Source organism: Lithobates pipiens, unplaced genomic scaffold (assembly GCF_037356315.1).
Source record: "Lithobates pipiens isolate NorthernLeopardFrog02 unplaced genomic scaffold, aLitPip1_a1.2 Scaffold_16, whole genome shotgun sequence".
Classification (NCBI taxonomy): domain Eukaryota; kingdom Metazoa; phylum Chordata; class Amphibia; order Anura; family Ranidae; genus Lithobates; species Lithobates pipiens.
In genome coordinates this window covers 127,893,309-128,166,834 of record NW_027507748.1, presented here as the reverse complement: position 1 = coordinate 128,166,834, position 273,526 = coordinate 127,893,309, and the positions used below count along the sequence as shown (strand labels likewise).

The 273,526-nt window shown below is 43.9% G+C and overlaps 3 protein-coding genes across 5 annotated transcripts; 1 reads left to right on the top strand and 2 right to left on the bottom strand.

Moving 5' to 3' along the window:
* Positions 1 to 17,284: 17,284 nt before the first annotated feature.
* On the bottom strand, positions 17,285 to 31,955 carry MED31 (mediator complex subunit 31). The gene is made up of 4 exons (XM_077480453.1): positions 31,787 to 31,955; positions 30,035 to 30,109; positions 28,269 to 28,365; positions 17,285 to 19,420 (listed from the first exon to the last, which is right to left on the bottom strand). The coding sequence occupies exons 1-4, from the start codon at positions 31,809 to 31,811 to the stop codon at positions 19,228 to 19,230; spliced, it is 390 nt and encodes a 129-aa protein (XP_077336579.1). The 5' UTR covers positions 31,812 to 31,955; the 3' UTR covers positions 17,285 to 19,227.
* Positions 31,956 to 64,780: 32,825 nt separating this feature from the next.
* On the bottom strand, positions 64,781 to 243,456 carry SLC13A5 (solute carrier family 13 member 5). Of its 3 annotated transcripts, none has more exons than XM_077480450.1 (13): positions 243,402 to 243,456; positions 242,851 to 243,226; positions 130,302 to 130,430; positions 126,143 to 126,279; positions 116,591 to 116,802; positions 110,126 to 110,297; positions 103,069 to 103,191; positions 95,550 to 95,765; positions 93,397 to 93,521; positions 87,328 to 87,443; positions 80,754 to 80,915; positions 75,333 to 75,470; positions 64,781 to 73,469 (listed from the first exon to the last, which is right to left on the bottom strand). In XM_077480450.1, exons 2-13 carry the CDS (start codon positions 242,953 to 242,955, stop codon positions 73,341 to 73,343), a joined length of 1,764 nt encoding a protein of 587 aa, XP_077336576.1. In that variant the 5' UTR covers positions 242,956 to 243,226; positions 243,402 to 243,456; the 3' UTR covers positions 64,781 to 73,340. The 3 variants fall into 3 exon arrangements, with proteins under 3 accessions (XP_077336576.1, XP_077336575.1, XP_077336578.1); XM_077480449.1 differs by lacking the exon at positions 243,402 to 243,456 and adding an exon at positions 243,316 to 243,389; XM_077480452.1 differs by lacking the exon at positions 243,402 to 243,456 and having other exon boundaries at positions 110,126 to 110,294; positions 242,851 to 243,388.
* Positions 194,659 to 195,264, top strand: LOC143984276 (phosphatidylethanolamine-binding protein 4-like). Its single transcript, XM_077484544.1, has one exon. The coding sequence runs from the start codon at positions 194,659 to 194,661 to the stop codon at positions 195,262 to 195,264; it is 606 nt and encodes a 201-aa protein (XP_077340670.1).
* Positions 243,457 to 273,526: the final 30,070 nt, after the last annotated feature.

Sequence of the window (273,526 nt, the reverse complement as noted above, 5' to 3'; positions counted from 1 at the left end):
ACGGCTGGGGGTGTCAATGTTATGTTAATGACACCCCCAGATCCGTCGGCATATCGCAGTGCGATCTGCCGACTCGCACAGGAATCGGATCGCATGGTGTGAACCCCCATGCGATCCGATTCCGTTGCGGACCCAAAAAAGGGTCCCGTGCGAGTTTGCTGCGGGACCGCTGCGAGTTCAGCCATACTATCTGTATGGCTGAACTCGCAGCGCTACGGAGATCTCCCCCCGCAGCGGTGTGAACCCAGCCTAAATCTTGTCACTTGTCTGCCTTCTCATTCTACTTTGTGTTCTTAACCACTTCAGGACCGCCGTATTGCCATTGTACGTCAGCACAATGGCACAGGCAGGCAGAATCACGTACATCTACGTGATTGCCTTCCAGCGGGTGGGGGGTCCCATCGGACCCCCTCCCGCTGGATACGGCGGTCCGATTCGGTCCAGGAGCGCTCCGTGAAGAGGGGATGGCCGTTCGTTTTCGGCCACCCCCTCTGGATCGCTCCTGGCCAATGAGAAGCTTCCTCCCCTGTGTATTGTTTACACAGGAAGGAGGAAGTGATGTCATTCTCCTCGGGGCGGTCTTTTTGACCGGACTACGAGGAGAAGAGTAAAAGTAAGTCTGCACGAACACTACACTGACATGTAGGTACACACAGGCACACAAACCCCCCCCGATCCCCCCCCCGATCGCCCCCCGATCCCCCCCCCGCCCCCCCTCCCCCCCCAGTCACAGTGTCACTGATTGCATTGATCATTTCTTTACTGATCAATGCATTCAGTGTCAGTTGTGACAGTAAAAACTGTCAGGACAGTTAGTGTTAGGTCCAGGGTAGCCCCCTATCACCCCCCAATAAAGATTTAACCCCCTGATTGCCCCTAGAGTTAACCCTTTCACCCCCTTTTGCCAGTGTCACTAAGCGATCATTTTTCTGATCGCTGCATGTGTCGCTAGTGTCGCTAGGTAGCTAGTTATTTTTTTAGGTTCACCGCCAGGTTTTTATATCGCTAGGTACCCCGATATACTACCCAATAATGTTTTTAACCCCCTGATTGCCGCTAGTTAACCCTTTCACCCCCTTTTGCCAGTGTCACTAAGCGATCGTTTTTCTGATCGCTGCATTAGTGTCGCTACAGTCGCTAGGTAGCTAGTTATTTTTTTAGGTTCACCGCCAGGTTTTTATAGCGCTAGGTACCCCGATATACTACCCAATGTTTTTAACCCCCTGATTGCCGCTAGTTAACCCTTTCACCCCCTTTTGCCAGTGTCACTAAGCGATCATTTTTCTGATCGCTGCATGTGTCGCTAGGTAGCTAGTTATTTTTTTAGGTTCACCGCCAGGTTTTTATATCGCTAGGTACCCCGATATACTACCCAATAATGTTTTTAACCCCCTGATTGCCGCTAGTTAACCCTTTCACCCCCTTTTGCCAGTGTCACTAAGCGATCGTTTTTCTGATCGCTGCATTAGTGTCGCTACAGTCGCTAGGTAGCTAGTTATTTTTTTAGGTTCACCGCCAGGTTTTTATAGCGCTAGGTACCCCGATATACTACCCAATAATGGTTTTAACCCCCTGATTTCCGCTAGTTAACCCTTTCACCCCCTTTTGCCAGTGTCACTAAGCGATAATTTTTCTGAACGCTGCATCAGTGTCGCTAGTGTCGCTAGGTAGCTAGTTAACTAGGCTCCCAAAAAGTCCCCCACATGTGGTATCCCCGTACTCGGGAGAAGCAGCAGAATTTATTTTGGGGTGTAATTTGACTTCTGCCCATAGCATGTGTGAGCAATATATCATTTAGTGACAACTTTGTGCAAAAAAAAAAAAAGTTTGTAATATTCCCGCAACTTTTGGCAAAATATAAAATATTCCATGGACTCAACATGCCTCTCAGTAAATAGCTTGGGGTGTCTACTTTCCAAAATGGGGTCATTTGGGGGGGGTTTTGTGCTATTTTGGCATTTTATGGCCTTCGAAACTGTGATAGGTAGTGAGGAGTTAAATCAAAAATTTGCACCCTTAGAAATCCTGAAGGTGGTGATTGGTTTTCGGGGTGTCGTGCGCGACTAGACTCCCAAAAAGTCCCACACATGTGGTATCCCCGTACTCGGGAGAAGCAGCAGAATGTATTTTGGGGTGTCATTTCACATATAACCATGGCATGTGTGAGCAATATATCATTTAGTGACAACTTTTTGTAAAAAAAAATTTTTATTTATTTTTTTGTCATTATTCAATCCCTTAGGACAAAAAAAATAAATATTCAATGGGCTCAACATACCCATCAGCAATTTCCTTGGGGTGTCTACTTTCCAAAATGGGGTCATTTGGGGGGGATTTGTACTGCCCTGCCATTTTAGCACCTCAAGAAATGAGATCGGCAGTCATAAATTAAAAGCTGTGTAAATTCCAGAAAATGTACTCTAGTTTGTAGACGCTATAACTTTTGCGCAAACCAAAAAATATACGCTTATTGACATTTTTTTTACTAAAGACATGTGGCTGAATAAATTTTGCCCTCAATGTATGACTAAAATTTAGTTTATTCGATTTTTCTTATAACAAAAAGAAGAAAATATCTTTTTTTTTCAAAATTTTCGCTCTTTTTTCATTTATATCGCAAAAAAAAAAAATCGCAGAGGCAATCAAATACCATCAAAAGAAAGCTCTATTTGTGGGAAGAAAAGGACGCAAATTTCGTTTGGGTGCAATATTGCATGACCGCGCAATTACCAGTTAAAGCAGCGCAGTGCGAAATTGCAAAAAGACCTCTGGTCCTTAAGGTGTTTATTGGTCCGGAACTGAAGTGGTTAAAGAAAAGCACCATTATGGAATTTCAATGAGCCGAGATAGGAAAAAAATAAATAAATAAAAAAGCCTCTTTCTCAAAGCTGTGTATTTATATCGTTATAAACAGCCTAGTATATATTTGTGTGTATAATAAAAAAAAAAATGTGTGTATACACACACACACACACACACACACACACACACACACACACACACACACACACACACACACACACACACACACACACACCTTGAACTTTTCAACCTTTTGCCACATTTCAGGCTTCAAACATAAAGATCTAAAATTTTTAATTTTTTGTGAAGAATCACCAACAAGTGGGACACTATTGTGAAGTGGAACGAAATCTATTGGATACTTTAAACTTTTTTAGCAAATAAAAAAACAAAAAAGTGGTGCGTGCAAAATTATTTGGCCCCTTTACTTTCAGTGCAGCAAACTCACTCCAGAAGTTCAGCGAGGATCTCTGAATGATCCAATGTTGTCCTAAATTACTGATGGTGATAAATAGAATCCACCTGTGTGTAATCAAGTCTCTGTATAAATGCACCTGCTCTGTGATAGTCTCAGGGTTCTGTTGAAAGGTCCGTAAGGCCCCTTTCACACTGACATTCCGTTCAGGCCCGCCTGTCAGCTTTTCAGGCGGACCTGAATGGGTGCTCCATAGAGCTCTATGGAGCGTCGGATGTCAGCGGTGACATGTCTGCTGACATCCGTCCCGCTCCGATCCGAAAAAGTGTAACGGAGGAAAAAGCTATTTTCTCAAGTCATCTTCCAGGACGGCACACCTGAGAGATGAGAGGCTCCTCCCTACAGGAAACACAATCAACCGACAGCTGTTTTAAGTCCCCACCCTTCCCCTTGATCCTCAGTTTTTGATTGTGTTTCTCCCTACACAGCGAAACTGTTTTTTTTTTTTTTCCAAATGACCCGAAGCCTGGGGCTGGTGGTCTCCCCCTGGGAGCCGGACCACAAGCCTGGGAAGCCTCTGGGTCTGGTAGGATATTCTTGTCCTTCCTGGGGGGTTCCCCTATCTTTTCCTCAGGGGGGGGCAGCAGAAATTGGAAGAGCCCCCCTGAGAGCTGAAGGACCCTGGGTACAGTGGTGTACCTAGAACTTCAGGGGCCATTATCCTGTCTCCCCTCCTTACCTGTACAGGTGGCTGTTCAGACGGGGGTGCTGGCCATCGGTTCTCTCCAGGGGGATTTTGTCCCCGACTCCTGGGTCCCCGGTAGCTCGCGTGGGCTGCCGGAGAGGGCGTGGCAACAAGCACCCACGTCATTTTCAAACTTCGGGAAAATGGCAGCGGCGTTCTTACCCAGGAGGGAAGGCTGAGAGTCAGTAGGAGCAGGCGCCCACATCCTCCTTTCTCTAGAGTGAGGAGGCACCAGTTTACTACGGTGGATGTCTGCCTTAACCACCTCAGATATGAAGATGGGAATGAGGAATGGAAGGTATTGCCCCCTCCATGTATATAGACTGACTGGTACAGTGCAGGACACAGCCTAACCTGGCACCTCCCTATGGGGACAGCAGTTGGGGGGGGGGGGGGGGGGGAGCACTTTGGCGGCCATCCTCCTTGCGTGTGGACCATAAGGATTGAAAAGCAAGCCCGCTGGCTGTGGCAAAAAGGAGGAAGACGACAACGGTGAGTACTTTCCTTTTGCCGTGGGAATTTAGCTGCAAAATCCCCAATTCCAGCCAGAGGGTTTCTGGGCATTTCAGATCTCCCCTGGGGTCTGGATTCAAATAGCCCTTAAGCTTCTGCTAAAAACACCAGCTGCAGCTCCCTCTTACATCAGAGAAGCTGTATGGTGGACAGGTGGTGCAGAGGAACGAGTGTGCCTAAACCACCTCAGATGAGAAAGAGGTAGGTAGGCCATTGCTCCCCCTTCCCTGTGTATATACTGACTGGTGCAGTGCAGAACCTGGGGTCAGGATACAAATAGCGCAGACGCCACTGCTAAAACCACCAGCCACAGCTCCCTTTTACAGCAGAGACACTGTGGTTATCGCAGCAGTAGGTTGCCAGCCTTTCCCTACATGCCCAGTTGTGGTACATTAGTAGGGATGAATATAGCATACAGAGGGGACCTGGTAGATACAAAGTTACTTACAGGCCAGGTATACCACTGAACAAGTTATTAATTGGGCAGTGGTTGGTGGATTCAGAAGCTCCCCTGGTCAGCAGGTGCACTAGGTTACTGGCCCTATAAGCCCAGCTGCTAGGAATCTGAAGTTGCTTCACGATGTTTAAAAGCTGACTTAACATTCAAGGATGGGCAGAGACCAAGCTTCTGTGTGGCACAGTAGGGGTTCCCGTGTGACAGGTCCTCTTTTTGAGGGTTGCTTGCTATAGTTAACTTTCATAAGCTCCAACCTCCCACTCCACCTTTACACTGTGGTTATATTAAAAGTGTAGGAGGTAAGAAGAAACTTGTTTTATTGGTTTGGGCTACAATCCACTCAGTGGCAGATCTAAAGGCGATTCACCATAGATCGCTTCCTACATCCTTTTAATTGAGGATTTTCTGTGCAAACCTATGCAAGAGCTACATAATTGCTTGTTTGAAGCCTGCAAATAGCTATTTACCCCCCCAGGCTAAATTGGTAACCACCTCTTCTAGAGGCTTTCTTAAATTGGTCTCTAGGGCTGGGCTCATTGAGACTTTAGTTGCTAATCAGCACCACCTGGATATGTGCTGGCTAGGGTTTGCTCAGTCTATGGAGCTAAGGTAGGACAACAACAACAACTACTATTAGTAGGGTGTCCAACCATTTTAGGATTTGTTCCTTCACTGGTGGTGAAGGTTTAGTATCTACAGCCCAGGCTATGCCTATGAAATAAATTGCCTGTTGGTTATTTCATAAAGGGATAGACCATGACTCCTCATTGGCTGCACACCAGTAGACCTCAGTAGTGAAGCTTTGTCCTTGCTGGGATGTTTTTGTGGCACAGCAGAAATACACATTGAGATTTGTGACATCTCTGCTTATAAGGGCTATATTGCTGTACATCAGAAATGCACTGCACTGAAGCTTGTTTGCTGTCCTTTATATACTAAAGGTACTGCTTTGTTTGGCTACAGATCAGAAAAATACAACAGTGAAGGCAGTCTGTACTTTCTGGTTTTGTGCTGCACAGCAGAAATGCACATCATTGAGTCTGGTGACATCTCTGCTCATAATGGTTATATTGCTGCACATCAGACATACACAAGATTGAGATCTGTCTGTGGGGCTTTGTGTCCTGTTTTACTGCCTTGTTGGTTACTTATCAGAAAGGCAGCAGTGAAGTCTGATGGTCCTGATTTGCGTGGCGTTGTGCTGATTCAGACAGTGCTATTAACGGCAATGGCTGCCGAGTTTAAACATGCGATTTGACATGTTGAGTCGCATGACAAATCATTTCAATATGGATGTGCTATCTCTATTCATAGTGTTTTATTGTTGCACATCAGATATATACAGCATTAAGGTCTGTGAGGTTTTGTGTCCTGTATTACTGCCTTATCAGAAAGGCAGCAGTGAAAATTGATGGTTCGAGTTTGTTGGGCTACATAGCAGAAATACAAATTGAACCCCTGCCAGGTGTAGTACATATACTGCCTTTGGTAATCCGTGTAGCACCACAAAGTGGTGTTGTGCTGATTTTGATTTGACATGTGGAGTCGCAAAGCCAAATCGCTTCAATATGGATGTGCTATCTCTATTCAGAATTGTTATATTGTTGCACATCAGACATATACAAGATTGAAAGTTGTCTGTCCTTTATGTCTTGCATATACTGCCTTATTGGCTGCATATCAGAAAGGACACAGCAGTGAAGATTGCTTGTCTTTTTCTGATTTTTGTTTTTGCTGCTCAGCTGAGAGACACATTGAGGATGGTGGCATCTCTGCTCAGTATTGGTATATTGCTACACATCAGACATACACAAAGATTGAATGTTTGTGTCCTGTATGTCCTATATTTACTGCCTTATCGTTTGTATATCAGGCACAGCAGTGAGCAGTGTTTCTCATGGCTCTACCTTTCTGCATCTTAGGGATACACAGCAGGGGTTTGTTGGCTGCAATCCTCCAGGGAGTCACAGCATTGGGGACCCCTTACTTGTTCGACCTGGAAATTGCAATTTTTTTTTTTCCCTGCGACCTGTGTAATCTTGAGGTCTGTGGATCCAGGAATCAGAGACTGCTGGTGTCGCACAGACACAAATGGTACACATTGGAAGCCATAGTATATGACTTCTCATGCGTCTTGCAGTCCCAAGTCGCAGGTTGGGTCGCACGGGTGTGGGAACCCTAAACTTAACTGTCCCTTCTGATTGAGGTTTTGCTACACAGCAGGAATACTCATCATGGCGTTATTGTTTTATTTTGCAGCAGACCAGAAAGATTGCAGCTGTAAAGGCTGTCTGTCTTTTTCCTCAGTGTCTGCTTTTATGTTGTTACACAGCAGAAATACTCAAGATTGAAGCTTGTTGGTGCTTTCTGTTTCAGAAAAACACAATGCTGCAGGTTGCTTGTGTCCTTTCTCAGTGTTGGTTCTATCTGAACTACACTACAGAAGTGCATGACAGAAAGGATTGTCTTGTGTTCCATATTTTTCCCTGTGGCATAGCAGAAATGCACAACACGCGAGTTGGTGTTCATATTAATCTTATAACTGTATTTGGTGGTTTGTCAGAAATACACAACATAGAAGTTTGGGTCTTTCTGTCTTTATATTTATAGCCTTGTTTTGCTGTACATAGGTAAAGCACAACAGTAAAGGGGGTTCCTGTCCTTTCTGTATTTATATATCAGTTATGACCTAGCTAGCTGCACTAAAGAAATACGCAGCATTTAGGGTTTGCTTGAGTCTTAATCTTTTTACGTCTTGGCAGCACATCAGAAAACCAGACTATGAGGACTGTTTGTCTACATTGAGGTTCAGATTTGGGTCTCTTCCCATATTTGATATATTGGTTTAGCTAGTCACACTCAGGCACACAACATTGTTGTCTATGCTTGTGTCCTTTCTGTCTAAATCTATTGTGCCGTGCCCACAATCTATGATAATTTTATTTGTGATATTAATAATGCATGTATCACCTTTTTGTATTTCAGCCTTCTTTTCCATGGAGGGGCCAGGAGTTCGGGCTGCAGATGCCACATGTCAGAAAACCTTGACCGCTTGCATTCAGGGGTGCCAGAACCATTTCCTAGGGTTGAAGCCCTGTAGGGTTATGGGACACTGGAGGAAGGGGATAATGAATCGCCCTGTTTAGTAAGAACTTGGAGAGTTCTGTTCAGAGGAGTATTGGGGCCTGAGGATGAAGTATAAAGATGTATACCCGATCGAATAGGTTTCGGCTCGGTGCATGGCCTTCATTTCGCCCTTTTAGCAAAACTAGACGTAGCAATATGGGTAGTCTACTCCTGCTAGGGACTTTAATCTCCTGAAGAAGGCTCTCAGGCGTAAGTAAGGACATAGATTGGGCATGCCTTAAACCCAGGGTTCAAGCTTCTGTTAATCTATTTCCCTTAAGTAGGCTTCCCTTTAGTCTTTTGCTGACATAAAGATAAAAAGGAAGCAGTTTTATTTCCCTCAACAGGGTAGTGTTAAGACAGGCCCTCTTATTGATTAATGTAGTGTCCTTGTCTTACACAGGTCTCTTATTTATCTTTTTAGTGGTTCTAAGTAGCACCTACAGGCATAATAGGCCATGGTTGTTAGATGTGTGAGATAGGCAACATTGCTAACCTACAAGTTTAACATGTTTTCTGATTCCATTTTTAAGAGCCCATTTCACCTACATACTGCATCCGAAGCGGAAAAGGCAGGAACATCTGTGGAGCAGACCTGCAGATCAGCCGCATGATCCAGCTAAGATGCCTTCATCAAGCATATGAGCGTATGGAGTGGAGGTAAAGCTCACTGCAGAGCCAAGGTTCGCCAAGAGGGTCTTGCAGTGGCCCCACCCTAAGGTAGGCCTGAGGTACTTGTTTATCCTCTCAGATGTGCCGTCCTGGAAGATGACTTGAGAAAGGTATCAGTTACTTACCGGTAACTGTCTTTCTGGGAAATCTTCCAGGACGGCAGGCCTACTTCCCGCCCGTTGGAGGAGGGAAAATTCTAGAACACTAGAAGGTGAGTACCTATGAGGAATGATTTCCCTTGTGAACCTGGTTCAGGAGTTACTTCTCTACAAACTGAGGATCAAGGGGAAGGGTGGGGACTTAAAACAGCTGTCGGTTGATTGTGTTTCCTGTAGGGAGGAGCCTCTCATCTCTCAGGTGTGCCGTCCTGGAAGATTTCCCAGAAAGACAGTTACCGGTAAGTAACTGATACCTTTTCCATCAGTCTGCGGATCGGGTGACGACGGGCACTGCGGTCCGTCGTCATCCGATCTCCCATAGGGGAGAGCGGCGCTGTGACAGGTCTGTCCCTGCGCAGTGTGCAGAGACGGACCTGTCATCTCCCTGCTCAGCGGGGATCGATGGAGTGATCCCCGCTGAGCAAACGGATATCCACGGGGCGGATCAGAACTGATCCGCCCCGTGTGAAAGGACCCTAATACTGTTGTGGAGAAGTTTAAAGCCGGATTTGGATACAAAAAGATTTCCCAAGCTTTAAACATCCCAAGGAGCACTGTGCAAGCGATCATTTTGAAATGGAAGGAGTATCAGACCACTGCAAATCTACCAAGACCTGGCCGTCCCTCTATACTTTCAGCTCATACAAGGAGAAGACTGATCAGAGATGCAGCCAAGAGGCCCATGATCACTCTGGATGAACTGCAGAGAACTACAGCTGAGGTGGGAGAGTCTGTCCATAGGACAACAATCGTACACTGCACAAATCTGGCCTTTATGGAAGAGTGGCAAGAAGAAAGCCATTTCTCAAAGATATCCATAAAAAGTCTTGTCTAAAGTTTGCCACAAGCCACCTGGGAGACACACCAAACATGTGGAAGAAGGTGCTCTGGTCAGATGAAACCAAAATCAAACTTTTTGCCCACAATGCAAAACGATATGTTTGGCGTAAAAGCAACACCCTCAACACACCATCCCCACTGTCAAACATGGTGGTGGCAGCATCATGGTTTGGGCCTGCTTTTCTTCAGCAGGGACAGGGAAGATGGTTAAAATTGAGAGGAAGATGGATGCAGCCAAATACAGGACCATTCTGGATGAAAACCTGTTGGAGTCTGCAAAAGACCTGAAACTGGGACGGAGATTTATCTTCCAACAAGACAATGATCCCAAACATACAGCAAAATCTACAAAGGAATGGTTCACAAATAAACGTATCCAGGTGTTAGAATGGCCAAGTCAAAGTCCAGACCTGAATCCAAACGAGAATCTGTGGAAAGAGCTGAAAACGCTGTTCACAAACGCTCTCCATCCAACCTCACTGAGCTCAAGCTGTTTTGCAAGGAAGAATGGGCAAGAATTTCAGTCTCTCGATGTGCAAAACTGATAGAGACATACCCCAAGGGACTTGCAGCTGTAATCGCAGCAAAAGGTGGCTCTACAAAGTATTAACGCAAGGGAGCCGAATAATTTTGCACGCCCCACTTTTCATTTTTTTTTTTTTTAGTTAAAGTTTCAAAAATCCAATAGATTTCGTTCCACTTCACAATTGTGTCCCACTTGTTGGTGATTCTTCACAAAAAATAATTGTATATCTTTATGTTCATATCGTGCTTTAAAACTGAGTGTGTTCTCGTGGAATGGCAACAAACTGTAGTACTTAAATCTCCATAGGCGACGCTTTAAAAATGTTTACAAGTTACTTGTTTAGAGTTAGCCCTTGTACACACGGTCGGAGATTCCGACAACCAAATCCGTTGGATTTTGTCCGACGGATCTTGTCCGAAACTGTTGCATACACACGCTTGGACAAAGTTGTCGGAAAATCCGATCTTTCAGAATGCGATGACGTAATTTCGTTACGATGGGACTACGTTCACGCTAGTAGCCAATAGCTTTGATGTAGGAATTTGATCTGAGCATGCGTGGCACTTTGTCTGATCGGAATTCTCTACACGTGATCGGAGTATGTCCGATCAGACCATTTTGTCAGAAAATATTTCCAGCAAGTTGGAAAATTTGGTCCGACGGATATTCTGATGGAAACAGTCCGATGCAGACCACACACAGTTGGAATATCCGACAAAACGCTCCGGTCGGACACATTCCGACGGATTCTCCGATCGTGTGTACAAAGGCTTACAGTATTGCTCTCTAACATTTGCGGCGATATCTCATATGTAGTGCGTGAGTTGCGTATGCGTTCCCCTTTTATTTATATATATATATATATATATATATTTTTTTTTTTTATTCCTATTACAAGGAACGTAAACATCCCTTGTAATAGAAATAAGAAGGAAAGGTCCTCCTTTTTATGGAGAGATCCGGGGTCAAAAAGACCCCAAATTTCTCCTTTTTTGCTTTTTTTTTGCTTAATAATTTGTATGTGCCTTAAAAGTCCACCCCCAGGGGACCCCCCTCTTCTTTTGTTGTGATGTTTTAGGATGTGGCACAACAAATTTATGTGACCCTGTCATACCCTCTCTTTTGTTTAGACCAGAACTGACGTCGCTCTGGTCTCCCAAAGCCATAGAGGCAATTAGACAACTACACCGTCTGATCAATTCTCAGGTATGCCAGTAAAAAAGGGGGGCAGATAGAATATGTCCTGCTTCTGAAAGCAAACCAGCGGCTAATCATCTGCTTGGACTGCTTTCATGACAAAATAAGCCATTGGCTGGAAGAAAAAAAATTAAATAAGAAAAAATAAATAAAAATTAACGCAAGCTTGCGGCAGAAGTGAACGCATATGTAAGTCAGAGTCTGATGACTTTGACGCCTCCCCAGTGTGAACCGATGTTCTGTCGAGGAATGCCCCCCGTCAAAAAGAGCCCGGGCTGAAGAGCGCATGCGCCATACATAACAGCCGATTTTAACATCAGTTGTGACGGCACAGGCACACACTAGGCAACAGAATTTTCCCACTTTCGTCTTTCAGGACAGCACACTTGAGAGACCTCGGCTCCTCCGTTCTCAGGAAACACCACCTCCACCAGATCTTTAAAACCATTCCTTCCCTCCAGCCCTTCAGTTTTGGTGTTTCCTCCGGAGAGGAGACATCGCTAGGAACCTGGTTTTAAATCAGCTGGGGAGGCTGAGTCCAGTTCTATCCTGAAGGCAAAACGTTCGCTCTGGCCAAAGGGATGTCCGAAGAGATTAAGGTCTCATACATTGCAGTGGGGCTGGGGAGTCCCTTACCTGCAGTGTCTCATCCTTCCTTGGGGAAAGCGGAGGCATAGGATGTTCGTTTTGGCGCTGCCTGGGGAAGGTGTTCGCTGGATGTGTCCGCGTCTTCTCTTCGTTAGTGGGGCAAGCATGGAGCGCAACACTGGGTCGGATGACAAGCGACGTCTTTTTACGACGGGAGAGGTCACGTCCGGTTCAGCCGCGACTTCTGCTTCCGGTCGTGGGACGCCAAAAATGAACAGCGTGAAGGCTGGTGTCTGCCTCATTCACGCTGTAGTGACTGCTAAGAGGAGCAGTTTTTGGCGAATCGACCGTTCGGACCGAAGGGATGTCTGAGACTGATGGTTCCCGTTCGGGTCCGGGTGATGCCAGCACCAGCCACTCTAAGGTAAGTGGAACCCTAGGGTGGTGTTCCCTTACTGCTTCCCATATAGCTCCACGGGTGATCTCCCCTCCTTGGTGGGAGGGGAAGAGTTGCACGTCTGGGACCCTGGTGGTGGTTGGTCCTGGGAGGGTGCACTCCTGGTGTCGGTCTGGTGTTAATTTTTGCTGGCAGGGGCTGATGCTGGTGGGGTTTTTTTTTTTAGTTTCAGGACAAGTCCATGGAAAAGTCTAAGCTCTCACATGGGTCCAAGAAGTGCCCCTTATGTAGAAGTGTGTTGGGGGAATCATGGGGGAAAGTATTATGCAGGAATTGCATTGAGTTCTAGTCTGGCGGCTTCTGTTAAAGAGCTCTCCGGCACTTTTCAGTCTTTTAAAACCTTATTTGAGAATTTTCAGCCTATACAGCCCTCAGTCCTATGCCAGCACAACAGGATGTCACACCTGGCCCCTTGGTAGGTGCCTCTGCTAATGATGGGTTGCCTGGGGGTAGCAGAACGACCCTAGAGGATGAGCAGGACAGCGAATCCTCAGACTCTTCTGAGTCAGAGGGAGAGAAGGTGGATGGCGAGTCCTCCAGATCCTCCTGTTACAAGCTCTCCTTGGAGGAAGTGGAAGAGCTCCTGGGATCTATTCACACTACACTTGGTATCCAAGAAGAGAAAAAACCCTGGTCTCTGCATGACCAGATGTATGAAGGTCTAGGACATGGACATGCAATTAGCAGACCTCCAGCTGTTGCAGAACTACAATTCCCATGAGGCATAGCAAGACTCTGACAGCCACAAGCATGACACTCGGAGGCAGAGGCATGATGGGACTTGTAGTTTTGCAACAGCTGGAGGTCCACTAATTGCAGATCCCTGGTCTAGGAGAACCGAAGAAAAGGGTCTTCCCAGTGCATGAAGTTCTGGTAGACACCATTAGGAAGGAATGGCGAGACCCAGAGAGGAAGCCTTTGTTTTCTAAAGCATTGAAACGCAGATTCCCTTTTTCAGAGGATGAATCTGCTGTGTGGAACAAATATCCTAGATTGGATGCGGCTTTCTCTCAAGTATCCAGAAGGACCGATTTGGCTTTTGAAGATATGGGTATGTTAACCGACCCATTGACAAGAGGATGGACTCTCTCCTCAAGAAGTCTTGGGATTCTTCTTTAAGCAATCTTAAGCGTGCCATGGCTGTCAGTGGTGGCACGCAACATGGAACACTGGTTGACTCAAATAAAAGCTCATATTGAGGCAGGGACTGCAAAAGAGACAATTCTTTCCTCTTTCCCAATGCTTTTAAAAGGAGTCGCATACATAGCGGAGTTGGTCTGCATGTCTGCTAGGTCCTCTGCCTTGGCTAATTCAGCCAGAAGAGCACTTTGGTTAAAGACTTGGCAAGGGGACAATGCTTCAAAGATCAAACTTTGTGGTATTTCCTTCACGGGGGATTTACTGTTCGGTCCAGACCTGGAGGCTGTCCTTGATCGGACAGTGGTTAAAAAGGCTTTTCCCTTAAAGAAAAAAATGGGGGAAAAATCTAAAAAGAAGACTCGCCCACAAAGGAAGTTTAACTTTCCGAGGACAGAGTCCCAGAAAAAATTCTGGACCAGCAAGGGCAGAGGGGAGCGATTTTTCGCCCTCCTGAGCAGTCCCAAAAGGCCCAATGACAAGTTAACCTCGGTGGGAGGAAGACTGGGGGCTTTCCTCCTACAGTGGGAGTTGGTTACCTCAAATCCTTTTATTCTAGGCATTATAAGGAGGGGGTACAGACTGCAGTTCTCAAGTCGTCCCCCCCCACAGGCTGTTTATTACAGACCTGCCAAGGTGTGCAGAGAAGGTGGTAGCCCTTCTGACTTCTCTGAAGGATTTGGAGCAGCAGAATGTGATATCACGTATCCCTCCTGGGGAGGTAGGTAGAGGGTTTTATTCCCGCGTTTTCGTGGTCAAAAAACCTTCAGGGAAATTCAGGCTGATCCTGAACCTGAAACCTTTTAATCTGTCAATCTGTTACAAAAGGTTTCGGATGGATTCCATTTTTTCCGTGAAAACACTGCTTCCTCCAATTTGCTTCATGGCGTCCATAGATCTAAGAGACGCCTATCTGCACATTCCAATGGCCGAGGACAGCCAGAGATTCTTCAGGTTGGCAGTAAGGTCAGGGTCAGAAGTAGTGCATCTTTAATTTTCGGGCCCTTCCCTTTGGGCTATCCTCTTCCCCCCCGGATATTCACCAAAGTTATGGTGGAGGCTCTGGCTTTCCTGCGACTCAAGGGAATCTCAGTGGTAGCATATCTGGACGACCTGCTCCTGTTTGCATCTTCACTAGAGCAGCTGGTTCAGGATTTGCAGGTAGCAAGAAATGTTTTGGAACAATTGGGATGGCTCTTAAATTTGGAGAAATCCAACCTGGTTCCATCGCAAAGAGTGACTTTCTTAGGGTACGTTCTAGACTAGACTCAGCAGCGAGTATTTCTCCCAGAGGAGAAAATTGGCAAAGTAGAAAGGTCTTTGGCAGTTCTTCAAAGCAATCAGAGAATTTCTATAAGAAAGGCCATGTCAGCCTTGGGACTGCTGACGTTGGCCCTTCCAGCAGTAAGGTGGGCAGGAGCACACTTTCGCCCCCTGCAGCTTTTCATTTTGGAGGTTTGGGATCGTACTCAGAATTCTCCGGACTCTACGGTTCTCATTCCAATAAAAGTAAAGAGGTCCCTCTGGTGGTGGAGAAAAGCAGCGAATCTATCTCGGGGTCTAGAATGGGTACTCCCAGTGTCCAGGGTCGTCGCAAGTGGCTTGGGTTGGGGAGCACACCTGGAGAAAGGTTTGGCCCAAGGATCTTGGAGTCTTGAGGAAGCGGTGAGGTCTTTGAATTGGAGGGAGCTGAGAGCCATCTTTTTGGCTCTAAGGTTTTTCCAGCAGGAACTCCAGGGACATCATGTCCAGGTCCTTTCAGACAAATCTTCAGTTTTGCTTACATCAATCGACAGGGGGGCACAAGAAGCAGCTCCCTTTGCTCTCTAACGGAAGCAATATTCAGCTGGGCGGAGGTAACAGTGCGCCCTCTATCAGCAGTACATCTGAAAGGAGAGCTAAATCAGAGAGCAGACTTTGTCAGCAGAAAGAAGCTGAGGGAGAGCGACTGGGTCCTGAATCTGGAAATCTACAGGTTGATTGTCCAGAGGTGGGGGAGACCGTCTTTGCGTTTTCCCTTGATGCAAAAAGATCCACAAACTCCTCTTTTCTTCTCCCTGAATCGGGGAGACGGAGCAATAGGAGTTGGCCTTTTACCTCTAAGAATACTATAGCCAGGTGGATTAGGTTGGTAATCAGTCAGGCATACATAGCAAAATGGGTGGAGGTCCCATTCCACTAGGGCTATGGCTACGTCACAAGCAGAGTGGGCTGGTGCTACACCCGAGCAGATCTGCAGAGCAGCAACGTGGTCAAGTTTTAAGACTTTCGTTAAGCACTACAGATTGGACTTATTATCTGCCCAAGACCAGGCCTTTGGGGGTAAGGTCCTGCAAGCAGTGGTCCCACCCTAGGGTAAGTGCTCGCTTATCCTCTCAAGTGTGCTGTCCTGAAAGACGAAAGTGGGAAAATCAAAATTACGTACCGGTAACGTTTTTTCCAGGAGTCTTTCAGGACAGCACTGGTACCCACCCAAAATAAGGTCTTTACCATTAGGACATAAGAGCATCAGGTATGTGTAATTTTTTTATGATGTATCTTTATGTCTCCCTAGTCTGGCCAGAGGTGCTCGTGCAAAAGCTGGAGGGAAAGAATGGTTTTAAAGATCTGGTGGAGGCCGTGTTTCCTGAGAAGGGAGAAGCCGAGGTCTCTCAAGTGTGCTGTCCTGAAAGACTCCTGGAAAAAAACGTTACCGGTACGTAACTTCGATTTTTATTTTTTGTCAGATTGTGCCCAGCGCTCCCGTGACGAGTTCATGTCCATGATGGGCGGATTTCTACACATTGTGCTGAAAATAAATATAACTTTGTGATGGACTGATTTTTACATTTCTTTTGGGTGAAAATTAAAAGTTTGTGATGGGCGCAATGGCCATCTAATTCTGCCCACAAGAAATGTAAAAATCAGCCCAACGTCACAAAGTAGCGTTTTGCAGCACTGGCTAATTCCGCCCATCATCTCGCCGAGGGAGCGCAGGGCACAATCTGACAGAAAATAAAAATTCTGTGGGGTATTGAGACGGCGCAGGCGCACAACAACTGATGTTAAAATCAGCTGTTGTGCTGTTAGGTACGGTGCATGTGCCCTTCAGCCCGGGCACCACTTTAACAGAACACCGGCACTAAAGCCCAAGTTCACCTTAAAAAAAATAATCCCTCCCCCCAGTCGGGGGGGGGGTGGGGGGGTTACTTGAGCCTGCATAGTATTGCACCCACAATCAGTGCATTGTGAGTACAACATCAGACTCCTGCAAACTTCTTCCAGCCCATACCCCTGTACAGGCCTTCAGTTAAGAGAGCTGGAGGAAGCATCAAAGGAGTGTGCTGATCGCATATATAGTCCATTGAAGACTACAAGTCCACAGTGGCGGATGGGACTTTTAGTTCATTCACAGTAAATATGATGCTGCACCACACAAAATGTAAAAGTGACACCGACTGCAGGGGAGAAGAACCCTGTCAAGGGATGGGGGAGGGAGAGCTTTGCACCATGCTACACATTAAATGTGTTTAATGTTACTAAAGAATTTAGCCTTTAAAATATCTCTTGCAAAAGATATCTTTTCATCAGGGGTTCTAACCATTCCCTACTATTGTACTGTTTATGGGGTTTTTTTGTTGCTGGGTATCTGTGAGGAGATTTTAAACCATCTTAGTCACTGCAAAACATTTTATTAACTTTCACAAAGCATTGAGAATTGTTTTCAATTTCATACCAAGTCTCTTAACAAAATTTTTCATTGTGCCACATGTGGAGAACAGCAAACTTAACAAGGTGCCTCCACATACCTATGCACCAGGCCCTACATATTCTGCCATTTACAGAGAACACTTTGGAGTCATATGCGCCAACCTCTTCCTCCCACAACGCTAAGGATATGCTCTTTCCACATAGTCTACAAAGGAACACACCTAAAATGTGGGAGATGGCGTCTGTCTGCACAAAACATGTTTTTCAGTGTACAGACTCACTTGAGTTGATTTAATAACCACTTGCCAACCGCCTGCCACTTGACGGCGGCAGTATGGCACTCCTGCGTGATTTGCTGTGGCTGTACAGCAGGCGTTTTAAGGAGTATAAGGGGGGTGCGTGCGTGACGTAGGAGCCAATTCGCATGGACGCCGGCTACCTGCAATTGCTCGAGCACAGAACTCTGTCAATGTAAACAGACAGATCTACTGTCAGGGGAGTAGAGACAGATCATCTGTTCCTAGTACTTAGGAACAGCAATCGGTCTCCTCCCCCAGTTAGAGATACACGAGGGAACACATTTAACCCCTTGATTGCCCCCTAGTGTTAACCCCCTCCCTGCCACTGACATTCATACAGTAATCAGTGGCTCTGACAGCTGTATAAAATGTCACTGGTACCAAAAATGTTCAATCTGTCCGTTACTAGTAAAAATTAAAATTTTTTTAAATAAAAATGGCATAAATATATCCCCTATTTTGTAGACAGTATAACTTTTGCACAAACTAAACAATATGCACTTATTTTTGGTAAAAAAAAAAAAAAATATTTACAATATGTAGAAGAATACATATCGGCCTAAACTGAGGAAGAAATGTTTTTTAGATATATATTATAGCAAAAAAAAAAAAGCTTTTTTATTTTCCAAAATTGTCGCCTTTTTTGTTTATAGCACAAAAAATAAAAACCACAGAGGTGATCAAATACCACCAAAATCAGTGCTATTTGTTGGGGGAAAAAAAGGACATTAATTTTGTTTGGGTACAGCGTTGCACAACCGTGTAATTGTCAGTGAAAACGACGCAGTGCCACATTGCAAAAATGGCCTCGCGCGGAAGTGGTTAAAGGCAAATAGACCGTGCAGTTTGCAAGTGTAGTTGCTCCAGCGCTTATTAAATGAGAAGGAACTGATTTTCATCATCAAATCAGGTTTGCGCAATAATGCATTTTGATTGGGTATTCTTTGCAAAATGACGCTTCACCTCATTGTCGAAGCTCTGGAGCAACTGCACTTGAAAAGTTCACAGTCTATTTGCTTCAGCAAATCAGCCCCACTGTGTTCATATGGCTATCTGTTCAGTAGAACAGACAGACCGCTGTTCATTGCAAGTCCATCTTCCACCTCAATGGACCTGCCACTTATCCTACCTCACACAGAATGTTGTAAAGTACTGAATTGCTTAGCGATGTTAAAAGTTGAACTCCTAAGAGATAAGAAAATGAGGAAATTGCCCTGACAGCATCCACCCAAACCTGAATTATTATTATTTATTTTTTTGATTTGGGAGCATCAACCCTCACTATGAAAAAGGGGCAGAACACGATCGGCTAATATTCTACCAAAACCTTTCAGGGCGGATAGTTCAGATCATGCATGGTGTGCCAGTAACAGATTCATGTGCTGGAAAGAATTAGTATAATACACAAACCAGTATCTGCTCAGTCTTCACTAATGACATCACAAGCTATGCAGAATGTTACAGAGAGATTGACATTATCGTAGGTAACAAAGTGATGCAAAGTTCAAGTCCATTTATAGCCAATGGGAGCCACTATTTACATTCTGTAACAGTACGTAATATTTTTTTAGGCATGGGCTGTAAAATACAGCTAATGAAGGTGTATCATTTTCCAATGGTGTTGTTCTGTGGTTGCTGCTCTACCAGAGCTTGCTGGAGTCTCATACGCTTGCGGGAATAGTGTTGCCAGTGTAATATTTGCTGTTCATCAATAAACTTGGCACACTGGGCATTCACTAGCTCTTTACGGAAATGTTCATACTGTAGCAACTCCAGCATATACAAGCATTGGGGATACCTGGAGGGGAAAAAAAATGAAAGCAGAGTAGCATTAGAAGCAGAATTTTTGTTTACTGAATTTAAGGCTAAATGCATTGCTGTAATACTTATACTGCATGTAAGCTGAGAATTTGTAATTCACACATTTCTGCCACTGGATCAGCCTTGTCTAGAATTGCATCTTGCCCAGCCCTCGAAAAAAAAATCCACTTGCCTGCTCGCGATTTTGAGGGCTGGCAAGGAAGGGCTGCCTGGGTGGAATGGGAGTCTCTCCCAGCGATAACGGAGGGGAAGAGAGAGCCCCCCAGGTGTTCAGAGCACAGCGCAGGGAACACAGCGATAACAGCTTTCATTTCAATAGCCGTGTTCCCCACCGCTCGCTGTCAGATACAGCCCCTCCTCCTGGGCCCGGGACTTTGATAGACAGATCACCCGTCCAATCCCAGTGACGGGTGATCGGTCAATCAAAATTCCCCAGCCAGGGAGCAGGGGCTGTATATGCCGTTATCGATATGTTCCCTGCGCTCTGAAGAGCTGGGCGGCTCTCCCGTTCCTCTGCTCCCCTACACAGGTAGGCTGAATGGTGGGCACAAGGCTGCATTGGTGTGCACATATACAGTTGTTAATATTTATTAATATAACTTAATTCTGTATGATACATTTAAGTGTCATTTCATGAGAATATTTATGAGGGCGTGATTATAGGTGGGGCAACGGGTGGCAAGTAACCCTTGAGGACTGGCTAGTAGCTCAGGACTTGAAATTTTGAGCCCTGATCTGGCCTATGATTGAACAATGAAGCAGCAGCACAGGAGTCATACCTCTGTACTCCCCTCTCCTGTACAAATGTTCAGACAGCACTTTCACGCACAATCAAGCTTATCCAGCGGCTTTGATACTTTAACTACTTCCCTACCAGATAAAGTCTGACATGTCTCTCCTATAGCTTTAGAGAAATGTAAAAAAATAAAAATAAAATTTCTGCTAGAAAGTTACTAAGAACCCCCAAACATTATATTTTTTTTTTTAACAGAACCCCTACAGAATAAATGAGTTTTTGCAATTTGTTTTTTTCTTTTATATGTCACATGGTAGTTGCACAATGGCAAATTGGAAGAAATACAATTTAATGCACACAAACACAATACAATATCCAACTGCTTGGTAAAATAGAAAAGATGATGTTGTGCCGAGTAAACAGATACCTAACATGTAACGCTTTAAAATTGCATACGCCTGTAGAACACCGCCAAACATTGGTACCTAAAAATCTCCACAGGCAATGCTTTAAAAAGCTTTTACAAGTTACCAGTTTAGAGTTACACAGGAGGTCTTGTACTAGAATTATTGTTTTTGCTATAACATAAGGCCGTACCTTACATGTGTGGTGCGAACACCATTTACATAAGCATGCTCGACTTGCGTATGCATTTGCCTGTAAGCACGATGGTAATTGGCACTTCACATTTATTTGACACAGTCTCTTTAAAAAATTAAAATAAAAAATTTGATCACTTTTATTGCTATCACAAGGAATGTAAAACATCCCTTGTGATAACAATAAGCAATAACGGTACTCTTTACTGAGAGATCTGGGGTATATTAGACCTTAAAAGTATCTGATCACACCAAGATCGGTTTGATAAGATCCTTTCACAGGCCAAAAATGGCTGTTTACATCCTGCGAAAAGTGATGAAAAAATACTTGTCGTTTGTTTTTTTAATAACATAGAAATGATCGGGGATGTGCCAGTACCGATCAGCTCTATGGTAAGCCAGCATAGCACTGGCTTCAGTCTTGGGCTCCCAAACACAAAAGAGAGCCCCGGAAAGCACCGTCCTTGTCCACAGCTACTCCTGCCATAGCCCCAGCATCATATATGGAAGAGTCAGCTGAGTTATTTGAACACAGCATCAGCTTCTTGCCCCTTCGACAATGCACAGGTATTACTTGATCCGGATGTTGGATCTGAGGTTGAAGAAGGTATGAACATGAGCCAACAGAGAGGAGAACACTGGTCAACCACAAATTGCCAGTCATGTTCCCCCAACCACAGCGTATTGCCAAGTTGGCTCAAGTGATGAGGATAGGAGGGGGATGTGACTTGGGGTTGTGCCTCATCCTCACTTTCCTCCTCTGCTCTATCTGGCACCCAATGAGGCAGCCATCATGGAAGAGTAGAGAGCAGCCACCCCATTCCATCACATTGCGGAGCTGTCATCGCCCGGGCCACTCCCCACGGCTGAGCTGTCTCAGCCTTATTTAGCACATGTGCAGCCAATTGCACTGTTGCAATTTGCATACTTTACCTCAAGCGTGGCAAATACATCATCCATTTGGGTACCAAATGCTTGACAAGGCATTTAACCTCCCACCACTCAGCCCGTTGGCAATAGCACCTGAAAGCCACACAAGGGACATCATTTTGCTCATCCTCAGATTCAGGTCTACCCCTGCTATATCTCATGACCTCTCAGCAGCCTCCACTGACAGGGCTGATGGTATAAAGAAAGGTGTTACAGGTCCTTGCAGCACATCACTGGCTGCTAGATTAGTCTGTAGCCATTTCAGGCAGTTACACACAAGCAGTGCTCTGTTGGCTTAAATTCAGTAGGAATTCCAACTGCCCATAAACCGCCTTATTTGTGACATGCTCACCAGGTGGAACTCAACTTTGGCAATGCTACAGTGGCAGCACATGCAGCAGAGAACCGTCAACGAGTACCTGTGCGAGTATGACACGACAGGCTCAGCCTGGCTTTTTACCCCACGCCAATGGCTGCTGATAAAGGATGCATGCACGGTCACCTTTTGCATGAGACAATAAGGATGGTAAGCCAATGCATGCATTAGTGACAGGATCCCTGTTTTGTTCCTGCTGGAGTAGACTCTGCATGGTATTATGGACAGGTCATGGCAGAGCAGCGGGAGGAAGATGAGGACCTCTTCGCTCAAGGCCCACTTTATGCAGACAACACACAAAAATAGGAGGAGAATTCTGGTAGCTTTGTAGGAATTGAAGCAGAGGAAGACATACATCAACCCTTAACAGATGATTTTCCATCCCCAGAACCCTTGGGATTAGTAAGTGGCTGGGAGGAGGCAGTTCCAGATACTGTAGTCCTCAGTCATCCCAAGGACTCTGCTTCTCATGCCTCTGCAAACTTGCGGTGCATGGGCTTCCTCATTCTTCAAAGCCTGCGAAACTACCCCAGAATTCGTGGCATCAAGGAGAAGGATCACTACTGGTTGGCAACCATCCTTGACCATCGTTACAAAGGGAAAGTCTCAGAATTCATCCCATCCTCACAGGAGGGAGCAGAGGATTAAATATCTCGAGGACACCTTAAAAGGGGAGTTTATGCAATGACTTTCCAGACTCTGCTAGGTTACAGTCTCATGGAAAGACTAGTTTTGAGGCTTATGTGCAAAAACCGACACAGAGAGCTTTCCAGTTGATGATCCACTGGGTTACTGGGTCATGAGAATAGACCACTGGCCAGAACTTGCCCAGTATGCAATTGAGCTGCTGGGCTGCCCTGCATCCAGCATGCTTTCTGAACAGGCATTCAGTGCTGCCAGAGGTTTTGTGACAGATAAAAGAGCACGCCTGTCCAAAGACTCTGTGGAGTGGCTGACATTAAAATGAATCAGTCCTGGATTAGCAGCAGCTATCAAGCTCCTGATACCAATGTCCCAGATTAAGTGTTTTCTGGAATCTCTGCAAGACTGTCTACAATTCTTAGCTTTGTGGGTGTTGACTTTATCTAGAAGAATTTTTTTGGTAAAGCTGTCATGGGAAAAATTGACACTCAAAGACCAATTTTTCCACAAAAACATAACACCATTAAAATCCATATAGGAAAAGTCCATAAAGTTCATGGTGTGAGAGAAAACACTATTGCCAGCTCCCCATAGAGTGAAGCAGCGAAAAAAGCAGGGTATGCGCCAATACGAAGTTCAGCAGAAATGTGCTGTATGTACAGCCAAAATGGATACTCACACGTAGGGCTGAAACAACTAATCGATTATGAAATATTTTTTTTACTATAAAAGGGCTCATTTTAGTCTTTTTAAACCCATTTTGTTACTAAACGTCTTAGACCTGGTTCACATCTATGTGTTTATTGGTGCTTTTTGCAGAAACGCACTACAGTTCATTTACATGGTTTCCTATGGGACACGTTCATATCTGTGCTTTCAGCCGTTTTGCGTTTAAAAGACCCTTTCCAAATACACAACGATGCTTCTTTGGTTCAATATACTTCAATGGATAACCTGCAGAAAAGCATGCAAAGCATTTTTGAAGCAATTTGTGTTTTTTAATCTGCCCCAAAAAAAATGCAAATTGCAGTAAAATCACGTGCGCAGAAATCAAAATATAAAATGCACACCAAAAAGCTCTGCAAAAAATGGATAAAAAGCAAACTGCATAGGTGTGTACCGAGCCTTATGCTGGCCACACGGATCAACTTTCAGATGAGAATATTCAGACAAAAAGTCATTGTACATTCGCTGAATGAAAGAATTTTGTTTGAAATTTTCACTTGTTTTTAACATTCTGTTTTTAAAATGAATGAAAACCACATACACTGTCTGAAAATTCCTTTCACCAAGAAGTTTTCTGTTATTTCCAAATTTTCCCATCACTGTGGTTGAAAATGATCAATTTGACCCACTTTGTTTTTTTTAAGGTTATTAACTGAATAATCGATACAATAAATCGGCCAACTAATCGATTATGAAAATAATCGTTAGTTGCAGCCCTACTCACATGGGTAGGGGGTACAAACAGGAATGCAAAATGTGATGCCTGGTTCTTTCTGGGATTTTTACAACGACTCCAGACATCGCTTATTATTGCATGCCTGTTTGTACCTTACTCATGTGAGTAGCCACTTGGCTGTATACACACACACACACACACACACACATTTCTGCTGTATCAACTGTTGCACCTAGTCTGGTGCACCCTGCTCTTTTCTTTTGTTGATTGTGTTACTTTCATTTTTACAATAATTTTTTGGGGTTAGTAAGCTCTGTTGCTATCACATAGAAGGCTGAGAGCATATATAGAATGACAAGTTCTCCTTAATTAGACCTCAAATTTCTACCCTGCACTCAACTGAAGCTAGTCAAGCACAGGTTCTTGTACCTTCCAGAATGTGTGGAAGTGATCAGGCAGTGACAGTTGGCTTAACAAGGGGAACCACTCATGGCTATAGCAGCTAGGAGTGTTTTTAAACTCTGTGGCCAATGTAAACTAAAGCACAGCAGCAGAAACTTGCTATGCAGCTCTCCTTCTCCAAAGTAAACCTCTGATCAGGGAGGAGCCACTAGTGCAACGAGATTGGCTTCTTTCCATAAAGGTGAAATTGGCTTGACAGAAGATACATAATATTACATTCTTGAATAAAAAAAAAAAAAAAAAAAAAAAAAAAAAATATAAGTTCTCTTTTATCCAGACCATATTAAAGAAAATATGTCAAAACCAGTCCTAGGATTCTACTATTGGGTGTTAGCATTACTGAGAAGAATAAGATTTGTTCCAACGGAGGGCTACTCTGAAACATTTAAGCTGGGAAATTTCCTGGTGCAGTCCACCCACATTATGACAGCAGAGGCTCACACTAGTATTAAGCCAGGAACATGGACATGAAGTCTTACCGAGTTTGCTAGCTTTTCTTAATTTCTGGGAACTGAACTGATCAGAATGTTCTATGAGGACGGTATCACATAGTTTCGCTAGCTATGATGAAATATCCACTGAAGAATTTCTAGTTATGTACCAGAAATCACAAATACATTGCAAGTCAAGGCAAAAAAATAAATAAATAAAAAAAAGGTACTCAGCGGGGGGGTATATATACACACACACACACACACACACACATATACACACAGTGCCTTGCGAAAGTATTCGGCCCCCTTAAACTTTTCAACCTTTTGCCACATTTCAGGCTTCAAGCATAAGGATATAACATTTTTTATTTGTTGTGAAGAATCACCAACAAGTGGGACACAATTGTGAAGTGGAACGAAATCTATTGGATTTTTGAAACTTTTTTAACTAATAAAAAAATGAAAAGTGGGGCGTGCAAAATTATTCGGCCCCCTTGCGTTAATACTTTGTAGAGCCACCTTTTACCGCAATTACAGCTGCAAGTCGCTTGGGGTATGTCTCTATCAGTTTTGCACATCGAGAGACTGAAATTCTTGCCCATTCTTCCTTGCAAAACAGCTCGAGCTCAGTGACGTTGGATGGAGAGTGTTTGTGAACAGCAGTTTTCAGCTCTTTCCACAGATTCTCGATTGGATTCAGGTCTGGACTTTGACTTGGCCATTCTAACACCTGGATACGTTTATTTGTGAACCATTCCTTTGTAGATTTTGCTGTATGTTTGGGATCATTGTCTTGTTGGAAGATAAATCTCCGTCCCAGTTTCAGGTCTTTTGCAGACTCCAACAGGTTTTCATCCAGAATGGTCCTGTATTTGGCTGCATCCATCTTCCCCTCAATTTGAACCATCTTCCCTGTCCCTGCTGAAGAAAAGCAGGCCCAAACCATGATGCTGCCCCCACCATGTTTGACAGTGGGGATGGTGTGTTGAGGGTGATGAGCTGTGTTGCTTTTACGCCAAACATATCGTTTTGCATTGTGGGCAAAAAGTTCGATTTTGGTTTCATCTGACCAGAGCACCTTCTTCCACATGTTTGGTGTGTCTCCCAGGTGGCTTGTGGCAAACTTTAGACGAGACTTTTTATGGATATCTTTGAGAAATGTCTTTCTTCTTGCCACTCTTTCATAAAGGCCAGATTTGTGCAGTGTACGACTGATTGTTGTCCTATGGACAGACTCTCCCACCTCAGCTGTAGTTCTCTGCAGTTCATCCAGAGTGATCATGGGCCTCTTGGCTGCATCTCTGATCAGTCTTCTCCTTGTCAGAGCTGAAAGTTTAGAGGGACGGCCAGGTCTTGGTAGATTTGCAGTGGTCTGATACTCCTTCCATTTCAAAATGATCGCTTGCACAGTGCTCCTTGGGATGTTTAAAGCTTGGGAAATCTTTTTGTATCCAAATCCGGCTTTAAACTTCTCCACAACAGTATTACGGACCTGCCTGGTGGTCTTCATGATGCTTCCTTGGTCTTCATGATGCTCTCTGCGCTTTCAACAGAACCCTGAGACTATCACATAGGAGGTGCATTTATACAGAGACTTGGTTACACACAGGTGGATTCTATTTATCACCATCAGTCATTTAGGACAACATTGGATCATTCAGTAATCCTCGCTGAACTTCTGGAGTGAGTTTGCTGCACTGAAAGTAAAGGGGCCGAATAATTTTGCACGCACCACATTTCAGTTTTTTTATTTGCTAAAAAAGTTTAAATTATCCAATAGATTTCGTTCCACTTCACAATTGTGTCCCACTTATTGGTGATTCTTCACCAAAAATTAAAAATTTTATATCTTTATGTTTGAAGCCTGAAATGTGACAAAAGGTTGAAAAGTTCAAGGGGGCCGAATACTTTCGCAAGGCACTGTATCTTCAACCTGCGATGGCTGTCCTGTTATTGTCAGGATGGAACAGCCACCAGGACCAGCACCCCCTAGTGCCACAAGATTGAGCACCACCCTGTTCTTTAGCACTCTCTCTTTATTCTGTCCTGTCGCAGGCAATGAGCCTGATCTTTTCACACTAGAACCGAAAAGGGCTCCAGGAGAGAAAATCTCATCAATTCCTGTGCCTGTGTTTTGTAAGCACAGGCACATGCTGATCACAGATTCACCGGAACCGATCGGCAGGTCCAGGCCAAAAAACATGGACCTATTAAGTGCTCAGTACTGGAGCGAATCACAGCACCGGCCCGTGTGCCCCCAGCTCAGAAACATGCAGGGAGCGTGGATCACATATCTATCCATCTATATACACATCCGGCGCAGAGCTACCACCCTGTAGCAGAAAAACTGCTATAGGGCGGTCAACAACTAGTCAAAGAGGTGCTCCATCCTCAGAAAAATTAACTGACTTTTAATATCAGGACACTAACCTGTCCAGGCATCTAACAGTATCCTCACCTGAGCCAATTATTCAATCGCTTTGTGAATGGGCCGCAGTCTTCTGGGACCTGTGAAGAGTCCCTGAAGACTGCAAGGGGGGGGGGGGGTGTGGACGTTTGTCTCAGTTCGCTGTGGAAGACAAGCTCCGCTTTAACAGGATACTACATTTGTTAAAACAGAAAGTGAGCCCCGGCTGGAAGGTAGGCTTAGTAGTTTCTGCTGCCATACCCATATGAGACAGCATAGTGTGCTTTTTGGTAAAGGTGAATTTACACTTTTACCCGCAGTTGCTGGTAAGAAATAAAAATATATCACATCAGATATAAGCAATACAAAAAAAACAGATTTAAAAAAAAGAAAAAAAAAATAATGAAGTATGATAGCAAAAAATGATTTTCCATTAAAACTTTTGATTTGCTGATTTCATTAAATCCAGGTCCCACTTTACTTTTTCCTTCTATCTTGTTTCCTCTTTTAAAAAAGGTACCAACAAACAAGGGTTAGTGTATGCAAACATGAGATTAGTTTGTGCGCTTCCAATGAACTGACACTGCACAACCCTGTGGATCTGGGGCAGGAACATCCCTGCGGCTGACACTACACAATGTGCTCCATCCTGGAACACGCACACACACCTTTCAGAAATCAGGCAATATTGTAGCCTTGGTTGTGACAGATACAAGCCATCTTTTTATCCATTCTATCTCATTTTGGTACTGACAATTCCACCTACTCAAATAAAGGCAAAGTACAGGAACTACACATACAAATGATAGAAGTACTAAACAGGGATTTGACACTTACTTTAAATATTTTGCATAATCTGGATCCTTCCAGTAAAGAAGGTATTTCAGATAATTAACAAATGACTTGTCCTTGAAAAATCCCCGCTGTGCTAGGACTAAAGAGAAGGCAACAATAAATGACATGATCATACACCATAGAAGATAGCACTTCATAAAGACAATGTCAAAATCAGCACGCTACAAAAGATATACGAGCAATAACAGTTCAGATCAAAAATATAATAAGGTGCAAGTGCAGCCAAAACAGTTATTGTAAAGCCTTAGCTTAAATTTAGGATGGGTTAGAACTTCCGTCATGTTTTTCTTGCTGTCTATAGGTTTTCATACCTTCAATATATTGGTAATATTTCTAAGAGTAAGATTTTTTTTTGCCTGTCTGTCATGCTAACCCCATCTGACTTCAGTAGTTTAAGTCACTGACCCAGAAAAATAAGGGCCCATTCACACCAGCACATTTTGATAGCGCAGTGTAAAACATGCATGTTACCACAACGCATATTAATGCACTGTATATGTAAAAAGGTTGCATTGCAGCGCACTGTTACGGCTTGAAACCAGTCCAAAGTAGAAAGACCCCTGAATAGGGGTCCCCACTCGTAGATTACCCTCCTGAAAAGGTATCTTTCCCCTGTGTTCTAGTGACAATACAAAAACAAATAAAAAAAAAAAAAGAAGAAGAATATAAGTAAACGCTCCCTAACCAGAAAACAGACAGTCTAACCCTTCCACACTGTCCAAAGTGGAAAAAAATAAATAAAAATATAGGTTTGGCTATAACTACACCTAAATGTTCACGGACTCGAAGTACTGAAGCCATTTAACCATCGGGCAACTAGCTCTAACAAAAGACAGCAATGGCATTTTGCACACAAAAAGTGAAGAAAAAAAAAAAGACAAAGAAAAATAAAAGTGCACTAATACACAACAACCTAGCTTCAGCTTTACTGTTTTTTCCATACCATCTCTGTGATCAAGATAACCCACCCACCTGCAACTGATCTCTAGATAAAAAAACAAAACAAAAAAACCCTTAACTAAACGCCCTTCTTAGTTACCTATGGCCAGTTGTCTTGTTTCTTTCTTGCGATGTCCACGTCACTGCTTGTATGACATGGACACTTCCTATTGGCTGTCCAGTGGTGGTCTCCTCGTGGGGATCCTTAGTGGTCCCCCACACCCAGAAATAACATCAGTGAAGGGACCAACTTCACCAGGTAAAAATAAAACCAGGCAGGATGGGTTGGGGGGGGTCATATTTTCCATGCAACGAGGCTTAAAGCATAAATTCACCTTTTGTAACATGTTACCCCCTTATTGAGGGTGTAACATGTTAAATATGCATTGGCCCTGCTAGCTGTCACAATCTGCGAAAAACACGGTTGTTTGGGGCTCTGCACACCCGACTGGGAAAATGACAAGGATCTCAATGAGCTACCATGACGCTGTTGAGCACTGTGATAGTTCATTAGGTCTTCATGTCACAGTGTAACTGACTGGCTGTATTGGAGGTGAGGTCAGACAGATATAGACAGTCTGCAGGACCATGGCATTACACCCACTGCTGATTCTGGTTGCAATGCTTTACAGGTCCATTACAAAAAAATAATAATAAATGCATGTTTTTTTACCTGCAAAAATAATGTGCATTTATTTTATTTTTTTGTAAAGGTGAACGTATCCTTTAAATGAAAATCTCCACCACTTTATGGCTTGTAAATGAACAAAATAGACACACCTAGGAAATGATTTCCATAATATACTTACAGTTAAGGTAATTAGGATTTGCCAGGCACTGAACAAACTCCAGTTCCAACTGGAACCGATATCGGGCTTGTTCATCTGAAAGAAGATATAAAGGAAATGTCATCATTACTTACATATGTGCGATACTAATTTAAAGCAGCATTAAACCCAAAGCCAAAATCTAATATATTGCAGCTGAACAATCTTTAGATGTGGTGGCTGCATTATTTTTTTCCTTTAAGCTTTTTTATTTTATTTTAATTGTATTTTTTTCTGTACGACTGTGTGGCGACATACAGCGACATCCAGCACCCTTCATTTTTTGTGTCCTGTGTCCCATTAGGGTCAATCTCCCTAATGGACATATACAGCACCATAAAAATAAGGTTGCAGTGCCGCCGAGCAATACTCACCTCTAGCTCCCTCCAGCAGGGTGAGCGGTCCCACAAAGCTTCCCCTCTAAGGTGCTCCTCACCACCAAGGATGAGCTCAGGTGTGTTCGCAAACAGCACGTGCACAGTGCTACTCACAAGCAGTGGGACATTGTCCTGATGCGCGGCTGCAGAGATCGGGAAACGTCTCACTGCCTGCGATATGTGCGATTTCCTGGGGGGCTCGGCATGTGCTGTTTGCGAACACGCCTGAGCTCATCCTTACTGACCACGTACAATGCAGGGCGGGTGTCGATTGCATCCCATGTTCATACCGTGGTACAGGCTGCCCTCCTGTCTTGAGGACAGCACTCCTACAGATCTTGCACCTCTCTGTGCAGCTGCAGCACCCCCTAGTTTCTGCCACCCCTGGTCTCAGCATTCAGTAGACTCAAGCAGCTGACCCAAGCCCTCTTCTGGTCCTCCTCCAGACATTGCACTTTCTGCTTCCTAGCTCTGCCCCCAGCTTTTCAGCACTGTGTTGTAAGGGAGGGTCAGGACTCTGGATTTCTGACGGTGGGTGGGCTCTTGACATCTGATGTAAGGAGGGGAGGGAGAGGTGCTTTTGCTATCTAGTATTACAGATACAACCCTTTGAGGGCAACCATAATGCTGATGCTGCCCTCAAATTGAGTTTGACACCCCTAATGTACACAAAGCAGGGCCTGCACACTGATTGCACTTGTAATGCTCTGAAGACTTTCATAGAAAAATGTAACAAATATAAATGTAATGATGTGGGGCATTTAATACAGAAAGTGGAGTGTAGACTCCATGAAAGAGAAAACCCTCCTGGCTGTGCCCATCCTACACTTCTAACTGGAAGCCTGACCAGGGTGATTATCCTGGGCTCCAGCCTCTCTATGAAAGAGGAGAGAGAGGGAGAGAATCAGTCTGGGCTCCAGCTCTCTATGAAAGAGGAGATCCTCCAGGTGGGGAGAGGATCGGCCTGGGCTCCAGCTCTCTATGAAAGAGGAGATCCTCCAGGTGGGGAGAGGATCGGCCTGGGCTCCAGCTCTCTATGAAAGAGGAGATCCTCCAGGTGGGGAGAGGATCGGCCTGGGCTCCAGCCTCTCTGCGGAAGAGGAGATCCTCCAGGTGGGGAGAGGATCGGCCTGGGCTCCAGACTCTCTATGGAAGAGGAGATCCTTCAGGGGGAGGGGGTGATCAGCCTGGGCTCCAGCTCTCTATGAACTGTCCACACAGAGCAAGGCAGTACCTGTGTAATGGATGGCTCGGTGAGGACGGGGATATACACATAAATAATAGGAAGGTCCCCCGTGATATGAGAACAAAGGACAACCCTCGTATATATCGCCGGGGGTGCTCAGCACACACTTACCGCTCTCCATCGGCACGGCAGCCATAGCAGCTCTGCAAGCTTGATAACACCGCACAACTTAGTAAGGAGTCTCCAGCGGATGCTTCTTCAACTGGAAGAGAAACAAAAGCACCGGAAACGGAAGTTTGTTGTTGTGTTGGCGGAAGTGTCTTCAATAGGTTTGGTTAGTTCGGGCGGAAGAGATTTATGACCCACGACGGGGAGGGGGGGCGTGTTAGGGCTGTGATCAGGGTGTGCAGAGGGGGCGTGTTCAGGGTGTGCTGGGGGGGGGCCTGATCAGAGTGTGCAGTGGGAGGGCGGAGGGCGCTTGACCAGGGTGTGGGGAGCTAGAGGGGGTGTGATCATAGTGTGTGGAGGGAGGAGGCTCAATCAGGGTGTGTGTGGGGGGAGGGGGTGCATGTTCAGGGTGTACGGAGGGGGTGTGATCAGGGTGTACGGAGGGGATGCGATCAGGGTGTGCTGAGGGGGGCGCGATGAGGGTGTGCAGAGGGGGGCGCGATCAGGGTGTGCTGAGGGGGGCGCGATCAGGGTGTGCGGAGGGGGGCGCGATCAGGGTGTGCGGAGGGGGGCGCAATCAGGGTGCGCGGAGGGGGGGCGCGATCAGGGTGCGCGGAGGGGGGCGCGATCAGGGTGCGTGAAGGGGGTGTGATCAGGGTGCGCGGAGGGGGGCGCGATCAGGGTGCGTGGAGGGGGTGTGATCAGGGTGTGCAGAAGGGGCTTGATCAGGGTGTGCCGAGCCGGAGGGGGTGTGATCAGACTGTGCAGAGGTGGTGCGATCAGGGTGCGGGGAGGGAGCGCAATCAAGGTGTGTGGGGGGCGTGTTCAGTATACAAGTCATTCATTCATTCATTCAGTGTGTATGGAGGGGGTGCGATCAGGGTGTGTGGAGGGGGGTGCGATCAGGGTGTGTGGAGGGGGCGCGATCAGGGTGTGTGGAGGGGGCGCGATCAGGGTGCGTGGAGGGAGCGCGATGAGGGGGTGCGCGGAGGAGGGCGCGATCAGGGTGCACAGAGGGGGTGTGATCAGGGTGCGCAGAGGGGGTGTGTTCAGGGTTTGCAGAAGGGGCGTGATCAGGGTGTGCAGAGCCGGAGGGGGCTTGATCAGGGTGTGCGGAGCTGGAGGGGGTGTGATCAGAGTGTGTGGAGGGAGGGGGTGTGATCAGAGTGTGTGGAGGGAGGGGGTGTGATCAGAGTGTGTGGAGGGAGGGGGTGTGATCAGGGTGTGCAGAGGGGGCATGATCAGGGTGTGCTGAGCCGGAGGGGGTGTGATCAGGGGGCGCAATCAGGGTGTGTGGGGGAGCGTGTTCAGGGTGTACAGAGGGGGTGCGATTAGGGTGTGTGGAGGGGGGCGTGATCAGGGTGTGCGGAGCGGGCGCGATCAGGGTGGCCGGAGGGGGAGCGATCAGGGTGCGCGGAGGGGGTGTGTGGGGGAGGGGGCATGATCAGGGTGTGTGGTGGGGGCGTGATCAGAGTGTGCGGTGGGGGCGTGATCAGGGTGTGTGGAGGGGGAGTGATCAGGGTGTGTGGAGGGGGAGTGATCAGGGTGTGTGGAGGGGGAGTGATCAGGGTGTGTGGAGGGGGCGTGATCAGGGTGTGTGGAGGGGGAGTGATCAGGGTGTGTGGAGGGGGAGTGATCAGGGTGTGTGGAGGGGGCGTGATCAGGGTGTGTGGAGGGGGCGTGATCAGGGTGTGTGGAGGGGGCGTGATCAGGGTGTGTGGAGGGGGCGTGATCAGGGTGTGTGGAGGGGGCGTGATCAGGGTGTGTGGAGGGGGAGTGATCAGGGTGTGTGGAGGGGGAGTGATCAGGGTGTGTGGAGGGGGAGTGATCAGGGTGTGTGGAGGGGAGTGATCAGGGTGTGTGGAGGGGCGTGATCAGGGTGTGTGGAGGGGGCGTGATCAGGGTGTGTGGAGGGGGCGTGATCAGGGTGTGTGGAGGGAGAGTGATCAGGGTGTGCGGAGGGGGAGTGTTCTCTTACATCCTTCAGAATGTAATTTGCTGCAGTTATGTATTTGATGTGTGGGGTATATTTAGAAGACGGCTCCAGTATATAATCCTGTATATCAGCAGACAGGATTTTTTTGCTTTCCCTTTCCCCTATAAAAATACCTATAAAGACACAGGTCATCTTTACAAAAACTGCCAATGCAGATAAGAGACACCTGAAGATAAAAACAAATTGTGCAACTCTGACCAAAGTTGATTAATGTCCCTGTTATAAGTGTAGGCCACTTACACTCCTCATGAAGGCTGACCAGAAAAGGTCCAGGATGTTGCTAAGAGATGTCTAGCTGTTATTGTTCTCCATCACAGAAGAGAGCTCCCAAACACTGAGCTCAGAGCTCCTGTATCAGGCGAGAGAAAGCACATATGGGGGGTTTGAACAAGAGAAGGAGCTCACTCCTGCCACGGTTGGTTGAACAGTAAGAGCTAGGCCCCTCTTAGCAGCGTCCTAGGAGTTTCTAGTCAATCTTTGTGATGTATGTAAATGGCCTCCACCTATAGCAAGGGCAATATTCAACTTTGGTGAAAGCCGCACAGCTTCTTTTTATCTACGGACGTTTATTATCTGCGTGGATCGTGTTTGGTAAAGGTGAGCTATGCCTTTAAATGCTCTGCTTATAAAATTCAGCAGCATAGATCTGGTAGAAAAATAAATAATTCAACACTCGGTCGGTATCTCTCCCTCAGCGCTCATGGAAAGTGTGTTACTTTAAAATAACAAGAGCAAGCTACTATAATAATAAAACACTAAAACAGAAATATGTCACAGCAACAAACACCATAACATTAGCAGCGCTGAAATAATCCAAACGTTTTAGGATTTAGTAAAGTTCACTAAAATAGTTAAATAAGTATGAAGTCCACTTTATATATATGATGAGGCAGATGCAAATGTAGGATTGTCCATCGCAGAAAAAAAAAAAACGTTGCAGATAATAATTCAAAACAATCACCTCCTCCACACTGCACGTGTCACAATTCCCCTAGGAAGTGCACTTACCAGATGATACCAGGTTATACGCTGTCAATGGATGATGTCTGCTCACTGCATACACTCCGTCAGATGATCCTGGGTTATACACTTGGCTTGCAATGGGTGTTGTCAGCTCTCTGCATGTAATCCACCTAGAGGTTTGCTCGTCACAAGCAGAGAACAAAGATACACATAGCGTAATCCAGTACTAAAATGTATTTATTATAGGTTAGATAGATTGCACACTTACAATGTGATTCAAAATAAAAGAGCATTTAACAACAATGTATCACAAGTCGATATTCCTGACTACTTCTCACCGCTCTTGCGGTGTTCCCGGGTAAGGCAAGCAGGAAAGCCGACGATGTAGGTTGCTGCGTGGTCAGGCCTTCAGGGAGCGGTGAGAGTTAGTCAGGAATATCAACTTGTGATACATTGTTTTTACATGCTCTTTTATTTTGAATCACATTGTAAGTGTGCAATCTTAAGAAAACCTATAATAAATACCTTTTTAGTACTGGTGTACTATGTGTATCTTTGTTCTCTGCTTGTGACGAGCAAACCTCTAGATGGTTTACATGCAGAGAGCTGACAACACCCATTGCAAGCCAACTGTATAACCCAGGATCATCTGACAGAGTGTATGCAGTGAGCAGACATCATCCATTGACAGCATATAACCCAGTATCATCTGGTAAGTGCATTTCCTAGGTGGATTGTGACACGTGCAGTGTGGAGGAGGCGATTGTTTTGAATTACTATCTGCAAAGATTTTTCTGTGATGGACAATCCTACAGTTACATCTGACTCATCATATATATAAAGTGGACTTCATACTTATTTAACTATTTTAGTGAACTTTTAACAAATCCTAAAAGGTTTGGATTATTATAGCGCTGCTAATGTTATGGTGTTTGTTGCTGTGACATATTTCTGCTTTAGCAGCATACATCTGTACACACTGCGTTTGATACTTGCCTTCCAATTTCCACCTGTCATCTCTGCAATTTAAATGAAATATTTTCCAAAAACAAGTTGTGCTATATTTCCATAGTGAATCCATGATGTGAATAAAAATAATTCAATCTTTCTAAAGTGAATATCTTATATGAAATTGATCAAATTGCACATTGTAAACAGTGGTGGGAGGAGGGAATAGAGGAACTTCCCCTTTTTTGGTGAAAACGTAAAACCTGGTGTGATACACTTGTCACAGTCCACAATACCTCTAGCCACCACTAGAGGGAGGTGTCACCCACATCTATCTGGCTGGCCATACACAGCAGATACCAATACATGGTGCACACTAAAGTGGGAAATACACTATAAGAAAATTGTGAAAATTACTGTCCGATTTTCCTCGTTTCACAGAAAATTGGAATAAAAAAATTAGTACGAAAGTTCGCGCATGACAAAGACTTTTTTTTTGTTGTTTATTGTTTCTGATCATGTGTAGTCTTTCCTTTCTGATTTTTCTTGTATGAAAATCGACGGTACACACCGTTTGTTCTGTTTCCGTACGAGCAAAATTTTGCAGTTTGTCCCTTTGGGATTTCGTAATCTGCTGTCGAAAGTTGTGTACACATTATACAAAAATTCTTATAAGATTTTCTTATAGTGTGTACGAGCCTTTAAGTGGGGTGCCCCCTAAAAAAAAAAAATTAAAGTCAGTAGCTACAAATACTGCAGCTGCTGACATTTAATAATCGGACACTTACCTGTCCCAGGGTCCAGCGATGCGGGGGAACGAAGCCCCCCCTCATTCCCTGCTCCGCTCGCAGCACCAGCATTCTTACTGTGGGCACCCGGCTGTGCCTTCACAGCCGGGCACCCACTGCGCATGCGCGAGCGGTGCCGGGCGCTGTGATGCGCCGCACAGTCATCTGGGACACGTGACAGATCCCAGATGACTATGCGGCACGAGGGGAAGTGATGTCACCAGCCCGTGCATTGAAGAAGGCAGACTACGAGGGACCCCTAACAACAGGCATTTAGAGGTGAGTAAAACATTTTTTTTATTTATTTTTATGAATTTTGAGCAATTTTTTTTTTTTTTTTGGTGGCAACACCACTTTAAGGGTTGGGGAGCTGTCTAGCTATTAGCACACACTTCTGTGATTCCTCAGACTGCCTACAAGCTAGAATCCTTTTGTTAATCACCTTTCGCAGTGCCCCAGCACATTAGACCCAAGACTTTACGGTAGCTACCAGTTGGCAGTGTGTCTGCTGGGCAACCTCACACACACTCAGATCTCTTCCGTCTGGCCGATCTAATAACATCACACTGCCATCTGTGTAACACATACTGTATGTGCTGTGGTAAAAGGGTGGGCTTTAACACCCATACACCGCACATACACGTCACTAGGTGGTTGATGTTTCTGAACTTGAAGCACGGTCAGTGTTCTCCCAGTACAGAGACCAAGCTGTCAGAGACTGCTCTTGGTCCCCACGAACAATCAGTAGCTGGTGGAACCGGCTCCTGATCATCTGACCACTGTGACAGCCAATCAAGGTGATTGTCCATATTCCTATTGCACACATTCCTGGAATTAACTTTAACCACTTGGCGTCCGCGCTATAGCCGAATGACTGCCACAGCGGGGACCTGAATTTCTGTGAGGCCGTCATACGGCGGCCTCCCCTTTGCACCCCCCGGCGTGCCCCCTGCAGGGTGAGCGCTGTGATCACCAAGTGACCAAGACTCAGGGTGATCACAGATCTGAGTAAGGAGCCAGTCCTGGCCCCTTACCATGTGATCAGCTGTCAATGACAGCTGTTCACGTGTGTGTAAACAAAAGTTCGGTAATCTTTTTTTTTCTCCTCACCAGCTTATGTGCAAGAGACATCGGTCACAAAGAGGAAGGAGGCACATCTGCCTTATCTGTGGCAATCAGTACCACCTGCCAGTGCCACCTATCAATGCCCATGAGTGCCACCTATCATTGCCCACAAGTGGCACCTATCAGTGCCCACCAGTGGTGCCAATCAGTGCCACCTATCAGTGCTACCTGTCCGTGAAACCTATCAGTGTCCATTATTGCCACCCATCTGTGCCCATCACTGCCACCTATCAGTGCCACCTCTCAGTGCCGCCTATCAGTGCCCACCAGTTCTGCCTTATTGGTGCCCATCAGTGCAGCCTCATCAGCGTACATCAATGAAGGAGAAAAATTACCTGTTTGCAAAATTTTATAACAAAATATAAAAAATATATAAATATATATATATTATATTAACAAAAAATAAGAGGTGATCAAATGCCACCAAAAGAAAGTTCTATTTGTGGGAATAAAATTATAAAAATGTCATTTGGGTACAGTGTTGTATGGCCGCGCAATTCTCATTCAAAGTGCATCAGCACTGATAGCTGAAAATTGGTCTGGACAGGAGGGGGGTTTAAGTGCCCAGTAAGTAAGTGGTTAAAATAATGGGTGCTGCAGCAACCATAAGCTGGGGACTGGAATATGTATCATATAATGTAAATATTTGCCAGCACACCACGGATCTTCACATTGAGTCCAAACGTTTTTTTATTGAGGAACAATCACATCACAAACAGGAGAGTACAATGTTTCAGAGCCACGCAGAACCCTTTCAAAGGGGTCCTGTGCAACTCCTAAATGTTGCACCCTTTGTTTGTGATGTTCATCAATAAAAAAAATATTTAGACTCAATCTGAAGATCCAAGGTGTGTAGCCAGTCAAGCCAGTGGTCACATGACTGACGATCCTTCCCAACCCCTGGGCGTACTGACCTTTTTAAAGGGACGCTGGGGCTGGACATGAAGGGGTTAATCTACACACAATCTGACAAAGCACAATGCAATTACATAAAGATTAATAAGGAGCGTAGACCAAGCACAAAGACAATACAATACAACAATATCTCTAGGGAAATGAGTTCTAGCTTTGTATACAGAAACACATATTAACCACTTCAGCCCCAAAGATTTTACCCCCTCCCCGATCAGAGCACTTTTTGCGATTTGGCATTGCATCGATTTAACTGACAATTGTGCTGTCTTGCGACTAGGGTTGCCACCTTTTCTTCAAGCCAAACCCGAACACTTTAGCGGCATGAGACACCTTTGGGTGCCCCAAGGAGAGTAGTAATGTGGTGTGCATAGCGTGCAGCAGCGAACGGTGGGTGTGGCCAAATTGATCTGACATCATCACCCGCCAACCAGTGATGCTGAACTTGCCCCAAGACAGCCACCTGCAGCTCCCAGATGGCAACAGATTTGAGTGACTATCTCGGTTACTTGAGGAGCCACCGCCCGGTTTGAATAATGTGTCCGGGTTTCAGTCTGCCTGAAACCTGGACACATGATTCAAAACCCTGACTGTCCGGGTGAATCCTGGACAGGTGGCAACCCTACTTGCGACATTGTGCCCAAACAAAATTGATGTCCTTTTTTTTCCACAAATAGAGCTTTCTTTTGGTGGTATTTGATCGCCTCTGCGTTTTTTTTTTGTGCTATGAACAAAAAAAGCTAGCTGCCATAACCCCGGTATTCCCGTGTTCGGCCAGCGGTCCGATACAAGATAAAAGTGGTCTCTGCAGTGGATAAGCCGCAAGATCACTTTTATCTATGTCGGGAAAGGGTCCCCCCCTCCCGCCACGATCCGGTGCCCTCCATCACCTACCGGAGCCGTCGGCGGAGGCGATCGCATCTGTCCCCTGGGCTGACATGGAGACGAGTGAGGGGAAGATGGCCCCCACCCATCTCCGTGACACTGCAGTGCAGAAGCGATGTCAAAATGTCACTTCCGCCCATAGCTCTTAAAGGGCCATTTTTATTTTTTTTAAACTACAATTTTTTTATTTTATTTTTTTATTGCATTTTTGTGTAAGTATGAGATCTGAGGTCTTTTTTACCCCAGATCTCATATTTAAGAGGTTCTGTCATGCTTTTTTTCTATTACAAGGGATGTTTACATTCCTCGTAATAGGAAAAGTGACACTTTTTTTTTTTTTTTTATAAAAAGTAAAAGGTATCTGTGTGTGTAAACCTCTTTCAGGGGAGTAGAGACAGATCGTGTGTTCATACTAAGTATGAACACCGATCTCTCTCCTCCTAGACCAGTGATGGCGAACCTTGGCACCCCAGATGTTTTGGAACTACATTTCCCATGATGCTCCTGCACTCTGCAGTGTAGATGAGCATCATGGGAAGTGTAGTTCCAAAACATCTGGGGTGCCAAGGTTCGCCATCACTGTCCTAGACAGTCCCATCCTCCCTACAGTTAGAACACACCCCCTAGTGTCAACCCCTTCCCTGCCAGTGACATACATTTATGCATTTTTATAGCACTGATCGCTGTATAATTGTTAATGGTCCCAAAAATGTGTCCAATTTGTCCACCGCAATATCGCAGTCCCAATAAAAATCTCAGATCGCTGCCATTACTAGTAAAAAAAATAATAATAATAATAAAAATTACATAGATCTATCCCCTGTTTTGTAGATGCTATAACTTGTGTGCAAACCAATCAATATTAGCTTATTGCAATTTTTGTTTACCAAAAATATGTAGAAGAATACATATCGGTCTAAACTGAGGAAATTTTTTTTTTTTTTAAATGTGGGATATTTATTATAGCAAAATATAAAAGATATTGTGTTTTTTTCAAAATTGTCTCTCTTCCTTTTTTCATAGCACAAAAAATAAAAACCACAGAAGTGATCAAATACCACCAAAAGAAAGCTCTATTTGTGGGGAAAAAAGGACATAAATTTTGTTTGGATACAGCGTTGCACGACCACGCAATTATCAGTTAAAGCGACGCAAAAAATGGCCTGGTCGTTGAGCAGTCAAATCTTCCGGGGCTGAAGTGGTTAAGGTACACCTTACTGCTACAGGGTGGCACCTCTTTTTTGTCACTGGTCCCCAAAAACTGTCAGTTAGTGCCAGAATGTCCCCGCTATAAATTGCTTATCGCTGCCATTACTAGTAAAAAAATATATATATATATATATATATACCCCATAGTTTGTAGATGCTATAACTTTTGCGCAAACCAATCAATATATATACGCATATTGAGATTTTTTTTTACCAAAAACATGTAGCAGAATACATATTGGCCTAAATTGATGAAGAAATTACATTTTTTTTTTTATTGGATATGTTTTATAGCTAAAAAAAAAAAAAAATAATAATTTTTTAAATTGTTGGTCTTTTTTTGTTTATAGCGCAAAAAAGCAAAACCGCAGAGGCACACAAATACCACCAAATAAAAACTATTTGTGGGAAAAAAAAAACATTAATTTTAATGAATTGCAATGCAATTGTTACGTAAAGTAAAGCAGTGCCGTATGGCAAAAAATGGCCTGGTCATGAAGGGGGTACATCTTCCAGAGGTAAAGTGGTTAATACATCTGGGATTCCATGCAAGCAGCAGATCTGGATGAAATTAAATCAAATGCTCTTAGTAACTATGTTTAGAATTTTTGTATGACTATTTAAGCCAGATTCTGCTGTGGTATAGCCACCTTAACCACTTAACGCTGGTGCCTCCCGCCAATTTAAGGGGTTTCTGATGCAGGGAGGCGAGGTTTTTGATTATGTAACTGCCGCGATTGTCTTTTTGTTAAGTGTACTCTCGGCACAGGTTTGTTTACATTTTGGTACGCAAATATGCAGCCTCTTAGCTTTAAGCCCTACCTGCCGAGAGCCTGCATATTTGCGTACTTTCTGTGCCAAACGGTTAATGCCCTGTTCACACGGTCAGAATTTCCAACGGAAAAAGTGCGATCGGATCATGTTGTCAGAAAATCTGATCGTGTGTGGGCTCCATCTGACTTTTTCTGTCTGAATTTCTGACACACAAAGTTTGAGAGCCAGATCTTAAATTTTCAGATAAAATCCGATCGTTTAAATTCCGATCGTGTGTGGACAATTCCGACAGACAAAGTGCCACGCATGCTCATAATAAATTACGAGACAAAAGCTATTGGCTAGTGACCCGTTCATAGTCCCGTTGTATGTGTTCTACATCATCGCATTCGAAATGATCGGATTTTCCGACAACTTTGTGTAACCGCGTGTACGCAAGAAAAGTTTGGGCCAAAATCCATCAGAAAAAATCAGACGGATTTTGGCATCGGAAAGTTCGACCGTGTGTACAGTTCATTAGAAGAAAAATTACGACTGGAGTTTGCCTCTCTATATGTACTCCATATTAGTCAAGAATCCATCATTCACTCACTTTGCACAGTAAATCTAATGCCGCGTACACACGTAGCGGACTATCCGACGGACTTAGTCTGGTAGACTTCCCACCAGACTGTCCGTCGGACTTTCCGAACGGGCTGCTTGCCCACACACGGCACTTTTTCAGCGGACTAATACGGCGTACTAAGTCTGCCGTACTATCCGCCCTACTTTTGAAATGAACGGACTCGCCCCCACACGCGGAGGAAAGTCTGTTCATTTCGAGCGCGTCTCCAGGTAGGCGGGGCCCACGAAGGAGACGTCGCTGGCCCCGCCACCTGGTATGGACTTAAAGGGGAACCCCAACGCCGAAAAAAATTGGCGTGGGGGTCCCCCCAGGTCCACATCAGACTCTTGTCCGAGCACGCTACCCGGCCGGCCAGGAAAGGGGGGGACGAGCGAGTGCCCCCCCTCCGAGCCGTACCAGGCCGCGTGCCCTCAACATGGGGGGGTGCCTTGGGGAAGGGGGGGCCAGCACGGCCCCCCCACTCCAAAGCACCTTGTCCCCATGTTGATGAGGACAAGGGCCTCTTCCCGACAACCCTGGCCGTTGGTTGTCGGGATCTGCGGGCGGGGGGCTTATCGGAATCTGGGAGCCCCCTTTAATAAGGGGGCCCCCGGATACCGGCCCCCCACCCTATGTGAATGAGTATGGGGTACAATGTACCCCTACTCATTCACCTGTAAAATAAAGTACAAAAAATACACAACACACAAGATAAAATAGTTTATTGCACAGCTCCGGGGGTCTTCCGTCTTCGGGGGGGTCTTCTCGCCGGACTCCTCCGCTATCTTCTTCTAGCTCTTTTGCTAGCGGATGAGCCCGGCTTTCTTCCTCGCCGCCGCCCTTCTTCTGACTTCGGGGGTCTTGTCCCCCTCTTCGGTTCTTCTGCCGGGCCACTGCGCCTTCTTGTAGCTCTTTTACAGGCGGTGGCCCGGTCGTCTGTCGCCGCTGTCGCCGCCGCCTTCTGTTCTTCTCTTTAGATGTTGCCTCGTCGGATCCTCCGCTCACAATGGCTCTGACCGGGCGCGCGGCGACTTATATAGGGACATCACCGGATGATGTCCCCAACCATTATGGTGTCACAGTCCCAACGGCCGGATTGTCCGCCGAAATGCGAGTCTGGCGGGAAGATTGGAGTGCAAAACTACTTTCTAAGTCCGCCGTACTTTCGGGTCAAAAAAGTATGCCGGAGGCTACACACGGGGGGATTGTCCGGCGGACTTCAGTTTGCCGGACTTTTCCACCCGATTGTTTGATCGTGTGTACGCGGCATTAGTGAAAGCTTATACACATAGTGTGTGTTTTTGTATATTGTAATTGCAAGGCCCTGCCATGTGAAATTAGGAAAGGGATATGGAAAGGACACAGGATTCTCAAACCAACAGTTTAATTGCCTGCAATGTGTGTATTGTGAGCAGAGAAAGCTGTGTTCTGCGTTGTCTCTGGGTTTTGTAATCCCAGCTGGTGGCCTGGATTTTGGAGGCTCTAAAGCAGGGATATGCAATTAGTGGAACTCCAGCTGCTGCAGAACTACAAGTCCCATGAGGCATAGCAAGACTCTGACAGCCACAAGCATGACACCCAGAGGCAGAGGCATGATGGGACTTGTAGTTTTGCAACAGCTGGAGGTCTGCTAATTGCATATCCCTGCTTTAAAGTGTCTTGGTGGAACGGAACCTTTGATCCGGTGTCTGTTTTTTTTCTAGACACCTGCAGGCTGTGCGAGTACACGTGTGCATGGCTGTTATAATCCAGGTCTGAGAGTAGCTTAGGGCAGTTGCAGTTTCTGCCATTTGGAGATACTATAGTATGTGTGTGAGGTGTGCTCCAGCCAAGAAAGGTCACCTACTGTGGAGACAAGACTCCATAGTGGAGAGATTCCCTTACCTACAGGACCGAGAAAGCTAAGGGCAACTAGAGAGTCCAGGAGGGAGATCTGTAGAGCTAAAAAGTGGGAGAGCCTGGGGTGGTAGAACCCTATCCAGAGTCCAAGAGTGGGCCTGTGCAGTGAGGTACTGCAAGCATAGGCTGAGTGAGCCTGAAGAGCCCATGGTCTGGGAGACCAGAGAGAGCAGCGGTGCTGCTGACAGAAGAGCCAGGTGTCTTGGCATTTTCTATTGATGCTGTTTATGAATAAAGCCACTGTGTGGGAAACCTTGCATTCTGAAGACTTTACTTTTTGTTTCAATAAAAGTGAGCTAATGTGCCCATAAACATAGTTCTGACCGACATGGACTCCCTTTCAAAGGTTCACCACCTCTGAGCCAACCAACCCCTATATCACTATATACAGTATATTTTACTTTCAAACCTCCACACAGACACGGTGAAATGATAATACCAGACAGTAACCTCCAGCAAAGGCTCCAGATAAATGACAGAAAACAGGTTAACTGCTGACATCCTAGTCTCCTCTGCATGGCCGCACATCCTGAATGGTCGAAATGATTCAGTGACCTAATAGTGGGGCATTCTCCGACCACTACGGATGTGAATTAGCCTTTCATTCATACCAGATGCACGCTACACATTGTTGGCATTCCAGAGTGATGCCATCTTCTGCATTAGGTTGTTGGACTAGAATCATATCAGACACGTTATAGAAACATTAATGTGCTCAGAAAGAAGGCTGTACTCCTTTCATGTTCATGACACCTGATGCTAACACCAAGCACAACCGCGTTATATATTTGCATATACCGTGGATAAAAAATGTCTACACACCCCTGTTAAAATGTCAGGTTTCTGTGATGTAAAAAAATTAGACAAAGCTAAATCATTTCAGAACTTTGGAGGGAAGTAAAAATAAAAAAATAAAATAATATGGTTGCATAAGTGTGCACACTCTTAACCACTTCAATACCAGGCACCGTCGGCTTTCAGCGCTGTCGCAATTTGAATGACAATTGTGCGGTCATACAAAACTGTACCCAATTTTTTTTTTTTACCGTTTTGTTCCCACAAATAGAGCTTTTTTTTGGTGGCATTTGATCAGCTCTGCGATATTAATTTTTTGCGCAACAAATAAAAAAACTACCAAAAAGTTTGAAAAAAAACAAGTTTTTCTTTGTTTTCTCCTTCAATGATATGGCTGCACTGATGATGGGCACTGATAGGTGGCAGTACTGGGCACTCATAGGTGGCACTGATGGGCACTCATAGGTGGCACTGATAGGTGGCACTGATGGGCATGGATGGCCACTGATAGGTGGCACTGATGACACTAATGGGTGGCACCAATGACACTGATGGGTGGCATTGCTGGGCATCACTGTTCTCTTTTAGTTCATACTGGTGCCAATCAGTGCCCATGTGGATGGCCATGGGGTACATATCTGGCCATCCACATGTTGCCCCCTTCCCTGGTGGTCCTAGTGGCATCCCTGGTGGTCCAGTGTGGTCATCCGAGGGGGGGCTGCGCTGATAAACAATCAGCGCAGACCCCCCCTGTGAGGAGAGCTGCTGATCGACTCTCCTCTACTCGCGTCTCTCAGACGCGAGTGAGGAAAAGCCGATCACCGGCTTTTCTTATTTTACATCGTGATCATCCATGATTGTACACGGCTGATCACGTGGTAAACAGCCTCTGCCAGAGGCTCTTTACCGAGAACGGTGTAGTGGTGTGTCAGACTGATACACCGCACCACCGATCGCCGCGATGCGTGCCCCCACGGGTGCATGGCGGCTGTTATCCTGAAGGACGTCACATGACGCCGAGTCAGGATAACTGAACCACCGCCCGGCCATCATTTTGCTATAGGACGGTAGGGAAGTGGTAAACGAATACTTTGTTGAAGTCCCTTTTGATTGTATTAGAGTACTCAGTCTTTTTGGGTATGAATCTATTAGCATGGCACATCATGACACTCCAAATCTGTCAGATTGCGAGGGCATCTCCTGTACACAGCCCTCTTTGGATCACCCCACAGATTTTCAATCTGGCTGGGCTGGGCCATTCCAAAACTTTAATCTTCTTCTGGTGAAGACATTCCTTTGTTGATTTGGATGTATGCTTTGGGCAGTGGCGGCTGGTGAAGTTTTAAGATGGGGGGGCGCTATACCACGCCCACCCTTTTGACCCATCCCACTTCTCATAAGCCCCACCCATTATAGAATCCACCAACTCCGTCCCCTGTAGTACATCATATACAAGGCTCTAAATTATACACAGGGCTCTATACTTCATATACCAGGCTCTACATTATAGACAGGGCTCTGTACATCATATACCAGGCTCTACATTATACACCAGGCTCTAATGACACATCAATATGTCTGACAGCCCAGCCACACTCCTCGTTCACCAGAGAAAAAAAAACAGGAAACACAAAAAAGGTGCTCGGGAAACAGCAATAGGCAGAGGTCACCGCAGACAATGAAGTACAAGAAAGCCTAATAAAATAAAACAAATACAGTCATCACATTTAGTGACTGCAATAATGCAATATCTTACATGTTTGCCTTTGGTGGTGGGATCAGAGGGATGGTGATAAACAGAGACAGAGGAATGGAGGTGGGGTGGGGAGTTGGATCAGTGGTGGGTGGGATGGGATCAGGGACAGAGGGATGGATCAGGGACAGAGGGGTGGTGGGATGGATCAGGGACAGGGGGATGGTGGGTGGGATGGATCATGGACAGAGGTATGGGTGGGTGGGATGGATCAGGGACAGAGGGATGGATCAGGGACAGAAGGATGGTGGGATGGATCAGGGACAGAGGGATGGGTGGGATGGATCGGGGACAGATGGATGGATGGGTGGGATGGATCAGGGACAGAAGGATGGTGGGATGGATCAGGGACAGAGAGATGTTGGGTAGGATGGATCAGGGACAGAGATATGGTTGGTGGGATGGATCAGGGACAGAGAGATGGTGGGTGGGATGGACCAGGGACAGAGAGATGGTAGGTGGGATGGATCAGGGACAGAAGGACGGTGGGATGGATCAGGGACAGAGAGATGGTGGGTGGGATGGATCAGGGACAGAAGGATGGTGGGATGGATTAGGGACAGAGAGATGGTGGGTGGGATGGATCAGGGACAGAGATATGGTTGGTGGGATGGATCAGGGACAGAGAGATGGTGGGTGGGATGGACCAGGGACAGAGAGATGGTAGGTGGGATGGATCAGGGACAGAAGGATGGTGGGATGGATCAGGGACAGAGAGATGGTAGGTGGGATGGATCAGGGACAGAAGAATGGTGGGTGGGATGGATCAGGGACAGAGAGATGGTGGGTGGGATGGATCAGGGACAGAAGGATGGTGGGTGGGTGGGATGGATCAGGGATCAGGGACAGAGAGCTGGTGGGTGGGATGAATCAGGGACAGAGGGATGGTGGGTGGGTGGGATGGATCAGGGATCAGGGACAGAGAGCTGGTGGGTGGGATGAATCAGGGACAGAGGGATGGTGGGTGGGTGGGTGGGATGGATCAGGGACAGAGAGATGGTGGGTGGGATGAATCAGGGACAGAGGGATGGTGGGTGGGATGAATCAGGGACAGAGGGATGGGTGGGTGGGGGGAGGCTTCATATGGGCTGTGTGTTTCACAAGAGCCTCCACTGACACTGCCAAACCGAGACACAGCAACACCAGTAGAGATAATAGAAGCACTGACGATCAGCACTTGATAAACTCACAGCCCCTGTGAAGCCTCCCCCTCCATCCATCCTGTAGAAATAAGGAGACCAGCCTTGTGTGATCCTCAGTGATTCTAATATTTCCACTGGTGTTGCTGTGTCTCGTTTGGCTGTCAGTGGAATCATTGAGCTCTGCCCCCCTCCTGTGGATTTCCAGCATCTACCTTGTTGTTGTTTCATAGCGGCAAGTGCAGGAGTTCACTCCTCCGCTCCTCTGCTCCTCCGCTCGGCGCATCGGCACACTGGTCTGACACAGGGGAAAACCGGAAGTGACAGACTAACTAGTCTGTCACTCAAAGCACATAGCATAGTAAACTTATGGGCGCCGAGCGGATGCAGATCGGCACTTTTCATTGCGCTACAAGGCGGGTTAAAACCCCGCAAATGAAGCGCCGCGTCTGCAATCTTGTGATTGCGTTGACGTGGCGCTTCACATAGTGCACTGTGTCCGGCACTCGTACACAGTGCACTTAAGGACTTTTTTTCATTAAAGGGCCATTTAAAAAAAAATATATATATTTTTTTTCAAATTTTTTTTTGTGTGACTGCCTGGAGGGGGGGGGGGGGGGGCGGCGCCCGGGCTCCCCCTATGGGCGGGCCGCCACTGGCTTTGGGTCATTGTCATGCTGAAAGATTAGGTTCCTCTTCATGTTCAGCTTTCTAGCAGAAGCCTGAAGGTTTTGCACCAATATTGACTGGTATTTGGAACTGTTCATAATTCCCTCTACGTTGACTAAGGCCCCTGTTCCAGCTGAAGAAAAACAGCCTCAAAGCATGATGCTGCCACCACCATGCTTCATGGTGGGATGATGTTCTTTTGGTGATGTGCGGTGTTGTTTTTGTGCCAAACATATCTTTTGGAATTAGGGCCAAAAAGTTCAACCTTTGTTTTATCAGACCATAACATATTTTCCCACATCCTTTTGGGAGACTTCAGATGTGTTTTTGCTAAATTTAGCTGGGCTTGGATATTTGTCTTCGTAAGAAAAGGCTTCCATCTTGCCACTCTACCCCATAGCCCAGACACATGAAGAATATGGGACATTGTTGTCACATGTACCACACAGCCAGTGCTTTCCAGATATTCCTGCAGCTCGTTTAATGTTGCTATAGGCCTCTTGGCAGCCTTCCTGACCAGTTTTCTTCTGGTCTTTTCATCAATTTTGGAGGGATGTCCTTTTCTTGGTAATATCACTGTTGTGCCATATTTTCTCCACTTGTTGATGACTGTCTTTACTGTGTTCCATGGTATATCTAATGCCTTGGAAATTCATTTTTACCCTTCTCCCTGCTGATACCTTGTAACAGTGAGATCCCTCGGATGCTTTGAAAGCGCTCTGTGGACTATGGCTTTTGAAAATGAGAAAATGTCAGGACAGACCTGCTAGAACAGCTGAACTTTATTTGGGGTTAACCACTTAAGGACCGCCGTATTGCCATTGTACGTCATTACAATGGCACAGGCAGGCACAAGCACGTACATGTACGTGCCTGCCTTCCAGCGGGTGGGGGGTCCGATCGGACCCCCTCCCACTGGATACGGCGGTCCGGTTCACTGCAGGAGCGATCTGTGATGAGGGGATGGCCGTTGGTTTCTGGCCACCCCCTCTGGATCGCTCCTGGCCAATGACGAGCTTTCTCCCACTGCGTATTGTATACACAGGAAGGAGGAAGTGATGTCATTCTCCTCGGGGCGGTCTTTTTGACCGGACTACGAGGAGAAGACACAAAGTAAGTGCACCAAAACACTACACTGACACATAGGTACACACAGGTACACAATAATGGTTTTAACCCACTGATTGCCCCTAGTTAACCCTTTCACCCCCTTTTGCCAGTGTCACTAAGCGATCATTTTTCTGATCGCTGCATTAGTGTCGCTAGGTAGCTAGTTATTTTTTTAGGTTCACCGCCAGGTTTTTATAGCACTAGGTACTCCGATATACTACCCAATAATGGTTTTAGCCCCCTGATTGCCCCTAGTTAACCCTTTCACCCCCTTTTGCCAGTGTCACTAAGCGATCATTTTTCTGATCGCTGCATTAGTTTCGCTATTGTCGCTAGGTAGCTAGTCATTTTTTTAGGTTCACCGCCAGGTTTTTATAGCGCTAGGTACCCCGATATACTACCCAATAATGGTTTTAACCCCCTGATTGCCCCTAGTTAACCCTTTCACCCCCTTTTGCCAGTGTCACTAAGCGATCATTTTTCTGATCGCTGCATTAGTGTCGCTAGTGTCGCTAGGTAGCTAGTTATTTTTTTAGGTTCACCGCCAGGTTTTTATAGCGCTAGGTACCCCCATATACTACCCAATAATGGTTTTAACCCCCTGATTGCCCCTAGTTAACCCTTTCACCAGCGATCACAGTATAAGTGTCACTGGTGACGCTGGTTAGCCAGTTAGTTATTTAGGTTCCCCGTCAGGTTTTTATATAGCGCCAGGGACCCCCATATACTACCTAATAAAAAAATTTGAACCCCCTGATTGCCCCTAGTTAACCCTTTCACCAGTGATCACCGTATAAGTGTTACGGGTGACTCTGGTTAGTTTGCTTTTTATAGCATCAGGGCACCCACCATTTATTACCCAATAAAGGTTTAACCCCCTGATCACCCGGCGGGTGATATCAATTAGGTTTTAGGGTCAGGGTCTGCGTCGCCCCAGGCAGCGCTAGGTTAGTGCCAGTACCGCTAACACCCACGCGCAAAGCATACACCTCCCGTAGTGGTAAAGAATCTGAACAGATCAATATCTGATCTGATCAGATCTATACTAGCGTCCCCAGCAGTTAAGGGTTCCAAAAAAAACGCATTGTTAGCGGGATCAGCCTAGATACCTGCTGGCACCTGCGTTTTGCCCCTCTGCCCAGCCCACCCAAGTGCAGTATCGATCAATCACTGTCACTTACAAAACACTAAACACATAACTGCAGCGATCGCAGAGTCAGGCCTGATCCCTGCGATCGCTAAGTTTTTTTTGGTAGCATTTTATATTTAAATCCGGAAGGCAGTGCTTGGTTTTCGGGGTCCCGTACGTGGCTAGGCTCCCAAAAAGTCTCCTACATGTGGTATCCCCGTACTCGGGAGAAGCAGCAGAATTTATTTTGGGGTGTAATTTGACGTATGCCCATAGCATGTGTGAGCAATATATCATTTAGTGACAACTTTGTGCAAAAAAATAATAATTTTAAATTCCTGTAACTTGTGGCAAAATATAAAATATTTCATGGACTCAACATGCCTCTCAGTAAATATCTTGGGGTGTCTACTTTCCAAAATGGGGTCATTTGGGGGGTTTTCTGCTATTTTGGCATTTTATGGCCTTCGAAACTGTGATAGGTAGTGAGGAGTGAAATCAAAAATTTGCACCCTTAGAAACCCTGAAGGCAGTGATTGGTTTTCGGGGTGCCGTACGCGGCTAGACTCCCAAAAAGTCCCACATATGTGGTATCCTCGTACTCAGGAGAAGCAGCAGAATATATTTTGGGGTGCAATTCCACATATAACTATGGCATGTGTGAGCAATATATCATTTAGTGACAACTTTTTGTAAACTTTTTTTTTTTTTGTCATTATTCAATCACTTGGGACAAAAAAAAAATACTCAATGGGCTCAACATGCCTCTCCACAACTTCCTTGGGGTGTCTTCTTTCCAAAATGGGGTCATTTGGGGGGGTTTTGTGTTATTTTGGCATTTTATGGCCTTCGAAACTGTGATAGGTAGTGAGGAGTGAAATCAAAAATTTGCACCCTTAGAAATCCTGAAGGCAGTGATTGGTTTTCGGGGTGCCGTACGCAGCTAGACTCCCAAAAAGTCCCACATATGTTGTATCCCTGTACTCAGGAGAAGCAGCAGAATATATTTTGGGGTGCAATTCCACATATAACTATGGCATGTGTGAGCAATATATCATTTAGTGACAACTTTTTGTAAACTTTTTTTTTTTTTTGTGTCATTATTCAATCACTTGGGACAAAAAAAAAATATTCAATGGGCTCAATGTGCCTCTCCACAACTTCCTTTGGGTGTTTACTTTCCAAAATGGGGTCATTTGGGGGGGTTTGTACTGCCCTGCCATTTTAGCACCTCAAGAAATAAGATAGGCAGTCGTAAATTAAAAGCTGTGTAAATTCCAGAAAATGTACTCTAGTTTGTAGACGCTATAACTTTTGCGCAAACCAATAAATATACGCTTATTGACATTTTTTTTACTAAAGACATGTGGCTGAATAAATTTTGCCCTAAATGTATGACTAAAATTGAGTTTATTCGATTTTTCTTATAACAAAAAGTAGAAAATATCATTTTTTCTCAAAATTTTCGGTCTTTTTCCATTTATATCGCAAAAAATAAAAATCGCAGAGGCAATCAAATACCATCAAAAGAAAGCTCTATTTGTGGGAAGAAAAGGACGTAAATTTAGTTTGGGTGCAATATTGCATGACCGTGCAATTACCAGTTAAAGCAGCGCAGTGCAAAATTGTAAAAAGACCTCTGGTCCTTAGGGTGTTTATTGGTCCGGGGCTGAAGTGGTTAATCAGAGGCACTTTAAATGATGGCAGGTGTGTACTGACTCCTATTTAACATGAATTTGAATGTGATTGAATTCTGAACACAGCTACACCCCCAGTTGTAAGAGGGTGTGCACACTTACGCAACCACATTTTTTTTTTTTTTTTTTACCTTCTCCCCCCCCACAGTTTGTTTCTCAATTGAGTTGTACAGTTTATAGGTCACATTAAAGGGGGAAAAGTTCTGAAATTATTTATCTTTGTCTCATTTTTTTACATAAAAAAAACATGACATTTTAACAGGGGCGTGTAGACTTTTTATATCCACTGTAGTATGGAGAAGGAGGGGTCCTAAAAGGCATCTGCTGTAATGAATTTTCATTTATGTTTAGAATTATAAATATTTTGTAACTAAAATTTGGTATGAGTAGCTCAGAATTTATTCTGTACGCTATGGTACATTTTCTATAGATAACAAGCCTCCCAGCCATCCTGGATTCCATGGGACTGTCCTGGGATTTCAACAAAATTCGGATGTCCTGCTGATCTATGCTGTCCTTCATTCTGGCTGAATGTCACTACATATCACGTGGGTGGCCATTGCAGGTCTCATATAGTGTCTGCGAGCAGTACCCACTGTGTGGGACCAGCAAACTGTCACATGTAGTACAAGTACAGGCTGACTTCCATGCTAGCCACTAATCAACATTTTGCACCAGTGCTGAGCAGCCAATCAGCGTTTCTTGTAGAGCTTCTGAAGGCCAGTGTCAGGTAGGATAAAGCCGCGTACACACGTAGCCATCTGTCCGACGTACTTAGTCTGGTGGACGTCCGCCAAACTGTCCGTCTGAATTTTCGAACGGGCTACTTGCCCACACACGGCACTTTTTCAGTGGACTAATACGGCGTACTAAGTCCGCCGTACCCTATGTGAATGAGTATGGGGTACAATGTACCCCTACCCATTCACCTGTAAAATAAAAGTACAAAAAAAACACAACACACGAGATAAAATACTTTATTGCACAGCTCCGGGGGTCTTCCGTCTTCGGGGGTCTTCTCGCCGGACTCCTCCGCTATCTTCTTGTAGCTCTTTTGCTAGCGGAGGAGTTCCGGCTTTCTTCCTCGCCGCCGCCCTCTTCTCCCGACTTCGGGGGTCTTGTCCCCCTCTTCGGTTCTTCTGCCGGGCCACCGCGCCTTCTTATAGCTCTTTTAAAGGCGGTGGCCCGGTCTTCTGTCGCCGCTGCCGCCTTCCGTTCTTCTTCTTCTTCTCCTTCTTCTCCTGGAGATGTTGACTCGACGCTCTCTCCGGCCACAATGCCAGGGACGCGCTGCACGGCCACTTATATAGGGACAAGGGGCGGGGTCACATGGCTTTATGTCACATGGGTTGGTCACATGAGTTGATGTTACATGGGTTGGTGTCACATGGTGACCCCGCCCCCTTACGATGTCACAGTCCCATGTGACATCAACCCATGTGACCAACCCATGTGACATAAAGCCATGTGAGCCTTGTCCCTATATAAGTGGCCACGCAGCGCGTCCCTGGCATTGTGGCCGGAGAGAGCGTCGAGTCAACAACTCCAGGAGAAGAAGGAGAAGAAGAAGAAGAAGAACAGAAGGCGGCAGCGGCGACAGAAGACCGAAGACAGAAGACCCACCGCCTGTAAAAGAGCTATAAGAAGGCGCGGTGGCCCGGCAGAAGAACCAAAGAGGGGGACAAGACCCCCGAAGTCGGGAGAAGAGGGCGGCGGCGAGGAAGAAAGCCGGACTCCTCCGCTAGCAAAAGAGCTACAAGAAGATAGCGGAGGAGTCCGGCGAGAAGACCCCCGAAGACAGAAGACCCCCGGAGCTGTGCAATAAAGTATTTTATCTCGTGTGTTGTGTTTTTTTTTGTACTTTTATTTTACAGGTGAATGGGTAGGGGTACATTGTACCCCATACTCATTCACATAGGGTGGGGGGCCGGTATCCGGGGGCCCCCTTATTAAAGGGGGCTCCCGGATTCCGATAAGCCCCCCGCCTGCAGACCCCGACAACCAACGGCCAGGGTTGTCGGGAAGAGGCCCTTGTCCTCATCAACATGGGGACAAGGTGCTTTGGGGTGGGGGGGGCCGCGCGCCCCCCCTTCCCCAAGGCACACCCCATGTTGAGGGCATGCGGCCTGGTACGGCTAAGGAGGGGGGGGGCGCTCGCTCGCCCCCCTTTCCTGGCCGGCCGGGTAGTGTGCTCGGACAAGGGTCTGTTGTGGACTTGGGGGGGACCCCACGCCGATTTTTTTCGGCGTTGGGGTTCCCCTTTAAGTCCATACCAGGCGGCGGGGCCAGCGACGTCTCCTTCGCGGGCCCCGCCTACCTGGAGACCCGCTCGAAATGAGCGGACTTTTCTCCGGGCGGGAAAAGTCCGCTCATTTCAAAAGTACGGCGGACTGGCACACACACGGCCGGATTGTCCGCCGAAATGCGAGTACGGCGGGCAGATTGTTGTGCAAACCGAAATTCTAAGTCTGCTGTACTGTCGGGTCAAAAAAGTATGCCGGAGGCTACACACGGGGGGGATTGTTTGGCGGACTTGAGTTTGCCGGACTTTTCCACCGGGTTGTTTGATCGTGTGTACGCGGCATAAGATGGTACTGCAGCTGCTCTGGTTGACTTGGTCTATTCTATGGGGAGCTGTGGCTAGATAGGTTGGTGCTCAGTCCCTGGAGTGTGACCAGAAAACAACAGACGCAGAACATCCTTAAGCATGCAGGGAGTACCAGGGCACAGCTGAGCTTTGGCCAATGTATCTTGCCAGGCTGAACAATAGTAAGTGGAACTTCCCAACTATTAGATGTCTAGGGGAGGGACAATGTTTTTTCAAGGAGGGAGGCAGTGTGTGTAGGGAAAGAGGCAGTGTCTACAGTCAGTCAGTTTAATTTGCCTTAATTCCCAGGTGGTCTTTATTATTTGTAATCAGATTAAATTAAGCCCTGCCCAATATTCAGTGCGTTTTAACAGCTTGCTGACCATATACTGTATATATACAGTGGCTAGGCGGTTCTGCTTTGCAGAATCACGTACTGTACATGCATGCTCGGCTCTGGGGACCCGCTGCCACTTTGATTGGACACAGCAGTAGCCACTCAGCTGGTCTGACGAACCCGCCAATTGTTCCCAAGAGAGACATAACTGTGGTTTACCAATGTAAACAAGGCAGATCGCCATTCTGTGAGAAGGGGCGGTAGAGGTCATGTGTTTCTGCTAAGCAGGAACACGGATCTCTCCCTTCTCACAGTAAAGAGCCCTGGTCGATTGGGTAAGGAATCTTCTATCAAGTGGTCAGGCTGACTGGTTCCTTCCTCTCCTCAATGGTGAGAGTGTTTTTCCTGCTTCCTCACCCACTGACGTGTCTACAGCTGCCAGGGCATCCTATTCCAGGGCTGGTAGGAACATCGCCCTCCCTCTAGACTGAGCTTCAGGGCCACAGTTTCGGACAGCCAGATATGAGTCCCCTGCTAAGGGCACAGACACTGATGACGCTAGCTTCTCTCCTCATCCTCTACTGCCTGCCCACCACTCTGCCTGACACTGATGGTGAAGACAGGCCTCTTAGACTATCTAAGTTTATTTCTTTTATATATATATATATATATATATATATATAGCAGATCACTTTGTCATCATATTTATAGACTTTATAGATTAGAACTTTGTTTGAGCTTCAAGGAATGCGCAAGTATAACAGTTACAGTCTCTTCCCTGCATCACCACGCAGACTATTGCTCCTCCTCTGCGTAACTCCTGCAGACTATTGCTCCCAGAAACTCCTTATCAATGACCGTGTAAAGATGAGGACTTCACCCATGACCGTGTAAGGGTGAAGTTCCCAGAAATCCTCTCCTCCTGCACAAACTTATACTGTAGCACATTAATTTCTTGTCACATCTTTTGTATGCAAAAGAACCCACTCTGAATAGTTTCTAATGCTGACTCTGATTGGTTGCTGCTACTAGGCCAGAGGCCTGCAGTACCTCTCCCCGGAGGCCTAGTAGTTTAATACCATATGCTGAACAGCGCACTACTGTTCCCAGCTAGCCCAGCTTGCAAATCCTGTGCCCTTGGGCCACATTGATCTGACACTGTTCCCCCTGGTCTCTCCTCTGATCCAGAACTCCTCATCAATGACCGTGTAATGATGAGGACTTCCCCAATGACCGTGTAAAGGTGAAGTTCTCTCACAGACTTCCTGGCATGTCTCCACATCCAGCCCTCCGCTGTGGTACACTCACCAACCTTTCTCTGCCCCGAGTCCATGATGGAGAACTTAACTGGGCTGTATGTTTCTAAAATCTTCTCCTGCTCCTCTTCTCCAGGAATTCCTCACCAATGACCGTGTAATGATGAGGACTTCACCAATGACCGTGTAAAGGTGAAGTTCTCTCACAGTTCTCCCTCTGAGATCGCCCCCCCCCCCTGCCCTCCTGCTGCTGTCTAGTACCCCATTCTCCACTTCTCCCGACCTCAGCTTATATAGGAGGCCTGTCCCCTGCCAATTCCAGTTGGTCAGGGCTCCCACATGAGCTGCCTGCCACTCCTAAAGAACATTCTCCCTGGAAGCAGGGGAGGTGCTTCCGCACTGAAGCACAGGTGGTCACACCCACTGCTACACTAACCACTCCCTGCCCCCAGATCAAAACAGACAGGCCTAGCTCAAAGCATAGGCCTGCCTAAATTTACCTGTGCTGACAGTTTCCCTAGCAAGAAATCCTATGCTAGCACCTACCTATGGTAGAGGGTAGGTGCTAGCACAGGATTTTTAGCACACTCCTGATCTCTGCACTGTATACATAGTGCATTATCGAACCCTGCACTTGTACGTAGCACACTCCTGAACTCTGTATATTGTGCACCCCTGAACTCTGCACTCTGTAACATTGTGCACCCCTGAACTCTGCACTCTGTAACATTGTGCACCCCTGAACTCTGCACTCTGTAACATTGTGCACCCCTGAACTCTGCACTCTGTAACATTGTGCACCCCTGAACTCTGTACATTGTGCAGCCCTGAACTCTGCACTCTGTACATTGTGCAGCCCTGAACTCTGCACTTTGTACATCGCGCACCCCTGAACTCTACACTCTGTACATAGCGCACCCCTGAATGCTTTACATAGCGCACTCCTGAACTCTTTACATAGTGCACCTCTGCGCTTCTTTGGCAAGAATAAAACACAAAATATGCATTGAAAGTTTTTTCTCTATCTTATCTTCTTAACATTTGGTAGTCATATCCCAAATAGACAAAATGTGAGCAATAACATATATATCATACAACAATTCCATAGACACATACCACATACACTGCATATACAGTATGATCTGGAGAAAATAGGCTTAAAATAGTTTATCATTTTCCAATTTCATTTCATTTTAAAAATCTGGCCACCGTACTGTATATTGCTTATGTTTTATACATTTTACAAATTATTTTTTTTTTTATTCAAATATTACATAAAACGATTTATCCATCATCACAAAATTATTGCTTGTTTCCATATTACTTAAAAAAAAACACATTTTGAATAGACTTTTACTTGGGCTGTCTGAAAATTATAATGATTAAAATAATAAGTAGAGTTGTATGTAAAGGCAGGAAAAATAACCTGATAGGCTTTAACCCTTACCGATTCTTTCTTAAACAAAAAATGTTTTTGTCTTTACATACACTGTAAGCATGTACATGAAATGTTAAATAGTGTTTTTGTTAGGTGCTGTTTTTGGCCACTCCATGTCAAATAAATACAAGAAATGGTGGAATTACAAAAATCAACCAGTAAGCATTCCATAGCAGGAAAACACACATTAGTTACGCCACGCAGATCACACTTTTGTTGTTTAAGGCTATACAATGGTCTCCTATCATACATGTAGAGACAAGAAAGAAAATTATGCTTTTAATCATGAGCTCGAAGGATGGAAAATTATGGTTCTCTATATTCATGTAGCCCATAATTTACCTTCTCTTTTTTGAGACTGATATAACTATTCTTTATAAGGTCTACTCAAAAAGCTTTTGTTGAGCTGCCAGAGTTTAAAAAAAAGTAGAAATTGTCAGCTATGTTTTTTTTGTGGGTAATCTGGCATACGGAATACAAATTCCAGCATTACAGAGCTGGGACAATATGTTCGCTATACATTGTTTATTGTTACGTTAGCTGCCTTTCTATCTCGGGTATACATTGCCATCTATTTACACATGTATTTTGTTTACTAGGGTGGATTTCACTTTAAATTGAACAAAACCTAACACAAAAAATAATATTTGGCACATAAAATTACCCAAATAGATGAGATTTTAGTGACTGAGTTTGGATCCATTTTAGAATAAAATGCTTTAATTTAATTACTTCTCTTCAATTTGAAAAAATTGAATTAACCTCTTCAGCCCCAGAAGGATTTGCCCCCTTAAAGCGGTTGTATACCCACACATGTCCAAAAAAAAAAAGAAAGAAAAAAAAAACCCTGTAAAGTCATAATGAGCTAGTATGCACCGCATATCAGCTCATTATGAAATACTTACCTTAGAACGAGGTCCCCGTATCGCAGCCCGGGCCATGCCGAGGGAGCTGACATTTCTTCCAAGTTCTGCGTTTCTTCCGAGTTCGTGGCTCCGGCACTGTGAGTGGCCGGAGCCGTAGTGACGCATGTGTGCGGGAGTCTTCTTTCTGGCAAGGTCCGGCAGCGTCTGCCGGACTTTCAGTCAGGCAATCACAGCGCATGTGCCACTGACGTCAGCGGCTGCATGCAAAGTGAATATCTCCTAAAACATACAGGTTTGGGAGATATTCATTTTACCTACAGGTAAGCCTTATTGCATTATTATATTGTATACCCTTATTAAAAATAAGGGTATACAGCCACTTTAATGACCAGGCCATTTTTTATGCTTCGGCACTGCATCGCTTTAACTGACAATTGTGTTGTCGTGTGATGCTGTACCCAAACAAAATTGCCATTTTTTTCCCACTAATAGAGCCTTCTTTTTTTGGTATTTTGTCATCTCTGCGTTTTTTTTTTTTTTTTGCGATATAAACAAAAAAAGAGCGACAATTTAGAAAACATAACAACATTTTTTACATTTTGCTATAATAAATATCCAGAAAAAACATTTCAAAAAACAAATTTGCCATTAGCTGAGAGCGCTGATCTGGAGTCGGTCGGCTGCTGATTTTCAAGCATGCACATCCGACAGACCGACATACACATGGGCAGAATGTCGGCCATTTTTTTTTAGCCGGCAAATGTCTCCCGACATTCTGCCCATATGTTCATTGCTTTAAAATAATTTGAGCAGGAGTTGGATTTAACAATCTTCTGGTCCCTGTCTGAAAGGTATTACCATAGAATGTCCCTTTCTGACCAAGATGCCTAGGCAAACCCAAATATTACCTTGTAAAAGTAGCAGGGATGTCATTACTATACTGTGCATAGGCTTGGCTAACAGCGGAGCTATAGATGGGGCCCATCTGGCCCACCAACCACAGGTTGGTACCTTATGCTTAAGAAGAGAGAGCAGCAGTGATTGGTCTTCATTACGGGAAGCTCCGAGACAACATTTTATGCAGGATGACTACAAAGATCTAGAATAAATACACAAAGCACACCAAGATTCAAGGAAGAATACACATTCCTCTTGATTTTAGACATTATTTATTTAACCTGGTTTGTTTATATTTATTCATACATTTTTTTTTAATTTGTCCTTTCATAAAACCAGAAACTATGGAATAGTATAAAATGTTAATCATGTGACCTCATTTTGTAAGTGGTGATAGGTCTGACCTGAATATACATTTTTGTCTTCACAGCATTCTTGTTGAAATTGTATTGCTCTTGAAAAGCTTAGTAAGGTGAACGTTTATTTTCCACTGATGAAATGTATAATTTGTACGTGTAGACGGTGATTTTATGTTCTTATGTCGCTCAGAGGGTAAACCAAAAATAATGTAGCATATGATTTAAGTGGTGCTGTCTCTAACCTCTGGTGTGTATTTAGCTAGAAAGACCTTTAATTTATCCAAAAGCTATGGGAATTCTTCTACAACCACACACATTTTGTTGTTTCATGTAAGGTTATAAAAGGTAGAAAGAGTATCAACAGTTCCAATGTTTCATCTAATTTTAACACGATTACCAGGAAATTATATTGCTTTTTTACTTAAAGTGATTGTAAAGGTAAATAAAAAATAAATAAATAAAAACATGTCATACTTAGCTCTACTGTGCAGCTCGTTTTGCACAGAGTGGCCCCGAACCTGCTCTTCTGGGGTCCCCTGGTGGCTCTTACAGCTCCTCCCCACATCAGATAACCCCTTTGGAGAAGCGCTTCCCCGAGGGTGCTACCTTGCGGGCACACTCCCGAGTCCATCATTCAGCGTCCATAGAGGCAGAATGCAGGAATCATCCCTGCCCCTGGGGCTCACGTCATTGGATTTGATTGACAGCAGCGAGAGCCAATGACTGCGCTGCTATCAATCTATCCAATCAAGAGCTGAGAACCCTGGGCAGAGACACAGCACGCCCCCGCTGGGTCAGGTTTGAGGGTTCAGGTAAGTAAAACGAGGAGCTGAGGGGCCGGTCACTGACAGTTGTTTTTTCACCGTAATGCATAGGATGCATTATGGTGAAAAAACACGAGGGTTTACAACCCATTTAATACCCAATTAAACCTTCTTTATTAATTACTGTAATGCTGTCAGGCAGTCAATAACTACAGATCTGTCTTTCCTTTTTTTAATTGATATGTGCTGCCGAAGCAAAAATCTATAAACTGCGTGCTGGTAGCACGTAGGAGAGTCAGTCCGCTGTACTACTCGGCTAATCAGCACTGAACAGGGAGAGAGAGCACTGTTTATTGGAGAAATGTTCTTAGGAGTGTGGTAGACTGCTGTACCCACTGTGTAGCTAAATCCTTTTTTTTAGCCAACTTCACCTTGGCTATCAATTGCACTGCATTAAAGTGGAACTACACTACATCTGAGCATCACAAACCAAAAACTCAATGAAATTCATTTTTTGTGTAGCGATGACATTTTGGACAAAGTGTCTGTCATGTACAAATTTAGTTTTTAGCTCAGAACAGTAAAGGGGTTCTGAGGGTTAATTGTGTAGGTTTAACTTTGACATCAGTTTGGCTGGGCTGTGCTAGAGTTCTGCCTGGTCATGTGTACAGTTAGGTGCACATGACAGTCTCAGAACCAGGCCTGGTTGAACATTTTAGGTATTAGCTTTCCCGGAGCCAATCAGTGGGTGCGCCGGGCCCCACTAAGGAGTCTGGGGAAGGGTACTTAAGATGTTGAAGTTACGTGTTCCAGGTTCGTTCATGAGGCCTTAGCGGTCTGTTCCTGATTCTGGACCGAGGTAGCCTAGCGAGAGGTCCCGGTCACTGGAGCGTTCGTCGCTCAGCAACATGCTTCGGTTGGCTAACCCCAACCCGCTTGGAGGGGCCCCGCAGCTTGTGTAAGCGACCGGGGGAGGACTCTTTGGAGGAGGGCCAACAAGCTGGCATCCTGAAAAGTGCCTGGTTGCTGAATTGTGAAGGACACTGACAAATTCATGCTTTTTCCACTAATGCCAAGGAGACAGAGAACGTTGCAGGTACTGAGGAAAAAGGTTCCTGTTCACTTCTGTTACCAGTTACTCAAGGTCAAAGATTTCACAAGTTCTGGATCAAAGTGCTGACTGCCATACTCTCTGGCTAGAGATTTGTTCAGCCTTGAAGCGCCCAGCTGCGAGTGTCTACTCTCTGGGTGGTATTAGAGACTTTCTGATATTAGTGGTTCAAGGTGCCTGAGTTTCTTCACCCTTGCCCTCTGTTCCCATACGAGACTGTGTTGTTGGATGTTACCCCTGCAAATAAAAACCTTTTCTAAAGGACTTTTTTGGTGTCAGCATCCAAAGTTGTTGGATACTAACTCTGGGAACCCCTAGACGTGGAAGAACCAGCCAAGCGGAGGTAACCGGTAAGCCCAAAAGTTAAGGCTGCCCTGCCAAGGGTTATGGCCGCTACATTGGTATTCAAAGCAAACTCCCCCATCCATTCAGGTCTCCGTGCTTTATTTTGCTGAGAAATCACTTTGGAAAACACCCCCTAGCATTTCTTGCCATGACCATCTTAATTAAGGGCAGATAAATCATGTAGTATTTACTTCCTGGAATTCATCTGCTCTTAGTTCAGGCATGCTGGCAGGTGGTTGTGCTTAGCTGACCCCTCCTTCCCTCCTGAAGACTCCTGGGAGGTATGACATCATTTGCCTAGGCCTGAAAACCAGGAAGTAACTAAAGAATAAAAAAAAAAAGTTTACAACAAGTAAATATGATATAGTTCCCTATCTAATTACTAGTGTTAGCAGCATAAGGATTGAAAATGGGCAATGTTGATAAAGATAGTGAAGTTCTACTTTAAATTAAACTTTATATAAGTCTCTGCAGATGCTGTAGCATTACATTTGTTATATGCGCTATAATTTAATTCGTATTCGTTGAAATTCGATATTTATGTATGTATATATATTCGGGATAATGATTCATAGTTTGAAAAGTTGTTTGTTTATTGACTCTATCTATTAACACACACAATGACAATATCTCTTCTCCTCTGCTCAAATACAATACAACACCCTTCTCACTCAGTTCTTAGGAATGCACTTTGTCAATAATCCAACCTCCAGCACAAAATTAATCAGCTGATTGGACTATAAGATTTACTTTGAGTTGACCTTTTGTTTCATTAGATCTTTAACGAATTACCAAATCATGTCGAATTTATTCGTTATATCCGCTATAATTTCTTTCATATTAGTTGATATTAGTTATTTTTTTTATTTGGACATTCGGATGCATCTGAATGTCCGAAAGATGCAAAATTTGGTTGAATTTCGATTTGTTACGAAATAAATTGCACAAGCCTAATTGTGAGTAAGACCTGGTCTTGGACTCTCAGGTGTGCATGTGCTTGAAGCAATTTAGCACCAGAGTTCACTGAATGGACTGGGACTGTTCTTACAGAGACCTAGAATTACTGGCGGTTCCCTATTATCTCCAGTCAAGGCTGTTTCAAGAGGATTTTGTAAGAAGTTTGTCCTGTTTATTTCTGATATCGTTTTGCCCTCAATCCCCTCTGGTTCAAGTACCTGCAAATAAAATGCCACAAAAAAGACATCCTCTAGACTGCACCTGTGTTGTCGAAGTGCCTTGAACTGTGTCCGTGACTGGCAGCCTCTGTATCTCCAAGGGAGAGCTAAGCATATTCTCAACAGAGAGCGCTACATATGTAAGGTCTTATAAGGAATATAACTTGTGTTTTTTACTTCTGTCAGCTATATCCTTCATGTAAACGTCAGTAAATTACTATGTGTGCAAGAGGTTATTTATGTATATGTATACGCAAGTTTATGTGCCAGCACGCATGTACTGTATACACAAGGTCTTTACTGAACATAACTTATGTTTTTCACCCTGGATCTTTTTGCCAGCAAGATCTTGCGCAAAGGATAGGGGGAAACCTCTGTGCAATCACTTAATCTGACAGAGACTAGAATGAGACAAACTTCAGCAAAATCTCCTAGTGCAGTGATGGCAAGCCTTGGCACCCCAGATGTTTTAGAACTACATTTCCCATTATGCTCATGCACTCTACAGTGTAGTAGGAGCATCATGGGGAATGTAGTTCCAAAACATCTGGGGTGCCAAGGTTTGCCATCACTATCTTAGGGTAATGATCCCCAAGGAACTAAATGAACACAAAGCAAACTTTGTATCCCAAAACAAGCTAAAAACCCCCAAGAAACTCAATATTCCAAATATAATGCCACGTACACACGACCAGACTTTTTGACAGCAAAGGTCTGACGGAACGAGTCAGTTGGACAATTCGATCGTGTGTGGGCTCCATCGGACCGCTGCTTGCCAAAAATCCAGCAGACTTTAGAAATAGAACATGTTTTAAATTTTCCCACCGGAACTCCGCCGGACCAAGAAATCCGTTCGTGTGTATGCTAGTTCTGACTGACAAAAACCGACGCTAGGGCAGCTATTGGCTACTGGCTATGAACTTCCTTATTCTAGTCTGGTCGTATGTCATCACGTTCGAATCCGTCAGACTTTGGTGTGATTGTGTGTGGCCAAGTCTGTTCATTCGGAAAGTCAGTCGGAACTCCACCCAAAGTCCGTTGGAAAGACCTAGTCCCTCGAAAAGTCCAGCCGTGTGTACGCAGCATTAGTGTTCAAATATATAACTAGTGTTAATGCTGCTGCCCACACCACCTGTGTTCTCACAACAAAATAATATATATGTAGATAGGTACAGCACAGTATAAATAATATAGTTTATATCTTATGTTAATTAGTTATATAGTGACCATATATCATACACAATGCACTGTGAAAAAACTAAAAAAAGGTTTATATGCATGCCAAGCATTCATAAATTCTTGCAATGATATACGGTCAATATCATAAGTTATAAATCATGGTATTAATACTGCGCAGCACCTATTTACATATATATAATTAAGATCTTGCGCATAAACACTGTTGAATGAGTATTTTTTTTGTTGGTCATTCTGCATGGTGTAAAGAAGGAATACACAGCACCAATCTAATCCACAAAGTAATTTATTTCCTACATTTCAAATATTCATCAAAATATAATTTTATTTTATGAGATGAGATGTTTATTAATTACAAGAATCTTTCCACAAAACAGATGAGTGGCTATTTACATAATTTTCCAGTAATGCATTACACACTTCATAAGTTAGAAATTTTAACCCAAACCACAGTTCATGAAAAGTTGTCCCCACACAGGGAAGCACTTACTTACAATGTAAGCATCTTGGGATATCAGTACTGTTCACAAATGTGCCAGGTGCTCACTAGAATTGATCAGCCTTGTGTGAATATCAGTGGCGGGCTCTCCATTAGGGGCGCAGGGGCACGCCCCCTAATCCATACACCCAGCCCCTAATCTACATGCAGGGCGCCGGGCGCATGGATTTCAATGTTTTTTTTTAAAAACACATGATTAGAGCCTGAGTCTATGATTGCCATAAAAAAAGGTGGGCTCAGGGCGCAGAGCACTGAGCCCCAAGCCCAGCCAGTTGTGTGACAATAGCAAATTAATATTCGCTATTTTCTCCCTGCTTTTCCCCCCGGGCCAATCAGGAAGCAGGTCTTAGGACCCGATTGGCTGAGAGGAGAAATGACTGTATTGGCCAGGTGCAGAAGCAGGAAGGAAGCCATTGAGGAGACGCAGGGGGAAGCTACTGAAGCTGCCCACAACCTGGATAAGGTAATAGCAGGGCTGGTGGGCGGACGGGGGAGCGTGGGTGCCAATCGACCGAGTGACGGGGTGTGTGGTTTGATCGATTGATAGACCAAATGGGGTGTGAGGGGGGTGTTGGGTGGTTTGGTTGCCCCACCCCAAAAAAATTAAGCATCAGCTGCCACTGGTGAAAAGCCCCTGAGCTGTACCCCGGACCTTGCCTATCAAATGTATCTGACAGTTGACAATGCTGCCCAAAGCAACCAGCTGGATTAGTGCCTTTATTGTCTAACCTGTTTGAAAACTTAAAGCATTACAGGAAATTATCCTCACCACACTTTTACACATGAGCCGCAGTGATTAGGCATACAGCAATTTGCATTAGTACTATCGTCTTTCGGACATTTCACAATTTGTAATGTTACAACCTGAAATGAAAATTGATTTTATTGTGTTTTTGGATGTAAAGTGTAAAGGTAATTCAATTTGTGGGTAGTGTGGATAGAGTGGGGAAGGGTCAGATCCTCTGTCAAGTTTTTTTTATTGCTGTCCCTGTTTCTACCAGTCCCTACTGTCATAGAGAAAAGGTGAATTAATGAGAAATTTTAGAGTTCTCCCCAGAACAAGAAGTGAGGGGAAATCTTTCAGTGGGGACACCTGGTTAGGGGACAGTTGGAATTCCCCTCATTGTGAGATTTCCTCTAATTTTCTGTTGTGTCTCTAGCACAGGAAGTGAAGGGAAATGTTCCCAATGGTGCAATGGTTTTAACCCTTGCTAAATTTATAATAAACAAAAAAAGACAAACAGCTAAATACACAGATGGAAAACATTTAGAGTCCATTCACAAAGGGGCAACACGACTTCCAGCGCGAATTTGGGAGGCAACTTGGACACGACTTGAGTATGAATCACAGCGCAACTTGAGGCAACTTACAAGGCAACTTGAAGTTGCCTCCAGGACAGAGGACTTTGCCAGTTGGCAATCACATAATAATCAGCTCTGTGGGAGGGAGGGGTTTGCCTAGAAAACTATTTTTACTTCCTGATCCCCCTTCAGTTAAGACAGGGGATCCGACTTGGAGGCAACTTCCATTGAAATCAATGGGTACAAGTCGTCTAGAAGTCGGATTGAAGTAGTGCAGGAACCTTTTCTGAAGTCAGAGCAACTTCAGTAGTGTGCATTAAGATGGCTCTCATTCACTTTGATTGATTTTATCATGTCGCGCGACTAGGGGCAACTTCAAGTCAGATCCAAAGTTGCCCCCTTGTGAAGGGACTCTTAGGGTGTTGTTTACCTGGTTTATATTTTTTTCCATCCACTCTTTACAGTTTCTCAGCTTTGCCATGCCACAAAGCACAGCCCTGTCTGGCAGAGTAGAAGATACTGCTGCAGTAAATGTGTAGAGCAACACAATTCTAGTCCCCTATGTGCAAGGGTGGCTACAAGAGAAAGGAGCCACCCTTAAAAAACAGAGCGAGAGAATGTTACCAGCACACCATAGATCTCCAGAATGGGTCCAAAGATTTATTCAGTGATCACATTGTTACAGCAAATAAAATTATTTCGGAGCCATGCAGGGCCTCTCCATCGGGTATGTGATCGACACACATGTCTGGTGACAGGGTACTGTGAGGCTCCAAAGTGTTGCTATTTGCTGTAATGATGTGATCGCTGAATAAAGCTTTGGACCCATTTTGGAGATCCATGGTGTGCTGGTAACATTCTCTAGCTCTGACTATTCACAATTCCAGCCTGTGGTCACCGTGCACAGCCCTTTTACAGGAACATGTGCGTTGGGCTTTCACATTTGGGCGGCATGGGAGGCAGTTTTCAGCCGCTTTACAGGCACCGTTTCTAGCGCTAAAACACATGAATGCCTCAGTGTGAAATGGGTCCTAAAAACAAGATACCTAAGACAGTGATAATGGTTCCAGCTTAAACAGGAATGGCAAGGATTAAAGTGGAATTCAGTGCTAGATCTAACAAAGCTTAAAACTGCTCACACCCCCTCCTAACTCCTACAGAAGCTACCCTTTAGAAGAGAAATGCATATACCTCTTCTCAGGGTGCTTCAGTCTGGTCACGTGATCGCGCCAGCAGCTGGCTTCAGGGGAGATAACTCGGACAATGATGTTAACCATTGGCCTACTAGCTGCCATTGGGAGCTGCTCACGTGACTGTATCAGAAGGCCCTGAGAAGTATATACATCTTCCCTAGGAGGGGAATGGGAGCAAGTTTAGGCTTAGTTATACGGTGTACACACAAGCAAATTTTCCGTCAGAAAATTCTTGGTTGGTTTTTCCAATGGAATCCCGCTCAAGCTTGGCTTGCATACACATGGTCACACCAAAGTTCGCTGAACTTTCGACCGTCAAGAACGCGGTGACGTACAACACTATGACGAGCAGAGAAAATTAAGTTAATTGCTTCCGAGCATGTGTCAAATGTTTCTGAGTGTAGGAATTTTGTGCGTCGGAATTACTACAGACGATCGGAATTTCCAATCGGAACTTTTTCTGACCGAAAAATTGAGAACAAATGCTCTTAATCTTTTGCTGGCTAGAATTCGGCCAGCAAAAGTCAGATGGAGCATTCACACGGTTGCATTTTCCGACCAAAAGCTCTCATCAGTCTTTTGCTGGCCGAACTTTCGATTGTGTGTATGCCGCATTAGCCTGGACTTCCACTTTAAAGACAGAGAAGCTGCATACTCAGTAAGTAAATACATTGTAAATCAGCTGCTGAAAATGCTATCAGATAATGGGGGTTATTTACTAAAGGAAACTCCACTTTGCACTGCAAGTGCACTTGAAAGTAAAATCGCTGTAGATCCCAGGGGGAAATGCAAGGAAAATAAAAAACAGAATTTTTGCTTGCACATAATTGGATGCTAAAATCAGCAGAGCTTCCATTCATTTCAGATCTCCTTAGATTTAGAGCGACTGCGCTTCCAAGTGCACTTGCAGTGCAAAGTGGAGTTGCCTTTCGTAAATAACCCCCAATGTCTGTTTTTTGTATAATTTATTGATTATTAAAATTAAACATCTTTTACCTTGAAATGTTAAGAAAATTATGAGCCACTGCTAACTCCACGTTGTAACAATACAAACTGTAGAAAAGTCATATGTTGAATATTTTATGCAAAGCACTTTACATTTTCTTTCAGTGTTTGCCAAAAAAGATTAAAATGCACCAGTCACTAATATAAAACAGAGTCTGATGTTATAGTTATTCCAAAACAGCTGGTAGACATTATTTAGATCTTTGCATTATGTATTTGTGACTAACAGGGGCACATTACATTTTGTCACTGTTCAAAGAGACCTCCGACCAGTGCTATTATGAGATGATAAGAAATAAATTACAATATCTATGAACAGAATAGACTATAAACTTCCAATAACTTCAAAATAATTAGCATAAAATGTATTAACGTCATAGTTGATCACTGTATTTAAATACATTAAATATGGATGGTATTTCAACCTCTTTGTGTCTCCTAATCACAGTATAAGGTATGCTGGTCAACTTGTACCCAACAATCCAAAGTGCAGTAATAGCAGACAATGTGTTTATGCTTAGGGAAACTGTAAACCTTATTTAAATGTGGGGATGAGGGTATCTCCTCCCGATGGCTCAGTAGCAGTAATATCTAATATGCTATTCATATAGTTTACTTGTATAGTACTGCAAGGTATTTGAAGACTCGATGATTGGTCACTATACTGGTGACTATATCATGCCAGGTATGTGACATGCAGTGTATATCTGCTTCTCCTTTCAACATATCCTAGCCTTGGTGTGTGCGGAGGTCACTCTCTTAACACTAACCAAAGGAAGGAGGTCCTGGTAGGAGATGTAACCTGTGCAGCAAGCCATTTCACCTCCTGCGTAAAAAAATGAATTGGCAAAAGGTGTCCATGTGGTTGACTTGAAAAAGCAAATAGGCTGTTCGCTTTTCAAGGGAATGTTCCCCAATCATGTGCAAGGAAAATTTTAAAAAAGTATTTTTTGCTTCCACATGATTAGATAATGGAGGTCAACAGGGCTTTACCTCATTCGCTAAGGTAAGGGCAAATTCCCTAAAAAAAGTGAGCAGCCTACTTGCCTTGAGTAAATCTACCTCCACGTCTCCTACCAGGTACTTGTTGCCACAAGCTGCTTATGTTAGCGCCTTGGTAAATCCAACGTAAAGGTACATTTTCCCAACAAATGTATCAAAGTCACCCTTTCTTTTGCTAGTGCAAGGTAAAGTGAAAGGTTTCCTTTAGCTACCCAACTCCCGCATTTTTACATTTTTTTTACATCATATGCTCAATTTAATTTGCCCGACTATGTGACTAGTTTACGATAAGACTATATCTAGCCCAATAAAAAGGGAGAGGAAAGAGAAGTTTTGCAAAAAAACAAACAAAAACCTGACTAAATATAATTTAATAGAAGCAGCAGTAGTGATTCCTTAAAAAACAAACAGGAGTTGCTCACTGACTTCTGATAGCCCTCAAATGCTCCACTGGCATAAGCACAGCACATGCAGGTCTGCCAGCTTTGTAGGATCATTGCAAGGAATTCTTTCTAATCTTTTATGTACATTTAATTTGTTTTATATTACAGAGAAAGCAGCAGTAGGAGTTTGGCTCCTGTTTCCATAGGAAAAATGGGACTAAGGCCTGATTCACATCTATACAGGTTTCAGTTTGCATAGTCCAGGTGCATTTTGCATTTTTTAATACATGTTTTTATCCACTCAAGCTTATGGAACCAATAACTGGAGAAAAAATTGCCAGCCCTTTCCATAAAATGCACAGATGTGAACTACATCAATAGGAACCCATGTTAAATGGACTGTAGTGCGTTTCTGCAAAACTGAATACGCACTAAAAAATGCATAGTTGTGAACCAAGCCTTAGGCTGAATTCACACCTATGCAGTTTTAGTGCTTTTTGCATTTTTCAGATTTGCACTACAGTCCATTTAACATGGTTTCCTATGGAACACTTTTTGTAGTGCAAATCTGCAAAATGCAAAAAGCACTAAAACTGCATAGGTGTGAATCCAGCCTTAGGCCTGATTCAGACTTGTGCAGGTTGCAGTTTGCACATTGCATGTGCATTTTGCATTTTTTCAATACACATCTTTAAATCAGACTATGGAACCAAAAACCAGAAAAAAAAACCCTGGCCCTTTCCAATAAATGCACAGATGTGAACTACATCCACAGGAGACCATGTTAAATGGACTGTAGTGTGTTTGCTACAAAACTGAAAACGCACTAAAAAATGCATAGAAGGCCTGGTTCACAACATACGCGCAGAAAAACGTATAGAAAAAACACACAGATTTCACTTGCAGAGACATCAGTTTTCATGCGCATGTCAGTGAGTTTTCTACACTTTGCAGACTCCTGCGCAGAAAAAATCTACATGTGATACCAGTGTTGTGGCGTGAACAGGCCACATAAAGAACAATTGTTTTCTTTGTGCCCTTGCAGAACACATACAGAAAAACTCACGTCTCTGCACACAGTGTGAACGAGGCCTTAATGAAAAGAAGGGCAGTACAGAATAGAGATTTCTTTTAGGCTGGATTCACACCTATGCATTTTTAGTGCTTTTTGCATTTTGCAGATTTGTACTAGAGTCCATTTAACATGGTTTCCTATGGAACACATTCTGTAGTGCAAATCTTCAAAATGCAAAAAGCACAAAAAATGCATAGGTGTGAATCCAGCCTTAGAGTCTATAGAAGAAATAGGAAGCATGTGGATGATCCAAAAGTTTCCATCGTAACTGAAATATCAGTTTTTGGTGGAATGGCTCTTTAAAAAATAGAAAAAGTTCATTTGAATCCGCCAGCATGCCTGTTTGAGAGAATTCTTAACTGTACATTATATAACACTAAAAATATGTTGTTTCAAAAAGTCTGTTGGTTGTAAACATCCCTTATACTGTATAAGTTAATTATATTAACAAGTCATTTACAGGAGATTTAATTTGGCACACATTAACATCTAAAAAAGTTGATCATACAATTATACAATTCACATAAAGTTTATATTTACACAGCTTAGCATTGTGTTCACAATGACTTATGCCCATTTGAAAAATCCACTCCATGCCCTCCCTTGTACTACCTGTACAAGCGCTAGAGTACTGTATATTGGTTTGCCATTCCTTGCCAAGCACGCAGTCTAAAACTGCATGGAGACAAATGATTCCCCAGAAATCAATCAGTTTCTTATTGGAAAAAGGGTAGGGATTTTTTAGTGATGTAGCACTCAGAATAATAAAGTATATCCAAAGCCAAAACTTTTTTTTTTGGATAGAGTGGAGACATATTAAAGTAACAAATGCTTAAGAGGGGATTTCTCTTCACTTTAAAGAGATTTTCTGTTGAGTTTTTGGGGCATGGTAAAAAAGAAAACCTGGCAGAGGTTCTAATCATTTGCTATGATTTGCAAAAATTTCACAGCCTAGCCAAGGGTTCTGTTAAAGTGTAAGTAAACCCCACTATTGTTTTCAAGGAAGCTGCCATCTTTGCTTCTGTGACACCAGCCATTCGATGATTTGACAGCTTGGTTGACAGCACAACCAATGGGAGTGTTACATTTCTGGCATGTGGCGGAAATGAAACTGTTTTATGGATGGGTTTACTTCCGCTTTAAGTCTGAGGCTAAGACTTAAAATTCTGCATAGGCTGACTGTTTACATTTTTGAGGAGCCATGGTAGTACCTCAGTTATGACCCAGTCCATCTTAGCATGGATAATTTTTAGATATGTTCTCAGTCAGCACAAATTTGCGTGTCTCCATTAGACCTTAATATGCAATAGCAGAAAGTTACTGAAAAAAAAGTCCTCTTTTTGAGTAAGTTGTAAAATGTGCAAGCTTTTTCTAGGACAATCTGTTTGAGAAAAATACAAAAATTATAAAAGAGGAAAAATGTATTGCATTTGGTCAATGGTTGCACAGAAAGGGAGATGTGTGATATATTCTTGAAGACTGCATTTCATTGGTTTACAAATTAAGTGATACTTTCTATAAAGGGTTCACCCGCTGCCTCCACTGCTCGCTGTGATTCCCACTGTCCTCTATATCATCGTATCAGCCAGCAGAATGACCAGAGCACATGGTGGGGTAGCAGGTATTCAACAAACTTGAAGGTGTTGGCTACCTCCTGAAGCCAGGATGAGCAACATGGTGGAGTTTGGAAACACAGGCTACCAAAAAAGTAAATATATAGCATCTGTTTTTTTTACAGAGCAGTTTTCACTTAGTTTGGACCTTGTCTTAACATAGTTACTTTAATGAAATCCTTCAGGAAAATGGATTTCACTATGATAATAATGTAACAAGCATTCAGATAGGACTTGTATTTTATAAATAGCCAATAGGGGTAAAAAGTGACAACAAAAAAAACCTATAATGTAACAACATTTCTGCATCACATTTTTACTGTTCGAACCCGCCAGATGACACCAACTGTAAGAAATTATGTTCTGTTTAAGAAGTTTAAACTAGCTTGTTTTTGTTTTTTGTATTTTTAAATAGTGTAATTTTCTGACCATCTGACAAAAAAAAAAAGAACATTTACTAAGAACCCACCAACAGATACGTCTATTTACAATGAGGATGTAATGAATAGGATTTTATAGCTTTTTTTACACAACTGGTGATGTTGAAATCCTGGTTCATGCAACCTTCAAAAGTAGTTCTTGTATTGCATTTTCATTTGTTTTGCAAGTAATCTTAGATCTTCCATTTCTAAGACCTTAGCTTTTAGAGGTTTGTTTCATCCACCAATCTCTTTTGACAAATCAAGCTCCATACAGCTCTTATGTTCATGATGATAAGTGTTCATGGCACAGGTATGTTGGCACAAATACATTTTGCATCAGTTTCCATCCGTAGCATTGGCCCATGACGGGAAAGTGTCCAAGTCGAACATGGCACGACCCCAGCTGTTGATAGCTATCGTGGTACATAATACACCAATGATATTCATCATCATGCCTGTTTTCACCTAGAAATAAATAATAAAGTTACCTAAACATTATTGTTGTTAAACAATGAAATACAACACACTGGATCTAGCCTCCAGTCTAATGGAAGCCTTATGATAATGCAAAGCATCATTCTTTTGAACAAATTGTATTTTTAAGGTTATTTATGTCAAATCATCAAGTGAATCTGTGCCAAGCATTTAATAATGGCTCCTGCAGCAGTTCATAATCACTATCTCTTTGCTCTCTCATAGATCCATTTGGCTGCCAGCAAGGAACAAAAAATATTATTATTAACATTATACAGAATTTATATAGAACCAATAGTTTGCGCAAACAAATACAATGGTATGGGTCAGCACATAACTCACTCCCCTTCCTACTATGTGACAGCACCGGTGCTTGGTGATTGGCCTTTAGGCACCTATGGGGGTGGAGAGAGATTCTTTATTCTTGGAGCTTACACAGGTCTTCTAATCCTTGCTCCAAGTGACCAAACATAGCAGCTGGGGAGCAAAGGGAAGCAAAAATCGTGCTGCACGTTGGGAGCAGAATTAAACTGAACCTGTTGCCCGACAAGGGTTCACTTTTGGTATACCGATAAAGCACATTTTCTCCACCCAGTGTCATGGTATTTACATGCCCCTATTATTACAAAATTTTAAAATGATTGCATTTAAAGTATATAAAACCAAATTTACTTGGCGTTGGATAGAGTAAGTATGTGTTAAAACTGACAGTTTTTTTTGTCTCCTGAGGCTTATTTGGGAGATATCTCTTCACTTTCTGTCCTATAAACACAACAGAAAGAGAGAAAAAATATTTTGAAAGTAAGGAAAATCCTCTCTTGGACAACATGTGTCACTGAGAGACTTCCTCTCTATTCTTGTTCCAGTGACAGCTAAAAATGTTGGATTTTCCTTTGTAGTTCCAGTAACAGTGGTTTCTACAGCACTGAAAACTTAATAGGGTTAATAACCCTTCCCCATTCCATCCAAAGTGTAACATTGGGGTAAGGAAAAGCCACCTCTAGCTATACAAGTATTCCAACAAGGAGTAGCAGTGGCCACAGAAGAGATCTTCTTATTGTTCAGGATTCAGGTCATGGAATGATTATTTTTTCAATTCAAAATGCAAATTCAGTTGCTAATTTAGCCAGAAATGTTGTTGACCCAACTGCTCAGATTATGCACAGCCGGTGCTTATTGGCTAAAATTCCTTTTTTCCAATACACAGCCTGGTTGCTGAAAATCTGTATTAGATTCGTTAATGTTGAATCTTTAAGGAAGGGCTATGTGTATATGTCTTGATTCAGTCTTCTTAGAGTACTTAGAACATAGATTCCTGTCTGCTCCCAGCAAAAACAACAGCCAAGAAGACATGAAAAGGGAGGAACTTATATTCCTGTTTTGGATTTACAACAGGGGAAGAAGAAAAATGGTGGCGGTAAAATAAATGATAATGCTATGCATGGTTATCCTTACAGTGAAACTATAGATACAACTCGTTTGTTATTAGATTTTGGGTTAGAAGGCTTAGAACGTCTCCATTGTTGTTTGTGTCCCACCTAGGGATATTTTCCTTTAGTTGTAACCAGAAAGACATAACTTTAGCAAAAACCTTCCCAAGATGAAGGAAAATTCCACCTTTCTGACAATCATAACATTTTTGATTTCCCCTCAGCTTCTGTCTGGGAACAAAGACCACAAAAGAAAATAATGAAGATTGATCTCCTCCAACAGGAGCACAAACAACAATAAAAATGTGACATATGTTCTAACCCTTCCTCTCTTTCTCTAAACAGTTTATATTAATAACTTGCCTGATTGCATATTTATATGTATAATTAGTGCATAAAGACTGTACATTATAAAGAAACTTACCATATCAGACACATGGAGATGACCATATGAGAAGACAATAGCATTAGGGGGTGTGGCGACAGGTAACATGAAAGCAAAGGAGGTGCTCAGAGTACAAGGAATCATTATGTACAGTGGATTAACCATAATAGATTTTGCCTAGGATACAGACAAAAAGAAATAGATGAATCATTTAGTGAACTGTGTTATTTTCACCTTTATTGTTACCAAAAGGTTAATTCAACCTCCAGGTAGTATTACCAAATTCAGAACAGTATGGCACAATCTCTGCATAACCTATATGAGCCATGGGTAGTACAACACATGGTCCCCATGCTTTTGTACCCACTGGCATATTTGAAGATCAAATACTGTATATAAACAAGCTTTTACAGGGTTCAAACAGTATACTACTACTACACACAAAATTCACCATGAATATTATTTTTCTTTTAACATAGTATCCAAAGGACAAGTAGAAATGAAAAGGTTGTTAAAACTGTGTTTGTAGCACATATATTTAATTATTATTTTCAGAAAACTGTAAGAAATGGTATGAACTGGTGTATCTGAACAATCAATGTTAATCCTAATAATCAGATTTTAATTGAAATGCCTCAAGGCAAACAGTTAAATATGGATTCTAAATTAAGCGGCACTGGAATATTGAAGTCCTATCTAACTGACTACACTGAGACCTTAAAAGACTGGGTCCAGTACTAATTTATTCTGGAAAGCTAAGTGGGAGCATAATTAAAACAGATTTCTAAGTTTTAGGTAGAAGTTTAGATTTTGACTTTAGTGTAGTAAATCCATTCAGCTTTAGATGTTTTTAGGGTTATTTTTCAACAAGGCGATTAACAATAGCTGCCTTCGTATTGCTCTCAGTATAGGTTCCCTATATAATTATTAAGAAATCGTACACGATACACATGTCCACTGTTAATTGAAGAATTGTTTCTGTCACCATTATATTGCATTGCTAGAGTGTTTTTTTTTTTGTTCATTTTCTTGGGAGGGTCCATGTGATCAGCACAAGACCAATCGGCACTGTCCAGACAGAGGGTCAGGGGTAATGCATCCTCACAGGACAATCATGGAAGAATGAAAATTTCTCCTACAAGCTTTAGCCAGACACTGATAGAAGTCAAAAGACAGCTGTAGCTGCTAATGAGAAATGGCATTTAACAGTTTATATTTACTAAAACTATTGCATTTCTGTGTGTATACTGTGGGAGACCAGATATAGTGAATGCAGGGTCCTGAGTTTAGTAACACTTTAAGTCATCAATCTACACCTTAAAACTCAGAAGGGGCCCTATGTTAAAATGTCCACTCTCTTAAAGTGGATAGACTTCTGGGTCTTAATGTGGGCTGATTGTATGATTTGAACTCCATATGGGCTTGGTGTTAACATGGTCATGTATTTTTGCTATGTCAGTTGTCTTATGTTTGTGTTGACTGCTTTTGGATGTATACATTTGGTGGGCACTGTTGGCACGAATCAGGTTTAATTTTGTATAATGTACAGTTTATGTTTATGCTATATTCTTTTTAGCTGTATGTAACCAATAACTTTTTATTTCTGCCAGTAAATACCTTATACAGCCCACTTCATGTTTCTTGTCTGGTCATTAGCCCAGGCTTATGACAACATGCACAGCTCTCTCTCTCACACTCTTGTGAGCGTTTGCCAGAAAGGGAGGGGGGGATGAGTCATAAGAGGGCCAATGAAAGCTGCAGGGCTGCAGAGCTGGAGGTGTGCCTCTGTGTGTCTGTGTAAATCCAGGAAGTGAACAAGCAGCAGCTTCAGCTGTCCACAGTTAAAATGGATGCAACCACACTCAGTGGAGGGAGATTTCTGCAGCATATTTGTCAAGTACAGAATCACAGTATATATAAAATAATATACAATGTGGTTGGAGGGAAGCTTCAGAATGGCAAATATGTTTTTATTGTAAATTATGTGAGCAGACTGCAGTTCCTCTTTAACCACTCGCCGCCCGCCCTATAGGGAATTGACGGTGGCAAAGTGGTTGCATAATCCTGATCGGACGTCATATGACAACGTGATCAGGATTATGAGCCGCTGCGTGCCCCCGGGGGCGCGCATCGCGGCGATCGTTGTTGCGGGGTGTCAGTCTGACACCCGGCAACTATGATCTCGGTAAAGAGTCTCCGACGGAGACTCTTTACCACGTGATCAGCCGTGTCCAATCACGGCCGATCACAGTGTAAATAGGAAGAGCCAGTGATCGGCTTTTCCTCACTCGCGTCTGTCAGACGCGAGTAGAGGAGAGCCAATCGGCTGCTCCTCTGACAGGGGGGGGTCTTTGCTGATCGATTATCAGCACAGCCCTCCCCGAGGATGCCCACACTGGACCACCAGGGATGCCACCAGACCACCAGGAATGCCCAACAAAAGGTAATCCTCCCTAGACCACCAGGGATGCCAGTCAGTGCCACAATGGATGCCAATCAGTGCCCATAATGGATGCCAATCAGTGCCCACAATGGGCATCACTGATTGGCATGCATTATTGTTTGGCACTGATTGGCATCCATTAGTACAGTATAACAATACAATGCCGCCTATGAGTGCCCACCTGTGCCGCCTATCAGTGCCCACCCGTGCCGCCTATCAGTGCCCATCCGTGCCGCCTATCAGTGCCCACACATGCCCATCTGTGCCGCCTATCCATGCCCATCTGTGCCGCCTATCCATGCCCATCTGTGCCGCCCATCCATGCCAATCCGTGCCACCTATTAGTGCCAATTTGTGCCACCTATCAGTGCCCATCTGTGTCGCCCATCAGTGCCGCCCGTCAGTGCCACCTATCAGTGCCACCTATCAGTGTCCATCAATGCCACCTCATCAGTGCCACTTCATTGGTGCCACATCATTGGTGCCCATCAGTGCCGCCTTATCAGTGCCCATCAGTGTAGCCCCATCAGTGCCCATCAGTGAAGGAGAAAATGTACTTATTTACAAAGTTTTGAATCTGAAACAAAAAAAAACATATATATTTTTTTTAAATTTGGTATTATTTTATTTGTAGCGCAAAAAAAAAAAAACATAGAGGTAATCAAATACCACCAAAAGAAAGCTCTATTTGTGGGAAAAAAATGATAAAAATTTCATTTGGGTACCATGTAGCATGACCGCGCAATTGTCATTCAAAGCGCGACAGCGCTGAAAGCTCAAAATTGGTCTGGGCAGGAAGGTGTTTAAGTGCCTGGTATTGAAGTGGTTAAAGTGGTTGTAAACCCTCACATACACCCACTGAAGTGAACAGCCTCAGATGATACACAGAGATGAAACAAATCTTCCTACATAAGTATATTTACTTGTATTTCTATTGTCTTGCCCTCTTTACACCCCTTTAGAAGGGTAGATTGTGTTAAAAACTTTCTTCATCTGTCAGCAGCACATAGGGAAGGGCGGACTGCAGTTAGCCCATGTACACATGGTCTGAGATTTTGGCAACCAAATCCGTCGGATTTTGCCCGTTGGATTTAGTCCGACGGATTGTGTCCGAAACTGTTGCATACACACGGTCGGGCCAAGTTGGCGAAAAATCCGATCTTTCAGAACGTGATGACGTAATTTCGTTACGATGGGACTACATTCAGGCTAGTAGCCAATAGCTTTGATGTAGGAATTTGATCTGAGCATGCGTAGCACTTGGTCCGATCAAAATGCTCTACACATGATCGGATTAGGTCTGTCCGGCCCAGTTGGTCTGGAAATATTTCCAACGTGTTGGAAAATTGGGTCGGACGGAGATTCGGACGGAATCAGTCCAATGCATACCACACACAGTCGGATTATCCGACGACACGGTCCGATAGGACACATTCCGACGGATTCTCCGACCGTGTGTACAAGGCTTTAGAGTATGTGAGAGCTGATTGGAGGAAAGGAACTCACCCACCTCCACACAGCAGAACTGTGTTGTGAATAGACAAGCTCCATTCTGAGCTCTCCGTCCCCCTCCCACAAATTCTCAGAAGAAACTCATGCTGAAACCACACTTAGAGCTTTGTAGAGAGATAAGTAAACACTGCAGTTCAAATTCAAGGCCTGGGGTTTACAACCACTTTAAGAATCACATGAATGGTAAAGACTTCATATGGTTTAACCACTTGCCGCCCGCCCTATTACAAATAGACGGCGGCAAAGTGGTTTCATAATCCTGACCGGACGTCATATGACGTGATCAGGATTATGAGCCGCTGCGCGCCCCCGGGGGCGCGCATCGCGGCGATCGTTGTTGCGGGGTGTCAGTCTGACACCCGGCAACTACGATCTCGGTAAAGAGTCTCCGACGGAGACTCTTTACCACGTAATCAGCCAATCCAATCACGGCTGATCACAGTGTAAATGGGAAGAGCCGGTGATCGGCTTTTCCTCACTCGCGTCTGTCAGACGCGAGTAGAGGAGAGCCGATCGGCTGCTCCTCTGACAGGGGGGGTCTGTGCTGATCGATTATCAGCACAGCCCCCCCGAGGATGCCCACACTGGACCACCAGGGACGCCACCAGACCACCAGGGATGCCCAGCAGAGGTAATCCTCCCTAGACCACCAGGGATGCCAGTCAGGCACAATGGATGCCAATCAGTGCCCATAATGGATGGCAATCATTGCCCACAATGGGCATCACTGATTGGCATGCATTATTGTTTGGCACTGATTGGCATCCATTAGTACAGTATAACACCTGTGTTGCTTATGAGTGCCCACCTGTGCTGCTAATGAGTGCCCACCTGTGCCGCTAATGAGTGCCCACCTGTGCCGCCTATCAGTGCCCACCTGTGCCGCCTATCAGTGCCCACCCATGCCCATCTGTGCCGCCTACCAATGCCCATCTGTGCCGCCTACCCATGCCCATCTGTGCCGCCTACCCATGCCCATCTGTGCCGCCCATCCATGCCAATCCGTGCCAGCTATCAGTGCCAATTTGTGCCACCTATCAGTGTCCATCCGTGTCGCCCATCCGTGTCGCCCATCCGTGTCGCCTATCAGTGTCGCCTATCAGTGCCGCCTATCAGTGCCGCCTATCAGTGCCCATCAATGCCACCTCATCAGTGCCACTTCATTGGTGCCCATCAGTGCCGCCTTATCAGTGCCCATCAGTGTAGCCCCATCAGTGCCCATCCGTGAAGGAGAAAACGTAATTATTTACAAAGTTTTGAAACTGAAACAAAAAAATTTTCGGTATTTTTTTATTTGTAGCACAAAAAATAAAAACCGCAGAGGTGATCAAATACCACCAAAAGAAAGCTCTATTTGTGGGAAAAAAATGATAAAAATTTCATTTGGGTACAGTGTAGCATGACCGCGCAATTGTCATTCAAAGTGCGACAGCGCTGAAAGCTCAAAATTGGTCTGTGCAGGAAGGTGTTTAAGTGCCCTGTATTGAAGTGGTTAATAAACCTACCATGGAGGCCAGGATGGGAAGAAAAAGAGTTGCTGTAGCAACATTGCTGGCACATTCAGTAAAAACAGCGATCATTAATGATAGGATGATGGCGATGGCCCAAGCTGGAATATTGTGAAGAAACATCATCTGCTGACCAAGCCATGAAGAAAGACCAGATGCCTGTGGGGTAAAAGAACCAAAAACAGATATGGTATTGATCATATAATTTTTGCAATAAAAACACAGTACAAAGACATTGTGTAACATACATTCATCCATAGCAACCAATCACAATTCACCATAGTCATGTCAGTTAATGATAATTTTATGATTAGTTGATATGGGTTGCTGCATTTCACACAACAGTTGCTTTTTATCGTACTTTATAAGGACAATTACACCAACTCATAAATAGAGCCTTTTGTGAGAAAATTTGTTATAAGAACAATGTGCAGCAATAATGAAATACAAATACTACACATCTAGTGATATATAAAAAAAAAAAATTATTAAATTAAACAATATAAAATTACAAAAGTTAGGCCATAAAGAACAATAAGGAAGAGTTGTGGCTGCCAAGAATTTGTTGTAATGGAATCACCTAATAATGGCGGGAGGGTGTTGGGAAACACCACTAGGGTCCTTGGTCTGAATCTTATCCAAGACACTATCTGTATCTCACTAAAAAGGGGGGAGTTAAGGACTTTAAATGAGGCACAATAAATGTACCTCCAAGATACTATCTGAATGGGGTTTGGATGTTCTCCCTGTGCTCCCTGTGCTTGTGTGAATATACTCTAAATACATGCTGGTGATATTGTGAATGATGTTAGATCTGATCTGCCGCTATTTCTGTGAAGGTGAAGTGGCGATGCTAACCTGATTTATTGTCAGAGTTAAGCCTCGTACACACGGTACGAATGTTGGCCAACAGAGTGTCTGATTTTTTACAAAAGGGCATGTGCCAGGATCTTGTCTTGTATACTAACGGTACACATTTGTCGTGCCACAAACACGAACGAGCATGTGTGTTTGTGCTTTTGACTTTTGTGTGATGGATTTGTGTACTGACCATATGAAAATCTGACGTCAAACCAGTGTCCACCGAAAATTTACTAGCCTGTCATCCAACATTTGTTGGACAACAATTATCAAAAGGAGTGTACTAACGGTAAGATTTTGCGACAACAGTCTGTCAACACACAATCTCCTGCCAACAATCGTACCGTGTGTATGAGGCTTTATTAACCCATTGTGGTGGGCCTTTGTGGTAATATATGGTCCCGTTTATCTGGTAAGCTGCCTGATCATAAACGGTGTGGGGAGCATGTTTGCTTTTTTGGTTTAACACTGAATAGTCTGAGAGGTAGATTATAACTGCAATAACTTGTTGGACACTGCTTGAATAACAAAAAAAAATGTAATTACCTTTGAGCACTATATCACTAGATGTGTAATATTTGTATTTCATTAGAGCTGCACATTATTCTTATATTTTGTTTGTCTATTATCACAGATGTGTGCTAGCTGCTTTTGATTCTTACACCTGAGTGCAGTAGTAGATTTGTTTTGTTCTATTTTGAAATAATTTATTATCCATAGACACTAGAAAGTAGCTGTTATCTTAGTGCTGGCTTGAAAAGAAGTTGTTCCTGCAGGCAACATATTCAGATACGTAAGGACCAACATTTCAAGAATCAATCATTACCAGCAGAACAAGTGAATAATGGAGTTGTTTAACTAATACATAGTTTTATATTTTTGGTCTCTCAGGCAGTGAAGGAGCCACTCCTCCCCTCCGGAGCTCTTCGTCTTCTCTATGAGGTGGCGTAACAGGCTCTCTCTTCCTGTCCTGTGACACATGGTCTGGAGGTAATGGCCAGACTGACCCTTTTATCTCCTCTGACTTCGCAGGCTTTTCTGCCCGCCAAATTCTTTCAGCTGCTGTTGCTACCCTGGGGGAGCTGCTGCTGTAACCAATAGCAATCCTGTAAAATATATAAGGAACATGAACATTCCCCTTTGGGCTCTCCCATGTGGGTCCTGCATATTGCATGGACCTGTTATTCTTTGTCTCTAGTGTTTATTTCAGTTTTTTGCCTAGTTGTGGGTTTATGGTTGAACCTCATGCTACCGCAGAAACCACAATTCACATCTTGAGCTGTGGCTCCACAGAATGCCTTTCTCAAAGGCTTCTGTTTCGCCTTTAATGAAGGGCAATGTAAATTCTTCTCAAACTGCAGGTAAAGGCATGAGTGTTCTTACTGCAATGGGACCCATCCTGCTAGCAGATGTTTTTGGAAGTCAGCGGCTACTTCCCTCCCATTATTACCCGGGGATACTGGTGGCAAAGGCCATGACACCAGTGAGTTTGCCAAAAATGCAACCATGGTTAGATAACTACCCAGACCGCATGATGGCTCGGCTGCTAATTGATGGTTTCAAGGAAGGTTTCTTGGTTCCCTCCTTTTCTGGGACAGGATGCATTTTGGTTAAGAATTTACATTCTGCTAGGATTCATCCTGACATTGTCCAGGTTAAGATAGCTAAGGAAGTCAATGAAGGGCGAGTAGCTGGCCCCTTTTATCACCCGCCTTTTGCGAATTTCCGACTCTCTCCTTTGGACATTGTTCCCAAGAAGGAGTATGGTAGTTTCAGGCTCATCCACCATTTGTCCTATCCAACGGATGCTTCGCTTAATGATGTAGTTTCAGAAGTAATAGCCCCTGTTTCATACTCCTTTTTTTGATGAAGCACTCATGCTTTTAAGAAGTTTTGGGCAGGGAACATTGTTACCGAAGGCAGACATCAAATCTGCTTTTCGCCTGCTACCCGTGCATCCACAAGGTTTTAATTTCCTGGGTTTTTCGATTTCAGGACCAATTTTATTTTGATAAATGTATGCCCATGGATTTCTCTTTATCATGTTTTTATTTTGAGGCTTTCTCTAAATTTTTACATTGGGTTTTGTTGGAATGCACCCCTGTGGGAGGTTTCCTGCATTATATAGATGATTCTTGTTCATAGGTCCGGTGGACTCACACTTATGTCTTGAGTCACTGAACACATTCTTTCTTATTTGTGATTGCTTTGGAATCCCCATTGCGCATGAGAAGACTTTTTTCCCATCGCCCACTATTGAGTTTTTGGGGATTACTATTGACTCCTCCTTGATGGAGTTTAGACTGCCCAAAGAAAAATTGCACCGTATGAGATTAATGATCTTTATTTTTATCTAAACGCAAAGTGTTGTTAAAGGAGGCACAATCTTTATTGGGTCTTTTTGCATTTTCAGACAGAATCATCCCAATAGCCATGATTTTCTCTAGGCGTTTTGCTTTAGCTACAAAAGGTTTGAAGAACCCATACTCTCATGTTTGCATTTCTGCGAGTGTCAAAGAAGACTTGAAAATGTGGGATTCTTTTCTTTCTAATTTCAATGGGTCCACTGTCTGGCAACAATCTTTTACGGATGATTTTCAGATGACTTTCTTTACGGATGCCACAAGATCGTCAGGCTTCAGAACCTTTTTTGGATGGCCATTGTTGTGCCTCTGAATGGCACTCCAGTTGGCTGCATCAGGATATTCTGCATAACATAGTCCTCCTTGAATTATTTCTGGTAATAGTCTCAACTGTGATATGGAAAGAGCAGTTCATGAATCGTAGGGTTATAGTGCATACTGATAACAAAGGTGTACGCTTTGCTATCAATATGCTATCATCCAGATCAAGCTAGTCATTAAGCTTTTATGTTTATTAGTATTGCACTGCATGCTCTTCAATATTTGGTTGAAAGCACATCACACATCTGGTTTTGATAATGACATAGCTGACGCTTTATCTTGTTCACAATTACAGAGATTCTGTGAATTGGCTCCATCAGCGAATCAGCACGGCACCCTTTCCCCAGACTTCCTCTGGGGCTTGATTTGGGACCGATATAAGCTCATCTCCAGAATTCAGTAGCGCAGAAGATATGGTGGGAATATACATTAATGAAGATAAATGGAAATCTCTGGACAGCCGCACTCCAAAGAAAGATTTCTTGTGCCTTTTATTGAAAAATCTGGATCACACTGTACAAGCCACAGCAAAGCGATACAGAAAAGAGCTGACGCGTTTTACACTACAGGAAGTGCTTACTCATAGCTCATGGAAAATAAGTTAGCTTGGTCCAAATGATGTTCCTTTTGCTCTAGCATGCTTATTCATGTATTGGATGTCTCATCAGCTTTTGTGTCCTCTCTGATTCAGTCTCAACTTAGTCCTGCCTCAGTTAGTAAGATTTTAGCTGGGATTTGTTTTTTTCTAAAATTCTCCGGCAGGCCAGCTTTGACCTCTTTCTTTCAGATCTGTCAGATCCCCAAAGGATTTTGAAAAATCCTCCTCTACTAAGGATGACAGACGGCCTGTTTCAGTTAATTTGTTGATTAAACTAATGTCATGATATTATGTATATTATATGATATTGGAAGATGTTTGGTTTTCTCGTTTTGAACTCTTGCTTTTCAGGGCAGCCTTTTCAGTTACCTTTTTGGTGCTCTGAGAGATGGAGAGTTTACAGCTCAAAACAAATCATCTTTTTCTTTTCTTTTGTTCGATCATGTGTCCCTGGAACCCGACTGTTTACACCTATTTCTTTGTAGGTCAAAGACTTTTGATTTGGGTAATGGTCAGTGGGTATCTATGGCTAAATCTCCCAATCCAATGATATGCCCGGGGTCCAATGCTGCCAGTTACATGTCAGTAAGACCCTCCTTCGAAGGCTCATTTTTTATCCACTAGGACTTGTCCCCTTTGACCAGATACCAGTTTTCCGCTGTGTTAGTTTCCTGCCTTAAACGCTTTAACCTCTCTGGTCTTAAATTCTCATCTCATTCCTTTAGGATTGGGGCCGCCACAACTGACAATCTGTTGGTATTCCCTCCGGAAGGTCAAAAAAGGGTTGGTAGGTGGGCTAGTAGTAGATACAAGATTTATGTTCGTCCTGAGTTATTAATGGTATGATTTTGTCATTTCAGATCCATCTAATAGTACAATCTGGATAGTAGGCCACTCCTAAATTTTCTGGGCTGATAAGCAGGCTGCTTCCAGGATTTATTCAAGCAATTTAGTTCTGGATCTTAATAACTTTAAAGTTTTATGGTCTGGTATTTGGTGCCTAAGATGGCGTAATCTTAGAGGCTACATAATTCATTTATCTTCCATTTGGCCCTCACCAAAGGTTCTAGTTATTCACTTAGGAGCAAACTACATTGCTAAAGTTAGAACTTGGGAACTGCTTTGCAAAATAAAGAAGGATATTTATGCCATTAAGCTTCTGTTTCCAGGTACTATCTAGGCCTTTTCCAAAATGGTTCCTCGACTCCTTCGGTCTCCTTAGGGAAACTTATTCTATGTTGATAGAATTAGGAGACGTCTAAATAGGACCATACATAATTTTCTAGTATTCTTGGGTGGTTTATCATTTCACCACTTACAGCTGGAGGGTTTTATACCTGTTTTATTTAGAGAAGATTTAGTTCACCTGTCAGACATTGGCATAGATATATTTAATATGGGCCTGCAAAGCTTAATTGAGAGCGCCATGGTGTTGGGGGGACCTCAGCCAGCAGCATCCCTCCTGGCCTCGGTCGATGGGGAATAGTTGTCCAGCATTATCTGGATGGACAACGTATAACATTTTTGGTTGTTGTTTTATAGCCAAGATGACATCATATTTAGTTGAATTTTCATAATACATTAGCAGGTTACCCCTTGATCAACACCAGGGCCAGAAAATGTTTTCTTTCCCAAAATCAATAAATTGTTTAAAGAAAGAATTGTTGTTGGTCTCTTATTGTTTTAATGTTTCCTTTGTGCTAGCCCATAATTAGGGGAATGGAATGGCAGGTAAGGCACCATAACTCAGTAAAGACAGGTGGCCAAAAAGAATGTTTCCTTATGTAAGGTGCATCACCCTGATGGGTGACAACAGAAGTGAGAATGGTGCACTTTTCCAAAATGCCCCAAGTTTTAGTAAAGGGAATGTGTCAAGCTTGTTTCTTCCTTTGACTTCCCTCCTTATCTGGAGATGTGGCAGGTATTTCACCGGGCAATTTACTCATTTGATAGCTAACATCATCACACACATAACATTGCCAAATATACGCATTTTACCATGCTCAAAATAATTCTTACAATGTAAGCTGCAGCAGTACACTCATCATAGGACATTGTCCAGTCAATATTCTATTATTTCACTCTCTTGGCATCAGTTCATACAATAGGACAGAATGTTCAGCCAAGTAAAAGCTTTCCTATGAAAGCTACAATTTTCTCTTGGTAACATTATAGTTTCTCTGTTGAACTATTTCCATTTTAAAAGTTGATTTTTATCTGATTATGCAGATAGAGACAACATTAAAGGAGCATATCAGTTCTTAGTGCCCTGGACCAACAGGGAACCTTGGAGAATCGCCAGAACACAGTTCATTTTGGCATGAAATTGTATACACTATATTGAACAAAATATTGAAATATAAAACAAATGAGAACTTCTGCTGCTTAAATGATTTCTCTGTGTTCTCAATAACAATGTTATACTTACGTCACTGCCTTTTGCCAATGCAAAGCCTCCTCCGAGAAGAAGAACAATACTCCATGGCATCTTCTTATGAACCACCTTCCAGGTCAGTAATGGTGCGGACATAAAGGATTCCTCTTCTATAAAAAAACAAAGACAGTAATCAAGTGTTCAGCCACTACTATGGCAGCAAATCAATCATTTTGCTATCTTGCAATATCTAATGATGGCCATAGCCCTTGTAATATTCTAGAGAACAATCCAAGCACACAATATCAGTTTAGTGTATAAAGTCAGGGTACTACATGCTTGGCTTATTATAGGTGGGAAGATGTCTCCCTGAGAATTACAGCAACTAGCTGCTGTCATCTACTTGACATACCTCCTGCCTGACAGAAATAGGGTATACACCATTCATTACTTGTCAGTACTATTAGGCCCTGGTTCACACTGATGCTATTTCGGATGCATTCCAAAACGCATTGATTCGCATGACAAGTGAAATAACACATGATTCTATGAAGGCTGTTCCCACATATGCAGTCCGAACCCAAGGCAATTTCAAAGGGTCCTGGGCGTGTTTCATCTGATGCGGTGCGGTTCTGAATTCTATATGATTGAACGGAAACTGCATTGAAAATGCATTGGCGTTAAAATACAATGTGATTCTAGTGCGTTTTCTAGTACTTTGTGCTATGTTTCTAGGGTGCCTTCCAAAGAATGAGAGAGAAAGAGAGACAGAGACAGAGAGAACCTAGCCTATCTCATCATAATATACTCCCCGGTGTTGATTTACTAAAAAGGCTTTTCAATTTGGAAAAATTATGTTTCCCTTAGCTTAGTGAATGAGGTGAAGTTCTGCTGATTTCCATCATCCAATCATGTTCAAGCAAAAATACTGTTTTTCTTTTTCATTTCTCTTGCATATACAAAGTGAAAATGTCTTTGAAAAGTGAACAGCCTAGTTACTTTCCTAGTAAATATACCCCTCTGTGTCCACTGTACTATATGACAGAACAACTGTTAAATGTGTTCAACTATTAAAATGTGGGCTTCTGTGTTTCACCTGGTGGTTTGCCACTTGTATTTGCACAGAAATTTTGGCAGAGGCTTTACACATTTTTATTTTATTATATACCGTATCCTTGCCCACATTTTTGTACTATAATAATATAGGTTTATTTTGAAACATCAACATTTTGGTGTAAATAAATGTAATGTGAGCGTTTTAATTATTGTAAATTTAAACGTTGGGGTTAATAGTTAAAGAAGATCTATCCCCAGAAGAGAATGCAGCTTGTTAAACCCAACAAGGGATAGTCCACATGGCACTTTTCCCCATCTAAATATATGCAGGTGTTGCTGAGCTGTGATTTTCGGATTGCTAGCCCTGCCCAGTTGCCAAGCTATGCAACAAAACTGATCAATGGAGATGGAGCTCTGAGTGGCAGCTCAGGAGGAGAGGGGGCATGGCAAACAGTCACACTAAGCCTGCACAGACCTTTCTCCCACCTCTTAAAGTGGTTGTAAACCCATAAAAAAACAACCTGCAGGAAAAATGCATAATGAGCTAGTATAAATCAAATACAAGCTCATTATGAAACACTTACATTAGATTAAATCTGGTACACCGCTGTGACCGAGCAACATGTCTCTCCAGAGTTTTTTCCAGGTTTGCGGCTCCGGAGCTGTGATTGGCCGGAGTCGCGATGACGTCACTCCCACGCATGCTCGCAGGAGCCGCCGGTCACGGCACAGCAGCTGAAGAAAAGGCACGAGCGAGACGTTTCTTAAGTGCGCATGTGCCTATGACATCGGCACATGCGGATACAGTGAATATCTCCTAAACAGTGCAAGTTTAGAAGGTACTCACAGTACCTACAGGTAAGCCTTATTATAGGCTTACCTGTAGTGAAAAGTGGTGTGTAAGGGTTTACAACCACTATACACTGACAGACAGAACATTGCTTTACTGTGGAGTGCCCAGTCTCCTCATCTCTCCTCTTTCGTTTACACATGCGGAGCTGCAGCCTGCTATTCAGGGTAATGAAGAGAGTGGAAACTGTCAGCTTGTGTGGTGAATGATTGCAGCTGGAGAAAATAGCTTCCTTCACAAAAACACAGGCTGACAACAACACTAGCCAGGTACAACACTAGGCTGTTTTGGACCAGTGTAGTAGTTGGTGTCGCTGTTGTCAGCTTCTATTTTTCTGAACAAAATTGCTCTTATGGAGCTGTAATCATGGACAACATGAGCTGACAGTTTCCACTCTCTGTGCCCTGAATAACAGGCTGTGGGCCTAGACTTTATGTGTCTTAAATAGGACAGGAAAGATGAGGAGAAAGGCACTGTAGATGATTTTACTTGATTGATTTTACTTAATAAAACAGAATATAATTTTTTTTATCGTAGTGGCACATTATTTTACCTTTCTAATTAAAGTGTAGAGCCAAAATATTTTTCTTTAGCTTTGTATAAATTGTGGAAGAATTAAACCCTATAACTTTTTATTAGGGAAATCTACCCTCCTTATTGGTCCTGGTGGCATGTCTCCAAAAAGTTATAAATCCAACATTTCTCAGAAGCTGGATTTTAAGGTAAAGCTTCCTAATGGAAAACCAGTTCTGGTGACAACTGTCAAGGAACAATATTCCCCTTGTGTTGCAGAGATCTCCTCTTATGTCCTGCTGTGTCTTTGGGAAAAAAAGTGCAGGAAAATCCACAGACGTAATATATATATAAAACCTGTCAGGGTTCTTAAATATTCAAGATATTAAGATACTATATGTGTCTAGTTATGATAAAAAATAGGTTCCTGCTTCTGGTGTCTGGAAAATTCTACATATTGAAGTATGACTAAAAGAAAAAACTGTTTTTTTCCGTTTTGGTTAGAGAGGGATTAGAACACCTGTCATGCTTTTAGTACTGTATGCCCCCCTCTTTTACCCTCTTTATTTGTCCTGTTTACCATTAACACTGAAAGTAATAAAGTAAAAGAAAATCCCAAATTTTGGGTTGCCACTAGAGAAAAAATAGGGGGAAATTCTTCCAATGAGAATACGAATTCCTTTGACTATGGTAACAACCCAGGATTACCCCACTGTAGAAGGATTTTTTACTTCCTGTTTTGACTATGGGACAGGAAGTAAAGGAAAATCTTCACAATGGAACACAGGCGGAAAGAAATGAAGAAATTACAGGCGTTATACTCTCCCCTACTCAGTCCACAATCAAAAAAAGAGTTTGTCGTTTAGTTTATCTTTAACCCCCCCCCGGCGGTATTCCCGAGTCCAGCTCGGGGTGAAAATTCAGAACCATTACCGGTAACCCCGAGCCAGACTCGGGATCGCATCGCAGGATCCAAGATGAGTGTGCTTACCTTATCCCCTGTCTCCCCGCAGTCCGAGTGGCTCGTCGTCCGCTCGATCTATCACGGAGCCGGGCTCCATTCCCTGCAAGCGCTGCGACGCACGGGGACGGAGAACGGCGCCAAATTCAAAATGTGAAACACACACATTACATACGGTATAATGTAATCTTACAGATTACATTACTGTTTGTAATTATTTCACATCCCTTTTGTCCCTAGTGTTCTGTCCAGTGTCCTGCATGCAGTTTTATATTATAAATACTGTTCTTTCTGCCTGAAAACTGTAGATCGTCCATAGCAACCAAAACTGTCCCTTTACATCAAAAGTGCTTTTAGACCAGCTAAAAAACAGTGATAATAAATTAGAATCACTCGCAGAATTGAGCGATAGCGATTTGTGGGGAAATCCGTCATCAAACACTGAAAAGTAATGACAGTGACAATTCTGCAACTGAGCAAATTTCAGTGTTTTTGATTTGATTACATTAGTGAATAATTTTAATTATTATAATATTATTATTTAGTATAATTATTTATAGTTATTTATTATATTTTAATTTATGATTTTGTTTTTTTCGAATTTTATCATACCCGGGATGTCTACTAGACTCTGATTTGGACAGATTAAACGCCAAATTTCCATGCAAAACACTGTACCGCTTTCAGCACCCAAAATCTGACATAATCATACTACCAGGGCGGTTAAGGTAACATGTACAGCCTTAGAGCCTAAACATATATATATATGTGTGGATGGTTCAATTTACACCCTTGTGTTTTTGAGTGTATTGGGGGTGCATTACATTGAAGGTATGTCACAGGTTGGGAGTGTTTTACATGTTCATTCTCACCCAGGAGCAGCAACGGGTCAATTGCCCCCCCCCCCCCCCCAAAATAGTGAGCAGGCTGTGCTGATGCCCATCAGGACACAGAGCAGAGGCGCCGAAACTGAAGGCTCTGTAAAGGGACACAGGCAGAGCTGCAGCTTCGGGGGATTTCCACACCTCCTTCTCATCCTTGAGCTGAGCAGCTCTCATTCACCCAGCAATGCCCGCTCCTATTGGCTACATATAGGGCCAATGGCTGGGAAACTAACAAGAGAGGATTATGGGACATGTAGTCCAGGATACCAGCAGGCCCAGGACGATTCCATGAGAGTGCACTGCAGCCCCCAACATGCCGAGCGGGAGGAGGGGAGAGGAGGACTGTGAGAGGAGAAGAGGGAGCATGAGGCTGTCAGGTGGAGAGAGTCAGAGAGAAAGTGCCAGTCATTCTATTAAATAGCCCCCAAGTTAAGTACTTACCTCCAGGTGGGGGGATGAGGGGGGCGGGGATGCAGGCTTCCATAGAGGTACAGGACCTTATCACTGGCTGCTTCCACCCTGTCCTCCCCTCCACCTGGCTGCTCCTACCCTGTCCTCCCCTCCACCTGGCTGCTCCTAACCTGTCCTCCCCTCCACCTGGCTGCTCCTACCCTGTCTTCCTCTCCACCTGGCTGCTCCTACCCTGTCTTCCTCTCCACCTGGATGCTCCTGCCCTGTCTTCCTCTCCACCTGACTGCATCCACTCTGTCCTCCCCTCCACCTGGCTGCATCCACCCTGTCCTCCCCTCCACCTGGCAGCTCCCACCCTGTCCTCCCTTCCACCTGGCTGCTCCCACCCTGTCCTCCCTTCCACCTGGCTGCTCCCACTCTGTCCTCCCCTCCACCGGTCTGCTCCTACCCTGTCCTCCCCTCCACCTGGCTGCTCCCTCCCTGTCTTCCTCTCCACCTGGCTGCATCCACTCTGTCCTCCCCTATACCTGGCTGCATCCACTCTGTCCTCTCCTCCACCTGGCTACATCCACCCTGTCCTTCCCTCCACCTGGCAGCTCCCACCCTGTCCTCCCTTCCACCTGGCTGCTCCCACTCTGTCCTTCCCTCCACTGGTCTGCTCCTACCCTGTCCTCCCCTCCACCTGGCTGCTCCCTCCCTGTCCTCCCCTCCACCTGGCTACTCCCACTCTGTCCTCCCCTCCACCTGGCTGCATCCACCCTCTCTTCCCCTCCACCTGGCTGCTCCCACCCTGTTCTCCCTTCCACCTGGCTGCTCCCACTCTGTACTCCCCTCCACCTGGCTGCAACCACCAATACTTTTTCAAGACACTGTGTACTTATATGTGTGTTTTTGTTTATCTAATTGCATTTTATAGTTGGCCCCCCTACTTTTGTCCCTGTCCCCTCATGTGCCCCCCCTAAATATGAAAACTTGAGACACCACTGTCTCTCACCGCCCCCTTGCATCACTGCATTTCTGCATCTAAAAGACGACTGCCATTACTGTGCAGGCACAGACAGCAAAGAGATGACATCATCTCTCACTGCCTGCCCTCACTCTGGGACAACAGGGACACTGTCACTGGCGAAGGCTACTGTGGCAATTGACAAGCTGCATCTCATAACAGGCGACGTAGAAAGTGACAATCCCCATCTGGTGGCAGGCGACTGTGGCAAGTAACACACTTGGGGCTCCCACTGATTCTGCATTAAGGTGAGTTGAACTATTTCATTTTATATTACAATGTAATAATAGAAATAATGCGCTTCAATCATCCTGACATTATATTAACCATGGTGCTGTGATGATTGAAGTGCCAACACCAGCCATTGCCCCAACAAATTGCCCGCAAAAACTTTGGCAATGCCCCTCCCGAGATTAGACTCTGGATCCGCGCCTGTTCTCACCTTCTCGTGGATCTTCAAGATCAAAACTGTCACTCTGTTTATGGCAGGTAAATGTAGGTCTTTTTGCTGGCAGAACAAACAGAAGGACAGCTACAAATATAGCCACAGTGGCATCAGTTACATACCTGCAGATTGAAAAACAGATAGGTGTTTACCATTACATAACAAAACGAGGGCTTTCATACTAATGTGATTTATGATTGATATAGCCAAGTTTCTCACAAGACTTCAGTCTACAGTAAAATCTATTACATTAATTTTACTGAATTTAACAAATATGTTACATTTCTATTTCAGGAGACATACTCACAGATTTTATTGGGATTTAAAAAATTTTTTATTACTTGTACCTACAGGTCAATCTACAATAAGGCTTACCTGTAGGTACAGTGAATATCCCCTAAACATGCACTGTTTAGAAGATATTTACACTGCATACAGCTAGTGACCTCACCAGCGAATGCGCTCTGAAGGGATAGGACGCATGCACAGGAGTGACATCATCGTGGTTGAGCCAATCAGACAGCCAGAGCACTCAAACCTGGAAGGAAGAATGGGTTAAGACTGAAGCCTTGTCAGCGGTGACAGCGCGACGCTGGCGGGCTTCGTTCTAATGTAAGTATTTCATAATGTGCTAGTATTCGAGGAATACTAGCACATTATTCCATTGTCTTGCAGTTTTTTTAAATTTATTTTTTAAAAGGTGTGATTAACTACTGCCGCTTTAAACAATTTCAATCTTTCATTCTTTATTTTGCCATAACTGGTGGTGGTGCTGGGGGGGGGGGGGTGAGGTTATAGTTTGGGGGGGTGTGATGCATGTTTCAGTGCTTGACTGATTACTTTTTTTCCTTTTTTTCAACTTTTATTTGAAGTGCACAAACCGACATTTCACTCACATATGTTACCATAGTTCCCTGCTCCGCACCTCCAGGCTGCACTGCAGTACGAATGGGGCACATAGGAAGCAATTCAAATTACACATAGGAGCACATGAGAAGGCCCTAAAATCCTCAAATTCATATGCAAGAGGAGGGAACATGCTCCTTTATTCTCAGAAGCACCAGCTAATGTTGCAGGCTGCAAAAGAGAAAGGAATGGAGGAATGGCAGGGGAACTCTAGCAATGTGAGTATTAGTGAGTCGGTGGGAGGGGGGGCACAGAAATCAATACATTTTAACACCTTACAATGCACCAGACATATATTTACATTTACAAGTGATATTAAAGCTTTTATTACTAGCACTTAAGTCCATAATTTGTCATTGTGTTATATTATATGTGGAGATGGGACTCGATACTACATTTATATCTAAAACTAATACAAAATAAATTGAGAATGTTAGGTATGGAACTATTTATATTTAAACTCTTGGCTCTTAAAATAGTACAGGCATACCCAACTTTTAAGTACACAATGGGGTTTATTTACTAAAGCTGGAAAGTGCAAGGTCAGGCTCACTTCTGCATAGAAACCAATGAGCTTCCAGGTTTTATTACCAAAGCTTAAAGGGGTTGTAAAGGTTAATTTTTATTTTCTACATAGGTTTCATTTAAGCTAGTGCATTGTTTTTTTTCTTTGTCTGAATATCTCACTTCCTGTTTCTCCTCAGTAAACTTCACACCATCATCCGAGCGGTGTTTAGTCAGCCAGAACAGCTTACTTAACAGCTTACTGAGGAGGAACAGGAAGTGAGAAATTCAGACAAAGAAAACAAAGAAAAAAAACATTTAGAAGGGAAATCGAAGGAAAAGATAAGTGAATCAACAATGCACTAGCTTAAAGGAACCTATTTAGAAAATAAAAAACAAACCTTTACAACCCCTTTAATTGAACAAGCCAAGGTTAGAAGCCCATTGTTTTCTACACAGACGTAAGCCTGATTTTGCACTTTCCAGCTTTACTAAATAAACCCCATTGTGTATTAAAAAGTGGGGTATGCCTGTAATCCTGTACTAGGAATATCACTTTTACCAAGAATATTTTCTTAATCCTTCTAACTTGGCTTTGAACATTGTGACAGTCCTATTGTGCCTAATGGTAAATCCTGGATAGGGAAAAAGGTGGTGCTTGGGTTGATTAGAAGGAACACACTACAGAAATTCATACGCACTTATAAAATAGCACTAAATAAAAATGTAAAAAGCCTTACTCCACATTGTCCTTATTGAAGAGCACAGTGGCCCAACCTTTAACAAAACCAGGATCTCTTGTAAACCAAAGGATGACCAGCAGAGAGAAGAGAAAAAGTACATTATACTCTGCAAAGGAAATTGGTCCCAGCTTGCGGTATTCTTCTCGGATGACATTATAAGCGGCTCGCTCCTTCTCTGAACTTTTAGTTCCACAGCCCCATGTCTTCTTTAAGCTTAATATGAAGAAAAGGTGAAGGGGGTTACTCTTTAATGAAGCCATAAAAGCGATTTTGCCGAAGAATACATAAACTCCTTATCTTCACCTGCTGTCACTTTCCTGAATTTCCTAGTGTATCTACATGATCAGTCCACCAAATCTACCTGCAGGAAGGAGAAGAGAAGAAATAGAGAAGGAAATTGAATAAGAGGAAAGAAAGCAGCTCAGAAAAAGTGGCAACACAGGAAAAGAATAAAAAAAAATTAATTACAGAAGAGGCAGGAAATAAAATCGTAATACTTATAGTATGTTAGGCAAAGTGCAGCCACAGAGGAAGGGTAGAGAAAAGCAATTGAATGAAGCCTTTTAGTTGTATCTAACAGAACATGTCGGTTCTATACTACTGCTGTGTCTAGAGAATGACTGTTTCATTGAACTACCTTGAATTTCCTTAGTTTCCTTGGTAAAAATATCCCAATCAGTGTAGATTATTTCGTCCATGTGAAAGTTATAGCATATACAAACCATGGTATTTCTTATTTGAAAATTGATTAATCCTGATGTATTGACGGCTTATCTCATTTTTTTTTTGAGGCCCTAAAATGTCAGGGCAGTACAGCGCATTATAGGTCTGGTGTGACAGGCATCAGGGATATTGACTGGTGACTAACTTATGTCCGGTGAGTGGGCATTTTAAGATTGAGGGTTGAGCATTAAGGGGACCTGGCACGATTGGACACGATTTAGCACTTTTGATTTTGCATGTGAGCACCTATTTAAACTTGAGTGTAGCAAACATCACAGGTGCCCATATGTATGGTTTTTGACGTACTACGTTATGAATTTTCACTTTTGATTCCATGCTGCCTGACCGGAGTGAGAGAAGTGGCATTTGCAACATATTTGGATGGTTGGTGCCTATGAAGTGAGGGAGAGAGAAGAGCTGAAAATACTGTATGTACAAAACTTTATATTACCACCTTATAATGGAGGGGTCAACTCCTTCCGGTGAGTGGATAATTTACACATTAAAGGATGTTTTGATTTGAAAGATGAACTGGACACCAGGTACCATGTGATAGTCAATCACGGCATCACAATAGTAAACAAAACAGTCATGATTGGAAGCCATACATGACTGTTTTGTCTACTTGTAATCATGTGTTCGCTATGATAGGTCATAATGATCACATAACACCTCGGCTGCTGGGGGGATCCAGTGCACATGTGCATTGTGACATACCAGTATGCCTTGGTGCTTGCAGCTGTCTCCTGCTCGCAGTACTGTACTGTAGGTGGGTGGCAAGTGGTTAACCTCTGCACATACTATCATTACCCAGTGCTGGCATAAACCAAATATTTGATGGACTGCGCTGTTGAGATGGACTTTATATGTCACATGGAAAGACTGATCTCTTGGGACACTGCTGAAGATGAATCCTTTAAGATCACTTGGACAAAATGGGAACACTTCAGGAATTCATCTACCTTTTCCACGTTGATTCAAAATATTTAAAACTGCAACTTGGCTTACAGTATTTGTACTGTATATTTCATTTTTAGGAGTTCATGAGATGCTGCCAAGACTCACATGTGACTATCCCAGTGGTGTGAAATGTGTAAAAATATATGTGCTTCTCTAGCCCTATACTGGTGTGTATTATCATTGTGATAACCACAAGAACCAAAAAATATAATAAATATATATGACACAAATCTTAGTAATCTTTAAACAATAACCCAAACTAACGTGTACATATACTCTCAAATTTGCTACCAAATCCAAATTTTCACTGTGTAAGTAAAATACAAATTGAATACATATAAATTGATTAATTGTGCATCAAACAATAAACAGTTCTCCTATGTATCTTCAAAACATGATCCACTTGGGTGAATACTTGGACATATACATTATTTACAGCCAGTAGTGGAAAAAGATTGGTCATACTTAAAAGATAGTAGGGAACTCTCTATAGATAGTAGGGATAGTAGGTAAATAGCATCCCCTTTAATAAAGATAGTATTTTGGTCACAAAAGATGTAAACTCCCTCTATATTAATGTAGCCCCCTCTTTCTAAAATTGGGGCTATAATATAAATTAGACATGTGCAATTCGTTTAGTTCCCAATTTGTTACTTCAGAATTTCCGAATTTCCGAATTTTTCAATTTTCAAAATTTCCAAATTTCCAAATTTGCGAAATTACGAATTTCCAAATTTTCCGAAATTACAAATTTCCGAATTTCGCATTTTTGGATTTTCGAGTTTTCGAATTTCCAATTTTCGGATTTCTGAATTTTTGAATTTCCAAATTTCGAATTTCAAAATTTTCGAATTTTTGGGATTTCCGAATTTCTGAACTTCCGAATTTCGAGTTTTCGGATTTTCGAAATTCAAAAATCAGGAAAAAGAAAGAAAATCTATTTAATTCTAAATAATAACTAACTATTACATTATAGATTTGGAATTCCCTTTCAAATTTGTCTGTTAGTGAATGTAACGAGTACGAATTTATCCAAAGTTATGAATTATCTGAAATAACGAATGCCACATCTAACCAAATGGAATGTAACGATCTAATAATAATAATAATAATAAAACCTTTTTATTATTATTAATTATTTATTATTAATTAGTTCCGTTCCATTTGTTTAGATGCGGCATTCGTTATTTCAGATAATTCGTAACTTCGGATAAATTTGTACTCGTTAATTTAATAGTTAGTTATTAATTAAACTGATTTTCTTTCTTTTTTTCAGATTTTCACATTTTTGGACTTTCAAATCTTTGAATTCCCGAATTGCGAAAATTCGGAGTTCCGAAAATCCAAAGATTTGGAATTCTGAAAATCCAAAATTTAGAAATCCAAAAATTCAAAATTTGGAAATCCGAAAAATCGAAATGTGAAAATTCCCGAAAAAAGCAAAAAAAACAAATGAAACAAAAATGAACAAATTTAGTAGTCTAGTGTAAATTTTGTTTTTGGCTGAGCTGTAAACAGCTCAGATTTGATTGTATAATTTATTTGGTTCTGCTCTAAACTTAATTGAGTTGTGCATTTCCCCCTTTTGCCAGTAGGTGTCATTGGTACCACAAGCCAGTACAGAATGAGAATTACAACTAGGTTGAGCTATGTAATGAATATTCCAGAACAGCCTAGTGGGAGGTTCCTGGCTGCTGTGCATTCTGGAAAGGGGGTATTTATTGGGCTGAGCTATGTGCTCTCTTTCTTCTTACCTCTGGCCCTCCTGGCCTACTAATCCTGTGGTGGTCCTTAGGCTGTCTTGCCTGTGTGGAAGAAGCCTAGCCAAGCTGAGGAGATCCAGGGGAGGACCCTTGCTGGAGAGAGCCAGGATGAATGCTGGTCTCTCAGGAGGGCCTGGTAACTCATTTGGAGGATGCACCTATACCAAAACTACTCTTACAGTGTTGCCGGATGGCTTAAAGGTTCTGACACTGTGAAGCTAAATCCTATTCTACAATTTAAACCATGGTAACTAGCTCCTGGCTGCTAAGTCTGTGAGATAGGCTTATCTAGGAGTGCTACTGGCTGCTAGGATTGTGTGAGAGACCTATCCTATACCTTTGGATTCAAAGAGTCTGTAAGTGATCTGCAAATGGTATCTGAAACCTCCCTTAATCCTCTCTCCTATTACTTCTTTCAAGTTCCTTATTAATGCATTGCAAATATACAAAGTGACTGGTGCCCAAATTCTGTTCTAACTTCCCATTAGAGCCATAGACTTAGCCCTGGGGTGAATGTAAGCTTGCCCCCTGTCTCCGGAGGTACCTCCTTGCTATGTAGGGAACACATTGATAATATTAAGAAAGGTTTCCATAAATACAGTGTTTCTAGGCATTTCTGAGATTTCCATACCAAGGGCCTGGGTCTTTTAGTCTTTTATGGTATTGACAAGGTCAAGAATAATTAACAGGAGATGTTGGGACCAAGTGGATGTACCAGATAAATACATTGCAACCTTATGGGTTAAATATCGGTAAGCTTTAAACTGTTGCCTCATTCTTTTTTAATGTTATATTATATTTATGGTAAGTTTAGACTAGGTGTTGTTTTTTTATGGGTTGTTAGCAATATTTTAACATTTTATGCTCATTAATATTTTAAACAAATGATATGTATTATTGGATTTTAATGTTGTCTATGATAGTTTAGTCCTATGTTCGAATTGTATGGTATTGTAATGCTGTACATGCATAAGATGGCGCTGGGGGGACCTATCAATTGGGTACTGACCAATGGGATATGGCTGCTAAGGTACATAAGATAGGACGAAGTGCATTTGGCAGGGTTTTACGTTGTGATATCACTTCTGCAAGCGGCACTTACGGTGTGTGGAACGGCATTTGAATGCACATTGTTTTATTATTTTATGTAAGTGCGCACTTTGCAGGTATATGTTTTAATTAATAAAAAGGGAATACACTATTTTTTATGGCATTCTTTTTGGGATGTGTAAATCCTCAAAAATGAAGTGGCACAATTCATTAACCTAAATACACCAGGATACAGTTTATTTTTCTTTCTTTAAAGTGACAGTTTTTTTTTACCTACATCCAATGGTACTATAAATCCTGTATAGCATAATAATACTTGAAAAATACAAAGAGGAGAACACAATGCTGAAAGTGAAACTGTAGGCAAAACTTTTTTTTCTTTTTGGATAGAATAAGGGAAAGTTAAAACCTCTGTAAGGTTTATTTTTATCACCTTTGTCCCATTGGGGCATTTACCTTCACTTCCTTTCCCATAGTCAAAACAGGAAGTGAGTGTAAATCCCTGCAAATTAGGAGAATCTCTTGGGGCCCCCCAGATCACTTGAACTAATGTCCCCATTGGGAGATCCCCCCCCCATTACTTTTTTAGGGACAAAACCAAATTTGGGATATTCTTTTGCTTTCACTTTCAATGATAATGATACATAGAACAAATAGAGAGGGTTAAGCTCCCTAACAGGGACACAGGCAGCAATAAAAACTGACAGGGGTTTTAATCCCTCTCTCCTCTATCCAAAACTATACAAACAAGTTTTGCCTTGTTATACATTAATGGGACCAATGATTCAATCCCAATAGTCTCCAGCATTGTTGGGCCTTGTATTGTCCTCCTCCTTTCCTGGATAGGTGGGAATCACCGTAAGCTACCTTTGTACCTCAAAGGTACTGTATTTAAAGATCCTCCACAAACATGTGTAATAATGTATATGATATCAACAGGGGGCTTAATTTGCAGCATACAAAGATGAAATCCTGATGTCACAACTATGAGCAAAGGATATTCATATGCTCTGCATTTAGAAATGGTTAATTTTCCCCATAACAGATATGGCTAAGCAGGGTCCTTTTCTCAGAGAAAAGGTACAGGAACTCACCTTTCCTGGCCAACTCCCCACTCTCAATACTGCCTATCCTTGGGGGGGGATAAGTAAAGTGGAGCCAAATAACCTGTGCATTGCACAAGGTGCAAGGTTTAGGAATGTCCGGCACACAGAGTACCACACTCACCTAATGCATTTGGCTCCGAAGTGTGTTCTGTGCAGTGCTGAGGTTTGTGCACAGGGCCAGTGCTACCACTAGGCAAACAAGGCAGCCGCCTAGGGCGCACTGCTGCCTAGGGCGCCCGGCCACTGGTGTTCCTACTCTCTTCAACACACAGCTAAGTCCCAGGATCATCAGGCAGCCGCCGCTCTGTTTGTACATAGGGATCGATTAACTAAAACTAACCAATCGGATTCCAGGTTTTATTGCTGAAGCTTAATTGAACAAGCAGAAGCTATAAGCTAATTGGCTACCATGTACAGGTGCACCAGATTTTGCACTCTCCAGTTTTGGCAATTCAACTCCATGGTCTCAGAGTTGCAGCGGTGGCGGAGCAATGTATCTGTGTCCCGACTCCCAAATGAATGGAAGCAAGCAAACATTAATTCATGGGCACTGGTAGGCTACATTGATGGGCGCTGGTATGCTGCATTGATGGGCACTGGTAGGCTGCATTGATGGGCGCTGGTGAGGCTGGATTTGATGGGCACTGGTGAGGCTGGATTTGATGGGCACTGGTGAGGCTGGATTTGATGGGCACTGGTGAGACTGCATTTGATGGGCACTGGTGAGATTGCATTTGATGGGCACTGGTGAGACTGCATTTGATGGGCACTTCATTAAAAATGTGGGGTACACATGGGCAGGGCAAATGGGGTGGGGCCAAGAGGGGGGTGCGGCAAAATTAGGTTTCGCCTAGGGTGTCAAAAATCCTTGCACCAGCCCTGTGTGTGCATCACACAGAGCACAGTAAAAGAATCAGCACAAGGGACAGCACTTACAATCCCCCCCCCCCCCCAAAATAACCATCTATTGCTCACCTCCACATACCCCCACCCCCCATTCACAGCTCACCTTTGTTCTCCCTGTCTACAGATCACCTCTGCACCTCTCATCCACTGTTCACCTATCCCCCCCATTCACAGCTCACCTCTTCTTCCTGCGTTGCAAAACTCAACTCTTCTACACCAATTCCCAGTTCACTTCTTCCCCTGTCCACCGCTCACCTCTTCTACCTCCATCCACAGCACACCTCTTCACCTCCCTTCCACAGCCAACCTCCTCTTCCTCCGTCCACAGCTCAACTCTGCACCCCTGTCCACAGATCACTTTAGCATCCCCCCATCTACAACTCACTTTTGTATCCCCTGTCAACTACTCACCTCTGCATCTCTCATCCACAACTTCACCCCAACTACAGCTTATCTCTGCTTCCCTTCCTCATTACTCCTGCACACTCATCTAGAACTCACCCCAATCCATGGTTAATACCTCCCCCAGTCCAGGATGAATATCTTATTTTCAATTCCTTTTATTTATTATTTAACACTGATGCGCTTTTCAGGAGCTTTTGTGCTAAAAAAAAAGCACCTGAAAAGCTCAAGAAAACATATTTCTATTAAGATCAATGAATGCTTTCACACTGGGGCAGTGAAAAAACTCCTGCAAGCAGCATCTTTGGAGCATGTTTGGAGTGCTAAAAAGTGCCTCAAAAGTGCCCCTTCTCCACTGAAATGAATGGGAAGTGCACGAAAAACGCTACAAAAGCGCCTTTTAAGTCAAGTGACCTTCAAAAAAGCACCGATAACGCCTCCAAAGTGATTGAAAGCGCAGCAAAAGTGCACAGCGTTTTATGGGCAGTTTTCAAGTGCCTCAGTGTGAAAGGGGTCTTGTTTGATATTATTTGTAGATCATTTTAATTAAATTAAATCAGTGTTTGTTTACAAATTAATATTGTAGTCATAAGAGATGTAACTTACTTGAATCCCATGAAGGATAACTGGAGCCACAGCCAGGCAATGCACAACATCACAATCATGTTAGGGAAAGCAAATCCAAACCAAGAGGCAAAATTCAATATATCACCATTTTGAGGGAAAATCCTGAAATAGAATCAAAACAGCTCAGAAATTCTCATCAAATTTTATAGCATGTATGATAGATAGCACTAGGCCAATATTGCAAGTAGCTTAGTTTAGTATATATTTCTTGCCACGTGAATTTTCTGCTAGCTTTACCTTATTCACTAAGCTAAAGCCAGTCAGACATGAATCGAAATTCCCTGCTGAACCGACCGAATTACGATTCACGGCTTCCCGCCGTGAGAACACAATAGCACGGTGGGAGTGATTCCCCCATCCACCTCAAATGTGTGGATGGGGGAATCGGCACTTTTTTTTTGTATAACCCTGTGGTTGAACGAAAAAGAATGTATAATATATACAGTATTTCACAAGAGTGAGTACACCCCTCATATGTTTGTAAATATTTTATTACTGTATATCTTTTCATATGAAAACACTGAAGAAAGGACACTTTGCTACAATGTAAAGTAGTGAGTGTACAGCTTGTATAACAGTGTAAATTTGCTGTCCCCTCAAAATAACTCAACACACAGCCATTAATGTCTGAACCGCTGGCAACAAAAGTGAGTACACCCCTAAGTGAAAATGTCCAAATTGGACACAATTAGCCATTTTCCCTCCCCAGTGTCATGTGACTCATTAGTGTTACAAGGTCTCAGGTGTCAATGGTGAGCAGGTGTATTAAATTCAATGTTATCCCTCTCACTCTCTCATACTTGTTTATTGGAAGTTCACCAGTGGCGGCTCGTGCACTGTGGGCGCACGGTGTCGCCCCCCCCCCCCCATCCATGTCCCCGGCCTCTTTCAGGACGCCGGATGCATGGATTCCTAAGGTGGGGGTGGGAGGGTGGTACTTTTTGAAGCACCAGATTAGAAAGATTAGAGCCAGAGGCTCTAATAGGCTTCAAAATAAGGTGGGCTCGGGCGCAGAGAGTGCGCCCTGATCCCACCCAATTGTGTAACGATAGCAAATAAATTTTCGCTATTTTCACACTAAACTTCCTTCTCGCCAATCAGAAGGCGTCAGACCTGTTTCCTGATTGGCCAAAGCCCCAGGCCACCCTATTGGATGCCTGCCACTTAGGAAGAGAAGGAGACATGCGTTGGAGTGTCGCCGCCACTCTTGTGCACTGAGATCCATGTCTCTTAGAGCGGGATCATCTACTGCAGGGACTCCGATGAGTCCAACTCTCCACACCAGACTACCACCATATCCCAGGGCACCGCGGCCACCCTACACAGGCTTCATCAAGACAGACACCGCCGACACCACCCCCTCCATAGTCGATAGTAGAATCAGAGCCCATACTCGCTGCCGCCTGCTACAAGGACCGGCTCCAAGAAAGATCGCAAGAAGCCTGGGCATCACAGCTGTATAGAGGCCGAGACCCAAACCAGCCACACCAGTGTCAAGGCAAGGGGCCCATCACCTCCTATAGGGCCAATGTCTGGGGGATGGACTGCAGTCAGCTAATTCACAGTGGTTGCATATGATGGGCACAAGTGACTGCATATACTGGGCACAAGTGGCTGCAAGTGGCTACATATGACGGGCACAAGTGGCTGCATATGTCCGACACAAGTGGCTGCATTTGATGGGCACAATGGCAGCATATTATGGACACAGTGGCTGCATTTGATGGGCACAGTGGCTGCGTATGATGGGCACAAGGGGCTGCATTTGATGGGCACAAGTGGATGCATATGATGGGCACAAGTGACTGCATTTGATGGGCACAAGTGGCTGTATTTAATGGATACAGGTGGCTGCATTTTACGGGCACAATGGCTGTATATGATGGGCACAGTGGCTGTGTTTGATGGGCACAGTGGCTGCATATGATGGGCACAAGTGGCTGACTATGATGGACACAAGTGGCTGACTATGATGGGCACAAGTGGCTGACTATGATGGGCACAAGTGGTTGCACATAATGGGCATAGTGACTGCATATGATGGGCACAAGTGGCTGCATATGATGAGCACACGTGGCTGCATATGATGGGCACATGTGGCTGCATATGATGGGCACAATGGCTGCATATGATGGGCACAAGTGGCTGCATATGATGGGCACAAGTGGCTGCATTTGATGGGCACAAGTGGCTGTATTTAATGGGTACAAGTGGCTGCATTTGACGGGCACAATGGCTGTGTTTGAGGGACATAGTGACTGCATATGATGGGCACAAGTGGCTGACTATGATGGGCACAAGTGGCTGCATATGATGGGCACAAGTGGTTGCACATAATGGGCATAGTGACTGCATATGATGGGCACAGTGGCTGCATATGATGAGCACACGTGGCTGTATATGATGGGCACAATGACTGCATATGATGGGCACAAGTGGCTGCATATGATGGGCACAAGTGGCTGCATATGATGGGCACAAGTGGCTGCATTTGATGGGCCTAGGTGGCTGCATATGATGGGCACAAGTGGCTGCATTTGATAAGCACAAGTGGCTGAATATGATGGGCACAAGTGGCTGCACATGATGGGCACAAGTGGCTGCACATGATGGGCACAAGTGGCTGCACATGATGGGCACAGTGGCTGCATATGATGGGCACACATGGCTGCATATGATGGGCACAGTGGCTGCATATGATGGGCTCAGTGGCTGTGTTTGATGGGCACAAGTGTCTGTGTTTGATGGGCACAAGTGGCTGCATATGATGAGAACAAGTGGCTGTATATGATGGGCACAGTTGCTGCATTTGATGGGCACAATGGCTGCATTTGATGGGCACAGTGAGGCTGCAATTGATGGGGGGGGGGGGGGGTTCAGTATTTTTCAATTTGTTTACTGAGCTGCAGCACGGTGGCCAAGACCATACAGCAGTTTAACAGGACAGGTTCCACTCAGAATAGGCCTCCCCATGGTCGGCCAAAGAATTTGAGTACATGAGCTCAGCGTCATATCCAGAAGTTGTCTTTGGGAAATAGATGTATGAGTGCTGCCAGAATCGCTGCAGAGGTTGGAGGGGTGGGGGGCCTGCCTGCCAGTGCTCAGACCATACGCCACACGCTGCAATCAAATTGGTCTGCATAGCTGTCGTTCCAGAAGGAAGCCTCTCCTAAAGATGATACACAAAAAAGCCCACAAACTGTTTGCTGAAGACAAGCAGACTAAGGACATGGATTACTGGAACCATGTCCTGTGATCTGATGAGACCAAGATAAACTTATTTGGTTCAGATCAAGCGTGTCAAGCGTGTGTGGCAGCAACCAGGTGAGGAGTACAAAGCCAAATGTGTCTTGCCTACAGTCATGCATGGTGATGGGAGTGTCATGGTCTAGGGCTCCATGAGTGCTGCTGGCACTGGGGAGCTACAGTTCATTGAGGGAACCATGAATGCCAACATGTACTGTGATATATTGAAGCTGATCATGATCCCTGGGCCGCAGGGCTGTATTCCAGCATAATAAAAACCCCAAACACACTTCCAAGTTGGCCTAAAGAAGCTGAGGGTAAAGGTGTTGGACTAGCCAAGTATGTCTCCAGACCTAAACTCTATTGAGCATTTGTGGGGAATCCTCAAACGGAAGGTGGAGGAGTGCAAGATCTCTAACATCCACCATGATGTCATCATGAAGTAGTGGAAGACAGTGGCGTAACTAGAACCTTCAGGGCCCCGATGCAAGAAACCATGAAGGGCCCCCCTGAACCCCAGCCAGGGCCCTTCCCTCCGAGTCCGGCGGTGGAACTCCAGGGTGTGGTCACAGGTATGACCTTTGTGAGCCCTGTAGTTCCACCGCTGGTATCAGTAGTTTTTTTTTTTAGGTGCCCCATTGGGGGACTGTCCCTGTCTGGCTGGGGAGAACAGACATCGGACTGAGTGGCAATGCATGGAGCAGCAGAGGGGTACTCTGAGGAGCCGGCTGAGGACGCAGGTCATGCAGGGAAGGCACAACTAAAGAGCAGCCAATGCGATAGTCGAGCATGGAGCTCTGCTAGTCACCCTCCACCTCCAGCCACCCGTGTGCATGGTGCATTGGTACCCCTAGCTGCCTATGCTGCTGCCGGCCATATGTAGAGGGGGCTGCATGGGCCCCCTGCAGCACAGGGCCCAGTTGCGGTCGCAACTGCTGCACCCCCTATAGTTACGCCCCTGGTGGAAGAGGACTCCAGTGGCAACCTGTGAAGCTCTGGTGAACTCCATGCCCTAGAGGGTTAAGGCAGGGCTGGAAAAAACATGGTGGACACACAAAATATTAACATGTTGGGCCCAATCTGGACATTTTCACTCAGGGGTGTACTCACTTTTGTTGCCCGCGGTTTAGACATTAACCACTTCAGCCCCAGAAGGATTTACCCCCTTCCCGACCAGAGCACTTTTTGCGATATGGCACTGTGTTTCGCTTTAACTGACAATTGCGACGTTGTGCGACATTGCACCCAAACAAAATTGACATTCTTTTTTCCCCACAAATAGAGCTTTCTTTTGGTGGTATTTGATAACCTTTGCGATTTTTATTTTTTGCACTATAAACAAAAGAAGAGCAACAATTTAGAAAAAAAACACAATATTTTTTACCTGTGAAGCTCTGGTGAACGCCATGCCCACGAGGGTTAAAGTGATTGTAAAGGCTGTTTTTTTATATTTATTTTTTTAAATAACAAACATGGTATACTTACCTCCTCTGTGCATTTGGTTTTGCACAGAGCAGCCCAGATCCTCCTCTTCTCGGGTCTCCCTTTGATGTTCATGGCCCCTCCCTCCTTTAAGTGCCCCTCAGCCAGCAGCTTGCTACAGGTTGTTACCCAAGCTGAGTCAGAGCTCCGTATATCTATTCAGACATGGAGCCCCGGCCTGGCCCCGTCGCCTCTCTCCCCTGATTGGCTGACTGACATTGATTGACAGCCGCGGGAGCCAATAGCGAGAAGTGGACATTGCTGGAGAGAGAAGGAGCTCTGTGCTGTGGCCCCCCCCCCCCCCCCAAAATCCATACCAGACCCTTATTCAAGCATACAGCCTGGCAGTCCAGGAAAAGGGGTGACAAACGAGCGACCCACCTTTTGGACCATATCAGGCCACATGACCTCAACATGGGGGCGCTTGATGTTGATGGGCACAAGTGCCTCTTTCCCACACTGGGCAGTGGTTGTGGGGGGTCTGCATTTGGGAGGGCTTATCGGAATCCTGGCTTACCCAATGACGTAACCAGCTGACCCTGTCCCTTGCGACGTCATCGATTGGTGCACGCTGGGTCGATGACAGCACAAGGGGGTGGGGTTTATTTAGCATCAGGAAGCGGTGGAGCTGTCAGACAGCGGGAGCCAGCGTCGCGTGTGGATGACCCATCCGTTGCTAAGGATGTGGTGGCCGCCTTTCCCACTCCTTGACAACCAACTATTCACTGGTTATTAAGGATGCCCACTCCTTTATAAAATGGAAGAGCTTCTAAACACTTTTGCAGATGCTCCTAAACACTGAAAAATTGTTTTTTTATCCAGCGTTTTAAAGTTTTTTGAGTGTCTAGTGTGCATGAAGCCTTAAACAGCCACCAGAACTTTACATACAACAATATTTATTCTGGGTCAGAAATTAACCCTTTTCTGGTTTCAGACCCCCAATAGATTGCCCAGTATGTCCCAATACTCGCTTAACTAGACTGTGGAAATCATCGTCATCATGACAAATCACCAGTCCTTTTGGGCCAGTGTGACTTGAAAAAAATGTCAATAGCTTAGTTGGACCTTACATATAGATAGCTAGGGAAAAAAAAGCTGGAAGATAATCATAAGAATTTGATCGTATTTATTTACATCGATGAATGTACATGTTTTAGATTTCTAAAGCCCCATACACACTATCAGATTTTCTTCTCAGTTTTTCCTTCAGATTTACCAAAACCATGTAGTACAAGGGCCTGCCTGATTGCATACACATTGAAACGCCTAAGGTTTGACCTCATATTATATGGTTTTGGTAAATCTGAAGGAAAAACTCAGCAGAAAATCTGATAGTGTGTATGGGGCTTTAGCTTTTAAGTGGTATCAGATAACATCTGTCCCAAAATATGGTGGATCTATGATGCAGTCAACATGCAGGACTGCACGAATAAGTTGTAAAGGCTCGGGATTCAAATTTTTCTTTAACATAAACCTGACCAAATCTGGGCAAATTAATCTATCTACACAAAAATGGGCAGGCTCTGGTTTTACATTTAAAGCCAAGATTTGCAGACATAATTGCAAATTGATTATATAGTCTGATCTTAGGTTCAGATAGTCTGATCTTCTTTCTTTTTGATACACTATATTGTGAAAAGTATTGTGACACCTGCCTTTACACGCACAGAAAGTTTAGGAATGTGCCTATGGGAATATTTAACCGTTCTTCCAGAAGCACATTTGTGATGTCAAGCACTGATGTTAGCCGAGCCTGGCTTGCAGTCTGCACTCTAGTTTATCCCAAAGGTGTTTTATTGGGTTGAGGTCTGGACTCTGTGCAGACCGGTCAAGTTCCTCCACCCCAGACTCGCTCATCCATGTCTTTATGGACCTTGCTTTTTGTACTAGTACGCAGTCATGTTGGAACAGGAAGGGGTCATCCCCAAACTGTTCCCACAAAGTTGGGAGCATGAAATTGTCCAATGTCTTGGTATGCTGACGCCTTAAGAGTTCCCTCCACTGGAACTAAGGGGCCAAGCCCAACCCCACACCATAATCCCCCCTCCACCAAATGATTTGGACCAGTGCACAAAGCAAGGTCCATAACTGGTCACTTTGCAGTTATAGTGATATTAATACACAGCATGGTACCCTATGATGACAGCTTACACATAACCTTAAATAGCACTGCAAAACTGCAGGAAAATACAGAGGGAACATGATTTTAAAGTTATCACATGAAAATAGAAAAGTGATTGGTTTCTTTGGAAAACAGCTCTATTTTTTCCCCAGAATATTACACTGATAAATTGGTCCATGTACTTACGAGCTAAACTGTCCTTTCAGTACAAGGTTTGGCCCTGTTCCTGTTAATGTTGCTGTACCTCCTATACTAGCTGCATAGCAGACGCACAGCATCATGCCTTTATTAATATGCTTGTTCTTCTTTTTCTCTTTATCCTCTATGGAGATTTCCTGCGTGTGGCCATTTGCTACTACTGGAGAAATAGAAACAGATAGAATAAGTGCATTAAAGTATGGAAGCCATTGAATTACAACTATTTTCAGTGAAAGCCTATGTACTTTTTTAGAACATGTTTTCTTTAATGCTAAACTCCTGGCAAATATAAAATAGACACATAATTGTGAATCTATATTCAATAAAACATGAATTCGTTTTTTTTAATGTAAGCACCTAAATTTGACCAGTTAATAGCCTCTAGCAGACCTGTATATAAGAGCTCAGACTTAGGGAGGGAAAAGCAGCACAAGGAGACAATCATATGCATACTTTCCATCCAGTCCTGGATTTGCCAGGACAGTCCCTTTTTTTCATTTAGCTGTCCCACCCCTTCTGTGTCCCAGGATCAGGGCTGACAGCTACAATGTCTCTGCTCTTGCTTTCAAATTATTAACCTCATCCCTCCATCACTCTTCGCCCTGCCCTCCAACCAGGGCCGTTTTTAAGGCAGGCCAAAAGGGGCAGCTACCCTGGGCCCTGTCATTGTTGTGGGGCCCAAAGCAGCTGCCTCATACTTGGCAACTATCCTGGATTAAATTCCATTGTCCCTTGAGGTTATAGTCCCGTGCTGTGTCCCAATATCTCAGTGTGAAGTGGTGCTACTAATGCTGCCGCAGCTCTGCTCTATTGTCGTGTACAGATGACTCACCTGCAGATCCTGTATTTACATGTACCTTACCGGAATTCATATGTAAATAGCGGCAACATTCATATGTAAATAGTGGAATTGATATGTATATCATGCCCCCCTGAGGTCATATCCATAGTAATCTCTAGCAACCGATCAACAAGCAGAAATCATGTGCTGTAACCTCTAGTAACTAATCAGTGAGCTGTAATGATGTGCTGTAACCTCTAGCAACCAGTCAGTGAGCAGTAATGATACACTGTAACCTCCAGCAATCAATTGCAATAGCTGCCTGATTCAGTAAACCGATTTTGAGTCTAGCTGTTATTTATTGTATGTCTCAGAGCAGGTGGAGAGAAAAACTGCATGGAAGGGGGGGGCAAGAAAAGTTTTGCCCAGAGTCCAATCAGTATTAAAGACGGCCCTGCCTCCAGCTCCCAAAACTTTTTCCAGCACTCTCTCCATCTCCCCTATTGCCCTCCGTCTCCTCCAGCACTCTCCACCATGCCCTCCATCTCTCCCAGCTCTTTTTGGTGTTTGCTCTGTCTACCCCCAGTGTACTCCAGTGCTGGCTGAAGAAAAATCACAGCTTTAAAAACAAATTTGCTTGGTCTCCATGGCTGCACTCTCCCACGGTTTGAATCTTACCTATCCCATCGCACCTTCAGTGACACTTACAACTCCACTTCCTCCTCTCCAACTCCAAACACCGTTGGGGCCCCCCCAAGATTCTGTTCTTGGACCTCTACTATTCTTGATCTACGCGTCCTCCTGGTTCAGCTGATAGCCTCCCATGGCTTCCACTATCATTTATATGCAGTTGACACCCAAATCTATCTCTCTGCCCCTCAGCTCACCCCATCAATCTCCTCATGCATCACTGATTTACTAACAGACATATGAGCCTGGATGTCACACCACTTCCTCAAACTGAATGTAAAAATTACCTCTTAATATTTCCTCCCCATGTCCCTTCCCTTGATTTATCTGTCAAGATCAATGGCACAACTATCAGTCCGCCCCCACCTGTCAGGGTGCTAGGGGTAATCTTAGACTCTGAACTGTTCTTTCAGGCCCACATACAATCCCTGTCCAAATCATGCCGCCTTAGCCTCCGCAACATTTCCAGAATATGCCCCTTTTTAACTAATGACACCACCAAGCTTCTAATTCACTCCCTGGTCATCTCTCGCCTCGACTACTGCAACTCACTCCTCATTGGATTACCTTTACATACACTATCCCCCTTCAGTCCATAATGAATGCCACCGCAAGACTCATCCACCTTACCAACCATTCAGTGTCCTCCACCCCTCTCTGCCAATCCCTCCACTGGCTTCTACTCACCCAACGCAATAAAATTCAAAGTACTAACAATAATTTAAAAAGCCATTCTTAACTCTGCCCCCAGCTATATCACTAACCTAGTCCCAAAATATCAAACAAGCCACTCTCTTTGGTCCTCCCAAGACCTCCTGCTCTCTAGCTCCCTTGTCACCTCCCCCCATGCTCGCTTCCAGGATTTCTCCAGAGCTTCTCCCATCCTTTGGAACTCCCTACTCCAATCTGTCTGAGTGTCCCCTAATCTATTCATTTTTAGACAATCCCTGAAAACCCTTTAAAGAAGCCTATCCTGCTTCTAACTAACACTGTTTTACTTCCTCCATCAGCTCATCTCCACAGCTATTACTTTTTGTATCAATTGACCCTTCCTGTTTAGATAGTAAGCTCTAATGAGCAGGGCCCTTTGATTCCTCTTGTACCAAATTGCAATGTAACTTTAATATCTGCCTTTATTTTGTTAAGCTCTGCACAAACTGTTGGTGCTATATAAAACCTGTATTATAATAATAATAATAATAATAATAATAATAAAAACATCTATCAATTTTGGATGAACTGGCCTTTTAAATTAATGTTTAACCTTCCTGGAGGTATTTCCGAGTCTGGCTCGGGGTGGAATTTCAGAACCAAAAGCAGTAACCCCGAGCCAGACTCAGGATCGCATAGCAGGATCCAGGATGAGCTTACTTACCTTGTACCCTGGATCCTGTGATGTCTCCCCACAGTGCGAGCGGCTCGTCCTCCCCTCCATTCATCGCGGAGCTGGGCTCCGTTCCCTGTGAGCGTTGCCAAATTCAAAGAGTGAAACACACAATACATACAGTACACTGTAATCTTACAGATTACATTACTGTATGAAATTATTTCACATCCCCTTTGTCTCTATTGGTTTCTCCGGTGCCCTGCATGTAGTTTTATATTATAAAAACTGTTCTTTCTGCCTGGAAACTGGAGATTGTCCATAGCAACCAAAACTGTCCCTTTACATCAAAATTGGTTTTAGACCAGCTAGAAAACAGCGATAATAAATTAGTATCACTTGCAGAATTGAGGGTTAGTGATTTGTTGGGAAATCCGTCATCAAACACTGAAAGTAATGACAATGACAATTCTGCAACTGAGCAAATGTCAGTGTTTTTGATTTGATTACATTATTGAATATTTATTATTATTATTATTATTATTATTATTATTATTATTATTAGGTATAATTATTTATAGTTTATTATTATATTATAATTTATGATTTCATTTTTTACACTTTATCATACCCGGGATATCTACTAGACTCTGGTTTGGACAGATTTAAGTGTGTTATTCTTAAGAATTACAGGCCTACAATATAAAACGCCAAATTTCCATGTAAAATAATTGTACCGCTTTCAGCACCAAAAAATTGACATAATCTTACCGCCAGGCAGGTTAATGGTAATCCAAACAACTAGTTGAAAAACAATGTTTAAAAGTGAAAATCTCCCCAATTTTTCCATGTAATTGATGGTTGTGATTTACTGACACCATGGTATACCATACAGTATATGATGCTGATAGTACATATGTGCATGCTATTTAAATCATTGTAGAGCAATAGTTCAAAAGATCAAAAGTCCACCACTGCAAAAAGATCACGTTGACTTGTAAGCGAAAGTTCGGGTCAATGTTTAATTGGAGAAGGTCAATTAGTAATTTTAAGACAACTCAGACCAGAAACATATTTCAAGGAGATTTAATGGATTTCCTCTACTAACATTAACTCATGTCTAATGCAATAGAAAACTAAAGAAAATATTTTTTACTTTGTGAATCCCACAAAGTGGTGGGAACCTGAAATACATTATAATTCTTTATTTGTGGGATTTTGTAGTCCTGGTTATTTAGTGACTCTTCAAGTACGTTTGAGAGCAATTTACGTCTGTACCTTAGACGCAATCTGTTTGGCTTTTTTGAACAATATTGCAATGACACAATTAAGGTTGCCTTGTCTAGGTGCCAAATATTTTTTTTCATTCTTGTTCACACAATGCCAGTTGAGTTGCACTGATCTGCATAGATCTACATATCAACCTCAAGGCACATAAAAAAACAATTGTTTTCTATGTGTCCTGTTCACGCCATAAACATGCAGTGTTGCATTCTGAGTAAAAATACAACATGATAATGTATAACAAAGTGCAGCACATAAAAAGTGATATTCAATAGTGAAATGTATCAATATCCATATTACGCAATACCAGATATTACCCAGTAAAGACACTTCAGCTTATAAAGTCATAGAAAGTGATGAGCAGTACCAATTATATTGATAATCATATGAAATTTGTATTATCAAATAACAAAAATTATCTTGTGTAATTTAAATTAATATACACTATATTACCAAAAGTATTGGGACACCTGCCTTTACACGCACATGAACTTTAATGGCATCCCAGTCTTAGTCCGTAGGGTTCAATATTGAGTTGGCCCACCCTTTGCAGTTATAACAACTTCAACTCTTCTGGGAAGGCTGTCCACAAGGTTTAGAAGTGTATCTATGGGAATGTTTGACCATTCTTCCAGAAGCGCATTTGTGAGGTCAGGCACTGATGCTGGCTAAGAAGGCCTGGCTCGCACCCCACAGGAAATAGCACCCAAGCCTTTCACTTTAGAAACGACCACAATCCTCCTCCATGACCCACGACCTATAGGCGTTTAAACATCCAGGGTGTACATGTACAAGATAAGCACGTTCCCCCCCCCCCCCCCCCCTCCCCATAGTGCAGTACCAATAAGTAAAAGGATTTTTTTATTAAAATTGCACTTGCAAGCTTCAAAACATAAAGACAGTGCTGTTTAGCATCAACCTCAATAATGTCCAAATCCAAGATGGCCACCAATCAGTGTGCATGCCGATGATTTATATGGTTTGAATCAAGGTCCAGCTTGAAGCTTCCGCATTTGGTTGATCTCTTTCATATATAAATCCGGGAACCCTCAGACGTATAACCATGAACAGGCTGATCCCCAACTAACACACTGCAAGGCCAGGCTCAGCCTGGCTGAATCCCAGATTCACATATGAAAGAGATCAACTTAACTATCAACTGTACTTTGATGCAAACCATATACAGTGGGTACAGAAAAGAATCACCCACATTTAAAATATTCACATTTTGTTGCTTTTCTAGCCTGAAATAAAGACAGACACATTTTTTGTTTTATCCAGCTGTATACACTCAGTGCAACTTATAACATCCAAGTGAAAGATGTGTAGTGCTACCCAAATGTTCAATACTATTCTAGATAAACCCCTTTTAAAAAGCCTGATAGAAGACCTCCTTAATAAAAGATGGCTGGCTGTACTAAATCAGAATTCGGTTAACTTTCTCATATTTTTACTGATGTAAAACAGACCATAGGTAGGTCCAGGAGAGAGCCACTGTAAATATCCCCTTTGGGGAGCTTAAGTCTTGCATTAACCAGGAGCCAAACCACCCCATGTACATTTACTGCGGCATCTGTACGTGATTCTGCACTTCCAGGTCTGGGGCGCACGACCGCTGCTGGCAACCCACACCCGCTGTGTCCTGTGATATCCACCTAGACACCCCCGATCATTTGGGACAAGTTTATTGTCGGTCTTTTTTTGTTTATAGCATCCCGCAGAAGGGATCAAATACAACCAAAAGAAAGCTCTATTTGTGGGAAATAAAAGACACAAATTTTATTTCGGTACAGCGTCACACAACTGCTCAATTATCAGTTAAAGTAACGCAGTGCCGTATCGCAAAAAAATTCCTGGTTCATAAAGGGGGTCTTCCAGAGCTGAAGTGGTTAACTTGTGCAGGACATATGACAAATTGGTGGCCATTTTGAATCTTAGCCTGTTCAGATTTCACAAAATCTAGGAACCTTGGACCTCACACTAATTACTGGTAGACTTTGACTGTACCCTTGTTACTATTTAAGGAGTACTCTCGTCTCTCTGCTCTCTTCTCCTGACGGCATGCTCCTTGTCAGCTTATGTGGATACTGGGTTTCTGATTGGCCCTCCCTCTCCCAGTTTGAGTGCAGCTGTACAGTGGATGACAGGAGGCTGAACTCAAGGCAAATTCAAGTATTTATACTAATTGTATTTAAAATACATTTTATGAGTAAAAAAAATACATAACCACATCCATCGGTGTTTATTAATACGTGACTGGTGTTCAGCTTTAGGATCAAGTAAATTGTTTTGCTCTTCTTGCTAGATTCTCCCCAGGAATAAATGAATAGGTCTGCTTAAGCAGTTATTAATAAAAAAAAAAAAAATTTCTTACTTGGCATTTCTATCATAGGAATGGCATCCTTTTCATCCAGTTGCATTGCTGGGTTGGTTTGTCCATCGGGTTCCAATATGGAAGGCTCCTGCTCAGTGTTATTGAGCTGACTGAGGACTGCCTGCACGATAGGAACCATCATGGCTGTGGTTGCAGTATTGCTTATCCACATTGACAGAAAGGCCGTGACTCCCATGAACCCCAACATTAGCCTAGTGGTAAGGTGAACAGTGAGACATATGTTTTCATTTCATAGTGGAAAAAACAATAGCTGTCACTTATAGCTAAAATATCATATTATAATAAATAAAGAAACCATTTATATCTGCAGCTGTAATGTCATTCTAGTAAAATACAGTATTACATAACTTTTGTAAAAACAACGTAGCTTATCAAATTATGAAAGTGGAAGTCATAATTGTTGTGATGACATTAGCTGTTCATGAATCACAAATAGAATTTTTTTTTGTTCAAATATAGGCACAAAACATACACCACTAGATTGTACACACACTCATGTTATTGTCTATGGGACAAAGGGACCACCACGTGCCACCAGCTTACCCACCTAAAAGTAACACGACAAGGTCTTCACACCTGTCTAGTTTAGTTCCTAGAGAACAGTTGGCCAGTGATGTCTGCTTCTGCCATAGACATTAATGTTTCACCAGATCCAACCAAAAGCTACTGCCGTCATCAGATGCTTGTGGCCAGCTTAAAGCACATCAATCATTTACAAAAGACCCTGAATACTAAGGTGACCAGATTTTAAAAATTAAATCCCAGGATATATTTATTTATTTTGATTGGAAAATGGTAAACTATTTTATAAGCATATTTTCCTAAAATTATATATGCAGTCGGTGACGTAGCTTGGGTTGTCAGCACCCGGGGCAAGACAAGAAATTTGCGCCTTCTAACCCTCTGACTTTTAGAGAACCCTTTGGCTTTTACAGTAGTACTGACCAACCTGATTCTTACACAGATCCCTACACTAACCTACCTGGTTCATACACTAACCTACCTGACCACTGCTCTAACCTACCTGCTTCCTACACTGATTCTTATACTGACCACTACAGTGACCAACCTGATTCTTACACAGATCACTACACTAACCTACCTGATTCCTACACTGACCTACCTGACCACTACTCTAACCTACCTGACTATTTCACTAACCTTCATGATTCCTACACTGACCACTACACTGACCTACCTGATTCCTTCACTGACCTACCTGATTCCTACACTGACGTACCTAACCACTACATTTACATACCTGATTCCTACACTGACCACTACACTAACTTACTTGATTCCTACACTGACCTACTTGACCAATACACTGACCCACCTGATTCCTCTACTGACCACAACACTACCTAATTTATACACTGTCCGCTACACTGACCTACCTGATATTTACACTGACCTACCTGACCATTACATTGGCTTACCTGACCACTACACTGACCTACCTGACTCCTACTTCCTGCACTACTCACACCCCCCCTCTCCACATATATGTACAGTATAGTTCAGTTGATTTTCCTCACCTCCCTATGGCCTCTATGATCATCCATCAGAGTAGGGCTCTCCCCAGCACCGGGTAATGTTCTGGAGTCCAGCCACCCAGTCGCTCCTCAGTATTCCCTGCCAAAAGCTCCTCCAAGAGCTGTTGTACCACCCCTCCGCCGTTCTCACACACATGGACCACACACACCAGAGGGATCATTTGGGACAGGCTGGACCACAGGAGGGGGGGGTGCTGCAGAGCAATGCCTGAGAGTCGGACATGCCTCATCGGGGGTCTAGGGGGCTGAGGGAGGGAGGCATGCTTCACATGGCCGCAACACGGCACACTTAGGGGGCACAGTAATAATTTTGCGCCCCCCCCAAATGTTGTGCCTGGGGCGAGAGTAATGGTTGCCCCCCCCCCCACACTCGCACACACTACGTCATTGCAATCCGGGGACAAAACCAGGGACAGACTTGGTCCGGGGACAGTGTCCTCAGTCCGGGGACTGTCCCCCGGTAACTGGGGATGTCTGGTCACCCTACTGAATACCACCCTTGTCTCCACTATGTTGGCTACGTGATCCCTTTGTCCTTCAGCAAATTCCACTATACTGGGAGAGATGGGTCTCATGTATGTTTGATGCTGTACAAGGTAAGTGTTCTCATTATCAGAAGGGGAAAAAGGAGGAAAGTAATTTGTTAAAAGATGGCAAAGTGGAATAAAAAAGTGGTGTAATTCTTCACGTTCACTAGTGATTTTACCCTTATTACTTTTTTAAATGACCACATATTATATCCACATAAGCCCCGGACCATTTTGCTGGTCAAAGACCAGGCCACTTTTTGCGATTCGGTACTGCGTCGTTTTAACTAACAATTGCGCGGTCATGCGATGTGGCTTCCAAACAAAATTGGCGTCCTTTTTTTCCCACAAATAGAGCGTTCTTTTGGTGGTATTTGATCACCGTTACGGTCTTTATTTTTTGCGCTATAAACCAAAAAAGAGCAACAATTTTGAAAAAAAACGCATTATTTTTTACTTTTTGCTATAATAAATATCCCCCAAAAATGTATAAAAAAAACATTTTTTTCCTCAGTTTAGGCCAATACGTATTCTTCTACATATTTTTGGTAAAAAAAATGGAATTAAGCGATTATTGATTGGGTTGCGCAAAAGTTATAGTGTTTACAAAATAGGGAATAGTTTTATGGCATTTTTATTAATAATTTTTTTTTAGTTATGGCGACGATCAGCGATTTTTATTGTGACTGCGACATTATGGCAGACACATCGGCCATTTTTGACACATTTTTGGGACCGTTGTCATTTATACAGCAATCGGTGCTATACAAATGCACTGATTCCTGTGTAAATTACACTGGCAGTGAAGGGGTTAACCACTAGGTGGCAGTGTAGGTGTTAAGTGTGTCCTAGGGGCGTGTTGCTAACTGTGGGGGGCATGGCTGTGTTTTACACATCACTGATCTCTGCTCCAATCACAGGGAGCAGAGATCAATGTTACAGTTGCTAGGCAGAACAGGGAGATGCTTGTTTACTTTAGCATCTCCCCGTTCTTCCTCCCCATGAGACCATCATGGGTATCCCTGCGGGGCCCAGACTGACAGAGGTCCTGCCCCAGCTGCGCGCACGCGATGGCATAGCGGCAAATTTAAAGGGACCTACCTGTACGCCCATTCGCCTGTCCGTGCCATTCTGCCGGCGTACATCAGCGTGCTCCGGTCGGGAAGTGGATATACACTCACCGGCCACCTTATTAGGTACACCTTGCTAGTACCCGATTGGTCCCCCTTTACCTTCAGAACTGCCTTAATTCTTCATGGCATAGACTCAACAAGGTGTTGGAAACATGCCTCAGTGATTTTGGTCCATATTGACCTAATAGCCTCACGCGGTTGCTGCAGATTTGTCACCTGCACATCCATGATGCGGATCTCCCGTTTCACCACATTCCAAAGATGCTCTATTAGATTGAGATCTGGTGACTGTGGAGGCCATTTAACTACAGTGAACCTGTTTGTCATACTCAAGAAACCAGTTTGAGATGATTTGAGTTCATGTGCATCATCCTGCTGGAAGTAGCCACCAGAAGATGGGTACACTGTAGTCATAAAAGGATGGACATGGTCATCAACAGTACTCAGGTAGGCCATGCCATTCAATTGGTACTAAGGGGCCCAATATGTGCCAAGACAATACCTCCCACACCATTATACCACAAGTCTGAACCGTTGATGCAAGGCATAATGAATCCATGCTTTCATGTTTACACCAAATTCTGACCCTGCCATCTGAATGTCACAGCTGAAATCAAGACTCATCAGACCAGGCAACGTTTTTCCAATCTTCTATTGTCTAATTTTGGTGAGCCTGTACGAAATGTAGCCTCAGTTTCCTGTTCTTAGCTGACAGGAGTGGCACCCTCTTCTGCTGCTGTAGTCCATCTACCTCAAGGTTTGATCCGTTGTGTGTTCAGAGATAGTAATCTGCATATCAGGAGTTTTTGAAATTTTCAGACAAGCCTGACTGCCACTAATAACCATGGCACGTTTAAAGTAACTAAAATCCCCTTTCTTCCCCATTCTCATGCTTGGCTTGAACTTCAGGAAGTCGTCTTTACCATGCCTAGATGCCTAAATGCATTGGGTTGCTGTCATGTGATTGGCTGATTGTGAATTTGTGTTACGAAGCAATTAAACAGGTTTATCTAATACAGTGGCCGGTGAGTGTATATACAGTATCTCATAAAAGTAAGTACACCCCTAACATTTTTATAAATATTTTATTATACTTTTTCACGTGACAACACTGAAGAAATTTCACTTTTCTACAATGTAAAGTAGTGAGTGTACAGCTTGTATAACAGTGTAAATTTTCTGTCCCCTCAAAATAACTCAACACACAGCCATTAACCACTTGCTGACCAGTGCACGGCGATGTACTTCGACACAATGGCATGGCTGCGCAAATGGGCGTACCTGTAGGTCCCCTTTAAATCGCGGGCTACTGGCCGTGCCCGCCGCGTGCCGCGCACCCTGCGGACTCAATGCCTACCCGTGGCCTGCAATTGTGACACAGAGAGGCAGAACGGGAAGATGCAAACAAGGCATTTCCCTGTTCTACCTAGCAACATGACGGGTTTACTGCTCCAAGTGATCGGGAGCAGTAATCTCTGTCATGTTCTAGTGAGCCCATCCCCCCTACATTTAGAACACAGTGAGGGAACACAGTTAATCGCCCCCTAATGTTTAACCCCTTCCCTGCCAGTGTCATTTACACAGTAATCAGTGCATTTTTATAGCACTGATCACTGTATAAATGTCACTGGTCCAAAAATAGTGTCAAAAGTGTCCGATGTGTCCGCCGCAATGTTGCAGTCATGATAAAAAAAAATCGCAGATCGCCGCCATTACTAACAAAAAAAAAAATAATAATAAAATTGCCATAAATCCCCTATTTTGTAGACACTATAACTTTTGCGCAAACCAATCACTATACGCTTATTGCATTTTTGTTACCAAAAATATTGCGCAATTGTCAGTTAAAGCTACGCAGTGCCGTATCACAAAAAGTGCTCTGGTCAGGAAGAGGGTAAATCCTTTCGGGGCGGAAGTGGTTAATGTCTAAACCTCTGGAAACAAAAGTAAGTACACCCCTAAGTGAAAGTGTCCAGATTGGGCCAAAAATGTCAATATTTTGTGTGGCCACCATTTTTTTCCAGCACTGCCTTAACCCTCCTGGGCATGGGGTTCACCAGAGCTTCACCGGAAGCCACTGGAGTCCTCTTCTACTACTTCATGATGACATCACAGAGCTGGTGGATGTTAGAGACCTTGCACTCCTCCATTTGAGGATGCCCCACAAATGCTTATCAAATTTATAAAGAAATAGCTAAGGGGGTACCATATCCAATGAAAACTGTTCATTGGATGTGGTATTGTAACATTAAATAAACAATTCTTTTTGTAAAATTATATAGAGTTCCTTTCTGGTACCGTCCGCAAAAATGTCCAAAAACTATTTTCTAAATGCTTATTAGGGTTTAGGCCTGGAGACATACTTGGCCAGTCCATCACCTATACCCTCAGCTTCTTTAGCAAGGTAGTGGTCATCTTGGAGGTTTCATTTGAGTCATTACCATGTTGGAATACTGCCCTGTGGCCCAGTCTCCGAAGAGAGGGAATCATGCTCTGCTTCAGTATGTCACAGTACATGTTGGCATTCATGGTTCCCTCGATGAACTGTCACTCCCCAATGCCAGCAGCCCCAGACCATGACACTCCCACCACCATGCTTGACTGTAGGCAAGACACGCTTGTCTTTGTACTCCTCACCTGGCTGCCGCAATACACGCTTGACACTACCTGAAATTAATAGGTTTATCTTGGTCTCATCAGGCCACAGGACATGGTTCCAGTAATCCATGTCCTTAGTCTGCTTGTCTTCAGAAAACTGTTTGCGGGCTTTCTTGTGCATAATCTTTAGAAGAGGCTTCCTTCTGGGATGAAAGCCATGCAGACCAATTTGATGCAGTGTGCGGTGTATGGTCTGAGCACTGATAGGCTGACCCCCCACCCCTTGAAGCTCTGCAGCAATGCTGGCAGCACTCATACGTCTATTTCCCAAAGACAACCTCTGCATATGACGCTGAGCACGTGTACGCAAACCTCTTTGGTTGACCATGATGAGGCCTGATCTGGGTGAAATCTGTCCTGTTAAAACGCTGTATGGTCTTGGCCACTGTGCTGCAGCTCAGTTTCAGGGTCTTGGTAATCTTCATATAACCTAGGCCATCTTCATGTAGAGCGTCAATTCTTTTTTTCAGATCCTCAGAGAGTGATTTGCCATGAGGTGCCATGTTGAACTTCCAGTGACCAGTATGAGAGAGTGGGAGCGATAACACCAAATTTAACATACCTGCTCCCCATTCACACCTGAGACCTTGTAACACTAACAAGTCACATGACACCGGGGAGAGAAAATGGCTAATTGGGCCCAATTCAGACATTTTCACTTAGGGGTGTACGCACTTTTGTTGCCAACGATTTAGACATTAATGGCTGTGTATTGAGTTATTTTGAGGGGACAGCAAATTTACACTGTTATACAAGCTGTACACTCACTACTTTACATTGTAGCAAAGTGTAATTTCTTCAGTGTTGTCACATGAAAAGATATAATAAAATATTTACAAAAATGTGAGGGGTGTACTCACTTTTGTGGCATATATGGCATTGATTCTGTGTATATTTGATATCATGTGTGAAAGTATGCAAACACATCTAGTCATTCACAAATAACTCCACAGACTTGGTGGGAAACAAAGTTATTTTTAAACTTGGTCAATGTAGATTATTTACTCGAATTTACAGGGCCTCGGAAAAGTATTTGAAAGTAAGCTTGTGAACAGGAGGGCAGCCAGCACAAGCACATTTCATGCTGTTAATCTATAATTTTTTCTCTTCTTACAATCTTAAATATTTAGAAACTGTTCTAATATTCTCTTTAGCTATGCAATAAAAATACCTCTGGGGGTTTCTCTCCTCTTTTTAACCCATTTCTACCACCATTGATTGCTTATAGGATACACCTAATGCCGCGTACACACGGAATTTTGGTTGAAAAAAGCTCTGATGGCTTTTCCGACGGAATTCCGATGGGATTCCGCTCAAGCTCGGCTTGCATTCGCACAAAAGTTCTCCGAACTTTCGACCGTCAAGAACGTGGTGATGTACAACACTACGATGAGCCGAGAAAATGAAGTTGAATGCTTCTGAGCATGCATCAAATTGTTTCTGAGCATGCGTAGGAATTTTGCGCGTCCGAATTTGTACAGACGATCGGAATTTCCAACCGAAAAATTTGGAACATTCTCTCAATGCTCGCTCATGTATACATATTAGCAGAGAGAGCCGGGAAAAGTCCTGTTCGGGGGTTTATACATCTCACAGGCTCCTCTCATACACATACTTACCTCCACTGTGCAATTCGTTTTGCAAAGAGTGGCCCCGATCCTCAACTTCTGGGTTTCTGGTAGCTTCTCCTCGCGTTGAGTGTCCGCATTGGAGAAGGCACACTCCCGAGTCCTGCTTCTGTGCACATTCACACAGAATGCAGGACTTGGGCCCACCCGACCCCCCCCCCCCCCTGCACCAGGTCATTTGATTTGATTGACAGCAGCGGGAGCCAATGGCTGCGCTGCTATCAATTCAATCTATCCAATCAAGAGCCAAGACAACGTTCAGAGAGGAAGAGCGAGTCTTTGCCGAGGGAACAAACGGGTGCAGGTGAGTAAAACGGGGGGGGGGGGGGCGCGCTAGGGAGGCTGCTCAGTATCAGAAGTTTTTTCACCTAAATGTATAGGATGTACTTCTCCTATGCACCACAGGAGTGAATTTCGTTCTGTACTCCTGTGACCCATTTTCAGCAGACAGCGGGCTGAAGTCTGCTGTCTGCTGATGTCACAGATCCGGTCCAGGCTCGGGCAAGATCATGACACTGGAGTCAGGATCCGATCACCCGTTTTAGGCCTGAGTCGGCCTGCCTCCTGCCACCTCTGCAGCCCAGCTCTCCAGTGAGGGAGGAGGGGGCAGAGCAGAGAGCGTGACTAACAGTCAGCAGCTCTCTGCTCAGGGAGATCTGAGAACCGAGCGATCTGAGGTGTTAGATCGCTCTGTTCTCAGCGTTAGATCAGGCGAGGGACAGATGCAGCATCCACCTAAGTAAGTTGTGAGGGGCTTAGCTCAGCAGCGGGTGTGTGTAACTCCCTGGATGGGTTCACCACACAAAATCAGGCACAGCAGACAGCGTTGTAGGTGAAAAAACAAAACAAAGGTGCTGTTTATTTATACTATATGCAGTGAAAAATATAACAGCAAAACAAAAAGAAACATGAAAAGAAATCCTGGTCAGCTTAACCGCTTACTACACACTTAGATTCCCTGTCTAACAACTAGGTGCAGCCTTGTGCTGCCCCAGCCCTATCTCCCTGTTTTAGAAGTTTGCCACACGGGCATTAACTCACCGCACAGAACAAAATGCCACACTCCCCAGTCTACACAAACACAGAACTGGTTCCAGGATGGAGCATCTACCTAAGCATGCTGTTTTTTTTTTTTTTTTTAATGAGCCCACTTACTTCAGCTGGGCTCATTAAAGCGGTGTTTCAGCTGTAAAAAATTTTTTTTAAAAGTCAGCAGCTAAAAAAAGAGTAGCTGCTGACTTTTAATAAGGAGACTTACCTTTCCAGGGCGCCTGCGACATGTCCCTCGGCTCTCGGGTCCCAGCGCCGCCATTCATACTAAGGGAAACAGGCAGTGGAGCCTTGCGGCTTCACTGCCCGTTTCCTACTACGCATGAGCGAGTCGTGCGGTGCTTTGTGAATGGGAAGACCAAAGATCACCGAGGAGCAGAAAGAAGGTAGATTAGGAAAACTGCCTAGCAACAGGGATTTCTGACCAGGTAAAAATATTTTTTTTTCAAATGTTTTTTTTTCCATTTTTTTAAATAATATTAATGCCCTCCACTTTAACTCTTCCCCTGTAGGACTCCCAGCACTTCCTCTAGTGGTATAAATTGGCATAAAGCCTGAATCTAGGGCAGTGATGGCGAACCTTGACATCCCAGATGTTTTGGAACTACATTTCCCATGATGCTCAACTACACTGCAGAATGCATGAGAATCATGGGAAATGTAGTTCCAAAACATCTGGGTGCCAAGGTTCGCTATCACTGATCTAGGGCATATATATTTTCCATCCTGAATGCAACCAGGCTATTTTACCTGCCTGCTGCCACAAAGTATAAATTTGAAAAAACAAACAAACCCCATACTTCTCTTTTAATGTAGTTACCTATCAAATGAAGTTTGAAGAACCCGTAATGATGTTACCTGGGAAATCCGCCCCAGATTGTTACAATCTAAGCTCAATCTGTGGTTTTCATTTAAAACACAATAAAAAAAGAAAGAAAGATAACAGTAGCAATAACTTTTATAACCGTAATAGCCTTACAAGGGTGGTCGAACTCCAACAATGAGCAGAACCTTCAGTGCTATCCTCTTGTGCAGGTTCCAGTGTTCCACCGCAACGGCAACTATTAATCCTCCCACAAACAGCATGTTCGTGTCCTTCAGGTACTGCATGCATACCTAGTAAAACACCACCAACAAACTGTCACATCACATTAAACACAAATGACAAAAGACAGACAAATTCTACCCCTGTCAGCTATGGGAGCTTTCAGTTAAAACAACTTTCCCAAAAACTTCAGATAAAGGTCAAAATAACATAACATGTGAATAGTTGATGTTTTGCTTCCCATTGCTCTGGACCTTTCCTTTCAAGTCTACATATAACAGCCCTAATTTTTAACTACGTAATAAACATCGTTAGCACATCTAAATGCTGTACAAACGCTACAATATATTCTGGTAGAATTCTAGACTTCTAGATAGATGTCAAAATATTTTCTGTTATGTTTGGAAGGGGCGGATTAAAGTTACTGGAAAGAAATGTGAGTTTCCTCATCTGCAAATATTGCTACATCGCTTTACTCTGTTTAATCGCTTGCCGATCGCGTCACGTAAGTACGGTGGCAGAGCAGCTCTCCTGCGCTGGATCATGCATCTAGTACGTAATCCAGCACTTCTGGGTAGGGGCCCTGCACGCGCAAGGCCGTCGTGCCGACTGTGCTGTGATTAGTAACAGCACAAGCCGATCAGCGGGTCCCGGTGAATGATTGACCTCTACCACCCACTGATTGGCAAAAAGGATGATAGGACAGAGCTCTGTGAATGTAAACAATGCAGAGCTCTATCCTGTCGGCAGGGATGTGCCGCTTTTAGTTTCCCTGCAAAGGGCATAAAAAATGGCACATCCCTTAGTAAAATCAGCACAGTGTGAATGCACCAAACGCTGTTAGACCCCTTTCACACTGGGGCGCTTTGCAGGCGCTACAGAGCTAAAAATAGCGCCTGCAAAGCGCCCTGAAAGAGACGCTGCTGTCTCTCCAATGTGAAAGCCCCAAAGGCTTTCACACCGGAGTGGTGCACTGGCAGGACGCTAAAAAAGTCCTGCTAGCAGCATCTTTGGAGCGGTGAAGGAGCGACCGCCCCTTCACCGCTCCTGTCTATTGAAATCAATGGGGCAGCACGGCTATACCAATGGCAAAGCGATGCTAAAGCAGTGCTTTGTGGTGGTTTCAACCCATTTGCGGCTGGTTTTTAACCCTTTCTCTGCCACTAGCTGGGGGTAAAAACTCCCCGCTAGTGGCCGAATAGCACCACAAATTTGATGGTAAAGCGCCGCTAAAAATAGCACCCACTGCCCCAGTGTGAAAGGGGCCTTAGGCACACATTGAACCCCTTGATTGCCCCAGATGTTAACCCCTTGCCAGCTAGTGTCATTAATACAGTGACAGTGTATATTGTTAGCACTGATAACTGTATTAGTATCACTGGTTCCCACAGTGTCCAAAGTGTCAGACTGCCCCCCTATACTATCACAGTCACCCTATGTAAGTCGTTGATCACTGCCATTACCAGTATGAAAAAAAAAATGAACGAATTAAAATGAAAGTATATATACCATAGTTTGTAGACGCTATAACGTTCATGCAAACCAATCAATATACGCTTATCGGGATTTCTTTTGACTGGTATTCGATCTGCATTTTTTATTTTTTGCACTATAAACCAAAAACAACAGACAATTAAAAAAAAAAGTTTTATTTTTTGCTTTAAAATATATATAATAAAAAAAATGTAAATGTAGCCAAGTCCCTGACCTTTGTAGGCCCCCAGAGTTAGGAACAGCTGACATCCTTCTGTGTAGACTGGGTTACGAGGCATTGTGGGTGCAATGCAAGGTAGATTAATGGGCGCCAGACACTTCTTGAATGCAAAGAGATTTATCTCTTAAACAGAACTGTGGGAGAGAGAGTTGGGGCCAGGACATCCTTAAAGCGGAATTCCTCTTAAAAAAAAAAAAATTTAAAGTCAGCAGCTACAAATACTGCAGCTGCTGATTTTTAATAATCAGACACTTACCTGTTCCAGGGTCCAGCAATGCGGGGGATCGAATTCCCGCTCGTCTCCCCCTCTGCACGGCAGCGCCAGCATTGTAACTGTGGGCGTCCGGCTGTAGCTTCCCAGCCGGGCACCCACCGCGTGAGCTGCGCCGTGTGCCTTGACTGGCCGAGCAATCATCTGGGACCTGTGATGTGTCCCAGATGATTGCCTAGAGGGAGGGGGGAGAGGTAATCTTCCTTCTGGCACTGAGGGTGCACTAGAAGGAAGTGGGAGCTGGAACCCTCTGAAAAGAGGGTATCCGCACCCCCCCCCAAAAAAAAATGACATGCCGAATGTGTCATGTCAGGGGTTCACCTTCTTTTAAAGCAGAAGTTCCATTTTTGGGTGGGACTCCGCTTTAAGTAGATGCAATGTTAATTGGCAGACTCAGAGACTTTTATAGGTAGACAGCCATGCAGGGAAAGACACCCTGCTGGACACCATGTCTGCATGTGTAGACACACTGTCTCTTATAGCACAATCTTGAACAGTTTCTAACACAGGTTGTAATGAACTCTTTCACTTCTTCCACAATCTCCTTTTTAGACCTTCACTCAACTGAGCTCCCAGTCTATCACTTAGACCCTCTGATCCGCTGCCACTGAATCTCCTGAGCTCTTCCAATCTTCTCACTGAGTATCTTTCTTAAGCGTTATCCCTGTGTCCCTGCTGGGTCCCTAGCTTGGCACTCACAGATACTCTTCAAGCGTCACCCCACTGACCTGCTCGGTCACCTCCTCTGGTTGGGTCCCTGGCTTGACAACCAATTCTTCACTGTCCCCGGTTGGTGAGAATACTGCTCTCAGACTTGCTTCAGTTACTCACCGTGGTCCCTGGTAACAAGGTGGATGGTCCCTTAGTAGAGAAAGCTTCCCCTCTACCTCCGACTAAGATATGTTCTCCGGCTGGCAGAATCGTCACTTCTGGTTGGACTGCAAGCCGCAGTCCCAACCCTGCGCTGCTCTCTTGCTTCTGGATAAGCTCTTAGATAGCCTAGCAGCCGGATGTCCTTGGGACAGGCCTCATGCTCTGGCCTACCAGCCCGGGGCAGTACAACACCCGTCCAGGTGGCACAGAACCCTGATCACCTGACCTCACCCAAATAAATAGGCTCTCCCAGCAGGCCAAGGTACCCAAGAAGATCCCTGTCCATTGGCTGAGATACCCCATCTATTCCTAATCTTTCCTTGCAATGCCCTTGTCTGATCTAATGCCACCGGATACCCTGCCAGTGGCAGAAGAGAAAAGTGCAGCAATTCCAGAATTAGGGTGGAATCAATTGATCTTTCAATTGCCCATGGCAACTATACCTGGCAGGTGAATTTACTGGCAACCCTTCCTAAACATAAGGGTGCTACATAAAAAAATCAAATGTCTTTGTCAATTTAGGTCAGTATGCATTTTGCTACATATTTTTGGTGAAAAAAACCCCAAAAAGCGTATATTGATTGGTTTGCGCAAAAGTTATAGCGTTTACAAACTATGGGATATAGTTATGGAATATTTATTTATTTATTTGTTACTAGCAATGGCGGCACTGCGATATTACAGAGGACAAATTGGACACTAACCAACACTTTTGACACTTTTTGGGGAACCAGTGACACTAATAGAGTGATCAGTGCTAAAAATATGTGCTGTCTCTGTACTGATGACACTGCCTGGGAAGGAGTTAACATCAGGGGCGATCAAAGGGTTAACTGTGTGCCTAGCTAGTGTGTTTGTTTTGTGTGGGGGGTGCTTTTACTAGGGGAAGGCATAGATCCATGTCCCTGCTTTGCAGGAACACAGGTCCCATGCCTTCCTTACTGACAGAACAGCGATCTGCCTTGTTTACATAGGCAGACTGCCATTCGGCCTGTGTACCAAAAGAATCATCGAGTCAGCAGAAGCTGCTGATTGGCCCCCGCTGTGTAGAATCACACGGAGAATCGCCTGCAGTACAAAAAAGCTAGATGCTGTCATAACGGTATTTAACGTCAAAAATGTACTGTGGGCGGTCTTAAAATAACTCATAAAATGACAAAGAAGTGGAAATGCAGCTCCTAATCACCTAATCAGTAGAGTTTTGAGGGAAACAAGAGGAATACAGCTAATGTTACCTGTTTTGATTCCAGAATTCCAAACATTGGGAAGAGCAAAACTGGTAGCAAAGCAGTGATTGCAAGGGGGATAACCTCCGTACACCAGAACACAGCCATGAGGATAATGGCATAGGCACAACTGGCTTCCTGAAATGAAAAGACAAACAAAGCATAAAAAAGATGTCACATCATACAGGACATGCACATAGTGCTTTACCGCATCTGATTTACTTGGTTTTATCATTTTTTTTTTTTTTGCCACAAGTAGAATATGACTAAAACTATTGATTATCTAGTCCAGCCTTTCTCAAACAGGGTTCTACAGAACCCTAGGGTTCTTTCAGTGTTTGTTAGGGCTTCCTTAAGCAATAGACAACGTCTTCCTGCTAGATATGATACCAATAATCTTATTTAACTTTCTCTAATGCTGTGTACACATGACCGGACTTTTCGACAGCAAAGGTCAAACGGAACTAATCCGTCAGACAATTAGACCGTGTGTGGGCTTCATCGGATCTTTGCTGTTGAAAAATCAGATGGACTTTAGATTTAGAACATGTTTCAAATCTTTCCAATGGACTCGAGTTCGGTGGAAAAATCCATTCGTCTGTACGCTAGTCCGACGGACGAAATCTGATGCTAGGGCAGCTATTGGCTACTGGCTATGAACTTCCTTATTCTAGTCCGGTCGTACGTCATCACGTTCAAATCCGTCAAACTTGGGTGTGATTGTGTGTTGCCAAGTCAGTTTGTTTGGAAAGTTCATCAGAATTCCATTGAAAAGTCTGTCGGGAAGACCGTCGGACCTAGTCTGCCAGAAAGTCCAGTCGTGTGTACACAAAATTAGGGGGTATTTCTTCCCTCTGATCACCAATATAAGGAGTATTCCACCCACTGAGCACTACACTATTGTACTATGGGCTGCTGATATAGTAATTATTTGAAGAGGTTCCGTAAATCCGGAAAGTTATTTCAAGGGTAAATGTTGAGAAAGGCAGATCTCATCCATTTTAAAATATGTAATATAAACTACTTAATTTGCGAATCTGAGCTTGTGTAGCTTTTGTGATGCTTGCAGTTGGTATGTGACACAGTAAATCCAGACTTTAACAACAATAAGGCAAATTCATAATCTGGATTCAGTTACTTCGTTTTTGGAACTTCCCCAATGACATCAATATATTCCTGTTATGAAACAAAATAAATACTATCAAGGTGACATCATGTTTCTCATCTGCCAAGTGGGCAATCATAGCCTGTAGTACCATTTCTACCTTTACATGCACATTAATCTTTGAACTCACATTCAAATGAAGGTTAAAGTGAACCTGTGTGCAAATACAAACTAGTGAGCTAACTTATAAATGATGGTCGATAGTAACAGCTGTCAGTATATTCCTTTTGTTTTGGGGCCTGTCGCTGGAGCTCAGCTTGGAAACACCTTTTCCATTGCAGTGTTGACACTTACTCCATAATGGAGAATGGGCACTCCATAGTGTAAAGTCTCGTACACACAATATGATTGTTGGCCAACCGAGAGTCTGATTTTTATCTTAAGAGCGTGTGCCAGGATCTTGTCTTGCATACTAACGGTACACAATTGTTGTGCAACAAACACGAATTTAGTGACATACGACGAAGAATTTCAGCTCTTGAGCACCTCCCTTTAGGCCCCTTCTGCTAATTTCGTGTTTGGTGAGCATTGATTCTGAGCATGCGTGTTTATACTTTTTGACCTTTGTGTGACGGATTTGTGTACTGACCATATGAAAATCTTCCAACAGACCGTTGTCCCCCGAATATTTACTAGCCTGCCATCCAACATTTGTTGGCCAAAAGTTGGACAACAATTGTCAAAAGGAGCGTACTAACGGTCAGATTTTAGGACAACAGTCTGTCAACAGACAATCCCCTGCCGACAATCTGATCGTGTGTACGAGGTTTAATGCTTATTAACCCACGGCAAATCCCTGGGATTCGAATTTGGCCAAGAAAGCCAATTTTTGCCTAAATTCCCCCATTTGAATCTTTAACAAACCATAATGCACTGCATGGCCTTTGAACCATGGCCTGCAGACTCAGAAGAGCCAAAAATGGTGGTAATTGAATTATTATTCAGGATTTATTCAGGATTTATATAGCGCCAGCAATTTACGCAGCGCTTTACAATATAAAAGGGAGACAATACAGTTACAATACAATAAAATACAAGAGGATTAAGAGGGTTTACAATCTAAAAGGGTGGGGCAGGTGCAGGGGCGGACTGATAACTGATGGGGCCCCGGGCAATAGAAGATCATGGGGCCCCCTGCGTCCCAAGCCACACCTGCACGGGGTGACATTGGGGGGAGCACAGCACACAGGGGGACACTGTGGGGGGGGAGAGCACACAATGGAACACTGGGGAGGGGGGAAGCACACAGGGGGACACTGGGGGGAGCACACAGGAAGACGCTGTGGGGGTGGGGAGCACTCAGGAAGACACTGTGGGGGGTGGGGAGCACACAGGGAGACACTGTGGGGGGATGGGAGCACACAGGAAGACACTGTGGGGGTGGGGAGCACTCAGGAAGACACTGTGGGGGGGGGGCACACAGGGAGACACTGTGGGGGGATGGGAGCACACAGGGAGACACTGTGGGGGGATGGGAGCACACAGGGAGACACTGTGGGGGGATGGGAGCACACAGGGAGACACTGTGGGGGGATGGGAGCACACAGGAAGACACTGTGGGGGTTGGGGAGCACACAGGAAGACACTGTGGGGATGGGGAGCACACAGGGGGAGACTGTGGGGGCGCACAGGGGAACACTGTGGGGGGTGGGTAGCACACAGGGGGTCACTGGGGAGGGGGGAAGCACACAGGGAGACCCTGGGATGGGGAAGCAAATAGGGGGACACTGTGGCGGGTGTGGAGCACACAGGGGGACACTGTGGCGGGTGTGGAGCACACAGGGGGACACTGTGGCGGGTGTGGAGCACACAGGGGGACACTGTGGTGGGTGTGGAGCACACAGGGGGACACTGTGGCGGGTGTGGAGCACACAGGGGGACACTGTGGCGGGTGTGGAGAACACAGGGGGACACTGGGGGGAGCACACAGGAAGACACTGTGGGGGTGGGGAGCACACAGGGGGACACTGTGGGGGGTGGGGAGCACACAGGGTGGACACTGTGGGGGGTGGGGAGCACACGGGGTGGACACTTCGGGGGTTGGGGAGCACACAAGGACACCCAGGGAGGGGGGGGAGGGCACAGGGGGACACTGGGGAAGGGAGAAACACACTGGGGGGAACACTGTGGGGGGGACACAGGGGAACACGGGGGGGGACACAGGGGTACACTGGGGGAGCACACAGGGGAACACTGGGGGGAAGAACACAGGGGAACACTGGGGGGAAGAACACAGTGGGACACTGTGGGGGGAGAGCACACAGGGGGACGGAGCACACAGGGGAACCCTGGAGGGGGGCACTGGGGGAGAGCACACAGGGGAACACGGGGGGGAGCACACAAGGGAACACACAGGGGGAACACTAGGGGGGGAGAACACAGTGAGACACACGGGGAAGAGCACACAGGGGGACTCTGGGGGGGACACACGGGGGGCACACAGGGGGACACTGGGGAGGGGACACACAGGGGGACACTGGGGGGACACCCACAGGGGAATGCTGAGGAGGGGACACACGGGGGAACACTGGGGGAGCACACACTGGGGGGACACACACTGGGGGGCACACAGGGGAACACTGGGGGGAGAGCATACAGGGGGGTAGTGTGGGGAGGGGGGAGAGCACACTGAAGTCTGGCCCGGGCCCCATACAGCTGTTTTGCAGTGCCCCCTCCCTCCGATGTTGGCCCTCCAGTAAAAAAAATTAAGTATCACTAACCCTGGTCACCCGATGCCTGTAAGAATAGCGCTAACGGCGCGCTGCTCCCCGCTGGCCCCTCCTCCCTTCTCGCCCGTCCTAGGTGATGTAGTGTACAGTGCATGCACCTGCGACAGATGGGAGGGAAGGAGGGGCCGGCAGGGAGCAGTGCGCTGTTAGCGGTATTATTACAGACGATTTAACCACTTTCAGACCGGACCATTTTGCTGGTAAATGACCAGAGGTCTTTTTACACTTTGGCACTGCGCTGCTTTAACTGGTAATTGCGCGGTCATGCAATGTTGTACCCAAACAAAATTTGCGTCCTTTTCTTCCCACAAATAGAGCTTTCTTTTGATGGTATTTGATTGCCTCTGCGATTTTTATTTTTTGCGATATAAACGTAAAAAGACCGCAAATTTTGAAAAAAAATGATATTTTCTACTTTTTGTTATTAGAAAAATCCAATAAACTCAATTTTAGTCATACATTTATGCCAAAATGTATTCAGCCACATGTCTTTGGTAAAAAAAAAGTCAATAATTGTATATTTATTGGTTTGCGCAAAAGTTGTCACATCTACAAACTAAGGTACGTTTTCTGGAATTTACGCAGCTTTTAGTTTACGACTGCCTATCTCATTTCTTGAGGTGCTAAAATGGCAGGGCAGTACAAAACCCCCCCAAATGACCCCATTTTGGAAAGTAGACCCCCTAAGGAAATTGATAAGAGGCATGTTGAGCCCATTGAATATTTTATTTTTTTGCCTCAAGCGATTGAATAATGACAAAAAAAAAATTTTTTTTTTTTTTTTACACAAAGTTGTCACTAAATGATATATTGCTCACACATGCTATGGGCATATGTGAAATGACACCCCAAAATAAATTCTGCTGCTTCTCCTGAGTACGGGGATACCACATATGTGGGACTTTTTGGGAGCCTAGCCGCGTACGGGGCCCCGAAAACCAAGCATCAGCAAAGCCTTCAGGCTTTCTAAGGGCGTAAATTTTTGAGTTCACTTCTCACTACCTATTACAGTTTTGAAGGCCATAAAATGCCAAGATGGCACAAAACCCCCACAAATGACCCCATTTTAGAAAGTAGACACCCCAAGCTATTTGCTGAGAGGCATGTTGAGTTCATGGAATATTTTATATTTTGCCACAAGTTGCGGGAAAATTACAAACTTTTTTTTTTTTATTTTTTTTTTTCACAAAGTTGTCACTAAATGATATATTGCTCATGCATGCCATGGGCATATGTGAAATGACACCCCAAAATAAATTCTGCTGCTTCTCCTGAGTACGGGGATACCACATATGTGGGACTTTTTGGGAGCCTAGCCGCGTACGGGGCCCCGAAATCCAAGCACCGCCTTCAGGCTTTCTAAGGGCGTAAATTTTTGAGTTCACTTCTCACTACCTATTACAGTTTTGAAGGCCATAAAATGCCAAGATGGCACAAAACCCCCACAAATGACCCCATTTTAGAAAGTAGACACCCCAAGCTATTTGCTGAGAGGCATGTTGAGTCCATGGAATATTTTATATTTTGCCACAAGTTGCGGGAAAATTACAAACTTTTTTTTTTTTTTTTTTTTTTTCACAAAGTTGTCACTAAATGATATATTGCTCACGTATGCCATGGGCACATGTGAAATGACACCCCAAAATAAATTCTGCTGCTTCTCCTGAGTACGGGGATACCACATATGTGGGACTTTTTGGGAGCCTAGCCGCGTACGGGGCCCCGAAAACCAAGCACCGCCTTCAGGCTTTCTAAGGGCGTTACAGTTTTGAAGGCCATAAAATGCCAAGATGGCACAAACCCCCCCCAAATGACCCCATTTTGGAAAGTAGACACCCCTAAATCTAGGGGTACACTAGTGAGACTAGGTAATAAATGGCGGGTGCCCTGAAACTATAAAAAAATAACTAACCAACCAGCGTCACCTGTAACAGTTATATGGTGATCACTGGTGAAAGGGTTAACTAGGGGGCAATCAGGGGGCTTTATGCGGTAGTATATGGGGGTCCCTGGCGCTATAAAAAGCTGCGGCGAACCTAAATACCTACCTGCCTAACTAGCGTCACCTGTGACACTAATACAGCGATCAGAAAAACGATCGCTTATTAGGCTGGGTTCACACTGGAGCGATGCGGGAACGCCACGAATGCGCGGCGGGTTCCCGCATCGCATGCCTCCCGGCGGCAGTTCACACTGCCCTATGCGAACTGCTGGGAGTGTCAGTGAAATGTTAATGACACCCCCAGATCAGTTCGCATATCGCAGTGCGATCTGCAAACTTGGATCGCATGGTGTGAACACCCATGCGATCCGATTCTGCTGCGGACCAAAAAAGGGTCCCGAGCGAGTTTGCGGCGGGTGCGGCGGGTGCGACACGAATTCAGCCATACTATCTGTATAGCTGAACTCGAATTGCACAGAGATCGGATGTGATTTGCACTGCAGTGCGGTGCGAATCACATCCGTTCTCATAAACCGCTGCAATGTGAACCCAGCCTTAGTGACACTGGCGACGGGGGGTGATCACGGGGTTAAACCTTTATTGGGGGGGTTAGGGGGGTACCTTAGAACTAAAGGGGGCTAACCCTAACTGCCCTAACAGTTATTAGTCACAAATGACACCCGCTGGGTGATCAGGGGGTTAAACCTTTATTAGGTAATAAATGGCGGGTGCCCTGAAACTATAAAAAAATAACTAACCAACCAGCGTCACCTGTAACAGTTATATGGTGATCACTGGTGAAAGGGTTAACTAAGGGGCAATCAGGGGGCTTTATGCGGTAGTATATGGGGGTCCCTGGCGCTATAAAAAGCTGCGGCGAACCTAAATACCTACCTGCCTAACTAGCGTCACCTGTGACACTAATACGGCGATCAGAAAAATGATCGCTTATTAGGCTGGGTTCACACTGGAGCGATGCGGGAACGCCACGAATCCGCGGCGGGTTCCCGCATCGCATGCCTCCCGGCGGCAGTTCACACTGCCCTATGCGGACTGCTGGGAGTGTCAGTGAAATGTTACTGACACCCCCAGATCAGTTCGCATATCGCAGTGCGATCTGCAAACTCGGATCGCATGGTGTGAACACCCATGCGATCCGATTCTGCTGCGGGCCAAAAAAAGGGTCCCGTGCGAATTTGCGGTGGGTGCGGCGGGTGTGGCGGGTGCGGCGGGTGCGGCGAATGGCTGAACTCGAATCGCACAGAGATCGGATGTGATTTGCACTGCAGTGCGGTGCGAATCACATTCGTTCTCATAAACCGCTGCAATGTGAACCCAGCCTTAGTGACACTGGCGACGGGGGGTGATCACGGGGTTAAACCTTTATTGGGGGGGTTAGGGGGGTACATTAGAACTAAAGGGGGCTAACCCTAACTGCCCTAACAGTTATTACAGTCACAAATGACACCAATGCAAAAAAAAAAAAAAAATGACATTGGTGTCACTGTGACTGGGGGGCAGGGGTAATTGGGGGGGTGATCGGGGGGGTGTGAGTGTGCCTGGCATGTTCTACTGTGTGTGTAGAGTGTTGGTGCAACTCACCGATCCGCTCTCCTCCGCGTCGGAACGAAAAATACCGACACGGAGGAGAGAATACATCACTTCCTCTCCTGTGTTTACATTACAGGAGAGGAAGTGATGTCACGGGGGATTCCTATTCGTCGGGAGCGATCGCGAGGGGGTGGCCATGAATGAATGGCCGCCCCCTCGTCCCGGATCGCTCCCGGACTAAAACCGACCGCCGCAGGCACCGGGCGGGGGCCCGATCGGGCCCCCGACCCGCGGGAGGCAAGGGACGTACATGTACGCCAATATGCCTGCCCATGCCATGCTGTCGACGTACATCGTCGTGCGCCGGTCGGCAACTGGTTAAGGGGCCTCTCGTTGGGCTGGCCACGGGCCCCTAATGGGTCCGGGCCCTCGGACGACGACCGAATGACCGATGGGTCAGTCTGCCCCTGGGCAGGTGGTACAAAAGGTTATAACTGTCGGGAATGAGCTGATGGAAGTGGTAGGAGATTAGTTTGAGAAGTGATAGGCTTCCCTGAATAGATGAGTTTTCAGGGATCGCCTGAAGGTAGCAAGAGTAGGGTATAGCCGGACCAGTGGAGGTAGTGAGTTCCAGAGGATTGAAGAGGCTCTGGAGAAATCCTGGAGACGAGTGTGGGAGGAGAAGACGTGAGAGCTTGAGAGTAGGAGGTCTTGAGAAGAATGGAGGGGACGATTTGGGCGATATTTGGAGACAAGATTGGTGATGTAGCTCAGGGCAGAGTTGTGAATGGCTTTGTATGTTGTGGTTAGTATTTTGAATTTAATTCGCTGGGTGATTGGGAACCAGTGTAGGGATTGGAGGAGAGGGTTGGCAGACACTGAGCGGTTGGTAAGGTGGATAAGTCTGGCAGCAGCATCTAACAACATCCTTACTATAGAAGGAGGGACTAAGAGCAGCGGGACAATTTTTACACTAATGTATCCATGAGCTTGATTTAAATTGCTCAGCAGTAAGTTTTTATTAGCAATACCAATCTTAGTGGTTGTAAAGCCTCAAGGTTTTTCACCTTAATGCATTCTATGCCCCACTGTCTGTGTCAATGGAAGCAGGACTCAGGAGTGAGCGCCCACAAGCACCCCCAGGAAAGTGGCTTTCTGTGGAGGCACATGATGAAGAGGAGAGTAAAGCAATTGCACAGAGCAGGTAAGTACAGGCATGTTTGTTGTTTTTATAAAAAAAAAAAAAAACTGAGGATTAAGAACCCCTTTAAATAAAAAGATACAACACACAAGTAGGAGTTTTCCTAAAGAAATTAAGATTGTTAGCTGGTCGATAATCTGGCTGTGTAAAAATTGTCCAGTGGCAGGACAACTTGGAGAACAGGAACAATCTTAGTGAACCACTAGTCAATTTCTGTCTGCCAGTAAGCATAGTAATGCTATATAGACGTAGTATAGCTTGATAAAAACATCACATGTCAATTTCCCTTTTTAAATTATTTCTTTATTTCATTTGAAGGAAACAAATACTGCACATTCACAAGCAGGAACATTCAGATTTAAAAAAAAAATTAAATCACATAGCATTTTGTACAAATTTGGGTCTAAATATTCCTTCTGTATAAAAACCATTGTTAAGATGAGCATAGTGCTTTAGGTATACTTACCAGATTGAAACACTTTAGAGCTCCATACGGTGCTGTTGTGTTATTAAGAGTATAGCATGTTGTGATAATCTTGTGGGGAGAGGTGAATATTATTCAAGCCAATCATGTGGCTTATAATTTGATGTATTTGTTTTGTAGGAATGGGTTTAAGTCCTCCATTGGCATGGTTTCCTTTACCCTTCAAAAATAACATATGCAGGGTAGGTGGATGGAAAAAATAACTTTTTTTTTAAACTGTTAAAGTTTAAAAAATAGTAGATTGGGGTTCTGATTCTGTCTATTAGATAATAATGGAAGAAAAAAAAATATTAATCCCACAACCAAATATGTGCTGGCAGTGTACACTATCCCTGAGGTACCTCTGATAATCGTGCTGCTCCGTAATACCACGTACAACTTTAAAGCTAAACCCTAAAACCCGTAGTTGAAAAAAAATTATGTATTTTCTTTCATTCATTTTTATTGAAAAGTTGAAGTCTAATGCCGCATACACACGATCGGAATTCTCGTCGGAAAAAGCTCTGATGGTTTTCCCATCGGAATTCCGACGGAATTTTGCTCAAACTGTCTTGCCTACACACGGACACACCAAATTCCCGACGGTCAATAACACCGCGACATACACAACACGTTCGACGGCACTATAAAAGGGAAGTTTAATGCTTCCGAGCATGTGACAAATTGTTTCCAAGCATGCATCGGAATTTTGCGTGTCGGAATTGCATACACAAAATCGAAAAATCCAATAGAAAGGTTTTCCGTCTGAAAAATTAAGAAAAGGCTCTCAATCTAAAGACCGGTGGAAATACCGACAGAAAAAGACCGATGGACATGCACACGGTCGGAAAATCCAATGAAAAGCTCCCATCAGACTGTTTCCATCGGAAATTCCGGCCGTGTGTACGTGGCAAAAGAGAAAATTTTGTTAGCGTTATAACAGCCAGAACTCTGGCACAGGCTTTACAAATACAGTGAATGACAAACATCTCTCCAAAACTAGAACAATTGTTAAAGATGGAGAAAATAAAAAAACACAGCTAAGTAGCCTTGTGCCATGTCCGTCACGATGGTAGGCAGGACAGAGCATCTACAAAAAATCCTTACACAACTTAAGTCAAGTACCAAGTACCAACTTTAACCATTAGAAAAAAGGAGAAGTCCCCAACAGGAGGAACCTCAAACATGACATAAAAGAATGGAGTAAAGAAACAAGAAGGGGAAATGTAAAAGAGTAGGGAGAGAAACCAAGAGAGGAAAACGAGAAGCAAAGCTCCCAGGGGGAGAACAGAACTTGTTTGGATCCCCTACAACTTCACCTGAACATAATAAGCCCAGGGGCTCCAGATAGCCTCAAATCGCTTAGTAGTATCATTGACCACACTGACAATTTGTTTGTTGAGCATTATCCAAGACACCTTTTGTCTAAATAGTGAGATACACACTGAAGTCTTTTTCCATGATTGGGTTACAGCCAGGAGCATAAAGAAGATCAGATGCTGCTTGGAGCGGAAAAGACTGGTTCATTTAACAAAGCGATACGGGTTGTTGGGGGACTGGGATCTCTGAAACCTTTCGTATCAAAGCCAATACCTTATTCCAGAAACCCAGTAACCTCAGACACTAACACCATATATGATATGGGGGTGATTTACGAAAGACAAATCCATTTTGCACTGAAAGTGCACTTGGAAGTGCAGTTGCTCTAAATCTGAGGGGTAGATCTGAAATGAGTGGAAGCTCTGCTGATTTTATCATCCAATCATATACCAGCTAAAATGCTGTTTTTTATTTTCCTTGCATGTCCCCCTTGGATCTACAGCAACTTTACTTCCAAGTACATTTGAAGTGGATTTTCCTTTACTAAATAACCCCATAGTGACAAGCGCATGGCATCCTCAAAAACATATGGGTGAGGAAGACGGGTACAGTCTCGACAAACGGAAAGGCACCATGTACCACCTTGTCAGTACTATGAAGATTTATGTATTTTACATGTTGCCCTAGAAGCTGTTTTGAAAAGGACCCTCTCACTGTTGCCATTGGTATAGGTCTCTCATGTTATTGCCCATGTTCCTATGCCTTTGTAGCACTTACCCCAACAGGAGCTGCTTTATATGGTTCTGCCACAACCCTCATCTGCTCACCTGGTTATACACTGAAGGCTGCTTACACCTTTTTAACTTAAAGTGATTGTAAAGTAAAAATTTTTTTCTATAAAATAATAGTAATAGTAATAGTAATAATAAGCATGTTAAACTTAACTGCTCTGACGCAGTGGCTTTTCACAGAGCAGCCCAGATCCTCCTCTTCTTGGGTCCCTCTTCTGTGCTCGTGGCCCCTCCCTCCTGTTGAGTGCACCCACAGCAAGCAGCTTACTATGGGGGGCAGCCGAGCAGAGTCACAGCTGCCTGTGTCCATTGAGACATGGATCCCTGACCCTGGCCCCGCCCCTTTCCCCTGATTTGCTATTTGACTTTGATTGACATCAGCGAGAGCTAATGGCGCCGCTGCTGTGCCTCAGCCAATCAGGAAGGAGAATCTTGGACGGCTGAGACACTCGTGGACATTGCTGGACAGAAAGGGACCTCAGGTAAGTGTTAGGGGGGCTGAAGGGGGCTGCTGCACACACAAGGCTTTTTATCCTAATGTATAGAATGCATTAAAAAAAAAAAAACTTCTGCCTTAACAACCACTTTAAGTGTTAGTATGCTACCATTCTATAATAGTACACAAAATAGGCCGCAAGCAACTTGATGTTAGATAAAATAAATGTATTATGACAAGGCTAGATAAACACAATGTATAAACCAGTAAACGGGCAGCTGAACACATTATAAAGATGCTGACCTACATAAGGTGAACACTGACCTATAAGTTAGCAATCAACTGCACTGCAGCAATTCTAAACCAAATTTTACCTAGTGCAAACAGTGATTAATGTAACAGGATTAGCTAATTAAAAAAAGGGGTTCTCACATGCACTCTGCGCTAGGGAGGGCCTGAAAGTATCTAACTCCTAATTGGCAGTATTAAGCCAGCTATTGTTCAGGCCTTTCTGTAAGGTGGTGCACGTGATGCTGTCTTTTTAAGCTGTGCACAATGGATGGCAGATGGGCTGCTAGGTAAGGAGCACCCTCTATCGGCATTAACTCTGGGTATTAAGCTTAGTTGCTCTGCTCACCACTCCTGACCAAAGCACTGGCCAATGAGGAGTGAGAGAGCCTCAGTTCTCATGCCATTGGCTCCCGCTGCTGTTATTTGGAGCCGGTGATGAGGAGAGGGGACGGGCCGGCTCTGTGTGTATTATGGGCACAAAGAGCAGGGCTTGGAACTGAGCATGCATAGGTACCCCCATAGCAAGTGGCTTGCTATGAGGGCACTAAGCGGGGGGGGGGGGAGCCATGAGCGCAGGCAGGAGACCTGAGAACAGGAGGACCGGGGCTGCTCTGTGCAAAACCATTGCACCATTACTAATACTTTAATTCATTACAAGTATTTTACCAACATGTTATCGGAATGTGGAAAGAATCCAGACTACCTACCCAGAGGAAACCCACACAGCCACAGGGAGAACATGCAAAGTCTGTGCAGGTAGAGCCGCTGTTGGGATTTAAGCCAATAACCCTAGTGCTGCTTGGCAGAAGAGCTAACCATTTAGCCACTGTGCTGCCCCATACCTAATTCTCTGGCAGCAACAGACACATTTTTTATTGACATAAGCAAACATACTGTGAACAAATCAAATTAAATAAACCACTCAGATTAGACACAGGTATTAGGATCATGGCAGTATTGTTGTGCAATAAAACCAATGCTGAGACTGATGAAATAGACGTGAGATTTCTTTGGTTTTATAACTATGTTTACAATAATATAAAAATATATCCTGCATATAACTAATAATGGGTTCACACTGGAATGCGCACGTTCCCATGCAGTCCTTTATGGTCCTGCACATTCCTGTTTTGACTACCCATTAATTTCAATGGCTGCCAAATGTACTGGAATGCATAAAAAGTAGTGCAAGCGCTACTTTTTGAGATCATGTGGCACCAAACCACATGGTACTGCAGTACAATTTGGTGCGATGGCAGCAAATACAATGCATTTGTTTGATGCATTTGGGGTGCCATTTACATACCTGGGCACAAGGGCAAGGGCAGTACGTACATGTGTGGTGCGGTTCACCGTGTTCTGGTATAAACCGGCCCTAATAGAAGGAAGCTATATTTGTTTTCTTTGATCATCTGATTCTATAACTGGGGTAGATCCTTCTACTGTCATAAAGATAGCAACATTAAAGAGGAAGTAAACCCTGATGGGTTTTACTTTCTCTTTGTTCCCTGCAAAGGTAAAGCATAATGGGCCAGTATGCATCGCACGCCTTATTATAGGCTTACCTGTAGGGAAAAGTGGTTAAACAGGGTTTACAACCACTTTAATATACAGTGCCTTGCGAAAGTATTCGCCCCCTTGAACTTTTCAACCTTTTGCCACATTTCAGGCTTCAAACATAAAGATATAAAAAAAATTTTTTGTGTGAAGAATCACCAACAAGTGGGACACAATTGTGAAGTGGAACGAAATCTATTGGATTTTTGAAACTTTTTTAACTAATAAAAAAATGAAAAGTGGGGCGTGCAAAATTATTTGGCCCCCTTGCGTTAATACTTTGTAGAGCCACCTTTTGCTCCAATTACAGCTGCAAGTCGCTTGGGATATGTCTCTATCAGTTTTGCTCATCGAGAGACTGAAATTCTTGCCCATTCTTCCTTGCAAAACAGCTCGAGCTCAGTGAGGTTGGATGGAGAGCGTTTGTGAACAGCAGTTTTCAGCTCTTTCCACAGATTCTCGATTGGATTCAGGTCTGGACTTTGACTTGGCCATTCTAACACCTGGATACGTTTATTTGTGAACCATTCCTTTGTAGATTTTGCTGTATGTTTGGGATCATTGTCTTGTTGGAAGATAAATCTCCGTCCCAGTTTCAGGTCTTTTGCAGACTCCAACAGGTTTTCATCCAGAATGGTCCTGTATTTGGCTGCATCCATCTTCCCCTCAATTTTAACCATCTTCCCTGTCCCTGCTGAAGAAAAGCAGGCCCAAACCATGATGCTGCCACCACCATGTTTTTACAGTGGGGATGGTGTGTTGAGGGTGATGAGCTGTGTTGCTTTTACGCCAAACATATCGTTTTGCATTGTGGGCAAAAAGTTCGATTTTGGTTTCATCTGACCAGAGCACCTTCTTCCACGTTTGGTGTGTCTCCCAGGTGGCTTGTGGCAAACTTTAGACAAGATTTTTTATGGATATCTTTGAGAAATGGCTTTCTTCTTGCCACTCTTCCATAAAGGCCAGATTTGTGCAGTGTACGACTGATTGTTGTCCTATGGACAGACTCTCCCACCTCAGCTGTAGTTCTCTGCAGTTCATCCAGAGTGATCATGGGCCTCTTGGCTGCATCTCTGATCAGTCTTCTCCTTGTCTGAGCTGAAAGTTGTTCTGTTCAGGTAGATCTCTACCTCTTTAACCACTTCCCACCCACTATATAGCAGAACGATAGCCGGAAAATGCATTATCCTGCATTATCCTGAATGGGCATCATATGATGACCAGCAGGATAAGTCGCTCGCACGCCCCCGCAATCTGACACACCGCTTCTCCGATCCCTGTAAAGAGCATGAAGTACTGTAGGCCCTTTACCATGTGATCAGCTATGTCCAATCACAGCTAATCACATGGTAAGTATGGGTCCTTTCACATGGGGCAGATCAGTGCTGATCCGCCCCGTGGATATCTGCTTGCTCAGCGGGGATCACCGGAGCAATCTCCGCTGAGCAGGAAGATGACAGGTCTGTCTCTGCACACTGCGCAAGGACGGACCTGTCACAGCGCCGCTCTCCCCTATGGGAGATTGGGTGACGATGGACCGCAGTGTCAGTCGTCACCTGATCCGATCTGATGACGGATGGAAAAATAGCTTTTTCCTTCGTCACACTTTTTTTGGATCGGAGCAGCTCGGATGTCAGCTGACATGTCACCGCTGACATTCAACGCTCCATAGAGCTCTATGGAGGATCCTTTCAGGTCCGCCTAAAAAACTGACAGGCGGACCTGAACGGATCGTCTGTGTGAAAGGGGCCTAAGAAGTGCCGTTGATTGGCTTTTCCTCTATTCGCACTGACAAGGCATGAGTAGAGGAGAGCCGATTGCTGCTCTCCAGATGGGGGGGGGGGGGGGAGAGAATCTGTGCTGATAATCAGCGCATTGATTATCAGTGCAGACCCATCGAGGGTACCCAATAGAGACCACCAGGGATGCTGACTAGAGACAACCAGGGATGGACACTAGAGACCACCAGGTATGCCAATCAGTGGCCATTGAAATGCCAATCTGTGCCCATCGGTGATACCTGTCAGTGCCTCCTAATCAGTGCCATCTATCAGTGCCGCCTATAAGTCGCACCCATCAATGTCCATTAGTGCCGCCTATCATTGCCCATCAGAGCCACCTATCAGTGACCATCAGAGCCACCTATGAGTGCCCATCAGTGCCACCTGTCAGTGCTGCATATCAGTGCCCATCCATGCTGCTTATCAATGCCACCTATCAGTGCCCATCAGTGCTGCATATAAGTGCCGCCTCATCAGTGCCGCCTCATCAGTGCCCGTCAGTGAAGGAAAAATGTTACTTGTTTACAAAGATTTATAACAAAAACGAATAATTTATTTATTTATTTCACAATTTTCAGTCTTTTTTGATTTGTAGCGCAAAAAATAAAAACTGCAGAGGTGATCAAATACCACCAAAAGAAAACTCTATTTGTGGGAAAAAAAATTATAAAAATTCCATATGGGTACAGTGTTGCACGGCTTCGCAATTGTCATTCAAAATGCTGAAAGCTGAAAATTGGCCTGGGCAGGAAGGGGGGAAGTGCCCTCTATTGAAGTGGTTACGGTTGCCTACCCCTGGTAGACATGTGCGATTTGTTTCGTAGGAATCTCAAAATCGTACGAATTTCCCTAAATTGGTACGTTCGGGAGGATCGAAATACAAACTTTTGTTTACGAATCCCCAGGAGGAAGTCAGCACAGCACAGGGATGGTGGGAGCCCCTCATCTAACAAAAATTCGTATTTCGGAAAGGAAACTCTTCAACGGAATTTCGTATCTCGGATAAAAACCAAACTTCCATCAGCATCGACTGTCATATTGAGGTATATTTTTGCCTTTAAATTCATCGTAAAGAACTTTCGTACAAGTTAATGAACCTAACGACAATTTGTATTTCGTACGAATTGAAATTGAATTTCGGACACGAAATACGAAGTACAAATACATTTTAATACGAACCGTAACGGAACAGAACGAAACAAATTTATTGACGGTGCCCATGTCTAACCCCTGGACATTTTTAAAATGCTTATATTCTTAGCAAGTTAGGTGTGCACTAAAAATAATTAATATGTGTATGCATTCAAATAATTTTAAATTTGTGATAGAGTAGAGAAAATTTTAAAACCTGTCAGTTTATATTTTGCTGTCTGTTTAGCATTATATAAAGATTATCTTCACTTCTTCACCAAGGAAGCAACACCAGGTTAAAGAGAATCTCCCAAAGGGAATTCCCCCCTTGGACAGTTGTCTACAGAACAGACATCCTCAGCAAAAGGTTTCCCATTACCTCTTATTCTGGGTACAAATCCCAACAGTTTGTTTTCCTCTCACAGTGGTCACCAATCTTCTCAATGGGAACACATGCAGCAATGAAAACCTGACAGAGGGTCTAATCCTTCACCACTTTTTTCAAAACTAAAAAAAGGTTTTGCCTATAGATACCCTTTAATATTATTGTTATTGACCTTTTGTTCATACACTCCCGGGTCACTTTATTAGGTACACCTTGCTTGTACCAGGTTGAACCCCCTTTTCCCCTCAGTGCTGTCTTCATTCTTCATGGCATAGATTCAACAAGGTTTTGGAAACATTCCTTAGAAATGTTGGTCCATACTGACCTGATGCATCATGCAGTCGCTGCAGATTTGTCGGCTGCACATCCATAATGCAAATCTCCCACATCCCGAAGGTGCTCCATTGGATTGAGATCTGGTGACTGTGGAGGCCATTGTAGTACAGTGACCTCATTGTCATGTTCAAGAAACCAGTTTGAGATGATCTGAGCTTTGTGACATGGTGCATTATCCTGCTGGAAGGAGCCATCAGAAGATGGGCAGACTGTAGTCATAAAGGGATGGACATGGTCAGCAAAAATACTCAGATAGGCCGTGGCGTTTAAACAATGCTCAATTGGTACTAAGGGGACCAAAGTGTGTCAAGAAAATATCCCCCACCCCATTACACCACCACCAGCCTGAACTGTTTATACAAGGCAGGGTGGATCCATGCTTTCAAGTTGTTTATACCAAATTCTGACCCTACCATCTGAATGTCGCAGCTCAAATCGAGACTCATCAGACCAGGCAACGTTTTTCCAATCTTCTATTGTCCAATTTTGGTGCGCCTGTGCAAATTGTAGCCTCAGTTTCCTGTTCTTAGCCGACAGGAGTGGCCCCCCATGTGTGATCTTGTGCTGCTGTAGCCCATGTGCTTCAAAGTTCAATGTGTTGTGTGTTCAGAGATGGTATTCTGCATACAGTGCCTTGAAAAATTATTCATCCTTGAAATTTTCCCCATTTTGTCATGTTACAACCAAAAACGTAAATGTATTTTATTGGGATTTTATTTGATAGACACACACAAAGTGGCACATAATTGGGGATTAGAATAAAAACGATAAATGGTTTTCAATGTTTTTTACAAATAAATATCTAAAAAGTGTGACGTGCATTTGTATTCAGCCCCCCTAATTCAGAACCACCTTTTTGCTGCAATTACAGCTGCAAGTCTTTTTGGGGATGTCTCTACCAGCTTTGTACATCTAGAGAGCGAAATTTTTGCCCATTCTTCTTTGTATAATAGCTAAAGCTCTGTCAGATTGGATGGAGAGCATATGTGAACAGCAATTTTCAAGTCTTGCCACAGATTCTCAATTGGATTTAGGTCTGGACTTTGACTGGGCCATTCTAACACATGAATATGCTTTGATATAAACCATTCAATTGTAACTCTGGCTGTGTGTTTAGGGTGGTTGTCCTGCTGGAAGGTGAACCTTTACCCCAGTCTCAAGTCTTTTGCAGACTCTAATGCCGTGTACACACAACCGGACTTTTTGACAGCAAAGGTCAGACGGAACGAATGCGCCGGACAATTCGATCGTGTGTGGGCTTGATCAGACCTTTGCTGTCTAAAAATCAGATGGCCTGTAGATTTAAAATATGTTTCAAATCTTTCCGACGGACTCGAGTCCAGTCGAAAAATCTGTTCATCTGTATACTATTCCAACGGATGAAAAGCGACGCTAGGGCAGCTATTGGCTACTGGCTATGAACTTCCTTATTCTAGTCTGGTCGTACATCATCACGTTCAAATCCATCGGATTTTGGTGTGCTTGTGTGTGGGCAAGTCCGTTTGTTCCGAAAGTCCATCTGAACTCTGCCGAAAGTCCGTCGGACCTCAATCTGCTGGAAAGTCCAGTCGTGTCTACACAAGTTTTCTTGTAAGATTGCCCTGTATTTGGCTCCATCCATCTTCCCATCAACTCTGACCAGCTTCCCTGTCCCTGCTGAAGAAAAGCATCCCCACAACATGATTCTGCCACCACCATGTTTCACGGTGGAGATGGTATGTTTAGGGTGATGCGCATTGTTAGTTTTCCACCACACACTGTGTTTTGCTTTTAGGCCAAAAAGTTAAATTTTGGTCTCATCTGACCAGACCACCTTCTTCCACGTTTTTTGTGCCCCCCACATGGCTTCTCGCAAACTGCAATTGGGACTTCTAATGGCTTTCTTTAGACAATGGCTTTCTTTTTGCCACTCTTCCATAAAGGCCAGGTTTGTGGAGAGCACGGCTAATAGTTGTCCTGTGGACAGATTCTCCCATCTGAGCTGTGGATCTCTGCAGCTCCTCCAGAGTTACTATGGGCCTCTTGGCTGCTTCTCTGATTAATGTTCTCCTTGCCTGGCTTGTCAGTTTAGGTGGACGGCCTTGTCTTGGTAGGTTTACAGTTGTGCCATACTCTTTCCATTTTCAGATGATGGATTGAACAGGGCTGCGATGTTCAAAGCTTGGGATATTTTTCTTTATAACCTAACACTGCTTTAAACTTCTTTCCAATTTTTTTGCCTGACTTGCCTGGTGTGTTCCTTCACTATGCTGTTTGTTCACTAAGGTTCTCTAACAAACCTCTTCACTGGACAGCTGTATTTATACTGATTAAAATTACACACAGGTGGACTCTATTTACTACTTAGGTGATTTCTGAAGGCAATCGGTTCCACTAGATTTGAGTTAGGGGTATCAAAGTAAAGAGGGGCTGGATACAAATGCACACCACACGTTTCAGATATTTAATTTGAATTTATTATTTTCCTTCCACTTCACAATTATGTGCCACTTTGTGTTGGTCTATCACATAAAATCCCAATAAAATACATTTACGTTTTTGTGTTGTAACATGATAAAATGTGGAAAATTTCAAGGGGTATGAATACTTTTTTAAGGCACTGTACCTTGGTTATAATGAGAGGTTATTTGAGTTATTGTTGCCTTTCTATCATCACAAACCAGTCTGCCCATTCTTCTCAGACATCTGACATCAATTTTTCATGCGCACAACAGCCGCTCACTGGATACTTTCTCTTTCTCGAACCATTCTCTGTAAACCCTAGAGATGGTTGTCCATGAAAATCCCAGTAGATCAGCAGTTTTTTTAAATACTCAGCAAGTTATGTTCACCACGTCTAGATGCCTAAATGCACTGAGTTGCTGCTATGTGATTGGCTGATTAGCAATTTGTGTTACCAAGCAATTGAACAGGGTTACCCAATAAAGTGGCCAGGGAGTGTACATTTGCTTGTTGATGGGTTTCTACATTGGACATTTACTTTATACTCCTCACTGCAAGCTCAATTATCATTCTAAACCATAATACATGCATGGATCTTGAGGTGGTGTCATGTGGCTGGAGGACCAATGTGCATATACTAGTTGGTTTGTTTTCAAGATGACCTACAAAGACCTTATTCTAGATTTCAGTGATTTATTGTGAGTATTTTTTTCTTATATATTCTTCATTATGATAAATTTTTAGTTAATGGCTACAGTGACTACTTAAATCCAACATCAGCGTGGTCAGAAGTGGATGGATTTTGGTTGGCCAAATCGACCCTCTCCTATATATAATACCATTGCCTTAGCTCTCATTGCTGAAATTATTCTAATCGTTAGGACAAATAAACATAATTCCTTAGTGAAAAGAAGGGTTTTCTGGCCTCTGGCCTTCTCCTGGTAAGCAAATTTGGGACCCTCGTCCTTAAAGTAAATCTGTAGCTAGGCAAGTAGCAGACACTATAAGCTTTCAAATATCAAGTACAGTATCTGTTGCTGCAAAAATTCTCAACTGAGCCCTGCCTAGATTGCCATTTAGTTACTCCACATGTACCCTGACCCTTCCCATAAAGCTGTTTCACAGGCGTTGACCTATAAGAATGCCTGGCATTGTCATGCTTGTAATAGTAGGGGAGGATCCGAGGATGTCTAATCTTGCATATGGCAACTTTCCGGACATTCAAAATTTACACAGTAGATATATGAATAACTGGCTATGGAGAACGAGTTATAGTACTGCTGAGGTGGTGTTCTAACCTGAAGTGATGTCAGTGATTCAGGGGTCGTACTTTTCCCAATCTATATCACACTCTACACCTGTTAGCCCTTGTACACACAATTGGACATTCCGATGGAAAATGTCCGATCGGACCGTGTTGTCGGATAATCCGACTGTGTGTGGGCTCCAATGGACTGTTTTGGTCGTAATATCCGACGGACAAAGTTTTAGAGCTGGGCTATAAAACTTTCCGACAACATGATCCGATCGGACTTTGTCCGATTGTGTGTAGAGAATTCCGATCGGGCAAAGTGCCACGCATGCTCAGATCAAATTTATAGACCAAAGCTATTGGCTACTAGCCGCAACGTAGTCCTGTTATAACGAAATAACGTCATCACGTTATGTAAGGTAGGATTTTCCAACAACTTTGTCCGACCGTGTGTATGCAACACAAGTTTCGGACAAAATCCGATGGATTTTGTTGTCGGAATGTCTGACCGTGTGTACAAGGGCTTTTAGGTTTTGGTAAATAAATGTCCTTTCCTAGGGAAGAAAAAATTGCTTCTTTCTTACAATTCGACTATGCCAGAAAAGTTTGATAGTCATAAAATGATGGCAGTCTTCGTAGATTTCTGGGTGAAGAAATCTTTAGGCATGCATTTACAGAGAATGCATTTAAAATATGGTTTCCCATAGTAAGGCCTATAATTCGACAGCCAGCTATCCGATGCCAGCATGAATAGTAGAAAACAGTTAGGCCAGACTTAAGAAATTAGCATCAGTGTAATTAATGGAAGCTGGACCTAACTGTTACTTTTACTTGTGCCTAGTAGCTTGGTCCTAGACAATGTCCTATCCCATCTGTTTCCTAATCCTAAATTGCTGTTAATTGTCAACCCTTTTAAAGCAATAAAAATGCACCATTACTTATTTATTTCATTTAGTTTTGTTCCTCCTTTTTTGGTGTCAAATAAAGAGAAAACTATGAAGCTCTTCTATAATCTCAAAGTGGTTTATTTAAAGAATAGAGCTTTCTAAAGTGTAATGCCGTGTACACACGACTGGACTTTTCGAAGGACTGAATTCCGTCTGACTTTTCAGAGGACACAATCACACCAAAGTCCAACGGATTCGACCATGATGACGTACGACCAGACTAGAATAAGGACATTCATAAGGATTCCACCCACAAAAATATATTGAAAGCCAGCAGCTATAAATACTACAGCTGCTGACTTTTAATAAATGGACACTCACCTGTCCCGGGGTCCAGCGATGTTGGCAGCCGAGACCGAACGATCGCTCGGCTGCTGCCGCCATTCTTGTGAGGGAATGAGGAAGTGAAGCGTTGCGGCTTCACTTCCCTGTTCCCATTGCGCTGCACGACTCGCACAATGGGAACAGTCCGCGCTGTCTCTGGGACCCGTGTGTGTCCCAGCAGACAACGCCCTGAGACAGGAAACAGCATATACTCCCGTGGGAGTCTGGCCCGGAAGTGGGTGCAAATACCTGTCTTAGACAGGTATCTGCACCCCCTCCCCCCTGAAAGATGCCAATTGTGACACCGGAGGGGGGAGGGTTCCGATGAGCAGAAGTTCCACTTTAGAGTAGAACCCCGCTTTAAGTTCTCTTTCCAAAGTAAGGATTCATGTACACTGCTGCTGGTAAACGGACGTTCAGAAGTAGTTGGATGCTTTTTTTTAGCTGCCCCTGAACTCATCCAATGTTATCTTATGTGTACAGGTACACAGGTTAGTTTAATGTTGTTTTTAGGCAGTTCCGTTTAGAGGCTTTTCTTTGAAGGCAAAAAAATGAGTTCAGACACCAAAGTCTCCAACATTTCAGACGCTAAACGCTTCTAAATGCAGCTAAACGCAGTATGTAAACACGGCAAAACGGACAGTCTAAACGTGGGTTTTTATCTGTCAACTTAAATCGTTCAGGAGAGGTTGTAAAAACGTCCTGTGTACATTAAGGCTGAATGTTTAATTAGCATATTAGATAAAGTGCAAGTAAAAATCCTGTTTTTTCTCGTCAAATTTGTTTATTATTTTTAAATATAAAAATTTTTTACAAATTTAGTACACGCAAGGATGGGGGTACAATATTCAAACAGCAATAAAGCTAAACAAATCGCTTCATGAACAGGATGAGTACATAACAATGTAAAAATGTAACGAGTAGAGCAACGAATAAACCAATGAAGTATTACATTGAAAGCATTAGAAAATTCCATGCATGGGGTATTGTCCAATTTTAGGCCTAACCAAAAACCCATTACCCTGAAATAAACACTACCAGACACCTGTATTTGGGTTTAAATGGCCATAGCAGCCTTTTATTAACCAAACATAACAAAAACACTTTAAAACATTAAACTCAAAATTACCAGAAACCATATATATATATATATATTGCCGAGGGTTTTTGAAGGCACCAATGACATTTCTTTTCTGTATCCGGCACACCCTTTTGCCTCTTACCCGGCCCCTAGCCGTGACTTACGCCAGCACAGGGACAATAATTGGCAGAATTCACCCAGCCGGTACAGCCACCTCTCACTTCTGCCCTCCTTAGGGCAGATCCACTTGTTTCAGTGATGGGCCCAGCCCATCTTCCCCGAATACCTTTTACATCCCCGCCTTCAAAAACCCTCCGACCACCGCTGCTACGACTGTAAGAAAAACCAACAAAAACCAGCCAAATACTTGTCAGACACCAACTGCACTAAAATTGGGGCGGGCGGGCGGGAGAATGTCCCTGGATGGCTGTCCTGACTGCAACTGCCTCAGTCTCCCCTCACCCCACATAGCAACCCCTTAGGGACCACCCTGCCCCACCCTCCCACACCCTATCCTCCACCAATGACCTTTTACTTAAGATCACACCACCTTTTTAACCTCCCCTTACTCCTACTACTTGATTAACCCTTATCTTGCTGGCCTTTTCTGTCCAAACCCCATCATGCAGGCCCTCCCCTACGTTTCACTACGGTTCCTGGCCTATACTTGTATGGGGTATTGTCCAATTTTAGGCCTAACCAAAAACCCATTACCCTGAAATAAACACTACCAGACACCTGTATTTGGGTTTAAATGGCCATAGAAGCCTTTTATTAACCAAACATAACAAAAACACTTTAAAACATTAAACTCAAAATTACCAGAAACCATATATATATATATTGCCGAGGGTTTTTGAAGGCACCAATGACATTTCTTTTCTGTATCCGGCACACCCTTTTGCCTCTTACCCGGCCCCTAGCCGTGACTTACGCCAGCACAGGGACAATAATTGGCAGAATTCACCCAGCCGGTACAGCCACCTCTCACTTCTGCCCTCCTTAGGGCAGATCCACTTGTTTCAGTGATGGGCCCAGCCCATCTTCCCCGAATACCTTTTACATCCCCGCCTTCAAAAACCCTCCGACCACCGCCAAAGCCGGCAGGCGTGACACCTTACGCCCGGCCGGCCCGCCACACTGCTATGGCCCGTTGAATGCCTTCCTCCAAACTCAAAAACCACATATCAATTCCTACAGCATTCAAATGTACCCCGTCCCCCCGAAGGAACAGCCAAGGCTCCTTCTCCAATTCCCGGTGTCTAACTGCCAGCCCCCCATTACGGACAACGAACTTAGCAACTGCTTTATTGACCTTTATGCGGGCCCTATTCACACCTTCCACTGACACTGCCAGCCTCCAAGTTGCTCTAGCTATCATGTCGGACCACACCACCACTGTGTCAGGGAACACGGTCCGTAATCGCAGGAAATCATACTTGATATCCCTACACAATTCCCGGGATGCCCGCAACCCAAGGTCATTACCCCCCACATGCAGAACTAGGACATCGGGGGGCCTATCCAGCCTGGCATAACGGTGAACCTCCGGGAGCACCCGTGACCATAACATCCCAGGAACTCCGATCCACCGAACCTTCACCTGGTCCCTCGGGAAACCCAACTGGCGCCCTTCAGGCCTAACATCTGCCCGCTTGGCTCCCCAGAAAACAAATGAGTGGCCCAGGATCCACACCAAACATTCCGTACCTGCAAAAGAAAACGGACATTCCAGAACCCCGAAAGGCCCTGACACGAACAAACCACAACATCAATAACACAAAACACTAAGACAAAACATAGAAACAATAACAACCACCATCACCCCTGTATAAAAAACCAGAGCCAACACAAATCATTAAGCTCACAACAACTGCGGCCGTACGTACGACCGAAAACGATTTGACTCCCAACGCCCTATGCGTTTAACCAGCTCCTCCTCTGCCCCCCAGCGGCACGCCTCCGTGGCCACGCCAATCCGGAAGGAATGTGAAGAGTAGTTCTGCACATCTATACCGGCTGCTCGTAAGCATTTGTGAAACACCGCCCCGAATTGGAAACGAGACAAGGCCGACCCATACTGGTGAACCAACAAGGGCCCAGGCCCCAACCCTCTAACTCCCAACCAATGGCGCAAAACCTGAACCGGGCATAAATGCGACCCCGGGACCGACGCCAAAACCACCCACTTACCTTTTCCGTCCTGATCAGTCTTGGAAAAGGGGATACGCATGGACAACACCTCCCCTCTGATACGCACATCATCCAAAGCCATACCCCCACCCCCTTTCTTGGATGCACTAACCAATTCCCCCAAGCGAAACGCACCAAAAAACGCCAAAACAAAAGCCGTCCGAAAAAGAGTAGTCTCATAAGCCGAAGAGCAAACCCTTTCCAGGGCATTATCAACTGTGTCCAGCAACTGAAAGGACACAGGGCGGCGCCGGTCCCGGGCCACCCTGCCCCTGCGGTATCCCCGCAGAACCTTCTTCACCAAGGCACGCTTGGTCACGTCCTCGACCCCCGACACCTGAAAAAGAAAAGCCAAAGCCGCTATTTTCTTCCCTAAGGCGGATAGAGAAATTCCGGCTTCCGCATTCTTTCCAATGAAGTCCAACAGCAAACACAATCGCTCTGTATCCGAAAAACAACCCCCTTTCTCAACGTCCAAATTGTTCCATTCGACCCAAACCTTCTCATAAGCAGAAAAAGTAGCTGCACACACCGACCTCTTCAGCAAACCCGCTACCGTTCGAAAACGACGTCCCACAAGAATGCCGGGCAAGGAATGCCGTGCCGCTCCGCTGCCGGTGCCAACACTCGAAATCTGTCCCACTGTTGACGAGACAACGCATCAGCCACAGTATTACGGACACCTGGCACATGTACAGCACTGACAAAACAATTAAAACACAAACACTGGAACACCAATTGCCTAAGCAGCCTGACTACCGGAGGTGAAGAGGCCGACACTTTGTTGACCGCCTGCACCACGCCCAAATTGTCGCAATGAAAACGCACCCGCTTATTCCTGAATTCAGTTTGCCAAATCTCCACTGCCAAAACAATCGGGAACAGTTCCAAAAGCACGAGATTACCCAACAAACCTGCCTCCCTCCATGAATCAGGCCAACTAGTAGCACTCCAGTGCGTACCCAAAATGGCCCCATAACCCACTGCCCCCGCAGTGTCTGTGTACAGTTCCAAGTCCCAAGCCGAGACCCATTTGTCCATCCATACCGACCGCCCATTAAACTGTTCCAGGACAAACAACCACACCCGAAGGTCGGCCTTGAGCTCCTTGGACAGCCGCACGAAGTGATGTGGCGCCCGAATCCCAGACGTGGCCGCCGCCAGACGCCTACAAAAAACCCTGCCCATGGGCATAATTCGGCACGCAAAATTCAATTTTCCCAACAGAGACTGAAGGGCACGCAATTGAATCTTGGGGCCTTTTAGAGCCAGCGCCACGGAGGCCTGCAACTCCTCCACCTTATCCAGTGGTAACCTGCACTCCATCCGGAGCGTGTCAATGACAATTCCCAGGAATTTGATCGTCGTAACCGGGCCTTCCGTTTTTTCGATCGCGAGCGGCACACCAAACGAACGAAAAATGTACTGCAAAGAAGCCAAGAGGGTCTGACAAACCCTGCTCCCCGCAGGGCCGATCACCAAAAAATCATCAAGATAATGGATTATGGAGTGCAACCCGGACACGTCCGTCACCACCCATTCCAGAAATGAGCTAAAAGTTTCAAAGAAAGAGCACGACACGGAACAGCCCATTGGCAAACACAAATCCACAAAATACTGGCCCTGCCACTTGCATCCCAGCAGCCTCCAGCTACTGGGATGCACCGGAAGAAGGCGGAAAGCCGGCTCGACGTCAGTTTTTGCCAAAAGCGCCCCTTTACCAAACCTGCGGACCCATGCCACAGCTTTGTCAAAAGAGGCGTAGGAAACTGCACAAGACTCCCGGTCAATGCCAGCATTGACCGATGAGCCTCTTGGATGGGAAAGATGGTGAATCAACCGGAAGGAATTAGGTTCCTTCTTCGGAACCACCCCCAGCGGCGAAACGACCAGGTCCACCAGGGGGGGCTCCCCAAACGGACCAGCCATCCTACCCAAGGCTACTTCTTTCGCCAGCTTCGCCGACACCACCGCTGGGTGTTGCCGCGCAGACATCAAATTCTTGGGAACAGGCGGGACCGCCGCTATCTCGCTAGGGATGACAAAACCAAAAGAAAAACCCCGCCACAACAAATCCGCCGCCACCCTATCCGGATATCTACTTAGGAAGGGGGCCAATCTTTCCACTTTCACCGGCGTCCTCCCTCTTTCCAGTTTCACCTGCTCTACCTTTCGCTTTGCTAAAACACTTGGAGAATGGGTGCGAACCCCCGCAGCCGGAGCATTCATGCCGGAATCGGCAGGTACCTCCAAATTTGCAAGTCCCGTCGTTAAACTGCCAGCAGTAACCTTTCCGCTTTCCGGCCGATGACGACGAGGTTCCTGCAGCGCCACCAGCCCCCCCTGAAAAGGGGGGACCGGCCGGTCTCGCCTGCGTCATCAAACGCATCCACAAGCTAATATCCTTGTGGTCCCACCGAATAGAAGGCCTCACAGCCTTCCGTTGTCGGAATTGCTCGTCATAGCGCAACCACGACAACCCCCCATACACACGATGCGCCTCCCCGATAGCATCGGCGTAGCAGAAAAGGGCCGAGCATTGCTCCGGCGCCTTTTCGCCAATCACACTGGCCAAAATATTAAACGCCTGTAACCAAATCCCAAACGTGCGTGGAATCAGTCTGAAACGCCATTTTTCCTCTTCCTCCCGTTTGCTCTCCTCCGGTCTAACCTTATCCAGGTTAAATTTTTCCAGAGGCAAAAGGGAGAAAATCTCAACATACTCACCCCGCCAAATCCGTTCCTTCACGTCCTGCTTCAGGTGAGCACCCAGCGGGCCCTCGAAGCACACATATACTTCGCACCTGGCCGCATCCGCCAAACGTAAACCCTCCGCCTCGCAGGACCCTCTCACCACTGGCTCCAGACCCTGGTCCACGGCCTGACCCGAGCCCTCTTGCGCCACACCACCCACGACCTGCTGCCCCATCCCACCCGGGGAAAGTGAGCACAATCTCTCCCCCTCCCCAAGGCCCGCAGCAGACTGGGCGCCGAAGACTGCAGCCCCTCTACCCCTTGGCACAACCGTGGGCACCACCCCCCAGGCCCCCGCAGGGCAAACCCCACTCGCGGTACCCCCAGGCGCCTCACAGCGAGCCAACGCTTCGCTGAAACTTGCCAAAAAAGTACGCAAAAGCCCCATTGCACCCCCCTCAGCAGCAGCCGTCCCCGGCAGCGCCTGCTGTGAAACCCCCCGGAAAGCTACCTCGGACCCCCCCTGTCCAGGTGACCCCACGGCTGACACACCTCCATGAGAGCCTCCCTGTACCGCCTGCTCCCCCCTCCCCAACACTGACATAACAGGCAGCACATTAGACAATTAATTAACAGGCAGCTAAACGCTTCTAAATGCAGCTAAACGCAGTATGTTAACACGGCAAAACGGACAGTCTAAACGTGGGTTTTTATCTGTCAACTTAAATCGTTCAGGAGAGGTTGTAAAAACGTCCTGTGTACATTAAGGCTGAATGTTTAATTAGCATATTAGATAAAGTGCAAGTAAAAATCCTGTTTTTTCTCGTCAAATTTGTTTATTATTTTTAAATATAACAATTTTTTACAAATTTAGTACACGCAAGGATGGGGGTACAATATTCAAACAGCAATAAAGCTAAACATATCGCTTCATGAACAGGATGAGTACATAACAATGTAAAAATGTAACGAGTAGAGCAACGAATAAACCAATGAAGTATTACATTGAAAGCATTAGAAAATTCCATCAGAAGGAAAAAAGTAGGCTACTATTGGTTCATTTTGCAAGAGTAGTAATAAGGAGATAAATCTAATAGGTATATATTAAAAACAGAAGAGATAATCTGTTTATACTGTATGTACCTCACAATATTAACCTCTCTAACAGTAATCCCGAGTGTGGCTCGGGGTGGATTTTCAGTACCAAAAGCCAGAGCCACATTCAGGATCATATCGCAGGATCCAGGTACAGCTTACTTACCTTGTCCCCAGGATCCTGTGAGTTCTCCCCGCTGTGTGTGCGAGCCGTGTCTCCGCTCGATTCATCACAGAGCCGGGCTCCATTCCCTGCGAGCGTTGCGACGCACGGGGACTGAGCCCGGCGCCAAATTCAAAAAGTGAAACACACACAATACATACAGTACACTGTAATCTTACAGATTGCATTACTGTATCAAATAATTTCACATCCCTTTTGTCTCTAGTGGTTTGTCCAGTGCCCTTCATGCAGTTTTATATTATAAATACTGTTCTTTCTGTCTGGAAACTGGAGATTGCCCATAGCAACCCAAGCCATCCCATTATATCAAAAGTGGTTTTAGACCAGCTAGAAAACAGTGATAATAAATTAGAATTACTTGTAGCTTTGATGAGGCAGCACTGATGGGCACTGATGAGGCAACACTGATAGGGTGGCACTGATATGTAGAATTGATGGGCACTGATAGGCGGATCTGATATGCAGCACTAATGGGCACCAATAGGCGGCACTGATATGCAGCACTGATGGCCACTGATAGGTGGCACTGATGGGCAATGACAGGCGACACTAATGGGCACTGGCAAGCAGCTGTGATGGGCACTGACAGGTGGCTGTAATAGCCACTTACAGGCGGCACTGATAGGCAGTACTGATTGGCACTGACAGGTGGCACTAATGGGCAGCACTGATGATGAGGTACTGATGAGGTTTGTGATAGGTGTTACTGTAGGGCACTGATTGGCAATGTGATTGGCACTGACTGGCACTGACTGGCACTGCTGTTTTGGCACACCTGATGGGGCTGTGCTGATAATCAATGTACTGATTGTCAGCCCAGACCCCCCCCCCCCCCCCTCGACAGAGAGAGCCCCAGATCGGCTCTCTCTGTCAGTGTGAACCGAGGAATGCCACTTACCGGAACTTCCTGGTTCAAGCGATGATCAGCTGTGATTGGTCACAGCTGATCGCGTGGTAAGAAGCCTCTGTCAGAAGCTTCTTACCACGATCAGAGATGCGGCGTGTAAGACTGACAGGCCACACTCACGATCACCATGCTGCGCACCTCAGTGGGCGCGCGTCGGCATGTTATCCTACTGGACGTCGTCGTCATATGACGCCCAGTGAGGATAACAGAACCACTTCCTGGCCGTCAATCTGCTATAGGCCGGGCAGGAAGTGGTTTTAAAGTTAGTTTCCAACACAGCAACATTAGAAGAAGCAGACTTAGTAGCTAACCATATGCTAGACTAGAATTCAGTAGCATTAAATGAGCGATTAAGGTCTAGTTCCCATTTGGAGACATATGAGGGGGACCAGTGTTAGTACTAGATACAATTTGCTTATACGAAATGAAACAAGTCCTCTAGAATCAGGGTCAGAAATACATACAGTGTGCGTTCAAATCACGGGATAGTCGGAAGTTGAAATTGAGAGAAGGTTGGAATCATTTTTTGACATGTATGACACAAAGTAGGAAAATAATGTATGGAGGAGGCAAATACCAATTTATATACATTAGCTTTACTCCATGCTAAATCTTGTTTTTTCAATTTCACTTTATTGTGTATTCAGAGCAAACACAGCTTTTCCTTATTTACTTTGCTAAACGAATGATCTCAACCCCAGAGTTTCTTATATGATGAAATGTTGGCTGCACCCACAGCTTTATGCCTTAATCAGCTGGCTATATATAAATTATTGTTATTGTGTTATTGTTGGCTGGCACAGAACAACACTGCCAAATGACACAGAAAACAAATTGGTTTTGCTTCATCGCATATAAGCCAATACGTAAAATCTAACAATAAGTTTCTGTTATTTGCTCCCTTTTGCTAATAGACCATTGAAAGTGTTTTATTACTTCTGTTCAACAAATGAAAAAAAAAATAGCTGTTCACACAGCCAGAGATCTTATGAGTTGATAACTTTCTGCCTCTGGACTGTAATCGGTTAGCAGGTTAAAATAACATTTTAAAAAAAGTGTGGAAAAAGCAAACTAATGCAGTCACCACATCGAAGGACCGGTAAGCTGCAATACTATAAATGTTTGTTCTTGGAGTTAGATATGCCTTAAAGTGGAGTTCCACCCTGAAAAATATTTTCACTTTTTCCAAGTCCTTTATTAATAATCAAAAACATTTGGAGTGAAATTTGTTTTAAACTTACTAGCCCTGTTGCTAGGTGGTGGCTCCTAATCTGCCACTTCCGGCTCCGCGGTGCTCCGCATCACTTCCTCCCTCGCCTGTGCTCCTGGGAAATGTGAGTCGTAATTTCCCAGGAGTCAGTGGGCAGGACTGTGTGCAAAAATTGCGTTATTTCCCATCAGGAAATTACGCGATTTAAGGAGGAGCTTCCGCTGTCGCCGCCCGTTGTTATGGTTACTTGCTAAACAATTAGCGATATGGCCACCAGAGCAACGCGCATGCGTGAGATCAAGAGGTGCATGCTGGTTACCCAGCATGCACCTCTCGATTGGTTATCCAGGAAGAGGTTGCGATTGGGCTTCATATGCCTACACTCATCATGGCAATGGCCAGAAGAAGATTTTCTAAATCGTAAATGTAGAAAAAATTATGATTACTATTCACAAGCAAATATAGATATAGTTTAACCGCTTCCTGACCGCTTCATGCAGATATACTGCGGCAGAAGGGCACATATAGGTAGAATCACGTACCTGTACGTTGCCCTTTAAGAGGCAGGTTGCGGACGGGCACGCCCGCCAGGAGTTTTGTGAGTGCGATCAAGGGTCACGTGGACTCGATGTCCGCAGGGATAACCGGGATCGTTTCACGGAGAGGAAGAACAGGGAAATGCTAATGTAAACACGCATTTCCCCGTTCTGCCTAGTGACACTGTCACTGATCACCACTCCCTGTAATCGGGAGCGGTGGTCAGTGTTGTGTCACACACAGCCCCTCCCCCCCACAGTTAGAATCACTCCCTAGAACACACTTAACACCTACAGTGCCACCTAGTGGTTTACCCCTTCACTGCCAGTCACGTTTTCACAGTAATCAATGCATTTTTAATTGCACTGATCGCTGTATAAATTTGAATGCCAAAAGTGTCCGCCATAATGTCGCAGTCACAATAAAAATCGCTGATTGCCGCCATTACGAATAAAAAAAATTATTAATAAAAATGCCATAAAACTATCCCGTTTTGTAAACACTATAACGTTTGCGCAAACCAATCAATAAACGCTTATTGTGATTTTTTTTACCAATAATATGTAGAAGAATATGTATCGGCCTAAACTGAGGAAAAAAATGTTTTTTCCGATTTTTTGGGGGGATTTTTATTATAGCAAAAAGTAAAAAATAATGCATTTTTTTTCAAAATTGTTGCGTTTTTTTTGTTTATAGCACAAAAAATAAAAGCTGCAAAGGTGATCAAATACCACCATAAGAACGCTCTATTTGTGGGACAAAAAGGATGTTAATTTTGTTTGGGACACATCGCAGGGCCGCGCAATTGTCAGTTAAAGCAACGCAGTGCCGAATCGCAAAAAGTGCTCTGGTCTTTGGCCAGCCAAATGGTCTGTGTTATTACTGTAGTGTGAGGGGATGCCTTGGAGAAAAAAATAATAATTCTGTGACAGGAACTCCGCTTTAATTTAATTCCACATTGTTTATATTGGATAAAGCTTATTTATGCCAACAAACTGTTTCCTGCAAAACAAACAAACTGGGTAGTATTTCCAGAGCAGCAAACCTGATTCAGTTCATTTGGACAAACACCTTGAAATCTTGATGTACAAACTCTTTTAGGAGGAATTAAAAAGATAGAAGAGAAGCTCTGCCTATAACAGTCCACTCAGTTTGAATCTAGTCAAGTTTTTGTATGACATAATTGTTGGTAGACCAAGGAAGTGTAGCCACCCTGCCCTAAGCAGAGTTGACCTTTCTGGGAGATAGACAGCCTGGTTTGTAGTCTGTGTTCATTTGGTTTTCTCATCTCAGTGTTGTTGTTTCTCACTTCTGCCAGTAACTGTCACTGATAACTTTGGAGGGAGAGGTCACAGTAATATTGAGTTATGCCCTGTACACACGGTCGGACTTTCCGACGACAAAATACGTCAGATTTTCCAATGGATTTTGGCCCAAACTTGTCTAGCATACACACGGTCGCACAAAGTTGTTGGAAAATCCGATTGTTATGAACGCGGTGACGTAAAACACGTACGACAAGACAATAAACAGGCCAGTAGCCATTAGCTTTCATCTCAGAATTTATTCTGAGCATGCGCGGCACTTTGTCCGATCGGGATTTAAAGGATCGGATTTTGTTGTCGGAAAATTTTAGATCCTGCTCTCAAACTTTGTGTCTCGAAAATTCCGACAGAAAAAGTCAGATGGAGCCCACACACGATCGGATTTTCTGAAACACGATCCGATCGCACATTTTCTGTTGGAAAGTCCGACCATGTGTACAGGGCATTAGAAATATTTATTTTCCCTCTGGCCAACCTCTGGGTAAATTTATTGCCAGTCTTGCATGCTGAAGGAGAGCACAAATATCTGGAGTGGACATGTCCACACGTGTGATAGTCTTTTTCCCCAGGGCTTCAACCTGGGGGGGGTGCTTCTGTTTTGTCTGATTTGTTTGTCTGTAGCCTGTGTGGGTCCAAGCATGTGCTTTGTGCTGAGAGCTGGAAGGAGTCCTTGGAAGCTTGGAATTGTCCTTGGAAGCTGTCCTGCTTAGTTGAGGAGGAAGCTGAGCCAAGGGTGAGAACCAGGTATTGGAGAATGCTGGATTAGTGGGTTGGGAAGATGCTGGTTTCTTGCAGGGACCTGATGACTTTTTTGGGGGGATGCACATAGACATGAAAGAATACACAGAGAATGCTAACCATGGTCTCCTAGTCTCTACAATAGGCTGGAGGTACAATTATGTTTTTGTGGGGTTTAGTTAGGAGAATGCTGATTTGTTCTTCTTAGATATGGGCCGACTCTGTTATACCATGTGAGTAATGCCGTCCTATCAGGGAAGGTGTTATTATTGATTGTATAATCCAATCTGCAATTGGTGTTATATCTTTTTCAGGCTGCATTCACACCTGAGTGTAGCGTTCTCAAGCAGAAAATTGCGTGAATTTACCGCAATTTTGCGGCAGATTTAGCGGCGTTTTTTACCGCGATTCGCTGCGTTTTTTTACCGCCATTTGCCGTGATTTTGTGCAGGGCAAAAGTCACCAATGTTAAAAGAAGAAAAACGCCCAAATCTGCTCAATTCGAGCGACAAAAAAGGGTCCGGAACTTGTTTGAGCTTCAGGCGTTCGGCTTCAGGTGACATGGAGTGGAGATGTGAACCATCTCCATTGAGAATAATAGATTTTTTCCCCTCCAGCGTTTTGTAGCTTCAGGCTTCAAGCTACAAAACGCTCAGGTGTAAATGGGGTCTTAGTTGTTTATATATTTGTGTGCAATACAGGGCAACAGTTAGATGCCCCTGTTGAAGTCCTATGGGACGAAACGCGTAGGGCATGGTAGTCATGTTCCCTGTATTGCCTTTTTTACTATGTGATCATGTTTTTATCTAATCTTTTTATTTTGTATTCGCTGATTTTATGCCAATAAACAGCTACCTTTATATTTTCATCTACACTATGGGAAGCTGTTTCTCTTTTTTGTCTCATATGTGATCCCCTGCATGAGTTTGGCCTCATTAGCTATCCCGTTTTTTTTGGATTCGAATTGGTTCTTCCCGTCCATTCCATCGGGACCCCTGAGGAATTGGAATTTCGTGGATGATACAGACTACTCCTTCTTTGACCAGAGGATCCACAACCATTCCAGTGGCGGATAGACCTGCGGGGATTCATCCATCTACAGTGCCTTGCGAAAGTATTCGGCCCCCTTGAACTTTTCAACCTTTTGCCACATTTCAGGCTTCAAACATAAAGATATAAAATTTTAATTTTTTGTGAAGAATCACCAACAAGTGGGACACAATTGTGAAGTGGAACGAAATCTATTGGATATTTTAAACTTTTTTAGCAAATAAAAAACTGAAAAGTGGTGCGTGCAAAATTATTCGGCCCCTTTACTTTCAGTGCAGCAAACTCACTCCAGAAGTTCAGCGAGGATCTCTGAATGATCCAATGTTGTCCTAAATGACTGATGGTGATAAATAGAATCCACCTGTGTGTAATCAAGTCTCTGTATAAATGCACCTGCTCTGTGATAGTCTCAGGGTTCTGTTGAAAGCGCAGAGAGCATCATGAAGTCTAAGGAACACACCAGGCAGGTCCGTAATACTGTTGTGGAGAAGTTTAAGATTTGGATACAAAAAGATTTCCCAAGCTTTAAACATCCCAAGGAGCACTGTGAAAGCGATCATTTTGAAATGGAAGGAATATCAGACCACTGCAAATCTACCAAGACCTGGCCGTCCCTCTAAACTTTCAGCTCAGACAAGGAGAAGACTGATCAGAGATGCAGCCAAGAGGCCCATGTTCACTCTGGATGAACTGCAGAGAACTACAGCTGAGGTGGGAGAGTCTGTCCATAGGACAACAATCAGTCGTACACTGCACAAATCTGGCATTTATGGAAGAGTGGCAAGAAGAAAGCCATTTCTCAAAGATATCCATAAAAAGTCTCGTCTAAAGTTTGCCACAAGCCACCTAGGAGACACACCAAACATGTGGAAGAAGGTGCTCTGGTCAGATGAAACCAAAATCGAACTTTTTGCCCACAATGCAAAACGATATGTTTGGCGTAAAAGCAACACAGCTCATCACCCTCAACACACCATCCCCACTGTCATACGTGGTGGTGGCAGCATCATGGTTTGGGCCTGCTTTTCTTCAGCAGGGACAGGGAAGATGGTTAAAATTGAGGTGAAGATGGATGCAGCCAAATACAGGACCATTCTGGATGAAAACCTGTTGGAGTCTGCAAAAGACCTGAAACTGGGACGGAGATTTATCTTCCAACAAGACAATGATCCCAAACATACAGCAAAATCTACAAAGGAATGGTTCACAAATAAACGTATCAAGGTGTTAGAATGGCCAAGTCAAAGTCCAGACCTGAATCCAATCAAGAATCTGTGGAAAGAGCTGAAAACTGCTGTTCACAAACGCTCTCCATCCAACCTCTCTGAGCTCGAGCTGTTTTGCAAGGAAGAATGGGCAAGAATTTCAGTCTCTCGATGTGCAAAACTGATAGAGACATACCCCAAGCGACTTGCAGCTGTAATCGCAGCAAAAGGTGGCTCTACAAAGTATTAACACAAGGGGGCCGAATAATTTTGCACGCCCCACTTTTCATTTTTTTATTAGTTAAAAAAGTTTCAAAAATCCAATAGATTTCGTTCCACTTCACAATTGTGTCCCACTTGTTGGTGATTCTTCACAAAAAATAAAATTTTTATATCTTTATGTTTGAAGCCTGAAATGTGGCAAAAGGTTGAAAAGTTCAAGGGGGCCGAATACTTTCGCAAGGCACTGTATATATGCCTGTATGACCTTGTGTTTCGGTAAGAGTACCCATCTTCTTTTTACCTACCCAGATGTCACTGGTTTGAGATGTCTTCAAGACCTTGTTTTAGTCTTTACACCCTGTGAAACACCACATTTTGTGTCCCACGTGGACTTCAAGGACTATTGTATTCACTTAATTATTGGGACTTTATTGGTTTCTCTTTTTAAAGTGTTTGTTACACGTGTTCCCACAGCACTTTCTTTAGCGCTACATTTTTTTGTTCTGTTCAAGCGATAATAAATCTCTTTGCATTCAAAAAGTGTCTGGTGCCCATCATTTCATCTTGCATTACACCCACCAAGCCTTGTAACCCACTCTACACAGAAGGATGTCAGCTGTCCTTAACTCTGGAGGTCACCGTTAGGCCTCAAGGGACTCGGCACTTTGCTACATAAATGTCACAGATTAATATAAATGTATTGAAAGAAGCCACGTGTAAGCTTTTGGGAGATGACTTTAAACATCATATGTCACATGTTGCCCAGGCTTCATGGCCTGTCATCATCTCACTTAGGATATACTTCTTGGTGTTATTCCAAACCCTATACTGGATTATATGTACCAACTTGTTAAAGGTTATATAAATAACACATTACAGACAAACTGTCATTTTGTGTTTTCAGACACACATATTAAATGCTAGTACAAATATAACGTCTCAGCAGCAACCATTCCAGAGAATTTTCCTTAGTAGTGATTTCTGTTTTTTAAGTAGTACCTCTTAGATAAAATGAAGCTGTTGTCTGCTGATATTAATCAAATCGCTATTTGTTGCCAAGCATATATTCATACTTCACAGCAAAAAATGCTGCACTAATCTAGTGCAGTACTAATGTCTATGGCATTGCGGTGATTAAAGTGTAGACATGACCCACCACAATTTTCACCCAACAAACCTCCACCAGAATAAATCACACAGTACCATTTTATTTGGATGTAAATGGCCATAGCAGCCTTTTATTAAACAACCTTTAATAACAAAATACAGATTTAATATTACATAATATATAAACCATAATAACAACAATATCGTGACTAACTGATCTTATAATAGGTCTTGGGTTTTTGAAGGCACGTGTGATCAAATAACCGGCTATTGCTGCCCCAATTACACTGCCTCGGGGATAACTCCTTACTAAATTACCATCCGATAAAGCCCCAATAACCAGTAACACATTACTGCCGACACTCAGTAAGGAAGGCACACCCATACCTGAGATGGGCCCAACCTCATGGTCCTCAAACTTATAAGCATCCCCGCCTTGAAAAACCCTGTAACTTCTGCCCACTGCTAAGACATCACCTACCCACCCAAACTTGCTAGCGATCAAAAACCGCCACTACCAACCTAGCCGTATAAAAAGGAGATGACAACAAAAAGGCAGAAAGCAAAACAGGAAAAAGACAAAGGTCAACAAACAAAGGGGGTGGGAGGGAGAGAGAAGCTAATTTGCCGATGTCACTGCTTCAACTTAACTTGGAATCAAGATCACCCCCTACCAGACCCCTAAAGCCACATCCCACCAATAAAGGCCTAGTACTAAACTTTTTGTTTTGTACAATAGGGTAGGATTAGAACTCCTGGCTGGTTTTACTCCCGTTTGAGGCTCCATTGATGAGATTACTTTCCTTCCTGTCTGGTAAAAGGCTGACCCATGGGCAGGAAAGGAGAGGAAATATTTTTAATGGCAACACAGACAGAAGTCAGGTAATGCCTGACCCTCTGTCAGCTTTTTATTGTTGTCTCTGCTGAAGATTTTTCCTCACTCCCCTGACTGATAAAAAGTCTCAAACAATACCTCACAATTACTGTGTAACTCTATGTCTGTCATTGAATTTCCATATAAAAATAGTAAAAGGTTGTCTCAAAAACACAAAAGTGAGAAAAAAAATCTCCTGAACGGAATACCCAGACAGCAGTAACACCTGACAGGGCAATCCTTCCTTTCCCACAAAACCAAAAAACAAAAGTTTTGGGTATAGATATACTCTATTTAGGCACATGTGTCAAACACAAGGCCCATGGGCTGAATTCAGCCCTTCAGGCTATCTCATGTGGCCCTTGTACCTCTCCTGCAGCTGCAGAAGAGCTCCAGCCTTCCTCTGCTCTTCCTCCAGACCCTGCACTTTCTGCTTTCCAGTAATGCCCCCAGCTTCTTCCCAGCAGCAGCACAAGGTAAGAGGGAGCACTGTGATGCAAGGGAGGGTGGGGGACTCTTGACTGCTGATGGTGGGGGTGCTCTTGACATCTGATGTAAGGAGAGATGGGGTGTTCTGGACATCTAAACATACAGATACAACCGGCCCTTTGAGGGCAATCATAATGCAGAAGCGGCCCGTGATGAAAGAGAGTTTGACACCCCTGCTCTAAGGACTCTTGTACAGAAACACTGTTCCACAACCCTGAGCTAAGTGTTTGGCTTGCAGTTGTAGCATGGGCCTTAACTTGAATAGGTGAGTTTGATAAGTTTGAATGTCAAACGTGGCATGTTAAATTTGCTACACCCATAAAGCCCCCTAACCACTTAAATCCTTAAACTGCAAAGGCAGCAAAATGGGGTGTACTCACTTTGTAAAAATGATCCCCACTGTCATGTTTGGTGGGCTAACTGGCTAACCAAACACAACCATTCAACTGATTGGGGGGCCCGCCAACCGCATGCAATGCAGCATGGAGTGCTCATCCGAGGGCAACACAATTGTAAACAAGGCATAAAGAGCATATTTATAGATGTGTGTTTTTAAATAAACCCCTTGCCGGCCACCCTATAGCAGTTTTACTGCTACAGGGCGGTCTCGCTGCGCAGGATCATATATATATATATATATATATATATATATATATATATATATATATATATATATATATATGTGATCCTGCACTTCCAGGTATCGAGCATGAGTGAGCACCACCGGTGGCGATTTTACACAGCGGGAGCTAATCAGTGGATCCCACAGATCTGATGATTGTGCACAAGCAGAACAGCGATGTGCCTGTGTAAACAAAGCAGATTGCTGTTCTGTCGGTAAGGAAGGCATGGATCCTCTGTTCCTGCAAAACAGGGCCATGGATCTATGCCTTCCTCTAGTAAAAACACCTCCCACACTACAGTAAAACACCAGGTAGGCAGGAGACTCTTTACCGAGATCGTAGTTGCAGGGTGTCAGACTGACACCCCGCAACAACAATCGTCGCGATGCGTGCCCCCGGGGGCGCGCAGCGGCTCACAATCCTGAGGACGGTCTATGACGTCCAGTCAGGATTTTGAAACCACTTTGCTGCCGTCATTTGACAATGGGCGGGCGGCAAGTGGTTAATCAGTGTTATGAAAATGTAAAAATGATACTGGCAGGGAAGGGGTTAACACTAGGGGGTGATCAAGGGGTTAAGTGTGTTCCCTCAGTGTATTCTAACGGTAGGGGGGATGGGCTTACTGAAACATGACAGTGATCACTGCTCCCAATCACTGGGAGCAGGAGATCCCTGTTATGTCACTAGGCAGAAAAGGGAAATGCCTTGTTTATATAGAGTCCATGAGGCACGCTCCCGCATCGCATGGCACGAGCCCGCTATCCTGCTTTTAGGGACTGCCGTATACATCAGTTTGCGCAGGAGAGCCACTCTGCCGATGTATATCGGTGTAAGCCAGTCGGCAAGTGGTTAAAGCACCTAAACATAATAAGAAAATAAGCAAATATGGGGATTTGGTCACACCATAGGGCCATACAGTGCTTAAGCACACTACTGCATCAAAGTAACCCTATTTTCAGTGGGTCCCACACTATTCATAGAAAGAAAGATCCCACTTCTCAACCATGGGAGAAATACACTCCTCTTTATGGGAGAACTAAAAGGACTGATTAGAAGTACTGGTGAGGGATATATCTTTAATTCTATGAATAGTGTAGGACTGGAAATGGGATAGCCTTGTAGGATTTAAATGACAATTTTTTATGTGTGTACTATAATCATTTGTTCTGTTTGTATGGTCTTATACAGCACCATCTTTATTGAGATGCATAGTTAGGGTGTGCTCCCCAAGTCTTTATATGAGCTAAAGTCTGTCCAGGAAGTAAGGCAGAAGTAATCAAGCAGTGTTTTTAAACAGCTTTGAAGATAGTGAGGTAAGCCGGAGTAGAATAAATGGAAAGCTGTTTTATTTTTACAAAATAAGTACATTAATGCTTTATTGGTACATAGGGAAGCTGGAATTTTGAAGAAAAAAAAAGTTTTTATTGTAAGAAAAAACAAGATCCCCTCTCCCAGCAACACACACTTTTCTTCTTTGGCTACTGCTCCCCTCTGAGCAAAAATAAAGTCCTACATAGGCTAAAAGTCCCTGGAGTGGTCATTTATACAAGTCTATGAACTGATTGGCCCAGCGCTATCATGTGGAGTGAGTCACATGTTCTTCCACAGTTGTGGGTGAGCAAAAGAGAGGTAAGGATATGCTGCTGGGATAGGGGAGGGTTAAAGCAAACCTGTTGCTTTACTATGGATAGGTGAAACACAGATTTTTCTTCAAAGCGCTTGTATACCCCGCTTTGTGATTTTTACCTACAGGTAAGCCTATAATAAAGCTTACCTTTAGGTAAAAAGAATATCTCCTAAACATTTAGGAGATATTCACCCTGCATGTAGTCACTGACATCAGTGGCGCATGCACTCTGAAGTTCCGAGCCGGAACTTCAGAGCTTCTGGCTGGAACTGAGGACTCCCGGGCGAATGCAAGGGAGTGATGTCATCGTACCTGCGTAGCAGCACGTGAACCTGGAAGAAATGCCGGGGGGAACATGTCAGCTCCCTCAGCGGTGACCGGGCGCCGATGTGGGGGCTTCGTTCTAAAGTAAGTATTTCATCATTTTCATAATGTGCCAGTATGAGATGCATACTAGCACATTGTGCCATTGTCTTGTAGGTTTTTTTTTGTTTTGTTTTTTTGTCCAGAGCTTTTATACAGCTTTAAGGTAGTAAGGTAGTTATTGAAAGACTGCCACTGGATTTAATGTCTGAGCAGAGGGGCCTAATGCTAGTGTGGTACATCAAAGTTTTATGAGAGTGGCACACCAGATTCCTTGAGCAGGGACAGAGATCACTCCCTGCCCCCTGGAGTCCCCCCATCCTACCCCAGTGGACTGGCAAGTCCACATCACACAGTACCTACACAAAGTACAAAGGCAAAAATAGAAAATGGCAGTCCGTCCACACTGCATCAGTATAATTTTAAAGGGTTTGTTCACCTTTACTTGTAGATAAAAACATACTATGTCTGTAAATAAAAAACAAACCGTGCAGCTCTGACTAAAGTTAGATAATGCCCTTCCTATAGGTGTAGGCCATTTATGTACCTTCAGAAGCTTGAGTGTACTCCTCACAGGATGTTGCTAAGCGAGGCCTAGTCATTCCTGCTCACATTTACCATCACAGAAGTGAGCTCACAAATGCTTCTGCACCCAGGGAGAGAAAGCGCATGTGAGGGGGTTTGAATCCGAGAAAGGGCTTGCTCTTGTGACAGTGGGAGCGAGCCGTAGTTACTAGGCCTCACTTAGCAACGTCCTAACGATGCCTTGGGAGTTGCCTATTCCAGTCAGGCTCACTCCTTTTCGGCATGGACAGTTTTTATTTTATTTTTAATGGTGAACTAACCCTTTAGTGGTTCATTCACACGTGAAAACAGGCGTGGGCCAGTGTGTAATATCCAACATCACTGAGGGGCGGTGCTTTCTGTTGTTACAATGAAAGGCAATAATTACCTTTGCACAAATTTACTTGTAGGCGGGGCTTAGGTTAGGTATCTCAAGTTGGGAGTAACCAGCCACACACTTTGTATAAAGCACAATAAATACCCTTTCTATGAGTCCTTGTTATTGTGCAACATGTCCTTGCAGTCTTTGGCACAGATATAGATATGCATACTATATGAAGAGCAGTGTAGAAATGTACAGTATTGTATTCACCAACTGCGTTATCAGAGGGCAGCTTCAGCTAGCAGGGGTATGTGTTCTGTAAAAAGAAGTATTTAGGTTAAAGTAGCATTTCCCAGCGCCACCGGCTTGGCCAAGGAAGCTGACCTTTTCTTTCTCCCAAAATGGCTGCCAAAGTAAGTTCAGTGTCCAATCAGACCACTTCTCCTCTCGTGTCACTGTATGGAATCTCTAAGGGCTCAATTCCCTTATGAGACTCCCCTTCCCATGTAACAATGGCACATAGGCACTTACAGGTGGGAAGGTTAACTACATATTGAAATTTTGCAAAATGACATTTCATTCACTTCTTATGCACAGCATTTTTACACAATGCATCGCAACCCACCTCAGCGCAGAATTATAATGGGAATGGAGAACATAGAAAACCATTGGTCCAGGATTACCTGGGCTCAGAAGAAGTGGGATGAATGGTGCTGGCCATCAGACTGAGGACATCTAGCGGTAGAACAAAGTACTGCAAAGGAAATGTCTAGACTGAAGTGGAATATTGTAGCAAAGACTAGGTTTTTTTTTTGGGGGGGGGGGGGGGTTTATTTAGGCAACATTCATGTTTTCAACTGGGGCTGTTAGTAATCAGATGCGGAAGATCCAGCAAGGGCTCCCTGTGATTAGCTGTGGGCAGAAGCCCAATTAAAAGCAATGGAAGGCTGACAGCTCCTGAAGCTACCTTGTTTCCCCCAAAATAAGACCTAGCGTAATTGTTGGTGATGGCTGCAATATAAGCCCTACCCCCCAAATAAGCCCTAGTTAAAGTCCTTGTAGGTCTTCTTTACAGGGTAGGGCTTATTTTCGGGGGAAACAGGGTAGGGCTTATTTGGGGGGTAGGGCTTATATTACAGCCATTACCGAAATCACGCTAGGTCTTATTTTCGGGGAAACAGGGTATTAATGGCTGCTTGCACCTAATTGCTCATGGAGCGATTACCTGCACATGGTTGGCCCGGGACACAGACTATCAAGTAATTTTGACAGTTCATGTGGCCTGGTTCTTGTCCTAAATTTATTAAAGTGTTACTAAACCCAGGACACTGCATTCACTATATTTGGTCTCCCACAGTACACAGAACATGGAAATGCAATTATTTTAGTAAATATAAACTGCTAAATACCTTTTCTCATCAGCAGTATATAGCAGTCTTGTGACTTCTATCAGTGTCTGGGTAAAGCTTGGGGGGGGGGGGGTTTCATTCTCCCCTGATTGTCCTATAAGGCTGCAGGACCCCTGGCCCTCTTGCCTGGACAGTGCTGATTGGCCCTGTGCTGATCACATGCACTCTGCCAAGAAAAAATAAAACTCTCTAGCAATACACATCATCTGAGCATGTGCAGCTCGTTCCCTGGCTCTGTACTATCAGCAGATGGATTGGAAACAGTGAAAGAAGGGGAGGATCAGATAAGACAGGATCAAACAACCTTTTTACACAATGCAGAGGATTAACCCCTTAGGTTCCACAGTGAGTCTATAGACAGACTGATTCTACTGTTGTGGGTTTAGTAACACTTTAACTGCCCCCAATTCATAGTTATTTACTTCAGACTGCTGGAGCCAGGCTAATAAATGTGCTGTGGGTATTTTTTTAAAACAGCATAGCCATACCACTGCTTTTTAACTAGACCCCTAAGTACTAATGTTGATTTTATAAAACAGGCATTTTGTATATAATGAGATATATAATGAGATGACATGGTAACCTATGGTTAAATGAATGAAGTTAAATACTAAACAGTGGCTGTTAAACAACTGCGTAACATTACAAATGCCCACATTTATCACATAACTTAATGCTAATATACACTGACAATTCCTCAGATACTGTATGTATCCATCGTATAATTCACCATGTCTGCTATCAAAGAATGGCCTTTGACCTTCAGAAGCCATCTTCTTATACAGAATTCCAGAAATTGCAAACATCTCATGCCACATACAAAGGAACCTATGTTTTATTCTAAGTCAATATAAGCTGGAAAAAAGACATGTATGATGACAGAAGGAGAAAATAAAGCCATTTTGCACACAGAAAGACATATGATAGAAATGCTCAAATTTTAAACAACAAAAAGAACTATGTCTTGCCAAAACCCTGCAGAAACATAGTTATAATAAAGTATTGTATATACAGTATGTGTGCATAAAATAACATATACGGTATATTTATGTATCTATTTAGGTACTTATATATTGCCATCAATTTACGTAGCGCTTTTACATACTGTATAGTATACATTCACATCAGTCCCTGCCCTTAAGGAGCTTGCAATCTAAGGTAGCTAACTCACGTTCATACATACACCATAGCTCCCAACTGTCCCTGATTTCGAGGGAATGACCCTGATTTGGAACACCGTCCCTCTGTCCCTCATTCCTCCTCATTTGTCCCTCATTTTGGTTTGATCTATATAGTTGTATATAAAATGCACTATTTATCTTTCAAAAAGTGTTTCTCAGTGCTAAACCTTTCATCCAATTTCTAAATTGCTGCATTTGTAAATACCAAAAGGAATAGTAGTGGCAAAAAGCATCTTTTTTTATATTCAATTCTCCTTTAAGGGGGACGTGGCAGGGTGTGTGTCCTATGCCAACATACTTTTGCTAATAGGTGTTCCTCTTTCACATTTCAGAAAGTTGGGAGGTATGCATACACATACTAGGGCCAATTTAGACAGGAGACAATTAACCCACCAGCAAGTCTTTGGAGTATGCGGGGAAACCAGAGTACCCAAAGGAAACCCGCGCAGGCACAGGGAGAATATACAGACCCTGTGCAGGTAGTACCATTGTTGGGATTCCAACCAATGACCCTAGTGCTGCTAGGAGGAAGTGCTCACCACTTAGCCATTGTATAAATGTGTACTTCATAAAGTAAAGAAAAAAAAAATCGGGTAAAATAAGTATCGAACACGTCACCATTTTTCTAGGTAAATATATTTGTAAAGGTGCTATTGGCATGAAATTGTCACCACATGTTGGAACAAACCTAGACAATCCATACATACAAAGAAACCAAAACAAATACATTCTGAAATTATATTATGTGTAACAAAATGGAATGACACAGGGAAAATGATTGAACATGTGAAGAAAGAAAAGTGCAAAAAGGCATGGAAAGCCAATACACCAGCTGAAATCTATCAGTTATTAGAACTTGCCCCGTGTCAGTGCACATTAATATCAGCTGGTTCATGGGACAGCCCACACCCCAAACCCCATAATTTCACCCCAATACAGCCATAAAATAAAAACACAACATAAATATTGGCAGATAATGGCCATGGAACTTTATTGGTTTGTAATTAAACATCCAAAATTCATAAATATTTATTCAACCAGAATAAATTAAATATTTAAATCTATATAAGCTCAGTTATTGGAACTCAAGCCATATTGAACTAAAAGAACAACAAATGTACCCCCTTAGCTAACCAGGGTGACCAACCACATAAGTACCAGTGACAGGGATGAAAAGGGAGTGTAGCTCTTTTGCCAAGGCTTGACCAACTGCACAAATAACTGGGAGCTGTTCCCTATTCAAGCCTATTACATGTAGATGTTCCCTCCATTTACATTCTGAACTGATGGACTATAAAAGGTTGTCTCATTACCAAGGTGTCATACAAGAAATAACTCATGATGGGTGCAAGCAAAGAGCTCTCTCAAGACCTTTGCAACCTTATTGTTGCAAAACATACTGATGGCATTGGTTACAGAAGGAGTTCTAAACTTCTGAATGTTCCAGTAAGCACTGTTGGGGTCATAATCCAGAAGTGGAAAGAACATAATTTCACCATAATCCAGCCACAACCAAGTGCTCCTCGCAAGATTTCTGACAGAGGAGTGAAAAGATTTATCAGAAGAGTTGCCCAAGAGCCAAAGACCACTTGTGGAGAGCTTCAGAAAGACCTGGAATTAGCAGGTACAATTGTTTCAAGGAAAACAAGCAATGCACTCAACCGCCATGGCCTGTATTCACACTCACCATGCAAGACTCCATTGCTGGAAAAAGCATGCTGAAGCTTGTTTAAAGTTTGCTGCACAACATTTAGGGCCCGTACATACGATGCGAGTTTCGGAAGGCAATTGACGTTCGACGGCCTGTCATCCAAAATTGTTACCGTTAGTACACTCCTTCCGACATCTGGTGTTAATTTTTAAGACAAAAGCTGGATGAGCAGACTAGTCAATTTTTGACGAACAACAGCTCAAAGTCAGATTTTCGGATGGTCAGTACAGAAATCGTCACACAAAAGTCGAAAGTACAAACACACATGATCGGAATCAAGGAAGAGTTCGGTCTTGTAAATTACTGTTCGTAATCTAGAATTAACATTCGTGACGCGACAATTGATGAAATGTCGAATGGGATAATAATGAAGCTGCTTTGCTGGTGATACTGATGTAGTTCTGCTAAACGTATTTTAAAGGCATTTGTTTTGTAGTGATATAAATGATATTAATATTTATGGTTTTTGATTTTTTGGGGAAGTTACCACAACACCAATATCCCTGAATTTTTAGGAGCAAAGATAAAACTATGTTGGTGCCCCTTGTTAATTTTCCATTGTGTTGTTTTTAAAGAGGAAGTAAAGCAATATAAAAAATAAATAAATAATGCAACCTGCAAGGCAAAGGCATAATGAGCTAGTGTGCATAGCATACTAGCTCATTATGAATAACTTACCTGAGAACGAAGCCCCTGAAGAGGTCCTCCGTCTTCATCTTCTCCGCTGCCATGTATACCGAAGTGACTTCCGGGTCTCGCTGCTCTAGCGCTGTGATTACCTGTAAGTCAGACTGGTTTGTAAGGGTTTACAACCACTTTAATGTAACCACCTACTCCCAAATTGTCATTTGAAGATCTAAAAATTGCGAATCAACGCTCACCAAAATTCTACTAACACTAAATTTGCATAAGGGACCCAAAGGGTGGCACTGGAGAAATTAACTTCCTCTTTATACTCTTTTTTTTTTTTAAATTAGTTTTTATTGAATTTTTAATCAAACAGAGAAAGACAAGAATTGTACACATTTCACTGCATGTACAATAACAATGCACAGAATAAGGAGAGATGTACATGTTTAGCGTAGTGAGTTTACATACATACATGCAATTCCTATCACGGTATGGAAAACATAGTCCATTGCTCAAAAATAAAAGAAGAAAAACGAAAAGAAAAAGGGAAAAGGAAAGATAGAAGCAGAATAGGAGTGACAATTGGATAAGTAAAAGCAGGGGAGATACAGAGAACTCGGTCCAATGGAGATACAGACAAGGAGGCTAGCAATGCAGTGCAATACCTTAAACATTTCTTTTAACGAGAATTAGCAAGAATATATTCGTAATCAGGAGCAACAAAAAAAAAATAGACATCCGAACATCAATGATTCAATTCAAACCAGTCGACCCACACTTTCCATTTACTATCAAGTTTCTTCCGAGTTCCATTTCTACTGGCTATCAATGACTCGAAGACGTGGTTCTGTCTAGTTAAGTCTAGTACCTCAGAGAGATTGGGAGCCTTATTGGACTTCCAGTTTCTGGCAATCAATAGTCTAGCAGCTAATAGGATGTGTATGATAACTGTGCGGCAACTATGGGGAAAACTCTGAATGCCCAAGTTTAAAACTGCAAGTTCCGGATTCAACGGAGTTAATCTCCCCGTGATGCGTGAGATACAACGGAACACAGTATTCCAGAAACTGGTAATGTGTTTACAGAACCAAAACATATGTGAGATGGTGCCCACTTCGCCACATCCTCTCCAACACAGAGGGGAGTTGGATGACGAGAGTTTGGCCATAAGGAATGGTGTCCAGTACCATCTCAAGGCTATTTTATGTGAGAGTTCCCAATGATTCACGCATTTAGTCGCTTTATGGATAGATTGAAATGCGACCGGCAAGTCTTGCAGGGCAAAGTGTTTATTAAAGTCCGATGCCCACTTAGCGAAAGGGCCAGAATCAGTGAATGTAAGTTTATGTTGAAACTCATAGTAAAAAAGGGAAATTCCCTTAGGGGAGGGCGGAGACTTGGTATAAAATTGCCAAATTTTATTTGGGATAGGGACGGAGGGGGAGCGTAATGTTTTGAGAAAGTGTGCTATTTGGTAATAATGGTAGTATTCCGTAGGAGGTAAATCGAATTCTACTCTAAGTGTATCAAACGGTTTAGGTGAATCACCTTGGTATAGATTCTCAATGAGGGAGATACCCTGGGCTTTCCACCTCGAGAAATCTGTATGTGGGATCATGTGAGCTAAAATTTCTACAGGTACAGGAATGTTAGTAATTGAGGATGATGTGTCAGCTAGGCTACATACATCCCTCCAAGCCATCAAAGAGGCCTGAAGAGTCGGAGGAAGGCCGTGTAAGGAGAGGGGTCTCCATGCGTCCAGAACCAAAAGCAGACGTAAATCCTTTGTTGGGCTGAAAGTTTGTTCTATGCCACACCAGAGAATATCCGGCGAGGGAGAGAACCAATATTTAAGTGAGGTGAGTATGGCTGCTCTATAGTAGTCTTTCAAATCTATCATACCCATTCCCCCTACAGATCTATGTTTAATTAAAAGAGTTCTGGGGGATCGAGGTCGTTTACCTCCCCAGATGTATTGTTGGAAAATACGGTTAAGTGTTTTTAAATGGCTATTTTTAAGAGGTATGGGCAACGTACGGAACACGTATAATATCTGAGGTAGTAAGAGCATCTTGAAAGACGCTAGCCTACCTGACCAAGAAAGTTCTGTTTTTGCGAGCTTGTTCGCCTCTTTCTCTATCTTGGCAATGAGTGGAGTATAATTGGCATCGGCCAATTTTGATGAGTCAGACGTTATCTGTAAGCCTAAATAGGTAATACTTGTGTCAGCCCATGAGTAGGGAAAACTGTTTTTTAAACTAAGTTGCAGTGGAGGTGGGAGATTAAGGCCTAGGATGAGGGATTTTGTGAAATTGACTTTATAGTACGATACACAACTAAAATCGTTGAGGATGGAGTGGGCATGGGGCAAGGAAGTAGATGGGGAGGAGAGGAATAGGATGACATCGTCAGCAAAGAGGCTTACCAGAGAACTTGAATCCCGATATATCAGGGTGGGTTCTAATTTTTTCAGCAAGGGGCTCTATCAGCAAGTTAAAAATAGAGGGGGACAGGGGACAGCCCTGCCTAGTACCATTTGAAATGGAAAATGGGGAAGATAACATGTTAGAGGTATATACCTGGGCACAGGGGGAAGAATACAGAGCTAGAATTGCCGACAGTATGGGACCTGAGAACCCAAACTTACCCAGAGCTTGAGTCATATATCCCCAGTGGACCCTGTCGAATGCCTTCTCCGCATCCAAAGATAACAGCAGAGAAGGCGTCCGACAGGATCCAGCATGGTAAACCACATCCACCACCCTCCTAGTGGCATCTGATGCCTGTCGACCCTTTGTGAAACCAGTTTGCTCCGGTCCAATCAGGGATGGCAAAATAGGAAGGAGCCTATGAGATAGGATTTTGGCGTATAGCTTCACGTCGGTGTTTAATAATGATATTGGCCTGAAGTTAGCCGGGGTAGTAGGCTCCTTCCCAGGTTTCGGAATAGTAACAATAAATGCGTTAAGCATTTCAGAGGGGAATGAGGCAGAGGACACAGCAGCTGAAAAGACCACTTCTAGAGCTGGGGACAGAATTTCTGAAAAGTTCTTGTAATAACTAGTGATGGCCGAACGGTTCGCCCGGCGGTCGTTTCGCGGCGAATTTCCGACTTTCGCCGTCCGCGGGTTCGAACGCCTTTTTCCGTCGTTCGCCCCGGCGGACTTACGTGTTTAATGTATACAAGAACTTTAACCTTTCGTGACACGTTTATCATGTGTTACAGGACAACCAATTGAGACATGACAGCTCATGGACACTTGGACATTCCCCCTAACCTATAAATACACCCGATCCGGTGGCCATTTTACATTCTTTCTTCTGTCACTGTAGGGAAAGGATCCTGTGTGGAGTAGGGACAGAGAAAACGCTAGCTATTTGGTACACAAAAGTTCTTTTCAGGACTGGTATAGGTGTTAGGTCAGCAGCCTGAGTTTCTTTTGTCAGTTTAGATAAAGGGACAGAGCGCTGTATGCTGCTATTTTAGGGACAGCTCAGCCAGATTAGTCTTTCTTCATCATCATCATCATCATCATCATTAGCTGTTACTATCAGGTCCACAAAAGAGCTGTTCCAGCTAATCGTTCCAGCCTACTCTTTTTTGCCAATTTGTATAGGGACAGGCAGGAAGCAGTGTGTCAGGCAGTGAGGATAATTTTAAAGACTTGCTGTTACTATTAGTTCCACAAAGGTTCTTTTCAGGACTGGTATCAGTGGTACGGTAATAGGCTTGTACACGTATAATATTCTTTCTTCCAAATATAGAAAGAATATTATACTTGACTGCTGCCCTTCTGCTGCAGTCTGCTAATCATTCACAACTCACTTGTTCCACAAAGCTCTTTATCAGGACTGGTAACTTGGTCTGTCTAGGGTGCTACGGTACATAGGCTTGGGTGCGGTACAGTCTGCTGTTCTGTAAGGACCGCTATCGGTCCACAATAGATAGGGTTGCCGTGCACTACTGCTGACCGCTGCCCTATACTGCAGCAGTCCTTCAGCGGTATAGGGACTGACGCACAGTCTGCTAAACACTAATACACAACCTGCTTGGTCCACAAAAGTTCTTATAAGGACTGGTAACTTGGTATAGGGTGCTACGGTACATAGGCCTGAGTGCGTTACAGTCTGCTGTTCTGTAAGGACCGCTATCGGTCCACAATACATAGGGTTGACGTGCACTACTGCTGACCGCTGCCCTATACTGCAGCAGTCCTTCAGCGGTATAGGGACTGACGCACAGTCTGCTAAACACTAACACACAACCTGCTTGGTCCACAAAAGTTCTTATAAGGACTGGTAACTTGGTATAGGGTGCTACGGTACATAGGCCTGAGTGCAGTACAGTCTGCTGTTCTGTAAGGACTGCTATCGGTCCACAATACATAGGGTTGCCGTGCACTACTGCTGACCGCTGCCCTATACTGCAGCAGTCCTTCAGCGGTATAGGGACTGACGCACAGTCTGCTAAACACTAATACACAACCTGCTTGGTCCACAAAAGTTCTTATAAGGACTGGTAACTTGGTATAGGGTGCTACGGTACATAGGCCTGAGTGCGTTACAGTCTGCTGTTCTGTAAGGACCGCTATCGGTCCACAATACATAGGGTTGCCGTGCACTACTGCTGACCGCTGCCCTATACTGCAGCAGTCCTTCATTGGTATAGGGACTGACGTACAGTCTGCTAATCACTAACACACAACCTGCTTGGTCCACAAAAGTTCTTATAAGGACTGGTAACTTGGTATAGGGTGCTACGGTACATAGGCCTGAGTGCAGTACAGTCTGCTGTTCTGTAAGGACCGCTATCGGTCCACAATACATAGGGTTGCCGTGCACTACTGCTGACCGCTGCCCTATACTGCAGCAGTCCTTCATTGGTATAGGGACTGACGTACAGTCTGCTAATCACTAACACACAACCTGCTTGGTCCACAAAAGTTCTTATAAGGACTGGTAACTTGGTATAGGGTGCTACGGTACATAGGCCTGAGTGCGTTACAGTCTGCTGTTCTGTAAGGACCGCTATCGGTCCACAATACATAGGGTTGCCGTGCACTACTGCTGACCGCTGCCCTATACTGCAGCAGTCCTTCATTGGTATAGGGACTGACGTACAGTCTGCTAATCACTAACACACAACCTGCTTGGTCCACAAAAGTTCTTATAAGGACTGGTAACTTGGTATAGGGTGCTACGGTACATAGGCCTGAGTGCGTTACAGTCTGCTGTTCTGTAAGGACCGCTATCGGTCCACAATACATAGGGTTGCCGTGCACTACTGCTGACCGCTGCCCTATACTGCAGCAGTCCTTCAGCGGTATAGGGACTGACGCACAGTCTGCTAAACACTAACACACAACCTGCTTGGTCCACAAAAGTTCTTATAAGGACTGGTAACTTGGTATAGGGTGCTACGGTACATAGGCCTGAGTGCAGTACAGTCTGCTGTTCTGTAAGGACCGCTATCGGTCCACAATACATAGGGTTGCCGTGCACTACTGCTGACCGCTGCCCTATACTGCAGCAGTCCTTCATTGGTATAGGGACTGACGTACAGTCTGCTAATCACTAACACACAACCTGCTTGGTCCACAAAAGTTCTTATAAGGACTGGTAACTTGGTATAGGGTGCTACGGTACATAGGCCTGAGTGCGTTACAGTCTGCTGTTCTGTAAGGACCGCTATCGGTCCACAATACATAGGGTTGCCGTGCACTACTGCTGACCGCTGCCCTATACTGCAGCAGTCCTTCATTGGTATAGGGACTGACGTACAGTCTGCTAATCACTAACACACAACCTGCTTGGTCCACAAAAGTTCTTATAAGGACTGGTAACTTGGTATAGGGTGCTACGGTACATAGGCCTGAGTGCGTTACAGTCTGCTGTTCTGTAAGGACCGCTATCGGTCCACAATACATAGGGTTGCCGTGCACTACTGCTGACCGCTGCCCTATACTGCAGCAGTCCTTCAGCGGTATAGGGACTGACGCACAGTCTGCTAAACACTAATACACAACCTGCTTGGTCCACAAAAGTTCTTATAAGGACTGGTAACTTGGTATAGGGTGCTACGGTACATAGGCCTGAGTGCGTTACAGTCTGCTGTTCTGTAAGGACCGCTATCGGTCCACAATACATAGGGTTGCCGTGCACTACTGCTGACCGCTGCCCTATACTGCAGCAGTCCTTCAGCGGTATAGGGACTGACGTACAGTCTGCTAATCACTAACACACAACCTGCTTGGTCCACAAAAGTTCTTATAAGGACTGGTAACTTGGTATAGGGTGCTACGGTACATAGGCCTGAGTGCGTTACAGTCTGCTGTTCTGTAAGGACCGCTATCGGTCCACAATACATAGGGTTGCCGTGCACTACTGCTGACCGCTGCCCTATACTGCAGCAGTCCTTCATTGGTATAGGGACTGACGTACAGTCTGCTAATCACTAACACACAACCTGCTTGGTCCACAAAAGTTTTTATAAGGACTGGTAACTTGGTATAGGGTGCTACGGTACATAGGCCTGAGTGCAGTACAGTCTGCTGTTCTGTAAGGACCGCTATCGGTCCACAATACATAGGGTTGACGTGCACTACTGCTGACCGCTGCCCTATACTGCAGCAGTCCTTCAGCGGTATAGGGACTAAGAGTTTTGTCACAGGGTGATTTAAAAAATGACAGGCAGAGGAAGAGGCAGGCCCTTCCGCAGGGGTGGTAGGGGTAGGGCAGGAGCAACAGCCTTGAGCCAAAGTGGGAAGTTGCAGAAGGTGCGTTCAATTACTTTAAAGGACGCACCAGACTTGGTTGAGTGGCTCACTCAGCCTTATTCTTCTGCACCCTCCTCATCCTCTCGATCTGCACCCTCTTCTTCACTCTCTGCTATGTGCACCCCCAAAGACACTACCACCAACAACACCACCACCACCACATACCTTCCGCTTGAGTGCAAATGGGGGCCTTCATGCTCCAGTGTTTTAATAGGGACCCCCGTATAAAAAGCATGAGGGTCAAGGACCAGTACTGGGTGGCAACGTACTTAGATCCCCGGTACAAACACAAAATGGCGGAAATGTTACCGCCGTCGCAGAGGGCTGTCAGAATGCAGCACTTCCAGGCCTTGCTTCGAGAAATGCTGCATTCTGCTTTTGCGTGCGCTGGCAGAGGAGCAATTCCCACTCCCAGAGAAGGATTTGCGGGTACCAATCCAACAGCGCCTGCAAGAAGAGGCCGGTTTGAAGATGTGTTGGTGACTTCGGATATGAGGTCATTCTTTCAGCCGACCCATCGACAGGTGTCATCCGGATCCAGCATCAGGGAACGCCTAGACCGTCAGGTGTCCGACTACATTGGGTTAACGGCCGATGTGGACGCTCTGAGGAGTGATGAACCCCTAGACTACTGGGTGGGCAGGCTTGACCTCTGGCCAGAGCTTGCCCAATTTGCAATCGAACTGTTGGCTTGCCCCTCATCCAGTGTCCTGTCCGAAAGGACGTTCAGCGCAGCAGGGGGGATTGTGACCGATAAGCGTACTCGCCTAGCTCACGACAGTGTTAACTACCTCACATTTCTAAAAATGAATGAGGCATGGATCTCGGAGGAATTCAACACATGTGATCAGTAGACCATGTATATGTCTATAAACAATTTTTGGAATCAAGCACACAGACCTTCTTAATTCATTTGGCTCACTTCCCTGACCCAAAAAAGCACACCGTACTATATGCCCCTACCCTCCTCTTTGAAGAGGTTGAGCGGTGTCATATTTCTACTGGGGCTGCTTATTATGAGGGGTTCCCACCATCCCTGTGCTGTGCTGACTTCCTCCTGGGTGTTCTTATTATGAGGGGCTCCCACCATCCCTGTGCTGTGCTGACTTCCTCCTGGGGGTTCTTATTATGAGGGGCTCCCACCATCCCTGTGCTGTGCTGACTTCCTCCTGGGGGTTCTTATTATGAGGGGATCACACCATCCCTGTGCTGTGCTGACTTCCTCCTGGGGCTGCTTACGGTGCTGCTGTCAGCGCTGTATGTCACGGAGCTGCTGTCAGCGCTGTATGTCACGGAGCTGCTGTCAGCGCTGTATGTCACGGAGCTGCTGTCAGCGCTGTATGTCACGGAGCTGCTGTCAGCGCTGTATGTCACGGAGCTGCTGTCAGCGCTGTATGTCACGGAGCTGCTGTCAGCGCTGTATGTCACGGAGCTGCTGTCAGCGCTGTATGTCACGGTGCTGCTGTCAGCGCTGTATGTCACGGAGCTGCTGTCAGCGCTGTATGTCACGGAGCTGCTGTCAGTGCTGTATGTCACGGAGCTGCTGTCAGCGCTGTATGTCACGGAGCTGCTGTCAGCGCTGTATGTCACGGAGCTGCTGTCAGCGCTGTATGTCACGGAGCTGCTGTCAGCGCTGTATGTCACGGAGCTGCTGTCAGCGCTGTATGTCACGGTGCTGCTGTCAGCGCTGTATGTCACGGAGCTGCTGTCAGCGCTGTATGTCACGGAGCTGCTGTCAGTGCTGTATGTCACGGAGCTGCTGTCAGCGCTGTATGTCACGGAGCTGCTGTCAGCGCTGTATGTCACGGAGCTGCTGTCAGCGCTGTATGTCACGGTGCTGCTGTCAGCGCTGTATGTCACGGAGCTGCTGTCAGCGCTGTATGTCACGGAGCTGCTGTCAGTGCTGTATGTCACGGAGCTGCTGTCAGCGCTGTATGTCACGGAGCTGCTGTCAGCGCTGTATGTCACGGAGCTGCTGTCAGCGCTGTATGTCACGGTGCTGCTGTCAGCGCTGTATGTCACGGAGCTGCTGTCAGCGCTGTATGTCACGGAGCTGCTGTCAGCGCTGTATGTCACGGAGCTGCTGTCAGCGCTGTATGTCACGGAGCTGCTGTCAGCGCTGTATGTCACGGAGCTGCTGTCAGCGCTGTATGTCACGGAGCTGCTGTCAGCGCTGTATGTCACGGTGCTGCTGTCAGCGCTGTATGTCACGGAGCTGCTGTCAGCGCTGTATGTCACGGAGCTGCTGTCAGCGCTGTATGTCACGGAGCTGCTGTCAGCGCTGTATGTCACGGTGCTGCTGTCAGCGCTGTATGTCACGGAGCTGCTGTCAGCGCTGTATGTCACGGAGCTGCTGTCAGTGCTGTATGTCACGGAGCTGCTGTCAGCGCTGTATGTCACGGAGCTGCTGTCAGCGCTGTATGTCACGGAGCTGCTGTCAGCGCTGTATGTCACGGTGCTGCTGTCAGCGCTGTATGTCACGGAGCTGCTGTCAGCGCTGTATGTCACGGAGCTGCTGTCAGCGCTGTATGTCACGGAGCTGCTGTCAGCGCTGTATGTCACGGAGCTGCTGTCAGCGCTGTATGTCACGGAGCTGCTGTCAGCGCTGTATGTCACGGAGCTGCTGTCAGCGCTGTATGTCACGGTGCTGCTGTCAGCGCTGTATGTCACGGAGCTGCTGTCAGCGCTGTATGTCACGGAGCTGCTGTCAGTGCTGTATGTCACGGAGCTGCTGTCAGCGCTGTATGTCACGGAGCTGCTGTCAGCGCTGTATGTCACGGAGCTGCTGTCAGCGCTGTATGTCACGGTGCTGCTGTCAGCGCTGTATGTCACGGAGCTGCTGTCAGCGCTGTATGTCACGGAGCTGCTGTCAGCGCTGTATGTCACGGAGCTGCTGTCAGCGCTGTATGTCACGGAGCTGCTGTCAGCGCTGTATGTCACGGAGCTGCTGTCAGCGCTGTATGTCACGGTGCTGATGTCAGTGCTCTGTATTACGGTGCTGCTGTCAGTGCTCTGTATCTCCTGCACCCTCTTGTTTGCCTACCCTGGTCCCTGACCTTCCCTCTCCTCCATTGCCTTCATTAGCTCCATAGTCCTGAATTGTCAGAACAATTTCCCAAATAAAAAAAAAATGCTTGTAGTTATCGATCCCAAATTCACCTCATACATGTATTATGCTATTGTCCAGGTGGTGGGACTACGTGCTACCCCCTAATAATTACCCCGTGGCCGCAAATTCGACCTAAAGGTTTGCGAAATTCGCCTCCCATTGAAGTCAATGGAGCCCGCGGCGAACGGTCGTTTTCGCGAACGTTTGTGTCCGTTCGCGTTTCGCGTTCGCGAAACGTCCCGTCGGAAGTTCGTCCATCACTAGTAATAACAGTTCGGGAGTCCATCAGGTCCCGGGGACTTTCCGTGGGGAAGAGTTTTTATAGCCCGTCGGATCTCAGGCTCCGTGATCGGAGAATTAAGAGAGTCCAACTGTTCCCGTGATAGAGTAGGAAGGGAAAGGTCGGCAAAGAATTTTTGAATGTCAGCCATAGTAGGTTGCGGTGTGGCAGAATCATTCCTAAGGTTGTATAAGGAAGAGTAGTATTCTGCGAAGGAATTAGCTATGTCTAGAGGATTGTATATTTTGCCATTATCAGAAGTGCGGATTAAGAATGGAATAGTGGTTTTGATTTTACTGTTTTTCAGTCGCCGAGCCAATAATTTACCAGCTTGGTTACCAGAGGCATAATGAGATACTTTCAGTGAGTGGACATGTTTGTCCTATTGTTCCAATAGGAGGAGCCTGAGATCCGAACGTAATTTGGTTAGACGTTGCATTAAAGTGGTATTGGGATTGTTTGAGGTTTTGTTTTGGGTTTCTAATTGTTTAATTTCAGAGAGAATGGAATCTAGTTTTTGTGTCCTCTGCCTCCTTGCCCGCGAGCTAAGCTGTATAAGGATACCTCTGATGAAAGCCTTATGGGCACACCATACAGTAAACGGGCTAGTTACGGAAGTAGTGTTAAAAGAAAAGTATTCTTTCAGTTGTTTGGAAATAAAAGCAACTTGCTGCGGTTGTTGAAGGATATGAGGATTGGCACGCCAGACACTAACAGGTGTCCGACCACACCCCCCATCCACCGTAATGGACACGGGGGCGTGATCCGACCAAGTAATGTCGTGGATAGTTGAAGATGAAATTTTTTGAAGCAAAAGTTTGTCAGTTAGAAATAAGTCAATACGAGAATACGAGTTGTGCCTGGAGGAATGGAAGGAGTAATCCCGTTCAGTGGAGTGTTGGCATCTCCAGACATCATATAAGGCTTCGGCATGTAGCAAAGGCTGCAGGGTAGGTAGGGGACGCTGCGCTTTAGAGGTTGTGTCCACCTCAAAGTTAGGCGTGATATTAAAGTCTCCGCAGACTAACAGTTCACCTCGTTTCAGTAGATCTACTTTATGTAGAAGCTTTTTCAGAAAGCGTATCTGATGGGTATTGGGTGCGTACAAATTAACCAGGGTGACAAGTTTGTTGTCAAAGTTGCCAACTAACACAATGTACCGTCCCTCAGGGTCAATGAGGGAATCCTGGAGAGTGAAAGCGAGTGAGTCTTTTATAGCAATGAGAACTCCCCTTTTCTTAGCAGGGGCAGAGGCCCTGAAAATATGTGGGAATCTGGAATGTTTAAAAATAGGTTCACTGGAAGACGACCAATGTGTTTCCTGTACGCACAGGACCTCCGAGCCCAGCTTTAGGGCTTCCTTCCATAGTGAGGCACGCTTGGCGGGGTGATTTAACCCCCGAACATTAAAAGAGGTTACCTTGAATTATAAATCATAAATGTGAAGAACTGCGATAGAAGGTACCTTAATGACTAAGTTAGGCTTTCGGAAGTCCGGTGGAGAGGGCCATTGGTGAGGATGTCGAAGAAGTCGTCTCCTTGTACGATCCAGTACGTCCATGTCCGAGTTTTGAGGAGAAGAAAAAAAAGGGTAAACATATTAAAAAAAAACAGTAGTCAAGTAAAGATAGAACATCAACTTGTGAAGAGGTAAAAAGTTAGATTCCTTCGGGAACCCGGTGGCAGAGAAACTGCACATATTACAAACTGGGGAGAAGTACGGGCTGAGAGCTCCAGAGCGTCAGGGATCTTGTTGACCAAGTTACCATCCGGCCGGAGTGTTCACTTGTCAGACCTCTTATTATGTCTCTTGCGGGATACAATTTGCCATTCATTACTCACGGTCGGCGGGGAAGTAGTGGCTCGGTCGTCAGAGACCTGGGCTGGTAAAATGTCCCATGAGCGAAGCATGGTTAAGCCTTCATCTAGGTCAGAGATTATGAATGTCTTACCATCCCGAGTGACAATAAGTTTGGTCGGGTACCCCCACCTGTACATGACATTGTGGTTCCTCAATGCTTTGGTGATTGATAGGAGGGACCTACGCTTTTGCATAGTGTATTGTGAGAGGTCCGCGTACAGTTGTAGATTTGAGTATGGTTCCGGAGGGTTAGAATTCTTACGGTAGGCAGCCATAAGGTTTTCTTTCACATGGTAAAAGTGCACCCTCATCAACACGTCTCGAGGTACATTGTCGGAGAGGTGTGACGGCTTGGGGAGGCGGTGTATACGGTCTATGACCAGTTCAGTGGATGGGAGTGAGGGTAGGAATGCCACAACTAGATCTTTGGCGTATTGATGCAAATGAGCAGGGAGCACGGTCTCAGGTACCCCACGCAATTTAATATTGTTACGGCGGGACCTATCCTCGAGGTCCGCCAGCTTAGCCTTAAGCCAGGTCACTTCATCCGCCTGATCATTATGGGAGTCCACTAGTGTGTTGTATGAAGAGGCATATTCCCCCATTTTCTTCTCAACATGATCAACTCTACAGCCCAGTTCAGTCACTTCTGATTTAAAGTTTCTCATGCACTCCATCATGTCTGAATGTAATGAGCCCCGCAGGGAAACTAGCATGTCTTTTAGGGTAGTATCAGATATGGGCTGATTCGTTGTAGGGAAAGAGTTGATGGTGTCAGCTAGTTCTCTAGTGTCATCCATAGATCCCATCTGCGTACTAACCTCATCACCCGGTGGATCTGCCGTCAGGCGAGGTCTTGACTTAGCCGGACTGCAGGACAGTGGCGTCGAGGCAGCCGGAGAGCGCCGCTGTGACTCCCTGTCCGATCCCTGATAAAGATGGAGAGAGGGGCCCGGCAGATGGGGAAGAGGAGCCGCCTCCGGCGCTATCTTGGGCCTCGCGGCCTTTAGGAGTGAAGAAATCCCGGAGTTTTTTCGGCTGGGAGGAATTGCTCCATTTGCGGGTCATCTCCGGTGGGTGAGTATATGCTTAGGAGTGAGCTGATGTAGTTGGAGTTGAAATTCGCTGCCTCCGTCTGCTTTAGATCCCGTCGCTGGAGCGGAGCTCTCTTACTGCACGTCCATGCCGCTGCGCGCTAGCCACGCCCCGCTCTTTATACTCTTGTAGTACATCACTACATTCGTGTTTGTCGAACGTCAATTTGCGGATAGTTTGTATGCTAGATAGAATCCTGCACACACTCGTTTGACGAAAATCCGACGCTCAGTCATACGACATTCAAACCGTGTGTACGAGGCTTTAGGCAAGCCTGTGAAATACTGGGAGATTATAGACTGATCAGATGAGACCAAAATTAAACTCTTTGGATGCCATAACACACACCATGGTTGGAGGTCAAATGGCACTGCGCTTCACCCCAAAAACACCCCCATACCAACTGTGAAGTTTGGAGATGGGAACATCATGGTGTGGGGCTGTTTTTCAACAAACAGTACTGGCAAACGTCATATCATTGAAGAAAGGATGAATGGAAAAATGTACCAAGACATTTTTGATAAAAATATGCTGCCATCTACCAGGATGGTGAAAAATGAAATGAGGCTGGACATTTCAGCAAGACAATGATCCCAAACACAAAGCCAAAGAACCTCTCAACTGCTTTCAAAGAAAGAAAATAAAAGCAGATAGAATGGCTCAGCCAATCACCTGGCTTGAATCCAATGGCAAATCTATGGAAAGAACTAAAGATCTGAAATTCATAGAAGAGGCCCATGGAACCTTCATAATTTGAAGACTGTTTAGGCCCATATATGTTTTTGTTTCTTTGTATGTATGGATTGCATGGGTTGGTATCAACAAGTGGTGAAAAGTTCATGCCAATAGCACGTGTCACAAACTTCCATATCAGTATGGATGTCACACCACTTTCTCAAATTCAATCTTTCTAAAACTGAGCTTGTAATATTTCCTCCTCCACACATCCCCCCACCCCACCATGACTTTACCATTGAAGCCAAACCTCAGCTCACACTTTTTCTCTTTTGGGATAAAGGTTTTGTTTCCACATAAATGAATACTAGCTGATCATTGTAAGCACCCCTTTCAGAGATAAAGAGTTAAAGCAACCCTTTAAATGCTACATCTGCAGGACAGCTAGTTATTTTGAAAAATAACAGACATCTTTGCTACTCAGCACTGTGCTCCATTAACCTCCCTGACGGTTTTCCCGAGTGTGGCTCAGGGTTAAATTTCAGTACCATTAGTGGTAACCTCAAGCCACACTCGGGATTGCATTGCAGGATCCTGGTGCAGTGTACTTACTTTGTCCCCAGGATCCTGTGATGTCCCCCCGCTGTGTCTGAGGGCTCTGTCCTCTGCCCCGATGCCTCTGTGTGCTGGGCTCCGTTCCCTGCGGGCGTCGCGTCACATGGGGCAGAGCCCGGCGGCAAATAAAAAAAAATTGAAAATTCATAATACATACAGTACACTGTAATCTTACAGATTACATTACTGTATGAAATCATTTCACATCCCTTTTGTCCCTAGTGCTTTGTCCAATACCCTGCATGCAGTTTTATATTTTATATACTGTTCTTTCTGCCTGGAAACTTGAGATTGTCCATAGCAACTTTACGTCAAAGGTGGTTTTAGACCAGCTAGAAAACAGCGATAATAAATTAGAACACTTGCAGAATTGAACGATAGTGAATCGTGGAGAAGTATTATTATTATTATATTATTATTTTTTATAATTATTTATAGTTATTTATTAAGTGTGTTATTACTAAAAATTACAGGCCTCCAATATAAAACACCTAATTTCTACGCAAAACAATTTTACCACTTTGAGACGCAAAAATCTGACATAATCATACCGCCAGGGAGGCTACCTGTCAGTTGCATCTTCATGCAACACTGTATGCAAATTAAATTTATATATATTTTTTTCACACAAATAGAGCTTTCTTTTGGTGGTATTTGATCACCACTGTTTTTTTTTTTTTTTTACATTTTCTGCTATATAAATGAAAAAAGATCAAAAATTTTGAAATTAAATCCCAATATGTTCTACTTTCTGTTATAAAACATTAAAATATAAATTAAACATTAAAAATATAAATATAAAATCAAATATCTTTATAAATGTAGGCCAAAATGTATTCTGCCACATGTCTTTGGTAAAAAAAAAAAAGTCCCAATAAGTATATATTAATTGGTTTGTGTGAAAGTTGTAGAGTCTACAAACGATGGTATATATATTTGAAAATGGATCAATCCTGATCTACTAACAGCCTAATTTTATTTTCCTTAAAATGCCAGGACAGTAAAAATCCCCCCCAGATGACCCCTTTTTGGTAAGTAGACAGTCTGAGGTATTTAATAAGAGGTACGTTTTTTTGAAGTTGCATTTGTTTTTTCACAATCTTATGGAAAATGAAGAAATTACATTTTTTTTCTCACATTTGTTTTTACATACTGTCACCATACAGCGCCATCATGTGACTGGTGTAGTAGTGATCAGGTATACTGACTGGTGACAGTATGTTAAAAAAAATATATATATTTTTTATTCGATCTTTTAAACTTTTTTAACATTTTATTTTTTTTAATGATTTACTAATTAGAATTATTATTATTATTATTTTTACATACTCTAATCAGAGTACTTCAGTGTCACTGTAGTAATACTATACTCTGGTGGTGGAGGGATTTAGTTTTTTTTTTTCATTTTGATTGCTATTACAATGATTACTAGTGATCTGTGATTGTCTACAGCTAATCACATGGTACAGGGTGCTTTGATTGGCCTAGGTACCATGCGATAGCTGTGGGCCAATCACAGCATAACTCAATAGGAAACACAGCTGTTGTGATTGAAAATTATAACAGCAGCAGTCAACAGCAGTCACGGACAAATGCGGTGTAGAATGCTGCACCCCCCAACATGGAACAGGCTGGATCACATACATGTATGTGATGCAGTCTGCTCATGGCAGCCACCCGCACTAAATGTACTGTGAGCTGTAGGCAAGTGGCTACTGTGAACCTGACCTTATTTCTACCGAGAGCTGCTCCTACCTACAGTAATTACAGAAAAAGATTATTGCACTTCCGAGCCAAATATTATAGTAAAAATTACAAGTTGATATTTTTAATCCTACAAAAAGGAACCATTAGTGCCGGTTCACATAGGGGCGACCTGTCAGGTGACTTGTCAGCCTGACAAGTCCTGCTCCATTCAATACAATGGAACCCTTCTAATAGGAGAGACTCAAGTCTAGGACAACATTTCCACCTTTGTCTGATGTTTTTTTTTTATGATTGATTCATTGTTATGCAGGGATTTCAAGGCTCTATATTCATCTGGAGACATGTTTTAAGGAGCATTTTTCCTACGTGGCAGCTTGCAAATATCTTATAATGTTTGTTTTAAAAAGGTAGCCACGCTCCAACTTAGAAAAAGGTCTCTGTACTACTTTGGGGTGAATTTGGAGCGGCTTGCATTGACTTCTACTAAAGAAATCGTTTGCAAGCCAAGCTGAGGTCACGCTGTGCAAGGCGGCTTCAGAGTCGGACGACTTTAAATCTGCCAATGTGTGAACCGGCACTTACTAACATTTCCTAATCTATTTAGCAGAAAAAAATATGTAAGGAATTGTAACTTATCATCCAGCCCATAAAACACCAGTTTGGCACGCATGTTCTATGGATTAAAACAGGTCAAAAAGATGTTTATTGTACTTTGTACAACACCCCCCCCCCACCGGATCGGGGTGGCACTTATCCATCACCAAAAAATGTTTTTCTTGTTCTAGATGTGTTCCGGTTTTTACCTATCATCAGAGGAACTAAGACTGCTTTACACCATCAGACTGCGTAGAGTTCTTACTAAAATGGCAAAGAAGTATTTTGCAAGCTTGTTCTTCTTATCATTGACATCCTCATCCTTTGTGTTAACTCGTCCTATTTCATGTGACTTTGATCGTCTCTTTGGAGTCGATGCTTCCTTTTGTTCTGGTAATCTCCATGTGATCTACCCAAATATGGGAGATGCATCCTGCGTGTACATACCCAACTGCTACGAGTATTCCCAAAGCTTGATTAACGTCTGGGGAGCACCACGTATTAAATTTCCTGATGCCAAGCCAGAAAACCTTTACACCTTAATTATGGTGGATCCTGATGCACCCAGCAGAGCTAAGCCAATACACAGATTCTGGAGACACTGGTTGGTCTCAGATATCCTAGGTAAAGATCTTCAAAAAGGAGGTGTTACTGGAACTGTTCAATCTAAGTATTATCGTCCAAAACCATTGAGTCATACAGGACTCCATAGATATCAGTTCCTAATCTACAAGCAACATCCTCAGGTCTCACCATCTCTCCTACCCAGAGAGAGAACTCTGGCCTCCTGGGATGTAGCTGCTTTTGTCAATCGATCCAGGCTGGGTGATCCTGTGGCTACGACTCAGTTTATGGCCATGAATCCACGTTCATAGAATCCCATAAATTCCTCTGACCATTACTCTGTGTTGTGTTATTATAAATAAATTGGGTACCAAGTAGCGTTGCACTGATACCATTTTTTTCTCAGAAAGTTGGGAGCTATGTTGGTGGCCATCTTGATTCTTGTTTCACTGCTTAGAAATACATGCAACCACTGAATTGTTAAAACATCTAATCTGCATATTTGGCCCAGGTCACAAAGTAGTGAAGCAAGGATGACAGCCCTATATCTTGTAGCTTTAAAAACAAGTCGGCTCCCATATTTCTGTCCAGACAGTTTTCTTTTTACGTTTTCAGTCAATTCGTCAAAAAAAAAAATGTTTTTGTTAGTAGTCTCCCTGGTGGTATGATTATGTCAAATTTTTGCATCTCAAAGCAGTATAATTATTTTGCATAGAAATTTGGCATTTTATATTGTAAGCCTGTAAATCTTAGCAATAACAAGCTTAAATCTGTCCAAACAAGAGTCTAGTAGATATCTCGGGTATTATGAAGTTTGAAACACAAAATCATAAATGACAATATAATAAATAAGTATAAAAAATAATAATATAATAATAATAAAATAAATTTCCCCATATTTCACTATCGCTCAATTCTCCAAGGTAACTACACTGCACCAGGATCCTGTAATGCAATCCCAAATGTGGCTCGGGGTTACCGCTAATGGTGCTGAAATTTAACCCAGAGCCACACTTGGGAAAACCACCAGGGAGGTTAATCAGGTTTCATTTATAAGAACATAAAGCATACCAATCACAAAGGAAAAGTGGAGATGTTTGAAATATCTGAAATTTGTATATATATATATATATATATACACACACACACACACACACACACACACACACACACACACACGCAGTGCCTTGAAAAAGTATTCATACCCCCCTTGAAATTTCCACATTTTGTCATGTTACAACCAAAAAAGTAAATGTATTTTATTGGGATTTTATATGATAGACCAACACAAAGTGCACATAATTGTAAAGTGAGAGGAAAATGATAAATGCTTTTCAATTTGTTTTACAAATAAATATGTGAAAAGTGTGGCATACATTTGTATTCAGCCCCAATACTTTGTAGAACCACCTTTTTGCAGCAATTACAGCTGCAAGTCTTTTTGGGGATGTCTCTACCAGCTTTGCACATCTAGAGAGTGACATTTTTGCCCATTCTTTTTTGCAAAATAGCTCAAGCTCTGTCAGATTGGATGGAGAGCGTCTGCAAACAGCAATTCTTTTGCCACAGATTCTCATTTGGATTTAGGCCTGGACTTTGACTGGGCCATTCTAACACATGAATATACTTTAATCTAAACCATTCCATTGTAGCTCTGGCTGTATGTTTAGGGTCATTGTTCTGCTTGAAGGTGAACCTCTGCCCCAGTCTCAAGTCTTTTGCAGACTCTAAGGCCGCGTACACACGGGCGGACTGTTCGCCCAACTAGGTTCGTCAAACAGTTTGACAAACAGTCCGTTCAAAATTAGCATGAACGGACTTGACCACACACGACGAACGAACAGTCCGCTGAAAACTTGCACGATGACGTGAACGGCACGTACGACGGGACGAGAAATTCGGCGTCCGATACACTGCAATGCAACCTTCGCCGTGTAAATTCTTTCTGAGCATGCGCGAGACTTAGTTTGCCGAACAAGCCTACACACGAGCGGACTGTCCGCTCAAACCAAGTTTCAGCGGACAGTCTTATGGAAATTCCGAAAAACTTTGCTCGTCAGACTGTCCGCTGAAACTGTCCGCTGAAGCCCACACACGAGCGGACTGTCCGCTGAAACACTGTTCAGCGGACAAAGTTGGACGAACAGTCCGCCCGTGTGTACGCGGCCTAACAGGTTTTCCTCTAAGATTGCTCTGTATTTGGCTCCATCCATCTTCCCATCAATTCTGACCAGCTTCCCTGTTCCTGCTGAAGAAAAACATCCCCACAACATGATGCTGCCAGAACCATGTTTCACGGTTGGGGTGGTATGTTCAGGGTGATGTGCAATGTTAGTTTTCCACCACACATAGCACGTTTTTCTTTTAGGCCAAAAAGTTCAATTTTGGTCTCATCTGACCAGAGCACCTTCTTCCACATGTTTGCTGTGTCCCCCACATGGCTTCTCCCAAACTGCAAACTGGACTTCTTTTGGCTTTCTTTCAACAATGGCTTTCTTCTTGTCACGCCTCCATAAAGGCCAGATTTGTTGTCCTGTGGACAGAGTCTTCAACCTGAACTGTGGATATCTGCAACTCCTCCAGAGTTACCATGGCTGCTTCTCTGATGAATGCTTTCCTTGAGCAGCCTGTCAGTTTAGGTGGACTTCAATGTTGGGTAGGGTTGCAGTTGTGCCATACTCTTTCCATTTTCAGATGATGGATTTGAACAGTGCTCCGTGAGATGTTCAAAGCCTGGAATATTTTTTTATAACCTAACAATGCTTTAAACTTCTCCACAAATGTATCCCTGACCTGTCTGGTGTGTTCCTTGCCCTTCATGATGCTGTTTGTTCACTAAGGTTCTCTAACAAACCTCTAAGGGCTTTATAGAACAGCTGTATTTAAACTGAAATTAAATTACACACAGGTGCACTCTATTTACTAATTAGATGACTTCTGAAGACAATTACTGTAGTTCCACTAGATTTTAGTTAGGGGTATCAGAATAAAGGAGGCTGAATAAAAATGCACACCACACTTTTCACATATTTATGTGTAAAATATGAAGAGTCCGGAGAATTCCTGCACTTAAAAACGTTGTTTATTTGTTCAAAGATTTGTAATGTTACAACTCAAAAAGTGTTCAAAAAGATTTACGTTTCGGGCTTACATCCTTTTTCAGAAAATAACACATCTAACGTTTTGATCGAAGACATTGCAACTTGAACATTTTTCCAAAAACGTCACATATGGAATCATCTATGGTTAATTGCTCATTAGTAAAATTGTATTCAGTAATCATTTCACACCACTGATACACAAATGGTTAACCATGTAGAAACTCATCTCATCATTCATTTAGGAACCATCACATTTCTATTCTGTAGAAAAAAATTGAAGGTTACACCGCATCATTGCATCTCTTCCGCCCATATGAGACTACTCGGGAATCGAGCAGAACGCTGCAAATGGCGGCTTTCCTTATCAGGGCTGAATACCCTTAACAATCATCTGCTACACACGCCGGGTGCCAGGTGGTCAACATCCAGGGTGAGTGTACATCTATGTGGGGCACCCAGTCTGAACACCATTGCACAAGAGATGTCAATTTTAGCACGAGCACTTTATTTCATCACCTAATGGGACATTATTAACCCTTTGTGTGTTTTGCAATTTTTTTGCGTGTTCTACAGAATTGAATTTGATCAACCCTAAGCGCAGCAAACTGTTTTTACATTTTTAAAATTGCAATGTCTTCAATCAAAAACCTTAGATGTGTTCTGATCTGAGGAAGTGCGTAAGCATGTAAGCCCGAAGTGGAAATCTTTTTAAACTCTTTTTGAGATGTAACTTTACAAATCGTTGAACAAATAAACAACGTTTTTAAATGCAGCAATCCTCTGGACTCTTTTCTTATATATATATATATATATATATATATATATATATATATATATATATATATATATGTATGTATGTATGTATGTATATATAAAACCTTACTGACAACACTAAAAAGGTCAGACTCCCAGATCTCCGGCTCCATTTCTTTTTTCAAACAATCCATATTTGCTGCCCTGATGAAGGGGTAGGCATTTCCCCTGAAATAGGTTGGCTTTACCTAACACTTTTTTCTGTTTCAAATGCTGCTTTATGCATTGACATGCCTCTTTAGACTCAGACTGTCTGGACAGTACAGTCACCTGCTGACTTGGCACCATCCACAGACTGCTTACCTCTTCAATAATGCACAGAAGTTGAATCCAACACAATAATTACTTCAGCTAATTTGTAGTACAGAGGATGTCTTTCCAGTCTTTCCAGACTGAGGAACGATGGAAGATGAGGGGATGGTCTAGCTAGGACTAAACTAACTAGCACTAAACAAGAGGGGAAGACAGAGGAAGACACCAACATTTTTTAAATAAAGATAGTAATCAAGTTGTAGTGGCCCAGAACTTCCATTAGATGTCAACACACTACAGAAAATGGATAACCCCTTGTAGTAAAAGACATAAAAAATACATGAAAATAGGGCAGAACAATGTGTGAGCCAGGAACTAAAAAAAAAAAAAAAACATAAAAAAATAACAAATCTTTATACTGGGAGCGTCTAGACCTCATAAGATGACCACATAAGGAGACCTCACAAATGTCTCACTGATACCACATCCTGCTTGAGTACAAGACTCCCTAAAGGCCAATTCACCTCCATTCAATAGCAAACCATACACTGGCCCAGCACTGTTACACATGCATATTGGATATCCTGCACAAACCGGAAACACAACCACATGTAAAGTGTGCATTTTCCCTCCACTACCACCTGGGCTGTCACACCTCCTGTGCCATCACCCCTTACCCACCACCTCTTGTGCCGTCTTCCTGTCCCCACCACCTCCTGTGCTGTCACCCCTTCCCCACCACATCATGTGCCGTCACCCCTACCCCACCACCTCCTGTGCTGTCTCCCCTTCCCCACCACCTCCTGTACCATCACCTCTTCCCCACCACTTCCTGTGCCATCACCCCTTCCCCATCTTTTCCTGTGCTGTCACCCCTTCCCCACCACTTCCTGTGCTGTCGCACTCCAGCCCCCTCCACTATGCATGCTCAGTAGCAGCACTGGCTTTTAGAGACTGCTGCCCATCTCTGGTGCCAGGATGTCACACTTGTAGCAAGACTTGCTGTCAGATTAACAGCCTTTCTGCTCTGTGTATGGGGAGACTTTCTCACTGTTAGGCCCCTTTCACACTTGTGCGATTTGTTCTGCGACTTGGGACTGCAAAGTTGCATGGCAAATCATACCCCATGATTTCCAATGGGTACCATTCATATCTGTGCGACTTCAAGTCGCACCGACTTCAAAGTAGTCCCTGTACTACTTTGGCCCAACTTTGATGCGAGTTACACAGGCATTCCCTTAAATAGCAGAAAAATCTGGTCAAAATCACGACAGCGAAATTGCGGTAAAATCGCAGCAAAATAGCCTGCCTTTGAAGTGGCGGTAGTGTGAAAGGGGCCTTACTGATACTATAGCAGACTGGCTGCCAATGTAGTAACCTGCACTGCATACTACCACAGGAGAGTCACTCTTCCGCTGTGATGTGCAGGACTGAGCTGTCACATCATACCATCCTCTATGTTCCTCTTCTGCACATACTGCGACCAAAACATATCTGCCTCGAAACACATTATGAGTTTAGTGTTGTCATCTGTGAACCAATATTAAAGTAGAACTATAGGCAAAACATTTTTACAATTTTGGATAGAGTAAGGGACAGTTATAATCCCTGTAAGGTTTATTTTTTCCATCTATGTCCCGTTGGGGAGATTTACCATCACTTCCTGTCCCATACAGGATGTGAGAGGAAAACCTGTGAATTTAAGGAATCTCCTGGGGACCCCTTGGTCACCAGAACTAGTGTCCCCATTGGAAGTTTTACCCTATATTACTTTTCTGACTCTCCCTAACGGGACACAGACAGCAATAAAAACTGTCCGGTTTTCTAATCCCTCTCCACTCTATCCAAAATGTAAAACAGAAGTTTTGTCTTTAGTAATACTTTAATGCTAAATGTTTTTGGACTTTCAGACTGTTTGTTTGGCACTCTCAATAATTTATAAGGACTGGACATGATAAGGTATGTTTATACAGTATTAATATAGTCCCAGTATCTAAGACTCACATCAGTAAGTATTCTAGATAATAAAAATGTAAATATATCTAACACCTAGGGATGAGCCGAACACCCCCCTGTTCGGTTCGCACCAGAACCTGCGAACAGACCTAAACTTCGTGTGAACTTTAGAACCCTATTAAAGTCTATGGGACTCGAACGTTCACAATCTAAAGTGCTCATTTTAAAGGGTAATATGAAAGTTACTGTCCTAAAAAGTGTTTGGGGACCCGGGTCCTGCCCCAGGGGACATGGATCAATGCAAAAAAAAGTTTTAAAAACGGCCGTTTTTTCAGGAGCAGTGATTTTAATAATGATTAAAGTGAAACAATAAAAGTGTAATATTCCTTTAAATTTCGTAGCTGGGGGGTATCTATAGTATGCCTGTGAAGGGGCGCATGTTTCTGGTGCTTAGAACTGTCGCTGCACAAAGTGTCATTTGTGCAGGAAAAAAAGTCTTTTAAAATCACTTGCGGCTAAATTGTCGGGTCTCCGTAATACAGAGAACACTCAATGAGTGTTCTCTGTATTAGCCGACAATTCATTCATTCATTGATTAAAAAAAAAAAAAAAAAAAAAAGTGTGGGGGTTCCCCTAAATTCAATCAAAAGGCCCTTCAGGTCTGACATGGATATTAAGGGGAACCCCGTGTCAAATTTAAAAAAAAATTGACGTGGGGGTCCCCCCAAATATCCATACCAGACCCTTCAGGTCTGATATGGATATTAAGGGGAACCCCGCATCAAATAAAAAAAAAAAATTGACGTGGGGGTCCCCCTAAATATCCATACCAGACCCTTTATCCGAGCACGCAACCTGGCAGGCCGCAGGAAAAGAGGGGGGGACGAGAGAGCGGCCCCCCCTCCCTCCTGAACCGTACCAGGCCACATACCCTCAACATTGGGAGGATGCTTTGGGGGTCTGTGACCCCTCAAAGCACCTTGTCCCCATGTTGATAAGGGCCTCATCCTCACAACCCTGGCTGTTGGTTGTGAGGGTCTGCGGGCGGGGGGCTTATCAGAATCTGGAAGCCCCCTTTAACAAGGGGACCCCCAGATCCCGCCCCCCCCCCTGTTTGAAATGGTAAGGGGGTACAAAAGTACCCCTACCATTTCACAAAGAAAGTGTCAAAATGGTTAAATAAGACAAACACACTTTTGAAAAATTCCTTTATTAAAAATAAAAATAAAAAATTCCAGCGGTGCTAATCCACTCTTGCTATCCAGCGACGGGTCTCCGTTACATCAGAGGGGGCGGGGTCACCCACACGTCACTGGGGAACCCCTGGCTTCCCTCTCCTGCGTCAGAGGGGCGGGGTCAGGTGACGGGTGGCCCCGCCCTCCCAATATAAGAAATGTCAGCGCTCGGCTCTCTGCAGTGTCTCCGCAGTGGAGACAGAAGAAGGAGGTATGGACAGCGCTGGACTGAGAGATCCCCCGTCGCTGGATATGATCATCCATCGCTGGACCCCGGAGACCCGTCGCTGGATAGCAAGAGTGGATTAGCACCGCTGGAATTTTTTTTTTATTTTTTTTATTTTTAATAAAGGAATTTTTCAAAAGTGTGTTTGTCTTATTTAACCATTTTGACACTTTCTTTGTGAAATGGTAGGGGTACTTTTGTACCCCCTTACCATTTCAAACAGGGGGGGGGCCGGGATCTGGGGGTCCCCTTGTTAAAGGGGGCTTCCAGATTCTGATAAGCCCCCCGCCCGCAGACCCTCACAACCAACGGCCAGGGTTGTGAGGATGAGGCCCTTGTCCTTATCAACATGGGGACAAGGTGCTTTGAGGGGTCACAGACCCCCAAAGCATCCTCCCAATGTTGAGGGTATGTGGCCTGGTACGGTTCAGGAGGGAGGGGGGGCCGCTCTCTCGTCCCCCCCTCTTTTCCTGCGGCCTGCCAGGTTGCGTGCTCGGATAAAGGGTCTGGTATGGATATTTAGGGGGACCCCCACGTCAATTTTTTTTTTAAATTTGATGCGGGGTTCCCCTTAATATCCATATCAGACCTGAAGGGTCTGGTATGGATATTTGGGGGGACCCCCACGTCAATTTTTTTTTTAAATTTGACACGGGGTTCCCCTTAATATCCATGTCAGACCTGAAGGGCCTTTTGATTGAATTTAGGGGAACCCCCACGCTTTTTTTTTTTTTTTTTTTTTTAATCAATGAATGAATGAATTGTCGGCTAATACAGAGAACACTCATTGAGTGTTCTCTGTATTACGGAGACCCGACAATTTAGCCGCAAGTGATTTTAAAAGACTTTTTTTCCTGCACAAATGACACTTTGTGCAGCGACAGTTCTAAGCACCAGAAACATGCGCCCCTTCACAGGCATACTATAGATACCCCCCCAGCTACGAAATTTAAAGGAATATTACACTTTTATTGTTTCACTTTAATCATTATTAAAATCACTGCTCCTGAAAAAACGGCCGTTTTTAAAACTTTTTTTTGCATTGATCCATGTCCCCTGGGGCAGGACCCAGGTCCCCAAACACTTTTTAGGACAGTAACCTGCATATTACCCTTTAAAATGAGCACTTTAGATTTCTCCCATAGACTTGTATAGGGTGTTCCGGCTTTTCGAATTTGCTGCGAACAGCCCAAATTGTTCACTGTTCGCTGAACAGGCGAACAGGCAATGTTCGAGTAGAACATGAGTTCGACTCGAACTCGAAGCTCATCCCTACTAACACCTAATAACCTTGAGTTATTACTGGCTACCTGCTTAAATCCCCCCCATTGCTAACTCCTATAAACTGGTAAAAATCACGTCCACCAAACGTAATTTATTAGGACAATCTAAAGAAATTTATATGGGACATTATTATTATTATTTGATCTTTTTGTATAACTAAAGAAATAATTCTTGTCGAACTAGAGTCTCTTAATAAAGGTGAAAGAGGAGAAGACTCTTCAAAGTCCCTTGGATGGTATGAAGATCAAACCAGTCAATCTTGAAGGATTTCAACCCTGAATATTCAATAGAACAACAGATCGTGAACGTGAAACTCAAATACATTGGCTACCTAATGCGACAAGAAGACTCATTGGAAAAGAGGAAGTAAAGCCTCTTAAAAAAAAATACACCCTGCAAGGCAAAGGCATAATGAGCTAGTATGCATGCATAACATACTAGCACATTATGAATTACTTACCTGAGATCAAAGCCCCGGCATCGGCCCTCGCTCGCCTCCTCCGAAGCTGCCATCTATCCGGGAGTGACTTCCGGGTATCGCGGCTCCGGCCAGTCACAGCGCTGTGACTTCACTCCCGCGCAAGCTCAGTACGCCTGTGCCCAATGTCTACGGCGCATGTGCTGTAGAAACCGGTGCCGCTATTCCTTAAAATATCTCCTAAACCTTTTAGGTTTGGGAGATATTTCTTGTACCTTAATCTAGGCTTACCTGTAGGTTAACGTGGTTGTAATGGGTTTACAACCACTTTAATACCCTCTTCTCTGTAACAGTACTGCACCAGCTACTAAGCAGAAATGAGTTACATGCTTCTACATACTTGAAAGTACCTAGGGCTATCTGATTAGTTTTGTGCAAACATTAGTATAAATTAAATATATATTATAAAGAAAGAAGCAAAATTATATACAAAACCCTCGTCCTTCCTTCAATACGTGTCATCGTGTTGTATGTTTCACATATTTTCATACATTCAGGTTGATTTACTAAAGGCAAATTAACTTTGCACTACAAGTGTACTTGGAAGTGCAGGCGCTTTAGATCTGAGGAGGATATCTGAAATGAAGGGAAGCTCTGCTGATTTTATCATCCATTCATGTACAAGCCAAAATGTTGTTTTTTATTTTCCTTGCATGTCCCCCTCGGATCTACAGTGACTTTACTTCCAAGTGCATTTGTAGCGCAAAGTGTATTTGCCTTTAGTAAATAAACCCCATTGTGTATGTAAAACGGTTAATTCTTATTTGACTCTATATCCAGCTGTTGCACAACCTTGGTTTTTCATAGTTTTGGAAAGGGCTAAAGTCAATGATCAAAGAGAATTTGTTCTCAGCAGTTATGTGAATGAAGAACACACTTATTCTTTGTCAGAATTTGATCTGGTGCCATGTTGGCAACATGAACACTATACTGGTTCTCTTCCAGTTTACTCTTTTTCTGTAGTAAATAAAGTGTGTATAACTTGTTTTGCAGGTGGTTTTTCAGTGAAAACCCAAACAGGAAAGATTGGCAGAGAAATAATTATCTTCTGCGTGTTCCAGCCATATGGTAACTGATCCATCAATTTGGCAGACATGTTGAGTGATGGCATAGAAGCCAAATTCAAGGGCTTTTACATATACAGTTGTGCTCATAAATTGACCCTCACAGAATTTATGATTTCTTGGCCATTTTTCAGAGAATATGAATAATAACACAAAAACTTTTCTTTCACTCATGGTTAGTGTTTGGCTGAAGCCATTTATTATCAATCAACTGTGTTTACTCTTTTTAAATCATAATGACAACATAAACTACTCAAATTACCCTGATCAAAAGTTTACATACCCTGGTGATTTTGGCCTGATAACATGCACACAAGTTTACACAAAGGAGCTTGAATGGCTATTAAAGGTATCCATCCTCACCTGTGATCTGTTTGCTTGTAATTAGTGTGTGTGTGTAAAAGGTCAATACATTTCTGGACTCATGACAGACCCTTGCATCTTTCATTTAGGGTGCTGCACTAACTTTTCTGGATTCTGAATCATGGAGAAAGCCATGCAAAGTCACCAATTCAGACAGTGCCGTTGCCGGAAATAGCCAGCGATTTGACATGCAATTTGACATGTAAAATCGCATGCTAAAACGGCCGATGTGAACGTGGGCTATAGTTAGAAGTTGATTGGTTACTATGCACAGCTGCACCAGATTCTGTGTGCACCTGTTTTAGTAGATTCCCCTCTGCTACTTCTGCTGTAAAATAACTAGTGAAATTACATAATTAATTAATTAACTTAATTAATTAAGTGAAATAAAATAATTAGTGAAATATTTTGAAACAAGGTTATGTCCAAATCTCAGATTTCTGCATTCACTATAAGTATCAAATGTCCATCATGCAGGGGACAGAGGAGGTAACGTTATGATATCAACACACACATGCTGATGTTGGCCTTACATGATCTCCTATCCAAATTCTTCAATAATCCATCACAAAAAAAAATTCTAGGCAAAACAAATGCCTCCAATCCAATGCTTCCCATTTACAATGAGAAAAAAAACACTTGATAAAAACACTACTAAGACCACTTTCACACTGTGGCGGCTTTCAGGCACTTTAGCACTGGAAATAACCTCTGCTAAGCGCCTGAAAACAACCTCCCATTCATTCAAGTGTGACTTTTCAGACTGGGGCGGTGCATTTGCAGGACGTTCCAAAAAGTCCTGCAAGCAGCCTCTTTGGGGCGGTTTGGGAGCACTGCATTTAGCGTTCCCAAAACACCCTGCCCATTTAACCCCTTCTTTGGGGATAAAATCTCCCCGCTATTGGCCGAAAAGTACAGCTTAAACAGTGCTAAAGCGTTGCTAAAATGAGCGGTGCTTTAGCGCTAATGCAGCCCCAGTGTGAAAGGGGTCTTAGGCATCTTTTTTTGCTTATCCCAGGCTGCTGTCATGTGAACTTCATCAGCCCCTCCTCCAGTTGTGGCAAGTAGTAATCTGAGGACATATCCAGGCTGACCATTCTTGTCATCACTCCTCTCATTGCGACATCATGGAGCCACTGCTTGAAGTTTTTAGGACCCCTTTCTTCTTACAGCCAATGGGAAGTGGCCGTATCACCAGGAAGTGACATGGGCACCTGCAAAATGACCATTCTCCCCCCACACACTAATCGTTAAATTCCAAAAAAACAAATATACCAAAAGACTGAAATCATTGTCCCGTGACCCTGAGCCTTCTTTCTTTTGGACTGTTTTGCAGAAGCGTCATCCTTCGAATGCCAATGTCACTCCCTGGGGATGTGGCTGCTGTAGGGAGAGGCCATCGTAGGGGTATGAAATATGCAAAGAGTGTTGCTCCAATATTTTTGGGTGATTCATTTAACTCACTAACTTCTGTTATGTTCCTGATAACTGACTGTTATCTGGTTTCACTATAAACTGGAACAAATCTATGCTCCTTTTATTAGATCCCCATATCTGAACAATTAGATTCTTTTGGTAAAAACATTTAAATATTTGGGCATACAGATATCTCCAAACCTGGCTGACTATGTCCTGATAAATGTGGAGCCTCTCCTGCTGAAGTGCAAAAAAACATGCAAAACTTCATGCAAACTGCCATTATTAGTAGTGGAAAGAGCGAATGTATGTATATATGTATGCCATAGTTGTTATATGCTTTTTACAACTGGACCCCACAACAAGTATTTCCCTCTACAGGAATATTATCTAGAAACATAAATTACCCAGGATCAGACTGGGGACCTTACAATATATATTTTATTGTGGCCCAACTTCATCATCTTGGGGAGTGGGGTACTTTTAAATATGCAAGACAACCCTAATAAATGCTTGATTTCCACCTTTCTCTCTCTTAAATTCGTTCTAGAAGCTGGTCAGCTCCACTTGCAGCAGCAATTCCACACACTTTTATCTGGTAATAAGCTCTGTGCAAACCGTTGGCGCTATATAAATCCTGTATTATAATAATAATAATTGCCGGCACCTGTTAATAAATCTTGGAGGCCAACCCAAACAATTACTGAGCAAACTGAGTTCACTCAACACACTCTGCTATGGAACAACCGGCCTTTCCTGTAATAGCCAATTTAGCGGGGTTTGAAACTTGGAAACAAGCTGGCATCCTCTTCATTCACCAAGTATATCACAATAGTGTCTTATTGTCCTTGTACTACCCTCTTAGTACAAAATGTATCTAGAATAATAACAACGCAGGCATCTGCACAGTTAACCAAAAATTAGTCATAGGTGGTCTCTTTTCTTTTCTGGTAACTAGCCACTAGTATAGAGAGTGATGGAAACAGGCCCTAGGTCCCATACATGACGATTAGAGATGGGCTGAACACCCCCCTGTTCGCTTCACAGCAGAACTCCCGAACAGGGGAAAAGTTCTAACCCGATGGGTGAACCCCATTGAAGTCTATGGGAGCCGAACAGGAAAAATCAGAAGTGACCATTTTGAAGGCTTATATGCAAGTTATTGGCCAGAAAAGGGGTATGGGGTCCAGGAACTGCCCTGGGGGGCATGTATCAATGCAAACAACATTTTTTTAAACAATAATTTTTTTCAGGAGCAGTGGTTTTAATGATGCTTAAAGTGCAACAATAAGAATTAGAAATTCCATTAAATATAATGCCCGGGGGTCCCCTTAGTCTACCTGTAAAGTGGTGCATCTGTACCATATATAGACATTTCTAAAGACATTTTTTTATCAAATCACATTAAACTCGGTTGCAATTGCCAGGGTGCTGGGTGTTATCCTGGACTCTGAGCTCTACTTTTGGCCCCACATCCAATCCCTTTCCAAAGCTTGCCGCCTCAAAATCTCCAAACTATGTCCCTTCCTAACCAATAAAACTACAAAGCTCCTGATTCACTCCCTGGTAATATCTTGCCTCAAACATCTCGAAACTACGTCCCTTTCTTACCAATAAAACTACAAAGCTTCTGATTCACTTCTGATAACCTGGTTATCTCTTGCCTCAAGTACTGCAGAACCCTTCTCATTGGCTTACCCGGCTATCTGCTGCTGAATGCTGCTGCCAGGCTCATCCACCTTACAAACCGCTCAGCGTCTGCCATCCTCCTCTGCCAATCCCTCCACTGGCTGCCACTTATCCAACAAATCAAATTCAAAATACTAACTTACAAAGCCATCCACAACTCTGCCCCCAGTTTCATCACTAACCTAGTCTCAAAATACTAACCTAATTGTCCTCTTCGTTCCTCCCAAGACCTCCTGCTCTCTAGCTCCCTCACCACCTCCTCCACTCGCCTCCAGGACTTCTCCCGAGCCTCTCCCATCCTCTGAAACTCCCTATACCAATTTATCTCCAAATCTATCTACTTTTAGGTGATCCCTGAAAACTTTTCTCTACAGAAAAGCCTATCCTGCCTCCACCTAACTGTTCTTTTATTTTCTTCATCAGCTCAATCCCTCCTAGATTGTAAGCTCTAACAAGCAGGGCCCTCTGATTCCTCCTGTACTGAATTGTACTGAAACTGTACTGTCTGCCCAAATATTGTAAATCTCTGCTCAAACTGTTGGCCCTATTTAAATCCTGTATAATAATAATTGCCGGCACCTGGCTATTGTAAAAAAAATTAGGAAAAAAACAAATGTAGGTTCCCCCCCAAAATCCATACCAGCGTGCAGTGCATTGCTGTACACCCTGCAAATTCGGGTAATCCTGGAATGGGGCGAACTGTTCGCTCGACTTTAATGATGGTCAATGGTTAGAAGCCTTGAAAGACATTCCTCTGGTCTCCTTATCCCCCACTTAAAAACTTACCCAACTGTTAATAGTCCATTGCACTAGGTACACCCCACAGAAGCTGTATTCCTGTGGAAAAGCAGCATCACCCAAATGTCTGAGTGACACTAACACCTTAGTCTACATGCTTTGAAGGCTCCCTAAATTATTTTGGTATTGGACCTCTATAATCCAAGGAATTATTGACCTCTGTGTGGTTAACTTTCTGCTGGACCCTAAAATTGCTCTCTAAAACACCATCTTGATGGGTTCAATATCTAAAGCACTCAAATTATTGATTACACATTTGCTCTTCCTGGTCCACAAGCAAGTGGCCCAAAGATGGCTTTCACACTACATTCCTTTAAAGCAGAACTTCACTCTCTCACTCGACATTGACTATTTTTAATCTGTATGCTACTAGCATAAATAAATATATAGGAAAGTATATACCGTATTTATCGGCGTATAACACGCGCCAGCGTATAACACGCACCAAAAGTTTAGGAGGCAAGTTTAAGGAAAAAACCTTACATTTTAAATGCCCATCAATGTAGCCTTCCACTGTCCCCCTGCAGCCTTCCACTGTCCCCCTGCAGCCTTGCACTGTCCCCCTGCAGCCTTTCCCAAAATTGCAGCATGGTTTAGTTTTAAATTTACCGCCGCCGAGATCTTCGGCTCCTCCCGCTGCCGCCGTCGAGATCTTCGGCTCCTTCCGCCGCCGCCGCCGAGATCTTCGGCTCCTCCCGCCTCCGACATAGACCAAGCCGAGCCGAGGCTACTCGGCTCTGCTCGCAGTAACGCCCCGTCCCACCCCTTGTCCTGGCTCCTGTGATGGACACAACACCGGGCCAATGGTGGGACATAAAGGCGTGACTGAGAGCGGAGCCGAGTACACAGTACACTCAGCTCAGATCGGTAAATGTCGGCGGCGCTCCACAGACAGCGCAGATCGGCAGATTGGCGGGGGGATCGGCGTATAACACGCACCCATAATTTTCCCCTGATTTTATGGGGGAAAAGTGCGTGTTATACGCCGATAAATACGGTAATATGTACTTGTTTTAAACTTTTTTTATGATGCTTCAGTTACTTTATGGTTTCTTGCCTAGGCAAATTATGTCATACATCCCAGGACTCTTCGGGAAAGGAAGAGGGGTTTTCTCAGCTAAGCAAACTGCCCTGCCTGCATGCCTGGGTTAAGGGCAGATGGATTCCAGGAAGTAAATGCAAAATGAATCATCTGCTCTTACTGAAGATGACCATGGCCAGAAATGCAAGTTTTTTTTTTTCTAAAAGTGATTTCTCAAAAAAAAAAAGCATAGAGACATGGATGGATGAGAGAGTTTGCTTTTACTATTAAAAATGAATTTAATAGCATTTTTGCTTGGTGGAACTCAGATACAGTGTAGTTTCACTTTAAAGCAGAATTCCAGGCTGAAATTCAAGTAGGTTTTAAACAATAGAGCACCCCCCCCCCCTTATTTTTGGATACTTTTTCTTTTTTTTTGTCTTTTTGGTACCTTTTCTGTGGTTTTTAAGCTGCCCTTCATTCCTACCTCTCTGCAATTTCTTTGGGCCCTCCTCCTTCCCCCCGACTATGGGACCACTCAGAAAAAGTAGCTGGTTTCCCTTACTTGCAATGCCGGTGGCTGCACCCAAAGCCGATGGACGGAACGGCTTGGCGTGCCGACATTGCGGACAGGTAAGTGTCCTTATATTAAAAATTAGCAGCTACAGTACTTGTAGCTGCTGACTTTTAATTATAATTTTTTTGTACAGGCTGGAATGTGTGTTGATTTTTGTGATTGCTGTAAATTCTAAAAATTACTGTATTGCCTTCTTGTGGTCTGTATCTGTACGCACTATAACGTTCTTTTCTCTACTTCTTTTGTATGTTAAAAAACAAAAAATTTAATAAAAATATTTGATTTAAAAAATCAAAACTGCCTCCACCCATCTTCTAATACATACATAACTCTATTAATTGGTGTTTTTATATCTCACTATTGATCGGTTCCTAAAAAAATTAGACGGAAAATGTAAAACCGTTAAAATGTATTTTAGTTAATGTTGTATGTGCCCTAGATTTCACATTTTTGCCTTCCAAAATGCACTCATATAAATAATTGTAGGTTATTCCTAGAACACAGAAAGTACATAACTTTCGGCTCTGCATCCCTCCCGATTTTCTCCTCTTCTTTGCATAGTGGATTAACTGTGCCAGGAATGATCGTTCTTGGCCATTTCAGGACACAGTGGCTTTTGGCAGTTTTTGCACTTTTTTTTCGTGAATAGGAGATGTGAAGTATGCTGGGGGGCGTCACACTGAGAGTCTTAGTGCTTCTGTAATCTTATTCTAAATTATTGAGGATGGTTTTACATATATATCTCAAGTTTATTTACTAGTGGCCTTAAATACTTCCAGTAAACAGAACTTGGGAATTTTGCAGGGCTTGGTCTCTTGATATGCATTTAAATATAAAAAGAATCAGATAACAAGTCAAGTCTAAATCAAACATAAATACTCCCATTCAGTCCATGTTTATTTACTAACCTATTGCAAAAGTTATTTTAAAGCTCAACTCCAAACAAGCAGCTGAATTCACAGTTGAAGAAATACATACACATATACAGTTTTACCTACCAAAAGATTTCTTCTTTTTACACTCATCCTTATGATTGAGGCACCCTCATCAGACAGCACAGTCAGGTCCTCAACCTTGTGCCCGAGCGCCGATGGTGGCGCTGGTGAGCCGGCTCCACTGCACCTGCAGCCTAGCTTAAAGACTAGGCCTTTTTCTGACACACTTGTTGCTTACAAGTTAAAATCTGTATTTTTTGCTAGAAAATTACTTAGAACCCCTATTATATATATAGATATATATCGATATATATAATATATATCTATATATCGATATATATAATATATATCGATATATAGATATATATCGATATATAGAGATATATAATATATATCGATATATAGAGATATATAGATATATATCTCTATATATAACTGTATTTTTAACAGAAACCCTGGAGAATAAAATGGCGGACGTTGCAATATTTTAGGTCACACTGTATTTACGCAGCGTTTTTTTATACACTTTCATAAATTAACCACTTGCCGCCCGCCCTATAACAAATAGACGGTGGCAAAGTGGTTGCATAATCCTGACCGGACGTCATATGACGTGATCAGGATTATGAGCCGCTGCGCGCCCCCCGGGGGCACGCATCGCGGCGATCGTTGTTGTGGGGTGTCAGTCTGACACCCGGCAACTACGATCTCGGTAAAGAGTCTCCGACGGAGATTCTTTACCACGTGATCAGCCGTGATCAGCCGTGTCCAATCCAATCCATGCCGCCTTATCATTGCCCATCAGTGTAACCCCATCAGTGCCCATCAGTGAAGGAGAAAACTTACTTATTTGCAAAGTTTTGAAACTGAAACAAAAAAAAAACATTTTTTTTTTCAAAATTTTCAGTATTTTTTTATTTGTTTAGCAAAAAATAAAAACCGCAGAGGTGATCAAATACCACCAAAAGAAAGCTCTATTTGTGGGAAAAAAATGATAAAAATTTCATTTGGGTACAGTGTAGCATGACCGCGCAATTGTCATTCAAAGTGCGACAGCGCTGAAAGCTCAAAATTGGTCTGGGCAGGAAGGTGTTTAAGTGCCTGGTATTGAAGTGGTTAATCAAAAAAAAACTGTAAAATTAGCCAAATTTATATATAATATATTGTGAAAGATGATGTTATGCTGAGTAAATAGATACCTAACATGTCATGCTTTAAAATTGCGCACGCTCGTGGAATGGCAACAAACTACGGTACTTAAAAATCTCCTTAGGTGACGCTTTAAAAATTTTTTAAATGGTTACCAGTTTAGAGTTACAGAGGAGGTCTAGTGCTAGAATTATTGCTCTCCCTCTAACGATTGCGGTGACACCTCACATGTGTGGTTTAAATGCTGTTTACATTCGCAGGCACGACTTACGTATGAGTTCCCTTCTGCGCACAAGCACGGAGGGGATTTTTTTTAAATCCTATTTACTTTATTTTTTTTAAAAATTTTCCCCTTATTTATTTATTTATTTATTGCTTTTATTGCTGTCACAAGGGATGTAAGCATCCCTTGTGACAGTAATAGTTGTGTGACAGGTATTTTTTTCAAGGGATCTGGGGTCTTTTTTTTTGAGTGATCCCTTCTTTTCACTTAAAAGCATTCAAAATGCCAAGTTTGGCTGTTTGAATACAGAAATTTTGAATACTGAAAAATGAGGTTTCGTCTAGGGCAGTGATGGCGAACCTTGGCACCCCATATGTTTTTTAACTACATTTTCCATGATGCTCAACTACACAGTAGAGTGCATGAGCATCATGGGAAATGTAGTTCCAAAACATCTGGGGTGCCAAGGTTCGCCATCACTGGTCTAGGGTGTCAAAATCCCTTGCACAAGCCCTGTTCCTGCCGGCATCATTTGTCTATGGCCCGCTGGTTAAGGATTCAGTAAACTGGAAAGTGAGGTTGTGACATCGAGGAATAGTGCTACATCATTGGTGTCAGTGGGAGGAATTATTCCCCTTTATCGGTGTCAGTGGGAGGAATTATGATCTGTTAATATCAGTGGGAGGAAAAGTGCCCCAAAGGCCTGATAAAGGCAAACAAAGGGCTGCAGTTTGGAGACATATGATATATAGAAACATCTTGTTGGCTATACCTAAAATAGTCACTATGAGGCAGGCAATGCACAATCCTCAATAGTGAATTAGATGCAGAGGTGTAAAATAAAGATTCATTCGTTTTATTACAACTAAGATGACAGATCGGCCATCTGTTGGATGAACCTATTTCCTTAATTATACATGTTCACATAAGACACAACATAACAAAATATGATATAAAGAGCATTTACGGAGTTGATATAGCTGTAACACCCACCATACAGTGTAAAAAACAAATTAAAACATTAAAGCTGAACTATAGACAGATATTAAAGACACAAATGAATGCTGCTGTACAAAAGAGTATAGACTGGGAGAAGGAGAATCAGCATGAAGAGCCAGTTAGTTGTAAGCAGTGCTACCAAGGAGCATGATGATAGGAGAATCAATAGACAGATGTGCTCATAAGGCTGCAGCGTCTCCTTTTTTTTAGGAGCCCTGTTAGGGGATTTGGTGAAATATCAGGGGTCTAAACAGACTTCTCCAATGTTCCACCTTTGAGACAGAGAAAGGAGATTGAGGACACAGCCATCATTCTCCATCTCTGCAGCCTCAGCTGCACAGAATGAATGGATAGGAATGGCTCTGTACAGAGCTTCCAATTTATTCACAAACTAAGGTTTCATACCACACCGGACTAGAAACAAACTAAGATTCATACCACACCGGAGTGCAAATCACATGCAATGTCCATGCAATACGAATTCAGCCATACAGATAGTATGGCTGAATTTGCATTGCATTTGGACCAAACTCGCACAGGATCCTTTTTTGGTCTGCAGCAGAATTGGATGGTTTGAGCACCCATGCGATCCGATTCCTGTCCGGGTTTGCAGATCTCAGTGAACAAACTGATTTGAGGGTGTCATTAACTTTTATTTGACACTCCCAGCAGTTTGCATAGGGCAGTGTGAACTGCCTCCAGGAGACATGCGATGCGGGAACTCGTAGTGGATTCGCAGGGTTCCCGCATCGCAGCAGTGTGAACCGAGTCTAAAGCATTAAGCATAATAAACACAGTTTACTATGCCTCCGTTATGAATGAACAGTTATGAAATTCATTAAGACAAGGAAGGAGATGGTAAATGACACATTTCGCACTCCGGCAGCAGAGACAAGGGGTGAAGCCGGCAGCGCTGCAGGGAAAGAGGGGGGACCAGGAGAGAGCATAGGAGCCCGATCACAGCAGTAGGTGGATAAGAGGGGCAGCAGGGTGACATGTAGAGAAACCAATCCCCTCCATTTTCCTCCTGCAGCAGCTGAAAGGCTGCAGGAGAAATGGGAGGGATCGGTTTCTCTATATGCCGCCCCTCCTATCCAGGCCTACAGGGGAAAGGGGACTGCAAGGGCACCCTGGAGCATGGGGCACTGCAACCCCTGTATGTACGCCCTTGCTCAGTGTGCATGAGGCATAATCATTTGCCGCCCGCCATATAGCAGAATGACGGCGAATGACGCCAATTGAAACATTTCAGCACATGGACAATTGGACATTCCCCCTACCTTATAAATAGACCTGATCTGGCGGCCATTTTACATTTTTTGACAGACTGTAGTGACACAAATCACTAGCTATTAGGTCCACAAAAGTCCTTTTAAGGACTGGTATAGGTGTGCAGTATATAGGGTTCTGGTGCACTGCTGCTGACTGCTGTGCTGCTGATTGCTGAGTGCACTGCTGACCGATTCTGCAGCTGTCTTTTGTCAGTGTAGGGACAGGACGCTGCGTGGAGCAGGGACAGTCAGTTTAATCCCTAGCTATTACTATTAGGTCCACAAAGGTCCTTTTAAGGACTGGTATAGGTGTACAGTATATAGGGTTGTACACGTATAATATACTTCCTTTCAAATATAGTAAGGCTATTATACTTGACTGCTGACCAATTCTGCAGCTGCCTTTTATCAGTGTAGGGACAGTCCGCAAATCACTAGCTACTAGGCCCACAAAGGTCCTTTTAAGGACTGGCATAGGTTTATAGTATAAAGGGTTGTACAAGTATAATATACTTTCTTTCAAAGATACAAAGTATATTCTGTATACTCTCTATCACAGTGCTGGTGTGGTGTCAGTGCTCTCTATCTCAGTGCTGGTGTCAGTGCTCTCTCTCTATCTCTGTGCTGGTGTCAGTGCTCTCTATCTCGGTGCTGGTGTGGTCTCAGTGCTCTCTATCTCGGTGCTGGTGTGGTCTCAGTGCTCTCTATCACGGTGCTGGTGTCAGTGCTCTCTATCTCGGTGCTGGTGTGGTCTCAGTGCTCTCTATCACGGTGCTGGTGTGGTCTCAGTGCTCTCTATCACGGTGCTGGTTTCAGTGCTCTCTATCTCCGTGCTGGTGTCAGTGCTCTCTATCTCGGTGATGGTGTCAGTGCTCAGTCTCTATTGTGGTGCTGGTGTCAGTGTTCTATCTCAGTGCTGGTGTCAGTGAGGGAGATAGCAGCAGAGAAGTCAATCAGCAGACAGTGCCAGCACCATGGCTGAGGATCAGCACTGGACTGGCACCTCCGGACCACCGCAGTGGAGCCCTGCATAGGTGGGGGTAAGAGCCGAGCAGAGGGAGGGGCTCAAGCACAGGTTGGCACACTGGGACACTGGACTGTGCTGCCCTGACTGTGGCACTGATCATCTCCTGCACCCCCTTCATAGCCTGCCCTGACCTTGCCTCTCCTTCATGGCCTTCATGCACTCCTGAATTGTCAAAATTTCTGATAAAAAAAGAATGCTTGTCGTTGTCGATCCCAGATTCACTTAATACTTTTGTTATTTCAGTGTCCATGTGGTGGGACTATGTGTGCACAGCTAGTAAGTATTTTGTGGCTGAAAATATGACCTGTAGGTTTTTAAGGTTTGCCTGCCATTAAAGTCAATGGGATCCGCCGCAAACTTTGCGGTTCGCAAACTTTGCGGTTCGCAAACTTTTGGCCACGTTCGTGGTTCACGTTCGCTAAACGTCCCGTCGGAAGTTCGTCCATCACTAGTAATCAGTGCCCAAGACCTGCCAGCCTGTCCCCATAATAAATGCCTGTCAGTGTCTACAACAGTACCATCAGTGCCCACAACAGTGCCAATTAGTGCCAAAAAAAGTGCCAAACAGTGACCCATTCAGTAATGCCTGTCAGTTTCCCATCAAAGTGTCAATCAGTGCCATTTAGTAATGCCTGTCAGTAGCTCCTCATCAGTGCTGCCTATCCAGTGCTGCCTATCCAGTGCCACCTATCAGTGCCCATCAGTGCCGCCTATCAGTGCCCATCAGGTTTTTTTTTTTAATTGACAGGCTTTTTTCATTTATACACAAAAATTAAAAACCACAGAGGTGATCAAATGTCACCAAAAGAAAGCTCTATTTGTGGAAAGAAAATTATAAAAATTTTGTTTGGGTACAGTGTAGGATGACCGCACAATTGTCATTCAAAGTGCGACAGTGCTGAAAGCTAAAACTTGTCCTGGGCAGGAAGGGGGGAAAGTGCTTCATATGGAAGTGGTTAAACCTCTTCCTGGGAGCTGCAAGAAAAAGCTATGACAGTAAAGATAAGCAGGTCACAAAAAGAACAAAATCATAGCTCCAACTGTCCCTGATTTCGAGGGACTGTCCCTGATTTTGAGCAATGTCCTTCTGTCCCTTTTTACTCCTCATTTGTCCCTCATTTTGGTCTGATCAATATAGATGTATATGAAATGCACTTTTTATCTTTCAAAAAGTGTTTTCCAGTGCTAAACCCTTCATCCAAATTCTAAATTGCTTTATTTTTCAATTTTAAAAGTCAATATAAAGGAATAGTAGTAAAAAAAACTTGTGAATTTAATTAACCTTTTTTGTTATTTCCCCTTTAAGGGGGTGTGGCAGGGGGCGTGTCCTATGCCTACATACATTTGCTAGTAGGTGTCCCTCATTCCCATCTCAAAATGTTGGGAGGTATGCTAAATCAGTTTCTTGGAAAACGTAATAGCAGGCATCTTGTTTCTGCTCATAGGGAAGACTTTACCTTTTAAGCTTCAGGGGGCCTATGCACACCAGGACAGTACATTGTATCACCAATATTGCCTGTGATGTCCCTGAAGCTGATCTTTTCCCCATTTACTGACTTATGAAATTTTCTTAGTGGGTGAGCATGTTTGCCTCCTTCCACCCCACGTCCTTTGAATGAATGCACATCGGGTGAATAATTGTCAGCCAAACAGCATTTGCATCCAATCAGATACAGACACTGTTTGCGTATTCTGACAGTCATTGGTACTGACTGTCTGAATATAACATTAAAAAGGGGATCAACTCCAGAGATAAAACGATAATTCTCCTGCTCTACAAGACTCTGGTCCGGCCGCACCTGGAGTATGCTGTCCAGTTCTGGGCACCAGTCCTCAGGAAGGATGTACTGGAAATGGAGCGAGTACAAAGAAGGGCAACAAAGCTAATAAAGGGTCTGAAGGATATTAGTTATGAGGAAAGGTGCAAGCACTGAACTTATTCTCTCTGGAGAAGAGACGCTTGAGGGGGGATATGATTTCAATATACAAATACCATACTGGTGACCCCACAATAGGGATAAAACTTTTTCGCAAAAGGGAGTTTAACAAGACACACAGCCATTCATTAAAATTAGAAGAAAAGAGGTTTAACCTTAAACTACGTAGAGGGTTCTTTACTGTAAGAGCGGCAAGGATGTGGAATTCACTTCCACAGGCAGTAGTCTCAGAGAGGGGCATTGATAGTTTCAAGAAACGATTAGATGAGCACCTGAATGACCGCAACATACAGGGATATACAATGTAATACTAACATATAGTTACACACATAGGTTGGACTTGATGGACTTGTGTCATTTTTCAACCTCACCTACTATGTAACTATGTAACATAAATAGCGTGAGATTTGTCCAACTGTAATGTATAGCCTGAACAAAAAAATATTTAATAGTGTAGTAGGAATGCAAGACAAAAGGGTAGATTAGTTGTTGTGCTGCAATAGAGGTACATTGGGAAGGTGTGTAGGCGTGCCTTGTAGAATGAATGAAGTTTCAGCACACCATGTATTGTGTGTTACTGCAGTACAGTGGAATGAATGGGCCCTTAAAAGGAACATGTTTATTCTCAGATACTCCTTGCTCCATAAATGGCAGTAGATGAGAAATCACATGACTCAATTCATAGCTTGCCTAGATTATTTGAACTCAGAAGATGGGGGACCAAGAAACCTTTCTCCCATTACATGTATGCTGGGAAAGGGAATGATCTCAAAAATATATCTTAGGTCTGCTGAGTGTAAAAAGGACTGCATATGTTTAGCAAATAAAACTGCAGTATAAAATATGTCCATTTAACATTTTGCTGAAGAAGTTACAACATAGTTCATGAACTCTTTCACTTTTCTCACTTTGTGTTTTTTGCTTAATACTAATTACTTGGGATTTTAATAGTGATTCATTCTTTTTCTAATAACTATCACACAAAGTTAAGCAACATCTCTCTTACACAACTGTGAACAAATATTACTTCTTGCAGGATTTACCAAACCACAATATTTTCTGATGGGTCATTCCACCCAAAGCCAATATTTCTGTATGCGATGTTAGCCAGTTGGATCATTTAGCTATCTTCATATATATATATATGAACTACAATGGGCAGATCTTCCCAACTTTTCTGTCCGTCAATTACAGCCAATTACCTGGTGTTCCATTCTGGCTGACATATTCTCTACCAATTCAATTATCTTAAAAACATCAAGACAAACAAGGGCCCATTGCTTGCCTTTGTAATCTCTCCAGTGGGTATCAAAGAGGTATTACCCCAGTAGGCACATCTCAGCTTTTAGGTCTCCAAGATATACACTATATTTTCAAAAGTATTGGGATGCCTGCCTTTACACGCACATGATCTATATCAGTGATGGCGAGCCTTGGCACCCCAGATGTTTTGTAACTACATTTCCCATGGCAAATGTTATACCCCTTATGCCGCGTACACACGATCGAATTGTCTGGCGTACTTAGTCCGACATACAATCCGGCGGATAGTCTGGCCGACTTTCTACCCAACAGACTTGGTCACACACGGACACACAGAAAGTCAGACGTTCACTTGCGCGATGACGTACAGCACGTACGACGGGACTAGAAAAAGGAAGTTTAATAGCCAGTAGCCAATAGCTTCCTTTTTCGTACTTGCTTCTGAGCATGCGTCATTCTTAGTCCGCCGTACTAGCATACTGATGAACGTATTGTCCGATGAAACCCAAGTCCGACGGGAAGATTGGAGTGCAAAAATACTTTCTTAGTCCGCCGGACTTCACGCTGGAAAAGTCAGCTGAAGCCCACACACGATCGAATTGTCCGCTGAAATGCGTTTCGGCGGACTAAGTACGCCAGACAATCTGATCGTGTGTACGCGGCATTATGAGTATAACAAGCATGCTATTCTGTGTATACCGACTGATTTTACTGTTGTGGGTTTAGTAATACTTTAAATTACAAAAATGTAAATATGTAAACAATCTTACCAATAAAAATGTTTTTAGTAACATTGTTTCGTTGTGATTTCTGTGATTAAATGTAAACACTAGAAAGGCAGGTCAGATTAATTTCTGTTTGTGAGTCTCATTTGTAATTTTGTAAATTGTAAGGTCTGTTAGGTATTGCCTTCTAAGTGGTATGAGCATGTTTGGCACAGTGACCCAGAACAGTAATGTGTGGGTGACCAGCATCCCTAAACTTTGTGCAGTAATAGTATCTATAGGTCACTGTTGATGAGTCTGGTGATTTATGATAGAACAAGTTGCTATTATGAAGCCATGATTTGTTGTTGATAAAAATTTGAAAGCCTGGAACCCTGAAAAAATTCTAGAAGGGAGTTAAATGGGATCCACTGATATGCGAGCGGGCATTTGGATTGGTAACAACTAAAGCCCAATTGGACTTATCCCAGGAAGCCTAATCCAGAGAGTTTATAAGAACCTCTCTTTTGAGGACGCATCCTACATGGCTGTGGGTATACCATAGAGAAGAGTGAACTCCTTTAGATAACTTGAACTGACTCTGGGCACTCCTGTTTTATCTATCCTAATTGAACTCTCTTTCCAATGTTAATCTGTTCAATAATATGGGCATAAGACAAAAAAAACATCTGGTGCTCCTTTCTTTAAACAACTACAACCTGGAGCAGGAGCCAAGTGGGTGGCTAGGACTTGTTGAGTATAAAAGAAGTATTGGGGCTAGCTTCATCAGCAATATCAAATTGTATCTGATGCATGTTTGTAAAATAGGGGGTAATGTACTAAGGTGTACTTGTGGCTTGGGGTAAATGTGGTCCTGGATTTCAACATGTACAATACTGTATACCTTGTATAAAATGCAGAAATGGCTTACAGAAGTTAAAAATATAACCCAATGTATGTGCATTCAAGGTCAAACCCTTTATGATCTACATAAAAAATAGATCTACAATAAAAATTAGAAACATTTACAATGCATTTAAAAGTGGAAAGAATACCCTGTCCATAGAAACATTATTGACCAGGGCAAAAACTCGGAGTATAACTATTATTTCTCTCTTCAGGCCAACCACCTTTATTTGCTTTTTCAAAAAGTATTAATGGACAAAGCAGCCTCAGTTTCATGCTGGCTTCCTCCCATAGGTCTCTTGTATGGAACTAAGTCACTAGTCTCACATTAGTCCCAGATTATTGCTAGCTGCCTCCATTGCCCAGAATTTGTATGCTCTAACTTTGGTTCTTCCAGCCTCTCTCCCTTTAGGCTGGGTTCACATTAAAGCACAGAGCGACTCACAGCATGGGTCCAGTGCATCCCTGTTCACTGTTTCAGGTCTGAATTCAGCCAGAATTTTTGGCTGAATTTGGACCTAAAACGGACCAAAAGACGCACAGGACTCCTATGCAATTTGCACCGGAGCCACTCCGGAGATCTGTGAACCGGCTCCCTAGAGACCCGGTCAAAATCTCCTGACATGCGAATTGGATGCGGAAAACGCCTATTGTTTCAATGCAAGTTCCTTGAACTGACAGCTAGACGGCCCATGTCCAAAAACAAAACATTTCTTGCAGAGAGTTACTTTTATTTTCTTTGATTTACAATGGCTTTGAAAGTTGCAATAATGTTCACTGTCCTTTCTCCCAACAGTGAATAGAATGTCTGCTCACTTCAACAGTTTTCAGGGCTCAGTGATATTCCTGTGGGAGCACCGAGAGTGATTTTTCAATCACTACCCCTAAAGCATTATCTCCTGATACATATTAGGGATGTGTAATGAGCAGAGAGTGATCATCCACAAGGAAAGTTAGACAGAAGCCCAGTTACAATCTTCATTTCATGCAATAAATCAGGGGGAAAGGTCAAAACTATGCACCCACTTGCTATTTCACAAAGGAGGATGTACATGTGGGTAGTTGATGGCTAATAGGGAAAGTCATGTCAGTACAAGACTGCCACCTTCGCTAGGACCCTATTCTGCCTTCTATCCAACTTTGGTGATTGGAAAGATAATTGCCAAGACCTGTTAATGTTCCACAATATCATCTGTTACCACAAAGATATACTGATCACTATGACTGGAGGGGCAATCTGAATGTAGTTCTACCTCTCCACGACTGGTTTTCAAGTCTATTTCCCCCCTCACACCACCCACAGCCAGGCAAAAGGAATTTTACACACTCTTCCAAATTTCACAATGAACAGTCTAGGGCAGTGATGGCGAACCTTGGCACCCCAGATGTTTTGGAACTACATTTCCCATGATGCTCATGCACCCTGCAGTATAATAGAGCATCATGGGAAATGTAGTTCCAAAACATCTGGGGTGCCAAGGTTCGCCATCACTGGTCTAGAGGGTTTGGCTTTTGGTGCTTATTAAGTAATAGTGAACCTGCTAAGTCTCCAGCTGCTCTAATCCAAACTGTTAACAGTGCTGTACAACACTGGGAGTAATAGTGCAGAAGCAACAAGAAATAAGAAGTTCCAAAGACACAACACTGGCTATATTGCACGGCACCTGGCTGCTCTAGTCCCAAGATTAGAGAATTTAGTGTGCTCCTGCCTGTCTTGCACTCCACTTGAGCTACACTTGGTCCCAGAAACATGAGGTATTGCACTTCACTGTCCTCTCCTTCCCAGAGGGGTGATGACTAGTTTGTACTCACTCAGTCCCTTTGAGAAACTCCCAGGATCCAGAGGGTTGCTGCCTTGGCCTTTCTGTTGGACAAGCTGCTTCTGGCTTGGCTAGAAGTCTACAGCTAAGCATAGCTAAGACTTAATGAGTTCCTAGAGCTCTATTCTCTTCCACCTCCCCCCTCTTTTTCTTTCTGCCCCACATGGCAGAACCCCCAGTACAGGGGTCAGCTCCAGACAGCTGGACCCTGGACTCATGTCCCAGTATGCCAGGCTTCAGAATATTTATGGGCTGCTTCCCTACCTTCTAGGTCCACTTTCCCAGGGATTAGTGGAAGCCAGGGGTGGACTGATAATTTGGCCACTCAGGCACTGCCCGAGGGACCCCCGGGCCACTAGGGGGCCCAATCAGTATAATCAGGGACAGTATGTAAAAATCTGTGTTTTTTTTACATCTGTCTCTGAAATGTCCCTTACTGACATCCTTTTGGTCTAAAAATCTTAAGATTATAGCTGCCCCACCTCTCCAGTACCTTCTCAGCCAATAGAAACATGTTTGTGTATACAGTGTGATTGTATACTGTGTGTATACAATGTGGACAGTATGTAAAAATCTGTTTTTTTTTTACATCTGTCTCTGAAATGTCCCTTACCGACATCCTTTTGGTCTAAAAATCTTGAGATTATAGCTGCCCCACCTCTCCAGTACCTTCTCAGCCAATAGAAACATGTCTGTGTATACTGTGTGATTGTATACTGTGTGTGTGTATACTGTGTGGCCCCATAATCTCTGATTGCCTGGGGGCCCCATAATCTCCTATTGCTCGGGGGCCCCATGAGTTGTCAGTCCGCCCCTGGTGGAAGCTCCATGAATATTCAGGCTGCAGCCTCTGTCCCTCCACCCACTATGTTCTGGAAACATTCAGAGAGTTCCAGAAAACAGGGGAGGTAACAATGCCCCAGCCTGTAAAACACTGCCCAGTATCCTAAACACAATTAACCTCTGCTCCTCTGCCTACAGAGGAGTCAACTTAATCTAACTAACTACTAGCAAACTAGGAGGGTGCTACAGGAACAAAAAAGAAGCTTCCCATAACAAGAAAGATAGAAGGTCTCTGAATGTCTGTGTATTTTATGCCAATGATATCAATACTGAGCTATGTTTATAATGTCTGCATGCCATTTTCACATTTTCCATATTTGCCACAAGCCACTCCTCGGCCAATGCACCTGAGTATATTGCACCTTATTTTTCGAACACACATCAGATGATTTTGCTGATGCAGTTGTAATGCTACTGCCCCATTGTTTATTTATACTCAATTGTGCCTAACCAATTAATTGACTCTTGCTCCTTTTAGTCCAAAGTCCTCAAGTCAAATTCTTATACACCGAGCAAAGCCTGGATTTCTCTCTTGTATCATAAATGTCTGTTCTTGCTTTAGTGGCACAAGATGAATCCCCATCTTCACTTAGTCAAATGTAACTCATACTCTCATGATAAAGGTTAACTAGCCTGTTAAAGAAAAACTATTAAAAAAAATAACATACGTCCACTCAGCATTTGGAACATTTCGTGGAAGAGTTATAGTGTGCAAGAGTACATGGCAACCAATCACAGGTCTGCTTTCATTTGTTTGAAATTGCAATGAGCTGCTAAATGCTGACTTGCTGCCGTAAGTTCTGGAACCTTACTGCACTTACATCATGGTATTAAATTATGTGATTTATTTTTTATACATTTAGGATTGTCCCATACCAAATTGCAAGCATGCTAAATTTTTGGTTAGTGGTCATTGTACAGCATTCAGGGTTGTCATAGTATGTATGTCTTACCTCTTAATCCTAGGCTATTTTTTTCACAATAATTGGGAGAGGGGATGGACAGTTTCAGTAGTCTTTTGTTTTTATTATTTTATTATCTATTATTCAGTTTTTTTATTTATTATTTTTTTATTTATTTTTTCTGGGAGAGAGTGGGGGGGGGGGGGGGGGGGGGTTATGGGCCAGTCATGGTATCAGTAGGGCAGTGGTTAGCGTCAGTACTTTATTATCTTATATTATTTTTTATATATTTATTTATATTTTTATATATTTATTGTATTAATTAATTTTTTTCTCAGCATATGAATGGACAGGAGACAGAGGCTCCTGCTGCCCATTCATAAACTGAAGCAGAGTAAGCATAGGTTACTCTGCTCAGTTATCAGAGGACACACAGGAATGAGCAGTAGCAATTGCTCATTGTGTCCAATTCCTCCTCTCTCAATCCTGACACATCTCCTGACAGCAGCTGGCGGGAGAGAAGAGAAGGGAAGCCGGCTACAGGGGGATGAGGAGGGCAGAGGAAGAGCAAGACACAGGGCCGGAGGAGGACACAAAGGGGGGCCAGAGCCAGGAGGAGAAGGACACAGAGGGGGTACAGAGAAGGAGGACATGGAGGGTGCCGGAGCCCGGGGGAGGAGGAGGACATGGAGTGGGTACAGAGAAGAAGGACGCGGAGGGGGGCCAGAGCAAGGAGGAGGACAGGAAGGGGGTACAGAGAGAAAGACACGAGGGGGCCGGTGTCCTTTCGAGAAATGTCCCCCATCGGATAGTGTCTGCCCTATACTGTGCTTGCGCAATACAGAGGACAAAGGAGACGCCAAACAGCTGATCGTCAGCTCTACACGGCCCATGCTCACTACATTCTGCCCTGAGTCCAGGTTCAAGCCTCACCATCCAAGTGGACAAACAGACAGACTATAAATATGCCGAGCGCAGCGAGGCTGTGCCCGAAGCGTGGCGAGCGAAGTGAGCCCGCGAGGAGCCCTCTTAAAAAGTGCTCACAACATTGGCAGCATCTGACAAAATGTACTATTAAGTGCGCAGGAGCCGTGTACAGCTGATAATCATCTGTTCATCTTCGGAGACTTTTGGCGTCTCCTTTGTCCTCGATACTGCTCAAGCGATGCGCCTGCGCAGTACAAGGTGGACACTATCTGATGGGGGGACCTTTCTCCTCAGAACACCGGAGCCTGGGGTAGGAGGATGACACAGAGGGGGTCAGAGCCTGGGGTAGGAGGAGGACACAGAGGGGGCCAGAGCCTGGGGGAGAAGGAGGACACAGGGGACAGTTGGGATGATCGGTGTGGCAGTAGGGACAGCTGCAAGCACCCATCTCCCCATATGGCATTTCAGCTAACAGTTGCAGGAGGCAGAGGAGGAGAAGCGGCTGTCACCCTGCACCCATCTTTGGTATGCCACTGTACCCAGGGTTCTCATTTATGCAAGTTGACAGGCTCCAAGATGTCTGAAATGAGCCTTGCAGTTTTTTTTGCAGGACTGGTAAAGCCTGGATTTGGTTCTGAAGTCCAGAGACTTTATAGAGATTTGGGAGGAATGAAGCCTTTAATCCTGTGTCCACATTTTACTAGAAATTAGCATCCTGATTGCGTAGATGTGCACAACCCTTTTAGTATAGGAACTGTCTTTGGTTCAGGGCTCTCTCCCCTGGAGACAACTTTCTGCAAGAGCAGCATGTATGAACAAATGCTAGAAGAGTGTCTCATCTGGCCTCACAAAGAGGTAATCTGATTGGACCAAGCCATCACCTAAGAAACTAAGAGAATTAGACAGGAGCCTGTGCAGCCCCAAGTTGGGCAGTTGGTTTGACGCAAGGCTGAATGAGATAATGTGGAGAAAGGCTCAGGGACTACATTGTCTGCATATCCAGGAGGCTGGAAAATTTATATTTGCCATTGTGATGCTGAAAACGCCTGTGAGGGTAACCTTCTGTGTGTGTTTTGAATGTTACTTTTTAATGAAAGTGGGCAAAAAGCCCTGAAATGTACTATACTTCACTGGCTGGAATAAAGTTCATGGAAAGCGCAAACTTTGAGTAAACCCCACGCACACATTTCTTCATACCACTTATACAGTGTACAGCTATTGTGACATAACAATCTTATGATCATTGATACATGCAGTACTATGGCTATTACCTCACCATCTTATGATTTTGCTTGCACCTTTATAAAAATAGATTATGATTGGAAATGGTTACATCTGTAATAGAGTTTTCAAGCAATATGTTTCTGTTGGGTAAGGAGGACATCTTTCCCAACCATAAAATTTTTTGATAGTTTATTTTCCTTCAGAATATGAAAAAAAAAGGAACAAAGAACTATTCAAAAGGTTCCAGCACTGAACAAAGTTAATGAAAATCAAAATATAATTTTTCTGATTCAGATCAAATTCCTACATCAAAGCTAATGGCTACTAGCCTGAATCTAGTCCCATCGTAACGAAATTACGTCATCACGTTCTGAAAGATCGGATTTTTCGACAACTTAGTCCAACCGTGTGTATGCAACAGTTTCGGACACAATCCGTCAGACTAAATCTGACGGAGAAAATCCGACGGATTTGGTTGTGGAAATCTCTGACCCTGTGTACAGGGGCTTAGACAGCATAATTCGATTTATTGCAGGCTGGCTGGTAGGTTGAGATTGGAATTTTTCTTTGTTGTTTTGTTGACAACAGTTAACAGTACCTATACTTTTAGATTCAGAAAAATGCTTTTGTTGTTGGCATACAATGTCTTGGCAGGGGACCTGCTATTTAAAACACCCGGAAGTATGTGCAGCGGTGCCCAAGGCTCTTTAAAAGAACAAAGATTTAAAGCAGACCATACACTGCAAGATCTATGGATTCCCCCATCCATGCTAAATAGTAGTCATGGATAAATCTTCTCTGGTTATTGTATTATGATAATTGGCACCCGCGGCTGTCCTGAACAATGGCTTCGTATGATTGGATGCAGCTGCAGCAGATTGAAGGATGACAGGTGGGAGGATGCTGACAGGAGCAGCCAGGGCTCAAATTTTGGCTGGTTCATTGGTGCAAGTATGCGCCTTCTTCTGTCACATGGTATTTTTATTTTATTCCGTGCCACTTTAATCTGAACCTAAATTTATACTTCCATGGCTACAGAGTAAATACTGTATTATGATAACTAATCACCATAATACTGGTGGTAATAATACTATTGTGCTAAAAATATAATGTGTTTAAAATTGTTCACACCTATATAGGAGGAACCACACCTACTGTATAAACAAGCAACCAAATTTACATTGCTGAAAAACCTGAACCGAAATCCGATGATTTGGGGAGGTGACACTGAAAACTGCAGTCGGGAATTATGATGTCGCCATTCTTTCTCGGCACATTTCACAAGACTGGGATAAACAAAATGACACATTTCTGGCAGATAAGACTATTTACATATGTCTATTTCACGTGTATAATTTAGCTGATTGTACCCAGTTGTTCTTAAACCATTCATAGGCATTTAGATCATTGTCACCCTATCGACATAAAGACCATTTATTCTATGTGCAGCCTGTAAAATCATCAGAATTTGATTAGCTGATTGAACCTTTAGCATCTGTTGTTGCTCATAGTGCAGATATATGCTGCTCTAGATACATGTAGATATGGTGGGAGCCGTCATACATGTTCCGTGTGTCATCTATAGTCAATGGCCAGGTTTATTCTTATTAAAGATACACTATATTACCAAAAGTATTGGGATGCCTGCCTTTACACGCACATTAACTTTTTTTTTCTTGAAAACTACAGCCCTGGAAGGATTTGCCCCCTTAATGACCAGCCCATTTTTTTCGATTTGGCACTGCGTCGCTTTAAATGACAATTGCACGGTCGTGCGGCGCTGTACCCAAGCAAAATTTATGTCCTTTTTTCCCCACAAATAGAACTTTCTCAGCTTCAGTGTCTTCCCCCCACGTCTCCTCCTCGGCGGCCTCCCCCCCTGCTTCTGCTCCTTGCCAAAATGGTTGCTTCTCCTCTCGGCCAATCGGGTCTTAAGATTTGCTTTCTAATTGACCAGGAGGAGAAGCAGGAAGACAATAGCGAATATTAATTTGCTATAGTCACACAACTTCACCCTTTTTGAAGCCAATTAGAGCCTCAGGCTCTAATCATGTGCTTTAGAAAAAACAAAAACATTTAAATACATGTGTCTGGTGCCCTGCATGTTGATTAGGGGCTGGGCGCATGGATTAGGGGGCAGCACCCCTCTGCCCCTCTGGGGGCGGCTGCCACTGCTTCTACTCATGATTACTCTCCCCACTGGCTTTCCTCCATTTACGCCACAACAAATCCTACATGTCCTAGGTGCCGCACTTTGGTGGGCACGTTCATACATAAGGTTTGGTCTTGCCCTCAGCTACAGGTCTTTTGGGATGCAGTGGTGTCAGAGGTAGGGGTAATTAGTGGTTTGATGATTGATTGATTAAGATCCACTTATGCTACTGCTGGGTATATGTGACACGACTGCTACCACGGTCTACAAATGTCTTTTTCTGTTTTATGCATTTTATTATGCCAGGAAAGCTATTCTAATAAAATCGAATGTGCCAGACCCCCCTACAATATTCCAATGGTACACTTTAATTAATATTGTCCCCCCATTGTACAAGCTCACTTACCTGGGTCGTAATTGCCCCAAAAGGTTCCACAACATTTGGAAATTCTGGGTTAAGGCCCATGACCTCACAATTTGACGGTCTTCCAAATGTCCCTGTCTCGCCATCTCCCACGTACCCCCTTTTCTCCCCCATATTTTTCTTCCCTTCCTTACTTCCACTTTTTACCCCTATCTCCCACTCCACATTATGTCTCAATTTTTAGGGAGCTATGCCCCCCTGCTTACTGTGTTATGGAACATTTCTTATTGCTCTTTCTGGGTGTACACTCTTGCATACTATAAGGTTTGTTGCCACTTAATGTGATGGTTCCTAATATAGAATAACGTGATAATATCTGCTATATCACTGGGGTGACATGTTGGCTTCCCTGACCTGTAGTTGTGATCACATATGATGCGAAAGTTAACCTGTGTGAATTGTATGCTGGGAATTAGGCTTAAAGTGATTGTAAGGCTTCATCTTTTTTTTAAAATAACAAGCATGCCATACTTACCTCCACTGTGCAGCTTGTTTTGCAGTGTGGCCCGATCCTCGACTTCTGGTTTCCCCCGGCGGCTCTCGCGGCTCCTCCTCTTAGCAGATAACCCCCTAGGAGAACCGCTCTCCCGGCGGAGTTACCTTGTGGGCACACTCCCAAGTCTAGCATTTGCTTCCATAGACACTAATACTGGACTCAGCCCTGCCCTCTGCGGCCGCGTCATTGGATTTGATTGACATCAGCGGAATCCAATGGCTGCGCTGCTATCAATCTATTTAATGGAGACTCAGGACCCCGCGCAGAGAGGGAAAGTGTGTTTCCGCCGAGTGAATGAAGGGGCTCAGGTAAGTAACCCGGGGGGAGGGAGGTACTGCAGGGGACAGTCACTGGCAGAAGTTTTTTCACCTTTAAGCATAGGATGCATTAAAGTGATTGTAACGGATCGTTTTTTTTAACCGCTTCCCGACCGGCGCACGACGATGTACATTGGCAGAATGACACGGACAGACAAATGGGCATACAGGTACATCCCTTTAAATTTGCCGCCGTGCCATCGCGTGGACCCCCGTGAGTGATCTGTAAAACACAGCCACAACACCCACAGTTAGAAACACGGCCCTAGGACACACTTAACCCCTACACTGCCACCTCCTGGTTAACCCCTTCACTGCCAGTGTAATTTACATAGGAATCAGTGCATTTGTATAGCACTGATTGCTGTATAAATGACAATGGTCCCAAAAATGTGTCAAAAATGTCTGATGTGTCCACCATAATGTCGCAGTCACAATAAAAATCGCTGATCGCCGCCATTACTAGTAAAAAAAAATTATTAATAAAAATGCCATAAAACTACTTTCTAAACGCTATAACTTTTGGGCCAACCAATCAATAATCGCTTATTGCAATTTTTTTTACCAAAAATATGTAGAAGAACACGTATCCTAAACTGATGATAAAAAAATGTTTTTTATATATTTTTTGGGGATATTTATTATAGCAAAAAGTAAAAAATAATGCTTTTTTTTTAAAATTGTCGCCTTTTTTTGTTTATAGCGCAAAAAATAAAACCGCAGAGGTGATCAAATGCCACCAAAAGAAAGCTCAATTTGTGGGAAAAAAAGATCATCAATTTTGTTTGGGAGCCACGTCGTACGACTGCGCAATTGTCAGTTAAAGCGACGCAGTGCCGAATCGCAAAAAGTGCTCTGGTCTTAAGCCAGCAAAATGGTCCGGCACTGTGCAGCTCATTTTGCACAGAGTGGCCCCGAATATCCTCTTCTGGGTTCCCCCGGCGGCATCAGATAACCCCCTGGTGACTGCCAGGTGTTTTTTCCCCTTAATGCATAGGATGCATTTAGATGAAAAAACACGAGGGTTTACAACCTCTTTAATGTACACAGGATATTAATATCAACAGGGGCACTCTGTGATCTTAAATAACAAAAGTCAGTTGGCTCCCTTTAAATTCTCATCTAATTCCAGCCACACATAATGAAAGTGATTTCTACTGCTCTCAACCAGCTTTAATTTGTGATACCAACGAAATGGATCAAGCCAACTTACCGCCAATTGTTTAGATCCTTTCACTATATTGACAGTAACTCTTGTTTGTAGGTTGCTTTCATTTTGGCTATTTTATTTCAGATTGCATCCTGGTTGAAAGTGTTTGAAATTGCTTAAAAATTTTTTCTTGTGTTTGAACAGCTTTAGGACCTTGCAGCCAACCATATTGCCTTTATTATAATCTAGTACAGCCTTTCTCAACCTTTTCAACACAGAGGAACCCTTGAAATAGTTCTCTGGTCTTGGGGAAAACCCCTGCTAAAAATTAGACATCTACAACTCAAGATACATTAGTGTGATGGTCAGTGGGACGAATGGTCCTTACACTTGTGGTCGTTGGAAACAATTACCTCCTTACAGATAGTTAAAAAGATCAATGTGTAAGTGGGAACTTATCTGAGAGGCAGAAATTACCCAATGCTGAAGGAACCCCTAGCAACTTCTGGATGAACCCTGGTTGAGAATCACTGATCTAGTACTTATTCCTGAGGAGATCATGTATTAGGCCTCTCTTAAGACTTGTGCAAAGTGATGTCTTAGCCCTTGTACACACGGTCGGACATTCCGACAACAAAATCCGTCGGATTTTGTCTGACAGATTTTGTCCGAAACTTGTGTTGCATACACACGGTCGGACAAAGTTGTTGTAAAATCCGATCGTTCAGAACGTGATGAGGTTTTTTCGTTACGACGGGACTACATTCAGGCTAGTAGCCAATAGCTTTGGTCTAGGAATTTGATCTGAGCATGCGTGGCACTTTGTCCGATCGGAATTCTTTACACACAATCAGACAAAGTCCGATCGGATCATGTTATCGGAAAGTTTTATAGCCCAGCTCTAAAACTTTGTCCGTCGGATATTCCGACGGAAACAGTCCGATGGAGCCCGCACACAGTCGGATTATCCGACAACAAGGTCTGATCGGACATTTTCCATCAGAATGTCCGACCGTGTGTACAAGGGCTAAGGGATCTTTTTTCACACTGAGCTTCCAATGTTTGAAAGTCACAATCCTAATCATCTTCGGGTGAGCTAACACGACCAATAACTTTGGTCAAGTGACTTTTACTAAAAGAGATGCTTCTTTCATCATTGGTAAGTATTTTGATTGCACTCTTCCTTATTGAATTTATAGTGGGGAAAATGGTAAGGAGAGGTTGGGATAGGTCCACTTTACTTCATCATTTCATTTTATTGAGGCATCTGCAAAAATACAAGCTAGTTCCCAGGTTTCTTTTTGAAAAAATATATGGTTGCTGTATATTATGACATGTCAGGAATATATTCATTCAGATTCATAAAGTTACTTAAAAGGTTCTCTTTAATCTTTCTGATAAATTCTGAGAGCAACATGAGGCTATTTTGGGTCCTGCTTTATTGCAGAGAAGTGAGAACTCTTTATTGCACATTGCAGAAGTGATTATCGGATAGGTAATGTGTAAATCTATCTAGATTTTAACAAAATATTATATCAGGTCTGTGTTCTACCATGTATTTAAAACTCTGTAACAAATTCTTATTCTGTCTTGAAGCCTCTGTGCATATTATAGCAGTGGCCTAATGTTTGCCCCCAGGATAATGAACAGATACAATTCTGTGTATATCTGTGCAATGAAGCTATGAGTTTCTCCCCTGAACTCTTCCTGGTATAGACAAGTACGGAGGTGAAAAGAAATGTAAGTGCAGGGCATACATGATGGGGTTGAAGGAACTACCAGACTGCAATAGGTTAAAGAGAGGCCGGGGCTGTTTAGACAAAATAAATGGGCCCTTACCTGATTGGAGGAGTTTAGTGCAGGATAGGGAGGAGCTGGATAATTAGTGAAGGGAGGAACGAGGAGGCATCAGTTGCAGGTGGTAAGACGGTGGTGGAACGTACTGCCCTCCCGCCCTAGTGGAGAAGTTTGGAGGTACTTCATGCAGGTGTGGTGATTGGAGTCCTTGACGAGGGTTAAAAAATTAGGCATTTGATAAAACGGTGGGACCCATCTCAGGTATGGAGTCCTCCTGGTTTGTCTAGTTCAGTCTAGACTACCGAGTAGTAAGGTGGTAGGGGTCTTGGTCAGTTAGTAAGTCCTCGAGGCGGTGTTTGCAGCTGGGGACAGAATCTAACTTAGACGTACCACAGAGTTTGGAAGATGGTGTCGCCAAGGATCTGCAATCATTTATTCATATTAGAGCTGGAGCATTTAAGAAGGTTTATGTTTAAATATGTTTTCTGAGTTAATAAAAGGCCAGGCGGCCATTTAAATACAACACAGTGTCAGTGTTACTTACTGGGGAAAAAAGGGGGGTGTTGGCAGATACATAATTGAGTTGGGGCAGTAAGTTATCTGGACTACTCTAGTCATGTCTGTGTGTAGTTTACATATGCTTCCTACTGTTAGTGGCTTTGGACGGGGGTGATCCAAGGGAGTGAGGTAACAGTGATGTCACAAGAACAAATTGGTAGACTATCATCTAATATCTAATGGTCTGGTGCCCATCATGCAAAGGAGCAGTAATGACAGTCTTGGGTAACACGTACCCAGTATTTGTCTGTCTCATGCAGTTGGTTTCCAGTCTCCAACAACACCTGTAGTATGTCCGCAGTCTGACCTTCTCCTGTAACATTACATATTCTGATAAGCAGCCCCTTTGGTGGTGTCAAGGGATGAAGTTAAGGCCCCCTATATCTCAAGTTAAAAAACTGGTCTATGTGTAGCACCCTGATGTTTAGGCAGGGTGGCTATTAAATGTATATGCCAAGTGATAGTTGCCTTGGCCAATTGATAGGAGGTCAATTTATTTCACGCTAATTCTGAAATTGCTGCACTTCTCTCTTCTGTCACTAGATGGTCGGGTATCTGGTGGCATTAGATAAGACAAGGGCATTGCAAGGACAGATTAGGAATGAATGGGGTGTCTCAGCCAATGGGCATGGATTTTCTTGGGTCCCTTGGCCTGCTGGGAGACCCTATTTATTTGGGTGGAGTCAGGTGATTGGGGTTCTGTGCAACCTGGAAGGCTGTCTGGGTGAAAGTGTGTTGTATTGCGCCGGGCTGCTAGGCCAGAAACCTAAGGCCTATCCTGGGTATATCTGGCTGCTAGACTATCTATATGGAGACCATTGTGAGTAAGCTGAGGCCAGTACCAGAGCAGACATTCACGCTAGCCGGGGACGGTGAATAAGTGGGAAAACTTCAGCAAGTGCCAAGTCAGGGACCCAGCGGGACAGCAGAGGTGATTCTTGTGGAGTGCCAAGCCAGGGACCCAGTGGTGAAGCAGGGGTAACGCTTGAGGAAGATACTGAGTGCTAGCCTGGAAGAGCTCAGGGGATCAATTGGCAGTGGATCAGTAAGTCTAGTGAAAGACTGAAAGCTCAGTGGAGTGAAGTTCTATAATAGGAGATTGTAGGAGAAGTAAAAGAGTTCATTGCAACCTTTGTTAGAAACTGTTACAAGACTGTTGCCATAGGAGACAGTGTTTCTATTCATGCAGATGTGGTGTTTGGCTAAATACCTTTTCCTGCATGGCTGCCTGCCTGTAGAAGTCTCAGAGTCTGCCAATTAACATTGCATCTACTAAAGGGTGTCCTGGCTCCAACCCTCTCTCAAACAGTTCTGTTTAAGAGACAATATATCTCTTTGCATTCAAGAAGTGTCTGGCGCCCATCAATCCACCTTGCATTACACCCACAATGCTTCGTCTAAGTCTGCTACACTTTGCTACATATGATACCTTAAACCCTTGTTTCAGAGCCCAGTAGTGCTAAAGCTATGTCATCTGAAATTATTCAAGCATGGTTGCCAATAAAATGATTAGTGTAATGTGCATATGAACAATTAGCTAAGGTCCAAAAAGTTGGGTTCGGAAAGAGCAAGGGTGATATGTTAAAATGCCAAAAGATCTGTCTGTGAAGGGAAGATCTCACTTGAAAACGAGTCCGTTGGCTAACTGGGTCTTAACTCATATGCTTGACTGGGTGAGTGAATATGATTAGTCAATGGAAGGCAGATATTTCTATTGCTACGTATCTCAGAAGGGAAAAATAGTAAAAAGAGACAAGGTTTTTCGACTTTTTCAGTCATTCGGAGGTGCCTGCTGCTGCTACATACATCAGATTGTTGGTTAAATAGGTCATCTGCCCAACATAATGATTGTGGTTTTTAATCCTTTGTGTTAACTGTAGTTTACACAGCTAGAATTGGTCAACACTGCATACAAAGTCAGCTAAACTGAAAATACCGTCCTGTCAATGCATAAGCAGTTCCTATTTATGTACTTCTAGACCAGCAGGTTCATCCTGAAGCTGGCTCTGCAGAAGAAATTTGAAGCATCACAGGACTTTCTAATTAGAGAAAGTTTTTTTCTTTTTTCACTTGTTAAAATGTTATATATATGTTGATATGCAATTCAGAATTACAAAACAGAATACAATCAAAGAGCCAACAAGTCAACAATGAATGAATAACCGTTTTAGTTCACATTACCTTTGTACAAATGATGAGGTGTAAAGGTAGCAGCAACAGGGGAAAACCAGAATGAAAAACCTATTGCAGTTCAGAGGTTGTCTCACATATGGTGCCATCAGAGGCGTAGCTTGAAGCTAGTGGGCCCGATGCAAAATTTACCTGCCCCCCCCCCCCATCCACTCACCACTTGCACCGTGTGTGCAGATACACCCACCACACGCTAAGATACTCAAAGTGGCTTAAGAGTTTAGAGTTCCCAGAGTTCCTCCTTACATCAGGGGACAGGGATTACCGCTAGAGAATCAGAGGACAGAGACCCCTGGCAGGTCATTTGGCAGGGCTACTTTCCCATTCCAGCACTGTAAACCCCCCCCCAATACACAGGGCTGAAATCACATTCCTTTACACACAGTCTTGGCCTTCATAGGGTGTATCTGGCTTTTATGTTGCCGTTCTGACCTGTGAAATTGTCTGGTCAGAACAGCAGTGTGGTTGCAATAGGCAGATACACCCTGTGCAGATCAAGGCCGACTGGCTGTGTTGTAAAGGAATGTGATTTCAGCATTGTGGAGGAGGAGCGTTATAGAGTGCTGTACTGGTAAAGAAGCTCAGCAGCGGGCATAGCATCCAGGGCGGAGGGGGTGGTCAGGGGATTCTGGGGGGGGGGGGGTGAAATTTAGATCTGGGGGCCAAGCCATGTGACATGAAATCTGGAGCCTGCAACCCCTCAGGAGGTGTTAAGGGATTTGTTTTAGCAATTTCTGAAGGTTTCTCTGTCAGTGTTGGCAGGTGTTGGGGTAAAGTGACCTCCTGGAGGTGCTTGGCTTTTCCCCAGTTGTCAGACACTGAGGGGTGTCTTACCTCACCGGTGACATTGGTCCCATCATGGCTACAGGACAGCACTCTCCTCCTCTTAACTCGCTGAGCTCAGTTACCATTCCATGTTGCCAGCACACAGCACAGACACTTCCCCATCCTGGGCTGTTCTCACCCCATGCTCCTCTCCATTCAGGAAATGGCTCACAGCTTCTCCCCAGCCAATAAGAACAGAGGGGTGCGGACTGTGGAAGGCCAGTACTGGAGTGTGGCTATAGGACCCTAGGGCAGATCGGAGCTGGACTTTGTGGAAGATATGATAATATGACAGGGAGGCTGCAGGGGTCCCCTGGAACTAGGGGCGGGGTTGCGCTTGTGACCCCTGCAACCCCTTATGCTACGCCCATGGGTGCCATCATATGGAAGGCTAAATATCAAAAGATTGGGGGTGGATTATATCTGCTGTTGAAAGGCCAACATCCCTTGATTCAATGTAAATATAGATTTCCCCTTGGGAATGGGACCTTTTTAGGCACAGATTGTGAAACAATATTTTTGCAAAAAAAATCTTCAGATTTATTTAAAGTATCACAAAGAGTATAAAAAAGTATAACAATCAAATGCAGGAAATTGTAAAAACATGTATAAAACATATATACATATATACTGTCTGTTATTTGAGACTCCTTGTCTCTATAAATGTTTTTTAGGTGCTCATTCCCCCTGCTGCTTTGATGCTGAGCTGCATTAGGATTTTCAGGAGAGACGAACTTCAATAGTTGCCTTCAATTTGTTGTTTTTTTCATATTGCACAGCTATTTACTTTCAGGCTTTTCTGAATTATTCCGTCTACACTGCATTCCTTGGCCATCTTGGTCACCCCTGTCCTATCCACTTGATTCATCATTAGACATGTGAGTATGTGAGCGGCAATTAGATGCTGTTTCATCTGTCACCATCATGTTTGTTTCAGTATCTAATTGATGTATAATGCATATCTTTATATTTTTTTAGACTACCATTATCACTATAACTGTATATCGGACCAACCCTGAAGAAGGAGTCTATTGTACTCCGTAACGTGTAGGAATTACGAATGCAATTAGTATTTTGTTTTTACATTATGGATGCTTATATTATGGAGGTTTTCCACTCATTATGTGCATCCGATGGTGCATGTATGATGGTCTAAATATTACATGTTTTACAATTTCCTGTATACTATTTTTATTTTTTTTTATACTCTTTTTGATGCTTTAAATAATTTTGAAGAATTTTTTTAAAAAAATATTGTTTCACAATCTGTGCCTAAAAAAGTCCCATTCCCAAGGGGAAATCTATATTTACACCATATGGAAGGCTGAATATACAGCTGGAGCGACTTCAACAGATTCCTGCAAGATTCGTACACACAATCCAGTTGTTGGCCAACCGAGCGTCTAATTTTTGTCCAAAGGGCGTGTGCCAGGAACTTGGCTTGCATATTAATGGTACACAATTGTCCGCCAACAAACACGAACATAGTGACGTACTACAAGGAATTTCAGCTCTTGAGCGCTACATTTGGGCCCCTTCTGCTAATTTCAAGCTTGGTGAGCATTGATTCCGAGCATGCGTGTTTGTATTTTCGACTTTTGTGTGATGGACTTGTGTACTGACGACACGAAAATCAGACAACAGACCGCTGTCTGCAGAAAATTTACTAGCCTGCCATCCAACATTTGTTGGCTGAAAATTGGACAACCATTGTCAGAAGGAGCGTACTAACGGTAAGATTTTAGGACAACAGTCTGTCAACAGACAATCCCCTGCCAACAATCTGATCTTGTGTAATGTGTATGAGGCTTTGTATATAGGCAAGCTCTGTCCTCACAGCACTCAATGGTTAGATGTGATCCTGCCAGGCTTCTTCTCATTGATATAGTGCTGAGGTAGATAGTGGGAGGTAATCAAGGTGTGTTTTGAAATTTCAAGCTGCATTTTGAGGCAAGGTCACAGTCCACCCTTAGGCCTTCACACCTATGCATTTTTTTAGTGAGTATTCAGTTTTGCAGAAACACAGTCCTGTACATTTAACATGGTTTCCTATGGGTCACGTTCACATCTGTCTATTTTAAGCAAAGGGCCAGGGATTTTTTTCCAGTTTTTAGTTCCATAGACTTTTGACTTGACGTCAAAAACGTGCATTGAAAAATGCAAAATGCCCCTGCAATATGCAAACTGCAACCTGCATAAGTGTAAATCAGGCCTTAGTAAACAATCACATGGGACAATCCAGGTTTATTCTTATTACAGATACACCATATTACCAAAAGTATTGGGACACATGCCTTTACAAGCACATGAACTTTAATGGCATCCCAGTCTTAGTCTGTAGGGTTCAATAATGAGTTGGCCCACCCTTTGCGGCTATAACAGCTTCAACTCTAATGGGAAGGCTGTCCACAAGGTTTAGGAATGTGTCTATGGGACAGTTTGACCATTCTTCCAGAAGTGCATTTGTGAGGTAAGCACTGATGTGGATGAGAAGACCTGATTCGCAGTTTATGCTCTAATTCATCCCAAAGGTGATTTATCGGATTGAGGTCAAGACTCTGTGCAGGACAGTCAAGTTCTTACACCCCAAACTCGCTCATCCATGTCTTTATAAACCTTGCTTTGTGCACTGGTGCACAGTCATGTTGGAACAGGAAGGGGCAATCCCCAAACTATTCTCACAAAGTTGTGTGCATAAAATCGTCCAAAATGTCTTGGTATGCTGATGCCTTAAGAGTTCCCTTCACTGGAACAAATGGGCCAACATCGACCCCTGAAAAACAACCCCACACCATAATCCCCCCTCCACCAAATGATTTGGACCAGTGCATGAAGCAAGGTCCATAAAGACACGGATAAGTGAGTTTGGGGTGGAGGAACTTGACTGGCCTTCACAGAGTCCTGACCTTAACCCGATAGAACACCTTTGGGATGAACTAGAGCGGAGACTGCGAGTCAGGCCTTCTTATCCACATCAGTGTCTGACCTCACAAATGTGCTTCTGGAAGAATGGTCAAAAATTTCCATAGACACACTCCTAAACCTTGTGGAAAGCCTTTCTAGAAGAGTTGAAGCTGTTATAGCTGCAAAAGGTGGGACAACGCAATATGGAACCATACCGACTAAGACTGGAATGCCATTACATTTCATGTGCGTGAAAAGGCAGGTGTCCCAATACTTTTGGAAATATAGTGTATATTCTTAGCCAGAATGTTTTTTACAAAATCTGTTTGGAACTTTTTCATTGTACATGCTGAATCAATTACCAACATGACATGGAATATCCCACACAAAATAGGCTTGTAAAACTGAATATAAGAATGTATATAAAATATAAGACCGAGAATGATGAGATGTGCATGCACAGACCAACCATCTCATAGTATCCTTTTGGCTACTTTCAGCACTAAACAGGAACATTCAAGTTACACAAGTGCTCCTGTTTTAGGTGGTAAAGGAGGGAGTAGGAGAAGGTATCCATACATTCCTTAAGTTAGTGAAAACAGTAACAATTGAGCAATAATCTCTAAGGTGCCCAGTTATTTTATCCTCTGTCAGTACATGGGGCTATCATCACCCTCACAAAGAACACATTGGTAGACTATCATTTAATATGTAATGGCCTGGTGCCCATCCTGCATCTTGGGAGTCACATGCAGCCCTTTGGTCCTTGATGTGTGGTGCTGCAAAGGGGCAATCATGACAGTCTCTGGTAACGTGTGCCCAGTCCTTGTCTGTCTCCTGCAGTAGGTTTCCAATCTCCAACTTTACTTGTACAGTATATCCGCAGCCCGACCATTTCATGTTACATTACATGTCCTGATTGATATAAGCAGCCCCTTGGTGGTATCAAAGGATGGTGTTAAGGCCCCCTATATCTCAAGTTAAAAAACTGGTCTATGGTCACCAATAAAATGGTTTAGTGTAATGTGCAAATGAACAATTAGTTAACGTCCGGAAAGTAGGGTTCAAAAGGAGTAAGGGTGATATGTTCCAATGCCAAAAGATCTGTCTGTGAAGGGAAGATCTGACTACTTGAAACCGAGTCTGTTGGCCAACTGGGTCTTATCTCATATGCTTGACTGGGTGAGTGAATATGATTAGTCAATGGAAGGCAGATATTTCTACTGCTGTGTATCTCAGAAGGGAAAAATAGTAAAGAGTTTTTCAACTTTTTCAGTCATCTGGAGCTGCTGCTGCTACATACATCAGATTATTGGTTAAATAAGTCAACTGCTCAACATATTGTGTTTTTTAACCGTTTGTGTTAACTGTAGTTTACACAAGCTAGAATTGGTCAACGCTGCATACATAGTCAGCTACACTGAAAATACCATCCTGTCAATACATAAGGGCCCTTTCACACGTGCGGACCGTTCAGATCCGCCTGTCAGTTTTTTCAGCGGATCTGAACGGTCGCTCCATACATCTCTAAGGAGCGACAAATGTCCGCTGACATCTGATCTGCCCCGATCCTCTCCGAAAAATCTAGACGGTTGGGTGTCCTATTTTCTATCCATCTGGCGAATCGGATCGGATGAAAACGGGCAGGTGGTCCGTAATCATCCGATCCCCCCATAGAGGAGAGCGGTCTCTCTGACAGGTCTATACCTGCTCAGTGTGCAGAGACAGACTTGTCATCTACCGGCTCAGCGGGGATCAACAGAGCGATCCCTGCTGAGCAAAGGGATTGGCTGGATACAGATCCGCACGTGTGAAAGGGCCCTAAGCAGGTACTATTTATGCACTTCTAGACCAGCAGGTTCGTCCTGAAGCTGGCTCTGCAGAAGGAATTTAAAGCATCACAGGACTTTCTTTTTTTTTTTTTTTTTTTTTTAAGGGTAAATTTTATTAAAATTTTCAAAAATGTTGTACAATTGCATTCCACGGTACATATTCAAGTATATTATATTATAGTTACTGCTTCTTCTCAATAAAACAAAGTAAACCTATTGCAGGATTGTTAACCAAGTTTTGTGTTTCATTTGTGTCCCATCCTGCTTTCAAGAAGACAACATCATTTATGTCTATTTCTGTGAAGTCTCACCTGACCCTTGTTCATAGCTATCTTAGTTCTACTACATCTATTCATCAGCTATTTGTCTCCTGAGACATATTTTATCCAACCTGCCCATACTTTCTCAAACTTCTTAGGGCAACCTCTAGCAGTGTAGTTTAATTATTTATACATTGGCAATGCTTTGTTAACAAGCATCACCCATTTTTGAAGAGATGGAGGAGTTGGGTTCCTCCATCTCATGGCCAGAGCTTTCTTAGCATAGCAAAAGACTATTCTTAAAAGGGTTTTCTGTGAGTTTGATATCTCTTCCTCCTCCAGGTCTCCCAAAAGACATCTGGCTGGGGAATAGACCTTTGGAAGGTCCAGGGTATCTTCCAGTTATTTCAGTACTGCTTTCCAAACTCTATCACGGGACTTTCTAACTAGAGAAAGTTTTTTCTTTTTCACTTGTTAAAATATTATATATATGTTGATATGCAATTTAGCATTACAATACAGAATACATTCGAAGAACCAACAAGTCAACAATAAATGAATAACGTTCTATAGTTTTAGTTTACATTACCTTTGTACGGATGATGAGCGGTAAAGGTAGCAGCAACAGGGGAGTGAAAACCAGAATGAAGAACCTCTTGCAGCTCAGAAGTTGTCTCACATATGGTGCCATCATATGGAAGGCTGAATATACAGCTGGAGTAACTTCAACAGATTCCTGCAAGACTGAGATCCAGGCAAGCTCTGTCCTCACAGCACTCAATGGTTAGATGTGATCCTGCCAGGCTTCCTCTCATTGATATAGTGCTGAGGTAGATAGTGGGAGGTAATCAAGGTGTGTTTTGAAATTTCAAGCTGCATTTTGAGGCAAGGTCACAGTCCACCCTTAGTAGACAATCACAAGGGAGGAGAAAGTCATCCTGCGGAGCTGTCAGCCAGCCTGTATCCTGACAAGAGATAAATAAGAAGGTTACATCCCAATAATTGCATTGGCTGTGCGCATACCAAGCATCTATATTTCAAAGCAGCCTACTACCGAGTTGACTATCTTGTAGATTCTTTGGAATGATTTGTAGTGTAACCTCTTTCCTACTCTTAGCTTGAGTCAGAGAAGTTACTCACAGTTCTGCTGGGAGCTGTCCAAGCACATTAACACACATCAGTACAGAGCATGCCATTATATTCATTTGGGAGTGTACTTTACTGCTGTCTACTGGGGAATTTTGGAAATACACATTGGGCAAGTTGCTAAAAAAACATAAGATAAGTGAATCAATCAAATCTTATCTGCCATGAAAGAAAGATGGAGGCATCCATTGAGGTTGATATACTAAAGGCAAATAGACTGTGCACTTTGCATATGCAATTGTGCTCCGCAAGAGCATTTGCTCCAGAACTGAGTAAATCAGGGGTAGCTCTGCTGACCTCCATCATTATGTGCAAGCAAAATACTGTTTATTTCTTTTTTCCTTGCTTGTGCACAGTCTATTTGCCGTTAGTAGATCAACATTTCTGGCCTTTCCTTAACCACTTGCTTACAGGGCACTTAAACCCCCCTCCTGTCCAGACCAATTTTCAGCTTTCAGCGCTGTTGCATTTTGAATGACAATTACGCGTTCATGCAATAGTATACCCAAATTAAATTTTTATCATTTTTTGCCCACAAATAGAGCTTTCTTTTTGTGGTATTTGATCACCTCTGCAGTTTTTATTTTTTGTTAAAAAAATGTAAAAACCAAATTAAAATTTTATTTTATTTTATATTTTGTTATAAAATTTTAAAACAGGTAATTTTTCTCCTTCATTGATGTACGCTGATGAGGCTGCACTGATAGGCACCGATAGGTGGCAGTGATGGACACGGATGGGTGGCAATAATGGGCACTGATCGGTTACACTGATAGGCAGCACTGCTAGGTGGCACTTGTGGGAATTGATAGGTGGCACTCATGGGCATTGATAGGTGGCACTGGTGGGCACTGGCAGGTGGCAATAGCAAGTGGCACTGGCAGGGGGTACTGGTGGGCACAGATGAGGCATAATTGCCTCTTCCTCTTCGGGACCAATGCCCCTTGTAGATGAGCCAGTGATCTGCTTTTTTTTCTCCTCATGCTGTCAGCATGAGGAGAAAAAAAAATCGATTACCGAGCTTTTGTTTACATCATGTGATCTGCTGTCATTGGCTGACAGCTGATCACATGGTAAGGGGCCTGGACCGGCCCCTTACGTGGATCGGTGTTTACCTGAGTATCAGTGACTCGGTGATCACAGTGTACCCCGTGCGTGGCCTACAGGGCGCGCGCAGGGAGCATGCACAGGGGAGGCCGTCATATGACGGCCTCCCGGAAATTCAGGTCCACACTGTGGCCGTCATTTGGCTATAGCACAGACGTCAAACGGTTAAAGAAAATAATAATGATAAAAAAAAGGTATTTTTTGAACTTCTTGACAACCATGTAACACATACAATATATGCAGAGGCAGGAACGTTGTATCTACAGCAACCTGGGGCTGTGTGCTGAGAGCACGTTCATAGCACGTTCATAGTAAAAATAAAAATCTTCAAAATTGTGGGCATGTTCTGTAACTTAAATGATGCAAATTCTCAAACAATCCATGTTAATTCCAGGTTGTGAGGCAACAAAACACGAAAAATGCCAAGGAGGGTGACTTTACAAGGCACTGTAATAATAAACAAGAAAACCAACTAATCAAAGACAAACACACTTTGGGATTCAATCAACTTAATAGATTGTAAGCTCCATGAGCAGGGCCCTCCTATTCCTTCTGTATTAAACTGTATTGTAATTGTACTGTCCTCCTTCTACATTGTAAAGTGCTGCTTAAATTGTTGGCGCTATGTAAATCCTGTATAATAATGATATTAATACTGTTGTTGTCATCATTACTACTGCCAATAACGTAAATAATTTATTGCACATCATACTATGTGTGTAATATATACATATGCTAGCTCACATGACATGGAAATAACTAGATACTAGGGATAATAATGATACTACAAATAAAATGTCAGTAAATATTGATTTAAAAATTGTCCATGACAAAGTAATCTTTGCAGTTTTGATGACTATAGAATCTCTGTGTTGTGACCAGAGCTGAGGGCAAGGCTTTTCATAGGAGCAAAGTCAGCTCTATTGGTTGAAGCAGGAGAAAAAACAGAAAAGAAAAGCGCCACTGAGTGCAGGTATTTATTGAGTACAATAACATATAATCCACACTTACATAACAGGCAGATTATATGTTATTTACTCAATAAATACCTGTACTCAGAGGTGCTTTTCTTTTCTGTTTTTATACCGTGTGTGTAAGGCTGGCCATACATTATTACATTTTGTTTTGTACAATTTTTCTTTTTTTCTATATAATGAGCGTTGCATAAACTGTTACCACTATATAAATCCTGTACAATAATAATATAATATGAGGTCAAACCTAAACACTTTCAATTTGTATGCAATCAGGCAGGCCCTTGCACTACATAGTTGAAGGTAAATTTAAAGGAAATTGAATTAGAAAACTGTATAATGTACGGCCAGCATGAGAGTAAAATAAAAATAAAAAATAAGCCACAGTGATGTAAGTGATTGTACAAATGTAGTTTCTTTTTTGAAGTGTGGATGAAATCATTTCAGTTTTAATATCTAGCTAATATCCTCTCAGAAATGGTACCCAATGCCAACTTCTCAATCTAAGATGTTTTTCATACCTAGGTGACAATTGCAATACAAGGTCTCCAGTTCCTCATGTCCGATGTGCTGTGCAGGAATAAAGACAAAATGTCCCTTTAAACTAAGCAAAAACACAAAGCTAAACACTTTCATGAGAATAATTACATGTGAAAGTGTTGCAACATTTACAGATGTTAAAAAACAGATAACAGGTAACAGTGAGAGTTAAAAATAGGTCACCTCAATCCAGTAGAAAGCTATGAAGGAACATTGCTAGAGAGGTGAAATCTATGGATTAAAACGGAGTATACAATAGTAGATTTTCGGACAAAAGTTTGTGTGAATCGTATGAATATTTGTATGTAAATCCTCAGTATATTCATTCGAAAGTAGTTCGATTTTGAAATACATGGACTTTGCTAAGCCAAAACCACATACAATTGTGCAGGTTACCCAGCCAGGTGAACTCAGTTCCCAACAACGTGAAGAAGCAGACTCTGGATGGAATGACAGCATTTGTAGAGGGGGAGCAGAATTCAGTTTGGCCGTCAACTGCCCAGTCGCTGAATTGTCCAGTACAGAAGCAGCCCTATGCTTCTCACAGCTGGGGCATCTGCTCCTACTCTACCAACTCACAAAAACTTGCCAAACCTGGGAGCCAGAGCCTTAAAGTGGTTGTAAACCCTTAAAAACCACTTTGACCTACAGGTAAGCCTAGATTAAGGCTTACCTGTAGGTCCAAGAAATATCTCCTAAACCTACACAGTTTAGGAGATATTTGCCAAAAGACAGGCACCGCTGTGCGCATGCGCGGGAGTGACGTTGTCGCGGCTTCATCTAATGACAGCGGCGGAGCAGCGAGACCCACCGAGAAGATGGATGCTCCAGACTACATTGGACAGCGGTGACTTTGCTGGCTCTTGTGTCAGGTAAGTGACACATAATGGACTACTATGCGATGCATAGTAGTCCATTATGCTTTACCATTGCAGGGAATCAAAGAGGAAGTAAACCCATTGGGGTTTACTTCCTCTTCAAAAAGGCTCTGCCCAACCCAAGATGGTCACTAGGGTCACATGGAGAGGCAGCATTCAATCAAATTGCTTTTCCAGTGACCCAGGAAACCATATAGGAACCAAATTCCCCATGACTTCCTCCCCAACTACAGTGCCACTTCAGATAGAGCCACCTACAGTAGAGAAAGTAGACTGCACCTGCCCACACACTGAGAATTTTCCATCACGCTACGTCAATTTTTTCATCACTGTGGTTTAAAACAAACATCAATTTGACCCTACTAATAATTAGAAAATCAAAAGAAATTCCTAAAATTAAACATTTTGAATGAAATTCTACTAGTATATGACCAGCTTAAGTGTGACCAACCACTTTGAATAGTCAGAGAATGGGGGAATTCAATAAATATGTTAAAACAGTTTTTGCGGTATGGCTCTTTTAAAATAACCTGCTCCTAATTCAGGAAGTCCTTGCAACAGATTCACAGAGCTTTCTGACACGTGCACCAGATTTGGGTAATTCTTATTACTACATAAATTAAAAAAAGTATTGCGCAGGTAGAAATAGACTAAATCAAAAAGTGAATATAAGCTGCTGGCAACAGCAGAACAGGACAACTTGTGATAAAACCCAATACATAACATACGTTGCCATGATAAACAATCAAAGTGTTGCAAAATATGAGGTTTATAAAAGAAAGTGTCCATGTATAAAAAACAGCTCATGTTCCAAAGGAAAAACGGTGATTGTGAGAAAAGTCTCTTAGTAAGTGTCCAATATAGGTGAGCAGGTAATTAGTAGGAACCTATCACCCAAGTGCACCTCCACCATAGATCATATAAGATACCAGAAAATAGACTCCAAATCATAAGAGTACACATGTGAGTGGTATACATGGAAGATCTGATTGATTCCCTCTATTAGGCTGAAGGAGGTGGTGTCATGACTGATGGTAAGGATCGCTTCATATCGCAGCCCATAGGGAAGAAAATAATTGTCCACATAGTGTAAAACTGTGCCAAATCCTGCAATATACCTGATTGTGGGCAATTCTTTTCTTCCCTATGGGTTGCGATATGGAGTGATCCTTAACATCAGCCATGACACCATCCCCTTTAACCTAAAAGAGGGAATTGATCAATTCTTACTACCACCACTTTTAGAATCTGACACTATGACTGTGACATATTCTAAAAGCGTTAACTCCAGTTCGCAGATAAGAAAACTAGAAGAAATGAAGACCAACTCTTAAGTTGGCATACAGAGACACTCAAAATATGGCATTCTGAACGTATAAGCTGTCATGAATGTGTCAGCTTCCCGTATAGGCCTCTCTATTTCCTATGAAGCCAGTGGCTACCAGGAATTGACTCATCCCCAGCCTTATTTGGCCCTGCTGGCCAGGAGACATCACAGCCAACAGCTGGAAGTAAACAAGGGGGGGGGGGGGTGCTGGTGACATAATTGACAATTGAATGTCACAGCAGCCCTGCTTCTTTGTTTACTTTCATCTGTCAGCTTGGAAACTCCTGACTGGCTCCTGAATGGGGCCAGAGTAGAGTCATTCATTGCTTTGACGCTGTTGAATTTAAAGCTGACAACGTCCCAGCTGTCAAGGGGTTGAGCATGCACTGAGGTCAGATGTTAGCAGGGCTACTCAGGATCTGGACCACTTGCCAGTTCTCACCCCCAAAACCCACTGCAGACCTTTCCTGTCTACTTTGGTGAATGTGGCTGGTGGGCTGGAAACCTCATTGAGCCACCTCCCTGGTGTACTGACCCCTCCATTTGGTCATGAGTTACTTACATATACAAGGCTCTGTATTTCCTATGTGGTTAAAAATTAAGGTTGCCAAAGTCTAGCCAAACATCTGTTGCCCATATGGGCTCAGATCACCTGACGAGTGTTCCGTTGAGGGGTCCTCACTAGAAGGCTGTCCTCTTCCTTTAAGCAAGAGTTACAGAATCATGATTTCATAATCCCCTTCAACCGAACAGTGTAGCATATTATGAGACACCATCCATCCAGCTCCCTGTGGCCTAACTGCATACTTTACATGCTATTACTTAGGTTTTCAAGCATCGTCTTTGAATAATACACCTCCATCCAAAAGTCAAATGTCTCCTCTTTTACTTTCAGCAAATAAACAGTACAACTTTCAAACACTGGTACCATAAGAAAGACACATCCTGTTACAGTCCAAAGAATTCACATATTCTACCATATTTTTAAGTCCTCAAATCCTCCACACTGGTGATGAGTGTCGGGTGCCTTAATGACATGCCCATGACAAGGGAACCACATATGGAGGAACTAAACCTGGTTCCACTAGTCTATACCTACAGTATATCTTCCTTCTCACTAACACTCTATAAGAGGCTCTGCCAGAAGGGCAAGATTAGCTGCTCAATTCCTGTTATGAGGGACTCAAACAGAGATAAAGAAGTTAACACCATTCATGTACTTGTTCCTGGCATGTGGGGATAAGCGCTACACAAATTGTACCAGGACAAATAGAGAGCATTATTCATACCAGTGGGGGGTAGAGATTGCAAAAAAGCCTTGCCTACTCTATCTTAAACAGACAAAAAAGAGAATTTGGCTTTAGACACTCTTTAACCACATTACTATTGCTGTGCATTTAAAAATGGCAGGGTGCTGGACATTTATTACTGCAGTGGCGTTTACAAATGACACTTCAGTAATCAGCCTCAGATGGCCAGTGTGCCCCTGATAGGCTGTGATCTGAAAGCAGTTATACAGACACAGGAGCTGGGGTGAGTGTTGATTTATGTGGGAGAGACCCCTTAGTGGCTGTGAGCACATTATACCTTTTTTTGGTGTATTGGATCTAGAAAGCCTCCCTTTTGTCTCTTGGTGGCAGAATCAACACTGGCACGGCCAACTTAGCTGCATGCACAAGTCTGATGAAGCAGTGGGCAGTTTAATTGTTGTTGTTTTTTTGGGCTTATATTAATGAAGTCACATGCGTATTTTATTATTCATTAACTATTATATTTTATTGTCTATCATATGAATGTTCACTTACCATCACTGAATAACACTATTTGTGTTTTGCATTCATAATTTATATTAGTGAGGCAATTTCATTTTGGTTTATGAATTCTTCCATTTGTAGCTCCCTCCTCTAGTTAGGCTGCTAGCAAAATAAGTTTTAGTTCATTGTAGTTAATAGAGCAGTGAATGACCGATTTTGTCTGTTGAAGGTTTCTGAAGCTGGGTGTTTGATTTCTTCCACCTGCTTTTGGAAGAAGCTTCCAGAATATAGGGCAGAGGGAGTCAGATATGAATATTTATCATGTTCCAGCCAATCCCTGAATTAGAATGTAACAATAGAAACAATGCGATTCGATCACCCTAAGCCCACGTACACACGGTCGGAGATTTTGCCAACCAAATCCGTCGGATTTTGCCCGTCGGATTTAGTCCGACGGATTGTGTCCAAAACTGTTGCATACACACGGTCGGGCCAAGTTGGCGAAAAATCTGATCTTTCAGAACATGATGACGTAATTTCGTTACGATGGGACTACATTCAGGCTAGTAGCCAATAGCTTTGATGTAGGAATTTGATCTGAGCATGCGTGGCACTTGGTCTGATGAAAATGCTCTACACATGATCGGATTAGGTCCGTCCGGCCCAGTTGGTCGGGAAATATTTCCAACATGTTGGAAAATTGGGTCGGACTGAAATTCGGACGGAATCAGTCCGATGCATACCACACACAGTCGGATTATCTGACGACACGGTCCGATAAGACTCATTCCGACAGATTCTCCGACCGTGTACAAGGGCTGAAACCATATCAACCATGGTACCATGATGATTGAATAGCCAACACCAGCCTTTGGCTCCCACCCCGGGCCTGCGAAAAAGGTTGGTGACCTCTGCTATGGGCTCTAGCGCCAGATCTTTTGTACACCTAGCAACACCCCTGTATGCTGCTATATTTGTATTACTTGGGTTACTTTGGCTAAATTGCTGGTGCTGCAAATTTATATTCTTGAGTTTGAAGAAGGTTGATATCTGTCTGATAATGCTCCCACTGAAATTATTCAAACTCCAACTTTTCCACTGAACAGGAAATGGATAGAAATTACCCAAGAAAAATCTAAGACCGTTGCTGACCGCACATGTTGGAATCTGATTGTATAATCCTTTTTAAATAAACCAAAAGCTATGTAGTTGTAGGGCCTACCTAATTGGATATAAATCAAATGGATTGTTTATATAAACCCTCACACTTTATAGTTGTTGGCAAATTTAGAGGTGATTGCACAGAGGTTGCACAATTGGATTGTAATGTTTGTGGACAGCTAAAAAGTATAACTCAATATAACGCATAGTCCACGTGTGGCAAAAAAAAAGGAAGTAAAACAACAATGAATACAATAGTAACTATAGGGTATCTGTCTCTGTAAAGAATATTGCACATCTGACTGCACACACCCTTTGCTCATAAGAAATTATATCTTGCATGGAGTAGGCTGCTGAAGCTGGCCACGCGTCTTATTAAGTTCTCCAGTCAGGCTCGAAATCAGAGATTTGGCACTTCCAATAGCATCACATCGTGCATTGTGGATGCTGGGGAGAGTGCCAGAGATCTGACTTGGTTCCCAGTTAAAATTTGCATATGGCTGGAACAAAGTTCTTTAGAGACAAAATGTATTTTGTATTTTGTAGTGCCCATTGCTTGGTTTTTGTGTCAGCTGCATATGTTTAGCATGAAGACAGGTACACCTTAAGCCGGGGGTCAGCAACCTGTAGATCTACTTGTAGATGGTGGATAGGTGACTGGTAGATCACGGTCTGGGCTTGCTGACCAGCCATCCCAGAGCATCAAAGTGCAATGCAGAGGGACTACTTGTAATGTTGGAGCTGTAGTAGGGTGCAAGAGCCGCAGAAGCTGATGCCTCCTCTGTAGTGCCAGATCCTGTCCCATGCAGAGTGATACCAATTGCACTCCACCTCTTATCCTGGCTAGTGATCTCCAGAGTGGTGCCAGCAGCAGAAAAGAAGGGATCTTCAGGTCAGTGTAAAGCAATACACTGGGTATAATAGTATAGGACTGCTTTCACACTGATGTGCTGTGGTTTACTCACACCAAGGGTGCAGTGCAGTGCAGTGTACCTGCAGCTTTCCTGCAGGTTTGCTGTGCTTTGCCATAGACGTCTATTACATCCTGTGGGTTTGGTGCACTTTCTTAAAGCACACCAAAACTCCTGAATGCAGGAGTTCTGTGCACTTTCAGAAACCATCACACCTGCAGGATATAATAGAAGTTTATGGCTAAGCGCAGCTAGCCAAGGAAAGTCGCAGATGCACTACGCCCACGGTACAGGTAAACCACAGCAAATCAGTGTGAAAGCAGCCTAACAGGTTGCTCAGAAGAGTAAGGGTTAAAGGAGTTGTAAAGGCAGAAGGTTTTTTTTTTTTTTATCTTAATGCATTCAGTGTGGAGCAGCCTCCCCAGCACCCCCTAATACTTACTGGAGGCCTCTCTCTGTCCAGCGATGTCCACGAGTCCCTCGGCCATCCAGGATTCTCTTCCTGATTGGCTCAGACACAGCAACGATGCCATTGGCTCCCACGGCTGTCAAAGTCATTTAGCCAATCAAGAGAGAGGTGGGGCGGGCTGAATGGACACATGGAGCTGCAGTTTGGGTCGGGTGCCCCCATAGTAAGCTGCTTGCTGTGGGGGCACTCAACAGGAGGGGCCAGGAACAGCAAAGAGAAACCCAAGAAGAAGAGGATGCAGGCTGTCCTGTGCAAAACCATTGCAGAGAGCAGATAAGTATAACATGTTATTATTATGTTTTTTTCTTTTTAAAACAAGACTTTACAATCACATTAATTTGTAGTTTGGGGGTGATAAAACCCCATACTTAAAATGTGTTTTTACCACCCCTGCCCCAACTGCACCCCCTTTAGCTGCAGTGGCCAGGGGTGTGCACATGTCGCAGCCGCAAAAGGAGTTATACACCCTATCATGGTTGGTTGGTGTAGCACCTGCCAAGCATGACCCAAGTGAAAGAGGCCGCTCTGCGAGTGCCCTGCAACCTTGTGCAGTACTGCAAACAAGGGGTTAAAGCAGACAGCGTTGTGTTGCTTTCTCACCACCTGCTTTAACCCCTTGGACTCCGCAGTCCTAAGGGTGTTGCTGCCGAATGCCACTAAGGGCTCATTCACAAAAGCAGCAGCCACTGCTGCTCCTCTGAAAAGTGATCTGAGTGTGTTTGACAGGTGGTGGGGAGGTGATATGTTGCTTCATCACCACCTGATTTAAACCCATGATTTCTGTGCAATGTACACGATTGCAATACCGTAGTACAACAATTAGAGGTTTATATCGGAGGAAGCGACACTGTGTCCGGTGATCTTTGACTTCTCCCATGCTGTTCAGGTAGATCTCCACCTCTTTAAGGTTGCCTACCCATGCCATAAGCAAATATTAATTCCAGGGAGATATAAAAGACACAAATTAATACAGCTTTGAATTTATTAATACATCATTCTAAGTGCTAAATAAAGCATTTTTTAATTAACATGATAAGATTGTTGCTCACCTGCTCTTGTACAGAGCAACCCCAATCCTTTAATTCTGGGTTCCCTGCTGTTATCTTGGCTCTGCCTCTTCAGTGTCTGCAGCAAGTGCTTGCCGGGCTGTGTGTGCTTATTGACATACACAGCGCAGCTCCCCCCAGCTCTCTGCTCGCAGTATTTGACTGACAGCAGCAGGAGTCGATGGCTCATAATGCTCTCAGCCAAACTTGTGAGAGCACAGAAAAGAACTGAAACCGGGCACAGTGCTGGATCGATACAGGACTCAGGTACGTATATGTGAGTGGGATGGGTGGAGGGTACAGCAAGAGGCAAAATGTTTTTCACCTTAATGCACGGAATGCATTGGGGTAAAAAATATTTTACCTTTAGAACCACTTTAAAGCGGACCTTCAGTAATTTCTTTCATCTTTCAATCTATTAAATCTTGTTGCCCTTGTTGTTTTAACTTTGGATAGTAATTTTTTTTTTTTTCTGGCAGTAAATACCTTATACAGTCCACTTCCTCTTTCTTGTCTGGTAAAAAAAAAAAAAAACTAGGCTTATGACATCATGCATAGCTTTCTCTCTTACTCTTGTGAGAGTTTGCCAGGAAGGGAGAGGGGGGGTGAGTCATAAGGGGGCCAATGAGAGCTGCAGAGCTGGATGTGTGCCTCTGTGTGTCTGTGAAAATCCAGGAAGTGAACATGCAGCAGCTTCAGCTGCCCACAGTTAAAATGGATGCAGCCAGACGTAGTGGGGGGAGATTTCATATTTTTCATATAAGTACACAATCACAGCATATATATAATAATATGCAAAGTGTTTGGAGGGAAGCTTCAGAATGGAAAAAAAAAATGTTTTTATTACAAATTATGTGAGCAGACTGCACTTGCTCTTTAACTGCAGTAGAGAAAAAACAGGTCTCCTCCCTGCCAGACACTGTTGTGCTACAGCATGTATCATAGGGGGCTATTTATTAAAGCTTGAGCATGCAAAATCTGGTGCAACTCTGCTTAGAAACCTAATTGAAGAAGCTGAGGTTAGAAGCCCATTGGCTACCATGCACAGCTGCACCAGATTCTGGGTGCACCAGTTTTAGTAAATCAACCCCATTGCTGTGCAAATCTCAGGTCTGGATGGACAGAAATAGAGATATTTTGGCAATCAAATCATCTCTTGTGTATATATATATTTCATCTTTGTATTTAGTTGGCATTTAATATAGTTTTGAAAACGTAAACCTAACCAAAAGAATGTGTACATAAAATGCTCAAGTAGAAAACCTGGTTTATTTGTTGTGAACCATTTAAAATTCTTGTCCAGAATATATTATCCCTCCAAGTAACAAAGTTGTTAATGCATTTGTACTTTGGAATGCTGTGGAAGAGAATGTTTATAGGCTATGCACTTATTTCAAATTAACCATTTTATCTGCTGTAAAAACAAATCCATGTGATGCTTTTATGTATGATCTTAGTTTATTAGGTCTTCAAGTAATATAAAGAGTTACACAGATATACATTGAAATGGTCCATACATATGGAAATTGTACGCTAGTTTTACATCAACCGTACATGACCCCTTTGTTCAACATAATAAACTTACCATTTGCAAGACATAACATTTAATTTCCCATGTCATATAATATTGTGGTACGGTCCAGAATGCTGACTTTACAGAGCTAATGTCCCCACTTGGACCATATACAGGCATACTCCGCTTTACGTACCCTCACTTTACGTACACTCGCAAGTATGGACACATACTCGTCTATGGGAAATATTGGTCAGCTTGACATGGCACTGCTCCCGGTCTGTAACATTGGAGTCTATGGGAAATCTTGGTCAGCTTGACATCGCACTGCTCCCGGTCTTTAACAGTGGCGTCTATTGGGAAATCTTGTTCAGCATGACATGGCACTGCTCCTGGTCTTTAACATTGGCGTCTATTGGGAAATCTTGTTCAGCTTGACATGGCACTGCTCCCAGTCTTTAACATTGGCGTCTATGAGAAATCTTGGTCAGGTTGACATGGTACTGCTCCCGGTCTTTAACATTGGCGTCTACGGGTAATCTTGGTCAGCTTGACGTAGCACTGCTCCCGGTTTTTAACATTTAACATTGGCGTATATGGCAAATCTTGGTCAGCTTGACATGACACTGCTCCCAAACCATAAGTGACAGGGACACCGAGCTTGGGGAGCAACGAGAGGGGACCCAGGAATAGAACAGATCTGATTTTGGGGTTGGCCAGCTTGCCTAGGTAATCAGTTATCATGAATGTAAATGACTATTGCAATGCAGTACATGCATTGGGAAGTGAAAAAAGGTATTGCTTTAAGTACATTTTCATTTTACATATATGCTCTGGTCCCACTGTGTACTTAAAAGTGGGGTATGCCTGTACATTGTGTGCAATGTATTTCTCAATGAAGGAGGAAAACAGAAAGGAGACCTGAAGATTAGAAAGGAAAGTGAAAGAGAGGAGGAAGGAGAAGAAAAAAAGAGGAAAGTGGTACATGGAAAATAAGATTGGAGAAAGGGGGTTTAACCCTTTCTGGTTCATCCCCATCAGTCCAAAAGCTATAGGATTTGTATAACTGACTGGCTCTTGTAGATCTTCATAGAAAGATTGAAAACTCCGTAGAGGAGTGATCCCATAGGAACCATGCAATTTGAGGGGTTCAGAACTACTCTCCTCTTGACGGTATATGATGTTTTTAATTAGTAGATGCAATGGGCGAACTGATATCAAGATGATTGATGCTTTATTTGCATTTTAAGATATGTCATCTAAGCCATCTCAAGAAAGATAAAACAATTCCAGCAACAAAAGAAGAACAGATAAATTATTGTATTTGCTGTTAGCAGAACAAACAGCTACAACAAACGTGTAAAGATAACTAGTTACATTTTAAAAGTGAATTAGGCTACCTACAGACTTCAGATGGTGATCGGCTATGCATGCTGAACAATCTTTCATGCAAAATAATATTCTACAAACATGTACGTTCGAAGGGATGAATATACTGTAAATGTGTTTTCCCACATAGGAAGGAGGTAGAGCACTCTACAGACAATCCAAATGGCTTATTTCAAGGAAAAACAATTTGAAAGGAAAATGTAATCTTTGTACAGTGCCTTAAAAAAGTATTCACACCCCTTGGAATTTTCCACATTTTGTCACTTTACAACCAAAAACGTAAATGTATTTTATTGGGGTTTTATATGATAGACCAATACAAAGTGGCACATAATTGTGGTTTTCAAATGTTTTACAAATAAAAATGTGAACAGTGTGGCACGATTTTGTATTCAGCCCCCTTAGTCAATACTTTGTAGAACCACCTTTCGCTGCAAGTCTTTTTGGGGATGTCTCTACCAGCTTTGCACATCTAGAGACTGACATTTTTGCCCAATTTTCTTTGCAAAATAGCTAAAACTTTCTCAGATTGGATGTGAACAGCAATTTTCAAGCCTTGCAACAGATTTTCAAATAGTTTGGCTCAGAATTTGCCCAGCGACTTGAAGTCCGACTTCAATGATCCAACTTTGACCCCCGACAATACCAGGCACTGTGTCTGGTATGAATCTTTAGGAGGCGCTCTAGCCCAAAAAAAAATGGCATGGTTTCCCCCTCTAAACTATACCAAGCCTTTCGGTCTGGTACAGACTTTAACCACTTGCCGACCGCCGCACGCCGATGTACGTTGGCAGAATGGCACGGGCAGGCATAAGGGCTTACATGTACGTCCTTGCCTGCCCGCCGGTCGGGGGCCCGATCGGGCCCCCGCCCGGTGCCTGCGGCGGTCGGTATTCGTTCGGGAGCGATCCCGGACGAGGGGGCGGCCATTCATTCATGGCCACCCCCTCTCGATCGCTCCCGGCGAATGAAAATGTCCGGTGACATCACTTCCTCTCCTGTAATGTAAACACAGGAGAGGAAGTGATGTATTCTCTCCTCCGTGTTGGTAGTTTTCGTTTCGGCACCGAGGAGAGAGGTTCGGTGAGTTACACCAACACACCCCACATACAGTAGAACATGCCAGGCACACTCACACCCCCCCTTTACCCCCGATCACCCCCCAATTACCCCTGCCCCCCCAGTCACAGTGACACCAATTGCTTTTTTTTTTTTTTTTTGCATTGGTGTCATTTGTGACTGTAGTAACTGTTAGGGCAGTTAGGGTTAGCCCCCTTTAGTTCTAATGTGCCCCCCTAACCCCCCCAATAAAGGTTTAACCCCGTGATCACCCCCCGTCGCCAGTGTCACTAAGGCTGGGTTCACATTGCAGCGGTTTATGAGAACGAATGTGATTCGCACCGCACTGCAGTGCAAATCACATCCGATCTCTGTGCGATTCGAGTTCAGCCATACAGATAGTATGGCTGAATTCGTGTCGCACCCGCCGCAAATTCGCACGGGACCCTTTTTTTGGCCCGCAGCAGAATCGGATCGCATGGGTGTTCACACCATGCGATCCGAGTTTGCAGATCGCACTGCGATATGCGAACTGATCTGGGGGTGTCATTAACATTTCACTGACACTCCCAGCAGTTCGCATAGGGCAGTGTGAACTGCCGCCGGGAGGCATGCGATGCGGGAACCCGCCGCGGATTCATGGCGTTCCCGCATCGCTCCAGTGTGAACCCAGCCTAATAAGCGATCATTTTTCTGATCACTGTATTAGTGTCACAGGTGACGCTTGTTAGGCAGGTAGGTATTTAGGTTCGCCGCAGCTTTTTATAGCGCCAGGGACCCCCATATACTACCGCATAAAGCCCCCTGATTGCCCCCTGGTTAACCCTTTCACCAGTGATCACCATATAACTGTTACAGGTGACGCTGGTTGGTTAGTTATTTTTTTATAGTTTCAGGGCACCCGCCATTTATTACCTAATAAAGGTTTAACCCCCTGATCACCCGGCGGGTGTCATTTGTGACTGTAATAACTGTTAGGGCAGTTAGGGTTAGCCCCCTTTAGTTCTAAGGTACCCCCCTAACCCCCCCAATAAAGGTTTAACCCCGTGATCACCCCCCGTCGCCAGTGTCACTAAGGCTGGGTTCACATTGCAGCGGTTTATGAGAACGGATGTGATTCGCACCGCACTGCAGTGCAAATCACATCCGATCTCTGTGCGATTCGAGTTCAGCCATACAGATAGTATGGCTGAATTCGTGTCGCACCCGCCGCACCCGCCGCAAACTCGCACGGGACCCTTTTTTTGGTCCGCAGCAGAATCGGATCGCATGGGTGTTCACACCATGCGATCCGAGTTTGCAGATCGCACTGCGATATGCGAACTGATCTGGGGGGGTCATTAACATTTCACTGACACTCCCAGCAGTTCGCATAGGGCAGTGTGAACTGCCGCCGGGAGGCATGTGATGCGGGAACCCGCCGCGCATTCGTGGCGTTCCCACATCGCTCCAGTGTGAACCCAGCCTAATAAGCGATCGTTTTTCTGATCGCTGTATTAGTGTCACAGGTGACGCTTGTTAGGCAGGTAGGTATTTAGGTTCGCCGCAGCTTTTTATAGCGCCAGGGACCCCCATATACTACCGCATAAAGCCCCCTGATTGCCCCCTGGTTAACCCTTTCACCAGTGATCACCATATAACTGTTACAGGTGACGCTGGTTGGTTAGTTATTTTTTTATAGTTTCAGGGCACCCGCCATTTATTACCTAATAAAGGTTTAACCCCCTGATCACCCGGCGGGTGTCATTTGTGACTGTAATAACTGTTAGGGCAGTTAGGGTTAGCCCCCTTTAGTTCTAAGGTACCCCCCTAACCCCCCCAATAAAGGTTTAACCCCGTGATCACCCCCCGTCGCCAGTGTCACTAAGGCTGGGTTCACATTGCAGCGGTTTATGAGAACGGATGTGATTCGCACCGCACTGCAGTGCAAATCACATCCGATCTCTGTGCGATTCGAGTTCAGCCATACAGATAGTATGGCTGAATTCGTGTCGCACCCGCCGCACCCGCCGCAAACTCGCACGGGACCCTTTTTTTGGTCCGCAGCAGAATCGGATCGCATGGGTGTTCACACCATGCGATCCGAGTTTGCAGATCGCACTGCGATATGCGAACTGATCTGGGGGGGTCATTAACATTTCACTGACACTCCCAGCAGTTCGCATAGGGCAGTGTGAACTGCCGCCGGGAGGCATGTGATGCGGGAACCCGCCGCGCATTCGTGGCGTTCCCACATCGCTCCAGTGTGAACCCAGCCTAATAAGCGATCGTTTTTCTGATCGCTGTATTAGTGTCACAGGTGACGCTTGTTAGGCAGGTAGGTATTTAGGTTCGCCGCAGCTTTTTATAGCGCCAGGGACCCCCATATACTACCGCATAAAGCCCCCTGATTGCCCCCTAGTTAACCCTTTCACCAGTGATCACCATATAACTGTTACAGGTGACGCTGGTTGGTTAGTTATTTTTTTTATAGTTTCAGGGCACCTGCCATTTATTACCTAGTCTCACTAGTGTACCCCTAAATTTAGGGGTGTCTACTTTCCAAAATGGGGTCATTGGGGGGGGGGGGGGGTTTGTGCCATCTTGGCATTTTATGGCCTTCAAAACTGTAACGCCCTTAGAAAGCCTGAAGGCGGTGCTTGGTTTTCGGGGCCCCGTACGCGGCTAGGCTCCCAAAAAGTCCCACATATGTGGTATCCCCGTACTCAGAAGAAGCAGCAGAATTTATTTTGGGGTGTCATTTCACATATGCCCATGGCATGCGTGAGCAATATATCATTTAGTGACAACTTTGTGAAAAAAAAAAAAAAAAGTTTGTAATTTTCCCGCAACTTGTGGCAAAATATAAAATATTCCATGGACTCAACATGCCTCTCAGCAAATAGCTTGGGGTGTCTACTTTCTAAAATGGGGTCATTTGTGGGGGTTTTGTGCCATCTTGGCATTTTATGGCCTTCAAAACTGTAATAGGTAGTGAGAAGTGAAATCAAAAAATTACGCCCTTAGAAAGCCTGAAGGCGGTGCTTGGTTTTCGGGGCCCCGTACGCGGCTAGGCTCCCAAAAAGTCCCACATATGTGGTATCCCCGTACTCAGGAGAAGCAGCAGAATTTATTTTGGGGTGTCATTTCACATATGCCCATAGCATGTGTGAGCAATATATCATTTAGTGACAACTTTGTGTAAAAAAAAAAAAAAAAAATATTCAATGGGCTCAACATGCCACTTATCAATTTCCTTAGGGTGTCTACTTTCCAAAATGGGGTCATTTTGGGGGGTTTTGTACTGCCCTGCCATTTTAGCACCTCAAGAAATGAGATAGGCAGTCGTAAACTAAAAGCTGCGTAAATTCCAGAAAACATACCTTAGTTTGTAGATGTGACAACGTTTGCGCAAACCAATAAATATACAATTATTGACTTTTTTTTTACCAAAGACATGTGGCTGAATACATTTTGGCCTAAATGTATGACTAAAATTGAGTTTATTGGATTTTTCTAATAACAAAAAGTAGAAAATATCATTTTTTTTTCAAAATTTGCGGTCTTTTTACGGTTATATCGCAAAAAATAAAAATCGCAGAGGCAATCAAATACCATCAAAAGAAAGCTCTATTTGTGGGAAGAAAAGGACGCAAATTTTGTTTGGGTACAACATTGCATGACCGCGCAATTACCAGTTAAAGCAGCGCAGTGCCAAATTGTAAAAAGACCTCTGGTCATTTACCAGCAAAATGGTCCGGTCTGAAGGTGGTTAAGGGGAACCCCCACACTGAAAAAAACGGCGTGCGGTTCCCCCCAAAATCCATAAAAGACTCTTATCCGAGCACGCAAAAAAAACGCAAAAGGGAGGGAACGAGTGAGCGCCCCCCTCTTGAACCGTACCAGGCCGCGTGCCCTCAACATGGAGGGTATGTGCTTTGGGGCAGGGGGACCCCTACCCATTAACCTATAAAAAGTGGCAAAAATAAAACACATATACAAAAAGGTATATGGCGCTACCTCACCTACCTAAAAACTACAAATAATTAAAGTAAAAAAAAATATAAAAAAATACTTTAACTATTTGTAGTTTTTAGGTAGGTGAGGTAGCGCCACATACCTTTTTGTATATTTCTTTGTTGGTGTAGAGATCACTATATATGTTGGCAGGTTCCCTTTAGTTATTTGACTATTAGGCATTTGTAAGGGCTATTGGGTGGAGCGCATTAGTACCTTTGTTTAAAAATAAAACACAGCACACAGGGTGTTAAAGTAATTTATTAAGGCAGCTCCGGCGTCTCTTCTGACTTCTTCTCCCCTCTGCGGCTCATCTGCCTCCTCTGTTGTTGTCTTTTGCCTCTGTTGGCTCTTCTCCCCTCTCCGGGTCTTCTCCGCTCTCGGCTGATGTCTTCTAGCTTTCTCCCTCTGTCTGCCGTCTTCTCGCTCTTTGCTGGGTCTTCTCCGCTGTCTTCTGCCTCTGTTCTTCCGATGTTGATGCAACGCTCTCTCCTGCTCTAATGCTGGGTGCGTGGTGTGCCCCTACTTATATTGGCATGGGGCGGGGTCACCAGGTGATGTCATCCAGAGGTCCCACCCCTTATGACATGGGGCATGGTGGGGCGGTGACGTCATAAGGGGCAGGCCTCCGGTGATCCCGCCCCATACCAATATAAGTAGTGGCAAACGGCACACCCAGCATTAGCTGAGAGAGCGTTGAGTCAACATTGGAAGAAAAACAGAGTCAGACAGCGAAGAAGACCCAGTAAAAAAAGCGAGAAGACAGTGGAGAAGATCCGGCAGAAGACAGCCGACAGAGGGAGAAGAACCAGAGAAAGCTCAAAGACATCAGTGGAGAGCCTCTTCTGGACACCGCTGTTCACCAGTGTCCTGATTATAAGTGCAGCCCCAACAGTGCCCAGCAGTGCTGCCAATCAGTGCCCACCAGTGCTGCCAACCAGTACCCATCAGTGCTGCTAATCAGTGCCCATCAGTGATGCCTATTAGTGCCGCCTATAAGTGCCCATCATTGCTGCCAATCAGTGCCCATCAGTGCCGCCTATCAGTGCAGCTTCATGTAGCAAATGTAGCGCCGGCTCCTGAAGAGTATGCGCTATGTTTTTTTGAAATTTAATGTTACACCTGAATTGCAGTTTGGTTTAGGTATAATTATTCCAAATTTGGACCTCAGCATCAGTATGACTGGACTATAGGGTGTTCAGCCTGGCCATAGGGGGTACTGTCTCTTCTGGCAGGCATGGAACCACAGTCTGGTTGGGTGCTTTAAGGTTACTTTCTCTCAGAGCCCGCCCAGTGGGAGTGGCACTCTTGCTGTGCTTTCTGGGAGAGGGTACTTAAGATGCGGATGTCACGTGGTTCGGGTTCCGGTCCAGAAGTATGTTCTGACTGCATGGTCCTGGTCCTCCTGACCAGCCCCCAGGAAGGCTATGGCCTGGGGTGCGGATCCACCCACCTTTATGTCTCGGGGCTGGCTAGCCCGAGGCAAGGAAACTAAGGAAGGGATTAGGAGGTGGTCCGGTGCTGTCTCTGGTCGTGGAGAGGCCCAGCAACTTCGTAGCTATCCAGGGGAGGACAGGTTGGCTTCTTAGCAAGAGCCTGGTAGGGCTGAAGTACCTAAGTGAATCCAATCTCGTGGGTGTCAAACTGGCTGAAAGATACTGGTACCGCACGAGTGTTCTACAAGTCCTAGTTTCTTACATGTTCTACAACAATGTCTGTGGCAGAGACTTATTTCTACATGTTCTATAACAGTCTGTGGCAGAGACTTATTCCTGATTTAAGCACCTTGTTGGCTGCTAGGCCTTGTGAGAGAGGGACTATCCAACTTGAGTGAACATCCAGCTGTGAATGGCTATTCTCTGGATTTAGTCAAAGTAAGCAAGTCCTTTATTATTAACTTTGACATTAACAGTATCTCAACTTTATTCCTAACCCTCTGTTCCTATACTAAGAGACTGTTCGTTAACTACGTTTTTGCAAATAAAAATCCCTTTAAGCGGATCTGTCGTCAGTCTCTAAAGTTTCTGGACCATCTACCACGGGAAACCCCTAGATGCAAATCGAGGTGAAGAAGGTAACAGTAAGCCTAATTAAATCAGCAGCTCCTTCGGGGGTTAGTGCTACACTAAGGAAAACTTTTTTTTTTTTAATCGTTAGTTTAGCAAAAAATAAAAAACCCAGTGGCGATTAAATACCGCCAAAAGAAAGCTTTATTTAAAAAAAAAATTATAAAATGACCATGTGCGGTAAGGTCTATCATCACATTGGTGACACTTCTTACACTTTAATCATTGGCGTATTGGAGTGCCCCCAAGTTCTACCTGTGGGTGCTGGGTGGCAGACAGCTCCTGGGACACTGAGTATAAATCTTGTAGGGGACTTTTATGTCGGAAATTCAGCCAGCAAAAGACTGATGAGAGCTTTTGGTCAGGAAATGCGATCGTGTGTATGCTCCATCGGACTTTTGCTGGCTGAATTTCAGCCAGCAAAAGATTGAGAGCACGTTCTCAATTTTTCAGTCGGAAAAAGCTCCTATCCGAAAATGCGTTTGTGTGTATACAATTCCGATGTGCAAAAATTCACGCATGCTCAGATTCCACTACGAGACAGAAGCTATTGGCTACTGGCTATTGAACTTCCTTTTTCTAGTCCCGTCGTACGTGTTGTACATCACCGCGTTCTTGACGGTCGGAATTTGGTGTGACCGTGTGTATGCAAGACAGCTTGAGCGAAATCCAGTCGGAATTCCGTCTGGAAAAACATCAGAGCTTTTTCCAACCAAAATTTCGATCGTGTGTACGTGGCATTAGTTGTGCAAGTGCCAGAAGGAAACTAAGTGCCAGAGGATGATATATGAACTGCTGCTGTAGGGTCCTAGATATACTGTCCATTCCCTGCTACTTCCAGAAAAACTGATAATTAAAGATTAGAGAGATGTTTGTCCTTGTATTGTTGATACTGATTGGTTTGGAGCATCCTGTGACCCTAAACACCTCTCCTGTTAAAGTTCTTCATCAATAAATATGGGATGGGGATAAAAGGAGGCTGTTATAAAAACAGATTCTGCAGTTTCCATTCAATTATCCTTTCCCAGAAGATGCAACATGGAACATTGACCAGGGGCAGCTCAGTCATTGAATGTGCTTTATATCCATGGTCCATGTTTTATTTTTTGTTACATTTCACTTACCAAAAACTACACACAAATATCGGAATTTCACTCTCTCAATCCACATCGTCTATTTTTAATGCCCAACTCCAGGAAAAAAAATTTTTCACATTGGGGCTGTGCTCCCACTGCATGGATTAACTGCCTGGTTTCTCTAGGGGTGAACACAGCCCCTATACTCACCAATCCTTCTATCCTCTGGTAAAAGGTGCTCCCCCATGTCCAGCGGTGGACTGTTCCTGACGTCTTCATGTCCAGAGCCTATAGGCATGATGACATCAGGAACAGTTCACTGCACAAGATCACTGGGGGCGGGGGGGGGGGGGGGGGGGGCAGGACCCGAAGGGATTGATATTGCCCTGGCAAGATCAGAGTATTAGGTGAATATATCTTGGCTCTCCAAATACCTCCTAGACCAGTGATGGCGAACCTATGGCACGCGTGCCACAGCTGGCACACAGAGCCATCTCTGTGGGCACGCGAGAGGGTCCTGGTTCACGGTGGGGAGAACATGGCAGAAAACTAACTAACATGGCAGGAAATTAACTGCACGAATGAGTGGGCGGCTCTGCAGCCTCCGCGCGGAAGGCTACAGACCTGAGAGCATGCGAGGGAGAGAAGCAAGCAGCGGCGAGGTGCGGGAAACTGTCTGCATGAGTGAGTGGGCAGCCCCACATTCTCCGCGTGGTAGGCTACAGGCCTGACAGCACGCACGGGAGGGAGAGAAGAGCTTCACTGCTTCATTGTATGGCTGAAGAGGGGCGCAGCATCCCTGGCGCCTTCCGGAGCTTGGACTCCTCAAACCTCCTTCAACAGTGAGGCCCAGAGAACAGACTGACCGTGGGCCCAGAAGACAGGGACAGGCGAGAGGCGCAGGCTGTGAGGGAGCCGCTGGATGGAACAGGGGTGGAGACAGGTACCGGGCACAATTATACACTGAATACCTGCAGACAAAGACTGGGGCAGGGAGGCAGAGCAGGGATTGCAGATAAGGACAGAGCTAGAGGTTTCCCTTTCTCTCAGCTCTCCTCTTTTTCAGCCCCCGTGTCCCCCTCTTTCTGTTCACCCTCTCTCTGTGCCCCCCCTCTCTCTGTCCCCCCTCTCTCTCTCTCTGTCCCCCTCTCTCTCTCTCTGTCCCCCCTCTCTCTCTCTCTGTCCCCCCTCTCTCTCTCTCTGTCCCCCCTCTCTCTCTCTGTTCCACCCTCTCTCTCTCTGTTCCACCCTCTCTCTCTCTCTCTGTTCCACCCTCTCTCTCTCTGTTCCACCCTCTCTCTCTCTGTCCCCCCTCTCTATCTCTCTGTCCCCCCCTCTCTCTCTCTGTCCCCTCTCTCTTTCTCTGTGCCCTCCCCTTTATCTCTGTCCCATATCTCTCTCTCTCTCTGTTCCACCCTCTCTCTCTCTCTCTCTGTTCCACCCTCTCTCTCTCTGTTCCACCCTCTCTCTCTCTGTCCCCCCTCTCTATCTCTCTGTCCCCCCTCTCTCTCTCTGTCCCCTCTCTCTTTCTCTGTGTCCTCCCCTTTATCTCTGTCCCATATCTCTCTCTCTCTCTGCCCCCTCTCTCTCTCAGCATCTCTCACACTCCTCCCCCTCTGTGTCCCCCCTCTCTCTGCCCCCCGTGTGTCCCCCCTCTCTGTGTGTATCACCTATCTCTATCTATCTGTCCCCCCTCACTCTCTGTCACCCTTCTCTCTCTCTGTCCTCTCTCTCTTTCACTGTGCCCTCCCCTTTATCTCTGTCCCATATCTCTCACACCCTTCCCCCTCTGTCCCCCCTCTCCCTCTCTGTCCCCCCTCCCCCTCTCTGCCCCCGTGTGTCCCCCCTCTGTGTGTGTCCCCTATCTCTATCTATCTGTCCCCCCCTCACTATCTGTCACCTTTATCTCTCTATGTGTCCTCTCTCTCTCACAGCCCCCTTTCTCTCTCTCTCACAAACCCCTATCTCAAAACCCCCTCTCTCTCTTACACACAACCCTCTCTTACACACACCCCCATCTCTCTCACACACCCCCTCTCTTTTGCTCAGCACCCCTCTCTCACGAATTGCCGTGTTGGCACTTTACAACACAAAACCAACTTATTTATTTCAGTTTGGGCACTCAGACTCAAAAAGGTTCGCCATCACTGTCCTAGACCAAAATGAGCAGTTAACCCATAGAGTGCAGGCACAGACCCACTGCATGGCAAAAAAATAAAAATAATGCCCAGGGTTCTACTTTAATCCTTATGCTGCTAGCATTACTAAATAGATATGAAAGTATATCATTATTTATTGTTTTAACCTTTTTTTTTTTTTATATATATCTTCAGATGCTTCCTAGTTTCCAGGCCTAGGCAAATTATGTCATACATCCCAGAAGTCTTTAGGAGGGGAGGAGGGGTTTTCCCACTTAAGCATGTCCTCCTGTCTGCATAACTGAGCTAAGGGCAGAAGAATTCCAGGAAGTAAATGCTACATGAAGCATCTGCCCTTATTCAAAATGGCCATGAGCAGAAATGCTAGGGGGTATTTTTCAAAGTGATTTCTCAGCAAAATAAAGCATGGGGACATGGATGGATGGGTGAGTTTGATTTGAATTTCAACAATGAATTAAATAACATTTTTGGTTTGCGGTACTCTGCTGTGTTTTGCAAATGCTGATTATCTTGACAGAGATTTGAAATCTGAAATTTTGAGAATTCTTTTTCATTCATTGATGTTCTTGCTTAGGACACGGAGCTAACCAGGTGTCCCCATGGCACTTGACACCCCCTACAGCCAACCACTCCTTTCCTTCCTGCATGGTCTTTCATGGTTCACAGATTTAATTGAATTAGCACAATAAAAAGGTACAGAATCTTTCTGCTGGCTTTCTCGGTTTATTTTTCAGGTCCTGGGACATCTCTCCCCCCGCCATTTCGCATTGTGTTCACCATAGGTGCCTGCAGCCTATTGCATTAAGGTGGCAGGAACACTACAGGATAACACAACTTTTGACAGCCGATTCCGACCTTCCTAACTAAAATTTCTGCAGGGATAAACTCCAAACATTTTCTCGTGCAGGAACAGAGCGAACAATTTTCGTTTAAGGTGTAACGTTTTCGTACAATTTTTGTATGAGAAATATCAGATGCGAAAGACTGCGCATGATCAGAAACAACAAATTAAAAAAAGCCCTTGTACGAGAATTTGCATGCGTTATTTCTATCCTCGGTTCCGACTTGCTGTGAAACATTGAGGAAAACCGGCTGATCATTTTCTCACAGTGTGTACAGAGCTTTTTGGTTTTTAAGTAGACAGGGGATGACAATTTTAGAGACATCTGTGCGGGTTTCTGCACAGATGTCAATGGAAATCGCATCTGAAAATCGCCAAAAGTAGTACAGAAACTACTTTGGGAATCGGTGTGCAAATGCGGTGTCGCATCAATTCGGACGGTGCCATTGCTGGCTACTGCCGCCGATTTGGCATGCAATTTGACATGTCAAATCGCATCAATGTGAACCAGGGTTTAAGCAGTAGACATCTGTTAGAGAAAATTAATCACAGGTTAGAAAATCCAACTGCTATTGTTTTCTGCTGAGATAAGTGGCACCAGTAGTGTCTGCCAACTCTCATGTCCCCACCCCCCCACTCTACATTTAAATACATTCCCAAAGACCACCTGAGTATACTGAGCACTCTGCATCACTTACAAGGTTTGTTACCTGAATGAAGTCGCATTTCATCTGCAATTCTCACCCCTCTCTGAAGGGCTCGGGCAGGTGTAGACATAATTAATTAAACAGTGGTAAGAGTTCCTATAGAGCCACCTCTATGAAAGTAAAAGGCTTAAATCCAGAGATACGGTAATTTAGACTATAGCTCAGGAGGTATTTCTGTTTATTAAAGTAAATAAAAGGCCCCCAAAGTACGGTAAATAAAAATAATAAAAAATCTGTTTTCAGTTTTTGCAAACCATCGAACACCATCGCCACAGGTACAGTATCTCTATATCTTTTCCTGTGACAACTCTGAAGAAATTATTTGTTTGATGTCCCCTCAAACTCGCATGCAGACTCAACACGCAGCCATTAATGTCTAAACCGCTGGCAATAAAAGTGAGTACACCCCTAAGTGAAAATGTGGGCCCAGAGTGATAATATTTTGTGTGGCCTCCATTATTTTCCAGCACTGCCTTAAAGCGGAGGTCCACCCTAAAATGGACCTCCGCTCATCGGAATCCCCCCCCCTCCGGCGCCACAATCGGCACCTTTCAGGGGGGAGGGGGGTGCAGTTACCTGGATAATCCAGGTAACTGCACCCACTTCCGGGCTAGCTCTCTGCGGAACGGGGCGTACGTTACGCCCCTTTCCGCAAGCGCCCGCCCCCTTCAGCAAGTGCCCCGCTGCCTGCTGGGAAACACACAGCTCCCAGAGGCAGCGGGGACCGTCCGGATTGCGCCGCGCGGCTCGCGCATGCGCAGTAGGGAACCGGGAAATGAAGCCGAAAGGCTCCATTTCCTGATTCCCATACCCAAGATGGCGGCGGGACCCGGCAGCCGAGCGAGCGATCGGCTTCGGGTGCCGACATCGCGGGTGCGCTGGACAGGTAAGTGTCACTATTTAAAAGTCAGCAGCTGCAGTATTTGTAGCTGCTGGCTTTTAAAAAAAAAAAAAAAAAACGCGGAGTCCCGGTGGACTCCCGCTTTAACTCTCTTGGGCATGGAGTTCACCAGAGCTTCACAGATTGCCACTGGAGTTCTCTTCCACTCCTCCATGATGACATCACAAAGCTGGTGGATGTTAGAGACCTTGCTCTGTTCCACCTTCTGTTTGAAGATGCCCCACAGATGCTCAAAAGGGTTTAAGTCTGGAGACATGCTTGGCCAGTCCATCACCTTTACCCTCAGCATCTTTAGCAAGGCAGTGGTTGTCTTTGGTGTTATTATGTTGGAATACTGCCCTGCGGCCCAGTCTCCGAAGGGAGGGATTCATGCTCTGCTTCAGTATGTCACAGTACATGTTGGCATTCATGGTTCCTCAATGAACTGTAGCTCTCCAGTGCCGGCAGCACTCATGCAGCCCCAGACCATGACACTCCCATCATCATGCTTGACTGTAGGCAAGATGCACTCCTCACCTGGTTGCCGTCTCACACGCTTGACACCATCTGAACCAAAAAAGTTTATCTTGGTCTCATTAGACCACAGGACATGGTTCCAGTAATCCATGTCCTTCTTGTGCATCATCTTTAGAAGAGGCTTCCTTCTGGGATGACAGCCATGCAGACCAATTTGATGCAGTGTGCTGCGTATGGTCTAAGCACTGACAGACTGATCCCCCACCCCTTCAACCTCTGCTGCAATGCTGGTAGCACTCAAATGTCTATTTCCCAAAGACAACCTCTGGATATGACGCTAAGCACGTGCACTCAACTTTTTTGGTCGACCATGGCGAGGCCTGTTCTAAGTGGATCCTGTCCTGTCAAACCTCTGTATGATCTTGATCACCGTGCTGCAGCTCAGTTTAAGGGCCTTGGCAGTCTTCTTATAGGCTAGGCCATCTTTATGAAGAGCAACAATTCTTTTTTTACTGATCCTCAGAGAGGTCTTTGACATGAGGTGCCATGTTGAACCTCCAGTGACCAGTATGAGAGAGTGAGAGCGATAACACCAAATTTCACACACCTGCTCCCCATTCACACCTGAGACCTTATAACACTAACGAGTCACATAACTAAAATGGCTAATTGGGCCCAGTTTGGACATTCTTAGTTAGGGGTGTACTCACTTTTGTTGCCACTGGTTTAGACTTTAATGGCTGTCTGTTGAGTTATTTTGAGGGGACAGCAAAATTACACTGTTATACAAGCAGTACACTCCTTTACATTGTAGCAAAGTGTCATTTCTTCAGTGTTGGTCACTGATATAATAAAATATTTACAAAAATGTGAGGGGTGCACTCACTTTTGTGAGATAAGTATTTGAAACAATACAAATATACAGTAAGAGGGAAAAAAAAATATATAACAAAAGATTGGAGATGCAATCTCAGTTTCTGTCCAAAAGAACTTTACTTCAATATTCATGCATATACAAAACTGCACAGTTTTAGACAGGCGCTCTGTCCTTCATCAAGTTGCGTGTGTAGTGTTCAATATACTGATCAACTTTTATTGGCCAATATGTGTAAACCACCCAAGAGAGCACACAAGTGTGTCCCTTCACCAATCTCCCAATTAACCATTTCATACATTCTACCTCTCATATATTTACCATTGCACTATATATATATATATATATATATATATATATATATATATATATACTTCCTAATATGGAAAGTGACAAAAAAAATCAAATATAGATGCAATAAAAATAAATGCAAGAGAATACAAAAAAAGTGCAAACAAAATAAATAGAAAGAAAAAGAAAAAAAAGCTCAAACCCCAAAGACTTATTCACTCCAAACTAAGAAAAATGTATAACTACTGGTACTATTATTCCATTGAGCCTATATAGGCTAACAGCATTGAGAAACATTCTGCTATTTAAACAAACATTATAAGGGTAAAACCCTGCTCTTAGTATATCCATACAAAATCGTTATATAAATATATGCATCACTTTTGTAATATACATAAATGTACAGACTTTTTCAGCATTACAGTATTGTACAAACTGCACTAACCAATAACAACAAATCAAGAGCTTCTGATCTGATCAGGGTTTGATGACGTCTGATTGGTTGCCGCAGGTTGCTTACCTTTGCATTGTATAGTTGCTCATTGATTAATCTCATGGCAAAAGCCCAGTCAATTTTGCCGGCAGCCTCAATAAACTGACATACAGCTTGGGTACTTGACAAGCAATTGCTGTACATTAATGTTTAGAACCAGTGACCTAATAATTGCAGGAACTCACCTTTAGTAAACAAGTGAAGAGCTTGGTGATGCCTCTGATAAATTAGGGTTGCAGTAGGTGCCTCTCACTTCCTTCGTCTTTTGTCCTACTTGTGTACTTGGACAGATTTTTAATGCCTTTCCCCTGACACATTTCCGAGAAAGGCCCCAGAGATCTGGTTGCTTTGTTAAGTTCCACTTCATTCCCTTCTACATGAAAGCTCTTATTATGAGCTGATTTCAATGGTCCGAAGGAAATCTAAAGGGGAGGAATGTGTGTGATTCACAATATCTGTATTGGTTGTTAACTGTCTTGGACCTCTGATAGATTTAATTTTATGAACCCAGCAAGGCTTTGTAGTGCAGAACATCTCTACGTGTCTTGGCATCCAAGTTGGTGAGCGGAATTGTTGCACGCCCAAGGGAGAGAAGGACTGTCCTAATTCCACATGTTCTCCTTAATGCATTCACTTCTATGGTGCATAATAGTTCAAGCTGATTACCAAAAAAACAAACAAACTGCATGTAGAAAACGATCATGACAGTTAAAAATGTAACAGTATCTATAGATCCAACTACTATAGTGAATAAATCAGACAGAACCTACAGGAAGGTAAAAAGACTGAACAAGAGTTCCTAAACATTCTCCAGTAATGTATAGAACCCAGTCAGAAGTAATTGCTCTCTGACCTCGTTGCAGTAAACTGAAGTCTAATTGGTCGCTATCTTTTCCATGGATGCATGTTGTTATTGTTATCTTAGAAGAATATGTGCTGCATATAAAAAAAAAATGTGTCTGATCTGCCAATGGACTGTGGGGTTGATTTACTACTGGAAAGTGCAAAATCTGGCTGTGCATGGTAGTCAATCAGCTACTAACTTCAGCTTGTTCAATTAGGTCCGGTTCACACTGAGGCAGCGCGACTTACAGCGCGACTGCCTCAAGCGACCTGGACGCGACCTGGACGCGACCTGGACGCGACCACTGCGGCGACTTGCAAAACGACTTCTGTATAGAAGTCAAAGCAAGTCACCTCAAAAGTCGTACAGGAACCTTTTTCCAAGTCGGAGCGACTTGAATCGCTCCGATTAGAACGGTTCCATTGCACAGAGCGGGACGCGACTTGTCAGGCGGCTAAGTCGCCTGACGAGTCGCCCCCGTGTGAACCAGCTCTCAGACTTGGACAAAAGAATACATGGAAGATGATCAGTTTCTAAGGACAGCTGCACCAAATTTGCATTCTCCAATTTTAGTAGCTCAACCCCTTTAAGTTAGGGCTAAAAAAAAATTTTTTGTGACAGACTCCATGGCAGCTAACGTGTGGGTTTAGTCCAGCCTCTACTACTACCCTATAGGACTCCACTCCCATAAATCTTTGCTCCCTGCCAGCGGCCGTGTTCTTTTTTTATTCTCCTCTGAAGGACCTAGCTGATGGTCTTCCTACCCAAAGATTTTTTCACCTATGATCAGAACCGGCCAAGCGACCCTGGAGAAGGAGTCGCAATATTCCAATAAGCCCTAGCTACTAGCAGGGTATGGAGGAGGCATATGGAAGAGGTGCTGAAGATGCTACAGTCCTAGTCACTGACAGGCAAAGCAGCTCATTGGCCGTTCAGCCTAGCTACTAGCAGGTAGCCCTATTGCCCTACCAAGTCTAGCTTGTTTTTCTTACCTCGGTCTGGTAACGATTGTGGCAGGAGCAGTTCGTGACCGTGACTGGAGTTCGTTCCAGTTCTTTATGGCAGCAGTTTTTGTGATATTTTCGCTTTGTGTGTCTCTGTATCCAATCATCCTGTGTCCCCCACACGTCTGCCGGGTGCAGTGTGGCTGGCAGGCATGGCGGCTGGCTTCCTTTGCGTTCCAGCCGCCGTTCACTTCCTGGTGCATTCTGTGCATTGCACGAGTCTGGTGTGAGAATGAGGCTTGGTTCCAGCATGCGCGTTGCCGTCAAGATGGCGGGGATCGTG

Bases quoted from the DNA above. Each gene is read 5' to 3' on its own strand.
- MED31 (XM_077480453.1), bottom strand. From the start codon at position 31,811: ATGGCTGCCGTGCCGATGGAGAGCG. The intron at 28,366-30,034 runs GTAAGTATATTA...CCTTCTCTTTAG, and splicing joins AAATCCTAATTACCTTAACT to TCCTAGCACAGCGGGGATTT. The intron at 19,421-28,268 runs GTAAGTGTCAAA...TTTCCCCTCCAG, and splicing joins GATTATGCAAAATATTTAAA to GTATCCCCAATGCTTGTATA.
- LOC143984276 (XM_077484544.1), top strand. From the start codon at position 194,659: ATGGCAAAGAAGTATTTTGCAAGCTTGTTCTTCTTATCATTGACATCC.
- SLC13A5 (XM_077480450.1), bottom strand. From the start codon at position 242,955: ATGATGGCACCATATGTGAGACAACTTCTGAGCTGCAAGAGGTTCTTC. The intron at 126,280-130,301 runs GTAACATTAGCT...GTGTTTTACTAG, and splicing joins GAATTCTGGAATCAAAACAG to GTATGCATGCAGTACCTGAA. The intron at 73,470-75,332 runs GTAAGTTTCTTT...ATTTATTTCTAG, and splicing joins ATCTCCATGTGTCTGATATG to GTGAAAACAGGCATGATGAT.